A 252,831-nucleotide genomic window follows, 5' to 3' on the forward strand; every position below is an offset into this window, starting at 1 on the left:
GTTTTTTTTTTTTTTTTTTTTTTTGCCTCAAGGCCAGCTGAAGAATTGAAAAACCAAGCACACAAAGCTCCGCTGGCCCCAAATAGAAAATGAGAGTGAAAATAGGGACTGGATATTTCTCAGTCCATTACATCAACTCATTACATTTCTCAAACACTCAAGCTTCAAGTGTTGAATAGGAATTGTTTGCACCTTTCATGCCTTTACATTATGGTCCACTTTATTCGCCATTCAATGAAAAAGGCGAAGATTAATAAATATAAATGGTTCAAGTATGTTAAGCCACCTTGAAGGCAATTACCCTTAAGCCTCCATGCTGCCATGATAGATATTCTGTAGGCTTTGGCACCCCCTGCAGGATTTCAGAAGCACTGCCAAATTAAGTCAAGCCCATTTCTGATTGTTGATTAAGTCGGAGTAACAAAACTATCAATGCGCTTGCAGAAAAGGGCCTAAAATGTCAGTTTGAAACAAAAAAAAAACTGAGATCCTGTATGTTTCAGGCTGGTTTTACAATGACCAATTAAATTATAACAAATACAGAATATGAGCTAAAATCTATTATTTCAGTTGTAGTGTTACCTTAAAGTCACCCAAGTGACCTGATAATCAGACAGCTGGTGAGTTTGTGGTAGTGCATCAGTCAAATTCTCATGTGAGATAATCAGCCATTATGTAAAACAGCAAGTTGAACCCATTTTAACAAGTTAGATTATGATTTTAAAGGAGTCTCTAGGTGGCACTGTGGCCCTGAATGAAAGGGCTAAATAATGACATCATCCCCAACAGATACTTAACTCCTGCTTATGGAAATGTAATCATCCCCTCCTGATAACTTTACACTTTACCTTGGTGGCTATAGTATGATGGATCAATCTCTACAAACTGCATTTGATACATTAATTAGCTTGAAATAAATAAAATAGGTGCTGAGGCAGTGTAGAGATGAGACTGTTGATGAGAAGCTACATTATGTTGTCTCACTGACAAAGAGCTCATAGGAAGGCTTTTCAAGCTGCATCATAAAACTAAACCCTATGTGCTTTCTGAAGGTAGAGGATTTGGAAACATGACAAATAACATCACTTCCCTTTGGACGAAATGACATTTAAACCCAACTGCCAGAATTGGCTAAGGATTGGTTAATGCAGCATCTTGCTTTTCTTTTCACAAAAAGCTGAATTTCTATTCTTCAAGATGAATAAAGGATTAGGCCAAATACTCAACTCCCCCACTTCAAATGTCTAATAGCTTAAAGAAAGAAGGAAAAAAATTAAAAACACAGCACTTGACTTTCTCCAAAACAGATTTATTAAACAGACTTCTTGTTTGCAGCTGCAACCTGTAGGAAAAAAAAAAAAACAAAAAGCAGGCATTAAATTCTGGACAGGGTGGTTTCGAAAATGTGTTTGTGGTTGAGTGGTGTTATCATGCTGCCACTATTGGTGCAAAAACTCATTTAATACCAATCACATGAGCCCTTTCAAAGTATAAGATTTAATTAACTTCCCATTTTACATGTAAATTTCTACTTGTGTAATGTCCCACCAAATTGCATTTCAACAAGAAATGAGCATGAGCAATTTAGGGGAATTAAATGTTTTAAAACTCCAGTTTTTAGGAGATGACTGAACAGAATGGAAGGAATGTCCAGCCTTATTGATAATCAGTTGGTGCAAACATCTGACAGTACACAGCCAAAACCCAGGTAAAAACATCAATATTACACCACCAGAAACTCCAACATTTGAGGCACTCTATGTGAGGGAAGGGAGTCACAGCTACATGTTTGCTGCCAATTTTAGTAGAGGAAGGCGGGGTCCGACCCGGGTCTACTCATCAGCATACTGCTCATTAGCATGGGTAAACAAGGAGAAAACTGGTGCCATACGGCAAACTTGCCAAGCATGAAATTCCCTCCTCATGTTTATCCCTTTTACCCTTGGATTATCACAATGCTGCTGCCTCTCTCCTGATTTTTGACAAGACCTGACTGCGATATTTTTTTTTGGTAACTGCAAACAAACAATTCCCGTAGTGTACTACAAAAGACACAACTCACTCAGCTGGCAGATGAAAATTTGCCCAAGGACAAGCAGTTTAAAAAGCTTTACATGCTGAAATGATGATGGAGGCCTGTACTCACAACAGATAAGGTATCGCAACAAAGCGAAGCGGTTTTTCTGTGATCACAAAAGCTTAAGGCACCACTCTGTGCATCCAAACGTCACATAAAATGACAGTTTGATACAGTAACCAAAGGGGAAAATGTCTGACCAGTCTGAGAAGTGATGACAATAACTTGACAGTTGGGGAACACTGTATTCTGCTATTTAATTTTAGCAGTGAATTAGATCAGGATGAGCAGTATGCTCCATTCCATCCCCCCCCCAAGTGAATTGGATACTATTTCATTTGCCTAGGTAGCAGGGTTTATTTGTGAATTTCAGGGGAAAAGGGCCCCAACTAACAACTTTCTGTATAAAGTAGTTCATGCATTCCAGCGTTTCACATAAGGTTGAATAAGTAGGATGTCATCAATGCTACCTCAATGTGAGAGTATAGCATACTACACACACTTAACCCTCTGCAAATATAGTGATTATGTAGTTAAAAATACATGTCACTATTTGACCTTGAAAAAGTAAGTCAAAGTGACCTATTTTCAATACGCTTCTGCTCCATGCCAAGATGTATCCGCAGTATAAATTTGGAGCAGATATCTCAATGCATTCTTCAGATAATGAGACCACATCGTTGAATGGACAGAGACAACAAAACGATTACAATACCCTCTGGCCAGAGTTGGCCAAGGGGTAAAAACTGAGTGATGATGCATATGCAGTATGGGACATAATCATTTTTCAGCTATGGACAACACTTATGGACAAGTGTCCACATCATACCACAATCTTATTTGGAAATGCAGCATTTAAAAACTTCAGCTTCTAACACTGAGCCACTTCTAAGTGAGTCTATGGGCACACCTTTACAATGGTCAAGTCATATTGCTACACTTCAATCAACTATGCAACCAAGATGCCAACTGAAAGTCAGGTTACTGGAAAGGTCATGTAAATGCATTATTCAGACTTCTACTTACTCTGAACTTAACTCTTTAAGTGCCAGACAGTTAAGGGGCTAATAAGCCTTAAAAGTGCCACAGAATTTGGCCGTTCTTCAGTATTTCGCGTCGTTTTTATAATATTTGAAGAATCCTGCAGGAAACCGCTCGGTAACATCCGACCGATTGCTGATTAGATCCAAAACGCACCGGACGCAGCCGATTCATTATTGATCGTAATTTGCATAATTTATAATAATAACAATAATAATAATAATAATCTTTATTTATATAGCACTTTTCATACATTAAAAACTGTAGCACAAAGTGCTTTACATATCAGTTTAAAAATCAGTACCGCCCCCCACCCACACCCACCCGCACACACACACACACACATATACATGCAAACCCACAAGCTCACACATACTTAAGAAGACTGACTGAGCATGGGTAGACCAGAACAAAAATGTACAAGTAAAAGTAAAACATCAATTTAGGAGGCATTGTCTCAGGGAGCCATCCGCACCAGGAGGCAGCCGCCGACCCCGGCGACCAGGCACCAGCAACACAGCCCCGCATCCCAACTAGTGGGAGAGGGCCAACTGGGACCCCCACCCACCAGAAAGGAGCGGACCCCAGTGAGAGAAGGCGCCACAGCCCCCGGAGTCCACAGCCGCCCCCCGGCATGGAGGGCTCCCTCTGATGAAACACCGGAGAATAAGAAACATTAAAAAGATATAAAAATATTATTCGGTAGCGTGACCTCAAATTCCCGTCTGCTTGGTCTCAAAAGGGGGACACAGAAAGAACGTCATCGAAATGTGAGAAAGAAATGGGGGTGGATGGTTTGTTTGTACACAAATGTGGCGTGTTCTCCAAAGCCGATCTGATCGGCCCGTGGCACTTTACAGGTTGTTTTCGTAAAGCCGATTTAATCGGCCCATGGCACTGAAAGTGTTAATCTAATTTGACCAAGTGACATTAATTAACCAAAAAAAGTGAAAGAAAATTAGCAGAAAATAGATTCTTACCTGGCCAGCAATTCTGTCCAGATCTCTGGTTCCCTGGGCAGTTAGTCTGCGGCCACTGATATTATAAAGAATCACAAAAATCAAGACACAGTTTAGGAAAACAGTGGTAGTACTTAAAAGGCAAAATTTCAAATACTTCAAATGACAACTTCCTCATACAATCAACTTAAACTACCTGCACAAAGCCAGGACATTAGCTTGTAGTTCTTGGATTATCAATCCACCCTGATTCTCCATGCAATACTTGGCAATATCTTAAGTAAAGATTACTGCAGTTTAACTAGGTTAATGCTGTATAATTCAATTTAAAGTTCCAACTACAAACAGATTTCATTGAATGAAAACAGATACGTACCCATTGGGATCCTTCTCAATCATCTTGAGCAGTTCCAAGGCCTGCAGTACCTTACGGGCCACATTTTTGGATCCTACACTGTAGTGGGCAGGGCACACGCCATTCCTTTTGCGACCTCCATAGATCTTTGTCATGGAGCCAACACCAGCACCTCCACGGAGGTAGAGGTGGCGGACTGTGGATGCTGCAGGAAGAAAAATAGTGTTTTAGAAGTACTGTCAATAGCACTGTGTCAACTTCAACAATATTCCATCACATTTTCATCATGTGCATCATTAGATTGTGAGACCTTTTAGCCACACTATGACAATAGGAAAATTAATGACATCAGTCAAATACAGACATGAAGCAGAAAAACAGAGGACAGAGACTAAAGATTAAAATTTTCAAAGTAGTGAGCTTAATGTTGTATTCCAGTGTTTCCCATTGATAATACACAACCAGTCTATTTTGTTCAATCTCAAGATGAGCTAAAAATGTTGTTGAGAACAGTCTTATGTAATCAGGTTGCCAATGATGTAGATTAATTTGGGGAATGAAAGGAGTGTGCTGTAAACATTGCAGAGAATAGTGATGTGACACGTGTGTCTGTATGCAAAATGTACAACCAAACCTGACCCTGAACCACGAGCCCATGAACCACGAGTCAAAGCCTCAACAGAGAACCCGATCCAAGTACATACAAGCAAAACATTGACATTTACACAAAATACATCCATGAATTGAATCCCAAATTTAAAATAGAGCACACCAGCCAAACTCTAAGTAGATTACAGTGGTAACGGGGATGCTCTACCACTGAATAACTAAGAGGATATACATGGGGAAATAATCCAACAATTTGACATTCTGCTCAACAGATTACAACCATGATCTCACACCCAATTTTTCCAGTTAATTCTAATTCAATAAGTGGTAAGCAATGGTTGAAATAAGTGTTGATAGTACTGTTCACCCACACACAAAGCAGGACTCTTTGGGAAACACTGTATTCAACAATATTTGGACTTGTCATTGGACAGACATCTCAATACAATAATACTCTAAGAACCTACTTACCAGCTCTAATGTAGAACCAGTTCTCATCACTGGGGGCCAGCTCCTTGTGCCTACCAAGCTTAACAAGGTCTACCCAGTCAGGCACCTTCAGCTTTCCTGACCTGAGGACAAGAGAGATGATTCAGCCCCAGACCACCACATCAGCATCCACTTTAACGTTTTGCTCCGTTTACTACAGTTTATCATCAAATCTAGGAACCCAGAGCATAATACCCATTGAAAATGCCTTTAAACCTCATACTCACTTCTTCAGGAAAGCCGCCAGGGCACGGACAAACTCCTGCTGGTTTACGTCTTTCACTGTGACACCCGGCATCTACCACAACATAGACATTTCAGAATACTTACAAACCACATACAATAATATTAAACCGGTGATACCAATTCAAAAAACTGTTTTACTATAGGCTATGGGTTGTTGTTGGGTGTAAGTAACAACAGCGCACCTCATCTGAGTTATCGGTTACCGTTAATAAATACAATGACACACATTAGCTCAATGTGTGCAATAAAGCTGTTAGGTAAGGCGTTTAGAATGATACAAGTACTAAATCATTAATTTAATCATACTGTTCAATACACTGTGTTCCGCTAGACTCTACATGTGCAGAGCGCCTCCGTTACACGCTTACAACCCGGCATTAGCCAGTCTTTAGGTAATGACTGTAAGCCGCAGTTGCGCAGGAACGTTTTCCATTGTGGGTTCAGACGTCATCTGAGTTTATAAAAATACTTTACTTCATTTCAGTTCTACCAACATCCAATTTAGGTTTATAATAATGTGATAAATAATGAGCAGCTAGCTAAGAGCTAGCAGGCCTCAACGAGGCAGACTGGGGGCAGCCATTGCTAACAGACTTGGATAATGAGCGTACCATTCAAGAAAAAGCCTTAGAAATCATATAAAACCACTCAATTAATCTCCCACACAACTTAATTACATCGTTAATCAATATAATAGTCTCTCCGATACTGTTCAGCGGATAAAGAGAGACTATAGACAACAATTTTATATTATATACCCGGGAAAGAGCTATAGCGCCTTACCTTGCTTGGACAGCGAAGGGAAGAGGGTGGAACAGGGTTTCCAACCCTTGTTAACACGGGCAGATCTCGTTCCCTCACGCGATATCACAGAGTTGTTTTTTTCACCGGTGATTCTCACCAGAGTCATTCATTTCTGCTTCTCTCGAGAGAGAAGCGTTTAGGTAAATGAAAACACATAAGCATTAAGCGTCCAATGTTTTCAGTAATGGGCTGCGCATCTGCAGCGACAAAAACAAGTGACTTGGTATTTACCTCGGAAAATATTCCTCTTTGTCTCTCAAACTGCTTATCTACATTCAGTAAGAAGTTATAAAGACCTGCCAGCCCAACCACAGGCACACAATTTTGCTGGAAATGAATTTCAGTAATTTTGAATAATGACAATTCTCCTGTCTATAACCTGATCACTGCGTCTGTTTGAGGATGTAACGTCCACAGTTATTCAAAAAACTAGTGTGTTGATCCACTGTTCTAGAAGCAGTGGAGTTGATAAAATGGGGAGCTGAGCAAAACTTACTGGTGTTAAACACAGATTAGGAAGAAATATAATGGCCCTCATTTTGTTTTGTATTGACATTGGTATGGACCATAGACTTTTTATTGACTTATATAAAAAAGCTAAATTAATATGTGAATGTCTTACAATTGATGTGTGTGTGTGTGTGTGTGTGTGTGTATGTATACATATATATATATATATATATATATATATATATATATATATATATATATATATATATATATATATATATATTTATTTATTTATTTATATATATATATACACACACACATATATATATACATACATACATATATATACATACATATATACATATATATATGTGTATGTATATATATATATATATATATATATATATATATATATATATAGAGAGAGAGAGAGAGAGAGAGAGAGAGAGAGAGAGATACAGGTGTGTGTGTGTGTGTGTGTGTGTATGTGTGTAAAGTTTATAAGGAATCAGGTGCTTTTAGGAGGTGTTTTGTTTAAGTTTGGTGTGTAGTCTTTGGTTTCCCCTACCATTTTGTGGAACGTTGGAATATCTTAGAACTATTTTATTATTATTATTATTATTATTATTATTATTATTATTATTATTATTATTATTATTATTATCATTATTTTTATTTTTTTATTTTATTTTTGTTTTTAATTATTTTTTTAAATTATTTTTTTATTTTTTTTATTAAACTGGGGATGCAGAGACAACTAGCTTTGTAGACCTTGCTGCATTTATTGAACCTTACCACAAAGTCTTTCAGGCATTCTTTAGACTTTGTAAAATTGCTCTAACTCTACCTGTCAGCACAGCTGCCTGTTAATGCAGCTTTTCATCCTTGAAGCTAACAGAAAAATACCTCAGGACTACAATGGCAGAGGATATATCAAATTATCTTGGTGTTTTAAACATAGAATGCAAAAGGGCAAAGTCTTTGCATTTGGATGAGTTTGTGGATTTATCTGCTAAAAATCATAGAAATCACAAAATACAGTTGCTGTAGCCAGTATGTCATAATGTTCATTCAGTTTAATAAATAAAAATGTCTTAAGACAAGACCTTTTTAATGGCTACACACTCTAATATGTAATTCTGTGGTACACATGAGTTTTATTTAATGGTCGAGTGTCACCACAGCAACATAACTGGACCTTGTTGGGCCCTCCTGGAAAAAGTTCCTGGTTACGCCCCTGCACAGGACTGAACATGACAGTTTATTGCAACTCACTGCTGTCCTGTGTCCGGATCCGCTTAACTCCGGTCCATGTGATCTGAGTCTGCGCAGAATGGTCTGTCACCATGTTATGGTGAGGGGGGTGGTCCGGAGGGGGACGTTAACGGGCCAGGTCTGACCGGGGACCGGCGGACAGAAACCAGCCATAGTAAGAACCAGACCGACCTTGTTAGTGTGTGATCACAGCTGGACCCGGCTCTCCCGTCATGTCCAGGTGGTTCTGTTGATCTGGATCCAGCCCCCCCCTCCCCCACTGGCAGCTGGGAATGGAGTTGTCTGCGGGCCACCTGTAAGCCCAGTGTAATTTTAAAAACAACTACCAACTCAAAAAGTACTGGTTGTATCAATAAGCTGTTTTTTCCTGTCTGATCCTTGACCCAAAATACATAAGTACTCCAAAAGGCAAAGACTAGCTGTCTCCAGTTTTTCAGTTATAAAGCAGACACACATACACACTAGGGTGGTCTTTATTTTTCAACTTTCAAATGTTCATGCTCTCACCCCACCAATTTGTTAGGATACATTTTTAAAAAATTCTGGCAAAATTTTAGGAACATTAACCAATATTTAGAGGTTGCTCAGGAAGTTTAAAATATAACAGTTAACCGTATTCTGTATTTTTTGCATGTTATATGCTGCATTGTGTGCCAGGCTTCTGGCATGCTGTTTAATGATTTATGGCTGAAACTGGTTCATTTGATCATGTAGATCTAGGCATTACGTATTCTGACTGTTAGTTACCACATGTGGTGGTTTTACCCAGTCAGCACATCACTAGATAAAGCTTAAAATGTCCATATTACTTGGATTTGCTGACCTCATCTCCTAATTTTGGGTTTCCCCCAAAAGGTGCTGGTGTGCACAATTTGTGTGGAATCACTGTTTAGTGTTTTAGTAGTGGTATGTCTTTGACAGTAAAAACATATCAATCTGAGTGAAGCACAGACAATACTCCGATGCAAGAAAGGCCACGCTGCTCAGTGCTCCAGAGTGACAGTAGTTGTTAATCAACATTATCATCATGCATCTTTCAGTTCAATATTCAGTCATGAATGCAGGATATTATTTTTGTTCATTTGTTTCTTGCTATTTTGTAACATGCTTGTAATATACATGTGACAACAGTTATGATCACTCAACTGAAGACAAGACGATAATTCTGACTTGAGTTCTAGACTTTTTTGGCTTGTTTGTTCCTTCTTATGGATATATTGTGTAGTTGTGCACATGTAGTTAATGTGTGGGCATTAATAAAAGCAATGCTGTATTCCATTTTGCAATGTGGCGTGCGTTTGTAAGAACGGTGAAATTTATGCAATATTTAACGATTTTGGAAATATTCAAAGGCCTTGAGCTACCCCCAGATATTTTCAAAACAATCTGAAATTTTGCACAGTTTGTTTTTATTGGCATCCTAACAAATGTATGGGGTGAGAGTTGAACATTTCCAAAAAAAAAAATTTTGACCCCATATAAGGACCACCCTAATACACACACACACACACACACACACACACACACACACACACACACACACGCAAGCATGCATGCAGAGGCCACTTGGCTTTTATAATACAGATCCAACCTACCTGTATTAAAAATTGTTGCTGTAAAAGTTCAGTCTAATGTGTGTTAACGGCAATGATTTTGTGAACCAAAGGCCCAATAGCATGACTCTGTGAGCTTTTGCCTGAAGCAGGAGACTGTTTTTCAGTCTGCATACACTGATGCTTCAGTGATTTTTGGAAATATAGCTCAGACACATTTTCCAGGGCATAGGCTAACTGTCAGCCAATCAGATGAAGCCTATTTACATTGTAAACACAAAAAATATTTAGAGAATACAAAAGCTCCAGGCTTTGGCTACTGTTTTATTAGAGCTTTATATATTTCCCCACAGCACAGAGCATTATTGAATGTTGTGTCTAAGTAAGACGGGGGGAATGTGAAGTGTGAGACTAAATGTGTACTGAGTGCATGGATCGCTTCTGTGCAGGTATCTCAACAATATATAGAGGTCTTATAGGTGGCTCCTGCTCATTTAGTTTCATGGAACAATGCCTTCAGATATAAAAGCCTGCTGGTTTGTTTTCGGCTCATCTATATTGCCTCTAACTCATGGCCATTCTTTCAAAAATCATATTGCCTGTGGTGTGAGGAGCTGTCTATTATTTTATTTTGTCTGTTTCGAATCGAAAATGTAAGAATCAAAGTAAATCTCAGGTAGAGGTTTTTGCTATAAAAGTGAAGATTGGACCATATTTCTTATACTGTGTATGTGTGTGTGTGTGTCTGTGTGTGTGTGTGTGTCTGTGTGTGTGTGTGTGCGCGTGTGTATGTAATTTACATATTTCTCTGGCTGGCAGAGGTAGTGCTGCCCTTTGCACATCTGACATAGAAAGGGCAGCTATGCTCCAACATTGACACAACTGATATGTTTGCAGAGACAGGAGAGAGAGATAGACGGAGGGTGGATAAGCTGAGGTTTATGAATCAGGTTTACTCTGTCAGCGGGGGCAGACAGTTTAGAGTGAGAGGTGAGGGGAGAGGCATAGATCCTGAAGGGAAATAAAAAGCCAACTAAGTTATACAGAGCGTAGATTTACACAGATTTTTCTAAACTATCTGTCATCACAGGGCTTCACAACAGGTAACCCTACCTTTTTCTGTTACTTTACCAACATTTAGACACTCATCAACCTTTTATTTCTCTGACTAGACCATTCTGAAATGTTTGGCCCAATAGCTTGAATTTTGTTGCAAACAGATTAATTGATTAATTACAGTAATTGATTACACTGGGACTTACTAGCCTACAGTTTCAATTGGAAACGTACACGAGGTGGATTAAACGCCATTAATTAATTCAGTAAATCAATTTTTTCTGACGCCCTTCAAGTGACAAGGCAGAAGACATCTGTGTCAAGTGATTATGAAGCAGTATAAAGAGGTTATTTCAGCCAGTCAAGATTATTTTTATGAAAAACTGACGACTAACACCAAATGTTCAAAAAAGGTCAAACTAATTATGTGGAATGGACAGGTGGCATATTGCTGTGGCAAATCTGCTATTTCAATATTCACCCACTCTGCATTTCTGCGAGACCATTGTTTGAAAATGCACCAAAATTAACTGCCAATCATTTTTGAATGCTTTTGCTGGAAATTACTCATCTGCAAGTGTTTGCTTGTGTGATTAAGCATCAGTGCCCACATATTTACGCATAGATGTCTGGGCATATTTGTGTTTTGGGAGGTTTGTGTGAATGATTCATAGTGAGGCAGACAGACAAGTTAGGCAAAACAAAAACTAGAAATAGGCGACTGAAAAGAGAGTGTTAACAGTATGTTGCCACCTAGCTTGGTGCGTGTTGCTCTGTATTTGCATGGTGCTCACATCCTCAGTGGAGAAGTTCTGTCAAGTCTGGTGTGGCCTGACCTTTTCACTCTCCAGGCACGTTTACAGCTCTGCAATACCTATCAAAATATCTGCTCTCTCTCTGCCTGTCTTTCTGCCTCTAGCAGAATCTTGCAATATTTTCTCTGTCCCAAAACATGTGTACTCTCTCAATGATTTTATTATTTTTGGCAACAATTCTATGGTTAACCTAAAACTGTCTCTCCCCTCGTCATTGTATTCCCTTTATTCCTCATCCTTCTTGACCAGTCTGTGGTCAGTGGAAGTCCACGCTGTGTTGGCTTTGCTGTACATGTGAACATACAACGCAGGGGTGGTAACAGATGTCATTTTTATAACTTCTATTGATTTTTCTCTGTCTCACTGTAAATGCCTTTAAAAATACACTTTATTCCCTTTGTGTCTGTCTTTTCTCTTCTAGAAATGGAATTCATGTGGCTGTACTCCCTGTGCCAGTGCATCCTCTTTGTCTCTGTAATTGTAGTGAGTGTGAGGTTGTGTATGGCCGTCAGTGGTGGCGGTACCGTGGCTGGGGTCCAGGAGGGAACCCAGGGTGCCACACATCAGTCTGGCAGCATCTCATTCTGTCTTCGACTGTGCCTGGGCTGGGTAGGGGCTGCTGGGGGTGCAGTGGAAGTACCCGTGAACGTGTTACTGAACCTCCGATCACCTCAGTGCCTGTACACCTGTATAACCCTGGTGTGTTGCCCCCTCCTGGTCAGACAGTTTACTATGTTCTTGTTAATGCTACTCGTACTGGATTCCCACCTGCAGCATCATTTGGCAGACAGGTGAGTCAAACAAATAGAAAGGTTCAATGTGTAATCTCATACTTGTTGCTAAACATGTGAAAAGCCTTGCTCAGACTCCCAGTCACAAAAATGTCATATAAACACAGTGTATTTGGGCAGATTTTAATAGGGATGCACCGATGCCGATACCAGTATCAGGTATCGGTCCGATACTGAGCGTGTTTACTCCTACTCGTAGTCGTAAAAGTGCTCCGATACTAAAACACTGACACCACTTTTAACCACGGTTAATTTTGTTTGCTTTTGATTGTATATCATTATTAGACACTGTAAATACTTTTTTTTATTTCAAGTCTTTGGGGAGGCCCACGATAAACCCCTTTGGTTTTTGGCTTCCCCTGCATGTCTTTTATTGTTATTATTATTATTATGTTTTATTGTCTTGTATAGATGTGAATGAACAATAAATAAACAAATAAAGTTTACAGCAGCGTGATGTTCACAGTTAAGTGCAACAGGTACGTGGCAGAGGAATAATGTCAGCAGTGTGGAGATTTTTCAAAATAGACTGAAAGTTATGTTAAAGACACAGATGGATACGGACGGAGCATTCTGTCCATTCTCTGCCTACATTCTGTACATAATTCTGCCCATTTTCCGGATGCTCGTGGATGCGTACTAAGACGGAGAATTTGAAGCAGTACCACCAGGAACCGTGGAGGTAGTGGATCTTTTCAAAGAGTGACTGTGTGAGTTAGTGAAAAACTACTGACATATTTATGACAACTACCCTTATCGATATCAACATTAGCATCCACATTAGTATTACCTCGTCACCATGTTTGCTATTATTGACTTTCTTCTTTTCGTCTCAAAAAACATTACTCTTCTTCATGATATTTGGCAAGTATGGTTAATTAAGAGCGGCACCCCCTGGTTGATTGATTGAGAAATGCTCATTCCAACACATTAAATGTCAGTAGCAGCACTTTGTTACAGTCAGACTGATGACAACGACACACACATTTTCAAAAGTAACTAAGAACTGTAATGATATTATTACAAACTCATATCGGTACTCGGTATCAGCAAGTAATCAAATGTAAGTACTTGTACTTGTACTCAATCTGGAAAAAACGTATGAGGTATCGGTGCATCCCTAGATTTTAATGTCTGGACACTAGGGGAAAAAATAAATCCTAATATTCAAATCAAATCCAAAATGCAATTGGAGGTGGTTTGAGATAAGAAATGAGATTTGTGCAGTTACAGTGTATCTAAGTCCAGATACCTTGGCTGCTCAAAACATGTTCTGCATCACAATACAAAACACAATGACAGTGCTATATTAAGAAGGGTTGAAGCCGAGCAGAATTTATGCAGCTACTAGCAGGGTGCCATTGAGAACATGTAGAAAAATACTGGACAGATGGTGAAATGAATTGCCTGTATGCACTTTCAGGGGACACTTATACAGGCACAAAAAAAAGCTAGAAGAGTAGTTAGATTACTGATGCCTGTTTTATTAGAACAGCAAATTAACAGGTTGGTGATTTCCAGAAACATAAATATGATCTGATCACTTGCAAATAACTGGAGATGATGAAGGTTTTTGATTGGCAGTGTTACATAATGGTGGGAAACCCCCTCCCTCTGTGGAAATAAACAACACGGTCTGAGGTAGCAAAGAATAATTCTATTTTCAGGTCACTGGTGACAACATAAGTGTGAAAAATATACTCAATTTCTGCAGTTTATTCTATCTAAATCATACACACAGAATTTAGAGGATACATGTAAATGCTTTTATGAGTAGAAGATCAGTTCTCAGAAGTAATGTATAACAGCATCACACGCTGCTAAACACTGATTTATACTTTTATACACTTGTTTGATGAATGCATGTGTGTAGGAGGGGTGAATATGTGGGAGGTGAAGTCAAGCAACACTCAAGTATGTTTTAGCAGTAAAGATAGAAAATCAACATGAGGGCAGAAAAAAGCAGCAAGCATGTCAAGATGCACCAAAGTATGGTCTAGGCTGCCTGTAGACGCCTATAAGGTTATCGTCTGTAACATGCTTCATATATTGCTGGCTTAAAGACAAGGATGAGCAAACCTAAATTGATTCTGAAGTTAAAGGATTTTTTGACTGACAGTCATCTGCAACCCAAATGTTTCAGTGGAAAGGTTTCAGTCATGTGATCCTTTGTTGGTGTGGACCAGGGGTCGGCAACCTTTAACACTCAAAGAGCCATTTCGACCCGGTTTCCACGGAAAAGAAAACACTGGGAGTCGCAAACACTTTTTGACATCTGAAATGAAGATGTTAGCCTATATATACCGTAAATTCCGGACTATAAGCCACTACTTTTTTCCCACACTTTAAACACTGCGGCTTATACGCCGACACGGCTTATACAACGATTTTACCGGTACCACGGCTTGGTGCCGCCGCGGCGCACCTCGGGGCCGTTGCACTGCTGTACCATGGCTTGGTGCCAGGTGCCGTGGCACCGCGGTGGTGCCTCGGCACCGGTGGCACCCAGTTGTGGCACCGCGGTGCAATGGCACCTGGCACTGAGCCATAGTACTGCAGTACCACGGCACCTAGCGTTGGCCCCGAGGTGCCGCGGCACCTTGGTCGTGCCATGGCACCTGGCATCATTAAATGTTCTATTTTCTTCAGATATTTTTCTTTTCTTAGATTTCTCCATACTTGGCCTACCTGGGGTTGAAAGTCTCGATAAATGTACGGCGTTTTGGCGGGCTGTCGGAGAGTGTGACGCATGTTTTGAGTGATGAAAAATAATACTACACACACACACATATATATATATATATATATATATATACATATATATATACACATATACATATATATTATATATATATATATATATATATATATATATATATATATATATATATATAATTTTATTTTAATATTTCGAGATCACAATAATCTTACAATTTACAACTACAATTAAACAAACGAACAAACACAAATAAAATACTTTGTTCAGATATTGTGCAGTTTTGGTGTCGCAGGGCATTCCGCGCATGCCGGCTGACACATCAAGTGCTGTCAAACGTCTCTGAAGAAGGCGAATGCTGATCACCGAAACTGCACAAGGTCTGAAGAAAGAAGTTAAAAACTTTGACTTAATAAGAAGACATGATACACGTTTTTGAGACAAATAACATACACTTCAATCGGACACTTATAATTCATTTTCCCAAGCCACGCAGAGCCGCAACATAAGGATGAAAGAGCCGCATGCGGCTCCGGAGCCGCGGGTTGCCGACCCCTGGTGTGGACCAAACAGTTAACCCAGTGGTTCAGGTTGAGACGGGATTTAATTATTCACAGCATTTTTAAGAGCATTTATATGAGGTTGATTAAGGGGTTTCACTCACATCTAAAAGATAAAGGAGTTTTAGGGCAGATCTCTACTGAAGTCAAACTATAGTTTCAGAGGTAACTGAGTACAGTTACATATTTACTGTACTTTTTAAAATTACTTGTGATCATATACTTTAGTTCCAGTGGTTTCCAAACTTTTCGGCTTCTGACATCAGATGCAGTGTGTAACTGAGGTTACATTTTAGATGTCTTTGACGTGTTAACTTTCCTCCAAAATAATGATTTTTCCCTCTAAACTTCTCACATAATTCCATTTTAAAAAATATTGAAATCATCCACTATCTCGAGCCTAAAGGATGGAAACAGATTTGTGATCGCGTTTGTTTCTCTGTCTTCTCCTGTTAATCATAAGAAGAGCCCTCAGATGTGTTTAATGTCCATGTGCATGAAACATCTCCAGCAGTGATAACAGTAACATGCAGCTCATTAACTGATAATTCATTCATTCATTCATTCATTTATTCATTCATGCCAGAGCTTATCCAGGCTAATAATGCAATGAAATACCAGTTAGGAGGACCAAAACACTTTCATTTTTTACTTTTACTTTAATACTTTAACACTGCTACACTACTTTATAACTACTTTTATCAATGCTCATTTACCTTTACTTGCAAACTTTTTATATTTAATGGTATCTCTACATTTCATCATGAAAACTGTGACCACATAAATCAGAATTCGAAAACTGGACATCACTGCGTTACACTTTGACTGGAAATGCTTGAGAGAAGTAATGTGAGGCATTTTGAATTTTCAGAACAAGTGATAGATGAATGTCTGAGCAGTCCAAGGTTGCCGTGAGTCAAGTGCTGTTTGCTAGTCAAATACTTACATATGTCGTATTTGTGTTGCAGGTACTCCTCGGTGGTAACCCGCCAGCGGGCACTGTGTGTGGTTCTGCTTTGCTGGGTTGGTTCCGTTCTGTCGTCCTTTGCTGAATTCATTGGCTCGGATCTCCTCCACACCTGGAGAAGTAGTGAGACTGGCCTGGATCCGGGGACAGCTGGTCTTGCTGACTTGGGTGGTAACTGGACAACCTCTATACCTCGTCCTGCTCCTTCTTCTTTCCCCAAATATTATCAGGACCTCAAAGTTATTGGAAAGTACCTGCCTTATGGAGGCTTCCTGTCCAAGTTTTATGTGGAGGACATGCACAATTTCACTTATGCTGAGATCCACAGCAGCCACTGGGGAGTGTGTGCCCATGACACCATTCTCAGCCCCCAGTTCTTAGTCTATGTCTATGGTTCCACTGTGTTCATACTCCCGTTACTTTGTCTGTTGGTTATTTATCTTGACCTGTTATGCATGAAGCCCAGGGAAACTCCATTTACACATGCAGACCCCTCTAAACATGACTCACGCTGGCTCCGTTCCTTGGCTTTATCCATCTCCCTTTTAGTTCTGTTGTGTTTGCCTATTCACATCATCCATGCTCTTTTTCTTTTCACCCCTAGTACCAACGTTCCTGCCTGGGTTCATAGAGTTGCTGTGTTCCTCTTTCAACTATACAGTCTTGTACCCCCACTTCTCTTCACTCCACCTAAGAAAACAGCAGGGGTTGGTCAGGCATCTTTCCCTCACTCTGTTGCCCATCTCCCACCTGTTGTAGAACCATCTAGAGGCAAAGCTGTACATAAAGTCCTGTGTGAAGCAGTGCAGGTTGCTCAGTGGTCTTCAGCCAAACATTCCCTTAAAGCCAAAGTGTGTCCAGAAGTCTGATTCAACTAGAAGTGTCTAAATCATCTTTCTAGAACAGTATTTATGAATGTGCAAAAGAAATAGCTTTGAAATACAATAAATGCCGCATGGACTAAAGAAATACGGCATATTCATATTTGTTGTTGGCTTTTTAACTAATCAGCAACCTCTAGCCCAGACGCTGTGAAGAACTCACAAATGAAAAGGCCAGTTAATTATCAGGTCCCACACCAAATGTCAGTGAGAAAATTAAGTCTCCAGATGACGACTATCCTGATCACAGATGTCTGTTTTCTTTGACTACTCTTCCTATGGGTCTTATTCTAAGCCTGTTTTAAGTCTTTGCTAAGCCAACCACCAGAAACATAGATATTATGAGTGACAGCATTTAATTAAACATTCAGCAATAATTTACTGGTCCAAAGAGGACACAGCTTTGTGGGGGAAAACATAATTAACCTGGTTATGACACAATCTTCATGGCTGTTTTGATTAAACTTGTAAATACAATGTGATGCTCTCTTGTAATAAAAACGGCCTTGCTCACACTAATTGGATTGTTCATCTTGAACCGTGTTGGAGTAAGAAATCACTGGTGGAGAAAAAAGGAGAAATCTATTGCTTTCTAGAAGAAACGTGGGCATAACAGTCAGCACTTTTCCTCTTTTATCCTGTCCTCCAAAATGATACGTCTGTGCTTTCTTTAAAGGTTTAGAGTTTTTGAGCTCGAGTAGATCTTGCATCTATTTTTCATTCATTTTCTCAGAAAGTTATGTATGTTTTTTTCAGCTTTTTGCTCTTTTTTGTGCTAATTCACAGGCAGGGAGTATTTATGCCATCAATACATACTAATATAAAAAGAATAAAATCCCTGACTGGAACATATCGTTGATAGATAAATCTGGTAAAGGAATTGAAAAAGATTTTCCCAGCCCCTCTTGTGCAGCTGCCTGTTCAATTGTTCTGTTTGCCTGAGAGCTTGCTACTTCCTGATTATGCCAGGCTTCAACACACTCTGTCACCTCAATCAATGCCTCATGTAATGCTCCCACTCTCTACACACCTCTGTGTCATGCAGGATCACACTGTCAAGACCACTGAACATAAGCTGTGTTTACCATCCTTGGCTTGTCATGGTTGGGTTTAAAGATGGTTAAAACTGTGTCTAATCCACCATGTAGCTACTGCAAGCATTAAGAGTTTGTGTTTGGATGAAGTGTAATGTTTGCTCTGCCTTACAGAACTGAAATATATCTACCATAAATGATCATAAATAGGGAATTCTGTTATATGAACCCGTTGCAAAGCATTCATCTGTGAAACTAGCATCGGGGAGAAGCCGTGTGTTACTCATTGACTTCTTGTATCATTATTGGTCAGATGGTACATTCACTGCATGTCATAAACTCAGCAAGGAAACTGACTCATTTCAGCTTACGTCTATTGATTTGATAATCACACTCAGTGATCACAGCAGTGGTATGATTGTCATGAGGTCTAACAGGACAGCTATATAATTTTTTATGGTCAGATAATGGCTGGTATCTTAGTAGGGGTGAACAATGAATCGGAGTAATACCTAATTGCTACGACTCTGCTTGATATCGAAAAGACAGGAGCTGTTTTTGCAGAAGTAGAACATGACACAGTGTACCATTAATTACAAGTGAAGCTGGATGGTGTTAGAGATGCTCTGGCTTACAAATGATAGGCTCCATATGCAGGGAAAGATGCTTGTTTGATATCGACACTGCCAAAAATCACATCATAATTTTAATTTACAAAAATAACTATTGCCACTAAAAACAAAACTCAAATCACAGTCACACTATCTTTCAAACTAGTCACCATATGGCTGTTTTTGCAAATTGTTCAGCCCTATTTTACATCAGAGCAACACTCATGAGTACTTCATTTACACGCAAGTCCTTATCAATAGAAAACATTCAACAGAACAAGAGCCTTTTCTATTTTTTTCTGAGAAGACGCAGAAGTAATAGTGGGAATCGAAGAACAAAAGCAAAAAAACAATACCGACATTGCACAAGAAAGCATCATATGAAACCTCTATCTGAAGGATATCCTCATTAGTTTTGAGGACATACAGTATAAAGGGACAATGGTCTCTCATTTACTACCCCATGAAGATGGTGAGTCTGATGAAAGGAGCTTCCCGTGCTTTCTTTACATGATCATAAACTGAAGATATGTCTGGTGTTGTGGATGTGTGTGTCTGAATTGTTTGGTGGCCAGAGTGTCAACTCACGCTGGTAGCGCCTGGCAAGTCCATTACTTTGATTGCCGTTTGACAATCTGTCTTTATGACAGGCGACCGCGAAGCCTCACCACGGATGGAAGAGAAACATATCGATCTATCACCCAACGACCTCCGGGTTTCTAGCCCTGCGCACAGATGGACATGTTGAGTGCTTCTAGACAGAATCGGGTATTGATTGCGTGGAAGTTAATGGCAGAGTCATATTTTTTTCTGTGTGCATCTGACTCAAGCCTCCTGTCACCCTTTCTCCCCTGCTATCTGTTCTTATGATTCATTAGCAGCAACACAGAACCTTCTGTTTTGTTTATTCTACTTATTCTGAATCAGATGCCAGCTCTAACTGGCTCCACTGCCTTCATCTTTATCTCTCCATGCTATAACTCCAGTATTCCCGATTGATCTAATCATATGCTCTATCTCCTGTTTTCATTTCTCAGGATTTCAGAAACAGCACCTGCTAATTACACAGTAAACACATCCAAAAACCAGTCTGATCCCCAAGGTTATTTTTGAATTCTTTTTATTTTGTCGTGCTTTGTATCTTTCCCCTATAAAGAAATAGTTAGCTATATATCAACAATGACACATGGACTCTAAAATAAACAAGAGTGAAAGACAGGAGAAGAGACGACTAGGCACAGGAGACGAAGAGAGAGAAAGACTGGGAAAGAGAGGAAAGGTAAGAGGAAAAGAGTGAAAAAAGACAGCTATTTCTCTACAGTAGAACCAAAAACAAACCATGGGAAGTGTACATTTCTTTAACATTTACAATTATAATAATAACAACGGCAATAATAATAACAGTAACAACAATCATAATTGTTCAAATAATAATAATTAATTAAAAAATCAATAAGACCTCTGGTTTCTCATAAAGACAAATGAATATATTTTTTTTAATTCTTTTTCTTTTTTTCTTTAAAGATCACTGGACAGTAGTTTGTTCGGCTTTGCACCTCTATAGGCTAATATTCTGTGTTAGTATAGTTGCTTCATAATGCGTTTCAATAGTAAACTGTTTTCTCATTTCTTAAAAGTTTAATTTAATTTATGTTGTTCTTTTTTTATACAAATAAGGAATTCAGAGATATGTATACTTGTTCTGTCAATATGTTTACTGTACGTATGAATGTGTGCATGTGTGTGGTAGCATTCAGAAAAAAATACCATCAGTTTTATGTCTCATTCATTCCTTTTGCTATCACTCCCCTTGCCCTTCTATTAAGACTTTCAAACCTTTTTATCCTCTTAATGACATTCTAAAATAATTAAGCTTTTCTTTAATGCCTTAGCAGTCATATTCCTTTCTTCTTTGTCGGGAACGTAGCCCAACACTAATCCGTTCATTATTAGGAGCCAACAAAGGAGGAGTGAAAAGGGGGGTGGGGGGGCAGACGGTGAGAAAGAGAGATATAAAAGAGAGAAGGGAGCATAGTAACAGGTGAACTGAGCAGAAGGAGGGAGCCCAGAGTATATTACTGAAAAAAGGAACCATGCGTCCCCTTCGCCGTTGTAACCTGCAAAAATCACTAAAAGTTGATCTTCCCATAAATAACGGGTAAGTTACCCAGCAGGGGGGGGCAAAACAGGATGGTTGGCTGGTTCATAAAGTATGGATACTTTCTGGTGGGAGTCTGGGATCACACACTCCAGTGTTGTTAGAAAATTATATAGTGGTTGCACTATGAAGGCAAGATGCTTTGGCAATTGAGGAAAAAAAAAAAAAAAAATCAACAGAGCGGAGTACCTTGGTTCTCCCCTTCCCCTATATTTCTCCCACTACCATTTAAGATTGAGCTTTTTTAGAAATGGATGGCTTTCTCCAGGCACGGAATTATAGCAGTCATCTACCTTTAATTCCACCATCACTTCTGTGGTTGCACGGGCAGAGTGCTGGTTTTTTTGTGCTCCCTGCTTCTCTCTTGATTAAAATAATTATGGCGTTGATTCTTTTTTGCCACCTTTACCACATGCTCCCTCTCTCAGTTGCCCCTAGTTTCTCCAATGTACAGTATATGGCACAGGGTTAATGGCTGGTTGGCTCTATATAGGTTCTCTTTTTCTCGGTCTGCGTACAAACAACATGGGGTGGAATGGGGTGGGATGGATTGGCTGTGTGCAGTATCTGTATACAGTCATTTTCAAAAGGCTGCCTGTCGGCGCATTGTGTTTATAGATGTGTCCGTGTGTGTGGTGGTCTGTGTGTATATGTGTATACTTGTATATAAGGTGGGATACAGGGGAGGGGGGGGACGGACGGATAGAAGGATGAGGTCAGAAGAGAGGGGGGGACAGGGAAGGAGAGGGGCTACAGTAGGTACTCCTTCTTGCCCTGGCTGGCGTCGTTCCCATTGAGGAAGGCCTCCTGCACCTCTCCATGTTCATCCAACCCACTGGCCTCATGGGTAAGATAGGAACCTACATGAGAAGAGTTGAACAGACAGAAAGCAAGATACAGAGAGAGAGAGAGAGAGAGAGAGAAAGAGAGAAAGAGAGACCAAAAGGGAGATTGGGGATGGGAGTTAGGCGGCGAAGCGTCATGATCATCGCAGCGTCATGCAGCATTATCAAACCAGTCAGCGTAAATATTATTGATTATCATACCTGTGACTGATTAATTAATTAGTCAACTGATTGTTAGGTCAATACCAAGCAAGAATAGGCTCTCGGGTACGATATGAGCCTACCAGCGGAAATTAAAGGTATTGGATGAATATGTGAATAGAAAAGGCGGAAAAGGAGGGGGGTTGTAGAGAAGATAAAAGAGAATGAAAGACAGGGAGGGAGGAGAGATTGGCAGAAAAAGGTGGAAGGCAGGTTAGGTGCAAGAGAACAATGAGACGTTTGCGTCACTCAGAAAAGCCATCAAAGACATTTTAACACCCCTTCAGACCTGTATGATTAATGATTCGGCTGCAAACCCATGGTTATGAAGAGCAGCCACTACTCAAGTCATCTTCCAGCTTGAGTGTCCCTTCACTCCAGGGGTGAGTGACACCCTCATTCTCCTTACCGCAGAGGTTGAACGGCATGGTGACACCCGCAGCGGGTCGAAGACATAGCTCAAATGACCCTGTCTCAACACAGATTGGTTGTAATGGTCCTGTCTTTGCGCTGATTGGTGGTCAAGTCATTCTGAGAGTTGACTGACAACTTGCCTAGCCATAGAGTGAGTAATGGCCCGTTGCGAACCTGCAACTGTGTTCCCGGATCATTTCTTGGCAGCTGGGGTACACAGTCAAAAGACTGCCAACGTAAGGGCACTTAAAAAGATAGGGAACGCAGGAAGGCTTCTTTTAATGGATGAGCCTTGATACACTAACATACAGTCATAAAACATTGGTACCACACCTACATTTCCCACCCCACCCTATTTCATTTGCCATCCTGGCCAAGGTCGTACATCACGGACAGTACCCTCGGTGTAGAGGAGCATCCTGTCTTGTCTGTAGTGCACTGCCAATTTTACACCTTGTTTTAAAAGATTATTTTCAAAGAATCTGGGTGTGACTGGCCTCCAATGATTTTTTCACAGCATGTTAAATCAGAAAGTGGAGAAATGAGAAAACGTGCCTGTGAAAAATGTGATAAAGAGAGTGCCAAGATGCATCCCTGCTGCTTAAAGAAACTTCTGCGCCTGTGTATTCATGAGCGTGTATTACCTTTCTGTCGGACGGAGCACCAGATGGTGACAATGAGGACACAGATGACAGTGAAAACCAGCAGTGCCAGAACGCCGCCTATCACTGCATACGGTACTGCACTGTGAGTCTCTACAACTGCACCAGGATCTGAGGAAAAACAAGAGAGACAAATGGTAGATGTCAGTGGGGTGTGGGATCCATAAAGGAGACTACAGAGAGTGAGGAGCAAAAGACATGAAGACAAAGAGAGATGGATCAAACCTGAAGGCATGAGAGATGGAGTAAAAAAAGACAGAGATAAAGAAAGTGAAAAAGAAAGCTTATTAAAACCCCCTCATGGGAGAGACAACAGGGACCAAGACAGTAGAAAAGGGAAGTCAATATCTTCTACCCAACTTGCATTATCACCTTTCATCACCCTTCACCCCCCCGCCCCCCCTTATCCATCTCACTGCACTGAATACCAAACCGACTGAATGGGTGAGAAAAGGCGGAGAACTGAAGAAACTGTATAAAGAAAAATAAGTATGGCACCCTTTAAGAACCCACTCCAGCCAAGCACCTGCCAAAAGCACAATGCATTTTGAATAACAGAAGTGTGTTTACAGTTTTAGTGCAGCCCTGGAAAATGAAAACACTTCACCACCAGATGTGTGACAAGATGAAAGAAATAAAAAAAGAAAGACAAGTTAAATTCCTTGACATTTTTTATTATAAAAATCATAAGACTGCAAGTGGTAAAGAATTATTTGTGTCAACCTCACCTTTCTCCATCAGTTTTAACCACTGCTTTAAGGTAAAGAACAGAAACAGGAAAATAGGTGAATAAATACAACGGATTGTTGCAGAAATCGATCGGTCAATTAACAACTGCCACAACTGATCAGTTGGGTTTTTTTTTTTTTTGGCATTTAACAAATTAAGACTCCGCAAACGTTTGCCAGCTTTTCAGACAAAGTTAAGACTTAAGCACAAGCTCAGAAAAGTGAAGCTGGGTATTTTAAAGTATTTTCACATGAAAATAAAAACTAAATAAAGAAATCAGTTAAAAAGAAAAAAAGGGGGAGAAAAATATTGTGTTCATGTGGGGAGGCATTTTTCTTTGTGCAAATATAAAAATAAACACAGGATAACTACAGGAAAGGTTTATGGCTGACAGTGGCAGGTGATTGAAAAAGAAATAGAAAGCCATGGTTGGAAAATGTCTGAAATAAGGTAATATCTGTGTTAAAAGACAGCTCTTTGAGTTGGCAAAAAATGAGAAAGCATTTGACTCAGTGACAATAAAAAAAGAACTTTTTTCTTTTGAAGCTGAAAAGGTGTAGTATACGAAGTGTTAAGGCCAATAGTTGGCAAGGACGCAGCGTTACTGATGCAGCTGTTGGACCTTGGTGGAGCAGAATTAAACTATGAATCTTTAATACAGTGCTAACACGTGGAGATAAAAAGGAAGATAACACAACAGAGAGGTGAAGGAAAGAACACGACGGAAAAGAAGCAGGAATCGGCAATTGAAGAAAAATAATATTTCTTTATTGTGCATACATTTGTTCGTGTCAGCTAGAGCACACAGCAGTGTAATTTCTGTGGCTCGTGTATGTTCATAGGGCGCCTCGCTCACCTGTATGTACGCCGAACCACTGCAGGGTGAGTACAATAAAATACAGCTTTGAACAGCTGTGAAAATGGAATGAAGAACTCACATAGGATGTGATCAAACAGTCAAGTCATTTTTGTAGTGGATGAAAACACACTGGACTTAGAGCATTTATTTTAGTGGGATTTGTTTTACCCTCTATTTTAACATATAATCCTAACATTTTTACCTGTATTTTAACATGTAATCTTAACATTTTTTTTTTACCTGTATTTTAATATGTAATCCTAACATTTTTTACCTGTATTTTAACATGTAATCCGAAAATTTTTTACCTGTATTTTAACATATAATCCGAAAATTTTTTACCTGTATTTTAACATATAATCCGAAAATGTTTTACCTGTATTTTAACATATAATCCGCAAATTTTTTACCTGTATTTTAACATATAATCCTAACATTTTTTACCTGTGTTTAAACATACAATACTAACATTTTTTACCTGTATTCTAACAATATAATCCTAACATTTTTCACCTGTATTTTAAGATATAATCTTAACATTTTTTAACCTGTATTTTAACATATAATCTTAACATTTTTTTTACCTGTATTTTAACATATAATCCTAACATTTTTTATATGTATTCTAACAATATAATCCTAACATTTTTCACCTGTATTTTAACATATAATCTTAACATTATTTAACCTATATTTTAACATATAATCTCAACATTTTTTAACCCGTATTTTAACATATAATCTTAACATTTTTACCTGTATTTTAACATATAATCCTAACATTTTCACTTGTATTTTGTCATATAATCCTAACATTTTTACTTGTATTTTAATATATAATTCTAACATTTTTACTTGTATTTTAATATATAATCCTAAAATTTTTACCTGTATTTTAACATATAATCCTAACATTTTTACCTGTATTTTAATATGTAATCCTAACATCTTTCAATCTTACCTTACTGGTCGGTCCTTCAAAGTGTCCTGGCTAGGGCACACATCAGCAGTTCACTGCCTCACCACGGGGGTCCCCCAGGGCTCTGTGTTGGGCCCCCTCCTTTTTGCCATATACACCACCTCACTCGGTCAGATCATCCACTCACACGGCTTCTCATATCATTGCTATGCTGATGATACCCAGCTCTATCTGTCATTCCCACCTGATGACTCCACAGTCTCAGCGCGGATCTCAGATTGTCTCTCTGACATATCTGCATGGATGAAAGCCCATCACCTTCAGCTGAACCTGTCCAAAACTGAACTGCTGGTCTTCCCAGCTAAGCCAACCATACAGCAGGACATCTCCATCACTATTGACTCCATACCTCTGGCTCCTACCAGTGTAGTACATAACTTGGTAGTCATGATTGATAATCAGTTGACCTTCACGGATCACGTTGCCTCTGTCACCTGATCATGCCGTTTCACTCTGTTCAACCTAAGAAAGATCAGGCCATACCTAACCGAACAGGCCACCCAGCTCCTGGTGCAGACTATGGTTATCTCCCGTCTTGACTACTGCAATGCTCTTCTAACGGGCCTCCCAGCTTGTGTTGTCAAACCACTACAGATGGTCCAGAATGCAGCAGTGCGTCTGGTCTTCAATCAGCCTAAAAGGGCACATGTCACCCCCTTACTCATTGAGTTACACTGGCTACCCATAGCTGCCCGCATCAAATTCAAATCTTTAATCCTAGCCTACAAAATTCTCAGTGGGTCTGCTCCTGTCTACTTAGGTGCACTAATAAGAGCTTATGTCGCCCCACGACCACTCCGCTCGTCTGGGGAACGTAGTCTGGTGGTCCCCAGACCTTGTACAAGACAATCCAGGCTCTTTTCATGGGTCGTTCCACGTTGGTGGAACACTCTACCAAGTGCTACAAGAACAGAGTCATCCCTGCCTATCTTCAAGAAGCTCCTGAAGACCCAGCTCTTCTGAGAGCACCTCCTATCCTAGCACTTTCAAACATTCCATTTTAAATATTCTAATGAGGTTTTTCCCAGGATAACCACAGATTCTTCCAGGATTATCTCTGGACCTGCTGCGGTGGTCCGGCCTCTTCCCTGCCCTCATCATCACCACTCACTTATCCTCAACCGCCTCCATGTGTCTCCCCCTACTCCTCCCTTCTCCCCCTCTCCCCCAGTCTCTATCTCTATCGCTCTCTCTTTTTCCCCTTCTCTACTCTCTCTCTTTAACCCCAACTGGTCAAGGCAGACGGCCATCCTCCAGGAGTCTGGGTCTGCTCGAGGTTTCTGCTGTTAAAGGGAAGTTTTTCCTCGCCACTGTCACCAGTCACAAGTGTTTGCTCCTGGAGGATTCTGTTGGGTTTCTGTAAATTGACTTAGAGTCTGGTTTTGACCAACTCTATATATAAAATGTCAAGAGATAACTTTTTTTGTGATCTGGCGCTATATAAATAAAATTTGATTGATTGAGTGATTTAATTGGTTTTCCCCTGTAAGTCGCTTTGGAAAAAAGCGTCTGCCAAATGCGTTAACATAAACATAACATTTTTACCTGTATTTTAACATGTAATCCTACCATTTTTTACCTGTGTTTAAACATACAATCGTAACATTTTTTTTTACCTGTTTAAACATACGATCCTAACATTTTTTTTTACCTGTATTGTAACATATAATCCTAACATTTTTTACCTGTATTTTAACATATAATCCTAACATTTTTTTTACCTGTATTTTAATATGTAATCCTAACATTTTTTACCTGTATTTTAATATGCAATCCTAACATTTTTTACCTGTATTTTAACATACAATCCTAAAGTTTTTACCTGTATTTTAACATGTAATCCTAACATTTTTTACTGGTATTTTAACATATAATCCGAAAATTTTTTACTTGTATTTTAACACATAATCTTAACACTTTTTACCTGTATTTTAACATGTAATCCTAACATTTTTTACCTGTATTCTAACAATATAATCCTAACATTTTTCACCTGTATTTTAACATATAATCTTAACATTTTTTAACCTGTATTTTAACATATAATCTTAACATTTTTTACCTGTATTTTAACATATAATCCTAACATTTTCACTTGTATTTTGTCATATAATCCTAACATTGTTACTTGTATTTTAATATATAATTCTAACATTTTTACTTGTATTTTAATATATAATCCTAAAATTTTTACCTGTATTGTAACATATAATCCTAACATTTTTACTTGTATTTTAACATGCAATCCTAACATTTTTTACCTGTGTTTAAACATACAATTCTAACATTTTTTTTTTTACCTGTATTGTAACATGTAATCCTAATATTTTTACTTGTATTTTAACATGTAATCCTAACATTTTTTACCTGTATTTTAACATATAATGCAAACATTTTTTTTTTACCTGTATTTTAATATGTAATCCTACCATTTTTTACCTGTATTTTAACATATAATGCTAACATTTTTTTTTTACCTATATTTTAATATGTAATCCTACCATTTTTTACCTGTATTTTAACATATAACCCGAAAATTTTTTTACCTGTATTTTAACATATAATCTTAACATTTTTTACCTGTACTTTAACATATAATCTTAACATTTTTTTTTTTACCTGTATTTGAACATATAATCCAAACACTGTCATAACTGTCTTGTCATTTTAGTTTCAATGCATCTGAGGAGAGTTGTGGATTATTTTCTATTTTGCATTCCCCTATGCTTTCCCCGCCTCAAGACAATGAGTGGGCCAATAACACATGGAAAAGATGATCCATGGGTGTAACTGTCAGTGCATATCACACATGACGAATGCATCAAGATGAAAATGATGTATGTGACAGACATAACAATACAAAACAGATAAAAAAGTGACACTTGATCAGAAAATGGAGAAAATGTGCTCTAAAGTTGTAAATTCTGGTGCTGACACTGAAAACTGATTTCTATATTGTAGCCAAATGTATGTTCATATTTTTCAGGATATTATTTTCTTTTATTCATTTGAACTTAGAGTGGTTCAATAGAAAAGGCAGATGGAAATGTCCTTCACAATGCTTCCATCGACTTTTTCTTTTTCTTTTTTTTTTTTTTTACAATGAGCACTTTCCACTTTTCACATTTAAAGAAGCTGAATCAGTACTTCTACTTTTACCATTTTTTCTTTTACACAAACACCTGCACTTACATTTAAGTAAAGACTGTGTGCATTTGAGCCATCTCTGCTTAATCTCACCCTGTTTTTTACTCTACCACAGCCCAAAGCATCACAGAAAATGACTGATAGAATTAAGGTACCCTTCACATAATACATCGGCACCGACTAAACGTTCACTAAACCGCCGAGCCACGACTTCTTCTATGTCTATTTCTGACATCAGCACAAATGCCCAGCAGGCGGACAAACGCTAGCTGCCAGAGACGACCGCAGTGGAAGCAGAAGAGCAAAAAGGATCCTCCAGCTTCTTTCATTTCATCTCTTTTAAAGTAAAGGAGGCGAGAGGACATGAATGCGCGGAAGGAAAGCAGAAAGAAGGGATATCAGTGAGCACGTGTTTGTGTGAGCTGATGTAAGAGATAAATAGAATCTGTAGATAAAAAACTGGTAAGAACGAAAAGCATGTAGTTGTACACATGTACACAATAACATGCTCAGGGGGGCTGACTGGTGCCAAGTCTTTCTTTCTCCTGCTGTGTAAGATTCTTCTGGGAGAATGCGATTAGACAACCACCTGGATCCCTGATCTTTCTTTCTCCCTGTACAGCTATGTGTGTGTGTGTGTGTGTGTGTGTGTGTATGTGTATAGTGTGAATGCACTTGTGTAACATTGTCCTCATCCTCAAAGGACCAGCTATAGACTGCATGTGCTGCCACTTCTGAAAACTCTCAACACAGATTCATTAACAGTAAGACACCCCACCCAGACCACACACACACACACACACACACACACACCATATGTGCACGCTTGCATCCACATGCACACACACATGTACACAAACGCTGACTGGGCAGTGTGTGTGGGGAGCATCAACCAGCCAGCGATAAGAAAGAGACGGAGTGGAAGGTTGTACACAGTGCATACCCAAGTATCACCAGGCACGTATGCTTATGTAGATGTAGGGTGAAGGAAGGTTACAGCAGAAAAAAAAAAAAAAAGTGTGTGTGTGTGTGTGTGTGTGGAGGGGCCACCTGAGAGCCATCAGATGCGAGTAGAAGACACCAAAGGAGAGCATGGAAGGACAAGGAAAGAGATGGAGTGGCTGAATTAAAAAAAGGTGTGTATGTGTTACCTTCCGAGTCCGGGGCGAAGCTGGGTGTTAGGAGGGTTGGGATGGCAGGAGGTAGGGAGGTGATGGGTTTGGTGGTGGTAGTAGGAGTGGGAGGGGCCGTGGAAGTGACAGACACATTATCTACAGACAAACAGGGAATGGGATAACACACACACATGCTATTATCTACAACATGCAGTGACACTTCAACACAGATGCTAAAGGTTTTTAGAGCAAAATTAGCACTGAATATAAAACCTGACACATTTCATTTATTACAGAATATTAATTGAGTGTCTTGGCTGCTTTGCCTTCTACTCTGGAATCATTGAATGGCAGTCTCAACGCCAGCTCATCTCATGCAATGATTTCTAAGAAGGAGGCAAAGACAAGATCTGTAAGGACGCCTTATTTTAAACACGCTGATTAGCAATGAGACCAATGCCATCGGAGACAAATGTTACTAATTATTTTCCCAAATTGACTCTGTGTTTGAAATGGAATTGATCTCAACCTCTGACAAACTGATAAGGACACAGACAAATGTTTCCCTCCATAATTCTATACCAGTCGAGGGGGTTAAAAGACACATTCACAATAGGAAGGCAAGCTTTAAAGCAATGGCTGAAGAGAATTATACCTGGCAGACCGACAATCATCTATGAGGCAACTGAAATATATGGGAACACATTCTCTATCACTGACACATTTTCTATGGTACAATGGCAGGAGAGACAGAGACATTGTCTGTGACAGATGCATTCCCAATGGAACAGTGCCATGTAGGGACTGTCTCATTCAATACTGAACAATGACTTGGATCTTGACACATTCTCCAAATCAATGGCTAAGACACAATGGTAGGTAGGGGAGGTAAAAAAAAAAGACAAGTTCATATTGCTGTTAAAGACAAAAATAATGGCTGACAAGAACTAAAAGGGAGATAGAGGAGTGGGTGTCAGTGTGTGTGTGTGTGTGTCTGCGTGTGCGTATCAGCACTTTTAGAGTGAATAACATGCCACTTCATCAAACAAGCTTTCTAAAAACCGCAACGTGCGAGCTAGTCCATGTGTTCAGAGAGTCTCGGAACACACTCTCGCACACACTTAGACACACAAACAAACTGACGTCACGCAGCTTGTTCTGAAAAACACAGAAGCTAATGCACATGCGAGAGGCGTACATGTGCGCACACACAAGTACATGACTGTCCCCGCACAAAAAAACGACACACACTTACATAGGCATACAGACGCACACACACACACATACACATACACACACCTACTCACACACACACACTGCCCTTTCTGCTCAGGAGTAATTTATTGGTAAGTATTCCTCTGTCTCTTCTCTCTCGTTCTCCCACTGGCCCTGAGATCATCAATCTCTTTTTGCACTCCTCTTATGTCAGCACTATACCTCCCCCGTCTGTTTTTTTTTTTTTTTTCTTCAAGCCCAACCTTGGTCTTCATCTCGCTGTAAAGAAATGCACATGATGCATAGTGTATTCTATAAGTTTTTGTAAAGAAAGAGAAGCTAAGAAAGAAAAGTGTGCAGTTGACTAGATCAGATAGAGAAAAATACAGCCTGTATTTGTCTGTTGTTATTTACCTGTGTGAGTGTATATGTGTGCATATGTGTGTGTGGATGCAGGTGTCATTGGAGTTTCAGGGTTGAGGATTAATGGTCACGGCTACCACACTAATTAACTTGGTGCTGATTAATTACAGAATATTTGACTATCATGGATGACCTAAAAAATTTTCTCTGTATTTCCAACTTTTTCTTATCTTTGTACCAACATCTCTGGCTTCCCTTCTGTTTCTCCCACCAAATTCTTTTCCCTCGTCATTTGCACACCCTTCCTCTTTTCTTCATTCAGCTGCCTCTTTGGTTTCAGTCCTCAGTGACTCCGTTCCCTCACTGCCTCTCTTCAACTTAATTAAGGAGAATGCCATACAGCTGTCGTTCTCTTGGCCGATAGCGTCGTCTTTTTTCAACATCATATTGTTATTCATTAACACTATATGGCTGCCAATCAGGCAAGCCGCCCATGTTATTTCCAGGGATGGATATGGCGGCACTTGCGATAATGACGTTTCTGCTCGTATCTCATTCTCGCAGAAGTGCGCCTGAGGATACTGTGCCACCATTTTGGATGAGCCTATTATTCTTTCATGTTTTCTGTTTCTAATTATAAAGGTCTTGCCTAAAATGAAGGTGGTTTTAGTTGTCAGTCACTGCATTGAATGGTAGACACTGGTCAGATGTCCATTGGCAAGGCCATAAAGGCCAAGACTGATTGGCTGCAGACTAATTCAAACTTTACTCAAATGTCAATAGCAGTGTGTTGTCATGCATGGACGAAAGACGCTATAAAGACCTTTTTTTCAAACAAAATTGACTTTGCATTATCTCTGTCTGGCTTCCTCTGCCACTAGCCCCCAACCTTTTTCAACTTTCATTCTCATTCTGTTTTTTTTTTTTTTTTTTTTGAAGTCTCACTTCATTAAATGGAGATTTTGTGTTTTTCATTCCAATTATCCTGACAGCTCATTACAACAACCGAGGAGACACAGAGTAATCCCTGGTCACCTCGTATCCCTTTCCATCTCACCGTGTGCCCATCCTTTCATCTTTCCATCACTCTACTCTGCTTTTTGTAAATCTCTACAAAATTTTTCATCCTGTCCTTTGCTCACTCTCTGCTCTGACTGGCAGAAATGTCCACATGCACTCACTATTATTCATGCATGTATACAAATGTGGGCTACACATAAAACCACTAACAATTCCTATCGCCCCATCTTCACCTCACACTCTATCTTTTCCCCCCATCTCCCACACTCTCTCATGCAATTCAATTCTAATGGGTTTTATTGGCTTGGCGATTCATCTGAGTGCAGCAGCTCAGTTCAATTACATAAGGGAGCCCTCTGGGCTTTCACCAGACAATCAGCAACATTCTCCTCTCAGTCACATGCATACACATGCACATGCACCTTCGCACATACACGTACATAAAAAACCAATTTCTACTTAACAATGGTAGCTCCAAGATGAAACAACCAACAGAGGCCACAACATTTTCACATTCTGCAGATATTAGTGTGTGTAACTTCCATTAGTGTGTATGTCCTCAAATTTGTGGGCTTCCTGTGATTTATTCAGAACAATTTTCACATTTATATCATTAGTGACTTTCAGCAAGTTGCAGAAATTAAATTTCATTTTAATTCACGCAGAGATATGTAGGCACACAGAAAATCTCTCTCTCTCTTTTTATAATCATTATTACATTAAAGTACGAGCACAGACACTCAGACGTGTGCACAGACTTGCATGTACACAAAACTGTGACCAGTCCAATAAAGCTCAACATCTTTATCCCGGCCTGACCTCCCTGGAGAGAGCTTTACTCCCGCTCTCTGTTCTCCTTCACCAGATTTAAACCCATCTCTGTTCATAAAGTGACACAGCCTAAAGCACCTGTGACAAATTGGCAGCTACTTTTGCCTGAGTTTGTGCTCAGTGTACAGACCCTGATGGCAGATAACTCAGAGGGAAGGTTGACACGAAATGTGAGTGGGAGATGAGAGTGAGCACTGGTAGTTTTCCGCACCTGCAATAAAGTGGTTTCTTTTCTGCTGACTCGTCCTTTAACAACACTCTTCCCCCAGCTTAGCCTCCGTACCAGCATCCCCCACTCACCCCGCGTCCATCCCTAGTGTACCCCAGGATTCCCTCTGGGAAAGCTGGAAGGCAACTAAACTGACATTGCGTTTATCTGACAGGCTGTGGTCGTGAATGTTAACCTGCACATGACCTCCATTGTCCTTCCCCTTTCTTTTCATCCCACCATCACTTCTTTCACTCCTCTCTTTATTCCCTCTCTCCTTTTATCTAACCCTCCCCCACTTCCTCCAACTGTCTGTTCCTTGTTCTGAGAAAGCTTGGCCTTCTTAGAGTAAAGAGACAGACTACAGCTTGACTAAGAACGAAGGGCAAACTGGTGGCAAGGTGAAAAACAGTTGAAAGGGTGTGGGAGGCGAAGTGAGAGGAAGTGTCCGGAAGGTGCAAAAGAGGTGAAAACAGCAGGCAGAGTAAAAACCCAGAAAAACAAGAGAGAAAGCATCGAGAGAAAAGGATAGAAAGTGAGAAACAAATGAATGAAAGGCAACAAGGGTAAGAATAATAACAGAAGGATAGAAAAGATAGTAGTGGGTGACAGAGTTAGTGTGTCAGGCAGAAATTGAAAATAAGCTGAAAGAAAATGAAATACAGAGACATAAGATGAAGAGCTGCAGTGGATCTTCTCTATCAGCACAGTCTTCAAGAACAAGTGAGGTACTTTTTTTTTCATGAAATTAGATAAAAAATCTGACACCTACTCTGACATTGTGGGTGCTGGAATGAAAAGAATCACACTGTGGATGGATGTTGGCATTATGAGTCATCTCAACATATTTTAACAGTGTGAAATCATGCTTTTATTAAATTACTTCTATTGTGGATAATTTTTGCCAGCAGTGTTCCTAATTATAGGCTGACAACAACATAGCAAGTACAAGAGCATACCATAGTACCTTATACTGTATCTTAAATGCTAATGAATACATTGCTTCTGAAGACAGATTATTTGTGACTTACAGGAAAACCAAGAGTTCTGTCTTGTACAGATTAATATGATGACTGAATAAACAACTCTGAGAGTGCTTTCAGATAAGGTTTGAAACAATCTGCCCAGTGGGCGAGTGCATATTTTTTGAAGTGCAGCAAACCATCACTGATATGCGTCTACAGCATAAGGTTTTAAGATGCTGATTGCTCGGAAATCCATGGTACAGAGCAGAGCAGAACAGAACGGCTGAAGCTTATGATGCTTATATACATTTCTGGTCTTTATGGATTTCAGTAGAGGGGAGTTTCCTCAGTTTGAATGGAATATTTTTCACATAAACAGAGAATAAAAGGCCAAGATAGATTAAATTAATGACCAGCAAGGAGCAACAGCGTGAAATAAAGGAGATAAATGATGAAATGGAAATAGAAAAAAAAAAGAAATAACACAGGGGAAAACAAATGGGGAAGACAGCTAAAAAGTGGTGAGGGCGGTCGCTGATGAGAGATGAGGAGGAGGAGGGAGTATTTTTCTATACAGGTGGCATTGCACATCAAAGCTTGACATGTCTAACCTTCTAGGAGCGGGAGAAAGAGACATAGAGAAAAGGAGAGAGAGAAGTGGGTTGGGATGTCACCTTTCATCTTGCCAATGTTTCCACCCTTGCTGCGTGTGAAAAGCAGCCATTATGTGTGTCATTTGATGCCAGACATGCTTATACAAGAGTGTGTGACTGTTGATTATGTGTGTGCATGTGTGAGTGTTAGATAGATGAGGGGGCGCTAACCAAGATCAGCCCAAAAAATGTTACATAAGATATCACGTCTGTATATCCATCCCTCTGTTTCAGATCTCCAAATGAGGCACTGGAGTGCAATCATAGAAGCAGCCAGCAGGGGGTGGAGCAGATCTGAAGGGCAAACCTGCTGAGTGACAGCGTGTAATTAGGCTTAAACACAAGCACAGGATATGAAAGTGTAGAAGCGTCTAATGATGGGCTTTGGTTTTGCTGCTGTTCCATTAAAATCTCACCATTCAAATGCTGTCTTTATTTGACACAAACTGCAGGTTTGACTAATTGTCTCATTGTGGATTATACAATATTAACGCTCATCAAAACAATGTTTTCTGGTGTGTTCCAAACCCAGAGAGAAAGTTGGCCAATTTGTCACATTTCTAGATAGCGATACCACACCTTCATGTGATAGGCGCTGAAAGCTCCTGTCATTCTCAGCCAGAGTGTCAGTCTATCTGGGTCAGCCTTCATTAAGAATTTAGCCACTGAATCTAGGTGCAACATCTTGGAAACCTTGCAAAACCTGACAACAAAACCCATTACCCACATCTCGCTCTCTTCTGATACCTCTGATCATGCACTAAGCAAAGTGGATTTGCTTGAATCTTAAATTACAGCAGATGTGTCACAGCTGTTTGCTGCCAAATGTTACATGTGAAACTGTTCCAACATATTCAAACACGTGTTACTTTCTGCAAGTGGGTGTCAAATTGTGCGACCCCATGAGTTGGGTTCTATTGTGGAATTCATTTAGCTGTCCAAAAAAACATACTTTGGTTATTCTGAATTCCTTGAAGTGAGGATTAGGTCACAGGGGACATGATAAATTGGCTCTTTACAAGAGATAGCCTGAATAATAATGTTGGTGAACAGAATCTGAGCACGGTAGACCATGTCTTCTCGTGGAATCAATATCTCTGTTGAATCAATCGCAAACGAGGTTTAGCGAAGGTTTCCTGCTGTGTACCAAGACAGAAAAAACAAATAAAGCTGAAAGACAGATGAGAGAAACATCAAGATTTAATAGGTCTGTTGCCCGGTGCCAGAATAGCCAGGCACCAAAAACACTAGCAAGATAAAAGGATCAATAAAATGTAGATTTTACACCAAAAAAAAGCATCATCAAAACACAAGAACCACAATGTAACAAAGAAAATATCAAATGAATGGCCAATAATAGCAGCCTGGAAATGAAAATGCAAGTGAGAAATTAATCAACTCAAAACAACTTGTGGAAAATGCAAAGAAAACTTGCATTAAACACTTAAGTTTGAGGGTTACTTACCATACACCAACAGGGTGTAGTGATCAGCAGCACGACCAAAGTTGTTCTGGGCCTGGCACAAGTACGTCCCGTTGTGTGATTGGCTGAGGCGGGAAATCTGGAAAGTGGGGCCAGAAATTTCAGCTCTCTCAGGTAAAGTATCGTTGATCTTGGACCACTGAATGTTCCTGGGACTGAGAAAAAGGAGACACAAGGATGGGAAATTATTAAAACAAACATACCTTGTTTACTTAAGCTTCACATGATCACATGAATTAGTACGACATACATTTAACTGCTTAGCATCGACAAGTAGTTATTTTTATGAGTACTTAGTCTACTGGAATGAGCCTGTCACTAGTTGAGTATTTTCAGTCAGCGTTCTTCTCTCTATTTTCAAATCTTGGTGGTGTTTTTTTTTTTTTGTGCAGGTTTAGCAATTTAATACCGGAGCTCATGTCCCATATGCAAATGTTCCACCAAAACAAGGTCTCCCCCATGACACACTTTGCAAAGACACTATTGTGTCGTCCCAAGATGAACTGTGGCGGGTTAAGAGATATATAAATAAGTCCGATCGTTGCATTTTTTTTTCTTCTTTTTTTTATAGAATGCTAATGGTTTCACACAGACCTTTCTTTAGCGCAGACACAGCACTAAAACAATGTGTTGAGATAAAGACACTACTACTGAGACTACTTAGTTGCCTACTACGGCAACTATACCAACAATACTACTTAAAGTACCATTTCTGGAACAGAGTGCATTAAAGACATAGTAAGCAATTTCTACCACTAGTGGTCTCAGTAAAAATAGTAGCTAAAGATGTAGTTTGCTGATATCAGGTAGTGTGGGATTGTGGGAACTGTTGTTTTCCCCACTACTGAAGATGAAAATCTAATGTGACTGAAGCAGAATTCCTGTTAATAGATACTCAAAGTTTCATTCACATTGAATTTAGGGTGTATTTACACCTACTTCGTTTGGTCAGTTTTAAACAGACCAGAGCTCGTTTCCCCGGAAAGTCCTTTTTTTAGGTGTGAACACAAACATGCAAACTCTGATTCGAATCAAACAAGCGGACTGAGACCACCTCTTCTAGGGTCTTCCAAATGGACTCTGGATTGGTTCACCTCTGGTGTGAATATAACTGGCCTCAAGCTGAAACAAACTAAGGACCCATGCGCCTTTTTGTGCTTGATGAGCCACCGTAGCCACTGGATGTAGCCAAGCCACACAGGTAATCAGAACCAATAGCAGCATCCATGAGCCGTGGACAGACGTGGAGCAATGAGGAGACTGAATGTCTCATTGACATTTGGTCAGATGTCCATATTACGAAACTGGCTCCAAATGAGCTGTTCTTGACAGTTAACATTATTTTTGTGCATTTGTGTCTGTAAAAATAGAAAACATATTCCGAAAACAATAACTGCACGTAGGACCTCTACATTTGTTTTCATCAACACCTACTGTCTCTTATTCACCCCGCCCCTGACTTTTCTGTCCAATGCCAGCGCAGTTCGTCACATGTGTGCTTCTGTTTACACATATTGGTCCACTAGCAAAAAGTGGAATGAGAATGCGATCCGACCCAAAAGAAAAAAATTAAGTCCACATTTGATCCGAATCAAATAAACGGACCAAAGGACTTTCCAGGTGTGAATACACCCTTAGCAACATATATTCATGTTATATCATTTCATTTTAATGTGACAGCTTCAAATTATGTTAACTAGTATATTAATATATATGCTGATTTACTCTCAGTGAATTGATGATCCAATATAAGTTAGATGATAACATTCTGTTACTTTACACATTCATTTGGTGGCTATGTAGATATATTTCAATATGGCTTTGATGCATTGAAATCTAATGTTAAAAAATTTGCTCTCTACTGGATTACTGTGTTGCTAAATGACATAAATATACTAAAACATACACATTTGGGTTAAAATACAACCGTATTATGCTTATTATCTGGTGTTTTCTGTGTTTCTCTATAACAGGGGTGGCCAACCCTGGTCCTGTAGAGCCACTATCCTGCATGTTTCAGATGTATCCCTCTTCCAACACACCTGATTCAAATGATAAGCCTATCATGAAGCTCTGCAGAAGCCTGATAACGACCGTCAGGTGTGTTGGAAGAGAGAAACATCTAAAACATGCAGGATAGTGGCTCTCCAGGACCAGGGTTGGCCACCCCTGCTCTATAACTATACTACTACTATTACTATATAATAATAATGAATATATCTGTAAATCAACATATTTACATTCGTCGCCATGTTTATGTAATGATTTCTCATGTCATCTCGCGATAATAAATAAACAAATCATTGCATTTGTGACTTAATGGAAAAACCGACATTACGCACTTCTGTTTTTTGACATTTAGTAAATATCAGTAAAGTTTTGCATAGATGTCCAATGGAAAAGCCACTATTGACAGAAAGCTGAACTGAAATGAATCATTAAACTGAATATAAATACAGATTATTCTAAATTTGAACCTTACAGGAAACTTTTGGTATAACTGCCCAAGTCAGTTTTTATGGACATTTATATTTTGGATTGGTTCTACATTGTGAAAGTCATGAAATGGAAAGTGACAAGGGACTGCAGTATGGACAATGGGGTAGGTTAAAAAAAAAAAAAGAGGTGAAGAGGGAGGGTAAAGAAGCCCACAGGGGGATGATGACGTGAGAAAACTGCATTAAAGGAGCTCATAGAAAAAAAAACGATGGCAACAGAGGGCTGCATCCTGGCAGATAATGAGGAGATGGATGGTCAGTGGGGTTGCGATGGTGTGAACAGGGTTAGCAGGAGGTAAAGGACGACGGATGAGAAAGAAATGGAGTGTCATATGTGCGGAGCGGAAAAACAGAAGGGGAGAAAGAATGTGTTACAGCAGGTAGGGAAGTGACAAGAGAGGAAAAGAGAGGGTTTGGTGGAAGATGAAGGGAAAGAGGAGCAGACAAAAATGAAACGGTCATGAAAGACAGGCAGACAGGAGGTGCAGGGATTACAGAGACACCCTGGCGAACGAGGCTGTGTATGTATGTGTGTGTGTGTATATGTGTGTGTGCGTATATGTGTGTGTATCTGGCTGAGTGTCATGGCTCATACCACCCTGGCCAGATTACAATCCTGACTCATCTGAGTTCTAATCCCTCAGGAAGTCTAATTAAACCTCTTTCTTGCTTAGTCACACACACTCTCAAGCCCCCCCCTTCCACACACTCACACACACACACACACACACACACACCCACCCAACTAAATCTCCCCCCGTTCCATTTTTTCCTCCCAAAAAAACCCATCCATACTTGGACTCCCACACATAGCACTTACTTCAAGCGTAAAGTCAAAATCAAGCAATCCTGCAAAAAGACATTGTCTCTTTTGGTCTGTCGTCTTTTGTCCTGGTGACAACGAGCGCATCCCTGTACCAAAAAGAAGTGTCATGTAATTGGTCTTTAATGCTTAACAGGCAGTTAACGGGGCCAGTGAGCAAGCTTGAGGGTGACAAGGGGACTGTAATGTGTGTGTGAGTGTGTGCAGTCCACCGTGAGATGAGGGTCAGAGTCTTGAGTGTCCTGCTGTCCCATCTCTCACTGTCACAGAGACACACACACACACACACACACACACACACACACGCACACACACACGCACACACACACACACACACACACACACACACACACACACACACACACAGAGTCCCCGTCCAGCCATTACAAAGCTTTAGTGGGGCTATGGCCAAGACGCCTCTGAGTCCTCACTTTGGGATTTCACTAAAGTTATCACACACATACACACCAACACATCCACATGCACACACTGTGGTGGCCGTGTGAAGCTTTACCGGGGGGAGCTTTAGTGGACTTGATGCCCACAGACAGACGGACCATCTAGGGGAGGGTTTAAGAGCTTAGGACCCAATACCCTTCTGGAAAGTGCACAAATGGCTGTGAACACACTAGAAAGAGGCTTTGTTTCAAAGCTGGCTCTTAAAATTGTTGACTGCTGATTGGGTTTTAACAGTTCTATCCACACACTCGGAAGTTTTTAATGTCCACACACTTCCACTCGAGTCCCTCCTCACCTGTTTGCTTCAGATTACTTGTGTGTTTCCCCGCATCCTTCACTAAATCAAATATAGATCTGTTTTTATTTACCCTTCATAAATTATAATGTTTCCTTCTGCCTCCTCATTAGTCAGTAATAATAATAATAATAATAATAATAATAATAATAATAATAATAATAATAATAACAATAATAATAATAATAATAATAATAATAATAATAATAATAATAATTTGACGGCCTTGGTTTTTTATTCAAGTATGCTTTGAGGGATGATGAGTTTGGACCAGATTGATGCTGGTAAAATTTGTGAAGGTCTGCTGGTGGTGGTGGTGAATTATGATTTCCTAATAATTTCACAGAAGGTGTTTAAAGTCTCATTTCTTCTAATTTTTCATGAGGACAGTTAGTGAGAAAAGACAGCAGTAATTACAGGAAATAGAAAGAAATGTGAAGATGCAAGACTTTCTTAGTTAAAAGTTTTCAAGAAAGGAACCTGGAATTATTTAGAATATCATTTATATATAGAAAGAAGTTCTTTTCAATTTCAACTACACATTATGAAGAGAGAACGATCCATCTGTTTGCAGGCGGATGACAATGGATAATAATTACACAGAAAATGACAATATTTGTTCAAGCTGATAAAAATTGCTCCAATTAGAGATTGCGATTTAAACATTTTCACAGATTGCCTGTTTGACCTACACTGTATTCTAGGAAAAATGTTAGCTTTTTTTTTTCTTTTCTTTTCTTTTCTTTTTTTTTTTTTTACACTATTAAGAGCTTCTCAACCATCAAGATAATGACAAATTTTCATCTCCAACAAAAATGCGGTAGCTGGGACACTTTTTACAATGTCATCTGTGTTTTTTTTTTTTTTTTTTTTTTTTTAATCTACTCCAGTTATAACAAGTCTACAGTAAGCACCAGAGAGTGGTCAAGTATATACAATAGAGCTGAGGCCATGTCCATATTCAGTACAAACAATCACTAAAATATATATTAATGACATATGTGAAACATCAAAGATAATGCAGTTTATTTTGTTCGCCGATGATACAAGCTTTCTTTCTTCAGGAGATGATTTAAAAACATTAGTACAGAAAATAGAGAATGAGATGGTTAAACTCAAAAAAGGGTTTGATATAAACAAATTATCTGTGAACTGAAATAAAACTAAGTTCATGGTGTTCACAAATAGAAAAATTTATATATAGAAAAAAGTTTTTTAATTTCAACTATGCATTATGAAGAGAGAACGATCCATCTGTTTGTTTGCAGGCACATGAAAATTTGTAATAATTACATAGAAAATGAAAATATTTGTTCAACCTGATAAAAATTGCTCCAGTTAGAGACTGTGACAAACATTTTCACAGATTGCCTGTTTGACCTTCACTGTATTCTAGGAAAAATATTTGCTTTTTTTGCTTTTTGCTTTTTTTTTTTTTTTTTTTTTACACTATTAAGAGCTTCTCAACCATCAAGATAAAGACAAATTTTCATCTCCAACAAAAATGCCATAGCTAGGACACTTTTTACAATGTCATCTGTGTTGTTTTTTTTTTTTTTATCTACTCCAGTCGTAACAAGTCTACAGTAAGCACCAGAGAGTGGAAGTATATACAATAGAGCTGAGGCCATGTCCATATTCAGTACAAACAATTACTAAAATATATATTAATGACATATGTGATACATCAAAGATAATGCAGTTTATTTTGTTTGCCAATGATACAAGCTTTCTTTCTTCAGGAGATGATTTAAAAACATTAGTACAGAAAATAGAGAATGAGATGGTTAAACTCAAAAAAGGGTTTGACATAAACAAATTAACTGCGAATTGGAATAAAACTAAGTTCATGGTGTTCACAAATAGAAAAAAATTATATAGAAAAAAGTTCTTTTTAATTTCAACTATGCATTATGAAGAGAGAATCCATCTGTTTGTTTGGAGGCGCATGACAATGGATAATAATTACATAGAAAATGAAAATATTTGTTCAACCTGATAAAAATTGCTCCAGTTAGAGACTGTGACTTAAACATGTACACAGATTGCCTATTTGACCTTTTTTTTTACACTATTAAGAGCTTCTCAACCATCAAGATAATGTCAAATTTTCATCTCTGACAAAAATGCGGTAGTTATTACACTTTTCTGCATTGTGATAGCATTAAACACAAGGTTGTAAGGCGGCTAGACAAACTAATGGAAAATGCTGCTCAGTGACTGGAAGTAGTCTGGACTCACTGGGGACAGTCGTGGAGAGATGCACACTGAATAAATCCGAAGACATTGTGAACAATTTGGATCATCCTCTTTACCACAGTTTAAGTGACCAGAAGCAGTTTCAGTGGATGACTCAGCTAAGTGAATGTTACACTATAGTCAGACTGTACAGCTCCCTAGTTGATGCCAAAGAGGCTGAAGATAGACTATTACGTATATAATTCGCTTATTATTTCATTTCATTTTTCTTTTGTATTGTTGTTTTCATGAGCTGAAAGACAAACACATTTCCCCTTAGGATCAGTGACATTAATCTGAACATTAATCTGTACATAAATGTATGAAACACCAGCTTGGTTTTTGTTTATGTTCTTAAATGGGTCAAACATGTGCAGAGAGAGAGAAATAATTAATTGGATCAAGTGTTTACATGCCCTCATATCCTGATCAGGCCAGTCCTTTGTGACATGAAGCATGTGTATTCAGACTGAGCTGTTTTTCTGATTATTAGTAGACCATTATATAAACACAGTCACTGGAATATTTAACACCTATTGCAAGAAAATCTATAACTGGGTCCGATGAAGCGGTAACACATGGACACATTTTGTGTGCAACAGTCTCTGTCATGAAAGCAGAGTAACTTATATGCATGTATTATACATATTTGAGTAGGTATTTAAAAGCACTTTAACAAAATTTGGGGAGATAACATTTTTAGGTGAAAAATGTCAAATTACTGCTCGGTAACATGTGGACATGAAAAACACATTAGTTTTTTAAGCTTTACGCAAACATTCAAAACATGAGGTTCTCAACAGAAATTGACATAAAGTAGGACGAAACCTTTTAGATATTATGCTCAGCTATGCTGAAAATAAATTTTGGAGTGAAATATTGAAAAGTCTGTTTTTTTGACATGAGAATGTGGTAATGCATGGACAGGTTGCCATAGTAACATATGGACGACTCTTTACCATTGTATGCATCACCCAAAATGTTGACTTATTTTTAATACAACAAGCCAGATATAATCAGAATGATTTATTTAATGTATTTAATACTAACACACTGTTATTTACAACTAATGGTGGTTCATACTGATGTAAGTAAATCACGAATAAAGAGTCATTTCTCGGTAACAGTTCACAGATGTGACAGACTGAATACATTTTTACATTTTTTAGATAGAATTTTCAGTGTCAATTCGAGCTATATTTTTATATCTGAGGCGTGACTATGGTTTAAGAAGTACAACCGATCAAATCGGTTGCAATTTTTTTTCTACAAGTGGTATTTTAAAAAGGATAGGATAAGTCCCATAAAAATAGAGCCCTTTAGCTAAAAAATGAGCCCATTTGATAAATGATGTGAGCAAATTTACTTTTTCATGTTGATGTTAACTTTCGCTTAATCCGACCCAACTGCAGATCAAGGGGTAAGGACTTTTCAGTTCTGAAAAGAAGCCAACACAGAAGTATGCTGCTTCCTATAAAGTTGGAATAATTTTGTTTTCAGACACATTTCTCTTTTTATTCCTGTGTATACACATCAGTGATCACCTTTGACCAGGTGCAATGATTGCTTACTGAATCCCATTTACACTTTATCTATAAAGAATAAATCACATTATCACAATCGTTTCATGAGGGAAGGTAAACATATTTTATTTTATTTTATAGCTCTTTGGGCAAATGTATGGCTGAATCCCAATTCACCCCTTGGCCCTCCCCTTTACCCCTACCCCTCCGTTTTGCACATACACATGAAGGGGTAGTGTTGTCCTGATTCTTGATTAGACAGAGGGGAAGGGCTAAGGTGGAGGGCTGTATAGCACTCGAAACGGAGATTTTTCAGGACCACACTATGAACGGAGGGGTAGGAGAAATTTCCCATAATTCTGTTCGAATCATTGGCAAGCTGGAGGTAAACACAACCAAAAAGTGCAGCAGTGTGATGAAAGAAACCCACAAATGTACATATTTTCTTCGTGAAACACTTAATCATTTGACTGACCGTTTAATGCTGTTTCAATATATTATAGATCGCATTTTTGCAGTTTGTAGTTGATAGACACAAAAAGATGACAAAATCCCATGCAACAAAGAAAGTTACAGCTGCTGACGGCATGGGGAATTCTTTCAGAAACAAAGTTGCTGCATCTGTTCATAGTGGCATCGATGACTGGTGATGACATAACAGGTCTCAAAGGGTTGTCTCATTTCATAGGGGAATGTTTCAACCCCTAACCCTTGCAGCTCTGTTTCAAGGGGTAGTGCCAAGTATAAGGGCGAAGGGGAAGGGCTAAGGGGGAGGGCTGAGGGGTGACTTGGGATTGGGCCTATATTTTCAGTTGTAATACCAAGCGGCCACTAGATGCTGGTTCCAAAAAGGCCAGATTCCCATAGACTTATGCCGCATTTCCACTACGTGGAACCAGCTTGACTCGGCTCGACTCGGTATTCCTGGAGACCATTTCCATTACAGGATACTACTGACTTTACAGTACTTGGACATCATAGCAATGCAGCGCATTATTTCCGTGTCGTCTGCTCAGAGAGTTGCTGAAAACTTGCCCGTTGTGTGTTGTCTCGTCTGAATTTTTACGTCGGCCACCAAAGACTGAATCTCCTCGACCAACCACGGTGTAGTTTTGGGCTGTTATTATGTGGATTAATGTACCGCTATATTTACTGTCCACTTCCGCATCTGTTTTTGTAAACGGCGGGTCACAGAGACAACTGTCTGACCAGTCAGTGGTCTGCAGTGTTATACATCACAGTTTAGTATCACTTGGAACCTTGATGGAGGTGATACCAAAAAACTAGTACCGGGTACCAGATTCCAGGTCCTTTTTTGTAATGGAAACGCAAAAAGGCCGAGTCGAGTCGAGTTGAGCCCGTACCACGCGGTGGAAACGCAGCATTACATTGAACTTCTCTCTAAAAAGTCAATAATTATTTTCCCAGGAGTCATTCTGGCCTCTTTTGTCTCATTTGGACGTGTTCTGTCAGTAAGATCTTCAAGCAAATAGAAGACACTGATGTCTGTTGATGCTGTGTCAAACTTTGATTGACAACTTGCTTGTCTGCTGAGTTGGACTTTGAGCCTCTGTTTATTTAATAAAACACATTTTTCCACCTACACTGCTTGACTGTAGTTATGGGTAACAGGCTCCACTAATAAGACCATGCAACAACTCAGTGTTTAGTGAAGTTTCTTATAGTTTTCACGAGTCAGTAAGCTAACACTTAACCTCTGACCTCCTGAAGATGCCGTTGACCCCTTACACCCCAAATGGTTGGTTCCAGCTCCCACAAGTCGACAGCCAAATCACAAATTACAAGTTTCAAACCAGCAGTTCAGAAACCAATTTGTGATGTCACAGTTCCTCCATCCGCCAATAGCTCCCATGCTGCTTTCATTTCTTCATATTATTTTTGGAGTATTTTTATAAAGGCCCTCAGGGTATACTTATGAATTTAAAAGACAGTCAGTGACGATGTATAAAAACAACCATAAATAGGTTTGAACATAGTGTCCAGTAGGCTTGTAGCCATCTGTGGCAGCTACTTCCTGTTTGGCGAAGTACAGTACTTAAATGTCATATTCACTGTGGTTCAAAACAACTCCTCCATATTGTTTATTGTGAATGTTTAGTGCCCCGTAATATTCTATTGGAAAATTCTGACACTGTATTTGGCATCCCCCTGCATGTCATCATCAATCAAGTGCTTTCTGTGGATCCTTAAGCCGATTTGTCAGGACTCATTGCAGCTTTTCATGCACAAACGCTTTGTTGAGACAAACCTTTTATACTTGGTGAATATTTTGTCAGGAATTCATTATGGAACAAGAGAAACCACCCCAACACATATGCTATGACAACTCGGAGCAGCATCAGAGGCAGTGCTTTGTGCCAGCTGGTTCAGTTATTTAAATGTCCTGTTTTAAATGCTGAGGAGCGGAGTTAAGCACATCTGTGATACCTGTACTGAACCCGACGAATGAACTACTTGCGTAGTATAAGAGTGTATGCTACATTCATACAAATAAAAACAACACAAAAAACACCCACATTGATGGATGTATACTTACAGTGGGTTTCCAGTGACAGAGCAGGTCAGGCTAAGCGAGTCGCCCTCTCGCAAAATACAGTGGGAGGAACAATTCTCACCGTGGGTGCAACTGTTCAGAAAGAGAAAGCGAGGGAGGTGTTTGAGAGATATATCTATGTGAATCTATGAAACTGAACTAAAATGAGGCAGGCAGCAAAAAAAACAAGATGGATCAAAATGACCTGAATGGAGAGGACAGGAACAAAAACCAAGTAGGAGAGACAGTGAGAACAAAAAGGAGAAACAAGGATAAAAGTATGAAAGTGGTAAGAAGAAGGGTCTTTAACATCTGTTTCCAAGGCAACCAACTGACAATCCTACGGTTGAGACACCTGTTATCATAAGCAGCCCACCGCTCTAGCAGCTGCTGTACTGTACTTATTTCAGCAACAAGAGCGATGGGAAGCCAAATCCGCAATGACACACGGTCATTATTTGCCAGTTCTGTGGCTGGAGGTACCAACGACACACTTTGACGACACAGTGGAATTTTCATCGTTCGAATCTATCAGCAGACATTAGCATACATGTGGCAAATTAATAACTGTACCCAAAGAGAGAAGCAGAAGTACTTACTGAATATGAATCATCAGCAGCTGTAAATATTTATGCCTCTGGAATATTTGAGTACCCAAAATGACTGCTATAATGTGATAAGAACACTATTCAATATTCAATAAAACTGAGGAGAAAACAAGGAGAAAACGTAATTTCATGTTGGATGTCTTATTAAGTACCACTGTGGAAAGATATTTCTGTCAATTATAAAGACTATTAAAATGATTTAATATGCTTGGAGAGAAATAATTCCATTTATTTTAAGTGGGTATGCATATTATCTGAGAAAACGTAAACAGTAGTCTCTGTATCTATGAAGTTCTCGCTGTAATGTTTTTGTTTTTACAGCCACTATCCATTAGTAATATAATAGCAATTACAAGGAATTACAACAAACACTTTCTTCCAGTTTAGATGCAGAAAAGTGAAAAACACAGTATTATGAGGAAACTTTTGATAGGATTAGAAGCAAAAAAAAAAAAACATTCATACATACTGATGAATTTAAGCCTTTGCCAAAAAGGATATAGATTATATCTGTTTGAAGTTTTAAGCGCTAATCTTACTGAAACATCTACAGGTTTTTAAAGATTTATTGGAGAAAAAAACTGAAAATATATCCCAATTTAACTGGAACTTGTTGTCCTAAGAGTATAAAAAAGCTTAAGACCATTTTACATATAAATTTCCTCCAGTATTTTTTAGTTTCCCTATGCCTTCATGGCTTCATTAAAAAGACATATTCAGAAATTTCATAGTATGTTAAATTGTGCAAATAACCTATAAAACGCAAATTCAATCCCAGAACAGAGTTGGGACGCAGTCAGAAGTTACCCAGGTGTTCTCCACTGATGTTGGATTAATTCTTTAAACCGCAGGCCAGGACCCTAACCTGGCTGCAGGCCTCTTTCTGCCAGCTTCCCTGCATGACAAGATTTGTATGTATTAGGTTTTAATGAGACCGGATCACATGCAGGGCAGCTGTGAATACGACTCTACTAAAATCCTGGACTGCGTATAAATGAGCTGTTTTCTAAAATGAGATATCCATCATTTGAAATATGAGGCCGCTACCCTGACAAAGTTATTGCAGGGATTTAACCCATAAAGACCCAAACATCCACCGTCGACCAAAACCATCTACTGATCCAAACTGTTTAACACCTGTTGATCCACTAATCTTATCAATACATGTAAATAATTGGTGCAAAATGTAGTTTATCATCTTTTCATGGTCATCAGATATGACCCATTTGGACATTCAGAGGCTCTGTAGTGAACATGGAAACACCGTCATCTTCTATAACATTGATTCACCAGTAAAACCCATGGAGTTTGATAAATGACAGTGGATGGAGACACTTGATTTATGTTTAGTTAATGTATTTTGCTGAAAAAGTCACTTTTCATCAGTTTTCTCTGTTTCTTCAACTTTAATCTGAGAATCTACATGATCAGTGAATTAAAAAAAAAAAAGGAAAATACTGTGACAACCCCTGTGACAATACCTGATTTTCATTGAAAAAACAAAAAATACAGAGGATAATATACTTAGCACCATTCAAAAGGCAGGGGCCAGAATAATATGTATATTTGGAGATATATGAATGGGTTGGGGTTACTTTCGTATTAAAGAGGGAAGCATTGGTCATTAGAGAATGAATTGTGGACAAATTGTGATCAACTTAACATGTTTATTCAGTCACTGAATACTGTTACTCAGAAATTGAAAGTGTCATCATTCAATATTGGGTGTGTCCACCTCTGGCTTCCAAACAAGCAGTGCAGCGACGACGCATGGAACTGTCCTGAGGGATCCGATCTGATCTGATCTGATCTGGCACCGATTGGGCACTCGGACATCTGACTGTACTGTGATGCCAGCGCAGATGGCGAGGGACTTCACCACAGCTCAGACCTGCTCCTAACATGCCAATGGCACGTTCTCTCTGTTGTATCGTAAGTCGTGGCATTTTGAGTTGGCAAAAACATTTGGGCCTTTTCTTTGCTGCCTTTATATTGGCTATTGACCACACCTAAAGTTACCAGTCAAGTGTGACTCTGTACAAGAGATTCGACTCAATGCCCGATATTAAGGGATTAGTCCAAACGCAGACGTCGGGAATGAAAAAAATACAGCTGTTAACTGTGTTACTAATCTTGTGAGCAACACATTACAAAATAGGCACCTGAGCAAATCATTTTCTGGAAATTACACTATATGTTTGAACCGTGCGTTTTCAATGGAGCCAATTATATCATAATAAATAACAATCACTTAAGAAATCTTAAATAGAGATAAAAATTCAGTTGGGAAACAACACAAAAGTAGCTCTGGGTCTTTATGGGTTAATCTGAGGTTTTGTGAACATCTACATGATCAGTAAATTAAATATGGGAAAATACATGTTACACTGAAAAATGCAAAATAAGGAGGATAATATTACAATCAATGGTGATAAATCACTTAAAGGTGGGGTGCGAGATATTTTCCTGGAGCATTTTTTACTACATTGCTTAAAATCCCATTCACACCCCGATTACAACCAATTAATTAAATGCTCTAACACAAAAATAAAAAAAATTTTAGTCACCTGTGGAACGGACAGGACTGAAAAAACACCATCCAATCATTTTGAGCGCCCAATTAAAATGATTAAACGGTGATATGTCTATCAAACTCAACTGCCATTTGTCCCTCCTCCATCCGTGTGTACCCTCTTCGTGCATGGGATTGTGCGTTCTCAGAGGGTTTGGAGCATTTGTTCAGGAAACGAAGCCAGAGCCAGAGCTTGGCAATATCAGGTTATATTAGGATGGAAAGTTCACCGGCAAACTGTTTTGTCACTTAACCTAAATCACTAGGAAATGTAGCGTTAGCCAGATAGGTATGAACTGGGGCTGTTCTGCAAGAGCCGGGGGGTTGGTGGAGACTGAATGAAGTATGCATGGATCGGGGCCGGGGGAGCCAGAGCCGGTGTAGCCGGAGCCGGGGCTGCTGGAGCCCGGCGAATTGTTGCTGTGCAGCGCTCGTGAACCCTCGAGAACAAGCATTGCACGTGCCAGGACTCTAGAGGCATGGCTTCAGGGGGATGTCTGAAGAAAGGGGTTTGGACTTTTGAATTGAGTATTTTCAAAACGTAGCTTGCTCTAACCGTTTTTCTAAGATCTCATACCCCACCTAGGGATGTAATGGTATGAAAATATCATATCACATTTATTGTGAGCAAAATTATCATGGTTATCATTATTATTGCAGTATTGTTGAAATTGTGCTCAAAATGTTCAAAAAGTACTTAGACACACGCTGAAATAATTGAACCAAGTTGTATTTTGAAAAAACAAAAAAACAAAAAAACAAAACAAAAATATGGCACAATGCACTTTCTCTTGGCAGAAGCATTCAAATATTAACCCTTTAGGGGTCTGAGCCTGTTTTAAAATCCGTTTTCAGGCCTTTTGATTTTACCTTTATATATATATAAAGAAATGTTTACTATACCCATGTTTGGTATCTTTCTTTCAGCACAACTTCATCTATATCACCTTCCTATTATTTTTCACTTTAACCTACTATATCAACATAAAAGGACAAAAAACACCAAAAATATATAAAGTCCAATTTGAAAAATGTATATAATTTATTGCATAAATAACACAAAGATGCTTAACGAACCTTTTCAAAGACTTTAAAAAGTGAATACTGGGTTCCAAATATTAGGTATATACAATTAAATTGTAATAAATTAAAACTAGACTCAAATATTTGACATAAAAGCATATCTTTACATAGGCATTTTTTCTGGAAAAGTGCGGTAATCAAACACGGTTATCACGATAATTAGAATTTAAACGGTAATACTAACCGTCTGCAATTTTAGCGCGGTTTATCATTATACGGTAATCGTTACATCCCTAACCCACCTTTAAGAAAGGTTAAATACAGAGAGAAATTCATTTGGGAACTGACACAAAAGTAGCACTGGGTCTTTATGGGTTAAGTTAGCAACTTATGTGACAGTCATACAGATGAAATAACCTGTAATGAACAAAATGAGCCTTTGTTACACACATGCGTGTATGTTTAGACTTACAATACACATCCAGGCGGTAGTGGCGAATCTTCTTCTGCCCATTTAAGGCGGGGTGGGACGCCTCACAGCTCAGCGCGGCGCCGTTGTCTTTCCTTTCTACGGGGATCCGGATGGTGCTAGACACGCTGAATGTCTTCGCATTGTCCTGCTGGGACACCACACCTGGAGAGAAACAAGGAGGAGAAGGGAACCGATGAGACAATGGAGGGAAAAGGAACCAGGTGGGATGGTTGAGAAACAAGTTAGCAGCCAAAACAGGCCTGTTCTTCCCTTTTTTCCTGCTGAGACATCACACCTGTGGGGGAGGTAGAGGGGCAGACAAAGGAGATTTTCAGAGGAGAACAGAAATAACTCTGACAATAACTGAGCATAGAGCAGAAGAGGATAGCTGCTGATGAATGAGGCCTTTCAGAGCATCAGGTACCTGTAGATGGGGTGGATGAGCTGTTCAAGACAGAATGAGCGAGACGAAAGCAATTTGCATCTATATTTCATTGCAATTATGAGCAGAAGACTGTTTGTTTGCAGAGGAAAATCAAGAGTTTTTTTTTTTTTTTTTTTGAGGGTGTACAAGAGAAAGAGAGCGTGGGTGGTGGATGTGGGGGCGGATTAAAGCAAGAATATGCATAACTGTGTCGAGATGTTAACTGAGCTAGACACAGAGACAGGGGGAGTGTCAAAGGACCAGGGTGAGAGAAGAAAGGCGAAGGAGAGAGGGAGTCATAGACGCAGACAGAAAGAGAGGGAGGAGGGCAGTAAAAATGGGCATGATTGATGGGGGGAATGAGGAGAGCTGCGGCGAGACGGGCCTAGACATGAAAGCGGCAGATAAGAGTGCCAAGCCAGATGCAGAATGGTAGAAAGATGCAGGAAGAGAGGAGAGGCAAAAACAGAAGGAGGGAGGAGGAACAGCAGGGAAAAACTAACGGGACTTGACATGGTCACGTACTGGGAGTTTGTGCTTGTTGAGGCAGAATACAACAATATTACTCATATCGCGCTGAGTTTTCAATTATTGCCGGCAAGCAAATGAAAGCAGGTCCCAATCGAAGTGTGAGAGGGAGGGAGAGAGAAAGGGAGAGAGAGAAAGAGAGAGAGAGAAAGAGAGAGAGAGAGAGAGAGAGAGAGAACAGTGGTGGGTGCAGATGAGTAGGGAATAAGGAAGCAGTAGGAAGATAGTGTCTTAATTAAAGAGTGCTTTCCCATATCTGTCGGGATCGGCGTCTAACCTTTGGTGTCACAGTTCATTTAACTCAGGGCCAAAAAAAAAGGGGGGGGGGGTGAGGAGGAGGAGAGGAGAAACAAGGAGAGGAGAGGAGGAGGAGGAGAGGAAAGGAGAGGAGGAAGAGAGGAGGAAGAGAGGAGAGGAGGAGGGGAAGGGAGGAGGAGGAGAGAAGAGATAAGAGATAAGAGAGAGGAGACAAGGAGAGGAGAGGAGGGAGGAGAGGAGAGGAGGGAGAGGAGAGGAGAGGAGAGAGAGGAGGGAGAGGAGAAGAAGAGAGAGAAGAGAAGAGAAGGAGAAGAGAAGAGAAGAGAAGAGAAGAAGAGGAAGAGAAGGAGGAGGGGAGGAGAGAGAGGGAGAGGAAGGAGGAAAGAAGAAGAAGAAAGAGAAGGAGAAACACGGAGAGGAGAGGAGAAACAGGGAGATGAGAGGAGGAAGAGAGGAGAGGAGGAGGAGAGAAGAGAAGAGGAGAAACAAGGAGAGGAGAGAAGGAGAAGGAGAGAGAAGAGAAGAGAAGAAAAAGAGAGAGGAGAGAGGAAGGAGAGGAGGGAGGAGGAGGAGGAGAGGAGAAACAAGGAGAGGAGAGGAGGAGAAGAGAAGAGAAACAAGGAGAGGAGAGGAGAAACAGGGAGATGAGAGGAGGAAGAGAGGAGAAACAAGGAGAGAAGAGAAGAGAAGAGATGAGATGAGAGAAGAGAGGAGGAGAAACAAAGAGAGGAGAGAAGGAAGGAAGGGAGGAGAGGAGGAGGAGAGGAGAAACAAGGAGAGGAGAGGAGAAGAAGAGAAGAGAAGAGAAGAGAAGAGAAGAGAAGAGAAGAGAAGAGAAGAGAAGAGAAGAGAAGAGAAGAGAAGAGAAGAGAAGAGAAGAGAAGAGAAGATGAGAAACAAGGAGAGGAGGAGGCGAGGCTAAAGTCCATCTCCATCTTTCTGATTGTTGGAGCCCTGAACAGCTGATAACCCAGCTTAGGAGACTCACATCTTTTGTCACAAGTGAAATTAGAAAAGAAACAAGAAGAAGAAGCAGATCAGATGAAAGCAAAAGCAGGAGTAGAGGGAAAGGACAGAGGAGAGACGACGGTGGAGTGACGGTGACAGGCATGTTCTGACAGAGAAAAAGGAACAGACTTGATGAAAGAGACGTTGAGTTGAGTGTCAGACAAAAATAGAAAGTACAAGAGACGACGAGTGGCATGAAGTTTCAAAGGGCAAAATATTGCTCAACGCGTGTCCCAAAAAACTGTTGACACCAGATTATCTCACGTTATTTCATCCGCTCTGAGTTATTTGACGGCAGAGACTGAATTAATGAATAACAATAACATAATACATTTGACAGCGATTTGTACTTTGGAAAAATGTTGTCTGTTTTTATTAAAAACTGGAGTTAAACAGAATAAAAATTCATAGCTGTGAGCCTGAGTGAAAGATACTTTGCATGCTTAGAGTGTTTTTTTTTGTGCTCAGTCAACTGAACAAGGCTTTTTTTTTGAAGAATTCATATCAAAATGAAGCATTATACACAAATGCTGATTTAACAGTGGAGCGCAAAATGATTTCTCAAGGGTTAAGTACACTGAAGGCAGGGGAAAGATAAGTCTCAGATGTATTATTGAGTGAAGAGCCCCTTTAACTGAGAGAAGCCAAGGGAAATCGCAAGTTAGAAAGAGGAATAGATCAAGGTAACAGGCCGACAGATGGCTCATAGATTTATCAGAAGAAAAGTAAGGAGAGTGAGACTTTGGTGAAACAGAAAGTGTTTCTTTGTGTGTGTCATAAAGGTAGAAGAAAAAAGACAACTTAAAACGTGGGGTGGTGCAACCCCACTTTTATGTAATGGTGGTGATGAAGAATATTTGAACTGGAATTTCAAGCAATTCAAGAGATATATACTTATGCAGAGGGGTGAGGAAAATCTGACTAGTGGATGTATGAGAAAGACCGAAACCCCTGAAATCTGTTCTTGTTAGTTTACACACAAATAAAAAACTCCAGGGGAGCCGAGAAGGTTTGGTTTCTCCTAATAACGAATGGACCCCCTTGAAAATGCAATTTGCACAATTTATGGGGTCTCTAAAATATTGACAGCATTATTCTGTATCTTCAGTAGGATTGTTTCGGTGTAAAATTAGCATATTATTGCTGTTTAAAGCTGTAATAATTGATCAGTTTATGATTAGTTGTCAACCACTGACTTGATCAACAACTATTTTGATCATTAGCTGCTTTTCCATTGGACATTTGTGCAAAACTTTATCGATATTTACTCGATGTTGAAAAAACAGAAGTAGGTTTTTCCATTAAATCACAAATGTGATGATTTGTTTATTTACTATCCCGAGATGACATGAGAAGTCATTCCATAAACATGGCATCAAACATAAATATCATGCTGATTTACACATATATTCATTACTACTATATATTACCTCTCCATCCCGTACTAAATTAAAAAATGATTCAGTTTCCTGGTGTATCCACACATACTGCACCATGTTTCTTTTAAAACTCTTCTTGTTGTAACATCCGTCAATATCTTTTTTTTTTTTTTTTTATTCATATGACTCTAGTTGTGGAAAAAGGTTTTTCCATTTCAGTTTTGCATGATATACCAATTGCGTATGCCTGAAAAACCACCTCTTGCTCATTGAAAAATAAGAGTTACGGGAAAATTGTCGTTTTTTCATTAAGTAAATTTTTATGCGCAAGTTATATTTGTGCAATTTGAGGGTCAATGGAAAAGTGACTATTTATAATCACTTAGAGAGACTTTTTTAAAAAAGAAAACAATCTAAATTGTTTAATTAAAGCCACTTAAAAATGATAATTTGCGACAAACTGAACATGTTTGGGTTACAGACCAAAAAAAGTGTCCAGATATCTTTTTTTTTTTTTTCAGGCATTACTAAACATTTATTCATCATTTCCTGACATTTTATAAACTAAAGGATTAAAACCAGGAAAAAAACAATATCTTCATAAACATTAAAAAATAGTTGCAGCCCAATTAAGGTTTGATTCATCCATGGTGGATAATGAAAAGAATAGTGACTAAAGGTTAAAAAAGTGCTCACATCTGTCATTTATGACCATATTCCATAATAAGGCCAAATATCAAACAAATAAAAACAGATGAATGATTGAAGACCACAAATGAAAAGACATTTTCCCTGGTCACAGACAAACATAATGCTCCTTGTTGTCTTTGTAAAATAGTTTTTTGTTTTTTTTTTCTAAAAAATGGAACAAATTATCTCTCAGTAATGACAGTACTATTATTATTGCTGAAACAAATGGTGCCTCACTCCCCTCGTCTCTGCAGTGCTTTAAAAAAGGCACAGCAGGAAAGCAGTGGCTAATTCTCATCTTTTGTTATTCTTATTATTGATATTTTTGTTAATTGGGATGAGGATAAACAGAAGCAAAATCAAATGGATCATAAACGGTTTGTTGTTAATGACCGTGCAAAGGAAGAAAAATGTAACTCTAATGAAATCCATGGTTTATTTTGCTCTGAATGAATATGTTCTTTCTTATAGGATAGACAAGTTTTATCCTCTTGAGAGAGTAGTGCATTTTTGTCCTCTGTAGGGGATGGAGTTTCACAAAAATACAGATATAAAAGGTGGAAAAACCCTGCTGTACAATGAAAAGGACACCCAGTTAAATTATAAATAAAAATGTATCTGAAATAACAGCGCCTTTGCTTGTCACCCGAGACAATTATGTAATGCATAAAAAGTCTCAGGATCATATTATATTTTACAAAGACTGTTCAACTAACGGATGTAAGATTGCTGTGCATGCATGAATGTTGCACAAAACATCAGAGATGAAACAGTTAATGGATTAAATGATTCAAAAATTACTTCATTACAATTTTCCTGAATTGAAGCTTTATTTCCTCAATTACACTGGTTCTAAACATTGGTTCCACTGTTGTGTTTCACATGGGCGCTTATTGTGACGCATATGATGACACATATATATTCATATACACATTTATGTTATTGTTGTTTTTTCTACATATATTTTTCTATATACTTTTATATTGTTGTGATTTCTTTATAGGTGTTTTTTATATACCCTTTTACTTTCATACTTTTTACGGTCGTTGTTTTAGCTGGTTCTGGAATAAATAATTTTTTTTGGTCATTTTCAGACATTTTTTTCCACATTTTTCCACCTACTCAAATAATCAATAAATCACATCGAATTGAAGAAAATAATTGATTGCAAGAATAAAAACACTTGATTGAACTATACATGAAGTGAGCCCCAGAGCCAAAAGTTTCATTCTTTCTTTATCCATCATTCTTAACCTTCCCATTGCACCAAATACATCTGACATTCCCTCTGTCATCCCATCAATCATCCATTGATTCATTCTTCCTCTGTTCCACAGTCTATCTGGAATATCATTCGCTCATTTGACTTCACCTGCCCCATATTACCTCATTAACTTCCTCATTTATCTTTCATAATCACCAACTCATTAATCTGTCCATCTGTCATCTACATCCTGGTACCTGGGATCTCCCGTCCGTTACGGATCCATCGCAGGGTGGCAGCTGGTTTGCTACGTGGAGACACGCAGGTGAGCTCCACCTCTCCGCCCTCCACGGCCTCCTGCTTCACCTCCACAGTGGGAGTTTCTGGGGGCACCAGAACCGACAGTGTCGCCACCTGGTGGTGAGTGGCATCTGTGTAGAGCTGGCAGAAGTAGCCACCCTCGTCAGACACGCTGACGTTGGTCAACGTGATGCGCACCAGCCGTGGCGTGAAGAGCACCATCTGGAAACGGTCGTCCTTCAGAGCTGGAGGTAGGAGAGGAGAACAGGAACGGTGGGAATGGGATGAAGGGTGGGTGGAAGAGACACAGCATGGATTTGAGAGGTTGGAGAAGAGGTGGAGAAGAGAAAGGAGAGCAAAGAGAAAACATGGAGTTATCTTACAGTCTGTCATTTATGTCCAGTCCAAACAACTTCTTATTTTTCCTCAGAAGTATTTATTTATTACCCCACCCCCTAAAGGGAAGGCGAGGGGTATTGTTTTTGGTTCGGTTTATCTGTTTGTTTGTTTGGTACCTCCACCAAGGAGGTTATGTTTTTGCTGGCGTTGGTTTGTCTGTCTGTCAGTGTGCAAGATAAGTCAAAAAGTTATGGACGGATTTGGATGAAAATTTCAGGAAATGTTGATATTGACACAAGGAACAAATGATTAAATTTTGGTGGTGATCGGGGGGGGGGCACTGATCTGCCTTGGTGGAGGTCTGCGCTGTCCGAGTCCTTTTCTAGTTTGTTTGTTAACACAATAGCAGCAAAACTATTGGTTATATTCAAATTGGGTTTATAGATTCCCAGTGACACAGAATAGATGTGGTTACATTTTGGGAAAAGTAGGTCAAAGTTCAAATTTTTTATGAATTTTAAAAATATTTTTTCATCTCCCATTTACTTCTAATGGACAACATTTCACATGTCTATAAAAACATACATTTTGTTTCAATTTACTTCAAACTTGGCACATATGTAGAGGCAATTGATACAGGGGTGTGCGATATGATGACATTAGATCGAGAAGGATTAGACTGTATTGATGATCCGACAAAGCAGAGAGATCGTGGAATCGGGGGGGGTGTTTATACAGGGGTGCACACATATCCCACAATGAGTACACGCAGTGAAAGTGAAAACTAATATGGCAGGCCAAGTCTATCAACAAGTCTATCATAACTTAAGACCTGGCCCTCACAGAGTCGGGCGTACTTGACTCTGGACGTCTGCGCACATCAAACTATTTTTGAATGTGAAATTGGTATGATCATCTATGAAACCTCAAACGTCCGTGGACAGTGTGCGTAGAGTCCACTCACAGTACGCCACAGTATGCCTGACATGAGTCCTCCACATCCTCCACATACAGGTCCGTTGTGTGCTACTCTTAGACTAACATATGTCAACACTATGAACCTGTTTAATCAGCTGAAGGACAGCATCCCAAACAGTATGAGTCAAACTGAACTAGAAGAGCAGCCACACCACAGCCAGAGGAAACAAGCAGAGTTAAACTAAAGCAAACAACTTTAACACAAGTAATTAGTAAAGGCACTCTATGAGAAGAGGAGCAAGTACGTTCCACATTGATCCTTTTATTGGAGTGCTGCCTGGATTCTTCTTCTTCTCATTTTGGATTTCTTCCTCCATCCCAGACCACCTAATACACTGATTACCAGTTGAAAAACCAGAGCTACCAGTCACCTGTTCTGTAAGCCTGGAGGATTATTTGAAACGGGCATTTCTTCATTGATATTTTGTTCTGTATTTATTTATTTATTTTTAACTTTTCATGTTTATTGAAAGCTACCTCAAAAACCAAGTGCAGTTTAGTTTTAATGTTCAAGAGTGCACTTAAACAGAATGTCGTTTACATTTTAGTATGTTTATGTTCTTGGCACATGTTGGCAAAATTGCACAAACTAAATTAAAATGTTCTGGAAGGTTCTTTGGGCTAAATTACTTTTTCTTTTAGGACTGTGTTTAAAATAGGGCAAATGTTTGGTTGCACTGTTCAGAAACTTGCAAATTAGTCTCAAAGATCAATGTAAAGAATCGGGATAAAATCGAGATTGTGATTTCATTTTATAAAAATCATGATATATTTTTGCCATATCACCCACCCCTAAAATGATATACTGACATCAGCACATGCATAGACATGATGACCTCAGCTGGATTGATACCAAAATAAGGTACAATATGTGTGAGGGGCGGGGTTTGTTGGGCCTGGCACCACATGTTTCAGTATTCTTTGTTTCTTTGTTTCTTTGTTTCTTTCTTTCTTTCTTTCTTTCTTTCTTTCTTTCTTTCTTTCATTTGTTGCATAATGCATTACAAAATTTTAAGTTTGAGCACCTTCATTTTGCACTACACCCTGATGAAGTCTCTGTGTAGCTGACAGATGCTGTTGAAGGTGTTTACGTAATAGTGTCCCAGACTTGTTTGTGGTTGTTGCATTTGTTCACAACTTCCTATTTGAACAGTGATGATCAACTTTTTGCATACATTTACATTTTGTATTTTATGATGCAGTGTAGCACCTACTACTAAACACGTTAAGCAAACATACGTTAAGTGGAAGACTGAATTTACACGCAAAACTCTATAATCATGGTAAAGAAAAAAAAGAAGAAAAAGGTATAAACATAAGAAAAATGGCAAAAACAGTAGGTCAGTGCAAAGAACTAAGGTTTTAGTCTGAATCATTACTCAAAATACACCACAGAAGTTCTTTTAATAGTTATTTGTACTCGAATATGAAGCCCCTCAAACATCAGGGAAGTGTTTGTATTTCACTCAGAAACTGAAGCATTATTTAGTCAATGACAATACAGCCCTACCCATGCACACCAAATCTGACCAAATGAGAGCCATTTGTTTCACTTCGTTATTTGGTCTGAAGTTGCGTTGTCACTTTGCCCTTTCCAATCAACAGAGTGCAGTTAAAGTCATTATATAAGAGATTTTCTGGTTAGTGTTTATAAATTTGGTCCCATTTCTCGGCTCAGTGACTAAGGGAGAGCCGTGACACGCATTATTCAGATTGTCTCACATGCAGCTATGTTCTAACATTACCACAAAAAAAAAAAAAAACAACAAAAAAACAAAAAAACATGCTGGAAGGTTGTGAGCATGTGCAGCTAAAGTGCTCACAGTAGCTTTGTGTATGCCTGTGTGCAGCTCAGCCCTCACAGACACACAAACCTGCAAAGCACAGAGGAAACAGTCATAAAACCAGAGTCGCTAAGTTTTTACAGAGTTCCGTCTGCACAATCTACTGGATGCAGTTATTGGCTGGGGGCTACACATTCACTGCCCAAAGGTCTACACCCACAAGTGAAGAAACACAGCAAAAGAAGCCGACAAAAAGACAATGCAGGCAGAGAGCATTCTTACTGTATACATATCATTTTTTAAATAATCTATTATGCTATTATAACTAAATCTGCGTACATATTTTAAAAAACCTACTTCTTTAACTTGGCATATCCGTATCAATACATCATTACTTCTCTGTCTGTGTCTCCAGAAAATAACATTCCCTTTTCTTTTCTCTAATTGATTTGGTTGTTTTCCAACAAATAAACCATGACCACTGCATAAGACCTTTGTAAATTGTAAAGAAACGTTCAATGTGGGCAGTGATTGAGTGATCTACAAAGGTCTTGGCTTGTGAAATCCTGCACACCCTACAGTATGGGAGAAAACATAATATCGATAGCATGGTGATGGAAATGCACTGATCTTGCCACTTGAAGGGAAACAACAAAGTGTTGCTTCTGTAACTAGTGCTTTACTCAGTGATAAGGGCCTGGGGTTAGATTGGAACTGCACATCCAGATTTGCAGGTCAAGGTGAATCAGTAACACAATATGTTCCTGCTAATTAAGGTTCATGCTTTGAACCTTTTACTCTTACAGTTCTTTGTTTTTTTTTTTTTTTCATGTAAGCCTCCTGAAAATACATGTGCGATGCTCTTTTCACCAATAATTGCCAATACAGCACAAGACTGACCACTATAATACATGACCACTATAATACAGTATAATGGTGTGATATTTTCTCCATAATCAGTTATTCTTTAACCATAAAATCATTCATATAGAATTAACAAATAGTTCTTCCTTCCAAACACAATAAAGTGACGCTGACATTTTCGCCACTTTGTGATGTCATTGCTATGGATGCTTCTGTAGACGGCAAAAAATGGCAAAACACGGAAGGAATAGCGACTGTGACAGCACCCCAGATGATTTTCTGCTCTGGAATTGATAGTGCTGCTAAATCTAAAGCTCAGTTTGATATAAAAAGTTCAGAGAGAGTTTGCAAAGTCGGTCTCGACGGAGCAGCTTCAGGCTGTACATTGATACAACATGAACAGATGTCTTGCTTCTCTCATTTCCAGCTTTGAGAGAGCGTTGTTCATTTTCTCAAGCGCTGATTGGACTATCCTAAACTAGATATATATTCATTCATTCTCTTTGTAACAGCTTGCTTTAGTCCTTTGTAAACCCATTTCTAATTAGTGTGTGGGAATATTATTGTTAGTCTTATTAGGTTTTAATCATTATTGCTTTATTTGCTGTGAAGTATTTGGTAAGACTTTTCAAAATGCTGCACAAGTGAAGCTTATTACCAAAAAAAAAAAAAAAAAATCATTTTAGAACAGCTATTAAATTGAGTGGTGCTGCCCTTTGAGTCCAAAACAGACAAAAATAAATACAGCAGTTTAAACACTGTAATTCTGATAATATGAAATGCAAAATAAATGACGATTGAAAAGGAGGTGCAAAAACATAACGCAACACAACTTAACATGTTATTCTACTGGCTATCTGGGACCTCAGACCAATGATTGTTAACAATGTAAAGAGAAAAAAAAAAAAAGAAGTCACTGTGAGTACAAAAAGAGGTGAATGTGCCACAATTTTCCTTTTGTTAAGATGGAAAGAGAATAATCAATCCTTTGGAAAATGTTGATAATAACAAGTAATGCCAAAAAAAGCGTCTGTGGGCAACAGTGGTTCAATGTCCATGGATTATCATAAATACCATCGAGACCCACTTTATATCGACTTGACTGTGAAACCTCTCTCACGCTCTCCATCTCTATTTTATTCTGTCCCTTTCTTTGCGCCTTTGTGTTGGCACAGGCCCATCGGAGGGAAAGGCAGACACTTCCCTGATGTAACACCCGGCCATCTCGCAGCATAATTCATCAACACAGACACTACAGTATAGATATTGGCTTTGTGTTTGTGTGTATATATATATGTGTGTGTGTGTGTGTGTGTGTGAGAGAGAGTGCAGAGTAGGGAGAAAAGATAGAAGACTTACACTAGGAATAGACTAATATAGCTACATAATGTGGCAGGCGAGAAAAAATAATATAGAAAGAGACAGAAATCCACAAGAGGCCGAAAGAGCGGCCCAAAGCAATGGAGTTAGTCTGCTCTTCCTGGAAGTACAGACTAATCTCACCAGCGTAACCCAAAAAATTTCCCTCCATCGGATGGCAGGGGAGAACATTGTTAGAGAGTTATTCCCCGCAGATAGGTAAATCTTTTTTTCTCTCTCTGCACTAAATGGCAACTAAATGTCAGACTTCTGTTCAAGCCCAAGTTCACCTTTATTGTCCTAGCTCATTTGCATGCTGAGGGGAGTCAGCAATAGGTGGAGAAAGAGAGATACAGACCACTGAGGAGAAAGGGGTCCATTTGAATAGGTCCACAGCTCTATTATAGCTATCTGTCCCCACAATCTCATAAAACACACCCTTGGCTGGTTGCTCGCTTGCAAACAGGAAAGCTAATTCACTGCACTTACAGCAGCAGCAGCAGCAGCAGCTCTATTTGGGCAGTTAAGGCAGAATGACTCGGCACCGAAAAGCCTCAGTTTGTTAGTCTGATATCTGGGTGGCAGATGGGCAATAGGCAGAAATGGAAGAGCCCTACAGCGAGTCATGGAGCAAATGTGGAGTTAGAAAAAAACAGAGTTAGATGCAATTTACGCTCTCAGAAAATGTCTCCGATGAGGCTTTTCAGAGCTTCCGGAAGCCAGATTAGTCACAGGTTCCTATCTATACTTATATATTCTGTAACCTTTGGATAATTTCCTGGTGCTCTTTCTTTCTCTATTATCAGACGACTCCTTTTCTTAATTCTTTCTGTTGTTCTGTCTTTCCACCGCTACCCAGATAGCAAAGAGATACTGGGACGGATCTGGAACAGAATCGCACCCCGACTCAGCCCGAAACCATTTGGCAGATCCGTCTCGGTGTCCAAACGCACATCGGACCAAAACAGGTACTGCTCTGCGAAACGAATCGTCTACAGAAACGGTCCAGCTCTGGCCCAGCTCCGTTCAATCACATCTAGAATATACACAAGAATCATGTTGGCCCAGATTTGTATTACGACTCTGGTCCAGATTCATCTTACGATTCTGGTCCAGATCAGCATTACAACTTTGAAAATCAGTCTTGGTTGTGTGATGGGAGACTGTTCTGGGCCGAATCTGTAAGCCAGCACAACTCCAGAACTGCTAGAGAGAGCTGAAAGATGGATCAGATGCAGATTTGGTCCAAAGTCAGAAAACGGGATGTAAGCTAAAGGGTGGGGAAGCAAAATTTACAATATTTTGAGGCAGGGATTGAAAGACAGTGTATGACCAGTTAGTTTATTGAAAGTCATGAGAATTTATTTGCCACAAGAAAATTGACATAATAGAAAATGTTTTTATTCTATGTGTCCTCCTTTCTCAATAACTGCCTTCACACGCTTCCTGAAACTTGCGCAAGTGTTCCTCAAATATTCGGGTGACAACTTCTCCCATTCTTCTTTAATAGTATCTTCCAGACTTTCTCGTAATAGTTTTGCTCATAGTCATTCTCTTCTTTACATTATAAACAGTCTTTATGGACACTCCAACTATTTTTGAAATCTCCTTTGGTGTGACGAGTGCATTCAGCAAATCACACACTCTTTGACGTTTGCTTTCCTGATTACTCATATGGGCAAAAGTTTCTGAAAAGGTATGGATAACAGTGTTAGGTATGATTATGACATCAGTATATGTTTGGTTTCAAAACAATTGACGTAGTGCCTGCTGAGAAAAAAAACAACTAAATTTTCATTGTAAATTTTGCTTCCCCACCCTGTATAAACGGATGTAAAGGCTTTAATGCGGATCCGGCCCAAAGGTAATAGCTATCTGGGTATTGTCACGCTCTCACTTTTTTGTTTTTTCTTCTCATTCATTCTTGCTTCCATTCCCCTTCATTCTCCTGCCTCTGATTAGGCTTCGCTGTGCTGCCTGAAAGGTACAGGCCCCCATCTCACGGGAGAGCAGAGTGTTTAAATACTTAATAGAACTTACCGGCAGCGTTGATCTGATCGAATTGTGGGGAGAGTTAAAAGTAAGGTTTCCCAACACAGCGACCTTCACTACCCAATTAAGGCAGCTGCGTGATCAAGGTGACTAACAAGTGTAGAAAAAAGTGTGTCAAATGGAAGTAAATGCTGCCCTTGTGAACGGTATGAGCTGATCTTTTGTCGTCAGTGCGTTTTCCGCAGCTCTGGCGTGATGTACGGAAAATATTTGGACGAAGACTGCTGTTAAATGGAGTGTGGGAGGCTGTTGAATCAATATAATAAATGTAAATTTGAAATGTATGCATAATCTCGCATGCAAAACTGCCATATGCTTACAAGCTTACATGAAATATTCCTTAAATTAATGACTGTGGCGTATTACAGCAACCTTTACCTAAGTGTGTGGGATTGATATAAAAACTGTCAGGTTTGATCAGATTTTTTTTTTTTTTTTTTTTTGTTATCTCTCCAGTGAGTGAATTAAAGTCAACAAAGCTTAAATGGTTGTTCCAAACATATGTAATGATGATTTATATAATCTAAGACGTAGTATCCTTTAATCTACTTCGTGGTTCAGCAACATTAAACTGGAGCAGCTTGAGTGAAGTTAGCTTAGCAAACAGACTCTCTGAGAGCCTGACTCAAGCTGAGATAATTAACACCTGTCATACAATTGCTTTTTCAAATTATAACTAATCAGAAACTATTTTGGAGACATGTGACACAAAAGGAACTCAATGGGCTGGCAGTTCAGTCAGCAGAGAGGATCTAATCTTAGGTTGTAGATATAAAGAACTGCTCGAGTGTTTACAAAGTGCCACGGTTCTTGAGTGCAGATATAAAAGATGAGCAAATGCTTTTTCATGGGGATTTGGCCTTTCTGATTGGCTGCTCTGGCTTTGTGTTTGATATTTGGTCAAAAATGCTTTCAAGACCAACACTGTGGGAGTACAGTGTCGCACCAGATGGGCAAGATGTGCATAAGTCAGTGGTTCCCAACCTTTTTTGGCTTGTGACCCCATTTTAACTTCACAAATTTTTGGCGACCCAAGACATTCAAAACAGAGACTTTTTTTTGCTAAAATTAATTTGTTTTTGATCATGTAATAGTTTGCCATATTATGTTGCAAATATATGTTAATTTTAGACGACATTTATGCTATATAATGTATATTATTATGGACGGAGGCAGAAAAGACAGGTGTAGATTAATGCACAAAGTGAGAATTTTATTTTCCTTGGTCAGGATATGTACAGTCAGTCCAGCTTGGATTTACAAGGCTGACAATTAATACTGAACAAACAATAACTCAAATCATGAATTATGAAAGAGCTGCAGCATCTGAAACCGACCACAATGAACATTTGAAAGATAAACAGTACCATAGTGCTTCAGTTTCAGCTTCACAGTTCATCATGTCCTTTATGTATTATCATTGTCTCTCTTAACTCACCATATATATTTTTATTAGTACGTTTTTTTAATTTATTTTTATCAATAGAAATTTCAGGCAACCCCATTTGAATTCCAGACGAACCCACATGGGGTCCCGAGCCCAAGGTTAAAAAACACTGGCATAAAGGTCCATATTTGTATAATGTAGGGAATACAGCGGTCAGCGTGTCTGTCAACATTAGCGTCATCACTGACATTGTGGGTTTTCAGTTGTCGAGACTGTAAGGCCAGTTAAGGTGAATGTGTAATATGTGATTTTGAAGTATACAGATGAAACAGAACTGAAGTAAGTGGTATCATCCCAGACGATCATTCAGTATAAAGTGAATTTTGGTGCAGTCTATCAGGTGCTGAAGTGTTGCCTTTTATTGTTCTGTCTGTTGTCCATTCATTTTATTCATTTGTCATCATCTGGATCTGGCTGTGACTGGCAATTAAGTTATATGTTATTCATGGTCACAGCACCATTTTCTCTATATTCAATGGACTAAGTCAATGACTGTAAACTAACATCAGTAACTGTTATCTGTTGTACTGTGTTTTTGATGTGTTTGGGTGTCTCTAAAGCCTGAGTGTCTGTTTTAAACTTTGTCTTACAGCTGTGACGAAAGAGAAATGTCTGTTTTTACTTGGAACAGACAATAAATCTATCTATCTATCTATCTATCTATCTATAGTCACGGAAAAAAAATTATCAGACCATCATAGGTCATCAAAAACAATGGTTATGCAATCAAGTACTAACTCCTGTGTGTGCCATGTGACTAAAACAGACACAAAAGAAAACATGAAATGCCTAAAAGCACTGTTTTTGTCAGTACAATGCCATAGCTATTGATGTAAGAACTTAAGCGATTTTGGTTATTATCAAGAAAACATGGAAAATGGCTAGATATCAGCTCTGAAATTAAACTCTTGAGAGCTATTTTTGTTGTTATCATTATATTTGTCCAAACAAATGTACCTTTTAGTTGTACCTGACATTAAAATGAACAAGCAATTGAACAAAACAAGGGGTGGTTTAAAAATTTTTTCTGCGACTGGATCTATCTCCTCTGTCGGTCTGCTTGTCTATTCAAACATCTGTCAGAATTATTACACATATACTACGGTATCGATTTTTCAAGAAACTTGGTGACCCCGAAGGATAATGTTTAACTTTCACCACTGTAATGGCTAGGATGAAAACATAGGATATAATTTGTTAACCTCTATTTTAACCACCCAAACACATGCATTTAATGGTTGTTTGTGCTCTGTAATGAACTGGGGGCGTGTCCAGACCATTCAGTCATTGGTGGCTGGGATAGGTTCCAGCACCCCCCAGGACCCTCTTGAGGATTAAGCGATTTTTTTTAATGAATGAATGAATACTTTGTTGCTTCTAGTGTTCAGAGGTTTTGTGTTTTATGCTGTAAATGATTTTATAACCCAGCTGAATATTTTGTGAGTGATTGACAAGGTTGCACAATCTTGAATCATAAGTATAACAAACAAAATGCAATTAATAATACACCTTTAGCCTGTGGCTCAAGCTTGTTTGTTGAAGTTTATCATGCATAGTACATTAGGTAGGGGATGGATAACTATAGCTAAGCTACAAAATATAATGCAATAGCTCCAATTATGTCAAGTGGAAAAACAGCATTTAATATCCTTGATCATTGTTTTTTTGCTCAGAGGTTTCCTAGCAGCATACCAACCAAGAAAATCTGGCTAAGGTGGCAACTTTGCCCTTATTAATTAAGGAAAAAACATGTAACGTTTGCCTACCCCGAGGCCCTCACTGAAATCTGCCTTCATTATAATATTGGTTACAATGATAATTTACCATAAAGCTTAGTCTAAAAAACATGCGATTGCCAAGGCCAAGCTCTAATGAGGAGCTGTAATAAGTTCTGATCTCATCACTGGGGTTAACAGTGGATTATGCGGAGAGCTTCGAACTATGCTTTCAAAACTGCTAAAGCAGTTGCACGGTTAGGGCAAAGAGTAAAACCATCTCCTAAATTACAGCTGCAGTTATCTGACTTTTTAATGTGGAATCGCTTCAAATGCAAAGTGAGGACATTTGCAGTAAGAAAAATGTAAAGTGAGAGTTGGTGAGTCACTAGATGGCTAGTTTTAAATGTCACTGAGGGCAAAAGCATAAACACAGAAAAGTGTTTCTCCACACATAGATGCACATCCACACACACCTCGTGTTCCGTTGAAGAACAGAGTCTGCCGGCGGGGATTCTGGATGACCACTATCGATCCATCGTAGTTCTGCAGGCGGCAGGAGATCTGGGCTGTGCCTCCCTCCAAGACTGTCACATTCTCTGCCTGCACTGCCTGACAACGGGCTGAGGAAGACAAACACGGACATAAAGAAAGAGTCAGGAGGAGGTTGGGAGATGAAGAGGAAGAAAAATTGGAAAATAAGGAGGAAGGGAAAAAGTGGGGGAACAGGCATTGACAAAAAGAGATGTTCAATTTCACCACACTTGAGACAGAACCTTTCAAAATAAGGCATTTACAGCATCCTTCATTTACTCACTATTTATCATACAGACACCAGGGAGAAAAAGAAAGGAGAAAGAGAAAGGAGAAGACAGTGATAAAGAGATGGAAAGGCATAAAAAAAAGACACTGAAGGACTCAACAAGTAAAAGAGGGCCCTTATGAACAATGTGTTCCTATGATTATAATAGGGATGATTATAATTACAGCCATTCATCTTTTTGCGTGCACAAATGCACAAATACAAACAGCCCTATCGCCTCTGGCTAGTCTGACAGAATGAATCAACACACACTTTTGAATGCATAATGTCTTATTAAAACTCTAAGTGACTGTCGGGCTTCAACACACACATATGCGTGTATAAACACTCATGTGAAAGGACACACATGAATAAAACACTGCCGCACACCCAGACTCACACTGAACAAAACACAAAAGGTACCCCTGTGTGGAGTTTGTGTGTGATGAATTCATTCAGTTGAAACTTTGTTTTTATCATTTGCTGTTGCTCTACTAAAACATTGGCTTTAGTGCGTTCCAGTGAGCTATAGTGGAGGTCATAAATACACTTCATACATCCTCTGTGCCATTTCTCATCCTGATGTTAGCTAAGCCGATTGATTACTCCATTATGCAAATGTAATGCTATTGCTAGTGTTGGGGAGTACAGCGATACATGTATTTAGAACACAGAACATGATTAAAATAGATGGTAACCATAACAGTTACATACTTTAGATCAATAGATTACTTAAGGAGATTACATTTTCATTTTACACTATTTGCTCTGAAATATGAAAGGCATCAATAATTTGACAGGAACTGAGTTAAGCCGAAGCAGAACAACGAATCTGCATCACAGTAGACTGTTCACCCACTTCGTGTTGTGAGAAAACAGAGAGGGTAAAACCAGCCTGTTATGGTAGAATTTTTATTTTAAGAGGATTAACTGAAAGGCAAAATGTACTAAAAATGAAAACAAAATATTCTACCATGAAACTGTTATTCACATAATTTTATTTTCAGCTTCGCTCAGCTTGCAGGTTTTTAACTCTAACTCGATGCTGCAGGAAATAAAAGGTCAAGGAAAAATTGGTTTGTCATCCTTTCTACCATCTCACATCACACTGCACTCTATATTTCTTATATTTTACATCATCTACAGTTTATATTTTTACAGGATACATTCAGAGTGACTCCTGGTTCAGTCAGTATAGGCTATAAAGGTCACATTCAGTCACGTTGTTGCATGTAGTAGTAAAGTAAGACAAACTTGAAGTAAGGCAAAGTATTTAAAATGTGTTATTCACTTTTCAAATCACATTTACGGGCATATATTCTATAATTTGTCGTGAAATATGTTTCAAAGTAAACCCCTCAAGAGTGCATATTGCAGATGTCTCAAAGTGTCGGGGTTGTGTGGTTCTTATGCACAGACACTTGTACGACCATTTATGTGTGTATCTGCGCTCCAAAAAGTAAACACATTCGTTTGACACATTGCACAGAGGAGTATGTACGCATATGACGTGGCACGCGCACTCTGTGAAACTTTCTTAAATAATCTTTCAAACAAACTTATCTTGCCCCGGAACCCAATATTTTTAGACAACAGGGCTGAGAAACAGCAGGGAGTATCTTTGATGTTGTTGACAGCCCAAGAGTAAGTAATGAGGAGGTTGATTATGTTCTGATTGGAGCATCCTCCATGTTTGTGGGTCAGGCTGTTGACACTGCACAGGCTGAGTCACACCTCCCACTGAGTACAATGGACACCAAGCTCTGCTGCTTGAATTCCAATGATTTGCAAAGCAATTAGTCATATGGCTCAAGTCAGGAGTGGAATGTGATTGCCTTGAAGAGTCTACCAGCTTGCCGGGCTCCCCAAACTAGTATTTACCAATTTGCATCCCAATTTGCATCCCATCTCTTCCTGGCAAAGTGGTGGCTGTGGAGGACTTAGAAAAAGAACAACATCAATATTGATGCATAATGATGAAGTAGGCGATAAGAAGTGCCGATAAAGACAGATGAACTATATTCAGTGTATTTCACTTCTGGGTCTACGCAGTGTCTCTGAACTCTGTAAAACACCTTCAGAAAGCAGGAAATGTTGTAAGACAAACAGATGGCTGCTGACATGGAGCTGCTGACTTGACTGCTTTGAGCCAAATAATGTCTGTATCTGCAGCTGAGCATGGCCTGTGTTCCAGTGCATGTGTGTGTATGAGTGTGTGTGTGCATGCACAGGTGGTCCTGTGTGTCAGATATCTATACGCTGAGGTTGACGTTTTACAATTAAGCTACTTTGACATCTTCTGATCCTTCCAAGTTCATCCAAATTTAATTCTCCTCTCGATTTTAATCTCTTTTAATGAAATCCTCAAACCCTACATATTCATCACATCAGGGGAAACAGAGAGACACACTGGATATTGAACTCAAGACAGAGAGAAACCAAGAGGGGATAGAGACAAAGGGGGCTCTAATACTCTCTGGAACATAGAAAAAAATCTTGACAATTACCACTAATTGTAGTCATTATTGCTCCCATTCTCTGCATCAATATTGTGATTCATATCGGGGACCATCAGGGCCTGCCACCACCATCCCAATTATTTTTCTAATGGCTGTTATTACTCATCACCGTGGCAACTGGGCTCGGCCGCCATTGTTTTAAACCGTGTTAATTGTAATAGTGCTGCTGAGCATCATGACAAAGTCGGTGCAGTTTCTCTCTGTTATTAGTGACCCGTCAGGGAGAGAGGGCTTATAGTGGGAGAGTGACTTCAGACAAAGACAGCGGTCAAAAGTTTCTGGGAAGAAGCCAGGGAAACTAATTAGCTGTCCATTTGTTCGCCTACTTCTCCTGACAGCTGTCACCCCTTCAAAAGAAATTAGCTGCAGCGGTGCAGTGCAGGCAGTAAAACAAAATAAAGAAAAACAAAAAAATTGTTAACTGCTGTTTTGAGAGCAATGGCTGGCATCCGATGTTGCCCGCTGAGAGATGCCACCCAGAAACACCTGCTGGCTGCTGCTGGATGATCAGTCTGGGCAAAGAGAACAGAGGGATGGAGGCATGGCGGGGGGGTGAGGGATCTAACCAGGAAATGATAGCAGGGAGTTAGGAAGCGATACTTGGGGTATAATAATGCAGCTGGCAGGGGTTGGAAGAAATATACAAGACATGACGCATATTCTTCCACTCTTGCTCATAACCCAGCTGGGTAAAGCACTTTAGTTTGACTGTTGGTTTTATAGCCTGTCATTCATATCAAGGCCAAGAGCCTGTGCCTATGAACCCCAGCATAGTGCAGCAAATAGAGGAAATGGAAGGAGCAGGAGGGAATGAACCTCTGTGACAGAGGTATTAATCTGGCCCCCATTAAAATCTGTGCCCATAATAAAATACTCCATAAGCGCTGAATCATATTAAGAGAGAATGCTGAAAGCAATCAATACGGTGGTAGTGCACCGACGGCTATGATCAACAGATAAATAAAACAAGAAGGCAAACAAAAACAATCACTTCTCTCGCCAACCAAACGGGGGCAGTATTTCATAGCAGTCAATTGGTAGTTCCCATCAGTTGAAAAGGCTTTACCCCCACTGTGACAGAGCCGGGGGGAAAAAAGGAGCCTTTATTTACTACGGCAATACAGATCCGAGGAGGGCCATCATTTCAGAATACATAAACAAATAAATAAATAATAGCTGTGCAAATTCATAAGACAAGCCTGTTCTGGGGCCGGCCCTAATGGTCTCGCAATGGGGTTGAGTTATAAGCCGAGGGAAGCTGTGGGACAGAGGGACAGAGGGAGGAGATGAAGGGAGGCGTGAAGAGTTAAAAGAGGGGGGATTTGGGAGGCAGCCAGGTGGACTACTGACTCACCCTCGGTCACGGTAAATTCTAGAAACTGCCTCACTGGTGCAGGGTTAGCATCCTGAATTACCGCCTTGCTGCATCTCCTTGCCCCCCCCCCCCCTCCTCCTCCTCTTCTTCTCCCCACCACCACCCTCAGTTTCACTCTCCCTATTTCCCCCTTTATGTCTTAAGAAGAGGGAGAAGAATAAAAAGACAAGAACATAAGAGATGAACTGTCTCCATTTGCCCCCAAACAAGCCCCTGTGTATCCTTGAAGCAGTGCAGTCACTGTCTCCCTATTCATTATCTCTCATTATCTTTCAATTGGAAGCAGGCCAAGAGCTTGTGTTTTCTTTGCATGCAGGCCACGGATTTACAAGAAAATCAATGCAGGAGACTATAATGCGCAACCCTTAATGTTAGTACTACTTTAATTAAAACAATAACACCAGCATATAGTATTCTCTCTTATTGGGTTGTCTGGCAACTTCTTCATCTCTTCCCTACTCAATGTATAATATTTTCTCTATTATCACCAGAGTCTGAAGGGTAAGCCAGTTTCCAGTATGCATGCAAATGAAGTTTTGCAATGTTTATGTGTGTATCTGTGTATATACACTTGCTCCAGGTTAATCACAGAGTTTTGTGGTGCACTGACTCCATGAAAAAGCTGACTTTGAGGTCCCCCCCCCTCCTCTACAGACCCACCACTCTCCTCCATTTCCTCCCTTCCCAGTCTAAAATTATCACCCCATCTCTCTTAGGGAGCCCAAACTCTGCCAATCAAATCCAGTGCGGAAAAAAAAAAAAAAAAAAAAAAATGCTCCTCTATAAATAATACATAATCCTTTACAAATCTCGCTGTCGTCTCTCTCATTATACCTTCGTTCTGTCGCTTTCTTTCTCCTGTCCTCTATTTTTCTCGTTCTGCTTTTGCTCAGCCCTTTTTTGTCTCATATTTTAAGTGTATCCTACTGCCTGTTTCCACTTAGTCCACAACTTTCCCCCATGTCTAATCTTATTCTTACCATCTCTGTTTTTATTTAAACCCACACTCTCTCCATCTCCGTCTTCCCCACCTCCTGCCTGATCTAATCCTCCGTTCCTTCTCCCTTCATCACTCCCTTCTACTTCTCTTCTCCCTTATCTTTTATTGCATCGTTCACCATGTATCTTCCTCATCAGCGCTGTCCTAAAGATCTCCTCTCCACCTTCCAGAGAATTTCTGCAAACTCTTTTTTTTTTTTTCCACCCCCTTCCCCGTGTAACATGCTGTCTCTTCATTGCTTCCACCCTTTCTTCATGTACTGGCCCCCACCCGTCTACCTCGCTATAGTTTCCTTCTAAGCTACAATGTGGTTTCATTCCCCTTCGCAATCTCTCTCTCTCTCTCTCTTTCTTATATTCGTTCACTTTTTTTGTGACTCAGTGGGAATTTTTCCTGCCTCTCTGCTGGTTCTATCTCCACACTCTCCTTTTGCTAAACGTGATTTGTTCTGCAGCTCAAGTCTGCAGCATAATCATGCTGTTTTTATAGTGTGCCCAGGAGAATGGAAGAAGGGGAGCAGGGGTAAAAAAGACAAGGGGAAAAAAGTGAAAGGAGTGAATGGGACAAGAGGACAAAACAATGAGTAGAGCGAGAGACTGAATCTGTGAGTTTTTCCTCCGTCTTTCTTCTTCTTCTCTACTTTTGCTTCTTTTAATTGCCTGTCGTAAAAGCTCAATCCTCTCTCTTCCTCTCATCCCTCTCTTTCCTTCTCTGTCTATCTTTCTTAATCGCTCCCTCTATCCTCTATTTGGCAGAATCTTCAGCTCTTTTTTTTTCTTGTCTGACTCTCTCTCTCCCTCTCCCCCTCTCTCTCTCTCTCTCTCTCTCTGTCATCACCCGCTGTACCACAAGTGCTGCACTGCTAATCAGCAAAATCAGCATAAAATGGTTTCTTTTCACCTCTCATTAGAAACATTTATGTTCAGTTATTTATTTATTTCATGTTACGTTTTTAACAGTCTGACTTTGCTCTCCAGTCACGCTGCCTCCTTCCTCTGCATCCAAATCTGTTGTCTTCTCTCCGTCCCTCATCTCATCACCTCGGTGTTTCTTTTTCACACACCTCCTCCTCTTCCGCATCTTTCCTTTTGACCTTCGTATCTTTATGTCTCCTCAGCCCTTCAACGTGCTTCAATCACACCGTCCCTCTCTTGCCCCTTCCCCTCTTCGGCTGCATCTCCCTGAATGCTTTCCTCTGCTCTTGTCCACCCATCCCATTACTCTTCCTGCTCTCTTATTCAACCCATCTTACCCTCGCAAACTACCATCTCCTTGTCTCTTTTTCTGTTCTCTCCCCCCTTTCTCTCTTATTTTATGACAGCTAAAGCTGGTTAGCACTATCTACAGTGCAACGTTTTATGGTCTGGCTCTGTCACAGCCCCAACAAACCCTGCAACAATGGTCACGCCACACACACCCCAACAGCGGCTTAAAGGAAATTTACAGGGCTATTACGCGACAAGCTACCACACTGGAGATTCACCACAGCCAAAAGCAATGGTCTTAACAACCCTCCACAATCCAGCACATGGCTGCCCTCCCTTTGGTGTGCTTCTCTGGTGTACTTTACACATGTAATGCTGCCAATTGTGTATGTGGCAGAAAGAACATGTACGTGAATGTGAATTTGTGTGTGTGCACATTCAAGGCCCTTCATAAAACTGCCCCGCTGGCATGAATTACATAAGCATACAGACTGCCAAGATATAAACTCATTCTTTCTCTACCCTTCAGCCCTCTATTGTCACCCCTACCCAGTATCCCCCTAAACATCCCGCAAAACATAATGTCCTTCTGTTGATGTAACATGCTAAAAAAAAAAAATGAAAATGAAAAACAAAATCACTGGCACAGAAAGGAAGGTACTGGGTGCAGCAGCACAACACTTGTTTACCAATGAGCAGCAGGGAAAGAACATTTTCCTGTATTAAATGCATAATAACAATGACAGGATGTATTAATAGAATCTCGCAGCTCTGTCACTGATCTCACTCTACCTCATGAAACCTTGGCTTACTGCTTCGTCTTGTTGCCTCTGCCTTGAGTTCAATAAATATCATGACTTTTGGTTTCAAATCTCAACCTCATGCAACTCCGTCTGAGCCGTTGTGTGTTATTTCTTTGTACCCTTCCCTTCTGTCTCTGCCATTCTTGCACACAGAGACAGAAACGCCATTGTTCTCCATCTCTGTCTTGCTATTTCTGTTTCTATTGGCCACGTCCTTCCTTCGTTGTGTTAGTCTGTCTCTGTGATGGTATATATCAGCCTCTTGTGCTGCACTTGTCCCCCTTTACGGTCTCTTTCTTTTCCACAACCTCTCCTTTTGACATACTATATCTCTCCCACTCTGGGATCCAACTTTCTTTTATTAGATTCTTCAGAGCAAATCAGAGAAAGGCTTTAGCTACTCCTCTATCTCCCTTTTCCGCTCTGTTTTCATTCATGACTATTTCCCTTTAAGTCTTTTGGTTCATCTGTCCCCCCCATCTTTCTCCGTCTGGTCTCTCATTTCACAGTTCTTTCACCCCTGGGCATATGCTCCTGTCTTCATATTCTCTCTTTTCCTAATCTTAATTACCAATTCTAACTTAATTACCAGCATTTTGAACAATTCATCTGACGCTCTCATTTCATGATTCAATGACAAGCTTTTCCTCCCCTGGTCAAATGCATGCTAGGCACAGGGCTACATCTCATTCTGTATCAATTTACACCAATTAGCAACTTATTGTGTTCTCTTTTTATATAAGAGAAGCATCATAACACAGCACTAAGAGATATATCACAGGGGACTTGAAAAAGAAAAGGAGAGGGCAATTGGATTTGAGCTTGATTACTATGTGAGACAAAGTACATGTATACATGTGAACAGTATTAACTTGTTTCCTTGACTTGAATGTAATGACACCTGAGTTTCCCTCTAAAATCAATACTGCACGTCTCATTTAACCCGCATGTATGTGAATGCTCATGAAAGTGTTGCACATGAGAACGTTCATGTGCACATAACTTACGAGTAATGCAGAGCAGGACCAGGACCAGGCTGCGCAGGACCAGAGAAAACGGTTCAGGGAGGAGGTGGCAGAGGACACTGCTCCGGACAGGCCTCATTATGTATTGAAGATCTGTGTGTGTGTGTGTGTATAAGTGTGAAGATGTGTGGATGTGTGTGGATGTGCACGTTTGATCAATGGCTCCTCTGTGACCCTGCCTGCACTGCAACTGAAAATCTAGTCCATACACACACACATACACACACTTAGTTGTTTTCAACTGCAGTGCCGCAGACACGTGCACAAACGGCCCAGCTTCACTTCAATTAGACAGAAGTTGTTGTTTGAGGACAACACTTAGACAAAGGACTCTTATTTGCTACTCTGCAACACAACGCATGTGAGGAACTGTTTTAGCTGCAAAGTCAGATAGGGCTGAATAGAAGCCAGTACTTGCATGCAATACACAAACCTTTGGTGAGAACTCAGAGCACTAACAGAGCAAGTGATTTAAACACTATGTCACAATGCAATGCGCTTTGAGCAGCAAAAAATTCTACTGTTGAGTTTAGCACCTTGCACATGTATTGTCTTCAATCCATGCAGTGCACAAACGCTGGCGCTACAAAGAAGTACGGGAACTCACTCAAAGCAAAGCAAAACATGCAAAGGAAACACTGCTGGGCAAGCTATTTTCAACCACAGTGCTCTGAGCCTTCTGAGACACTAATCAATAAATCAGAAAAACCAATACCAAAAGTGACCAAAGCTGACCTGCATTACTTTGTTCTTTACCAGCAAGGACAATCAGTAAATCGCAGCTATGCAATTAACCAAATGAGGGACAATTTAATTAGCTCATCACTAACTGTATGTGCACAGCAGTGCCAAAACTCTGGGCTGAGTGTATTTTGAGCTCACTGCTCCCTAACAATCAGCCACACAATTAACCACAACAACAAATACACTGCTTGTCTCCCGTAGGTCAAACCACACTGTTCAGAGGTACAGAAAACATCAATAATACCATCTTTCTGTCAGATACAGACAGAGAAACTGTCTTCCAGAGGTTTTACTTTTAACTTTACTGAAGTTGACAGAGCAGTAACTTAAGTAGTACTACTTACACTGACCGGTATTCAAGGACGAGGAAATCTAGGCTGTTTTATTACCACACAGGTAGTATTTCAATGAGTCAAAAGCACTTCTCACCTGACACATCGGCAGTAGTCAATGTTCCTTTGAGCTATAACCGAGCCAGCCAGGCCTCTAGAGAACTGAAGACACTATCTTACTCCAATTCATCTAGAGATAGCTAAGGTTAAACAAAATCCATTGAGCTTGAGTGCTGCTCTATAAAGACAGAGAGTGCAAGTGGCTGCCCCGAGTAGAGTAACCAACTCACAAGGGTCGTGCAAACTGCAGTCAGACACTTTAGATTCAGATATAACACTTTTTGGTCTGCTATTTTACCCCAGGGTCTAGCATATCAGTCTCACAGGGAATCTATAATTATTTGCTTGAACGCTGAAACACTTCTGATATGCTATCATGTATACACTGTAGTGCACATGGACAGTGACTTTACATAGTAATTTGAGACTCCTCAGAATAATCGCAGGCTATCAGACAGTATAATTGTGCAGCATCGACCTGACTAACACGTCCTTTCCAACATGCTCCACTGGGTGCAGTTGACACCTGAATGTACTCCAGACATACACACTGACTCACACGCACACAGTCGCACGCACTGATCTGAAAACTTGCTGTGTTTAACGTCCAAACCAAGTTCCACTGATTGTCAGGGCGGTGTGTGTCACTGGTCCCCAGAAGTGTGCAGTCCTGTTGTGTTTGTATGTGCAGGTAAGCGTGTTTAATATGCGTGTGTTGGTAACGCAGAGACAAAGCGTGACGAACAGCACCGCACACCTCACTGAGCACTACCAGATGGAATAAAGTGCGGATGTCATCCTTAGATTGCTACACACTACCCGCGCTCTCTCACTCTGTGCCTCTACAAACACAATGAAGTCTAACTGCGATGGCCCTGACACTTCTGGCAAAGCCGAAAGAGGATCATCACCAGTCTTCCCTACACACTGACTTCACCGGTCAACTGGCTGACGCTGAGAAAATGACTGTGTGTTGGGGTACGCTGGTAGCACAGGTCTTGCAGGTCTGGAGCCTGGCAGCCGACATACAAAAACAAAAGTCTATTCACTTGATCTCCTCAAATTGTGTTGAGTTTATCCGTTCTGGCCTCTTTCTCTCCCCACTTTTCCTTCAGTTGTTTAGACAATCCATAGCTGTGAGTTATTTCCTTGTTGCTCCTCTCCTGTCAAGCTCTGGAAATTGCTTTAATCCCAAAGTGGTGTCGATCACATCCATCTATCTGTTTTTGGTCTTTCACTTGTTTATATAACCCTGGACTCCCTCCCCTTGTTTAGAATGTGTGTGTGTGCCACTGTGGGATCACTGTCTGAATATTTTGCATGCTATTTTGTGAAGGTTAGGGATGCGTGCGCGCTGATGAACATAGTGACAATGGTCGTCTTTCAGGTCTACAAACAGTGGCAGTGTGTGTGTGTCTGAATGTGCTTGACTGTCCAGCGTTGACTGAAGCAGAGTGTACATTTGGTTGTCTGTTTGGCCCTTTCACTATCTATTACCCATTAATTTATCCATGCAGAGACACACAGAGGAATCATAGTGCCTCTTTATGTTAAATGGACGTTTTTATGGCTGTAGGGATGTGCACCACTGTCTGCTGACAAGAACTGTATGTATGTTTGTGTATAGAATTTGTAATTCAAAGTGGACGTGGATAAAGAAGAAATAACATATAATAACTATGGCTGTTATGAATTATAATGATGCAAACATAATAAAAGATATCTGCTATTGTGTTTGTTAATAAAAGCAGAAATGACTGCCAACAGCCAGTCCACTGTATCAGTATATTCTGCATAAACACATGTGCTGTGCATTTCCTTTGTTCAAGCTCATTGCCACATGTACTATCATTACTGCTATTGGCAATAAAACTGGCAATGCAAACTGCACTACAACTCTGAGCCTGTGACTTTCATTGTCCTGTAAATGTGTTAGGCAACACAGTTTTGCTTTTATAATAGCACCTCTAGTTGTTCTTAATCAACTGATCATAAAGTATCAGCTCTAATCTGCCACTATTATAAACGGTTGGTGCATTAAATTCTAAACATGTTGTTCCCTATTATCAAGTCAAATAAAGTCAAATTTATTTATCAAGTGCTTTTAACAAAATAGGGTCGTCACAAAGTGTTTTATAGAGTAACAAAGGACATAATTACAGGCAAAAAGAAGAAACATCGCAAATCATTGCACAACTGGCAAGTGCGGGAGTCTGTGTGTGTCTTCAAAGTCCCTGTGTGGGCACCCCCCTGTTGGGTGTGTTTGTTTTTGTCGCAGTGTGTGCGGAAGGAAGGGATGTAATGGCAAATTGTGTCCCCTATCCCCCCCTTCCCCCCCACTTCTCTCTCTCTCTCTCATCCAGATCAAATTTTTAATGGGCTTCATTGGTGCCACCGTGGAATAAGTGTTGCCAAAGCACTTAAGGGGCTTAAGTCAGCAGCGTGCTGAAAATATTAAGCACTCAAACAGCCTTACAAGGATCCCTGCCTGTTTAAGTATGCTGGGGAGGTCGTGCCAGCATTTAATACCAATGGTATTAAAGTGCTCCGACAAGGGAGAGGAACAGAAATATAGATATATATACAGTATGTACCACAAGTGGGAACAGATGGAGAGATGGAGGCTGGCAGGAAGAATGGAAGGAGGTGATGGAGGCCTGAGTTGGGATGAGACTCAAGTCAACACAACGGAGAAGTAAGGAAAAAGGGGAAAGAGCTGGTGGTAGCAGCAGTGAAGTGAAAATAAGAGCAGGAAAATAACCGAGAATCCAGGAGATGGTAAAGGAGAAGTGAGAAGAAGAGTGAGAGGAAAGATGTAAGGGAATTGGGCCAAGGTGTGGGAGGTAAGGGTTGATGGGATAGCTGTGAACCAGCAGCAGAGGGCTAATGCAGAGATTCTATCAGGGGGCTTATCCAAGATTAAATTTCTCTTTGTCCTTAAGGCGCTTCTTGGGTAAGCGGAAGTGTCGAATTTATTTCTTATGTCTCCCTCGAGGTTGTGCGAGTGAGTGGGCTGGGAGCATGTGTATGTGTGTGTATTAGTGTGTGTGTGTGTGTGTGTGTGTGTGTGTGGCAGGGAAGGGTGCATGTATATGTGTCTGTGTAGGTGGGATTCTTGAGGGTTTATTAGCTGGCAAAGTGTTATGGAGGCCATGTGTTCCTGAAAGGTAAAGATAAATCAAATGAACTTCTCCTCAAGGGTGTTTCAGCATAAGTGAACATCAAAGTATTAGGATGCTTACATTAATGTGGGACTGTGAACTCATACATATAGATAGTCATGAATACAGATCACATATATTTTGAATGCATTATTAAAAGCACTTTTACGCCATTTAATTTCTTAAATTCACTTTATGGAGCTGCCATGTAATCCTGTCTAAAAACTTTAATCAGTCACAGGGAAGTATTATCTAAACTGTCCTCACTGAGTAATCTCAACATCTGGCTAATGTAAATAAAATTAGTTCTACTGTGAAAACATTGTTTGATTCCATATATTAGTTCTGTACTTTCTGACAACATCAGAAAAGCCAAAAAAAAAAAAAACAACAACAATGCTTTTGACCCTGAATAGAGTCACTTCAACAACCTTGTCCAATAGAAATTCATATGCACTGAGTTGCAAATTCATTTATGCTTTGCTGTTTTTCTAATACAATCTATGCCAGGATTTAGTTTCAAGCAAATGCAATTTCTCACTGAAGGATCTCTGACTTACTTCTTTTGACTTTCCTCAGTGGGTAAGAGGAAGGTGGGGTGGGTGGGTGGTGGAAGCACAAAATCCAGGCCACTAGAGACTGGATTTCTTATCCTTACTCCTGCAGGTATTCAAGTTTAGGCCATACAAAGCTTTGGTTAGGGACTTCTTCTGTATCAAATAAAGCCTCGGTATCCTTCACAAATCTGAAAAAGTGCTTATCAGAGCCTTACCTTAAAAAGCCGGTAGACAATAAAAGTGCTTGGTTAAGGTTAGGAAAAGATCCCAGTTTGGTTCAAATATTAATAAATACACTGAATCATTTCTTATCCAATTTTTGTTGAGTTTTTCTGTATTAACTCGTAAAGACTCAATTCTACTTTTGTGTCAGTTCTGAAATATTTTTTTTTTCTCTCTATTTAACTTTTCTTAAGCAATTTATCACCATTTATTGTTATTTTATCTTCTATATTTCACATTTTCCACTGTAAATCATGTATTTTCCTATATTTAATTCCCCATATTTAATTGAGATGTTCATAAAAGCTCAGACTAAATTCAAAGGTTATTATATCAAAACAGAGAAAACTAAAAAAAGTGAGTTTTTCAGAAAAAATATCTTTAATTGAACATAAACCAAGTGTGTCCATCCACTGTCATTGATCCAACTCATCAATGTTGCAGAAGATGATGGTGTTTCCATGGTAACTACAGAGCCTCTGAATGTCCAAATGGGTCATATCTGATGACCATGAAAAGATGACAAACTGCATTTTACACCAATTATTTACATGTATTGATAGGATTAGTGGTTCAACAGGTATTAAACAGTTTAGATCAGTAGATGTTTTGGTCGCCGGTGGGTCTTTATGGGTTAAACCAGGCCCTGGCAATTTTCCCTAAACTTAAATGCATTTGGTGCCTATAACCTAACCATAAAAGTTTAATACTGCTGTTGTCAAAAGCAGTAGCTCTGTAAATCATGCTGGCAGATCTTTTGGCAGACTGAAATACGTCGCCTGTGAATAATTCAGAATGACAATCAACAATTTTGACACTTAAAAAATATGTTAATTAACAGCATTTAATTGTTCTGTTGGAACAAAAAGGATTGAGAAAACAGGCATATTTCAATTAGCATGTACTTGCATGTGAACGTAATCTCAGGGTTGGCATTAGGGTTGGTGTTCTGTGCCTCTTTCTAAGCTCCGTGCCCTCTCTCCGTTTTCAACTTTCTGATTTCTTGTTTGTCTGCCTGACTTGCTGTTAATAGCTAGCCCAAAGCCATGCACTAGCTAATCCAACAGGGTTTGCACTGAACTCTCTAATTAGAAAAGTCACAGCTCCTCGATCTATGGACACTATCAGTGACTGCAGTTTCTGGAGGCACGGCTCAAGCTACTTCCTGCTCACATCACGCTTCTGGGCAAAAGGATCAATATGACCCAATCATTTGGGTACATTTCAACTGACACTGCCTGTCTTTGCTCACACAATTTAGGATTACTTAGTTTACATTTTCTTTATTTTTCACAGTCCCTTGACACCAGATCCTGGCATATAAATAAAAGTCAATATGGCTCACATCATGGCAAGCTAACAAGAATATAAATAGATATTAAGTATTGAATCACCGGCTGTCTGAAAGTCTGTGGTTTCGATGTGAATGTAAGAGCAATGAGCTTTTATTAACACTGTACCCATACCTTCTCTTGCTTTTCTTTGTGCATCTCCAGTAAACCAGGACATTAAAGTTTTTGGCATTGATCAGACTTGGCACTTCTTACTAATTTTATTGGGATGACATAAAGACACTGCAGCCATTCTATTATTAATCTCATCCCATTATGCATTAACCATGCATCAACCACGCATTAAAAGGGACGATTTTAGCTTATTCTTTTAAAGGCTGGCAAAGAACTGAGTGTGCATTTTAGAATAAGACAATTCCAGCAACAGAGTGAAGGCTATTGATGATGGGTAGTTAAAAAGGAAATTTTTAGTAGAAATGCTTTCCTTTTGTTTAATTCATTATGCTGCATTCACTTAATTCTATAGAACAGTTACTTAAACACATGATTCAGAAAGTGCCTCAGCTGCGAAGAAGAGCTTTTCAGAAATATTTCTGACCCATGGTTGTATTTAAATAAAATGCAAATATAAATAATTCCCTCAAAAAAACGCTGAGAACTCTTCTTACCCAATGCTGATATTATTCAACATGTTATACAGGTAATTGCATTATTATGCAAAATGCCCATATTCAAGGTATGTGCAAACTTTCAATGTGATTGCATTTATTTTGCATTTACTTGTAAATAAATAACTGACAGCTATTGTTTGAGCAACTTATGTTGAGATAGTGAAAGACTGCGCTGCTAGTTCTCCATTATAAATGAAAAAGCTGATGTAGGACACTTAAACAACACAAAACATGTTCTCTATTATTATCTACGATCTGCAACTGCTTTTCATCGCTCCTCTACTGTACAACAAGGAAAACCTTGAACTGAAAAAACACCACAGCAGTGACAATAATCCAGACTCCAGTTACTTTTGCTAAAAAACAAACAAAACAAAAAACCAAACAAATCCAAATAACAATATAAGGGCAGAAACTGCAATAAAAATGACTCAGTAAACATGACTTTGTGAACAGAGAACACACCAGGATTCACAGAAGCACTACGTTGAGTTGAGGACATAAAATGTCTCACAGTGCCCCTCTAGCAGTGATACATCTTACATGACTGTTTCCTACTGGGATATGTAATGGATAGTGTTTCAGGTTTGAACAAAAAACTCCACAGGCGCTGGGAAAAAAGTTAACATAGCAAACGTACATGTTCAGGCACATCAAAGGGGCTTCCACAGAGGCGACAGTCCATAGTATTGTGAATAACATCTGTAACACAAGCAACCTGGAAATGCAGTAAGTTTCAAGGCTGGCTCCTAGTTTCTCATTTACCAACATAAAGGGAGCTGTAGGATGCTAGTGAACTGAGAACTGAAGCCTTTTAGAGAACATAAACCAACAAGGTTTGAAGCGTTTCAACACAGACGCGACACTTAAACGTCCTCCTGGTTGTTGCTGTTTTCACTCTCACATTAATAGAAGGATACACAGTTTAAGTTTTGTGTTTGCCAGACATATTTTATGCATAACCGTACAGGGCCCCCGACAGGGATGTAACCGAACACTAAGCTCAGTCATTCCTTATTCACTAAGATAAATGCAAACAGTGTCACCTGCCAAGTTGAGAGCGTTCTGTTGGAGCTTCCTAACGAGTGTTTCCGTGTGCGCTGTGAGCCACATGCTACACAGCTACCTGCTGGGAGTAACACTCATTATCTATGTGGCATCATACCTCCCAGTGACAGGCTACGACTCTCTCCTCGCTGTTTTCTCTGCTGCAGTGCATATGCCAGTCTCTCGTCTTTGTAATCCCTGTGCGTGTGCCAACATGTGCATGCTATGTGCATCGAATTCTCCTTTGTTCCTTGATGTGCATGTGTGACTGAGACCATATCAGTGCGTGGTATGTACAGTATATATATATGTATGTGTATGAGGATCACTGCCTTGGTCTGTACTGTTCAGTTATACACCTGTTACATGGAACTGATGTCCATATCCACCTGTCAAGGCTGCAGATTATGATGGTTCCTTTTCTGCAAGAACGTAATAATGTGTGTAAGAGAAAAAGTACACACAATATTTACTTAAGTACACATACAAAAGTAGAAGTACAGAGTCAATTTCTTTACTTAACTATAAAAGAAACAGTGCAGGCTTTGAAATGTATTCAGATATTAACAGTAAAGTATCCCTTTGAGGGGCATTTTCTGCTGGCTGTTTATGTGCAAAGCCTCATGTCCATGTCATGAAAACAATACGCTGCAAAATCATGAACATTAAAAATGTACAAACCGGTTTCCGATATCAGTGTCAGTGTTCTAGTCCCACCTCTGTCTGTTTCATCTTTGTACATCTTTCTAGTCCTTTTCATCTTGTTAATGTTTGCCATATATAATGCACACGGATGGGTACACCACGGCAGTGTCTTTTCCGTGTGTGTTATTGTCCCATCCATTTAAGCTGAAATCGATTTTGAAGTTGGAAAGGAATAGACTATTATAAAATCTAAACCCCCCAGATGTGCTAAAGTAATGACAGTTTTTTGGAAAAGTAAGGATGAGAGAGAAGAGACATAAGAGGTCATACAAGATAAATGTTTATGAAAAGTGCAGATACCTGAAAAATAAGTACAGCTACTAATTACTTGTATTTCAGTACATCCCATCTCTGCATATAGATGTGTAGGTGTGAGTGATTAGGATAGAACAGTTATATGCCACCCTGCCGTAGGGTACCCTACTAACCGCCTTGCCCCCATTCTGCCAATTCATGAAACGGCTAACAAAGGGATAATTTCTGCCTCGCATGATATAATCTTTCCTTTCACCCACTGTCTCAATGGAACCCTTTATGGCTTTTTATCACATTTCCCTCTCTCCATCTCTTTCTCCCTCTCCGTTGCTTTCCCAGCCCCTCCCTGTTCAGCGCTCTTTCTCCTTGCTTGCCCTCTCTGCTGCTCTGTTGCTTTTTTTTGCCCCCAATTCTTTTCTTGCACTACTCCTCTCTCGGTCTGACCTTACAGAGGGTCTTTGCACTGAAGTCACTCTTGTTACACTTTCTCCTCTCTCACTCTTTTACTCTATTTCTCTCTCCCTCTCTCTGGAGGAAAATCACACACTCATCAGTTTGCCAGCTCTGTTCCTGACGAGCGGGATCGCAAGGAGAATATTAACGAAGCTCCTGAGCCAATTAACACCTAAAGCACATAACAACCTTTTATGCCAGCAGACACACACATATGCATGTGCCTCCCCCACACATACACACACTGAAATGCTGTACATGGACAGACTCAGTAGCGCACACAAACACTGTTGATGAAAAATGTGCAAATTGGAGGCCGCATGTGTAAATGTTGCCTAAACGTGCATACCTTTAGGACCAATGAGGCTCAAATGAACAAAACATGCATAAGTCTCACACACACAAATACATTGTGTGTGTGTGTGTGTGTGTGTGTGTGGTGTGTGTGGGGGGGGGGGGGGGGGGGGGGGGGGGCATTTATGGGAGTAAGGGGAAGTAATGTAGAGAGAAAGGAGAAGCAAACAAAGTGATGAGCAGCAGCGAGGCACAGAGGAAGAAAGAGGGAGTGCAGAGAGGGAGGGAAAGAAAGATTGCAAGTGTGAGGAGAAAGACAGATTTATGGAGTGTGAAGAAAGGCATAAAGAAAAGGGGGAAAATCAGTAATAGAAGGTTAACGTGGCTTGGCTGCTCCTGACAGGGTTCATGCTAATTTGAAGGGTTTAATGGTGGGTGGGTGTACACACAGATCCACACGCACACATATCGGACACTGTCATACACATACACAGTTATCTTTGCCGGGATGACGCAATGCATAAAACATAGTGGTAGAAAGGGCATTAGAAGTGAACCTTTGCGCACGTGCACCCACACTTTCTGGACACATGTGGGGCAGTATTCAAGTATGCATAAAACATGGCGGGAGACAGCCGGAGCATAGGGCGAGAGGGAGATAGGGAGAACAAGTGCGAATGGACAAAAAGCGTATGGTAATGACCCGGATAACGAAAGGCAGCCACAAGGGGTGGAGAGTCAGGGAACGAGTGAGAGAGGGGGCAAGTGTGAATGTGATAAAGTAATGGTGAGGAGGGAAAGGGAGAGAAAGCGAGAGAGAAAGGGAGGGAAATTTGCTCACGGCCTGGTGCGTTCGGATTGAACAGCATGCAAATGAAAAATGGAGATGAAATAATTAGACAGGCTGACTAGAAGCGCTCATCTAAATATGTAAATGCACTTAATTTTACTTTGATTTGCTCCACTGCTTCCATATCGCTCTCCCACTTCTATCTCTCCCACTTTCTTCCCTTCCATTCTTTTCCTCGTTCTTTCACATGTTTTTTCACCCCCATTGTCTCCTTCTCTCTGTCTTTCTGTCATGTGCTTCCCCTCACTTTCTGGTCCTCTGTCTTCTTTACATTTCCTTCTCTGTATATTAAATCTATGCAGTAATATGTTTATGTCAGTGTAGGGAGACCAACTGTGAAAGTATTGTAAGCAACACACTATTTCAACCACCCAAGGGCAAAAGACAGTTTGTTTAACTGAAGCCAACAGAGAATGTCCAAAGTGACAGTTTCTGTAAACTTACCAGTCAGCTGTAGGCTACTTATTGCAAGTTCTTGACGCATTAAACACAATAGCTAACCCAATTTAAGTTTAAAGATAGAATTACATCAGTAATTGGACCCGTGAATAGATCTAAATGAATAATGGCCCAGATGACTGAAGGTTTGCAGCTAAAATCTCTGTTCTTGGATCAACTTTCACTCGCTTTTATAAGACTAACGAGGAAATAACTTGCTTCACCTTATCAAATCCAAAATCCAAGCTTTAGAAGACTTTCTGACTTTATACGAAAGAAGAAAAGTTGGACAAAATACTGACAGTTTGCAAGAATCTGCAGGACAGCCATAAAGTACAGTGGTAGCACAACAAATCTTATCACTTTCCTGCTAGCACAAGCAAGAAAAAAACAAAGAAAAGAACTTTTTCCAGCTCAAACTTAGCCTCAACTGGGTAGTGTCCAAGGTAATTATGGCATCTATTGCCAGTTTACTGCTAAGGACCATACACTGTAGTAGAGAGTGACTTGGTAAATACCTAAAACACAGGTGCAAGATAACAAGTACACAGTATTTCTCTGACAAATGGCCAGAGTTGCACATCAAAGTAGACAACCAAGTTAAACAAGAACTGGCAAATGTAGAAGTGTAAACAACAACAACTGTGTGCATCAGATTCCTATGTGACCGTTACATTTGGGATTCTCAGCTCTGTGTAAAATATACAGCATCTATTTGAAGGTAAAAAATAATACCTTAGAATTAGCTTATTTTAGTTTTTAATTAAAAATGAATGTAAGAACTGTAGCAGATTGCAGCACACAAACATGAAACAAAGTAATTCTGCATTAAAATGCATTGAAACAAAATGTGTATTAAATTGTCTTAGCCAAATTAAATATGACTACACCTATCTGTATAGTTTATCCTTTTTGTACTTGTCAGTTTAACAGAAACAGCCTCCAACTTGAACCATTTTTGAACAATATGAACAACTTCAACAGTAGTCTACATAATAACAAGAGCAGAATTTATTACCAGCACCAACGTATTATTATTTATCAGACAGGTAGTTCCATTTACTCCCGTAAAAGTCTTAATGGTTAACCATACAATAAGTTGATGCTACTTCAATACCTGTGCAATTATCTAGCAGATAGAAAAAAAACAAAAAAAACAGTTTGAGCATGAATTTATATGCAAGCTCCTGCAAAATACAAGAAGTTCACTGCTCCACAACACTGGTTAATAAAATAAATGTCAGCACAATTATTCAGCGCTTTATGGACTTCATGTTGTGTGCATCAGGGAAAAAGACTTTAGTTAATTTATTCATGTCTGTCTGACTTTGTGATAAGTGCTTCCACACAAAATTATAGACAGCATGGACATGCCCTATGATGCTGTTGTAAAAAATAGAAACAGAATGCAATAATTTCATCATCTGGGCGGCTGTGGCTCAGGAGGTAGAGCGGGTCGTCCAATAAACTAAGTATTGGCAGTTCGAATCCCGCTCTGTCCTAGTCATGTGCTGTTGTGTCCTTCTCCCTCCTTGCCTCCAGTGATATTACTCACACTGGTGTATGAATGTTGGCGTGGATTGGCAGCCACGCTTCCATCAGTCTGCCCCAGGGCAGCTGTGGATACATATGTACTTTACCATTACCAGAGTGTGAATGAACAATGCACGGTGTCAAACATGTGGCCCGGGGGCCAAATCCGGCGCACCAAAGAGTCCAGTCCGGCCCTTGGGATGAATTTGTGAAATGCAAAAATTACACTGAAGATATTAACAAACCTTTTAGTTCAGGTTCCACATTCAGACAAATTCAATCTCAAGTGGACAGGACTAGTAAAATACTATCATAATAATATATAAATAATGACAACTCCAAATTTTTCTTTTTGTACATGTAAATATTTTCATGCATTTACACAAAAACAAAGTATAATTTTGCAAAAAATGTGAATAACCTGAACAAATATGAACCTGAAATGTCTTAAGAGAAATAAGTCCAATTTTAACAATAGTCTGCTTGTTACTAAATGTTTTGTGTGCTTGTAGATTCACTGTGATCTGTAAGTTACAATGAACATGTGTGAATGATAAACATAATATTGTTAAAATTACACTATTTTTTTTCAGTTTGTTCATGTTATTCACATCTTTTGAAAGGACAGTTTGTAGACATAAACTTTTTCATACTGTAAATTTACTTTTTTCGCTCTGAAACAGAGAGAAAAATTTGGAGTTGACATTATTTATATATTATTATGTTATTATTTCACTGGTCCGGCCCACTGCTGATTAAATTTGGCTTAATGTGGCCCGTGAACTAAAATGAGTTTGACACCCCTGGAATAATGGATCCATTGTACGTGATTTGAGTATGCGTTAATAGGAAAGCGCTACATAAATCCAATCCATTATTATTATCTCATAAACCCATATTTCAGTGGCATGACTAAATCACCCACTGGTGTAAATGGTTGTTTGTCTGTGCATATGTACACTACTTTCACCAGTTAGCAGCTGATTTAGGCTCCAGTACCACATTCCAGACCCTCACGATGATTAAAGCAGCATGTGACGTTTGTTACCAATTTTTCATCAAATCTGCAGACCCCGACAATCTTCCGTGATTATGCACTTGAGTCACTCCCCCCACGGTGAACAACTTCGAACTGTACTCCATCACAAGCAGTCCATTTGTTTACATACCAAACCAAAACTAAACCGAACCCTCACTTGCCACAGCAGCCAGAAGCAATGAGGATGTTTCCGTGTTTGTTGCAGCTGCGGCCATACTGCGGCTTCGTGGAATTCCGAAAAGGCTTGAGTGATGGTTTGGTTTCGGTTTGGTATGTACACAAACAGACTGCTTATGATGGAGTCAACTTTGAAGTTGTTCACTGTGAGGGAAGTGATTCAGGTACGTAAACACGGTAAGACTAACGGATTTGTGATACTTAGGCTATCACTTGAGTTTTACAGATTTGTTGAAAAATTGGTGACAAACATCATATGCTGCTTTAACCAGTTCCAAAAATGGATGGATGGATGGATGGTCCCCTCCAAAATCTTTGGAATGGGAACAACAAAATGCTGTAAAACTAAGTGGTACTAAAAACAAACAGCTGGAAGAACACTTGGGAAGATGAACTGGGTCAACTGGCAACAGGTCAGTAACAGGATGCTTCTAAAAAGAGCATTTAGAGAGTCATAAACACAAAAACAACTGATGGTGATGGTGCAGACACAGTAACCTACCATGTGATTATTCCAGACATGTCTGTTTTGGACTCTTTAGGATCACGTAGTGATTCATAAAAAGGAAGATTCACACTCCAACACGTTCAACTCCCTGTGCTTCACATCCGTTTGTTGTGGGTCCAATTATTGTTCACAGTCTTTTACAATTAAATACCTTGTGCTTAAAATCCAAGCATAACTGGTGCAGTATAAACAAAACTCGCTTTGAAATTTAAATCTCTTGTTCCCTTATATTGCCTGAGATTCTTCTTTATAAAGATGCATGTTCACTGAAAAGGTTATTCAATTAGATATGTTTTTTTTTTGTTTGTTTTTTTATTGTCACTTGCATTTTGCACTCGCAGGTTGATGTTGGAAAAGACATCTCTATTTTAATGAGACAATCTGAAAGCGTAAATATAAAATGAAAAAGTGCGTACGCGCAAGTGTGTGTGGATTATAGATTATAAGAGTTGCCACAGAAAAAAAAAGCAGCTGTCTTTCTTAATGACAATCTGTCAGAGCTCGTCTCTAGCCGCTCCTCCTCTTTCATCACTCTCTTTTCTCTCCCTTTAGCTCTGTCCTCCTCTCTTTAGTCCGACTTGTAGCAAACATCCCTCACTGGGACACTCGCTTACTGTTTCTACAAGGTGACTCTGACAGCAGTCCTTCTGATTTTGCGCTTCCTTTTGGCTCTTTCGCTTTCTCCGAGACTCTCTGTTTGCAGTATCTGTTTGTTTTAGCTGCTCTGTTTTTACTGGACTGAATTTACAAAGGAATAACTTACAGATCAGAGCATGTCATCTTTTGATTTATAGCCTATACAGCATATATATATATATATATATATATATATATATATATATATATATATATTTTTTTTTTTTTTTTTTTTTTTTTTTTTTTTTTTTTTTGCAATCAAATTTTCATTTTCATTTAACAAATTAAATCGAACAGAGGTATTTCAGGTTATACCACTTTTTTTTTTTTTTTTTTGCTAAAACTAAAATAGTTTGCTATACTATGTAGCAAATAGATGTTAATTTTAGACAACATTTAGTCTATATAATGTATATTATTATGGACGGAGGCAGAAAAGCCAGGTGTAGATTACTGCACAAAGTGAGAATTTTATTTTCCTTGGTCAGGATATGTACAGTCAGTCCAGCTTGGATTTACAAGGCTGACAATTAATACTGAACAAACAATAACTCAAACTATGAATTATGAAAGAGCTGCAGTATCTGAAACCGACCACAATGAACATTTGAAACATAAACAGTACCACAGTCAACTCACCATATATTTTTTAGTAATAATATAGTCAATTTTATTTTATTTTATTATTTTTTTTATCAATTACCAGAAATTTCAGGCAACCCCATTTGAATTCCAGGTGACCCCACGTAGGGTCCCGACCCCAAGGTTGAAAAACACTAGGTTATACAGTATTACTGGAATGGATTCTCAATGCAAGAATACCAACAGTGAGTCCAAGACAAAAGAATGTGTCATGAGATACCAAAGAACACAGTGATAGTATAAAGATAAAAAAGGAAAAGTAAGAAAAAGTAAGGTTAATTACACACACACACAAAAAAAGCACACATAACCTACAAGAATATTCACAACATACACACAACATACAGATACACAAACATATATAGACAAGACAGAAGGGACTTGACATCTGGAGGTACTAAGGTAAGAGAACAGCATACAAATGTACTTCATTGTTCATAATTAACAGCCATGCTGTTGTTATTTGGCTGCTTATATTGGGCATGTTTTGTGTGTATAAGCTGTTGTTTGGTGCCATTAATTTCATATTAGAACCATTCTTTTAGTGAGAGTTGCCGTTACAAAGTTAGTATTGTAATAAGTTAACAGTGGACATCCACCCACATTTCCACATCATTTTCACTTTGTCATGATCACATAAGACAAATGATGATCCACACAACAAATGACTATTTCATTAACAGTGAAACACGATGATTCTTAATTATGGCTTGAGACACAAAGTTTGATAGATGAACTGGAGTAATGACTACTGATAGCAAAAGCAAAAGTGATTTATAAGATCAGAAGTCTGTCACTTTGTCATCACTTCTCATTGTGACGCTGGCAACTTGCGTCCAGAAACAGCAACTTTTTATAGGTTTTGATATGATACTTGATATCTTCCACTCACTCACTTCTTTGTTGTCCCTGTTGTTTTTGTGGCTTTGTTATTTTTCTTTATTTATCTGGGGTTTTTTTTCCTCTTGAGGGAAAAGAAGGGTGACAGTTTCTTGTGTTCAAAGTTTCCTTTGCTCACATCACATAGCTGAAGTTATCAAACGCAGCATGTTTTTTCCCACTTTCCCTCACTCACACAGCACTCGATACAATGTCCACATACATCTGGTTCTGTTCAAAACAGTGTTGGCTTGTTCAAAGAACCTGTTTACTGGCTTCACACTAGTGACCCTGAAATAGCTTTTACCCGCTGAGTCTTGTTCTCTACCTACATCTACTTCTTTCTTCAGCTTTTAGAACCTTCAGACCCTATGGTGTTTTATTCTATTCTGGTGATGAATCATTATTCTATTTACTGACAGAATTACATTTAATACTACGATGGCATATTAGGCCCACATAAGGAAATAAAAATATTTGTCACTGCAAGAATGAAGTCGTAATATTTCGAGAATAAAGTCATAATATAATGAGAATAAAGTTGTAGTTTTAAAAAGCTCATTATTTAAAGAAAATAATGTTGTACCTTTAGGAGATTAAAGTTGTAATATTTAGAGAATAAAGTCATAATATAATGAGAACAAAGTAGTGTTAAAAAACTCATTATTAAACAAAAATAATATTATACTTTTATGAGATTAAAGTCGTAATATTTCGATAATAAAGCCATCATATTACAAGAATACAAACAGGTGGGTAAAATATAATTTATGAGAATAAAGTCATACCCACTTGTCGCATAATGAAGAACTTGGAACATTTTGTGAGGTTGTACTTTCATTTGGGGTTCATCTGGTACAACAGAAGTGAAAGTTGCTGCTTGTAACTGGAAACTCTGTTGAATTTATTTTAAAAATATTACGTCTTTAATCTCATAAAAGTACAACATTATTTTTGTTAAATAATGACTTTTTTTGAAAACTTCGACTGGTCCTAGTGCACCGTCATGTAATACCAATCCATTAATCACTTCAAGACTGTGTATCTAAAGAGCTTTGATCAGTAAGAAAAGTTAAGAAACCTGTATCAAATCAGTAAGTGTGTTTCCATAATGTGTATACTGTATGTGCAAAATGTTTATTATCACAGCATCATTGAGAAAAAAAGAAAAAGGTTGCACCCATTTAAGGCCGCATTTGCCTTTCTCAAAAAAAGAGTCCATGTACATAATTTCTGCTACATCAGCTCACATGGCTGATCAGATGATTGACAACTAGTGTCTCAGTGAATATTCCTATGAAGTGCAAAAACATAGCTGGTAGTTGAATCTGAAACAACATCCGAATGTTCTGCTTCATAACCCTTGTTTATTACAGTCATGTGGTGTTTAATGTCGCAGCTCAACACAGCACAGCCTGGTTTATTTACTCCAAAACCATTTATTTCAATGCACATGCAGTAATTTGCATTTTCTTTTTTGCAATTTTTCTAAGGTTGGTTCAAAACTTGCCAGACACGGGTAGTGTGTTTTTTTGCTTTTGCTTGAAATACACTGAATAACTCATTCCAACTGAAAGGACAACACATTCCAGAAATGACTAAAACCACAACTAGTCAGTTCATCAAATAATGGTTGCTGCTCCAAAATTTTTATTTGTTCCTGGTCTGAGTATATTTTGGACATTTATGAATACTTTATGAATCACATAAAAAAAGAAAAAAAAATATTCCATACCCACTTTAACTTGCTTTACTAACAAATTGGCCCCAAAAATACACAAAATTCACCAAATCAGAATTGAGGAAATATACTGTATATTACATAAGAACCACAAACATATTCAATGAACTGTTTTGGAACTTGAAAAAGTAAACATATGAACATATAACGGTAGACTTGAATGGTTTAAGTTGTATCGCATCACACCATATCATATCATATCGCATCATATCGCATTGCATCGCATCATATCACATCACATCGTATCGCATCCTATCATATTGCATCGTATCGCATTGTATCGTATCGCACTACATTTTATCACATCATATCGTTTTGTATCATATCACATTGTATCGCATAGCATTGCATCATATCATATCGCATCGTATCATATCGCATCATATCACATCGCATTGTGTCGCATTGTATCGCATTGCATCATATCATATCGCATAATATTTATCATATCGCATCATATCATATCGGATCATATCACATCGCGTTGTGTTGTGTTGTATCGTATTGCATCATATCATATCGCACTATATCGTATTGTATCATATCGCATCATATCACACTGTATCATATCATATTGTATTGTATCATATCAGTATATCAAGGTCAAACAAAAACTGTGTGAAAGCTTTAATTCTGTAATTTTGAGTGGAGTTAGAACAGCGCCAACTAACTTTACAGCACAAAAACACCACTAGGGAAAATCATTCAATTACAAATACAATATCTTCAGGAAAGCAGAGTTGGCTAAATGCAGGCACACACTCACATAGAAGTGCTTTTTTTCATAGTTTTATGTTCTACTCTTGAATAACTATTCTGAGTTTTGCTTGAAAAGGAATATACAGTAAATGTGAATGCTGTCAAATTCCAACGCTACATTGGCTCTTCTAATGTCACTGAGTCACAGTGTTAAATGGATCACTGATGAGGTCAAAGTGAGCTAAAGCTGCTAAGTATCCATTATTTTTATGCCACAAGGAAGAAAAAAAAATTATCAATTCATCTTAGAGGATTTTTTTTCTCCCTTGTTTATTGTGCAGAGAGCTTCTGGGCACTGTTTGCCTTTAACAAGCAAATACTTGTTCAAACCGCTTTAACAGGCCAAGAGCACACTGCGCCCCTTGGAAAATGCTGTAAATTCAACACACAAACAAGCACACACAGACACACGCACATTCCTCTATTTACTCCTGGACAACTCAAAGTGGATGGAGAGTCTGCCAAGTCACAGCAGTGGGATGCTCCAGTTGAGCTGAGGTAGCTCATAGCAATTAACAAGCCTAAATTTTATATACCTCTCGCGTTCTTTCAAATTTCTGAATTTTCTATTTGATTTGACTTAACAGCATGGTTGATTGACTGGCTGGAGGCAACTCGAGGGGGATTTAACTAAACGTAAGAGAAAGAATACTAGCATGGGTAGCGTTTCAATCGGTGCCGCTATCAGGCAGTGTTTTATCTGTGAGGCCCCAGTACACCTGTTGATAATTCTAATGAAGAGAATAACACCCCCAGCAGGGGCCTAAATTAAGCTGCAGCAGTCACAAACAGGACTAATAAGGCTCTATGTGGAGGCAGCACACCGGAATCCAGTTGTGCATAGTGTGCGATATAGAAGGTTTTATTACCGGCATTCATAACTGAAGCACGTTTGCATAAGTATTCTGCATGCATTCAGCTGTGAGTAACACACACACACACACACACACAGACACAAAGTGTTTTATGATTGCAATCGCCTGACTGGTCTTTCTTTAATTTCCTTTTAGTCTTAAACGACAGCTCTAGCCCATGCTCTGCCTGCAGGGGACACACATACAAAGTCATTGTCTCTTTCCTGTCTTGTATCTGATACACTTGCGATTGTTAAGTTCAATCATTGAGTTATATGAGAAGTAACCGCAGAGCGCACCATGAAAGCGCACTCATGGCTGCATTCACAAACACACACTAACCCCCACAGCGCGCTTACACACAATCATCCATTCCATTGCAGCTGGTCGTTTCTCCACACCCAGCTCCTCATACTAACATCCATCGCCTAGCAACCGCCTATCAGAAAACACGTTCACCTCTGGACCCAAGACGCCTGCCCCTGGAAAGGCAGCCAATCAGGTGAACTGGATCCCCCGGGATGGACAAGTGTGATCAAGTGGACAGAGGAGGAGGGATGGTCAATAAGGCTTCAGTGTCACCAACACAAACTCCAACCTTTTTTTTTTTCCTCTGTCAAGCTTTTCCCTTTGTTTTTACATTCTTTTGACACAGTTATTGATGTCAAAGCACTCCAAACACATTCTCATCAGCCCCTCTTCTCACTCTCTTCAGCTCTGTGTAGGAGGAGGCTCAGCAGATGACTTTGAAACTCAAGCCTTTTTGTAAATATACAACATCTGATGTACAAATTGACTGGATTCTGTCATCATTAGGATCCTACTTAGAAGACAATAATTCACAGTTGCATCATATATGCCCTTAATTTACACTACCACCCATTTTTTTTTTCTATAAATGAAAAGATTAAAGCAAAATATCTTCAATTTTACAATCTTATCATCTTGTCAAACCAGCCTAGTAATTTAACAAAGATGCATCAAATAACAAGACGTAAGCTGTGACGATCTTTTAGACTGTGACATGGTTCGTAATGCAATATGTTTTGAGAGGGATTACGTCCCACCAGAGAATTTCATTTCTTTTCAGCGCTGTCAGGTGATTGACAGTAAGCAGAGCACAATGTAATGCACTGATACGAAAGCACTCAACCTAGAGACTCTCTGGCACAATGAGATAATGATAAAACAAAAACTCTAACAAGACCAAATCTAGGATTCATTTTTACCATGATGGATTTTCTGTCTTAAGCAATTTTGAAGTCTATGGAAGTTGTTTTTCAAGCAGAAGAAAAAAAAATGGTAGCGAAATGGCTTCTTCTGATGGGAGAAAAATGAACTATTTGGTTTACAGCTCTGTAAAAATGCCACTGGGAAAAATACAATGAAGAAAAGCAACAACTTTAACAAATAACAATCAGAGTCAGATAATTCCGCTGCCCGTTTATATGCCTGTATGACCAGTAATCTCGCTTGATCCATTGAAAACCTAATCAAAACAACAACAGAAGCAGAGGATCAGCCTCAGTGTGCTCAGTCTCACCTCACACTGTAATGAACTGCACTGCTGGATTGCCATTGGGCTGAGTCTGTGATCCCCGTGCTGCTCAGGATTGCTCAGGATCTATACAGATGTTGGGGTATAATTATCAGATATGCCTGACATTATTAAGGGTTAGCTGAAATTGAATCCTAAAACCCCTTCACTTTCACAGATAAATTTGGGATGACCACCGGTCCTGACCGAGCCTTTGATCCAATTGTCCGGCTGGGAATATCTGCTGTAAATCAGCCAGATAATCCTCTGGCATACCACCAGCTTTACTCAGTCTCAGCCCAGCACCTTTTCAGACTCTCTCTCTCTCTTCCAACTGCGCCAGTTTTCCTTTTCACCTCCTGTATTGTGCAATATAAAGGGTTTTCTTTTTTTTTTTTTTTTTTGGAAGGGGTTTATATCTAGGGCTTCAAATAACAAATGACACTGCTTCTTTCATAGTTTCACACAAAGGCATGAGATAGATAGATAGATAGATAGATAGATAGATAGATAGATAGATAGATAGATAGATAGATAGATAGATAGATAGATAGATAGATAGATAGATAGATAGATAGATAGATAGATAGATAGATAGATAGATAGATAGATAGATAGATAGATAGATAGATAGATAGATAGATAGATAGATATTTAATAGGGACCATGCACATTTATGAGCATTGCTGTATAAAAAATACACCCGTGTAAATATGCCAGAACGAGTAAAAATAACTACTTTTCATCTGCAGTCTGTAGGCAAGTGACAGAAACAAAACATAAAACAGCCAACATTAATAAATCACTCGTTCACTATAAATTGAAAAGTTTAAAAATACACATGATGACATGCACATCATCAAAACAAACAGACAAACAAACAAATAAACAGAAAAACAAATCGACATAGGATGATCACAGGGGCAGTAGCCTGTACATTCACCTCTATACTTACATACAACTGAACAGAGAAAGTGCATGGGTGATGAAATGCATGTCAATTAAAAATGAGCGCATCTCTGGTTTTCTAGGAGCCACTGTTTTAAGTGCATTTTCAAAGTGTTGTATGTTGGACGCTGTCTTATTGGGAGGGGCAGGCTATTTGAAAGTTTACCTCCTATACTACTGATAGTACGTTTTGGCCAAAAGCGGTGCGTGTGAATCAGGGGCACCGCTACCAATTGTGGGCCCCATGAAAGCTAAACATTGTGGGCCAACAAAACTAAAAATTCACATGGTTTCAAATCAGATTCCTGACTTCTATGCCTCTCCTATACAGCGGATGCTACAGGACATTTTCACAACTTCTAGCCTGTATGCACTGGACCCCCTCCACTGCTCTATGGGCCCCCCAAAAATGCTGGGCCCCATGAATTTGTCATGTTTGCCCCCCTTTATCAGTGCCCGAGGTCTGAATGGTATCACACAGTTTCCATTTAAAAAGGCCCGTGTACTACCTCTGCTTTCAAGTCTTTGAAAGAAGCCATGCAGCGGGGGAGGGGCAAGGTTATATAGCACTTCATATAAAAACAAGATAGATAGATAGACAGACAGACAGACAGACAGACAGACAGACAGATAGACAGATAGATAGATAGATAGATAGATAGATAGATAGATAGATAGATAGATAGATAGATAGATAGATAGATAGATAGATAGATAGATAGATAGATAGATAGATAGATAAAACAAAACAGGGCAAATCATTTTTTTTCAAGGTGTATTTTAGTGACGTCCACTGAATTAGGTTGCTTAAACCCAGTTGGCAGAATAAGTGGTCACCACTGAATCTGAATGCATATAATGATTTCTATTGTTAGCTTTCTGCTCTGACAAGCAAGTTTGGACAGATGGACGGACATGCTGATTGCTATACCCCCCTGCATTATATGCATTATATGCTGGAAGGATACAAACCCATGGGAGTAGGGATGCATACTCTAGTCTTTGGAGGCATAATCCTATTTTTATTTATATCCAACATCCACCCCAACCACCTCCTGTTTATTGACGATAGGCAAAAAAGTCCCAGATCCTTTGTTGAGATCCAACATATCTGTGGTTTGCAGAAATGTACAATGGCACCATTATATTCTGGTGTCTGGTTTGGTTTGGTTTTGCAGTTCCAGCAACAAAGCTCTCTGAATTTACTAAAGCTCTGATTAACACCACTTAATGGATTTGCATCCCTAGAATGGCAGCAAAGGATTATGGGTGTCATAATATTTAAAGCTATTCATACTACAGCAAACCTATGCTATAAATCATAATTTCTCCAAAGCAAAGAAGACATGATTGAAACTGATGGTCCAAATCCTTGTCAAATTAGCCAGTGAATTCCAGTATTTATATGTTCAAATCATCTGTGATTTAATTATTTGATAACTTTTCAAATAGGAACTTATAACAGATAAAAAAAAAAAAAAAAAAAAGATGCTGATTTCCAGTTCATGCTCCATTCCCACTGCTGCTCCTCATCCAATGAAAAAAAAAATGTAAAAATGTATGAACATAAGTGTGAGGATCTGCAGCTACAAACATCTGTCAGATGGTATGTTATTATGATACCATGTCATCATTTTGAGCAGAAAAAAAAAGCGAGCGGAAACCTCCTGTTTTTTTGTCGTTCACTGCCTCCCTCTGCCCTCCTCTGTCCCTGTGCCTCAGCTGCCATCCTTCCATCATTTCTATCTCTCCCTGGTGTACAGTGCTTTTTCGCCTCATCGCGTCCCCAGCCCCTCTTCCTCCCTGACCCCCCCCTCCCCCACACATTGTTGTTCTCATCCAGTCCCCTGCACATGGCCAGCTCCCCCCCCACCCCCCCACCTCCATCACGCTACCTCTCCTTGACTCTCCATCCTTTTGCTACACTTCCCTCTGTCCTTCTCCACGTCACCATGCATCATGGCATTTCTTATCTGTTTGTCACATCCTGTGTCTTGCTGGATATTCATAATCTGTTACACTATCTCACTCTCCTTCTTTCTGTGTTCCTTTGTCTCCCGTGTTTCATCTCCTCTACATGGTGCAATTATCTGGCTTTTATCAATGTCTCTGTCTTTCTTCTTGTGTGTGTGTTCAGTGTGTATTTGCTCCCGTGGCGTCCACATCTGACAGGTTTCTATGCACTGCTTCCTGATTTGTCTCAATATCTTCCATTATTATTATACAAAGAGGAAAAAATTACCTTATATTGGAAGAAATAAGAAAAAAAAGAATGTGTGAATAGAGCACACATTTTTTCTGACTAAACTATTTCTTATCGGTTCTTAAATGTTGATATGTAGCATCACTTGTGAATTCTTTTCAAATATTAACTTTAATATCTATTTGTAGAACATATTTTACTTTTAGATTTGACACATGAGGACCTCGGATTTACTGTAAACTGGTGTAAACAGTTTCCTCTGGCATCAACAAACAGCAACTTTTTGGTGCGTGGGAGCATGAAATTCAAAAGAAAATCGTTTTCTTTCAAACTGATGCGCTGTGTTTCTTTCAGTCAAATTCTGTATGTGTGTGTGTGTGTGTGTGTGTGTGTGTGTGTGTTAGAGCTGCACAATATATCGTTTGAGCATCGTCATCGCAATGTTCGTGTGCGCAATAGTCACATCGCAGGTCCCACTCAACATGTTCTCATCTAAGTTCAACCTGGGCACCTGACACACACTGCGTACAGCAATCCACCAATCACAATCGTTCTTAATCAGTTTGCCAGAGCAGACCACGCCCCTGCACATGGAGTGAGTCGTTGGTAACAACATTGAAAAATGAGCAATGAACAAGAGAAAATCGCCGAAAACGAAGACTTGGTGCCAGAAAGAAAAGCAACGTCAGTTATCTGGAATTATTTCGGCTACAAGAAGGATGATACTGAAACATGTGTTTGAGAGGAGAGGAACGAGAGGAAACACAACTAATTTGTTTGATCATTTACGTCGGTGCCACACAGATATTCTCCCCCTTGAACTGCCACTTTATCGTGGTGGGGAGTTTGAGTGCCCGAATGATCCCAGGAGCTATGTTGTCAGGGGCTTTATGCCCCTGGTAGGGTCTCCCAAGGCAAACAGGTCCTGGGTGACGGGCCAGCCTAAGAGCAGTTCAGAAGCCCCTATGAAAGAAAAACAACAAAAGAACGTGACGTCGCCCAGTATGGCGCAGCCGGGGCCCCACCCTGGAGCCACGCCTGGGGTTGGGGCTCGAATGTGAGCGCCTGGTGGTCGGGCCTATGCCCACGGGGTCCGGCCGGGCCCAGCCCGAAGGAGCGACGTGGGCCCACCCTCCAGTGGACTCACCACCCACCGAGGGAATCGTAGGGGCCGGGTGCATTGTGGATTGGGTGGCAGTTGACGGCAGGGAGCCCGACAACCCGATCCCCGGACGCAGAGTCTAGCTCTTGGGACACACAGATATTATATCCTCCAGAGTACCGTACTTTCCAGACTATAAGCCGCACTCACCCCATCTCCAACGTCTGACCATCGCTTCATTGATGCCAAGCTTACGTGCAGCAGCTCTATTTCCTTCTTCGTCAGCCGGATCAATCGTTAGCCCAGAAAACATAAATTAGCCACATCATGTTAGAGCCATGAATTCACAGTGTGTGGAAAAAAGTAAATTACGGTCATTTTTCATATCGCAACATAAATCGCAGGGTTAAAAAAATTGCAACGTCAGTTTTTTCCAATATTGGGCAGCCCTAATGTGTGTGTTTTTTTAACAAGTGAAATTGATGAACCTATAGTGGTCTGTCTGTGTGTGTCTTCTTACAATCTGATTGGTATGGTCCTTATGTCCGTCGGTGACTGCGGTGAACACTGGAGCAGAGTTCAGTGAAAGGACAGAAGAAGGGAGGAGCAAAATACACACACACATACACAAACACACACAGAGGAACAGAGAAATAGCCATTTAAAGTGATGGCTCTTGTATATTATTGGTGCACAGGGATGAACACGCAAATTACACCCACACACACACACATCTAAACACCTGAAATCTGATGGTATGCCACAATACTACAGCAGTGGGGCACTCAAGTGGATGTGCTGAGAAGACTCAACGCAAATTAAAATAGCTAATATCTCTATGTGCAGCCATAAATATGCAGATACAAACACGCACACTCACACAAAAAGCAAGTTTACTGCATTCAAGAGAGTACTTTGATAATGTCATAGCCCTTAGGCCGAAATGTCCCTAAAGAATCGGACCCCTGCCGCGTTGAGTCAGCTTTTTAGAATATATGTATGACAGAGAGTGTGTGCTGCTTTAAGGCCAATGGTGATGAAAGCTGCCTGCGGCAAGAAGACAAGCTCCACCACGACACCAAACACACCCCAGAGGACCTGCAAGACAGCGAAAGAGGGGTAAGACAGACACACAATGCTGAGAAGGTAGAAAAAAACAAAAAAAAAAAAACTAAAAAAAACAGAAACAAGAGACGAGGAAGTCATACGAATGGTACCAAAGCTGCGCTGAGAATGAGAGAATGAGCGGAGAGGTAATTTGTGATGACAGAATAAAAAGGGAAAACAAAGAGGTAGCAGGAGACGGAGAAAGAGAAGGGTGAAAGCAGATATGCGACGTGATAGAAAAAAAAACACATAGAAACTACAAAAGATGAAAGGCGTCGGAGGGGAGATGGAGGGAATCTTCATCAGAGGAGAGGAAAAGGTAGAAAGAGTATTTATCTAAGCCCTGAGGGGAGGAGAAGGGAAAAAAACAGAGTGAGAGTCAGAAAGAAAGCAAAAAGACAAGCGAGGGATGATCGCTCGCTACAAGAAAAGCTGGAGAGGAGCTGCCTTTTGAAAGCTATTTGGTCCTGAGCCCCCATTAATTCAGCCCACATTTAGCTCTCTCTGTGAAGTGCTTTGGTAACAATGGATTCATCAAGCAGCCAGCCCAATTTGAATTTCACTCTAGGAAAGGAGAATGGGATGGTGTAAGGGGGTTGGGGGGGAGTGGGGTGGCAGTCAGTGGGGTGGTAGAGATACAGTCAGGAAGAAGAAGAAGAAGAAGAAGAAGAAGAAGAAGAAGAAGAAGACGAAGAAGACAAAGAAGAAGATGAAGAAGACGAAGAAGAAGAAGACAAAGAAGAAGACGAAGATGAAGAAGACAACGAAGAAAAAGAAGATGAAGAAAAAGAAGGCAAAGAAGAAGACGAAGAAGAAGACAAAGAGAAGACAATGAAGATGAAGACGAAGAAGAAAAAGAAGATGAAGAAAAAGAAGGCGAAGAAGAAGACGAAGAAGAAGACAAAGAGAAGACAATGAAGATGAAGAAGACAACGAAGAAAAAGAAGATGAAGAAAAAGAAGGCGAAGAAGAAGACGAAGAAGAAGACAAAGAGAAGACAATGAAGATGAAGAAGACGAAGAAGAAAAAGAAGACGATGAAGAAGAAAAAGACGAAGACGAAGAAGAAAAAGACAAAGAAGACGAAGAAGAAAAAGAAGACGAAGAAGAAGAAAAGATGAATAAGAAGAAAAAGACGAAGACGAAGAAGAAAAAGACAAAGGCAAAGAAGACGAAGAAGACGAAGAAGAAGAAGACGAAGAAGAAGAAGACGAAGAAGATGAAGAAGAAGAAGACGAAGAAGACGAAAAAGACGAAGATGAAGAAGAAGACGAAGAAGAAGACGAAGAAGAAGAAAAAGACGAAGACAAAGAAGATGAAGAAGACGAAGAAGAAAAAGAAAAAAAGAAGACGAAGAAGAAGATGAAGAAGAAGAAGAAAAAAAAAAGATGAAGACAAAGAAGAAGAAGAAAAAGAAGAACAGGATGACTGTATGGCTGTATGGTGCTCCTTTATTCTATTGAGGGCCATTCATTGTGAATGAGATGCTGGAGGGTGGGGTGTCAACTTCATTGTCACAAAGATAAGGTATTGTTTATTCACTACGACAGGCACAAAGGGAGGTAGCGAGGATAAGGGCGTCTTTGTGCACGAGGGGTTCACTTTGCAAGAGTGTAATGCTAACGTAACTCAAGTTCATGCAATTAAGTGTAAAAGGGCAGAACACAAAAAGTACACGGAAACTACAGAGATGAACAGCAAAAATGATTCTATTTAATTTATGCTTTTGAAAATGATGTTTAAATGTCATCCTGTTTGTCTGTATCTACATGTGGGGTATAGCCCTTCGTGCTGCATTTCCAGGAGGCCACACATTTTTGACATACCCCCCCCACCCCAACACACACACATACATAACTGACTCTCCACTCCGCCTCCATCCTCCCCTTTTCTGCATCCTTTCCATTATTTCCCCAGCTCCTACGTTCCTCCATGTTCGTTTCCCTCTGCTGGGATTATTTACCATTTACAGTACGCCGCTGCATCATCTGTCACTTCTGTTGGATGCTCGTCGCTCCTTCCCCTCCCTCCCATCTCGCTTGTCAAACACTGTGGTCATTGTGAGCTGTAGAATAACAGCAAACAAAAGCACTCTTTTTTTTTTCATCTTCCCGCTCTTCCATTGTCTATATTTTTTGCTCCCATACATTGGGCTGTTCCATACGTTGGCTGAGAGAAAGGTGTGTGACTTCTGTTTCACACTGTTTGGTTTTTGTTTTCTCTGTTCTTTGTCTTATTTCAACCTTTCCTGACATTTTTCCCTTAACAAATAGTTCTTACGTCTAAACCTATTCAAACAATACCCATGGCATTGCCTTGGCAGCTGTCTGTCAGACTAGCCTACACATCAAAAAATGACAAGGAATGAAAATGTATATCATAGTATTTTACTTGACAAATAACTTCCAAGTAGGTACATTTCTATTTCTGTTTATTTCACACCATTATTATAGTATAAAGCTTATAAACACTAAACACACTGTACATCCCAAGTGCCATATATTGCTTTGGAACACAGGTAAATAAACAGTTGGTGTTCTTCGACTCAAGTACCATAGTAAAAGAAGGAGACACACGATCATTAAACAAACTAAAGCTCAAATGACAGAAAAGAACATAAGAATACTGACAGAAATATAATATTTCTGTTGGTTACAGCCTTGGTCACTAATCTACACTATCTAAATGGAAAGATTATGACAATTATGCATTCATATACATATAGTTTTCTCAAATAATTAGGATAATTATGTAATCATTTTAATCAGACAAAGCATATCTACTCAGCCTTGAATATATCTGGGAAAAAAACAGGAGCCAAATGAATACAGTGATGTCCATTTTGTCCCCTTTACTGCTGACTCATAAATGCAGTAATCAAATAAATTCACTAAAAATGGAGCCAAAGAAAATCCTAAACACATAAAACTCATGGACAGACACATACTTTAAAAGGCGTCAGGAAAGTGTTTTTTTTTTTTTTTTTATCCTTTTGGTAACTTCAAAGAGGGTATTGAACTATTATCTTAGAGGCACTATGACTTATAAGGGCTCCCCGGGAGGCTCGTCATTAAAGTCTGTGGACTTGAAGAACAAAGAACACCAGAGGTTTTAGAACATGGTACAGGGGACATAATTATCATTAGAACCTTTAATTAAAAGTCCCCTCTTTTTGTAAAAATAACAATAATAATAATAATAATAATCAGAATTACCTTTATTGTCATTTGACAGCACAGTAGTACATAAAATGAAATTATGATCGATGATTAGGGACATTGAGCCGCTGCAACTCCAGTTGCGCCGCCACAGAACCCTTTTCTTTGAAATTTGCAGTTAGGAACAGAGAGGATAATGCAAGCACATATATAAGACATCATACAGTTTTCACACATTATGCGTGGACACATGCTGGAACTTTTTCAATGGATTTGATAGAATTTGAGGGACAGGGTGAAAAAACAGAGTTACAATAATAATAATAATAATAATAATAATAATAATAATAATAATAATAATTCAGCCTACCTGCTATACTTACACTATACCAATGGTACTTTTTAAATTTATTTTAATCCTAAATAAGAAATTATAGCAGTGGCTGTGGTTATATGTGTTATATGTGGTAATGATATACACTCACTTTTGTAATAATAATAATAATAATAATAATAATAATAATAATAATAATAATAATAATAATAATAATAATTCAACCTATACTATACTATACCAACTTTTTTTTATTTTTAAATCGTAATCCTAGTTTATAAATTACAGCAGTGGCTGTATATATATATATATATATATATATATATATATATATATATATATACAGTACAGGCCAAAAGTTTGGACACACCTTCTCATTCTTTGCATTTTCTTTATTTTCATGACTATTTACATTGTAGATTCTCACTGAAGGCATCAAAACTATGAATGAACACATGTGGAATTATGTACTTAACAAAAAAGTGTGAAATAACTGAAAACATATCTTATATTCTAGTTTCTTCAAAGTAGCCACCCTTAGCTCTGATGACTGTTTTGCACACTCTTGCCATTCTCTTGATGAGCTTCAAGAGGTAGTCACCTGAAATGGTTTCCTAACAGTCTTGAAGAAGTTCCCAGAGATGCTTAGCACTTGTTGGCCCTTTTGCCTTCACTCTGCGGTCCAGCTCACCCCAAACCATCTCGATTGGGTTCAGGTCCGGTGACTGTGGAGGCCAGGTCATCTGGCGCAGCACTCCATCACTCTCCTTCTTGGTCAAATATCCCTCACACAGCCTGGAGGTGTGTTTGGGGTCATTGTCCTGTTGAAACATAAATGATGGTCCAACTAAACGCAAACCGGATGGAATGGCATGTCACTTCAGGATGCTGTGGTAGCCATGCTGATTCAGGTTGCCTTCAATCTTGAATAAATCCCCAACAGCGTCACCAGCAAAGCACCCCCACACCATCACACCTCCCCCTCCATGCTTCACGGTGGGAACCAGGCATGTAGCATCCATCCGTTCACCTTTTCTGCATCGCACAAAGACATGGCGGTTGGATCCAAAGATGTCAAATTTGGACTCACCAGACCAAAGCACAGATTTCCACTGGTCTAATGTCCATTCCTTGGGTTTCTTGGCCCAAATAAATCTCTTCTGTTTGTTGCCTCTCCTGAGCAGTGGTTTCCTAGCAGCTATTTGACCATGAAGGCCTGATTCACGCAGTCTCCTCTTAACAGTTGTTGTAGAGATGTGTCTGCTGCTAGAGCTCTGTGTGGTATTCATCTGGTCTCTAATCTGAGCTGCTGTTAATTTGTGATTTCTGAGGCTGGTGACTCGGATGAACTTATCTTCAGCATCAGAGGTGACTCTTGGTCTTCCTTTCCTGGGGCGGTCCTCATGTGAGCCAGTTTTGTTGGAGCGCTTGATGGTTTTTGCGACTGCACTTGGGGACACATTCAAAGTTTTTGAAATTTTCTAGACTGACTGATCTTCATTTCTTAAAGTAATGATGGCCACTCGTTTGTCTTTACTTAGCTGATTGGTTCTCACCATAATATGCATTCTAACAGTTGTCCAATAGGGCTGTCAGCTGTGCATCAACCTGACTTCTGCACAACACAACTGATGGTCCCAACCCCATCAATAAGGCAAGAAATTCCACTAAGTAACCCTGACAAGGCACAGCTATGAAGTGAAAACCATTTCAGGTGACTACCTCTTGATGCTCATCAAGAGAATGCCAAGGGTGTGCAAGGCAGTCATCAGAGCAAAGGGTGGCTACTTTGAAGAAACTAGAATATAAGAGATGTTTTCAGTTATTTCACACTTTTTTGTTAAGTACATAATTCCACATGTGTTCATTCATAGTTTTGATGCCTTCAGTGAGAATCTACAATGTAAATAGTCATGAAAATAAAGAAAATGCGAAGAATGAGAAGGTGTGTCCAAACTTTTGGCCTGTACTATATATATATATATATATATATATATATATATATATATATATATATATATATATATATATATATATATATATATAGGGTGGGGAAGCAAAATTTACAATGAAAATTTAGTTGTTTTTTCTCAGCAGGCACTACGTCAATTGTTTTGAAACCAAACATATATTGATGTCATAATCATACCTAACACTATTATCCATACCTTTTCAGAAACTTTTGCCCATATGAGTAATCAGGAAAGCAAACGTCAAAGAGTGTGTGATTTGCTGAATGCACTCGTCACACCAAAGGACATTTCAAAAATAGTTGGAGTGTCCATAAAGACTGTTTATAATGGAAAGAAGAGAATGACTATGAGCAAAACTATTACGAGAAAGTCTGGAAGATACTATTAAAGAAGAATGGGAGAAGTTGTCACCCGAATATTTGAGGAACACTTGCGCAAGTTTCAGGAAGCGTGTGAAGGCAGTTAATGAGAAAGAAGGAGGACACATAGAATAAAAACATTTTCTATTATGTCAATTTTCTTGTGGCAAATAAATTCTCATGACTTTCAATAAACTAATTGGTCATACACTGTCTTTCAATCCCTGCCTCAAAATATTGTAAATTTTGCTTCCCCACCCTGTATATATACACACACACACATATGATATGCAGTCACTTTTTGTAAGTCAACCTACTTACTACATACTACACTATATCAGCTGTTTATTTTTTATTTTAATCCTAAATAAGGAATCGTAGCAGTGGCTGAGGGTATATACGGTATGCATTCACATACACACACACACACACACACACACACACACACACACACACACACACACACACACACACACACACACCATCCCCACAAACAACATCAATAGAGCTTCTGTCCATTAATAGAAGCCGATTTGACAGTCAGGCCACCCTGTTTATTTTCATCATTGGGCCTTGTTACGTCAGCCTATCATCAGTCTTTGTTGACCGTCACAAACACACACATACACACAGACACAGACACTACATGTCTCTTTGACACAAACAGAATTCAGAAACCCCCCAGAGACGGACAGTGCATGAAAAGGCTCTCTTCCAAATGGCTCATGTATTCAGCGCGGTCCCCCAGTGGATCTGCCCTATATTGACAGAGTAGAATGGTGAAGGCCCTTGTCAGACTATGAGACAGAACAGAGTGACACAGTTCTCACACTACCTGAATGAAGGCAAATAATATCAGACCACCTCCCTTTAACTGAGCAATTTGACTCAATTGTTGCAAAGATATCATCCTACATATTCAGAACTCTAAAAAGGCCAATAAGCCAGCTGTTTTTACAGGAATAAAGTGGTCTCTGCAGTTTGCATGGAGTCTGAAAATAAAATCAATCTAGATAACATAGTGCAAGTGAAAAGAGCAACAGTAGTGAATTCCTAACAAAAGCTTTTATCCAACTTGTCAGCCTTGAGTGCCATATACAATGTGTATAAAAGAAAATAAACCAATTTTTTTCAGGTAAATAGTAGTTTGTTTTGCTGTCTGTACTTATTGATAAATCAGCTATTCATCTGAGGTCTTTTTATAACAAAAGTTTACATTTGCTGTTAAGATAAAATGTTGTGAAACCAAAAAATGCATTTAAGCAGCACCTTTATGGAGCAACCACCACAAAGTGCCTCTAAAGTCAATACAGCAAAGCAACACAGACATAATTTAAAAGTAAAACACAGCCATCAATAAAGGCCTCTTTGTACAGATAGATACTCAGACGCACTCTAAAACTGTCTGGACGGTCTAAAGGCTTTTCTAAATCGTAGGAGCCATTACAACAAACACAAGATCTTTCCTCGATCCTCAAATTTGTAGTAACACGAGGACGTACAATTCCCAACGTATACAAAAGGGCTTGATTGCAGAAAGACTTTTAAGTGTTAAACTGAATCTTGAAAAGCATCCCACTAGTATTCAGTGACACAAAGCCAAGAACAGGAGTGATATGCGCCCTGCGGCTGATTTGACATAAAAAGACTTGCTGTAACACTCTGAACTACTGTAGCTGTAATTTCTGCACTGCCGACAGCTCAGGGAGACCAAAGCATATATAATCAATTCTAGTAGTTGTTGGAAATATTCCCACAATAGAAAAAATGTGGGTGGGCAAGTAAGTTCATGTATTGTTAAGTCCAAAGGTATACTAATAAGTAAACAAATAACCGTCAAAGTTTCTAGCGTGTTTTATTTCAAGTTCTGTGAATAAAAACTTGGTACAAAGGAGTATTAGGATCACAGTGATGAATCATATTCAAGAATTTCAAGTGTATTCCTATCTTATATTCATATTACATATTTTTATTATGATTTATTTATCATTATTATTATTATTATTATTATTATTATTACATCTACTTTGCTCTGTTGTTTTCTGTTTTGAATGTGTGTTGTTTTTACATGTTTATTTCATTTTCACTATCGATCCTGAGGATTGTAATGTCATTCAACATGCCAATGTTGAATGACAATAAAACATCTTGACTCTTGAATTCAAGAATTTTTCAAGAATAAAGCCTTTTTTTTTTTAATCTATTCTTGTATTTTATTCTTTCATTTGGGTTTTATTTATTCTTCTGTACAGCACTGTTTTCTTTTTTGTACAGTTCTTTGTCTTTTAATCTATTCTGTATTTTATTCTTTTATTTTGTTTTTAATTATTCTTCTGTACAGCACTTTGGTCTACTGCGGTTGTTTTGAAGTGCTTTACAAATAAAGTTGGATTGGATTGGATAAGAATGTTACAAGAGAAAGTCGTGATTTTATGAGAAAGACGGGGAAACATCAGAGGAACGCTCAGTCATTTGTGTTAAATGAGGACTGTGAGACATCTCCTTAAATTATACTTTATTTAAAGTATGTAAACACATTCACATTTTTTCTAACAATTATGACTTGATTCTCATAGTATTATAATTTTATTCTTAAAACATATTTTATCTTCAGTGTGGGCCTAGTCCTCCAGTTTGAGTTGAAACTCCAGTGTTAACTTCCACTGATCAGCCATAACATTCTGACCACTGACAGAAGTGGTAATAATATTGATTATTTCATTACAGTGGGACCTGTCACTGAGTTGGATATACTAGGCAGCAAGTCAACATTTAATCCTCGAAGATGATGTGTTTGTAGCAGCAAAATGAGGAACAACATAAGGAACTGGGTCATACTGTAACAGTAATGACTGGGTCAGAACATCTCCACAACTGCAGGTCTTATTGGGTGTTCCTGGTCTAAAGTGGTTAGTACAGACCAAAAATGGACTAAGGAAGGACATCCCAATCTCAGGACCATTGATCACTGGTGGGAGGTGTTGGACAAATAAATCTGATCCATGGAGCTCCACCTCTCTACTTCCTGGACTTCAGGGATCTGCTGCTAACATTTTGGTCCAGATACCACAGTACACCTTCAGAGCAGAGGCGATTTCTCACAGACTGCAAAGGAAGCCCGGCTTCCCCTAAAATTATGAAAATTAAATGGTTAAATATGAACGGTTGTGATGATATTTCATTGACTACAAATGTGTTAGAACACGTTCATCTCAAAGACGAGTTTGTTCAGAATCAGCTTTATCACAAATCAACAATATTGTTCACTTCTCACACATTCCCGTTGCGCTGTTTTCTCATACAATCTATGGTCAATGCATTTGCCCGTAGATGCTCAGCGTCCATGCACTTCAATGGGACTGAGTGGAACAGTTTTTTTCACTGCCTCAAAACTGGATGGTAATTGGATAAATGCCATGATGTTGTCCCGCCCCTGGATGCTCAGCGTCTCTGGGGGTGAATGGAGCTGTGAGCAGACCTCGGCTGGGCTGGACGCTGGGCTTCCACGTGCTGATTGGAGGATCAGTCGAAAGGCTGAATCCTGTTTGATTGACAGCTATTTTGAGATATACGCCTTCACTTGACAGAGGTCAGTTTAATACCATCACGCATTCTGCTGTGAAATCGAGAGAGAAACCACTACGAAATTACTTGTTAATTTCTTGAACTGTAAATAAAACACACTCATTGTACTTCCTTGTTTCAATTTAATATAATTTCAACGTTTTCTTGTTTACTTGGTACGATAAGGTCACTGACCATTTTCTTAAAACGGAATGGAGGGCTGAATTTATGTTTAAATAACTTGACTTTTTTTTTTTTATGTGAGCCGACAGTGAGCTTCCCCTCTCTGAAAGATGAGCAACCGCCACTGCTTCAGAGGTCTGGTGGAGTTTAGGCCTTGGCTCAGAGCAGTTTTAGTGGAAAAAGGGAACCTACACAATATTAGACCAGTGGTAATAATGTTCTGCTCCCATAGATGATTGACTGGTTGCAATTCAGTTGCTGTTCTTTAGATACTTCTGGTTGGTACTAACCACTTTACACTGGGAAAGAACAACAAGATCTGGAAATGTTCTGACCCAGTGATTTGACCATCGCAGTTTCTCCCTTTTCAAAGTTGCCTATTTTGCTGCTTCTAACACATAAGAGGAATAAACGTTCAGTTGCTGCCTAATATATCCCAAACACTGAAAGGTGCCATTGTGATGAAATAATTAATATCATTACCACTTTGCCTGTCAGTAGGCAGAATATTATAGCTGATCAATGTATATAAGGACCAATCCCAATTCACCCCTTAGCCCTCCCCCTTACCTCTTGCACTTGGCACTATCCCTTGAAACAGAGCTGCAAGGGTTAGGGGTTGAACCACTCCCCTATGAAATGAGACAACCCTTCAAGACCTATTATGTCATCAGCAGTCATCGATGCCGCTATAAACAGATACGACAACTTTGTTTCCGAAAGTATTCCCCATGCCGTCAGTAGCTGTAACCATCTCTGTTGCATGGACTTTGGTTGTCTTTTTGCGGCTATCAACTATAAACCACAGAAATGCGATCTATAACCCATTAAAACTGCATTAAACGGTCGATCAAATGATTAAGTGGTTTATCAAGACAATACGTACATTTGTGTGTTTCTTTCATCACACTGCTGCACTTTTTGGCTGTGTTTACCTCCATCTTGCCAATAATTTGAACAGAATTATGGGAAATTTCTCCTACCCCTCCATTCGTAGTGTGGGCCTGAAAAATCTCTATACAGTCCCCCCACCTGAGCCCTTCCCCTCCGTCTAATTGAGAATCAGGACAACACTACCCCAAAACGGAGGGGTAGGGGGAGGGGTAAGGGGGAGGGCCAAGGGGTGAATTGGGATTCAGCCTTAGTGTTATAGAAATGTATGGCACCATTTTATTTCACAGAAAAAGAAAACACAATCTACAGAAACATAAGGGTAACCTGTGGACATCTACGTCAAGGGTTTAAAACCGTGCTTACATTTTATTTCCATACTGCCTGTACTTGCATTCACATAAGGATGTATATGAACACATGCATATCAGGTGAAAACGTCAAACTATTTCTACGTTGACATCTGAGAGACATAACATTTGGCAGATGAGCCAGCAAAAGCAGACATGACTTTAAATAACAGTTTCAAACTGCTCAGCTTGGCAAATGTGAAGCAAATGAAAGTAGCAGTGCTTGAAGTTTTTGGCATCACTGAGCAAAAATTCCATAATTATCTTTCAGCATATTTTAATTCAAGAGGTCTGAGAGGAAACATGAATTCTGCCTTCTTCTGTGGACTGTGTTTTTGGCTGTTGAAAATCAAGTATGTGAAGCAGATATTTGGTAAATCACTGGTGTTTTCAGACAGACAGAAAGGTTAAATACTGCACTGATAGCTGTAATTACAGACCGCTGATCACATTCAGTTGAGACAGTGGTGTGAAATAGTGTCATTTATATTTAGTTGTTTTTTTTTTTTAATTTGGACCAAGAGGAGAAAGCAGCAGAAGGAAGGTGTGGATTCTGGTGGTTTTTAATTGAATAGATGTCCTGGCCTGATGGAAAACTCACTTCATGTTGATAAGAAAAAAAAAAGAAGAAAAAAACCTGCTATAATTGATTAAAAGAAAAACAAAAGTCCTGTATTTTTTCTCATTTATGGAAATTCTATGTATATTTGCCACTAAGAATTCAATCATTATTAATAGCCTGACAAATCAATATGAGCCCAGTAGGCCTTCTGTTAATATGAATTGTTATTGGAGTAAAAATTGCCGGGGAGAAGACCATTTTTCCCTTTATGCGTTCAGCCTCTTTGGTCATTTGCTGCTGATGGCCGGAGCGAACCGGAGGGGAGCGGCCAGGCTGTGAGATGGGTGGCTGAAAGGACAGTGGGAGGGGAACAAAGGTGGTGCTGTGCTGCTGGGACTTTTATGGTACCCTGTGTCGGTGGAGCGTGGAGCTGCAAACAGAGGAATAAGGACCGAGTGGAAAGTGTCAGCAGGGCCTCCGGAAGGTTCTGCTCCAAATGTGAGCGCCTGTAGATTTGGAGGATTTTACAAAATGAGATAAAGACCATGTCTCTGTGTGTGTTGTATATGGTGTGTGATTTTGGACATGTAATGTTGTGTGACATGATTTCCTCTCAAGTTCCATTTTTTGAGAAAAGTTTTGGTTTTAGTTTAGATCTGGATCAGTTTAGTTAGCCCCTTTAGCCCTGTTAGCCCGCGGGCAGGCCGATAGGGCTAAAAAATTATATTAGGGCTAAAAAATTATATTAATATTCATCTACTATAAAAATATAATAAATCAGGACAATGGATGTTTTTTTCAACTTTTTCTCAAAGTTTAGACCCTAATGTTAATAAAAGTACATCAAAAGTGTATTTTAGTGCAAACTTTAATGTTCAAACATGATTTTTAATCTTTGTGGGGTGAAATATACGATATTAAAAATCTCCAACACGAACAATTAATTTATACATATCATCGTCAATCCAGCCGAAAAAAAAACAGGCAAGGATAAAAAATTCTAATTTCTCTTTTAGTTTGTTACAGTTTACTCAGGCATAGTAATAGATACAATATTTTAGACAATGGGAATAGATTCTGTGAGGTCTCTAAATGTCCACAGACACCAAGAACATCCATATGAACCTTATTATTGTGAAGTAATTCTTCATTTACTTTGGGTCTTTTTAGGCATTTTTCCCCTGAAAATATGGTGAGGGTTAGAGTCCTTTATTGTCATTGTAACATGCAACATGTACAACGAAATTTAAAAAAGTGTCAAACAATCAGTGCATAGTTAAAAACAACACAGACACAAACACCACAATTATAAATAAATACAGAAACAAACGCACACAGCCATTCATTTTATCATTGCACAATCCTGTCACTGTATATATGTGTTGTGTTAGAGATTGTTTTTAATGGCATTGAGGGTGGTTATTGCTGTTGGATAGAAACTGTTTTTGAGTATGTTTGTTCTTGATCTGATTGTCCTGTATCGTCTGTTGCACGTAAAGCCATGATAACAGTCAAAAATCCAAAGAAAATTAAATTAAATATAATAAAAACTATAACAACAATTTGCTGCGGTTCCCAGTGAAACAGAAAATGTGGCTGAAAATGAGGCAGCAATGATCCCAGATGAACAAAAAATGTCAAAGCACAAAATAGCTTTGTGCATAAATGACCTTTTTTGCATCCAAATGAATAAATCCAGGCCATGGCTCGCTGTGCATTTAGAAATGAAATCCTACTTCAGCGCTCTTAACGGTTTGTCTTGACAGAACATGTTAGTGTATGTCACACCTCACCTGCTTTGGCACCTTAGAGGCGGAGAAATTATTATGCAGAATGAGGGAACAGTTAACCAGGTCCAGCTTTGAAAAAACCTGTATATTTTCACTCATGGATGAGTTAACAGAAATAAAATGTTAAATTTCACCTTTATGGAAATGAATGATAGAAGTCATAATAGCTCCGCATAAGGCGGTGGCTGTTATTACTGTTATATTATTCTAAACTATCCAATCACCCGGTGCAACAGTCCTTGACATTACTGACATTTAAATGAATTTGACATGTGTTGCTCTACAATAATAATTTTGCCGTCACAACTGCATCATTTCTGCATTGTATTCACCACATTTAAAAAAAGGCTGAATAGAAGAGAAGAAGAAGAGAAAAAAACATCTTTTCTCTTTCAAGGTTGAAGTTTATATGAGTGAAGGGACAGCTCCAAAGATGGTAAAATGTCATTTTGATATACTGTAGGCCTTAAAACCCAACAACAACAATATATCTTTACGTGACTGTCCTTATGTTGAAATCTGTTTGCTCAACAATACTGTTCCTTCAGCACTTCTCAGTTTTGGACCCAGGTTTTAACCCAATGTTTTTCCAACTTTAAGGTCATGTGAGCCCATGTGAGGTTCCCTGGAATTCAAATGGGGTCGCCAGAAATTTCTAGTAATTGATTTAAAAAAAAAAACAACTTACTGATGAAGAAATATATGGTGAGTTGACAGAGACAATCATAATACATAATTACATATCCACTGACTGTATAAATACTTCAATTTGCACTTTCTGTACATACTACAATGTAAAACCCACTGTAAATAATATATACATATATTTTTAATAGACCGGACTCACTCACTGTATAAAAACTCCAATTTGCAATCTGTACATATTACATTGTAAATCCCAACCCATTGTTGTCTTTGTCTCCAATGGACTGGTTGTCTATATTGTGTCTAGGTCCACATGTTGTCTGAGTTCATGTCGAAACTGTATGTCGGGAGCAATGTAAAAACTGAAGCCAAATTCCTTGTATGTGTTCACATACTTCATAATTCTGATTCTGACAAAAAAAAAAAAAAACACTGTGAAGCTGAAACTGAAGCACTGTGATACTGTTTATCTTTCAAATGTTCATTGTGGTCAGTTTCAGATGCTGCAGCTGTTTCATAATTCATAGTTTGAGTTCTTGTTTGTTCAGTATTAATTGTCAGCCTTGTAAATCCAAGCTGGACTGACTGTACATATCCTGACCAAGGAAAATAAAATTCTCATTTTGTGCAGTAATCTACACCTGGCTTTTCTGCCTCCGTCCATAATAATAATATACATTATATAGATTAAATGTCGTCTAAAATTAACGTTTATTTGCAAAATAGTATCGCAAACTATTACATGATCATAAACAAAAAAAACAAATAGCAAAAAAAAAAAAAAAATCTGTTTTGAATGTCTGGGGTCGCCAGAAATTTGTGACGTTAAAATGAGGTGATGAGCCAAAAAAGGTTGGGAACCACTGCTTCAACTCTTGTTTAGTATTAAGGTTCGTGGAATACATTTTCTTTGTTTAGTAAAAGAAGAATATTGTAATGTTTTATGTGTTCATACTGAGGCTCATTGGCCTCGGCTTGTTTTCTGTGAAGAATGAGTAAACACTGTGCACCCATGTAGACATCTGCACTACACGTGGGCCTAGGGGAATAAAACTGTAGGAATTGTAGGTGAAAACTAGTAAACATGGTAATGGCAGAATTTTTTGAGCACAGAAAACCTGTGGCCTCCCACATATTCTTGCACATTTTACCCTGAGCAAACATCACATGGGTACCTGCACTGTAATATTTCAATAATAAATATTCATCTATTCTAGCTGCAAATTGGGAATGTTTTCACTGTCCTAAGATACTGGTTGAAGCCAGTAGCAACAAAAGAAAGACACTGTGATGTGTGGGAACCCAGGAAGGCCTGGAATTCACAGACAAAAGTCAAAAAATTATTTGGAGTGCTCTCACTATAAAACTTTTACAGTCAAGTGTTATTCTAAAAAGTTGTATGTCAAAATTTCTAATGTGTTTGAAAGACCAGAGCAGCCCCCAGCGACCAAAACCATCTACTGATCTAAAATGTTTCATGCCTGTTGATCCAATAATCTTATCAATACATGGAAATAATTGGTGTAATTGGTGTCTTTTCATGGTCATCACATATGACCCATTTGGTCATTCAGAGGCTCTGTGGTTACCATGGAAACAGCGTCATATTCTACAACACTGATTCACCAGTAAAACCCATGGAGTTGGATCAATGACAGTGGATGGAGACAATTGTTTTTATGTTCAGTTATTGACATATTTACTTAAAAAGTCACTTTTTTTTTTGTTTTTTTCTTTCTCTGATATAATAACTCTCAACTGTAATCTGAGCTTTTATTATTATTATTATTATTATTATTATTATTATTATTATTATTATTATTATCACTCCTTACATTACACCGGTCACTATTTGAGCTTCATCTGAATTATTGCAATATCATTTGGAGCACTACATTTCCCAGGAAATTGCTAATTTTTGCACAAGAATATCATGTGTGTCATATCTTGGTCCAGATTTGATGCCCCCTCTGATCCACTCTTCTGTCGCTATGGCTTTCTGAAAATGACTGAATACTCAATATCTTTCATAATGCTTGCACTATGTATTCTATTGTCAATACGCTCAACGACAGACATTGTGACCTTATCCCAGTTTCTCTCTCTTCACATGCCTATCAGACTAGGAAAAAGCATCATATGAAGGGGAAAAAACGGAAACTCAAATGTACTAGTCTCAGTATAGTTTGAAAAGGTCCACACGTACAAATGTCTCCAACTGTACATGTTTTTAAAAAGATATTTAGGAGGCAACTGCTACTGGAATATGTTCAAATATGGATTAATGCTGTAATCCTTTTCTTTGCCTATATGTAACTTTGATTATATGACTGCTGGTGACTAAACCACTTGGACCTTGTTAGGAGTAGGGTTAGGTTATTATTATTATTATTATTATTATTATTATTATTATTATTATTATTATTATTATTATTATTATTATTATTATTTTGTGTGTGTGAGTGAGACTGTGGATCAATGTGCTTATCTTGTAAACCCCTACTGTGTGAGGGTGTGGGTGCTTCAAAAGGGTTTATCTTACTGTAAAATGTGTTGTATTGCTTGTTACATGTGTCACTTATTCTTTGTGTTTGGGTCCCTCTGAAAAAGCTCTTCAGCTTCCCAGGGTGTCCCATTATGCATGATGTAAATGCAAAATTTAATGTCTTTACACTTGGTTCTTTTTAGTAGATATGTGAATAAATAAATTAATGAATGAATGAATTTGAAGATTTCTCACACTACGAAGACAAGATGACAACAGCAAACATCGAAAAACTGAAGGTGTCGTTGCTTTCTTTTTCCAGCCTTTTGTTTTAGTTAATGGCAGATGAAGTAACAGAGAACACAACTAGGGAAAACAGATTTATGATAATCCACTTTTAAAGCTGCACAAGACAAAATCACAAAGGAAAAAAAAACAGTATTTGAAAACCCATGCCTTCCTTCTGCAGCTATGTCCTCTCAGTCATAAATTATACCTGACAGCATTTTATACCTTTATGCAGCGCTTAATTTGTGAAGTGGGAGGTGCCGGAACGCAGAGAGGGGATGGATCTCAAAACAGGGGTGGACGTAACGGGGACAGTCTAAAACGCTTAATGGAAAAAAAGCTTAATGTAGCTTAATTTCCGCAAACTGCGATCAATCATCACTAAATGTATTTAATAAATTGTCTGTCTCTCTCGAATATAAATTGTCAAGATGGAAGGGAAAGTGTTTTAGTAACAGAAAAAAAGGCTTACCGCGGACAGCATCCATAATATCGGGGTTTTTGTTTTGATTTTTGCAGTGGTGAAAGTGGACATTTTTACAGATGTCCATGCATAATTTGGTAATGGCTGATCACTGTTTTCAGACATCAACCCTTTCATGCATAGCGGTCACTACAGTGGGCAGTTATTCTACAGCTGTTCTCTTATATATTCATGGATTTTGTTGTTTTAGTTCCATATCAGCTAACACAGTGGATGCTTATGCATCATCCTATACATTGCAATTCATACCATTCCTGTAATTCCATTCCTTTGCTGTTATTGGTAAAACTAATCTGCAGTGACATGTCTGAGGGTAAATTAATTGCTTGTTATTGTTATTACACTGTAATTAACAGTTGTTTTTTTAACAAAAGTTTTTTTTTTTTTTTGCGTGTTATCTCCATGAAGTGAGTAGTGACCAGTATTAGAATATGTTAAAATGTGAGAAAATATCAGATTAGCAGCATTAATTTTTTTTTTATTTCATAGTTTTCAAACAATATATCAATAAATAACTGTTTCTTTGCTTCAAAAATTAAACACATGGTGTCCAGCTGAATGGACATTTTTGGAACTCCATGAAAAATAGGTTCATAAAAAAAACTTCAATTACATTGCTTTTTTCATACCTAAAGAGGAATAAAAAAACTCAGGAAAAAAATCTCGATTAAGCCTCTCATAATTCATGCATGAAAGGGTTAAGCTACAATAAGTTTTTTGTTTTTTTCTATAATGTGCACCTAATGCATTAGTATCCATGAAAGTGGGTTTTTGTTTTGATTTTAGGAGAGGTGAAAGTGGACATGACTACATGTCCACACAAAATTTGGTGATAATTGATCGCAGTTTTCAGACATTAAGCTACGTTAACCCATAAAGACCCAAACATCCACCAGCGACTTAAACCATCTACTGATCTAAACTGTTTAATACCTGTTGATCCACTAATCCTATCAATACATGAAAATAATTGGTGTAAAATGCAGTTTGTCATCTTTTCATGGTCATCAGATATGACCCATTTGGACGTTCAGAGGCTAGATAGCTACCATAGAAACACCATCATCTTCTACAACATTGATTCACCAGTAAAATCCATGGAGTTGGATCAATGACAGTGAATGGAGACACTGGGTTTTTGTTCAGTTAATGATAGATTTTACTGAAAAAGTCACTTTTTCTTCAGTTTTGTCTATTTTTGATACAATAACCCTCAACTTTACTCTGAGATTTTAGGAACATCTACATGATTAGTAAATTACATGTAGGAAAATACCTGATTTTCACAAAAAAAAAAAAAAACACAAAATGCATAAGATAATATTATGATAAATGGTGATAAATCACTTAAGGATGGTTAAATAAAAAGAAAAATTAATTTAGGCATTGCCACAAATGTCACACTGGATCCTTATGGGTTAAGCTTTTTTACATTAAGCGTTTTAGACTGTGCCCGTTACATCCATGTTTCCCTTAAAATTTACCTTAAAATGCATCTGAACACAAGATTTTTGTGTAACTTTGATGGGGAATAAAGATTAACAAGACAGATAACAATAAACAATTCTTTTTTTTTTTCATTTAGGTGCCAACACTGGAGGTGCCGGATCCCAATCCAGCTGGATCCAGCTCAAATTAAGCCCTGCCTTTATGGAAAAGGGAAGCAATTTTTCAAAGCTTCTGTAATGAGACATGGAGTAGGTTACAGCTAATGGAATCTGATCAGCGATTGATAATTACAGCTGTCAATCACCCTCCTACTTGTCTGAAAACACCTGTGATTAACCAGATACTTAGGTCACGGGTTGATTTTCTCCATCCTGAAAATACACAGGAGTAGATTTGGAAATTGTGTGTCCTCTTAAACCACTCGAAATTATAATAATTTTTTTTGCATAATGTCACAAAAAAAAAAAAAAAAAAAAAAACTCTGCAGCTTTAAGATCCGTGACCAATTGGAGGACCAGCAGATAACCAATTCAACTGAGGAAGCAATTCTAATGAAACAATGAGTCTCATGAAATCCCAGCTGCGTTGGTGTCGTGTCTGTCTAGATGTATTCAAATCATTTATGTATGATGTTTGTGTTTCCACCCGTGTGTGCATGATACAGCGTTTGGAGGTGCCTGAGTACATCTCTTGCTGTGTGCAATCTGGAGCCAGTCTGTAGTTGTTTTATTTTTTACGTTTTTTTTTTTTCTCGTCCCTCCATTGGTTCCTCTCAAATGGCAATTTGTAAAACATGGCCCTCCGTTAGCCCTCTCCGTCGACTCGCATCCCTTCCCTGCACGACTGCTCCCCTCCCTCATCTGTCCTCTCCCCTCTCCTCTTCGCATCACTTGTTTTACTTCCTCTCCTCACTTCTCCTTCTTTCCCTTCTCTTTCCGCTCATTTCCATACCTCCTGTGCGCTCTGCATCCTCCGTTATCTCCCTCTCTCTGCCTGTTTATCGCCCTCTGTCATTCCATCTTTTTCTCTCATTTGCCCTTCCTAGCCTGTGCGATTTTTCTTCTTCATTATCTCTTTTCTCATTGGTACTGCACTCTCATTACCTACTTTATCCTGTCCTTCTGTACTTCTTTTATGATTTGATGATTTATGTCTATATTGGCTCCTTGCACATAATGTAATTAAGAGTTTGTTTCTCAGTTTGTGGGATCGGGATGCACATACAAATGATGACCCTGGTGCTAAAAGTACTGAAGTCACATTTTTGGACTATTCAATTCAAGCATATAAACATGTTGCATTTGTTTAGCTAAGTCCACTAGGGTTGCACCGATACCACTTTTTTCCAGAGTACAAGTATTTACATTTTATTAGTTGTTAGTTAGTACTTAATAATACCATTACAGTTCTTAGTTACTTTTGAAAATGTGCTTTATTGTCATTGTCATTAGTCTGACTGTAACAAAGTGCTGCTACTGACATTTAATGTGTTGGAATGAGCGTTTCTCAATCAATCCACCAGAGGGCGCCGGTCTAAATTAACCATACTAGCCAAATATGACAAAGAGGAGTAAAGTTTTTTGAGAAGAAGAAGAAAGTCAGTAAAAACAAACACAGTGATGACAGAGGTAATAGTAATGTGGATACTAATATTGATATTGATGAGGGTAGTTGTCATAAATATGTCAGTAGTTTTTCACTAATTCACACAGTCGCTGTTTGAAAATATCCATAATCTCTACAGTTCTTGGTGGTACTGCTTCTCCGTCTGGTTTCGCACAGAGCTTTATAAGATAACGTGAGTATTTTTATAGGGTTCTGGGTATAGATTCGCTAGCTCCCAGAAAACAGACAGAATTACGTGTGGAATCCACACAGAGGACGGACAATACGCTCCGTCCGTATCCGTCTGTGTCTTTAACGTAACTTGTAGTCACCGTCGTTTATTTAAAAAATCTCCACACTGCTGACATTACTCCTCCGCCATGTACCTGCTGCACTATGAGGTGAACGTCACGCTGTCGTCAAGTGGTATCGGTCTGTTTATATCGGAGCACGTTTACAAGTATGAGTATTACTACACACACTCAGTATCGGACCAATACTCAATACTGGCATCGGTATCGGTGCATCCCTAAAGTCCACCCAATAAATATTTTTAACAGACTGTTTTTTATGACTCTTGAAATGCAACCACTACATCTCCAAACTAAATACTTTATGAACTGCAGCTACATTCCCAAGAGGAAGTGGTTGGAAATAATAAAAATTTTGCACTGCATATGCTGTCACTCAAAGTTACTCAGAATGACCTGGTAGACTAGATGGTCCAGTTGCTGTCAGCTTAAGACTTAGACTCCATTTGAAGACAACATGCAGAGAAAAAATTTAATAGGAGGCATAAAAAGTGAGCAACTTGTCGGTGCTACTGTTGTTCATACATATGTTTTCTCTGAACAGTTACCACTTTGCGTAATGGAGCGTCAACAGAATGGCTGTAGCAGAGATGGAACCTTGAAAACTGAAGGAGAAATGGTGAGGGTCACTGAGTGAAGAAAGAAAGACGAGCGAGGATAATGACTGATGCATAAATGGACCACAGGAAAACATATCCTGAAGGACAACGCAAAAGAGAGTGATGAATAGATGACAAAGACTCTTCTCTCAGCCTTGTCTGCTTCATATTATTCCCCTTCACTCCACTTGTCTCATGTCATTTTCTACCGGTAACCTCACCTGTTTACTCTCTCCTCTTATTCAGCTCAGCTCTATGAGATGTGTTTAAGGATTCTACAGTATTTTGCATTGTGGTCCAGGCAGATTTCCTTTGCCCATTCCCTTTGTGTTTAATTCTGAGGTAAACAGTCTCTCTGTGTTTTATCTTCATTAAGTCTCTGTCCACCTCTTTCTCATATCTCTTTTTCACACCTTGTCTGATCCATCCATCCAACCGCATGTGCACACATAAACACCAATGACCGCACACTTCTGTGTGTAGCTCAGAATTTCCATGACAACATCAACATGAACCAGCCCACCTCCAGCGGTTCTGCTAATTTGCATTTCATTTGCATGTTTCCAGAGCTACCAGCGGCATTTGACTTTGACAATGGTGAGGAAACTGGCATGGCCCTGTCCATTTTTCACTCTTGCATACATTCTCAGTGTGAGTTTCCCTCTAACTTTGCCCTCTCACCCACTGTCTTGTCATTTAACCCCTCAGCTGAATCGCCTCTGTTCACTCTTTCCTCTTTCTGTCCATTTCTACAATACCCTTAGCAGCAAACCATGTCTTTTACTACATCCGTCATCCTATTCGAGGCACTGTTTTGGAAACAGACAACTTTCAATTTCTAAGAATGAGAAGAGAAAAAAACATCTTTTACCACCTCCTTCTCTGTTTCTCTCATTTGTAAACATTTCCCTTCTACCATTTTCCATCCCATTTGAAAGAAGCTGTGACTGTAAGTCTTTCATTCCTTCACTGAATAAGAGTCACACTTGCAGCTTATTTGCGATTGGACAAAGAGCTTTCCATCCATTTCCTTTGCAGACAAACACAGCTGTTGCTGAACACGTGTGCACACACATCGCTATTGACACTGCATCATATTAACCCGAACATGCACACATTTATTCACACTCTCCAACAAGAAACATACTGTACTGCCTCAAAAAATGTGTGCACAAACAAACACATGAATTCACACCATGCCTACTGAGAATCCAGAGACTCATCCATGACAAACATCAGATCCCGCTATCAGTGAACAGACACAGAGACATGCAGAAGCAAACTAATTCTATTTACACTCCTGCTCACACCCACATTCACAAAGACGTCCCCAAGTAGCTGTGAAATTAAAGTTCTTCCATGGAACTGTTCTGAATCTAAATCTTTGGAGTGGTTAACCACACACTAAAGCGCAACTGTTTTTCTCCCCCTCCGCTCCTCTTTTATATTTACACCATGAGAATTTCCAATTAAACACATTCTCAATAGTACAGATTAGCATCACTAATTTGCTCTCTCTACTCCACAACAAATTACATGCCAGCATCAACTATATTGTAAAGTTACCTCCTGTTCCCTCATGTTCTGCAAGAGAACTGGCAAAAAATTTTAAAATGATGCTCTGAGAATATGACAGAACATGGTTGTCATGGTATAATTCTGTCTGTTCGTATCTCCTGCTGTGGAGATTTTAAAAGCCATGCTCAGGATGCCTGCTGTAATTGGCTCTACTGTTGAAGAGCACAATTGTTCACAGGCTTCATTAGTGGCAAACCTACATGTGGCATGTCAGGGAGGAAAAAATTAGACACCATCACCAGTCACTGCGTTGTGTATGAGTGTCTATATTTTATGAGTGTTTTTTTTCTGTCTCTCTGAAAACCAAATGCGCATCTGTGCATATAGAAAAGACAGAGCATTACCTATTAGCATGAGTCAGCCCGCAAGGATGCTAGAGGAGTCTGTGCATGCATATATATGTGTGTGTGGAGAGAATTGGAGGAAGCATTCATTAATGTCTGAGTCTGAGTGTGTGGGTACTTAGTTGCCTACATTTGTGTGTTTGTTAGAGAAAGGGTCATTGTGTGTGTCAGAGAGGGGGGAAAAAAACTGCTCTCTGGCTCTCATCTGACATTTTAAAAGCCAGCCAGCGGAGGACAGAGAAAGTTTTATGAAAACGGACAAACTGTCCAGCAGAGATGACAGACAGAGAGACAGACAGACTGACTGACAGAGAGAAGGGGGCGCGAGTATTCAATGACAGACAGAGGGAGACGCAGCAGGGGGAAAAGTATTCAGAGATGGAGAGAGAAGAGAGTATTCAGAGAGTCAGGGGGAGAGGAAGGGCCTGTGCAGTTTCATTGATTTGAACCAGTAGGAGGGGTGAGAGTGAGTACAGAGGGAGGATCGAGGAGACAGAGCGGCTACTGTAAGAAATGGCTTTATAATACAGTTAAAGACCGGCATAGAAGACACAGAGTCTGACAGACAGACGGATAAAAATGAACAGCATTAAAATCAGAGCGGAGAGGAAAACGGTAAACAGATGGAGAGCTTTTCAATTTGCATTACCATATATTGGACTTTTCAAATTTGGAGGGCCACTTTTCCAAACAGCTGGAACTGTTATTAAAATCTCCAAGTGACAATTAAATTAGCACACATCCCACTCACTAAGTCTAATTAATGTGTTGTAATTGTCAACAGCACTTTTATTCAATACTTAACTTTTATCCATCTAAAGCAAAGGTCAGTGAATGCATCAGACTAAGCGACAAGGAATGAGATGAGACAAAAGCACCGTTATGATTTTCAAGACTTGCTTATTTAATCGAATTTAGACGTATTGAAAATCCAATTTGCACTTTTGTTTTGGCATTGAGACGAGGATTTGAAATGCCAATGAGACGTCTTGAAATGATGTGAATTGAAGTGAAACAAAACCACAAACACACAGAGGGAAACTGTGAAAAACAGAATGCAAGTAAGTGATAATGTGGATTTAAAAATAAAGCCATTATGTTTACTTGACTAAATTACCCCCTTCCTCCAAAAAGACCAAAACCTACAAGCGAGTACTGACACCCGAAGCTTCATACGGTATCTTATGCCTCAGTGCCGCAGACCTCAGCCGCTGTCTTAGAAATGTTAAAAATACACCAGTAAACCACTACATTACACTGGGTGGCATGTTCCTTCATTATGCTGAAGACCATGGGTATTGTCACCGAGTCGATCCCATGTAAAATATCCTGCTGCTGCTTCTTACCATTAATCCGTATCTGAGAAGACTCCCCACAGGGTTCCCAGCTCTTCTGGGAAATTACCAGTCATTTTAAAAAAGCATTGTAACTATACAGATTTGCATCTTTATAGGGCTAAAGTAGGATGAGAAATAATGGTTGTTTGGGATTATTTGAAGATACTATGAGGTTCCTCTCTAAACAGTGTGATACCTGCAGTAGATGGTGATCCTTTTGGAAAAGCTAACAAGAGCAAATAACACATTTATGCATTGTAGCCACTGCAGAAAAAAAAGGTGAAATCTAGAAAAAAAAAAGTTTTAAGAGGTCATATTTTGCTAAACCCACTTTTATTAGTCTTTGGTACATTTATTTGTGTATTTGGACCCTAATAGTTCATAAAGTTTGAATCTGAAGCCTCCAGGTGCTGCAAAGTTATCTGTATATTCATTCTGGCAAAAATCGAGTGGATTTCTACAATTCCTTCTTAATTTGTTACATCTATAACTAGTTACGCATATATAAGGTCAAGATTTCCGACAAACATTTCTCATAATTGTTTATCAGCAGCAGCGGTTGTAGTCCATCGAGCCGATTACCTAAAATGTTCAGCTGTTGGTTGTATTAGTGAACACAAGTGGCTGAACAGGACAGAGCAGCACGGTCAACAACCTGGAGGAGGGTTGAGTGTGAAGTGGCTCATTTGCATTTAAAGGGCCAGTGCTCAAAAACGACCTTTCTGGTGTCACTACTCAGAAATAGGGTTGTAGATGGACCTAAGGAGTTGAATTAATGAAGAATTCAGACCCAAGCATAGCATTTACAGTTTATGTAGACCACAGGGAAATGTTTTAAAAAAGCAAAATATCATTCCTTTAAATGTTTGCTATTTTAATATTTAATGTAACATTTTCACTGCTTTACTTTGTCACATGACAGCCATTTCTATTGAAACCCCAGAGTGCTTTTCAAAGCTAATTCCCTTGACGATAAGAGTAATTTTTCCTCAAAGGACACAACGGTTGCTAATACTTTTTCTTAAACGCATTAGCTCGAGTCAAAACAAACAAAGTAACAATTCAAGCCAGTGATGACCCAGCAACTCCTGTGTCCTGCATGACAAAATTACTATTGTTGCCAGGGGAATCTGGTGGTTTTGAGGAAAACAATGTGATGCCTTTATTTTGTTGCTTGTAAGGGCTGTCTGATAGCAAGGTAAAGTGTTTTATTTTTTTCTTGATGCACTTTTTCCTAATTGTTACGCACTCACCAGTCCATTACTTTTATTCTGTTGCGCTTCTGTTGTGCACTTACAAAATTAGGCTGTTCCGACTATTCTGGTCTGTTATTAATATGCTGACAGAGGATAAGTGCCTCATACAACCTCATTTCAGATAATCGGACACTTTAACACTTTAAGGTTGCGAGACACTGACATGTTGACAAGTGAAAAACATACAAAGAGACTCACTGTTAAATTTAGTCTTTTCCCTGCATTTGGAAGTAATAAATCATAAAACACATTTGAACTATTTGGACAAATATACTGGGGAAACATCACACCCATAGCTTGTAGGACTTCCCATTCTCACTGATTTGAAATATGATAAAAATGCCCATGACAGTTATTGTCAACACTTATCATGGTAAATGTCAAATAAATCATTCTTTGTGAGTTAAAGTTGAAGAAATCAGATCGTTCCTCATGGTTTAAAGTGATTATTACACCGCCCCCCAAAGGGGAGGCAAGAGGTACTGTTTTGGATTGTTTCTTTGTTTGTTTCTTTGGTTGTTGACACTCTAGCAGCAAAACTATTGATTCAATTCATACCAAACTGAGTTTATAGATTCCTGGTGACCCAGAATAGATCTGATTACATTTCGGGAACAGTAGGTCAAAGTTAAATTTTTTTTAGGAATTTTTAAAATCTTTTTTTTCCTCATTTACTAATAATGGGCCAAATTTTTAAATGTCTCTCACAGCAAAACTATTGGTTCAATTCATACCAAATTTGGTTTATAGATCGCCAGTGACCCAGAATTGATGTCATCACATTTTGGGAAAAGTAGGTCAAAGTTTCAGTTTTTTATGTCATGTCGGCTCCCAGACTGTGTCTGGATTTGTCTGTCTTTTATGTTGTCTGTCATTTCCTGTTTTATTTTGTTAAGTTTCCCTCATGTGTCATGTCCGGTGTCTTTACTTCCCCTCCTTGATTGTTTCACCTGTGCTTGATTACCTGACTCCGCCCTGATGTGTTCCACCTGTGTCCAATTGTCTTCCCGCCCTCTTGTGTATTTAAACCCTGTGTCTTCCCCTGTCTCGTTGCCAGTTTGTTTGCTACACTCGTGTGCTTACTCACCAGTGTTTTTGGATCCTGTCAGTCTGTCTGCCCGTTGTGACCCGTTTTGTCTACCGACCACCGATTCTGCCTGTTCCTGACATGCCTGCTCGTCTGTTGTGACCTGGTTCGTTCATCCAACTTCCGTTTCTGCCTTTTTTCCTGGATACCTCAGCCTCCAATGATTACCTGTGTATCGACCCTTCGCCTGGATTACTGACCGTGAGTTTTTGCCTGTCCCTCATGTACCATTGCTTGTCATTTTGCCTCCCCGTGTATGACCTGGACTGTTTTTTGACATCCCTTTGCTTTTTCCTAGTCGGGGTTCCGTTGGGTTTTTTCCGGCTCGGTCACGCTGGCCGCCTGCTGTCCCCATTCACGGCCCAGACGTCAAGCCCCGAACTCGGCATCATCACAGATTCACTAACTATTCTGTGTTGTGCCTTTTCTCTTGTGATAGTGTTCAATAAACACACTAGACTTCACGTCTGCCTATTGGTCTTGCATTTGGGTTCAGCCTCTGTACTAGACTCATTACATTTTATGATTTTTTTTTTTTTTTTTTTTTTTTTCTCATTTACTTATAATGGGTGAAATTTCACATGTCTGTAGCAGCAAAACCATACATTTAATTCTCACCAAATTCAGTTTATATATTGCCAGTGACCCAGAATAGATGTGGTTAAATTTTGGGAAAACTAGGTCAAAGTTAAAATTTTATATGAATTTTTAAATTCTTTTTTTTTTTTTCTCCTATTTACTTATAATAAGCTAAATTTTGAATGTCTATAAAAACATATTTGTTTCAATTTACTTCAAACTTGGCACATATAGAGACGATTGATATGCTGATGTCACCACATGCATAGACGGGTGGGGTTTGCTCTGCCTGGCCTGTGCCTTGACAAGGATTATTTCAGAAAACTAGAGGTTCAACTTCTGAAACAATTCAAATCATAAAACATTTTGCAAATCTGAAGCAATTTGTAAGCATTTTAGACAATAGTGTAAACAAAATTAGCTCTAAAGATGAAATAAGAATGTTTATAGTGATATTTATTGCAACATGAAATTATGACATTTATTGCTTTGTATTCCTACATCCTGTAAGCAAAGAAACATCTGTATTCATGGTGTCCCAATATTACTGTCCATGTAGTTATGTTTGCATGAGTATATTTCTAATGTGTAGATGTACTGAGATTTGTGCTTGGCAGTGTGAGAAGCAGACAGGATATACATAGCATATACATACAGAAATATAATCTTAGTAGCAGAGAGTTATAAATATAGTACTGATTCTCTATTTGTTCATTCACGCAGACTGCTTTACTCTCTCTGGCATCTGAGTTAATTTCTGACTAAATTAAAGAGTTTATACAAACAGATAAACTGTAAAACCGACTGAAGCATCGCAATGCAGAAATTGAAGCAGGTAATTACACAAATAGAAGCAGAGCAGTGAAGAAAGGAAGAGGTCAGATTGCTAAGTGGAGAGAAGAACAGAGAAAGACATCGACAGACAGAGAGATGAACAGATGAGCTCCAAGTAAACAAGCCCAGGCTGCACTCTGGGGTGACCTGCCGTGACCCCATGACAATGTGACTAATGGCCCTGAAACATACAAGGACCAGCAGAGCAACGACTGATGGAGGCACACAAAAACTCACAGAGACAATATACGGCACGCAAACACCAGGACACTCCCAAAAGAAAACACAGCCAAAGTTATGAGAGGGACTTTGAAATGGAAGAGATAGAGAAGATAAAGGAGCTGCAAAGCTGGGATTTGTCTAGTGTGGCCACAGAGCAGCGAAAACATGAGCAAAATCATCTTTTATCTTTCTTTTTTTAGAATAGCTTAAAGGGATTTATGCTTCATTTGAAAGAAAAAAAAGCTAAATAAATTCTTTATACGTGATACATTCTCACTCCCAACTCATCACACACTGACACTTGATTAGGGCATCACACACACAAAAGGGTCAGAATCATGAACCACCCCCAATCACCACCAAAATGTAATCATTTGTTCCTTGTGCCAGTATCAACATTTTCTGTGAATTTCAAGAAAATCTGTCCAGAATTTTTTGAGTTGCTAACAGACAAACCCCGATGAAAGCATAACCTCGTTGGCAGAGGTAATCATTTTTTCATATCAGATATGTATCACGATATAAATCAAATCACTATTTTTGTCCAGATTAAATTTTCCATTACTCATAAGTTAGCTGTGAAGACATCAAGTTGTTTTTGATTTAAAAATGATTTATTTTCTGTCAGAGGTTGAACATGACAGATGTGCTGAAGAACATTATACAACTTTTTCAGATGAATAAAACAGATACGTATATTTAAAACTAAACTAAAAGTCTGACCAGCAGGCAAAATCTTTCAAGTTTTAAAAGAGAACACAAACAAAACAGACCATCTTCACCAAACAATGCTTGGAGTATATACGCAGGGGTGCATTCTGTAACTGCCATAACTGGCGTAAACTGAAAATGAAACTTAACATGCTTTGACCATCCGACTCCCAGCTCCTATCCTGCACCCTACTTTTCGGTAACCTGGTCGCTGAGTTCTCGGTCAAACTTTCTCCTGAGGGAACAGTCATCACGTCCCGCTGCAGCCCAAACATTAGCGTGTGTGCTGTGTGCATTAAACTAACTAGCCATGGCTCTAGTGGGATTGGTTCGACGCGGCGCTGCTTAATTACGATTGGCTGTTCTTATGTCTGTCAAAACATGAATGAATGAATTCTATAGAAATTGTATCGAGCATGTCTCATATTTCTATCGTGGAAAAGTTATTTCACAATATATATCGTTATCATTTTATCTCCCAGACCTACCCAGATAGAATCATTTTTCAGCATGCATGGGAAACTTTTTTGTTTTTTTCATGCTGGTTAGTCTGGCAGATGTCCAGACAGTGTTGATGCCTTGGTGAGACTTGGGCATAAAGACAACTAGGCCAGGCAAAAGGCAAGGGAGAAGATGTAAAATAAGAAAGAGAGAAAACACAAATAAACACAGCATGAAATGGGACAATGAACTCCTCTGTGCTCCTTGACATTTACATTATGCTACAACCACCCCGACCACCTCTTATTTACAGGGTGGGGAAGCAAAATTTACAATGAACATTTAGTTGTTTTTTCTCAGCAGGCACTACGTCAATTTGTTTTGAAACCAAACATATATTGATGCCATAATCATACCTAACACTATTATCCATACCTTTTCAGAAACTTTTGCCCATATGAGTAATCAGGAAAGCAAACGTCAAAGAGTGTGTGATTTGCTGAATGCACTCGTCACACCAAAGGAGATTTCAAAAATAGTTGGAGTGTCCATAAAGACTGTTTATAATGTAAAGAAGAGAATGACTATGAGCAAAACTATTACGAGAAAGTCTGGAAGATACTATTGAAGAAGAATGGGAGAAGTTGTCACCCGAATATTTGAGGAACACTTGCGCAAGTTTCAGGAAGCGTGGGAAGGCAGTTATTGAGAAAGAAGGAGGACACATAGAATAAAAACATTTTCTATTATGTCAATTTTCTTGTGGCAAATAAATTCTCATGACTTTCAATAAACTAATTGGTCATACACTGTCTTTCAATCCCTGCCTCAAAATATTGTAAATTTTGCTTCCCCACCCTGTAGTTTTTTTCCTGCTTAAATGTCATGACCAAGCAACAGTATATGACAGATTAGCAGTGAGAATGGGCTCTGATACCAGCCTTAAACCCGTCTTTACCTGGCTGATTGCTACATTTCTTTACTGCATGTTTTCAGCGCTTTGCATCACTAATCACAAAAACACCATCTGCGCCTCTAGTGGAAACTAAGATGTGAATCTCAGTATCCGCACAGATGGTCATAGTGTTGTTATATTCTGCAGAGAAGAAAATCCAGTATTTTCTCAAACTGTTGCAACTTTCACTTAAAATGGCATTGTTTACTTTTATTGTCATCACCACATGATGAGAAGTTACAAAGTGATACATTAATAAAGACAGAGCTCAGATGAACTACTGTTTTTTTGTTACCACTGAAGTTATTTCTGCAGGATGTTCTATTTTGGCTGTTGTTTTTCTGCAAATGGAAAGTTGTGTTATTTTGACAATTTTGGATGAATTTGGTGGGAAAGTTAATATTGTGTATTCATTGGAGAGAAGCCTTTGGGATGTGTTTTGCTTGGCTTGAGCCAGCTCCCAAAAGATGAGAAATACACCCATTTGTATAGAACCACAGTTTCTTATTTTTTTTTTTTTTTTTGCAGCCTTTCTGTGAGTTTACTTAATTGCTACCTGTGGAGTTAGACAAGTGGATTTGATAATGCTGAATAACAGGAACTGATATAGTAACTACTCCAATTACAGTACTGTGTTTTATTTTCTTGCTGAGGAATATTTGAACAATTGTATAATAACATAACAGCAAAATATATAAACATAACATGCTAAAATCCTAGTATATATATGAAAAGAGAATGCAGCTTTAACATTCTTAACCACTTTAGAGTCAACGAAAGAGAAAAAGTGATAAAAGGCGGAATCACTTATTGTTTTCACCTCTGAATACAGCTCAAAATAAAAAGATGGAGTCAGTTTGATTATGAAGTTAATGTAGGTATAAAATTAGCTGTTATTATCTTTACTGTTGGCCATTTGTAGGATAATTCCAAACAGACCTTTAGTGCAGCTATTAACAACACAAACTCTACAGAAAATGGAGGTGATTTGGGGTTTGACTGTGGATGTTTTCTGCCGGAAACAGAGCTAATTTAACAGAGCTATGATGTAAAGGATCAGCTGATGCAACACGTGGAGATTATAAGAGTGTTATTTAGACTGTTAAAAATAACTATATGTTGTAGTTGGAAGTAGAAAAGTTGATGAAACCATATTGCAGATGTGTGTAAACAATGCGCTTTATACTTTATTCAGTGATTCTTCCATACCTAAATTAGAGGGGTTAATCTTTGGAATGGCCTGGAAGATCGATTAAAACAGTCTAAAACAATTAAAACTTTTAATAAGATCTACAAATTAACTATTATTCAAAAATATAGAGCTCTGGATTGACTAAAGAAAATATTTGTTTAAAAGACTAGAATCAATTGAGATAAGGACATGATTTACCTGAATTAAATTAAATATGTATTCTCTTCTGTTGTATATTTAGCAATGATTACACTGAAATGTTTGTTTGTTTGTTTGTTTTCATATGAAAAAATTGTGTTAATTGTAAAAAGGGGTTAGGCAAAATAAGTCTTAACTTCTTTTCAGTTGCATTGTATATGGAACAATGGATATGTTGTTTTTTGTTTGTTGTTTAAAGTAATTAACGACCGAATAAACTACTACTACTACTACTGCCACTACTACTACTACTACCACTACTACTGCCACTACTACTAGTACTACCACTACTACTACTACTACTACTACTACTACCACTACTACTACTACTACCACTACTACTACTACTACTACCACTACTACTACCACCACTACCACTACCACTACTACTACTACCACTACTACTACTACTACTACTACTACTACTACCACTACTACTACTACCACTACTACTACTACTACTACTACTACTACTACTACCACTACTACTACCACTACTACTACTACTACCACCACTACCACTACTACTACCACTACTACTACTACTACTACCACTACTACTACCACTACCACTACTACTACTACTACCACTACCACTACCACTACTACTACTACTACTACTACTACTACTACTACTACTACTATAGTGAGTGATTCAGTCTGTGGATACATAGCACTGATGTGTCGGTGGTTTTGGTTGTCATGAGTGCGTTCTGGTATGTGATTTCCCTCTGCTGTTGAGAGTCTGGAATATTAATACTAAATATACTAACACCTTTAACCCATAAAGGCCCAAACATCCACTGTCAACCAAAAGCATATTGATCTAAACTGTTCATCCATTAATCCTATCAATACATGTAAATAACTGGTATAAAATACAGTTTTTATCTTTTCATGGTCATCAGATTTGACCCATTTGGACGTTCAGAGGCTCCGTAATGAACATGGAAACACCGTCATCTTCTACAACATTAATTCACCAGTAAAACCCATGGAGTTGGATCAATGACAGATGAGGATGAGGATGGAGATACTGGGTTTATGTTCAGTTAGAGATGTATTTTACAGAAAAAGTCACTTTTTCTTCAGTTTTGTCTGTTTCTGATATAATAACCCTGAATTTGAATTTGAGTTTTAATGAACATTTACATGATCAGCAGATTAAATATAGGAAAAAAACTGATTTTTTTCTGAATCCCCCCCCCAAAAAATAATACAGAAGATAATATTACAATAAACGATAATAAGTCACTTAACATTCTACACAGAGAAATATTTTACTGAAAAAGTCAATTTTTTTTCATTTTTTTCTTTTTCTGTTTTGATATAAAAACCTTTGACTTTACTCTGAACTTTTATGAACATCTATATGATCAGTCAATTAACCATAGGAAAATACGCAATTTCTATTGAAAAAAATTCAAAATTCAGAGGATAATGTCATAATAAATGGAGATTAATCACTTAAGAAAGGTAAAATAGAGAGAAAAATTCATTTGGTCACTGCTACAAAAGTCACACCGGGTCCTTATGGGTTAAAACTTAGAAACATGAAAGACATTTGTATTTCTGAATGATTTTAATAATTAGAATTATTCACCAAAAGTATAGTATTTGAGAACAGTGCTATAGGGGAAATTCTTCACACTGCCACTGACTCACGTAGCTGCTTAAGTAACCTACCTTAGCTGCTTAATAACGAGATGTACTTTAGAGTTAGCTTTCGTGCATATTTATATATCTAACGTTCCAGTGATAGAAATGGCACCTTTTGAACTGAATGGATCACACAGAAATACAAAGGAATAGAGAGGTAAACTTTTTTCTTATGAGAAAAGTAAAGTGCGGGCAAAAGGCAGTGAGTCAGGATTAAATTTATGGTGGGATGAGGGAAGGTTTGTGATTAATGGAATGACTGATTGCCTGTGTTCCCAAAAAACCCTCTGAGGTGGCCTATTTTTCATCATCTTCACCATTTCTCTCATTGAATTTCATTTTTTTCCCCCCAATCTTCCCCCCTTATCTTTTAATCTCTGCATCATTCTGCTACTGGGCTTTCTTGTGTCTCTTTCTTGTTTGTCTGACTTTGTCACTGTGTGTCTTTTCTCTTCTTACTGTATCTCTTTAAGCCTCAAATCCTTTCCATTTTTTTTTTTTTTTTAACACAGCTTTTTTTTTTTTTGCTCTCTGCATTTCTGCTCTTCCTTGTTGCATAGCTCCCCTCGCACTCCCCCAGTTACTCAAATTATACAATATTGTCAGTGTCAGTTAGGAATGTCTCGCTCACCGCCCACACTTGCAAACACATTATTAGCTAAGCGAACGCTGACTAAAGTGAACTCACACACATAAAGGTGATGCCTCGGAAAACACACGGCTTCAATCACCATCAGGGTTGATATGTCACACTCCGCTGACACACTTACCACACTCCGATTTTCAGACAGTATGTGTCCAAACATGCTTTTTCAACAAACTGCCAGTAAAGCTCCTCCCACTCCCAAACTTAGTCTCCCGGCATTTTACTCTTTTTCTTTTTCTTTCTCTCCCTCAAGGCCTCCCTCCTTTCTCTTTCCCTTTGTCATCCTCCTTTACTCCTGGGAGGCAATTACTGTTTTCCCCTGGACTCAAACTAATTAGCTTAAAAACTCCCACAAATAAATAAAGCATTCTGTGTATGTGTGTATGTGTACTCCAGCTTGTGCACCTTTGTGTTTGTGCTTGCGTGTAAACGGGTGGAAAATGAACCGGAATATATAAATACTAATATGGCACAGATTTGGGGCGAGGCTAAACCCCGTTAGACTTTGCCACCCAAAAAAAAAAATCACATTGAAGTAGCAGGCATAGATATGTGTACACGCACACACACAACCCCCTGGCAGCACAGTATCGATCAAAAGCATGAACAGCAGATCACACACACATCTCTTGACAGCATAATTTTGATCAAATATGAAATGTGTACACACAGACACACAAGCAGAAAGTCTATATGCAGTCTATATCTGACAGCTCATTTTGCTTCGGTTACTGGAGTAGTGAAACACAAAGCCAGTCATGGCAGGCAGTTGTGTTGCCCAGACATTTCTACTTGTCATTTTTAATGATTCTCTGATATAAACACTTCCTTTCAATCTCGCCTCAAGAAAAAATAATAAACAGATAAAAACCTGTAGTTGCAAACAGAGACAGATAAGCCCAGGTGCAAGTTGGTCTATCCAATAAGAAGGCTAACTTATCACCTAGAGGGCTTTTGTACTCGCCGGTAAATCGAATGTTTCTACATAGGTAATCACCCTTTTTATCTGAGCGGAGGTATGAAAAATTCACTGTAAAAACTTAGTAATAATAAAAAGAGTGAATTTAGGACCTGACATATACCAATGAGGAAAAACAAAATTTCCCAGGTTATATTTTGCTTGCAGTTTGAGCTCTTTGCAGCATTCAGCCCACGCTTAAAACACACACACATGCGCACACACACAGTAATGCATGCGAGAATAAACACACCTACTTCTTGGATACCTAAAAGACGTGCTTACGCTCAGGAGAGGCACACAAATAATTCTTGATTCATTGATTCCTCTAGGGGAACACAGGGTTGCTCTTAGTAATAGCACTGTCTCTCTGTAGCCAAAATGAACCTCAACACACACACTTACACACAAAAACACGCGACACCCTGGTGGCGGGGGGAGCATGTCCCATTTTTTAATAACAAAAAAGCTCTGGGGAGCCGTGTGTGTTGATAGCTAAATGACACTTACAGGTTGATGTGCTGTGGATGTGGCAGGAAAAAATAACAGGCTGCCAGGCACAAGGGGAGGGAGGCCAGGCCTACATAGGAAACTCATGCAGCAATGAGGAGCTGATTAAAGTGCCTGGCAGAAAAACTGGCAGAGCAACTAGACACAGTAGATCAGGGCTGGCCAGGGAGTCTTAGTTCGAGCAGTAACAATACTAATCCCTGCAGGCACAAATATTGTCCATTAACAGCCTGTGCCTCCATCATAGATAGTGTAAAACAACAATGTAACTTCAACAGTTCTGCTGTGATTTGAATCCTTAACCCATTTTAACCCAGACAATAAAACAGGTTTCAGTAAATACCTGGATGCTCTTTTCACTCAACACTTGACTGGAAAAATTCCAGTACAATTTGTACACCTAAGGCACTTCCTTCTCTAACTGCAAATTATATGCTCAGTATAGACATTTACAACATATGTTGTTGTAAATGTTTTTTTTCTAAATCATATTGAAAATTAATTGATTTACACCGGGATTTTTTTTTCCCCAATTGAAATTCTTTGTCACAAACACATTTACAGCTAAAATACAGTTGCAGCTGTCAAATGCAGTAAATGTATTGATTTATTTGCCACATAAACCTAGTGTCAATCATTGTACCAAGTTAATTTAGTTAATACGCCAGTCAATTCGCAATAAATCATTTCAAAGAAAGATGAGTTATGAGCCTTTTAATGTTTATTAATTTTATCTGATAAATCTTTTTGTTTATTAATTGTTTCCTGTGGTCCACGGGCAAATCAAGTCAAGTATCCATGTTTTCTAAGCATGTGGAAATGAAAGCCGTCGTGTAAAACATACCACAACTTTGTTTCAATGATGTCAGAAGGGCTTACTGAAATAAAGAAGTATACTAAGAATAAGAATTACCCTGGTTTCTGACTCACTCCATCTTCCACAGCTCTGTTGGAGCTGTTAACAAAGGTGGACCACCTCAGTGCCATGAATGACAGCTCTCTTTGACATTAGAGGATATTAATATACTTTTATGAAATAAAACCATTGCCCTCCAGGTGGAAAAAGCAGAGGCACCATTTCACATAGGAAAGGCAATAAATTTAATGACTAAGGTTATTGTTAAGATGTCCTCTAGTAACTACATTGACCACAGAAGACAAGATGCCATGAGGGTTTATCACATGGCAGTGATTGATCAGAACTAGCATAAAAATGAGGGCTTCACATAATTATTAAAAGCAGCACATCAGAAGAACATAAAATCACATTCTTTAGCCAGAAGAAATTACTCAATGTCGAAATAAATAGCTCAGTCTGTCATAGTCATCTGGATATGTGTGTTGAATAACTCACTGCCTGTGCTAAAGAACATAAGCAATGATTGTGCCAAAACTTAGATTGCAGTTTTTGGATTTTAGCTTATTCATTAGTTGTTAGAAATAGTCAGTGCTGACAAACATCTTACTAACCACCTTTGTAAACCAGTATTCTAGGATAAATCTTGAATGCACTTCCTTTTTTGATAGCAGCAGCAGCATAAACCTGTGTGAATTGTGCAGCTTGTATAAACAAATACATATGCTGACCTACACTACCCTGATACCGCACTGCTTTGATATCAAATTTAAGCCTATTCTGTGAAAACCTTTGAGGACTACAGGCCCTGTGGATAGTTGATCATGTTAGCTATTCAGTATATACAGTATGTGTATCTATTTATTTCAGCCTATATATTTATACTGTGCAGTGGAGAACTCGATAAAAGGTTTCTACAGTACAGCATATACAGTACATTGCAGTGTTTGGTCACTGCAACACAGAACATAATGTTTATTGATGCAGAGACCTAATGTTTTGCCTATAGCACAGAAGCAGATGTGTACATTCAGTGGTGTGCACATGTGTATGTTGTGTGTATGCGCTGTATAAGAAAGTAAAGAGAAGTGATTTTGCTCAGGGTGACAATGTGTATTACTCACATCTGATTACAAGAGAGGGCAAAGTGGGAGATGGAGGAGGTGAAGCGCAGTGGGAAAAAGGGAATAAAATAAAAGTATATACTGTAGAGAAAAAAAACACAGGTGGTGTGTATGTGCGTGTTTATGTCTTCCATTCTCCTCCCTACAGGTAATACATCATTAGAGATAGAAAAAACAGATTCGTATTCACTGCTGTGTCATCCCACTGATACACATGCACCTACACTGCTCTTTTTATCATTACCTGGGTCTGAATAAAACACATGAGAAGGGACGTGCACAGTGAGTGACAGACCTGTCACTCCAAGTAAGCATTATCAAGAACCTTCTGGCATAAGACATATATCACCATTAGACATTTCTAATCAGTCACCATCAACATTAAATTTAATGACATTACTATCTCACCCTGAAAAAGGCTTTCAGTAGGTGACGTGCATGCACATACATACGTGCATTAACTCTCTCACACACACAGAAGCCCCTTAGGGGTTTTTTCATTCTCTTCCTCTCCACCCCCTCTCCCACCATATACATCTCCATGGAGACTGCCGCCTGGCAACAACTGGAGGAGAGCCAGTTGTCGCGGTGACACTAACGCCCAGCGTCCCCTACAGTCAGGAGCAGTGATGTCACTGTGCAGCCTGAATGGGCAGACTATTGTGGGCTGGCCACATGATGACCGTCGTGAGAGTTAAACACTCGTCTTCTCCTTTATCGTCACCATCTATCAGCCATCGCTCCTCTTCTGTGACAGATTCTCTGTGTTGTTCATCTTCATTAGAGGTGTTTCTGCTCTGTCTTTGTCTCTCGTCTATCGTTCGTTTTCTGTCTCTCACCTCTCATTCTGTCTCTCCTTTAATTTGTCTTCTGTCTTTCCTTTTTCCTCCATTCATTGCAGCTCAAGAATTTTTAATGACCTGTTCAGATTATTTTAACATAAATATGCAAAAGACATTGTGCATCCTGGCTGTATGCATCTCAATTAGATTAAAAAACAAGACTAAATGTCTCCCATTTTAAAATGTGCCTTTGTCACATATGCACATAGATGAGGTTAACCTCTATGCTTTGTATTGAGTTTCATCATACACCAAACATTCATGAGTATTTCAATTAGTAGCAAAAGAAAGTTTCCATAGGAAAGGTTAAGGAGGTATTTAACGCTCATAATGACTCAAATCCCAGCAAAACAAATGCTTTAAATATTATATTAAACAACAAAACAAATAAACAAGAAACAACTATGTATTCTCTTTGGATTCTAAAAGTAAAATGTAAGTGTAGAGATACAATCCCACAGCACTGTACTTAAGTAAATATGGCCTCCCCATCACAGATTTGAAACACACACCACCAATCATGTTTAGAAGAAGTGTTTGTTTGCCTTCTCCTACTGGCAGCTCAATAGATCTGTGTGTCCCACAAATGTGAGTTAGTTGAATATTTATGTAGCCTTCAGCCGGAAAATTTCACTGATGCTCAGTGATATCCCACTCCACATGTTGCAAAGTAGTGGATCAACATGTAACAACTTCCTTCCACTGCAAATGTAAATGAAGAGGAACTTGCTGCTCCAGAGGTTTTACAATTTGAGAGAGGAATATGCCTGAGGCACAAGTGACATGTAATCAGCTTCAAACAGGACCCTTGACACCATGCATTCTGCACCAATTATGTTAACCATTAACATCTCCTATGTACACCTGTAGAGGACAAGGTCACATCAGCTGCCCCGTCTGGGATGGAGAGAGCCTAATTTTCTGCATTTTCCTCATTTTCTGAATAGATAGGAGGAGAGAATGGAGTCATAACTGATCATTTTCTGCCACTTTGGATGCATCAGCAGTAGAATATAGTGTCATAAAATGCACTCGTACTTGTTTTGCTTCCTCCTATTCTGTATTCACCCTTTCTCTTGTCACCACAGGCTCCACCACCCATCTTTATCCTGTCGGACAGCTGTCCTACACTCCACTGCAATGTTCCCATCCAAGTCTCTGCTTTATCATGTCATCCACTCTTCCTCCTCTCATCCCTCTCTCTCTCCATTCTTCCTCTGCACATCCCTTGCTCCATTGAAAATTGAAACACCCAGCTATCCGCATCTTATTGGCATGCACATCCACAGGACAGGAGTAGAAGGATAGTTGGGAAAGTAAAACAACAGATAATGGTCTCTTCCTATGTCCTGCTGTATACACACAGTCTTCCTAAAACATTAATTGTACAACTGTTAACCCTACCATTAACCCTCCGCTGTTACACACCTCACCCTTGACTCAACCCCAGCCTGATACTGCCGCGCCTGAAACAGAGTCATAACCTCACCATGTGTTCTCATGACAAGCCAAAATCTCACAAGTATAGAAATACACCCAACACACAGAGCACCATACAAACACGGGGTAAGAAAGTTCTTTTCGTTATGGTTGACCAGTGACCCCGGGAGAAAATGAGAACAGAGAAGGCAAGCAGACAAAGAAGTAAAGCCAGGGAAGAGAAACAGGCGTGTGATGAGGGAGGCAACAAGGCAAGACAGAGTGGTCCTGCTTCAGTTAGCGCGCTAACGTGATCTGAAAAGCACTGTGTTCAAAACAGACTTAATTAAAAGGGCTGTGCTATGCCTATAGCTAGGCTAATGCTAAAAGTAATAAAGAAACAAATACAGAGGCTAATGCTAGTGGAAGTGTTGCAGACAGCGCTATCTAGTTACTGGGGTGGAAGAGATCAGCGTTAAATGGCTTTTGAATTAAGTAATTTGATCCCAAGTAATTGATGTCCTTGTCTTGGTTCAACATTGTAGAGCAGGATAAAACACACATACCATTACACATCCAGACCTTACAGTAGGCATGAAAAAGTTGAAACACAGACTACAACTGCATGCAATTTTTACATATATTTTAGGCCCAGCGTATAAGATTTAATGAAACTGAATCTAATTACAGAAATGGGATGTAATAGTTGTAGTGTTTTCATGAATGTATAATCAAAAATTATGTTTCTTTAGAATGTGCCTTTTTATCACCCTCATCCTTATCTTTTTTTGGTTTTAAAGGTATCATCCAGTGGTAAAAGTCACAACCATCATTTACCATTTTTGAGTGTTGACCTGAATTAATATTTTCTAAACAAAAAAAAAAAAAAAAAAAATCTAAACAAAATTAACATTTGGGGACTTTCATGTTTTTGTGACTACCAAAGTGAGAGAGGGCGGGGTATCGGTTGGTTATCTACAACTTCACCACAAAATGTCAGTAAATATTACCATCTGATAGTGCTGCAACAATGAATCAATTAAATTGATCCAAATCAATTCTTAAAAGAGTTGGCAACGAATTCGCAGTCGATTCATTGGGTCTTGAGCATATTAGTACTGAGGCATGTTGTGTACACTGTGTAGTGTAACAGAGGAAAACACAGAGCAGCATAGCTAAGGCTTTGGATGTCAGGCCAGATTATTAAAGAGAGGTTTACATTATGTTCGTGATGGTCACAGCAGCCCTGTTTGGCCCAAATGTAGTGTGCCGTTTATTTAAGAAAACTTGAATATGGAGAGAAAAAGGGCCAAAATCCCACAACGCACTACGTTTTGGGCAAACAGAGCTCCTGTGGCCACCGTGAACACGATGTAAACCTAGCTTAAGATAGCCTATGTGACTACTTTAGCCCACTAGCTAGTTAGACACTATCGTCATAATTATAACATTTTCATCCATCTCTGTTTATCAGGTCACCGGACTAATGTCACCTATCATTGACTGGAACATACAACACTAGTTTGATAGCCTATAAATGGAGCTGATTGAAGACTATATCTTGCTAGTCTCTAGCAATAACAAGTCTAGGTACTTAGACTAGCCCTCGCTAACTAAATCCGACACCATTGCAGGAATGTAATGATTACTGACTTGTCTGCAGCCTATAGGCCTATTGTTTTGGGTTAAATACCAATCTTTGAGAATTGAGTCTTTTATGTTTATCCGATGAATCAATTAGTTATTAAAATAATCTACAGATTAATTATCATTAGTTGCAGTCCTACACTCTGAAGTGAATGTGGCTGCTTTTAGAGTTGAAATTATAAATATATCTCTATTTTATTAACTGTAATAAACAAGTTTTAGAGGGGATGCTAGATGGTTCAACAGTCATTCTTGTCCTGCTTACAGCCCTGTGTCCTTGACTGTTGGTAATACTCCATGTGACTGAATGCGTTTGAAAGCTCAGCGTAGTTCACTGCACACCTTGGCACGTGGTATGCATGATATAGATTCTGGTATTATTTGTGTATATTTGTGGTCACTGAAGCTGATATGTGACATACCTGTGAGATGTGTGGGGATTAAATGCTAACTTTGACTTCTTGGCTTTCTTTGACACCTTTCTCATCCAGTTTTCTCACTTGGCCTTCATCCTTCCATTCAATCTGCCCCTCTTTCTCTCTGCCATGGGTCTTGTTTTTCTTCCACTCCATTTGTTTCCTGTCCCCTTCAGTCGGCACTCGTGTTTGTCTCCCCCTTTTTTCTGCCTCTCTTCTTTTCTTGTGTGGTGTGAATGTAAATAGCCTGACACAAATTAACAGAGGGGAGACCCCATCACTCCTTCCCTAACAAACAAAACACACACGCACACACGCACACACATGCACCAACACACACATTCACAAAGCAGCTCCAGCTCTTAATGGGATAGTTGGACGATTGATTGCTTGCCATCACCAGCATTGGTTATATGTAGATAAGGGCGAATGCAATCAGGTGCAAATACACAAATAAACACGAAAGCTCATAAGCACATATCGCACAAACACAAATCTGACACATTCGTTATATGACAATAATCACACCGCCTTCAATCTGTCCTGTTTTTCTACTACCTTTCTCTGATTGCAACCACACGTTGCAGTTCATGTTGTTTGTATGTGAAAACCTCATGGGTCCACTGTGTTTTCTGCTCGTTCCCACTCTTTCAGTTGGCAAAACATTTGTGTATCACAGCAAAACATCTGTTAAGCAACAGCCCACTTACTTTGCTGAGCTTCAGCTGATTAAACCTGTGCTCTGTCATATTCTGCTCTATGTGCTCACCTGTTCAGTGCTCGGATGCAGCCAGCTTTACAGTTTATATGTTTCTATTTCTGCTGTCAATAGAAGCAAAATGCCCTTATTTCATCAAAGCTAAATATATGTAATTCATCACAGCTACACGGTGTCATCCCTCATATAACTATAACTATATTATGATAAAAAGGCATTAGAAAGAACATAAAAGCAATGTTGCTGCTCACTGCAGAAGACATTTAATCTAAGTGATCACAGAATCACAGATAAAAAATGAAGTCTGAACTATTGACACACAATTCAGGAATATAACAGAGTAGGTCTATGTCGATAATGTCTAAAGGCATCACTTTTGCCAAAATATGCTATTAGATTTATTCACAGTGGACAGCATTTTTGACAAATACTCTTTTCGCAGTGTGACGCATTGGAACTTAGGGTGGAAATATTTCCAACAACAGATTTAGCTGTATTTGCTGTAGCCATAGTTTAGCTCTGCGGGCATGCAGGTCAGCATCTGGCTGAGAACTTGATGGTTTGTTGTGCTGTGAAGTCCCACAGAGAGCAAGGCCAAGGGACTATGAGACCAAGGCCAGCCCATCCATCTACTGTGGTCAAACACAGAGACAGAGATAGCCGACTGAGTGCGCACACACACACACAAACACACACGTACACAACTGGGCGTGAAGATGACGCATACACATGCAACAACATACCCAGCTATGGCCTTCTGGGCTAATTAAAGTGCCGTTTACATCTCACTGGAGATACACAAGTATGCTTAGCAGTCCCGGTGTCTATGTGTGTGGGTGAGAGACACAGTTAAAAAGAGAGAAGGTGGGAGATTGGGGAGAGTGGGGAGTGAGTGTCTGTGTGTGTGTGTTCATGTGTGAGCTGGGTGAATACACATGGGAGAGCCACTCTTTGGTCTATGTGTAGGCAAGGCTTGAAGAGCTCATTACTGCATTTGTGTGAATCCAACTCTCTCTAAAAGGATGTTTGACTCCTGCCTGGGTGGGATTTCTGTGTGTGTGTGTGTGTGTGTGTGTGTGTGTGTGTGTGTGTGTGTGTGTGTGTGTGTGCGCGTATGTGTGTGTGTGTGTGTGAGCGCACGCGCGCGCACCTTTAAGTGTTTGTATATTTGTGTGTGGATTTTCAATTATTTATGAAATGATGAATTCTTCTGCAACTTTGGCCTCACTTGAGTCTCTAACTCTCAGGTGTGCATGTGCATTCTATAATTAATGAATTGATCTTTTTTTTTATTTTTCATATATTCTTATCTCTACGTAGCTCTCAAAAGAATGGCCCAAGTCTGTGCCTGTTTTAATGTTTATCAGTGTGGGGTTGAACATAAAACACGAACACACACACACACACACACACACATATGCCGTCTGCTTGGAACAATTACCTAATTCAGGCTCTTTTCTTATATCTGCCTCACTGACTTTCATTCTCCTCATGTGTCCTTTTCTTCGTCTCTTCTCTCTCCTGCTCCTCCCTCCTTTGCTTCACTCTCTGACGGTCGTGACAGGAAGACTGACAGATGCACAATGACAGACAATCCCTCCTTTACACATCTCAAAAGCCACACACAGACAGGCACACAACCGGCAGAGTCAGACACATTTGAAATAACATGTACTGTATGAAAGAACACAGATAGCGATACAGGCTCAAGAAAGAGAAATTATGAGAGCGAAAACAGGCACAACTGCGCCAACTCTCACACCATCATACGGGCATACATAAAAATACCATGTGGTGAGTCTGAGGGTGCAGGATGGAATCTAGTGGACTGGCCATGTGTGGGTTGATTGGAAATTAATAATATGACAGCTTTATAAAATGACCACATGACATGCTAAGATGAACCAAATGCCAACCGTCTGTGTTCTTTCACAGGCTCGTCCTCCTCTATGTGTGCACTTGGTGATACATACAGTCTGTCTCATTTCAGATAGTTCTAACAGTACACAACATGTTTATACTTATACATATACAGCATGTCAATTTTAACATAGTCGAGTTGTCTTAATGTGAACATAGCCATTGTGCAAGAAATAACACAACACTCTTCGCCGTTCTTCATCTTTCAAACACTAAACCACAGCTGTGTGGAGCTTCATCACCAACAGCAATTGTTACCTACCAAAATATCTTCCGGGTTTGTTTATTCACTTGACTGCAGTTCAGTTTTATTAAAAATGAATATGCTTTTAATTTTATGCACTTGCATGTCTGTCCTGTTTTTTGCAAGGTGGAAATTATGCTGCCATCTGTGCCACTGATGTGAGATGGCATTGCTTAAGTTAAGCTTAGCTATGCATGTCATTATTTTCACAAGTACGAAACATTCCTGCCTTCTGATACGTAGCAAAGATGATGGAAATAGACGGTGTCATGTGCTCAATGTTCAACTTTTTGACTGCTATGAGGTGACGGCCAAGTACATATAGTACACGGCCAGCTGTGAGCTAACTCAGTCAGCTCAAGCTTCAATGATACAGGCTCCTGTAATATCATTCATTTTACAAGTAACAGCTACCAAAGGTAACCTTCAATTTGGCGGTCTACTAACAGTGAAAAAAAAAAAAAAAATGCCCAGCTGTCCCTCAGTCATGTCAATGTTATTCCTCTCCTACATCAGTGCCCATACTTGAAGCACTACCTGTGAGATCTACTGCTCTAATGACATATGAGTGCTTCTATGAAACTGGTCCCTAAAAACAGGACAGAGGGGCTAAATATTCAAACCAGATGTAGACTAATGTTATGAAGCAAGTTTGGAAGCACTTTGGGTCTATTTTAAACATAAATATTTACTGAGATAAAATAGAAACTAGTTTTCAGATAGAACACATTTTTATATTATTTTTAGAAAAAAAAAATCTGCATGTAACAGTAAAAAGGACACAAAAATTACGTGCTACTATTTTTTTCAAATATCTTTTTATCCTCTCACAGGTACATTATGGGAATCAAACTAATTATGCAAGGCAGAGTGTTTAACAAAAACGACCGCTGCTGCAAAATCACTCATGATTTATTTGTGTTTAAATGGGCAGGTTCTGCATGTAACACCAATGGACACGATGGGTTACACATGACACCTGTAATGAGACTGAGATTCATGAAAAACTTGCATATCTGGATTAGAAAAAGCACTTTAACACAGTGTCTTTATTTATAGCTGTATATAAGACCATTTCAAGTCATGTTTTCCAGATCAAATGCACTGAAACCTAGGTAGCTTTTCATGTCCCAATTTTGGCTCTATTTTTGGCCCCAATATTTTACTAAAATTCATTCATTCTGGGATGGCTCAGAGCAAGAGTATAATTTTTTTAAAATTTATCTGAGGTCATCATGAGGTACATCTTGGGGGGAAATATGTCTAAATTTCTCTTTTATTATTGGGTTTAAAAAAGCTGGCAAAGTGTCAGGTACCAAAATACACCCTGTTTCATAGAAGCACCAGTATATCAAATGTCCGTTGGTTGACTGAGCTTTCAGTATGAATGCACTTATGTTCACAAAATAGCAAGTTAAAGTAAAAACACCTTCAACTACATGTAATAAAGTTGAACAAGGCTTTTCCCTTTTGTATGGTGCATGTTTGTGCTTTGGAGAGCATGCAAAGGAAAAAGTAAGTGCTGAAGTAGCTCTAATGAAAGCTATGCACTAAAAGCTCAGGGCTGTTTGTAAGGTTTGTATCTGCAAAAAATACCACAAATCTTACTGGAGGAATTGTGTGCTAAATTGATCACACGAGTTGGACATAATGGTGTGTGTGCCCTTGGCAAGGCACAAATATTTCTGGAGATTTCCACAACACCTGACAAAAACTGCAGCAAAAACATTACTTCATTGTGAATGTACTCATGTATCCTCTTTATGTACCCACACTCTCATCATCACACCATAGCCAGAAAAAAAAAAAAAAATCAGTGCGGAAACAAAGGGTAATGACTCCCTCCTGGAGTAGCCCGGTACAGTTTTTGGTTTACTATATTATCACTCACCTAATGAGTAAGTGGAGAGAAGTTCAAAAAGTATAGCTCTAGGACAGTGAATGAAATAAAGCGACTCTGACAAACCATGACGTAAAGAGATCTGGGAGAAGTACAATGAGATGAAAATATTTCAGAAACACAGAATCTGGCAGCTTGAAGATGATAAATAATGGCGCTGATGATGCTTAAACTGAATTCAGTGGGCCAAAACTGAGACATATGGTAAAAAAAAATGCATTGAACAAGTTTATTAGTACTGTGTTGATTAAAGGATTAGCTAGTCTGTGTTCACAAAGTGTTGGATTTTAAGAGTAGAATTAATATACCTGGCGCAACAACCATAATGCATGCAGTAAGCTTCCAAAGTCATTATTGGCCCATGTCGTATTATGTAAGATTCTCATTTACTGTTGTACTTGAGTCTGCCAGTAGTTATTGAGTAGCAAAGTAATTGATGAGGGAGCGCCAGGAGGATCCTTGAGGACACTGACAGCTGAAGTTGCACCCCATGTTGAACAGTATGCAAATTGCAGATATATACATTTGAGAACCATTTGTACCATTACTGGATGTCTTAGAAGAGTTTTAAGGCACTGAAATAAAAAAACAGAATAACATTAAGGGGTGAAAAAAGCTAAAGAGGCTTTTGTTAAAATGCTCCAAAACTACCCATGTGGAATAATTACAAACACAAACAAATTTTTATGCCATTAACTCTAAGAGATCTAATCACACTGAGAGATTAGATGGGTTTGGGTTTACAAAAGTACACCGAGTTCTCTTTGAATTTGTTTGTAGGAAGTGGACAAAATAAAAATATGTAAAATAAATATAAAATAAAGTAAAATATAAAGTAAAATAAATAAAGTAAAAATAAAAATATGCTCCAAGATCATCGGAGTCAGACTTAGAGACTTATCTTCCTCTGGGAGCTTCAGGTTGTGAGAAAAGCAGAGTCCATCATTAGGGATCCTCACCATGTATTGTGTAAGAAGTTGGTCTTGATGCCTTCAGGCCGGCGTTACCACGCTTCTCAGAGGAGGACCAACAGATATTCAAAATCTTTTATTCCTCTAGCTATCACACTTTTAAACTCTGACAGAAGCCATTTTAGTCTTCTTTTTATGTTAGCAGAACCAATAGGGTCTTTTAGTCTTTTACTCTGCATTGGTATTTATTGATTATTTATTGCTGATTATTTAAATGCATTTATTCGTAGTTGCCTTCACTGATCCTGTATTTGTGCACTGATTTATTTATGTTTGTCACATTGCACTTTGGATGAGGCTGATGTCTGTGGTAAGCTGCAAATGAATTGTCCATATAGGATAAAGTTTTCTGAATCTGAATCTGAATCTGACAATGACTTGTACATATTCTTTTTTTTTAACCTAAGTTGAAGATAAGGGCAAATTGGCTTAGCACATAATGAGCACTGTGTGAGGTGCTCACACACTCATGCTGGCTGTGCTGAGACTCTACATCGACTTGTCTCCTTGAGCTACTCGATGCTGCCTCCCCTCCGAGAAGCACAATAACGGTGTTGTCACTTATCCTCACAAAAAAACACACTAGCAGTACATGTGCACACGGACCCACTAAACTCATCAAAAAAGCATATAACTCACTGCCTAAGCCTCTCTTTCTGTTGAATCCAACTATATCCTTATTTTCTCATCTAGATAGAGTAACGCTACAGTAGCCTCCAATTCCATTTTCTGCACTGACTTTCGCCCGGCAGCTCCCTCCCTCCCGCACTCACTCGCTCACTCACCGGCTGTCCCTGTCTCTCACTTATTTCCACTTTCTCCCCCTTTCCCTCTCTACATCTCTTCTGTAATCCCCACCCACCCCACTCCACCCATCGTCTTGGCCCCCCTCTTATTTTCCTTTTCACTCTCAATCTCAGTCTGTTAACAGCTCCCTTGTTGCATTTACTCCCTATCTCCCTGTGCTTTCTCTCTCCGCCCGTATGGTCCAGCGGGGATGCCGACAGTAACCACAGTACAGTAGGTTGCAATTAATCTTTCAAATAATTCTCTCTCACCAGCAGTGGACACACATACAGAGAGGGACAGAAGGGAGTCTTTATAGAGGGTGCACAGAAGGAAGCAAAGAGGCAAGATAGACAGCAAAACAAAAGAGATCTGACTTCTATCCCTGCAGTACATTATAATATAATGAAAAAAATAAACTTGTTGGCCATGTATAAATGAAAACCCATTTATTCCCCGTCCTTCATCGAACGCTCAAATCTCCACGCAGAGCGAGGTGAGGAAGGAGGTGGAGGTGGTGCAGTTGCCGGGTGCCAGATTTGCGAACACGTCACAATCTCAGAAGGGATAATTAATCAGAGATTGATGCATTAAACATGAATTCTACATTTTTAATATACACCGCACCTCCATTTTGACACCCTTTGTTTAATTCAGTGAAAGCCAATACGTTTTGTTGAGCTATTGGTAAAATGAGACATTCAAAATGCTTAAGTTTGAGTCGCTGGAATTGAGACAAGAGAGGCACTGACTGACAGAAATTCAATGGTAAAATGAAAAATAATAATCTCTCCTTACAGTAGCTCTCTTGTGTTCTTAAATACTATGTTATTTGACCAGCTTTTGAGCAAATCTTTGAAGTCTAATCTACAAGGCACAGTTGGCTGTGTGACCTTTTTTAATGCGTATTAGATAAGTAGTCAAGATGTATAGGTTGAGCTACTGAAGGTTATTCTACTTGTATTGTCGCTCTGCATTCCCTTGAAAATCAGATAATATCTAAGCGCACTGTAATTACATGGTAAGTAGAGCATTTAAGGGACATGGAGCCTATACGTAGTATTACCTTACAACGTGAAGTTACGGGTGGTTCTGATCATATCACGCTAATGTCTTTAGCTGGAAGTGCAACTGTTAAAACTACCGGTTTCTGATTGAAGAGGAAGGGTTTTTTTTTTCCCTTGCATGTTACTACAACAGCAACTGAAAAGACTCACTTCTATAACAAATTAAATAATTCCCATCAATGTCACTCGGCAGCCACAAAGACCCTGTCAGATTGGAGGTTTGTGGCATGCTGAGCTGTGCTAAATTGTGCATGACCATCTCCCCAACTCTGCAGTGTCTTTTAATTACACTCTTTAATTAATGTTTATCCATTTAGACATATTGCCTTAATGTCTCGACTTTTTGTTTCACAAGGAAAATGTGCCCTTGTAACATTCAGTCATTTTCCATGCTTGCCAGTAAAGGAAGAGCAATTAGCAGTAATTTTTGATTAATTTAATTTAATTGGAGAGGTAAACACGCAGTCAAGAGTGTATCTTGTAAAAGCAACATGAGATGAAGGAAATGAAGGGCAGGGACAAAAGGATGGAAGGATAAGGAGAGAAAAAAGCAGAAAGAAGAAAAGAAGCGTAAGGAAACAGTGAACAAAAAGGAGAATGAAGGGAAACAGTAAGGGGTGGGGGTGGGTGTTAACCAGAAAACAAAGATTAGCAAAGAAAATGGTGCAAACAAAGAAATCAGCTGTAAAGAATGGAGCAGAATATGGGGACAGTAGAAGCGAGGACAGAGAGAAGAAGCAGGTGTAGCCGAAGAAAGATGAGGGATTACAGAGAGATAGTGTCAGACAGAGATGCTGCAAGAGGTCACACTTCACTCTTATTGTCTGCAAAAGACAATGATGGCTCAAAGTGAGTCTGTACGTGTGATGGTGTAATGTGTAAACATCTGCGTGATTGTGTGTGCACTGACAGCTCTGTTCTCACTACAAGCAACAGTAGGAGTGAGGTTGTGCAGGGGGGGGGGACCATGAAGCCAACAGGCAAGGAAGGAAACAATATGGTGCATATCAGAGAATGACACATTGAGAAAGAGGCATTTACATTTTAGGCATCTGATCAAGGCTCTTGTTCAGAGCAACTTCCAGTGAGTGCACCTAGAATGCCAAAAATTCAAAACATCCAAGGATAATCCTAATGGAAGGAGGCCAACAGAGCGAGGCAAGCACAATGTTAGCTATGGTTGCCATAAATTTGAAGAGAATAGGCAAAATTCGCTGGATTTTTTTTTTTTTTTGTGGCGCAATAAAGTGAAAGACCGCCTGCACCTTTGCAAGAGGTTTTCAGCCATTCGTGGATTATTCACTCCAGTTAATATTCAATACAGTTGAAACACAACTAGAACGTAGCATATACTTAGCGCTCATGGGTTGATCAGCAGAATGGCCCCACAGCTACATTCAAATCTGACTTTAACCCTATAACTCCGAACGTATCATATTTGATACATGAGTTTTGAAGCCCTCTGCATGATTAGGGTGATATTTTTTGTCTTGAAAAACCTGATGTATATAATTAGATACATGTAATAGATAGATTATCCACCAGGGGGGAGGAATTTGTTCACCAGAGGCCTTTCCAGTGACACAACAAGATTGTCAGAAGGCAGAACTTTGCCAGTTTTGAAAAGGGATTACCAATTTGTTAGACATGTTTGTGTTATATTATGTTTTTGTTTGTTCAAAAATAATAATGTTTCAGCATTAAGACCCAATGTATCAAATACGATACAAAATTTTAAATCTTACATGGACATTGATATTTGAAAAAAACATCTTTTTTGGTTGTTCAGAATGACCAATATAGGCTCCGGTTTCAAAGAACTGGAATTTTCTGTCATTGATTTAATGGCTCAGGCTTTACAGCGTTAAAGCCTTGGACACATTGTTTAGCTCAGCTGTGCATGATAGTTATATCAGTGCAGGTGGGTGTCCACACCACCAGAGTTGCTGCTATGGAGCTGCTGCTGCTGCTGCTGGCCCTGCATTCTACATTGAGTTTCCTTTTGACAGTGTCAATCAGCATAGCTTTACTTCAGTCATTCATTCATTTTCGGCAACCATGTAATCCAAAATCACAAAGGGGATGGAAATAATCACAGCTAACAGGGGGAGAAGGAGGAGTACACCCAGCACAGTTTGCCACTTCATTGCAGGGCTGATGTACATAGAAAATATAAGTGCAATGTAAAGTGACTGATTAACTTTGATCCTGCAGGTCTTTAGACAGTGGCAGGAAACCAGAATAGCTCAAGAAACCACTTAGACACAGAAAAACTGAGCAGAAAATGCTCCAAAACCTCCTTGCTGTGAGGAGACAGTGCTAACCACTGCCTGCCATTGCTTCAGGTTTCTATTCATGATAAAGTTAATATATAAGGAGCATTTGTTCAATCATCACATAATTTTGGTTCACCCTCAGAGCAACAGATAGTGAGTAAGTGGACCAGAAAATGACCTGTACTGCGATATCTTTGACATGGTATAATTATAGTCTACACTGGGTTTCTGCTATGGCTGCATACACATTATATAGCACTTGAAACCTCCACTTTCTACTTTATGGTGCTTCTAACATATTTATAATATTGTTTTTTTTTTAATATGTGCGACAAACTCTGGCGAAAGGTGTTATGTCAAATGTTGGAGGTATGATGTCAACATGACTATTAACAGGTCTCCTCGGATTCCTTCTGTCTGTGGTTGGAGTAAAATAATTGAACTGATCCCCCTAGAATATCTTACCAATATCATACATAACAGTGTAGATCCGTTCTACAGAGTACGGCGCCCATTTTTGGACTATATTGTACTGGACCTCTCTTCTACCCTGTTAAAAGGACTTCTGTGCACTTAAGTGATATTCATAAATGTGACTCCCGTACATTGTAAGTCTGACCTTCAACCTTCGATATTAAGCTATGTTTTTGTGTTTTTTGTTTTTATTTCTTGTGTAAGAGCTGTCGTGTATGATTTGTTTTGTGTCTAGTCTTTTGAGGACACTGTTTTGTTGAATGAAAAACAAAAAATTGCAATAAATACAATGGAAAAAAACAGGTCTTCTCTACTGTTGCTGACAATTGTTCACCTCGTGTGGAAAAATGAATTTAATGCTGAATCTATAAATGACAACCTGCTGCAGAAAGGTTTGATCAGAGCATCAGACTTATTTATTTATTCATTCATTTATTTATTTATTTATTTATTTATTTATTTCCAACATGCAAAGAAACAAACAAAACAAAGCAAATTAAGACAAAAACAAAATAACATTTAAATGAACAGAATCTATCTTCAAGTACATGCAAGTCTGAATTCTGCATGGTCGTAAAGCAGTAGGAAGAAGTATTAACTTATTTAATCCTACCCTTCAAGTACTTGTTTCTCACATAGCCTGTGTGACAGCTCTGACCTGTTAACACTGGCGGCAAAATAAGAAAATCAAGATGTTCCACGACTGACACATCAAGGTGAGTTAAGTACTGCGTCTCACGTATTAGAGACACATTTTAACATGCTCACAGTAATTGTTCATTTTTGATTCACAAACTATTACCCTTTCACCCTACCTGTGTGAATGTTCATCCAGATGTACAATGGACAACCACACAAGATATGGAAAAATGAGATTCTTGTATTCTTAGAGTGATGATAAATAATAGAAAAGGTGGAGAAGGTCATTTTTTTTTTCCAGAGTCAAAGCCACAGACAAGACAGACACTGTCAGCAACAGTATGTGAATTGATTAATTAAAGATCTTTATCTTTCATTCTACTGACAGAAAGAGAAAGAGGGAGACTGTGTTCCAGAAAAAGAGACAACTGGATAAAAGAGGAGGAAGAGGAGGAGGAGGAAGAGGAGGGGTGAGAAATGAGGAAAGCAAGGAAGCAAAGCAAAAAAAAAAAGAAGGAAAAGATAGAAAGATGGCTATTCTTTGGGGGGAGGGGGAGTAGATAGACAGAATGATAGAAGGAAAATAAGAAAAAAGACAGCAATAAGCAAGCAAGGAGGCCAGATGTGAGTGGTGAAAAGAGGAAATGAGGCAAGATGTAAGGATGAGCGAAACTGTAAAAAGATGTCATGAACATTTGGAGAGAGGCAAGGGAAAAGAGGAGGCAGCAGTATGAGGTCTTATGGTGGGGTATTTTTACCTCTTTCCTATGATAGAGTGATGAGAGGTGGGAAGCAGAGAAAAAACGGAAACTGTAATTAATGGAGTAGACATGGAAGGAGGCGGTGGGCTGAAGGCTTGCGTCGCTAAAAAAGGAATAGTGATTGTACAAATTTTAACCCTTTCTCTCTAAATTTCACGGTTGTCAAAGGTATACGAATTTGAGAATAATACCAACTTATTCCAATTACGCAAGTCCTGGCTGTACGGTTGCGTGCATTTACATCATCGCAAAACAAGTGGCTCCAAATTATGCTCATTTGCATGGCCCTTTATGTGTACACTGTAATTCTGTTTGCATTAAAATAAGCCGGTGTTCCTATGCAGTCAGGTAAATAGCTTCATGGGCACAAACACACCATATCATTACTACAATTATTCCCTTCATTACTCTGTGATATTATTTTGCTTTGTAGAGCAAGTGTACATTCCTCTGCTTATTTGTATAAACAGCTCTTAATGACCAGCTCCTCATTCTGCCTTACAATCCTCTAAGCTTGTTTTCACAGCTCAAATTTTTGTCGGTTCTATGCGAGAGAAGGTAAGTGTGTGCTAAGAGCAAGGTGTAATGTAGCTTAACACCTCCTAATGTCATTATCTGAGCGGGGTGTTTACGCAGCAATCTCGGTTAGATGACAAAATAAAAAGGTGAGCCGTGTTAGTTTTCACGCTGCCTCCGCCCATTACAGATTATTTTTTTTTCTCCCCCTGCACAGTGAGCTTTTCCAATAGTCACTAAATACACCACAAACACCGCAAATGCTCTTTTATCTACTCTCAGCACTTCTTCAGTTTACACTTACCTGTACTTTACTTGCAAGACTACAGCAAAAGACACTTCTGTGCATCAAGTTCATGAATGTCTACGCCGCTACTGGCTGACTGTTGTGGCTCAGAAACGCTGACTCAGCAGCTGAAAAGAAGCACAATTCTACCAACAATCAATGTCCAAAGTGATGTTTGACCCCGCTAGCTTGAAAGAGCTCACTCATCAGCTTTGAGATTTACTTAGGAACTCTGCAAACTGTAGCATCTTTCCCCGAGTAACGTCTTTTTTTTTTTTTTGTCTGTAAAATGCAGCTACATTGTGAGCCTCTAAGATGAAGTATATAAATACACAGACAGCCAGTCGCTCTCCGTCACCCTTGAGCTCTTTATGTGCTTGTTAATGAAGGACTCGATGAGATGTATCCACGAGGTGCTACAAGGTACTTAGGATTCAGGTCAACATCACTTGACCCGAGTGGGCAGGCTGACTGGGTACAGCCCCGGTAATCAGACTGGAGCTTGAATGAGGAAAGTCATTAAGGCAGAGGAAGATGTTTTGATACGCGATAGGACTCTGAACCTATCCTCCACCCTTTCCAAATCTTGTCACTTTTGGCCTCACTTGACTAATTTTCATCACCTAATCCCTCTGCTCTGTTCTTGTCTTTACCTCTCCTGCTCTTTCCACTCAGCTGCTCCTCTTATGTTTATGCCTCAAAGAGATCACTTGTTTACATGCCTCTTCATCTTTATTTTCAGCTTTTCATCTTTCCCTTTTCATTTTGCCACTCATCAATCTCTTTCTCCCACTCTCACATTATACTTCTCTCTCATCTTTTCATTTTCTCCTCCTCTGTCTCAATCAACTGCTAGCCTTGAGCCAATTTTTCCCATCTGCAATTGCAATGCTGGCTTCTGCCCTCCCCTCCCTCTTCCTTCCTTCACTGATCTTCATCTAGTAGATGCTGATGATGATGATAATGATGGTAATGAGGATGATGATGATGATGAGTCTTAAATAATTCATGTAGAGAGGCCAATATAGATATCAATGTTGGAAGAACTTGGCTGCTATAGTGATCACTAGCTAATATTTCCTCATCTTTGTCTTTATGTTTGTTATGTGTAATTACTGACTTTGAGGGAAGTAATAGCCAAAAAAATTAATGCCACATTTGGCAAACTATCTTTTTTCTTAATTAGATCCATTTCCAGTGCACATATTGAAATTTTACACTTGAAAATGATGATGGAAAGAGGAAAATTAACAAAAATACTAGTGATTTTTCCGGTTATAGTAGAAAATGTCTGTCAAATAAATTCTGGCGTAACAAATATTTAACTGACATGACTTATCAGCTGTTTTCTGTGTCTTCCTATATATTCTGATAAAGTGTGAAAACATGTCTGGTACAACAAGGAGGTTTGGACTGATGAGGAGTGAATTATTCACCGCCATTTGAGACCGAAAACATCATTAGTAAACTCTACTTCTCCTCTATTTAAAACCATGTGTGACGTAGCCTGCAGTGCTGCTTCCTGGTGAAACACCACATTCTAGTTTATTTGTCCTGAACCAGGCTATGGAAATGCACATTAATCACATTTTCCTTTCAGCGACTTGTCAAATGTTTGCCTCAAGATTGCTTGACATTTTATGGAAACACAGTTTGTGACAGTGGCTAATATCATGGTTCTCAGCTGGAATTAAGGAAACAGCTCAAAAAAGAAAAATCACAGCTAGTTTTTCACAGTTAGTTTGATGCTCAGGAATCCACATTTATTCATTTATTCATTCAATCATTTATTTTGTTTCGAGCAGAAGAAGAAACTAAACTTTTATGTGTACAAAGAACTAATATCAGAGCAAATACATTAATAAATAGAGGTGATCAAGACAATATAGCAACTGCCATGTACGTTAGTAATTAAATAAATTCAATAAGTATTTCTCAAAAAGGAGTGGGAAGAAGAAAACATTCAATTGTTGGTTGATAGTGGCTGATCAGTTCCTTTTTAACGTTCCAAAACCCACTATCTGTCAAGTTGTATTCATTACTTTGATGTTCATTTTGACAGTTATTCAGTTTGTAATAAAGTCGAAGCTGGATGACTGTAAACATTCAAACAGTACAGATATCAGCCATTTAATCAGCTATTATCTTTCTCTTTTAGTGGCTGTTGTTTGTATGTTTTAGTCAAATCTGGTGATTTAATTTCCACATAAAGTAACAAGAACAATCACAGCAAATTTCTTGCTCCAACAAACTAAATACAGTTTTGTTTTGCACACGTTCTGGTGAACCCCACCTCAGTAATTGTTTGGCATTTCATTTTGTGTAATTTAGATGTTTTTTTTTTTTTCATTGTACGCTCAGCACATCAATAATTAAAACAAAAGATTAAATAAAGTGGTCTGCAGCTTTGAAAAAAAAAAAAAAATCATCATCCACTGAAAATCCATTATCAGTTGAACACAAAATTGATTTAAATTATACCAGACTACCTGTGAGGAAAAAGTGGATTGAACACAGAAACATAGCGCCCTTCCTAACCCTCCACTCCCACCCTTTCTTCTCCTTCGTCCTCGTCTTCCTCTGTGTCTCTCAATCCTTTCCTGCTTCTTTGCTTCAGGCCAGGTGCCAGGTCTCATTTAAGACTCTGGCTGACTCTGCTTTCTCGTTGTGTTCACCTACTGTTTCTCTGCCGTTCTCCCTGGTTCTCTCATGTTTTGACCTTTCACCTGTCACAGCGAGCGAAAAGACTGTACGCACAACATCAACTGCATCGCCATGATCTTTACACACAGAGATACCTGAGACGCCTGTGTAACAATATACACAGCGGTGAACCCTGCACGTTCAGATAACACGCCATCGCGGCCTCCCCGACCCAGCAGCCTCACCTGCACACACTAAACCGTACCTGAACGCACCACTCATCAAAGATCACAAACACTACCGCATAAAACACACAAAATCTCCCCACACACCACTGAGACCCCTTCCAGCTCTCGACACCTCAGGCTTAGACATTGCACTAGTTCATTTTGAAAACTAGTCACAAATTCCACGCTGCTGTCTTCTCTCCTCGCACTTGTTCACTGTGGGTCGCTGGCTCAAATTAGAAACCCGCCTGCAGCAAGGTCAGGGTGGGTGCAATGTGGTTACACAGCCGCAACATAAACATACCATATTGGCGTTCCGTATCAGTATTTGTCTATGTCTGGGTGGCTTATGTATAGCCTTGTCTACTTCACTGTAAAGATTTTAAAGGTCACAGAAGGATTAGTACAGGATTAGTATCTATTCGTCTCCACATTTTTAACAGTAAGATCGTCTCTCTGGGGATTTGGAAAGTTACAAACCACGCATCTATAAAGTAGAGAAGTGTGCAAATATGTCCTCTCATAAAGGCATCTTCAGATTGGGTGATATCGACAAACCTAAAGCTGCTTTGCATGTTACACTGTAGAAAAACTGATCTGATAAAATCTTCAGTCCAATCTGAGTCCTAGACCTAATAATATCATCTCTGCCGGATGATTCAAGAGTGCATGGCGAACGGCAGCATCATGATGCAAATTAAAACATGTGATCAAATAAATCTGCCTCTAGTGCTTGTGCAATGCGTAAAAAGAAATAAAACAGATGCAATCAAGGAAATGATGAGGACAACAAAGTGTTCATCTCACTTTGATGTCTTTGTGTTTGCAGCCAGGATGAAAAATACCATCATGTTGTACTGATACTGAAATCAGGGGCCGTATTGCAACAAAGATGCGAGAATAAAAGTGTGACTGTGAAAAAAGCAAACCAAAAAAAAAAAAAAAAATCAACTAAACTTATGAAGTCCTGCACAATATGACGAAAATCTACAATGTGTGATAACAGTATGACCAGCGATTAAACAAACTAACCTCATAGTCACCATCAAATTGCCACCAATTAATCCTTTACAGCAGGGGTGTCAAACTCATTTTAGTTCAGGGGCCACGTTCAGCCCAATTTGATCTCCAGTGGGCCGAACCAGCAAAATAAGAACAGTGAAAAAAGTAAAATTATATTATTATCAGGTTTTCATCTACAAAGTTTCCTTAAAAATCTGAATAACATAAACAACTTGAATTGTCTTAAGAAAAACAAGTGCAATTTTAACAATATTATGCCTCAATTCATCAGTTTATCATTTAAACATGTGCATTACAATCACACAAAACATTTAGTAACAGGCAGAATATTGGTAAAATTGCATTTACTTTTCTTAAGATATTTCAGTTTGTTCATATTTGTTGAGGTTATTCACATTTTTTGTAAAAGTATAGTTTGGTAATGTAAACATTTTCATGTAATTTAAATTTTTATACCAAAAAAAAAAAAAAAAACAGCAGAGAAAATTTGGGGTTGCCATTATTTATATGTTATTATGACAGTATTTTACTGGTCTGACCAACTTGAAATCTAACTGTATAACTGTAACTGTAATCGGACTGTATGTGTCTGTATGTGCAACCTGAATTAAAGTGATTTTGACACGATTGATTGTCAATATCTTAAGCGTAATTTTTGCATTTCACAAATTCATCCCGCGGGCCGGATTGGACTCTTTGGCGGGCCGGATTTGGCCCCTAGGCCGCATGTTTGACACCTGTGCTTTACGGGGTACTCATTGAAATACTCTGAAATTAAAAATTTCAACCTAAGTGTGTTAGTGGACATCGTCATCTCCCTCCTCTTGCCATAAAACATCCGAGCACCACTTGCTAAAAAGCAAACGTACGCAATAAAGCGACCGTTATAAGGTCAGAAACTGACAAAAATCACTCATATTCACTATTTACAACTTCATCATTTCTATTAAACCTCTCTGAATAATGTTACAAAAACCAACATGCTTCTTGACCCCACTGAGGCACAGGATTGGCCCCATATTTAATGTTTGCAGAAATGACCAAAAGTAGTCATTTGCCCAATAAAGGGTTAATGTGATGGTGGCTGAAGGCAAACTGGTGCTTCATCTGCCAACGCACAGCCCATGTATCCTGGACTCCATCTGATGGGTCAAATGTTTGAGCAAATGGAGAGTGTAAAAACAATGGTTTTTCGATTCAGGCAATCTTCAGTGATGTGTTTATTGTAAATGTTCAATAGAGAGAGTGCATAAAAATATTTTGCTTCTTTCCACTTTCCTCTTACAGATTTGTGTCTGAAGAGCCTCTTATTTTTTGTCAGAATGAAAGCCTTTAAAAAACTGTAACTTTAAAGTCCTACTCATTTATATCATTAGTTTTTTCACATGAATTCCTATTTTTCGCTATCGTTTTGTGACAATGTCGCTCAACTTAATTAATTTTTAAGTATTAAGTACTGTGATGGCGTGGTGGATTGTTGATAGTATGATGAGATGTACAGCTTCATAAATTGTTTTTGATTTCTTAATTACTACCTCTCATGCATTCGTGCGTTTTGACTGTGCATAAGATTTCGTCATTCCAGAAAACAGATTACTGTCTTTGAGCCTGGTGACTTTTGAAAAGAAACATAAATGGGTAATTTTTCAAAGAATTCATTTCAGTGGCACTGTGAGTGGAGGAGCGAGATTCTAGTGTATGATAATTACATCTGGAAAAAGGCCTGAGGCAGGAGTGTTAGAGTTTTGAGACTTAGTTATAATGTGATGTAGTGCTGGTTAGGCAGATGGGGGGTTTGGGTATGAGGTTGTCTTAACCCGAAGGCTGGGTGGCAGCTCTTTAATGCCGTCCTCTGGCTGTCATCGCCGTGCACCGACTCACGCGGAACTCAAATTATAACACCATGAAGCCATGTGAATGCATGGATTTGTGCAGTGTGAGACAGAGAGGGACCAGGAGAAGGAGTTATGAGTGTGTCGTACTGCAGCTTTCACCGAGTGTCTATCTGTGGACAAGAGAAAGGAAGGAGGAGGGGGGTGGGGGGGTGCGGCTCAACTGCATCTCTAAATGTGGCATGAGCTCAGATCAAAGCTCTGTGATGGGGAAGAACAAGAAAAAATGGTGGGGGTGAAGTGCCACAGTTCTCCTCTCTTCTCTCTATTTTTTTTTTTTTTTAATTTAATATCATTAAATAATACTCCATTTTAGAACATGGTAACACTAAGCCAGCATCATTTCCTCTTTATTTTGGGCATCCAACCACATGGAGCTGGATTTTTTTTTTTTTTTTTTTTTTTTATTAAACGCCCAAAAAACTGACAAGTAATCCCAGATATGAAAAATATGAACATTTATTCAGTTTTGAAACTGCTTTATGCCCTAACTCTGAATTTTCCTTAAAACTTGTGATTAGAGGTTTGAGACTCACATTAATACTTTTCCAATTTTAAGCTTCTTGTCATTGAAGTTGGTTTATTTAATCAGCTTTCTTGATTGCGTTTGTTTTTACTCATGGCTGAAGGGTACTGATTCCAGCCTTTTTATAAGATTATTGTGCAGAATCTAGTCAAGAGATCTTTGGAGGTATCATTATGATTCATGAAGTGAATTACAATTTCCCCACCTGTAAAAAATACGTAGATGAATTACTACCCAGTTATAACAAGTTTTCTTTAGTTTCTGGAGGCTTAGGTTGTGTGTGATGGCTTTTTGTTGCCGTCTCTGACTAGAAACTACATTTTTGACTCATTGTGAATTGACGCTAGTTCTATATTTTGACGATGTATAAATGAAGCACACCTCAGTCCACATTTCCATGTACATACATCTGTGCCAGCTGCAGTTGTTCCATTAACTGCTTACCCTGTGGCAGCCTAATTTGTCCCACTGGAATTTTATAATGAATCAAAAATGTTTTCACACCCTGACATAACTCTAAGCGTGAATCGGGCTCTCATGGGATTTCAGAAGCCAGACCCACAGCTCATGGACTTGCAGTAATTCTTTGTCATTATTTCTTCACAAGCGGCAAAGCAGTGTAGTAAACAAACTGAAGTAAACTCAGTAGCCTATGACTTTTACTAGCTGCATTAGTGCTACAAACCCATAAGGACCTTTGACACAGGCTAGGCCAACACTCTGACAAATACTGTAATTATGCTGGTAAATGGACCGTTTAAAACAAATGCTAGATGAGTGGAAAAGGAGTAACAGCACTGTTATTTAGTTTTTACTGACATGATCTGTACAAATCCTCTGAAAAGTAGCTCAGTATGAATGATAAATCAAAATTGTTTATGCTCTAAGACAGTGGTTCCCAACCTGTTTTTGCCTCATGACCTCATTTTAACATCACACATGTCTGGCAACCCCAGACATTCAAAACAGAGACTTTTTTTGCTAAAATTAATTTGTTTTGGATCATGTAATAGTTTGCTATGCTATGTTGCAAATAAATATTAATTTTAGATGACATTTAGTCTATATAATGTTTATTATTATGGATGGAGGCAGAAGAGCCAGGTGTAGATTACTGCACAAAGTGAGAATTTTTTTTCCCTTGGTCAGGATGTGTACAGTCAGTCCAGCTTGGATTTACAAGGCTGACAATTAATACTGAACAAACAAGAACTCAAACTATGAATTATGAAAGAGCTGCAGCATCTGAAACTGACCACAATGAACATTTGAAAGATAAACAGTACCACAGTGCTTCAGTTTCAGCTTCAGAGTTTATCATGTCTTTTATGGATTGGGATTGTCTCTGTCAACTCTCCATTTATTTTTTATTAATATGTTTTTTTTTTTGCTTTGTTTTGTTTTATCAATTAGTAGAAATTTCAGGCGACCCCATATGAATTCCAGGTGACCCCACATAGGGGTCCCGACCCCAAGGCTGAAAAACTCTGGTCTAAGATCATCCAATCGCCCAGCCAAAGGTATGACATGTATGCAGACTGCACAAGGGTAAATCCTATCGAATGTGAAGCTACGACACAAGTCAAATGTCATCTGCACACGTCCAGATTGCGTTGTTAAACTAAAAAAGCACTCGGAGAGCACAGACCTCCACCAAGGCAGATCAGCCCCCCCCGCGATCATCACCAAAATTGTATCTTTTGTGACAGCTTGAGGTTGGTATGATCTGACAGACAGATGAGGTGAAGCTCAGATCCTATAGATTGACCATCCTCCTGTAACATCATCATCAATTTCTGACTGTCTTTGGTCATACTGTGCAATGAAGGACTACTGTTGTATAAAAATGATCAAACATGACACTAGACTTTGTAATCTTCTAAGTGCACAGTGTCTCCCTGCCTTAAAAGACAAAACCGAGCTGGGAAAAACTCAGCTGTTAATTCCACAGCTTGTACAATCATATTTAAATGACCTGAAAACGCTAAAGGGAATGTATATTGTTATCACGCACACATTTGTATGTGCGTGACACGTAGCCTCAAACTTCACAGTTTTGTCTGTTTCCTCTTTTTTTCTCCGCCTGCCTCCGTCAGCCCCCTCTCCTTCCTTTCCCACCTTTCTGCTCCATCCCAACTCCCAGTTGGTTATGTAATTCATCACGCTCTTAGTTTCTCTCTTTTCCACTCTTTTCTCTCTCTGTGTCTCCATCCGACTCTCGCTACACGGGTGGAACAAATGGAGATCAGTCGGACTAATGCTGAGTTAGGCCCCTTGTCGCTCTGACAAAGCTACAGCATTACCCCTCTCATTTAACCACTGCTCTGATCCACAGGCTTACACACACACACACACACACACACACACACATGCACACACGTATATACACTTGAAAGGGTGCACTTTATCTCCATTTCTCTCTTGAACACTTCTACACACAATACGCATTAACTTTGCTAACAGGAGACAGTTGCTCAACACTGACCAAGTGGTGTTCAGAGTTCCGTTGTATATGAACACACATGCACAGACACAGAGCACACGCACATACATTCTCAGAGTTCTTAAGATACTCCTGTCATCCATTACTGACATTTCAGCTTTAAAATAATGTTGCCTGAAGTGCTTTCAATGCTCAGGTCAGCTATGGTATTCTTTATAGACAATATTCACAGTGCTTTACTGGAGTATTATTTTTTCTGACTCATTTTTTAATTTTTATTCTCTGCATTTTATTACAAATGCTTACTTTTTTAAATTATCTGAATCTTTGCAAGTTTTCTCAGCATCAAAACATATTTAATTGGATGGTATGTTAACCTATTAAGACCCAGCGCTACTTTTATGTCAGTTCCCAAATCAATTTTTTCTCTATACTTAACTTTTCTTAGATGATTTGTCACCATTTATTATGAAATAATCCTCTGTATTTTGTATTTTTCCAGTAAAAATATTGTATTTTCCTTTATTTAATTTACCGATCATGTAGATGTTCATAAAAGCTCAGATTAAAATTGAGGGTTATTATATCAGAAAGAGAGAGAACTAAAGAAAAAGAGTCATTTTCATCAAAATATGTCATGAACTGAACATAAAACAAATGTGTTCATCCACTGTCTTTGCTCAAACTCCAGGGATTTTATCGGTGAATTAATGTTGTAGAAGATGACGGTGTTTCCATGTTCACTACGGAGCCTCTGAACGTCCAAATGGATCATATCTGATGACCATGAAAAGATGAATAACTGTATTTTACACTACTTATTTACATGTATCAATAGGATAAATGGATCAGCAGGTATTAAATATTTTACATCAGTAGATGGTTTTGGTCACTGGTGGATGTTTGGGTCTTTATGTTTGATGTATGAGTGTGTGTGAATGGCTGAATGTGAGGCTTTGTAAAGCGCTTTGGGCACCATGAAGGTGTGGAAAAACACTATATAAGTGCAGTCCATTTACCATTTACCTTTTATGGATTAACATAAAGAAAAGACGATCCATTGGTAAATCCATTGTGCAGGACAAACATAACAACACCATAACAACATGTATGGAATAAAAAAAGGGAACAAAAAGAAAAGGGTCTTCTGTTCTGCCGAGAAAAGACATTTTAATACACTTATATCCATCCAGAGTACCGTATATTTTTGGCCAAGGTCTTTTATTGACAGTGGGAGAGTCGGACCCCCGTATAAAGTCTTCTCCAGCACGTCTGAAAGATTCTCAGTAGGGTTCAGGTCTGGACTCTGTGGTGGCTAATCCATGTGAGAAAATGATGTCTCAAGCTCCCTCAACCACTCTTTCACAATTTGAACTCCATGAATCCTAGCATTGTCCACTTTTTGTGCACTCTAGCAAATTAATAGTTGTTTAAGAAATGAGAAGCTGCTCACTGCATCAGTTTGGGTTAAATAACTTGTTGCAGCTGAAACACACTAATCAGTGCAGTAATTATCCAATGCAAGGATCTGAACTATCTGCTTTGTTAAATCCATTTGGGGACATTTTCTCAGGCCAGGCTGTGTGTATTATTTAGTTCCATTACTGTACATTGAACACAAGTTAATTTTTAAATAGAATGGTTTAATAGTCTTTGCAGTGTGTTACTGTGGTGTGAGGTCCAGTTGCAAATCTCCTTTAAACTGCTGCTTTTACATTCACACTTTCAGTACATTTCAGATCTTTTTTTTTTTTCTCTTCAACTTGAGTATAGAAGTTGAATCAGCACTTCTACTTGGTCTAGTTTTACATAACCATCTGTAATCCTACTGGAGTTTTATTAGATGTTATGTTTCTGATCATTTAGTCCCATCATATTTCCCAGTAGTGAACTTTCATAAAACTACAAAAATGAAGCCCATGTCAACTGGAATTATCCTGTAACAACATCGATTGTGTCTGTACACACATAACAGGATTTAACGTCATTATCATCTCTAGCATTGCATGTTTTACTGCGAAGTTATTTATTTATTTCAGGGATGCACCAATACGGATACCAGTATTGGGTATCGGGTCCGATACTCAGCGTGTGTACTTGTACTCATACTCATAAAAGTACTCCGATACAACCGCTCCGATGCCACTTACAGCAGGGTGACATTCACAGTTAAGTGCAGCAGGTACGTGGCAGAGGAGTAATGTCAGCAGTGTGGAGATTTTTCAAAATAAATGACGGTGACAAAAGTAACAGTGACTGCAGGTAACGTTAAAGACACAGACGGATACGGACAGAGCGTTCGGTCTGTCCTCTGCATACATTCCATCCATTTTCCAGGCGCTCATGGATGCGTACGCAGACAGAGAGTACCACCAGGAACTGCGGAGGTAGAGGGTCTGTTCAAAGAGCGACTGTGTGAGTTAGAGAAAAACTACTGACATATTTATGACAGCTACCCTCATCAATATCAACATTAGCATCCACATTAGTGTTACCTCCTCTGTCGTCTCCATGTTTATCATTACTGACTTTCTTCTTCTCAAAAAAGTTCACTCTTCTTCGTGACATTTGTCCAGTATGGTTAATTCAGAGCGACGTCCCCTGGTGGATTGATTGAGAAACGCTCATTCCATCACATTAAATGTCAGTAGCAGCGCTTTGTTCCAGTCAGACTGATGACAACGACAATAAAGCACATTTTCAAAAGTAACTAAGAACTGTAATGGTATGATAAAGTACTCATATCGGTACTTGGTATCAGCAAGTACACAAATGTAAGTACTTGTACTCGGTCTGGAAAAAAGTGGTATCAGTGCATCCCTAATTTATTTATTTTACCTTTACGGACCTGTACCTTTATGGAGATGTACCATGTTCCGAGGACCTCTGACATGGTACAAGTGTAACTGAGAATGCCCATACCCACTCAACTCAACCCCCCCCCCCCCCCAACACACATATTACACCACCATAAAGCATCAGTAGGAGTCTTGTACTTCAATCAGCCAATTAACCTGGAGCAGAGCAGAACAAAACAGTTGGCATTTGCCAATAGGGCAGCAACCTTCCAGTGATAATTACACCTTGAAACTATAAGACACACACATACACACACACACACACGTACATGCCTACACACCCATGCCTGCTAGTACAACATCCATCACATGTCACGTTGAAGACAATGGCAGCTATACTTCCAACATAATCAATTATTTATCCCGGTTCACACATGAGCAGTCTTGAAATGCCATGTCCACAGATAAACACAAGCAAAAACTCACAAAAATACACAAGTGCACACTAAATGAGTGTTATCCCAAATGACAACAGCGCTGCAGACAATATGAATGGTGTGATTCTGTGCATTGCCTAAGGGCATCAGAATACTTTATGAAAAAATGGGCCTACACACATTCTCCAGTAAAGACAAAGTAAAACACACACACACACACACACACACACACGAAAGCATGAATAAGTACAACATCATGTGCACAATTGAGACATTTTTCCTAGAGAGACAGAGAGCCTCGTTTTTGAAATGTCAAGATAAAATGCCGTGACAGTGGAGGAAGAAAACATGAGAGAATGTTTAAAAGAGAGAGAAAGGGAGGGAGGTCTGTGAAAAGCCCATGTATATTTGATTGGGAGAGGAAATGCAGGGAGTTGAAAAAGGAAAACGAGAAAAAGAGAGAAAAGATGATGGAGAGTTACAGTAAATTGGCAAGGCCGCTTCTGAAAGCACGCTCTAGGGGAGAAGGAGGGAGGGGAAATAGAGTGAAAGGCAAAATCAGAGGCCGGGCCTAGGAAGTCGGAGAGAGAAGTGCAGCAGCCAAAATGGATTGTTAGCTGGTAAACGACTGTCACTTTCTTTAGGGAGATAAACAGATTTGACACCTCCGCATTCTTTCTCTCTCCTCTTGTCCCCTCTTTTCTCTGACTCGACACGGCCTGACAACCCTTCAAAAAAAAAAAAAAGAAAAAAAAATCACTTTCTGACTCTTTTCTCCTCTCTGTTCCCTGCTGTTCTGTACCATATTACACCCCTCTCCACTGTGTTTTTCTTTTCTTTTCTTCTCTCAGATATGAGCGTCAAACTCGCCCTTCCGGCAAAAAAAAAAGCAGCATATAAGAAGAAGGAGAAGAAAAGAAGAAGTACATGAATAAAGACCCCATTTTCCATTTTCCACACGCTCCTTTTCTTTTCCTCACTTGCCAGGGCCTTGTGACAAGATTAGATGAGGAAGGAAGAAGAAGAGGAGGGGGAGAATAAAAATCAAATGAAGGAGAGATTTTCCTCCGACATCTGGGGAAGAGGTAGAGAGGGGATAGAGAATAGTGGGGAGCGGGCAAGATGGAGAGTGTAAACGACACAAAGAGGAGGATCAGAGAGAAGGTACGCGTGGAGAGTCGGAAAAAGGCGAGATCAGTGAAAAGATGAAGAACAGAGGACTTAAAGGAAGACATGCGTCGATGCTGCGGCTTCTGATCAACTGTCACTTGGGATATGTGGGCCGAGCACATGTGCCCACACACAAATCGTCCTTACTAAAAAAAAAAAAAAAAAAAAAAAAAAAAAAAGGAAATGTTACAAAGCTCAGGCACACTCACACATAATGTAAGGTGTTAATCATTCCCTTCATGGCGAGCATCTGAAGCGGTGGTACTGTGAATTGGCACTGACTAAAGACGCACCAAAATAGATATAAGGAGTAAACAAAAACACGCTTTAACAGAAAAGAGATAGGGACGATATGAAGCGGGGAAAAAAAAAAGAAAGGAATGAGATGCGAGGCGAAAAGATGGAACGCAAGTAATCATTCAAATAAATGAGAATGCGAGAAAAGATGGAGTAAAGGAGGTCTGAATGTATTAGACCAGTGAGGTTTCTGTCTTCTCTCTCTGTGATGAAGGAAGTTGTTTCTGCTGTGATAGTGAGGCCTCTGGAGGAAAGATGCGAAAATCTAAACAATGTGAAAATTAGGCCATGCAAACACTCCCAGACACACACATGGATACAAACGCATACACGTGTGTTCTTCTGCACACGTTACCCACTCAAAGGGGATATAGCGCCAAGCACACAACAAGCCCCCACTTGTCGGCAAGCAACAACTGCGCACATCCACGCTCTGAATGTTTATGTAGGGAGTGGGTAGGAATAAATAAAAGGCGAGCATCTAACAAATAAAATGAATTTTTAATCAATGGAGCCATTTGAATTAGCTCTGTCATTAAGTAAACAGGAGGAAGGCGAAGTTTGAAATATTCATGTCGGGCCCTGAATTCATTAAGCTGTTAGGAGGTGCAATCCCCCAGGGGTCCAATTCAGATCTGGGGCAACACCAAGGACACAATGATATATACAACAATACACATATTGTCGTAATGGAGAACTGGGGTTAAGACCATGCAAAGGGGAAAAGGGAGTGAAGCCCCAAAGTGTTTTAATAGACTCTGAGGGCTTATTATAGATTTTAAATGGAGGATGGGTGGTGGAGGTAGGGGGGTTGGGGGGTTGGGGGGTGGTTAGCAGGAAGATGAAGGGAAAGTGAGGAGGAAGAAACTGTAAGAATGAGGAAAGGAAAGGAAAGAAAAGAAATGCAGATGAGAAATGGAGCCAGTAACAATCAAAGTAGCAGGTATAGGGGGGGAGGGGGGGTGGGAGTGAAAATGCAAAGAAAGACAGCAAGTGAGGGTGGTAATTCATAGTGAGATCAAAGAAGGTATGGATAACAGATAGAAAACAGAGGTGGGGATGCTGTGTCGCGGTTTAATCTGTGGAGAATAGCAAAGGATTTACGTGTATATTCCATGTTATGAAGGCAGACCATGCACCAGGAGGGAAAGGTAGATAACAGAGAAGATGGATAGATTTTAATGCGAAGCGGAGGGGGGTAGAGAGTAAAGAGAAAGACATCGAAGCATCAGAGGAATGGAAAGTGAGGGGAAGGAGAGGTTCCGAGACACGCGAGAGTGATGGAAACAGATTGAAACGAGAGCAGAGATGATTTAGAAGGCGGATGGTGAGGCAAAAACTATGAGAGAAAACCAAAGTGGAGCTGAAAACACAGGAGAAAATAAATATATTAATCTCCTGTATAGTTCTTACAGCGTGTGACAGACAGCTCTGAGCAAAACAGTGAGTGAGGAAGAGACGGAAACAGGGCTGGAAAGGAAAAGAGGGAATGATTTGAAAGCAAGGAGGGAGCATGGGCGATTGCGTAATGACTTTAATGAAAGCGCAGAATCCCCACAGGACACTTTAGATATGACTCTTGGGGATGATGTGAAAAAAAAAAAAAAAAAAAAAAGATCAGGGAGGGGAAAATAGGGAAGGATGGAAGATGTAGAGGAAGAAAAGGAAGCTGTGGGGAAGAAAGTCCTGTATAGAATGACGGATAAGAACAGGCTGTGAACACAAAAGCAGATATTGGCTTGCATTTTTAGAATAACAAATTGAACAAAGCTGAAAATCCGAGGTGCGTTCATTTGTGTTTGTGTATGTGTGTGTGTGTGTGTGTGTGTTGGGGAGGGATTGGCAAATACAACAAAACATATTATAGAATTTTAATATGATGAAAGCTCCAGGGGGCTGGCACTGTGTCTTACAAATAAATCTTCCATTGCCTCAAGCATTTATGGGAGTGTATAGGGTATTCCTTTCTCCGCTACTTTTATTTGTGAGAGGGGGGAAAAAAAAAAAAAAGTGTTTTGTGTCCTGTGTATATTTGCGCTGGTTCATTTTGGCGATGAAGTGATGCACAAATACATGTCATTTTATTTGTAATATTCTGACACCACTCCAATGGCTGCATAATTCCCTCAGGTAATATTCTTAATGGTTGATTGATTATTCTTGTGATGTCACCTTGCTTTAAGTCCATTTTAATTCACTGTAGTCCTCACCTCCTGTTAAAAGGTCATTTGCCCAGTAGGGGCTGATCCAAATGTCTCAAGGCTTCTACTATGATGTTATAGTAATCAACAACCGAATCAGTACATGAATGCATTTGAATGTATTACCTCAAAAATAGCCCATGAAATAAGCAGTAGTCATCCAACATTCATTAATTAGTCATTCTCAGACAAGGATATTTACACTTTGTAATAGGTTTGTGCGTCACAGCTCTCATCTGTTACCAAAAGAAGACGGAGAAGAAGAAGAAGAAGAAGATAAGGTGGAGAAAAGGAAGAAGAAAAAGAAGAAGAAAAAGAAAATGAAGAAGAAGAAGACAAGGTGAAGGAGAAAAGGAAGAAGAAAAAGAAGAAGAGGAAGAAAAAGAAAATGAAGAAGAAGACAAGGTGAAAGAGAATAGGAACAAGAAGAAGACAAGGTGAAAGAGAATAGGAACAAGAAGAAGACAAGGTGAAGGAGAAATGGAAGAAGAAAAAGAAAAAGACAAAGTGAAGGAGAAAAGGAAAAAGAAGAAGAGGAAGAAATAGAAAACAATGAAGAAAAAGAAGAAGAAGAAGAAGACAAGGTGAAGGGCAAAAGGAAGAAGAGGATGAAAAATAAAAAAAAGCAGGTGTAGAAGTAGAAGAAGAAAAAGAAGACAAGGTGAAGGAGAAAAGAAGAGGAAGGAAAAAGAAAAAGAAGAGGAAGAAGTAGTAGAGGAAGAAGAAAAAGAAGAAGAAATCAATGAAGAAGAAGACAAGGTGAAAGAGAAAAGGAAGAAGAAGAAAAAGAAGTAGAAGAAGAAAAAAAGAAGAAAGCAATGAAGACAAGGTGAAGGAGAAAAGGAAGAAGTAAGAGCGTATCCATAAAGTAGATGGAGAAATGAGAGGTTCATGTCAAAGATCTGAGACCAGATAAATATTGACATGTGAATGTGTATCTTCTGTTTCTGTTTCCTGTCCCCATGAGTGTAGGTTTGTCATATTTATGTAAAAGAAAACACATAATTCAAAATAGACATGTATGTGACACTAATTTATATCAGTGATACAATCATTTTAATTAATTTCAAACCCATATAAGCAGATCATATGTATTTCAGCAAGATGTCTGCTCAAGCTCAAAACATTCTCTATATTTCAAACATCATATATATGTATTTTGGAGTTTTACAGCAGATTAAAATACTAATCAAATATGTTGTCCTTATGAAAATGTGTGAATAAAAGAATTTGCATCATATTCCGGGCCACCTGGTAGAGTGGCCAGACCTTATCATAGCAACCTGGGTTGAATATCCAGCCCAGGTTCTTTACTGCATATTATTCCCCCCGTCTCCCCATCCTCCCTGTCCTCAATAAAAACAAAAAGACCCCCCGAACACCATTAAAAAGACCTGTAATGATGGAGCAACTTTTACAGGGGGGTGTACGTGATCTCTATGAAATCTAATTTTGCATTTGTTTTCCATGAACCATCAAAGTCCTGAAAACAGTATTCAACAAAGAACAAAGTCTTAACATTTAGACTGTTGCTTCTCAGTTTCAGTGTTTTCAGTGTTTAGTGTGTATTCTCCAATCACATGTAACAGTCAAGTTGCAGCAACACCGCTCTGCCATCAACTTAGTCTCGCCCTACAGTGGTCACTAAAAAAGTCCCTCATTAGAGCCGCTGTGTCTTTTATCCAGTCTGGACCTTTAAGTTAAGTGGGTATTAACTCTTGCCCGTGCTCAAACACAGTGGGTGTTGTTAATGCACCTTAATGCTGGATGTCACCTGGAGCTACTGTAGAAAAACGGTGGTACAACATGGTTCCCTGCTCTGGTTTTAGATAAACACAGCTCATTCTGAGGTAACAAAAATGCAACAATTCACACTTGGTATGATATGATATGATATGATATGATATGATATGATATGATATGATATGATATGATATGATATGATATGATATGATATGATATGATATGATATGATATGCTTTTATTTGTACAGGGACAGTGCATAAATAATACACTGACCTAGACAGAGTCAGAGGAAAGATGCTTGGTGCCAGGTTGTAGCATGAGTGCTAATTTGCACCTGTAGTCCCTGGACAGGTTCATGGTTAGATAATTAATAAATCATGACAGAGTTTAGTGTATGTGCATTACTAGACCAATTAATAAGTTACCATAGAGCAAAGTTATGCAAGTGTTACATCAATCAAACAGTTACTCTAAAATCATTCTCACATCCTATCTGACATTCTCCATGCACACTCCTTCACTCTTTTACTCTGCCCTCCCATCCCCACCCCCACACACATACACACCATCAGGGGTTCAACACATGACATGTATTCTTATCATTCAAAGCCACATTCATCCCTAATGTGTACAATCTTGATTTGATAGTAACCATGTCTTTGTCAGTATCTGTAAATCTCACAAACTGTACCTTTATGAGATGCAATCCATTTAGACACATTTACAAAACATCCAAAACAATGTCCTGGTTACCTTGGATGGTTTACAGAAGAAGATTCTAAATAAAAGTTTTCATGGCTGTCAGCATCGAAAAACCTCAAAGAATATTATTTTCGATTCCGATACTGAGATTAATGCAGAAATCCAAGACACGACTATCTGCAAACACAACTAAATATATTGAAGCAAATGAGAAAATAAGTCTATTCCTTAAACCCATAAAGACCCAAAAATCCACCGACGACCAAAACCATCTACTGATGTAAAATGTTTAATACCTGTTGATCCATAATCCTATCAATCCATGTAAATAATTGATGTAAAATGCAGTGTCATTTTTTCATGGTCATCAGATATGACCCATTTGGACGTTCAGAGGCTCCATAGTGAACATGAAAACACCGTCATCTTCTACAACACTGATTCACCAGTAAAACCCATGGAGTTGGATCAATAACAGTGGATATAGATACTTGTTTTTACATTAAATTGTCGATATATTTTGCTGAAAAAGTCACTTTTTCTTCAGTTTTCTCTGTTTTGATATAAAAAAACTTTTGAACTTACTATTGAGTTTTCATGAACATCTAAATTAAATATAGGAAAATACATGATTTACAATGAAAAATCCAAAATATTGAGCATAATATTGCAATAAATAGTGATAAGAAAGGTTAAATCGAGAGAAAAATTCATTTGGAAACTGCCACAAAAGTAGCACTGGGTCTTTATGGGTTAACTATGTTGGTGCCAAACTAACCTCAATTGGCTTATATGTCCTCCCTCTCTAGGTTTAAAGTTCAATAAGGATGGGTTCTTACAAGGATAGGGTCACAGGAGCTCCCACACATTCACACTGGCGTCTAAACCCCTCTGCAACACAATAACATGGTTTGAAATCCTTTAAGTGTCTGTCTCCGTTTCTGTCTCCCCCCCATTTCTTCTCCCTCTCCTCTGCCGCCGCCTGAGGGAACAAGGCAGACAGAGTAAGGCTGGAGGTTAGACGGGGGTTAATTTAGTCTTTTAAACAGGACAACCGATTGGATTACCGTCCCGGCAGACCAGGCAGCCACTCTTCGAATTAAAAAGGACACACCTCAAAAACATGGACAGCCAAATTAAACTACCACCCTCTTGCACACCAATCGCTATGCAGATCATGCCGGCAAGCGTATGCAGGGGCGTGAAGGGAGGCCAAACTGGGACCGCTTTGTTTTATCAACCCCCACCACCCCCCAAAATAAAAAAAAAAACTCCCTAAGCAAATACAAGTGATTTGTTTTTAAAGTGGATGGGATTGAGCCTCCCAAAAAGAACAAGGGAGAGCACGAAAGAGAAAGGTTGAAAGGAGCACCCCACACTTCGGAAAAAAACACGTCACAACAAGATGAAAGCGGGGTGGAAGGAACGGAGGGAGTGATTGATTTTCATGCCCCTTTTTAAGCCGATCCCTCTGGAGGCCTGGATAACGTGAGACGAGAAAAGGGAGGGAGACAGAGAAAAAAAAAAGAGGAAATTGAGAAACAGACAATCAGTGAGAGAAAGAAAAACTCCGATAGCAAAGAACCAGACACTTTGACCTACTCTGGTTACAGACCCCCTTTTTTTTTTTTTTTTTTTTTTTTCCACTTTTTTCATCCTTCGATCCTTCTTTATTTAGTTTTTTTCTTTCTTTTTCTTTTGAATTACATAGACCTGTCCTTATTTGATCCCGGATGGAACCGGAGCGCTCAATGAGAGAGAAAGAAAGGACATGGAGATAGATGACAAAGTGAAAGGGAAAGTAGGAAAGGGAGTGATGGATTTAAAAGCAGAGTGGATGAGTGGATGAAGTGAAGGGGGTGGAGAAGAAAAGGAAAGTGCAGTGAAAAGTTAGTGGGTAGGAAAATATAGAAGTCTCCTGGATCAGAAGGTCCGAACAACACCACTGAGATTGGAAATGAGGGGTGTGTAGGTGTTTTCCTGCCTATCTCTCTGTCAGCATGTGGGGTGGAGTTTAGTGACTGTGAGTGTTCTAGAGAAGAGAGGAGAAAAGTGGGAGGCCAGGCAGGGATAAAGGGCTTTGCAGCCATGAATGTCATACTAATAAAACCCAGTTGGATATTAAAGTCCAGCCTGGAAGGTGAGGAAGGACAGGAGTGAAAGGAGAATGAAATAGGGTAAAATAAGAGAGACAGGAAGTGGACGAAAAGGAAAGAAAAAAGATGGAGGGAGGAGTGAGAGAAAAAAAAAAGTCATCTTTCAGGATGACACATTCACACAGCCTCTAAAACATCCTCAGGAAAAGAAAAAGCAGGCTGGTACAAAAAGCATGAGAGAGGTGAGAAAGAGGGATATATGGGGATAAGTTGTGGCATGAGGTGTGAGGAATGAAGAAAAGCGACTGAAGTAAAAAGCACATGCGGGCGACTGACGGGGAAGGAGAGAGGAATAAAGGTATGAGGAGAGAGAGTGAAAGGGGTGACGGAAGCAAAAGAGAAATGGGAGCGAGGCAAAATGAATGTTTGTTGATATCCCATTTTCCACAGAGGAGATGAAAGAGAGAAAGAGGGGGATTAGAAAAGAGTGGGCAGAAGAGAGGAATGAGCCGGTGATATGGGGAAAAAAAGAAAAGAGTGAGGGGAGAGAGAGAAAAAAAATGGCAGAGTGAGGAGAACAGCTGAAGGAGGGCTATGGCAGAGGTACAGTGGGTACAGTGGGTACACTAAGTATTCAGACCCCCTTACAGTTTTCACTCTGTTACATTGCAGCCATTTGATAAAATTATTTAAATTCATTTTTTTCTTCAATGTACACCCAGAACCCCACTTGGACAGAAAAAAAAAAAAATTAAAAAAGAAAACTGAAATATCACACGATCACAAGCAAGGTTATTATCATTAACGAAAACTAATGAAATGACAAAAACTAGAATTGTAAAAACATTTTCGTTAACTGAAATAAATAAAAACTATAATTAAATGAGAAAAAAAAAAAAACGATAACTAACTGAAACTGTATTGTGTGTTTACAAAACTAACTAAAACATAAAAATTCTGGATAAAATTCCCTTCGTTTTCGTCTTTGTCAATGTCGGATTGATATAAAATCGATATATTTCCCTCAAGTAATTTTAGCTGCTGGCACCATGGGACATTTAACGGTTCGTCACGTCTTGTCACTTGTCGTTTAGTCGTCTTCTCGTCCCCACTCTACCTGGAAACATGGAGACTAAAGTTGGGAGAAAGCAGCAGAGTCCTGCCTGGGATTATTTGAATTCGACGGTGAAGAAGATAAAAGATATACAGAAACTAAAACTAAACTAAAACTAAGCATTTAGAAAATAACGAAAACTAATAAAAATTAGCAAACTTGCCCTAACTACTAATTAAAACTAACTTAATTAGAGAAAAAAAAAGTCAAAACTAAATGAAACTAAACTATAATGAAAAATCCAAAACTATTATAACCTTGGTCACAAGTTTTCAGACCCTTTGCTCAGTATTGTGTAGAAACACCCTTTGGAGCTAATACAGACATGAGTCTTCTTGGAAATGATGCAACAAGTTTTTTACAGCTGGTTTTGGTGATCCTCTACCATTCCTCCTGGTAGATCTTCTCCAGTTCTGTCAGGTTGGATGGTGAACGTTGGTGGACAGCCATTTTCAGGTCTCTCCAGAGATGCTCAGTGGGCTCCATGCACAGCCCCACTACTTCCTGAGCTTCAGGTGGGTCCTTTATTTCCTGTCTTTCATTATTGGACACACTGATTAATCCAGGCATGCCTAATTATTCAGTAGTCACAACAAGAAGTAGCAGACACACCTGGATTAATCAGTGTGTCCAATAATGAAAGACAGGAAATAAAGGACCCACCTGAAGCTCAGGAAGTAGTGGGGCTGTGCATGGAGCCCATTGGGTTTAAGTCAGGGTTCTGGCTAGGCCATTCAACAAAAGTCACAGAGCTGTTCTGAAACCAGGGTCATTGTCTTGTTGGAAGGTGAACCGTTAACCCAGTCTGAGATCCAGAGCACTATGAAAAAGGTTTTGGTCCAGGTTATCTCTGTATTTGGCCACATTCATCTTTCTTTCAATGTCAACCAGTGGTCCTGTCCTTGCAGCTGAAAACACCCCCACTGCATGATGCTGCTCCTACCATGCTTCACTGTTGGGATGGTACTGGGCAGGTGATGAACAGAGCCTGGTTTTCTCCACACATAGTGCTTAGAATTAAGGCCCAAAAGTTCAATCTTGGTCTCATCAGACCAGAATGTGATTTCTCATAGACAGGGAGTCCTTCCTGTGTTTTTTGGCCAACTCTATGAGGGCTTGCATGTGTCTTGCACTGAGGAGAGGCTGTGTTGGGCCCCGATTGGTGGGGGGGGGGCTGCAGTGAAGGTAGACTTTCTACAACTTTCTCCCATCTTCCCACTGTAATCTCTGGTGTTCAGCCACAGTGATTGTTGGGTTCTTCTTTACCTTTTTCACCAAGGCTCCTCTCCCCTGATTACTCAGTTTGGGCGGAAAGCCAGTTCTTGGAAGAGTTCTGGTCGTCCCAAATGTCTTCCATTCAAGGATTCTGGGGGCCACGGTGCTGAGGAACCTTAAGTGCAGCAGAAGTTCTTTCGTACCCTTGTCCAAATCTGTGCTTTGCCACAGTTCTGTCTCTGAGCTCTTGGGGCAGCTCCTTTGACCTCACAATCCTCATTTGCTCTGACATGCACTGTGAGCTGTAAGGTCTTCTATAGACAGGTGTGAGCCTTTTCTAATCAACTCCAGTCAATTTAATTAAACACAGCTGGACTTCAGTGAAGGCGTAGAACCATCTGAAGGATGATCAGAAGAAATGGACAGCACCGGAGTTAAATATACCAATGTCACAGCAAAGGGTCTGAATACTTATGGTCATGTGATATTTCAGTTTTTCTTTTTTAATAAATCTGCAAAAATGTCTGCAATTCTGTTTTTTCTGTCAAAGTCGAATGCTGTGTGTACATTAATAAGGAAAAATGGTTAAATGGTTTTAGCAAATGGCTGCAATATAACAGAGTCAAAAATTTAAGGGGTCTGAATACTTTCCATACCCACTGTAGAAGAGAGACTGATTTTATTAATCAACGCTGCGGAGAATGTTTGTGACACAAGAAAAGTTATCATTACTGCCATCTAAAAATAACATTGGCAATAACATTGGCATTGGGGCGGCTGTGGACTGAGAAATGTGAAGAAGGAGGAAAGGAAGAGGTAATTACAGCAAGCCTATTAACATGTATGCCGCCCTCATTAAATATTCACACAGGAAACTGGGACTGAGGAATAATGCTTCTGGGTGAGCGCCAGACAGACAGCCTGCCAGCCAGCCTTGAGAACTATTTTGACATGCAGACAGCAGCAAAGACAGGAAGAGGCTACTTATTTTTCTACCCATTCATCCATCCATCCATCCATCCATCCATTCATAGAGTCAGGGTACACAGGTAGAAAAACAGAGAGAATACACTGAGTCACGCATTGAGGAGCGAATCTCCTACCGCTGATGAAAAATGAAGAAATGTATGAAAAACATGTGGAAACAAAATGTTTTATGTTCATTCATGTGTACTTCATTTCATTTCAGCTGAGAATGGGATCTCTTCTGTGTTTTGTAGTCATTTACACTCACGACAGTTTCTCATCCCGCTTTTGTGTTTCCCTGGAAGTACAATAACGGCTTCTCCAGCTTTTATTCCACTGACAGGAATGCTTTAATCTGTCTAAAACTGTAGATGAACAGACATTGTCCCTAAACATCTAAAAGAAAATATCTGTGTTTTTTTGTAAATGCACCCAACCAGCCTTCTGGCTAATGCTGAAGCCCCCATGGTAACTACACAGCGGAGGAAAAACATTAAGGAAGTTTATTTGCAAAACATAACCGCAAGGTTATAACTAAAAATGTATCGCTGATTAATTAGTCTCTAGCTAGCTCATATTTTTTTGTTTTAATTGATGAGACCCAAGAGACAGTGAAGTAATTCTTACAGATTTCTATTCCACTCAGTCATAAATGACATGTTTTTATGGTCCTTTCTGTTTAATTTTTACCCATAAAGACCCAGTGCTACTTTTGTGTCAGTTCCCAAATGAATTTTTCTCTCTAGTTAACCTTTCTCAAGTGATTTATCCCCATTTATTTTAATATTACCCTCTGTATTTTTTTTTTTTTTATTTTGCACTGAGAATTCCTATATTCAGTTTCCTAAATTTAATTTATATGTTCATGAAAACTCAGTAAATTCAAAGGTTATTGTATCAATTTTTTTAAATCAAAAACATCAGTAAGTGAATATAAAACAAGCATCTCCTTCCACTGTCACTGATCCAAGTCCATGGGTTTTACTGATGAATCAGTGTTGTAGAAAATGATGGTGTTTCCACGGTAACTATGGGGCCTCTGAATGTCCAAATGGGTCATATCTAATGACCATGAAAAGATGACAAACTGTATTTTACATCAATTATCTGCATGTACTGATAGAACTAGTGAGTCAACAGGTGTTAAACATTTTAGATCAATAGATGGTTTGGTTGCCAGTGGATGTTTGGGTCTTTATGGGTTAATGTTCATGTCACGGTTTACGTGGACACCTCCCTGGTGAGGTGTTTTAGGGCATGTCCAACTGGGAGGACACACCAGACCAGGCCCAGTACATGCTGGGGGGTTTATATGTCTCAGATGGCCTGGGACCCCCAGTGTGTCTCCCCAGAGGTTGGGGCTGTGTAGAGAGAGGTCTAGGTATCCCATCTTAGGCTGACCCCCCTGTGACCCAGACCCAAATAATCTGTGGATTATTGATATATGCATGAATGAATGTCTGTATTCATGTGTTTTTTGTGAATGACAACTACATATGGTCATGCCAGAATCTACAGACAACCTTCTATGACATTTATGTCCATGTTGTGTGTCTAGCCAAGTATTGTGTGATTTCACTTGATGCCAGGAAGTAAAAAGTGTAAAGGAAAACTGCTGCTGATGACAGAGATGTCTGTCCTGCTGATAGAACTACAGTTACATCAGATGATGAACAACAGGTGGACAGGCTTTGACCTGTCTAGACTGTCACAGAAAAAAAGATTTCATCCTGGTTTTATTTAAAACCAGGATCAAATGCTGTCATAGCGGATGGCCGTGGCTCAGGAGGTAAAGCGGGTCATCCAACAACTGAAGGGTTGGTGGTTCAAATCCCGCTCTGTCCTAGTCATGTGCGGTTGTGTCCTTGGTCAGAGGGGCTGAAGGCGCAGATTGGTAACCACGCTTCCATCAGTCTCAATAATGGATCCATTGTACGAGCTCTGAGTATGTGTTAATAGAAAAGTGCTATATAAATTAATCCATTATTAATGGTTTTGCAAGGAACAGATATGGAAAATTGTAGCGTATCTGGTCATTGAAGGATCTGCCATTGTTTGCCTTTCACAATAGGCAGGTGGTAGCTGAGCTGGATGATGGGTACACAAAATCCAGGACTTTCAGACTGGAGAGACTGGAGTTCACATTCTGGCTTATGTAGGGTTTTAGGTGAAGACAGCAAACATGTTTGGAAAAGGGTTACAAAAAGATCCGGGCCTGGTTTAGATATTGATAAACACATTAAAACTCATTTTTATCATATATTTCTGGACTTTTCTGTATTAAACCATGCCCTGACTTAAGTCAGTGCTGCCAATGCTTAAATTTATCCAAAAAATAAACGAAATAGAACATAACCTCTGAGAGGCCGGGCTGAGAAGCACCAGAACACCTCAGTCTGTGGTCCTCCTACACTACCAAACTAGTGGACCTAAGGGGAGCATTGCTAGATATCTCTAAGTGCCAGAAACTCAAACTCAAAGCACCATGTTTTTTTTTTTTTTAAGATACCAATCAAGAAGACACTAAAAAGGAAGCCAGCCAATTTCTCTTGTAACACAGCTAAATTAGAAAGTAAAACTGAACATTAGCAATTCAAACACAGGACACTAGGGAATTGTGAGGGGACTTTAAGTAAAATTGCATTTAGAAATGCAGATACAATTTGAAGATCTTTATTGGGCTAATAGTCGTTATCTCCTCCTGAATAAAGAAACTGCATTCAGAAAATAAGCCCTCTAAACTGTATTGGGGACATTTAATTTAGACAATTTAAAACATTTTCAGGCTTTCAAGCACCAACAGATAGTGTGATCCAAGCAGCCAACAAGCCATAAAGCCTATTAGCCAAGCAGACAGACACGTAGCCAGACGGAGAGACAGTCTAATGAACAGCGGGGTACATGGCTCAGAGCCTAGTAACAGTGCCTCATGTACTACCAATCCTTACCAACCAACAGAGTTTCAGTATTGAAGAAAGATAAATGTCAGCGTGACACACATGCACTTGTGTAGTTGACATGCAGAGAGTTAAAAACACACACAAAAAAAAAACACCTACTCCTGCACAGTCACACATTTCACTGCACAGACACAGGGACAGACAGATGAAAGTCGAACTAAATAACATTGTGGCCATACACATGCATTAAAGAAACCTCAGTTAAGACATTAATACAAGTAGACATTCTGACACAAAATGTCACTCACACTTAAGGCCACCTGAACTAACAGAGACACACTCACTCGCTCCCGGTGAGTTTAAGCACTTGGTAACTTGGTGACGTTGATTCTTTCTGACATTTTGACACAAATGCAGAGTGGTATAAATAAGCATATGTCCACAACACATCTCACACCCAACACAACACCTCTGGCCCAGATACAAGCATTCTGTCTGACACAGAAACACACATTACATTCCATCTCCGTGCTTCTGCAAGTTGCACACTTGCACAAATCCACTGATAAACAGAAAAGCAAACATGTAGTGATGCAAATGACTCAAAAGGATTATGAGGTGCTTTCACACATCCAGCCTTTTACTGCATGTGTGAAAGCTTGTGACATTATGGCAGGGCTCACGAGTCAATAATGTTTGCAAATGACACATTGTGAAGGTTTTTTTTGGCAGACAAGGTTAACAGATAGGTGGTCAGTTAGAAATTACAGCTAAAGTGTGAATACTGGACTTACATCTAACAGATGGTCAGGAATATGACTCCAAATAAATAACCCATATTGCTTGATGTTTGCTGGATGTGTTTGCTGATAAATTAGCCCTACCAGGTGATGATATGGGTGTGTATTTTTAGCTATGCTCCACTGCTCCCAAGCAGCCAAAACACCAGTTAACACTGGTTTCATTACACGAGACGAATTCTATGGCTTATGTCAAAGGAAAACCTGGTTATTTGATCAAAACCTAACGGGAGCAATTGACAGTATCTTTTTAATATGTTCTTCAATGCTGTTTCAGTAAATCAGATGCAGCTTAACTCAGCTGTGGTTTGACTATTCAAATTAACGTGGTGGAATATTGTGTTAGAATGGTATTACATTGCTGCTCTGGCACGCACGGTGAAGTGTACATGATGTATCTTTTTGGCAACAAGGACACACACTGGGAGTTGCTCATTCCAAACCATAAGGGAAGATGTAGTAGTAGATGACATCTCAAAGATCCACAGAGGAAAATCTATCTGTTGTGACTTCAGTTAATTAACGTCCACTCACTGGCCACTTTATTAGATACACGCATTTAGCTTCTAGTTGTGGTAAACATCTAGAGGGCCAATCACATAGGAACAACCCAATACATTAGACATGTAGACACTATCAAAATGATGTACTGAAACTGAAATGGAGCATCAGAATTGGGAAGAAAGAAATTTTATATGACTTTGAACCTAGCAGACTTGTTGGTACCAGACGGACTGGTCTCTTTCAGAAATTACTGATACAAGGATCTTCAAACACAACCATCTCTAGGGTTCACAGAGAACTGTCAGAAATAAGAGAAAATATAACAAGTGAGCAGGAGTGAAAAATAACTTGTTGATACCAGAGGCCAGAGGAGAATGGTGAGACTGGTTCGAGCTGATGGAAAGGTGGCAGTAACTCAAATAACAACTGGTTACAACCCAGATATGGAGCTGATTCACTCGCTGGCCATTTCATTAGGTACATCTTGCTAATAGCGGAACATTATGTGACCTGTTAGCTGCAAGTTAAATATTATCAGTTACGTTAGTTAGAATTTCTGAAGTTGGACATTTACTGAACATTTTAATGTAATGTAAGTACAAAAATCAGTAATATATAGTATAAATCTAATTAGATGTGCTTACACAGTAATGGTATATATTACATTTTTAGTGCCATCCTTTGTGACGCAACAAATTGTCTCTTTGAAAATGTTACCATCCTGGTCGAACTGAAAGAGATGCAGGCTACAGGAGAAAATGACAGTGAGAAAGATACATGTTGTCAATAAGAGAGACCGGTCGACATACTAAATTACCCAGAGTCACACTTTGGCACACACTCACAGCCGGCTTCCCGAAACTAACAAGTACAAACATGACCTAGCCTTGTCCCCGAGAAAAATCACACTGGAGAGCTGGCATGCGGCAAAACAGCTCTGTGCCAAACACGGACACCCACACACACTGTACCTGCAGCACAGTGACACAAATATGCAAATAGGGGGTGAATGGATGAAGAATACTGGATGTGGATAAGCAGATCCTGACAACAGCTAAAAGTTCAGATCTCAGAAGAGGGGTCTTGATTTCCTTGCCAGCATCGACAATCACCCACAGCAATTCACACCTACTCCAACAGGCCCAAACATAGAAAAATCATTAACCAGAACATGTCAAACAGGTTTCTGTTGTTAAATCTGTTGCTCAAGTCTTTGAATTTCCCCACAAGCACAATCCCTAACCTCCGTATGCTTCACTCATCCCTTTACTGTAAGGGCATGTCCACTTCCAGCTGTGTTATTCACTCGCGTCTTTGTAACTCCTTCGCTTTGATCTCTTTGTGGAAGTGACAACAAAAAGCTGTTTCAACTTCGGTTCCGATGAATAACAGCACTGACAATGCCTGGAAATGCAGGTTGCTGTATTCATCCAAATGAACAGCCGTGTAGACTGTTATGTCAAGCTGAAGCAACTGCAACAAATTACCCACGGATGGTTTTATGGATGCAGAGAGAGATAACAGGCGGTTACAGAGATCTATGGGAAAATCCAGAGCCTGAGTTGAAATTGACGCCAACGGGTTTGTGCATTCTTTGTGTAAAGAATGGACATTATTAATAATTATTTTTAAAAAGCATAACTGACAATACCTCTGGAATATGAGTTTATGTAGTTGCATAAAATATAATACATCAGAGGTGTCAAAAGTATTCACATTCATTACTCTGGTAGAACTATAGATATTAGGGTTTAAAAAGACTTCTTCAAGCTTTTTACTCAAGTAAAAGTACTGGTTTCAAAACTGCTTAAACTATAAAAGTAAATGTAAAGGGAAAAAATGCCATTAGGATAAACACTTTGGCGGTGCCACAGGGGCCTATAGCACACTACCCCACCTCCCCAAAAAACATTTTACTAAAAGCCGTAATGACTAAAATGTTACATTAAAATGTTAATGGTGAAAATGTTGGGATGTACTTGGCTACCTGTTTCAGCCACATATGCCCATTGAAAATGAATGCATTTTAGTCCAATGCAAATGTATTAAAGAACCATATATGTGCACTACTGAAAATTAACATGTGTTTATGGAGCGGAATATATAATGACTAGTTGAATATAAGTATTGGAATGGTGCAAAAAGTCAGGTGCAATGGATCACGTACAAACCAACAGGGTGTCAGAAGGGTACATGTTTATATTTCTCATTCAACCACAATCAAATTCTCTCTATTCAGATGCCGCTATTCATCTGGATAGGTTTTTTTTTTTATTTTATTTGAACAATCACAGCCAGAATGAAAATAAGCTGAAATGAAACAGGAGTAATAAGGCTATTTTTAAAATGTGAAGAGTACAAAGTACAGATAATTGCGTGAAAATGTATAGAGTAGAAATAAAAAGTCGGCTGAAAAATAATTACTCCTGTAAAGTATAGAGAACCAAAATTTCTACTTAAGTAAGGTAACAAAGTATTTGTACTTCGTTACTTGACACCTCTGCATATAAACCTGCATTCTCTCAGCTTATCATTAAAGAAAGAAATTTGCTTTTATTAAAATTATTTCTCCATCAAAATGTAAAAAAAATAACTGTGGAGGGCTGAGACTTTTCATTCCTAACAATTATGTCAGCGTCAACGTTCGTTCTGTACCTGTAAGGACCTGCCTTCTGTAAGTACTACCTCTAGTGTCTATGTACAATTCAAGCTGTGATAATGTACTTAAAGTGCTGCCATTTATCAAGAACACGATGCTCAGTGTTTAAAGTTAGAACATAAAAAGCAGATATGGGAAGAAAAAAAAACACATTTTATGGAAGAAGAGAACTTCACCAGATGTCTAAGAACATCTTTCATCAACATAAAAAGACAAAATCTTCTTATCACACATTCTGAAATACAGTCAGTGACACACAGTTCTGTCAACAACCATCCACATTTGTACTTACCTTAACCTTAACCATCACAAGTAACACCTACATATGCCACACGACCTTGAAAAGACTAGTAAAAGACAGTGTTTGAAGACATCACTCAGCTTTTAGTTACAGGCAAGGAGATTGTTAAGACTGTGAATCTTACAGGACCACTAATTAAAGATTGCAATTAGATTCTGGCCACTTTATCACGTACACTCAGTGCTAGCAAAGATTACCTAATAGAGTGGCTTGTATATGTTGCTGTGGTAATACATCTGCTTCAAGGTGCACCTCTTTGTGCATTCAGAGATGCTCTTTTGGGTACCTTGGTTACAACAAGTGGTTCTTTGAGTTCTTGTTATCTTTTATCAGTGATGATGGCACTTGTGTTTTTTGAGAGAGTTTATACTTTATCTCTACAGGATTTACTGAATAAACTCCAGCGTTTACTGCTGATTCAACTGAGATTTTCACTCTTAAGTCCAAAGATGAGTGAGGGGTTTAAACGACTAATAGTGCAGCCTGTAGGGGGTGCTATATTTAATGTAATGACTTAAGAGCAGAGGGAATACAAAGTAAACTCAAACATCTGTGAATCATCTGCACAAACATCACAACTCTACTGGCAGAAGAAATGCCAAACTTCTGTTGCTGTTTTGCATGTTGAATCAAACATTTGAGATGATATTTGCTTCCTGTTTTGTGGCAGAGAGAGAGCACTTATTAGTTGTTGACAGTGTTCACATATGAGCCAACACTTAAAACCTGTTCTTTTAAACAGGCTTTGATTTCGTCTGAACATCAAAACAGAAACAAATGACCAAATTAAGATAGTTTTTGAGTTTTACGACCGCCTTACACCTAAATATGCAAGTGATGGGCACACACCTCAGCTCCATTAAAAACTAGTGCTGCCATGATTAGTTGACTTAGTCGATGTAATTGACCAAGGAAATTAGTCGACGGCAATTTTTTAGTTGACGAGTCGTCTTACTATTGACAGCCTATTTATTTCTGGCTGCGGCACTTAGGGAAACATGCTGACATTGACGCCTGCAGTATCTCAAAGAGAGAGAGAGAGACCCCCGTCTTATAAGCATCTTAAGTTTCATTCCCCTGCTCTTATGGTCCACCCCCCCCCCGATCCCTGCGTACCAGTTCATCCCCATTTTTTTTTTTTTTTAATTAGTCATTTAGATTAGTCAACTAAATGAAAAATTAGCTGAAAGATTACCGTACTTTCCAGACTATAAGCCGCTACTTTTTTCTCGTTTTGAACCCTGCGGCTTATACAGCGATGCAGCTCGAGTATAGATTTATACGGGCTAACAGCCTCCAGGGGGCGCTTTAGCAGGAAGCGCAAAAGTGAGACAGACAGGTGGAAGAGGTGATACGGAGAGGAGAAGTTTTAATCTTAACTTTTAACAGTCATTTTGCGTGTCATGCACAAACCCTCATCATGGAAAACACACGAAGAAATGCATATTTTGCAGCTTTTAAGTTAAAAGCAATCGATGTGTTTGTCTAAGAAGGAAATAGAGCTGCAGCACAGAAGTGCCATTGAGCAACAACAGAGGAGAGACGTAGAAGATGTGTGACGAAGCCTTTGAGGCTGTTCAACTCCGACAGTGAAGAAGACGACTGCAGTGGTTTCAATGAGCAGGAGGAAGATGAAGATAGAAATCAGTGACTTTTCTGGGTTTTTAAACCAGCCGTGTTCCTGCTGTTTTACTGCCGTGTTACAGACACTGTTCGGAAAAAAGCAGTGAAGGTATGGAAATAAATATTTAAAAAATCTTTCTGTTTACCATCTTTCTGTGTAAATATCTCATGTCACAACATGGACACCTGTGGCTTATAGTCAGGTGCGACTCATATTCCGGTGCGCCTTATAGCCCGGAAAGCCCGGACCATTAGAAAATTAGTCGTTAGTGGCAGCACTATTAAAAACTCTCATGATTTTATTCGGTGAATAGAACTTTCTTTGCGATCTAAAAACTGCTTCTCCTAACCCTAAGATTCTATGGTCTTAGCACTTAAAAATCTATACAGTGTAGACCAGCAAACATTTCTCACAAAGATATAGGCCTACACATAAACGCATCTATGAATACAAACACACACTCCGGCAAGATTAGACCAATTAGCCTAAAGAGAGGTCAGGTCCCACCTCTCACTGCCTTTCGAGTGCTACAATGGTACTACAATTCCCCGTGCTCTCCTTCCACAGGCCAAACAAAGACAGTACATCCACAGTCCCAGACGCTGATTGCGTAAATCTCCTTACGTAAGAACTCCACAAGGATAAGTGTTGACTTGTGTGTAGTCTGAAACAGTGACCCTGTGTGTGAACATACATGAGAATGAAATGCACTGTGCTATGATCGGCATTTTTTGAGTGTGAAGGCATCTTTTGTCTATTCTGTATGTGTTTTTGCTTTGTATTTATGCATGCCTGGATTTATTGCAAATCCCCATCCACAGACAACTGTTTGTTAAATATCAAAGCAATAAATGAGCAGAGGTTGAAAAGCTTGAGGAATGGCAAAGGTCACTTGGCAAAGGTTGGGAAGTGTTGGGAGACAAACAACAAATGTAGACCGAGACAAATTTTCCTGCTTTGTTCATGAAATCTCAAATAAAAAAGAAAGGCAGTATGTTCTTTCAACTGACAGAACAACAGTTGCGCTTGTTCCTCCAGCTCGTACAGACGCACGCAATGGCTGACTGATGGTTTGGAAGGACAATGTAATTGGGTTTTGGAAGCTTCTCTCCTGGGTACAGGCTCTGTGCTTCTCTCTGTGATATTTTGTGACACAGAAATAGTTTCCTGTTGCAAAGCAGCTGACATTTCAGATCAAAAAACCTACATAGTTTCCAATTTAATCAGCTCTGTAGAAAATAAAAGATGAGTATGCAATGGCAGCTTCTTAGAGAATTTCATTGTAGCAGAAATTAATGACTTCTTCCGCAGTGAAATAATTGTACATGTACTACTAAATTAAATGTATCGCTCTTGTGCTTGTACCAGCAAAAATACTGATAAAGAGTACAGTCATGCTGCTGTGGCACTAAATCTTTATTTGAATAAAAATAACTGTAAAGACGGAACCTTTTGAACACAATAAACTAACTCACTGTTGTAATGTTTACACACAGTTGTCAAGAGACAATGAAGCAAACTTATGAAATATCTCCAAAAAGAAGAATAAAGAAAAGGCGATTTAGATGCATTTCCAACAGCTTGTTTGGAGTAAATAAACAAGGCTGAGTAATGTCATCACACAGTGGCAACAAAGGCAGAAGTACAGACAGTGAACTAGAACCATGTTATTATAACAGCTGAGGAATAATTAGATCTCCCCCTACCAGTCTGCAGGTACCTGATGCTCATATTAGCTTTATGGGAATATTTAAGAACATGATGATGCCAAGGTCAGTCCTGTCACCTCACAAAGACGGTCCTGGGTCCTCCTCTCCAGGTGACTTCCTTCCACCAAGAACATGAGAGTGAATGGTTGTTTGTCTGCATATATCAGCCATACAATGAACTGGTGACACACCCAGAGTGTATCTTGCCTTTTCTTATAGGCCTGTAACGGTACACATACCAAACCGTTTCGGTACGTACCTGTTCAGTTTGGTACACAGCTGTACCGAAACAGCACAATATGTTGAGAAAAAGCAAAAGCAACGAAAGACACCATTCGATGCGGAACTTTAAATCCACGCAAGTTCCACACGGACATATTTAAGGAGCGCATTTTGACACAAAATCCAAAAAAGCAGCTGCCATAAGATTAAAAAAAAAAAACCCAGCAAATATGATGTCAACCTGGAAGGAAGAGATTGAAGACCCTCCCCCATCATTACGGCCCCCTGTTTGGGATCACTTCGGGTTCCCAGTGAAAGACAACAATGGGGAAAGAGACGTTGATAAAATGAACGTTGTTTGCCGCCTATGTCCGGTAGTTCTCAAACACTTACACTTTCTCTCTCTCTGTTTCTCTGTCTGTCTTTCTCTCTCTCTCTCTCTCTATCTCACACACAAACACACACACACACACACACAAATACACAAAGTGGCCTAAACAGTTTGTTATCTGTCCTAAAATGAATAATTTTGTTAATTTTGTTTGTCAATGTTCCTCTTCAGTTTGTTAAGAGAACAGGAGTTTGCCCTCTTATTAATGTTGCACTTCATGTGGAATTTTTCTGTTATTTTCATGCAGAATGTGAACTGACAGAACTGTGATTACATTTTTGTTGTTTGTTCAAAACTACCTTTCAGGGAAAAGTGCAAAACTAATGTTTAAAATACATTTAGTAATATTTTATTTATTTTATTTTCTATTTGATTTATAGCAGTAGCATTATATTATTCCTGTTTTTCTATATTCTATTGTCTCCAAAAATTGGGGGAAAAATGTTCAAAAATTCATAATAAATGCATTAAAGACATTTTGAGGGGTTTTCCTTCTTACTGTACCAAACGGAAAAAAAAACAAACCATGGCTTTCAAAACTGAAAATGTACCGAACTGAAAATTTTGTGTACCGTTACAGGCCTATTTTCTTATAGGTAGCTGGGATAGGTTCCATCCCCACAAACTTCTCAAGGACTGAGCAGAAAAAAGCTATTTAATCATAGTAGTGCATTAACACCTTTTAGAAGAAGAAAAATAAATACTTCAAACTAATAATTCAAACTCTTTTTTTGGCAAAGCTTAGATAATAAGCTTTATAATGTGGTGTAATGTGAGATTTTAGACTTAATTCTTATGTTACCAACAACACCAAGCAGGTGCACTTGAGCAGCTGAGGGAATTTAACCTTGATGATGATTTTAAAAAGTACTGCATTTCTGTTTTACTCCTATAACTTTTTTTTATTGTGAGTATTGAATGCCTCATAAAGGAGGTATGATGAGGTCAGATAAGAGTACAAATCCCACGAGGAGCATTATGTTTTTCTAAAGCAGCTTAACTGGTAAAATAATTGTGCACATTCTTCAACCACTTGTTGATTTACAGAGTGAGAGCGCATGCATGGTGTTAATAGTGCAGGCTAAGATTTATTTTCAGTTAAAATATTAGAAAAACGAAAGCTATTCTTCTATTGTAACGCTCTTCGGAGCTTCGATAATGGAGCTGCATGAATTTCCGAGCTTTGAGAAGATTCATGGATTTTTGCATCCGGTTTCCCAGTGTTCATTAGCTGAAGGTTTAACAGCAGCTCACACTGGTGTCATAGCAAAATGCTGCAACTATCACATCTCGTCATACAAAACGTGTGCTTGTCGCCTTTTTACATTATTTCGATAAAGCCGCGGGGCGTTGCAATGGCCTGAGGTGTGGGCGTAAAAGCGAGAGCCCATGCAAGAGGGAAAAAAAAAAATTAAAAAAAACAACACAGTGAGAGAAAGAGAGTGTGTATGTGTGAGAAGCCCCCAGATATAGAGAGAAGTGGTTGTGTTTGCACAAGATAAGGCCAAGGAGCTAAATCACATAGTGAGCGAGGAGGTATGCTATTAAGCAGGACAAATATGCCTATTCAAACGGCAACTTTCACAGCCCAAATGAAAATGCGTTAGGGCAAAAGATGGAGGGGAGGAGGTTCGAGGCGGCTGGAGACAGGGAGGGAGAGAGAAACAAGGGAGAGGAGACAGAGAAGGGTAAAGGGGGCAGCGGAATGAAGGAGCTAGAGATGGATTACGCCCAACAGAGGGAGAGCAAAGGGAGATAAAACAGGAAAGGCGCTATTTCATTTGTCTAATTATATTTATCTATCTCTCGCTCACAAACAAACAAAAGAGACAAATGGCGCTGACTGAATAAACCCAGGCTGAATGGGTACTAACAGCTACTTTTACACACTGGCACAAACACACATATTAACCAAAGGCATGCAGTAACAACAACAAAACAAATTCAAGGGGGAGTAAATACTGAATGTGGGGATGGAAGGGGGGAGAGAGAAAAACGCGGAAACTGAGAAAAGTGGCGAAGGAATGAGAAAAGCCGAGAGTGTAGAGAAGATAGCAGGGCTAAGGGCACAAGCCAGATTGACACTGAAAAATTAATGCGCAATTGCAAAGAGGGATGCGTGTGAGACTGAGATGGAAAGAGAATGTGTGACTGACACAAGGACGGAGGATGAGAATATTGGCCCTCGCTGTTGACAGATTTAAGGTTATGGTCTATGCACTTCTTCTCCCATTCAACCACACACACACACACATATGCACTCACACAAAAAAAAAAAAAAAAAAAAAACCACACACCTTCCTTTTCTCCCATTCACTCACTGCTCATTTCCTCTTACTCCATCCCACTCCGATTGTCGCCTCTCTTTTTCTCTCTTTCCTTGCCCATTTCTCACGTCCTCTTCCATGTTTTCTCTACCTCGTCTATTTCTTTCTCCATGCATGTGCTAGTGACGGGGCTATTTGTTTTCCCTATGTCTCACATAAACGTGCACACGCACACACACACACACACTCAAACAACTGTTCATCTTCGTAGATCTGATTGTGTCAATTTGTCTCAGTGTCATGCCACTCTCCAATTTGCCATCTGCCTGACAGGATCTTATTGATTGGCCCACACACTTGTCATTCTTCCAGTCTCACACTCCTGTCTAATCTCCACATCTCCATATGAGAATAGTTTTCAGATTCCCCCTCCCTCTTCCACCTCCATATATTCCTGCCTCCATTTTTTCCATTATCACGCCTCCACTAACACTTATATCTTTTCGACTCTCCACCCCTCTCAACACCATTCCCACATTCCACTTAACTTTTTCTCTCATTTCACTCTCTGGGCTTTATAGCACACACAAATCAGAGCAATGGGCTTTTTATGCCGTGATCAGTAACCTGAATGGAATCGCAGGCGTAATAGTGATTACCTGTCATAGCCCTGTTTAGCTTATAAGCAGCGCAGGAGCATCCATCGCTGACTTGAAACAGCAGAGTTACAGATTTAGCAGCTTATATAATGTAAAAGACATTCTGATAAGTCAGAAACTACGTCACTCTCTCTTACTACCTCTTTTGAATGCCCCAAGAAAACTTTGGGGTCACTGAGAACTTTAATTTTGTAAGATGAAAATACCAAAAAAAGAAGTGTCAAACTGAAGAAAAGCACAGAGGTTATTGAGTTTTCTTCTTTATCTCAACCCATTTGTCTGACTACTGTTGACTCACTTGCACTTTCATTCACTGCACTGTGGTTTTCAGCTTGGTTTTTTTTATTTATTTATTTTTGTTGTTGGTATGTGTGTGTGTGTGTGTGTGTGTGTGTGTGTGTGTGTGTGTGTGTGTGTGTGTGTGTGTGTGTGTGTGTGTGTGTGTATTTGTGCATTAGTGAGTGTGATTTAAAGTCCCCTAGGACCGCACTGAATTTGGAACTCAATCAAATATCCTGCTGACAGACAATCTTGTCAATCTGCAGCTGCAATCCATCAATGTAAATGCAGCATGTTCATTTTATTCAGAGGGAAAAAGCTTCCTCCTTTTCAATCGTTCATTTCAGGCAATGACTTTGATAAGTGGCGGCAAGTTTCTAGATAAGCTTAAAACAACATGCACAGTAGGAAACCAATACAATGTGCGTTTACCCAGACCGGTTTAAAGAAATGCGTCCATGTTAAAACTGCTGTCATTTATACTTTCGGTTTAATTGAAATAGTAAAGCAAGAGTAGTTGTTAAATAAAAGAATGATAAAAATGAGTGATGCAACATTTCGAGACTGACCAGACAGAAGGTCCTCAGGTTCAGATCTCCCATCATCTAGTGTCTGGCAAGAGCCTTATTGATGTGTTTCTCCAGCAAGACATCTGACATACTCAGTTTAATCCACTTCACTTTAATCCAATAATGCACACACATTGAGAGAAAATTGTTTTGTTTTTTTTCTCAGGTTTGATGAGGTAGAAATATGATACAGTACCTTAGTCAAGCACCAGTATTTTCCTTTTGATGGTATTGTTTAATTTGTGAAATGACTTTAATAGTGTGAATATGCACAGTGATTTCTTCATGGTTGAGTTTTGTTCTCATGTATTTTCTTCAATCCAGTTCAGTAGTGCTTTTGTCATTTGGCTTTTTAGGTCCATTACTTTTGAAGTGTGTTGTTTTATAAGCCCCTTGCCTTTTATTATTTTCTTTTTCTATTAATGTTGCCGCCACATCTCTTTTTGCCGCTTTGGTCCCTGTGTTCTATCATCTTTATTTGCTGAAATAAAGCCTACCTTACTGGGGCTGCTTCCACAGTTTTACAAGCAAAAAAAAAAAAGAAATAAATAAAAAATATCCTGGCATGATGCAAGCAGGCACCCTTTGACTCTGACTGCAGCTGCCATAAAGCACAATGTACCCACACAGAAGAGACATGCAGTAGAAGACATGTCATCATGATCAATCAGAGACGGGTAAGACGTGCATGAGAAACTGATGTAGGCCCGCATGAGACTGTCAAGGCAGTGGAGTCAGATGAGTGCAAGCTCTGTCGGCAGTCGGAGCTTCAGGGCTGTCTAGGGACTCTCCAGACTCAGGCCGTCCAACCAACCAACAAACCAACCAACACTTGCTCACTTACCGCCTCCAAAACAACCAATCAATGCCTCCTCTGCCTGTAGAACAATAGTCCATCATTGTCTCTGACAAACCCCCTATCCAATCCTCTGGCATCGCAACCAGCAGATCTTTGCATAGATGAGCAAGAATACCTACAGTATTTATTCACACTTGAAATGAAAGAGTAATTACTATTGGTTCCCTATGCAAAAGCTGCACTTTCTGCACTTTCTTTTTTGTTGTTGCCTCAGGATATACATCACATTATGATAGGTTATAACAAATATGATAACAAAGTCGGTTGTCTTTTCAGACCACCCCTGCTTTGATTCATATTTCAACAATTCAGTAATAATGCCAATTGATTTGCACATTCTGAATAAATGATAAAGGAATGCATATCCATGTTCAGCATGTATACATCCATATCCAAGCCTTTATATAAACTGCAAATCCACATCACAGAGAATTCACAATTGGACAGCTACAATATCTTAAAATTAGATTTACCAAGAATATATACATTTCACCAGCTGGAGCTCCTTTTGTTCATAGTGTACCTCCCAAGCCAGACAGAAACTTCATTGTATTATCTACAATGTGATATCCTCTGATTCTGTGTCTTCTCTTACTGCTCGAAAGTCAAAGGTGCAATAAATAAGGCTTTTGCTGATCAATATTATAAAATCAACATATCCTTCTGCAAGGTTTTAATTGGGTTGCTGATCAATACAAACGACTCAACATTTACTTTTCAAGGTACTAAGATGAGAGGCTTTTTTATTTTTCCAATGCATTTCTGTCTCATTTTTGATTTCAGCTCCCCTGAAATTTTTCAGACACTCTTTTCTACCTTGGTGTGCGTGGCATAATGGGAAGAGGAAAAGACACAGCTGTGCACCTCTGTGTCGATCTGTCAGCGGCACGAGGGGAACTGCGTTTGATTTGGAGTGCAGCGAGTGGAGATAATCACACGTCCTTCTGAGAAATAGAGTGTTTTCTGAAAAAAAAATACCAACCAAAAAAATAAAAGCTTCACATGTGGATAGGGCGTTGAGGTCAGAAAAGAAAGAGGGGTGGGTTTCAGCGGGGGAAAAAATGGTGGTGTGAAAAAATGGGGTGGAAATAAAGCATTAACTTGATCATATAATCAATCACACTTGTTCCCTATCATTAATCAGCTCCTCTCCACTCCTCAAGTACCTCATTTTCGTCTTCTAAATTCATTTCGCCAGCTATGTTGTGCATGAGCTGCTCTGCTTTCTGGTTCTCACAGATCAAGCCTTTTTATTATATTTCATGAGCCGCTGTATTTCGTCACTCTCATAAAAGTGAAAGCAACAACTAAGAATAGCCAGAAATATAATGAATTGTTTTCTTCTTGTTGCTGCCAGGTTGGATCAGCTGCAATTTCAAATCAAAGACATCCAGCAGAATATGAGTATATATACTTGGCAATGGTCAAAGTAGGATAACGCAAGTATGTCTCACTGCAATGACTGTACCTGCGATAGATGAGTATGAACTGAACGTCATCGGTGGTTTTTGCCAATAGTAACTATTTATGTTTATTTATGTTTATGAATATCCAGCAGCACCGTCATCCTATGCACAACGAAACACATTCTTACCTTTCAGAGCATGTAAGCAGAGCTAGACATGAAGATTATAGACCAGAGGTGGCAAACTCAATTTAGTTCAGGACCCACATTCATCCCAGTATGATGTGAAGTGGCCCGGATCAGTAAAATAATAACATAACAATATGTAAATTATGTCATATCTAAACTTTTCTGTATGTTTTAGAGTGAGAAAGTACAATTACATTATGAAAACGTTTATATCTACAAACTATCCTTTAAAAAAAAAAAGAACAATCATGAAAAAAGTGAAATTTATTAAGAAAAATAAGTGCAGTTTTTACAATATTATGCCTCGGCTTCTCATTTACACATGTACATTACAACTTACAGATCACAGTGAACCTACAAATACACAAAACTTTTAGTAACAATATTGTTAAAATTGCACTTTGTTGATATTTGTTCAGGTTATTCAAATTGTTTTGTGAAAGGATGAGAAAAGTTTGTGAATGTAAACATTTCCATGTAGTTCTACTTCTTTTTACACTAAAACAAAAAGAAAAGTTTTGAGTTTTTATAGGTTATGTGTATTTATAGGTTATTATGATGGTACTTTATTATTCAGTCCACTTGACATTGAATTGGGCTGAATGTGGCCCCTGAACTAAAATGATTAATACTTTAAATGGATTTCTTTGCCTTTCACAAACTCATCTCAGGGGCTGGACCGGACCCTTTGGGGGGCCAGTTTTGGCCCGCGGGCACCAGTGCTATAGACATCTGTGCTGTAGATAATAGGACATAAAAAAATCTGAAGTTATGCCATAAACCTCATCTATAAGTAAAATATCAGATTTCTCTAAACTTCCTGCGCAAGTTATCAATATTAAAACGTAAAAATCCATAAAACCTCTTCACTTTTGAGATGTTTGATGGTTCCTGTTGTCAAATCTGCTGCTTCTCGTTCCTCACAAGACAAACAGGACTTGGATTGGATGAAATAGCCTTTGAGCTGTTTGCAGCAGATTTCATCTCACTGTTGGTGCAGGGAATGTTGCCCAAGGCAGGGCAAGTGATCAATATTATCAAGGTGTATCTTCCAATGGAATCAATCACAACTGACGGCTTTCCAATAGGAAAGCAGAAATGAAATGTGCCTGTCTCCCGTGAGGAAGTGATGAGAGTCATAGCGGTGCACTAATGTGGCCGTGTCAGTGGCTTTTCAGGTCACTGGTCCAGACTTAAACCTTTACTGCTAGACTATCAAAATTACTACTTTTTTGCTCCAATTTTGCTCTAATTTGTATTTCTACACACAACTCTGCAATAATGATGTTTTCATGAAGCTACACAGTAATACAGTATTATCAAACAATGCCCTCCAGCAAAATAATATTTTATATTTCACACAATAAAAAAGGAATTATCGTTTAGGATGTTATTGCTACATTCAGGCCCTGAAGAGGAATACTTACGGGATTACTGACTGTAATCGGGCTCCTTTTTTCTTCTTTACTGAACAAACGTCATTGGTGCAGGCTTGTGATGAAACAACAGGCTTTCTAATTTGGCATTTAATGTGCCAGCAGGTGGCAAATGAGCCTCAAAGCCTGGAGTGGCAGCTCCACCAGCATGGCCACCCACTCTGAAAGAATGACCACCTTTGATATAGGCAGCCAGAGGCATTGCCATTGACCTATACTGTGTGTGTGGTGTCCAAGATTGGCTGGCTCTTGATGCGATCTGTGTTTGATGACAGCAGCAGCACCAAATGGGTGCGGCTCTAAATTATGCCTTAACGACCACTTTTATCATTACCCAACCATCCTTATCCCTCTCTTCTTTTCACTCCCCACAGGGCCTTACCCTGATGAGAAAAGAGCCTGACCAACCTGAAAACTCAACCATGTCTGAATTATCTTCTTCTATGAGCGAAGGTGTGTGTATTTAAAGGCACGCAGGTGTGTATTTGTGTCGACCTCGGTTTCTGTTCAACACCGAGCTCGGCTCTCAGGGCACTGCTGGAGACACAGGTTGTCTCTGAGGACACTGATTGGCTCAGCGGGGAACGACGAGCTTGAGGTAGATGAGGTGGAAATGAACTAAAGCTGAACTGAAAGTAGCACACATACATCACTCTCGCACATACACAACTTTAATGTTGTTCGCACACACACAAATACTGACACATAAACACTTGTACAGATAAAAGCTTCTCGAAAGTGCTGTGATACAACATTTAATTTGTACTCAAAATGAAAATGAAAGAATGCATTGTACACGAGCTGGACGACACCATATGATGGCTCATCACGCTCGTATTTGTATTCCCATGGGTACTGGTGCTAGTGTGTACATTTATGCGTGATGTTACTTTGTTTTATTAATTTCGCTCTATCCCACTGTGTACATACACACAGAGCAGGTCATGCTCCTTTGTGGATTTCTGTGTTTCTGTGGTTTCATATACAGTATGCCATATGAGACTCTGAACACCATTTCATCTTTCTATGTCCTGCTGTGTGTGGACCCATTTTTATGTATCCGCGTTTGGCTACTGATCATGAAATACTTTGTTGTCTATCTAAGCGTGAGCATGAATTATGTGAAATAAAACGTCTTCCTATGTTTCTGTGCTCTGTGCTGCGTCTTTTCTCCCTTGTGTTGCATATGCCTTTCTGAACCTCTCACAGGTCTACCATGGGTAGGATGGTTTATTTTTAGCACCCTGTGGCTTTGCAAATACTGGGACATTATGTATATCGCTCATATCACTGAGACAAAATTCCTGCCAGAAAAAAGAAAAGAATCTGGGTTTCTTGGCAGCACTGTGCTACTGTGCCTTCACAAAACACAACTGTACATTGTGTAATGAAACCCATATATTGCTTTGACAGCCTGGTTATGCTACATTAGATTATTTTTTTCTCCTTTTATACTGCAGCTAATGTTGCGCCTGTGTATGTTTCAAATACTGACTTTATCCATCCTATAATTTTAGCCTTTTTTTTGTGAACTGTGACAGTCTGGAGGGGATCTTTGTTATGTCTGCCTGTGGTTACTCCAATGGCAAAATAGTTTTTTCCCCATCAGCAATACAGGAAATCCTTGAGGCTATCTGTCTGTTGGGAGAAACATATTGAATAAACTATATCGCTACAAAAACAGACCTGGTTGTGTGAGGTTTCCATTTTAGTTTAGGGTCATTTATATATTTTTGCATTGCTTGAAGGGGTCATATTTTGCTAAACCCACTTTTATTAGTCTTTGGTACATTTATTTGTGTATTTGTGGGCCCTAATAGTTCAAAAAGCTTGAATTTGAACCCTTTATATTCATTTGGCAAAAATCAAGTGGATTTCTACAACCTGTTATAATTCCTTCTTAATTTGTTCACTGCAAAAATCAAAGTCTTACCAAGTGTATTTTTCTCATTTCTAGTCAAAATATCTCATCACACTTAAAATAAGACATAATCACCTAAAGAGTAGCTTTTCAGTGAGATATAAGAGCTTATTTTAGACAATAGATCTTGAAAATCTTATTTCAAGAAATCTTACCAAGATAATTTTCACTTGTTTCCATTGACAGATTTTTTTTTTTGTTTAATTCAAGTTTTTTTTTTTTGTTGTTTTTTTTGCTTTATTCAAGCACAAAAATCTGCAAATGGAACAAGTGAAAATTATCTTGGTAAGATTTCTTGATACATCACTGATGATGTGTCTAAGTTGCACTAGAGTGTATATTAGAACTAACGATATAGGATTTTCAAGATCTATTGTCTAAAAATAAGTTCTTATATCTCACTGAAAAGTTACTCTTTAGGTGATTATGTCTTATTACCTCCACCAAGGAGGTTATGTTTTTGTCGGCGTTGGTCTGTCTGTCTGTCTGTCTGTCCGTGTGCTAGATAACTCAAAAAGTTATGGACGGATTTGGATAAAAATTTCAGGAAATGTTGATACTGGCACAATGAACAAATGATTAAATTTTGGTGGTGATCGAGGGTGGGGGGGCCACTGATCTGCCTTGGCGGAGATCTGCGCTCTCTTTTTTAGAAAATCACTCGTAGAGCGCAGATCTCCGCCATGGCAGATCAGTGGCCCCCCCACCCTCGATCACCACCAAAATTTAATCATTTGTTCCTTGTGCCAGTCCGAGTGCTTCTAGTTTTAAATGTGATGAGACATTTTGACTAGAAATGAGAAAAATACACTTGGAGAAATGTTCGTCTTGACCTTATATGTACAAATGTCATGACGCAACTAGTTATAGACGTAACACTGCAAAAATCAAAATCTTACCGAGTACGCCATAATTGTTTGTAAGCAACAATGGTTGTAGTAAAAACTGAAAATATGTCCAAACTTCGAGCTGGTTACCTAAAATGTTCAGTTGTTGGTTGAACATGACAGAGCAGCACAGCCAACAACCAGGAGGGGGTGGGGTGATAAGTGGCGCATGTGCATTTAAAGGGCCAGTACTCAAAATGACCTTTCTGGTGTCGTTACTCAGAAATAGGGTTGAAGGTGGACCTGTGGAGTTGAATTAATGAAGAATTCAGACCCAAGCATAGCATTTACAGTTTATGTAGACCACAGGGAAATGTTTTTGTTTTGTTTTGTTTTTTTTTCAAAAAGCAAAATATCATTCCTTTAATACAGTTTCAGTTCAGTGGAAGCCAACATCAAAAAACAATTGGATGAGAAGTAATTTAAGTGCATCCAGTAAAACCCGTCCTTCCTGTTTGGAAGGAAGTACCTACTTGAATGACTGCATGAGCATTCTTCAATGTTATCACGCTTCCCTGGCCAACTTTGTTTCAAGCACGACAGTAACTGCTTAATATAATTCCTGCTGACCCCTGCATAGCGCAGCGAGCTGATTCAGGGCTCTCGCCATGCAGTTTGCTACTGCTGTGTAATGTCTGTCATTACAGTCACCCTGCCATCCAGTGACATCAATTATGTCAATAAGATGCCTCGTCTGCCAACACTTCACATACATTATGGAGTGTCGATGCATCAGCTTTCACCCTATTGTGACTGCACTAACACTGAGGGGAAATAAGGCCACAAAATGAACCCTGTGTACATCATTAAAGGATCAGTGTTGCTTGAGTTGGTTCTTTGTGATAACAAGCATCACTTCCTTTCAGAAGAGTAGACATGTTCATAATAAGATCATTAAATGTAGACGGCCATTTCCACCCTATTGAAAAGCTATTATTACAGCTATCAAATGCCAATGAAGGTCACAGATATACAGTGACAAAAGGCTAGACTTTTGCGGTGATATAGTGTCACATTTATCAACATTATTGCTTATCTACTCTCCCTTATGTATGTTCCTACAAAGTGGCTAACAAATTTTTACTTTAGAGTGAGATAAGTGGTGTCAACTTCCATGTTCGCTTCTTAATCGAGATAGCAAATTATCCATGCATCCATTCATTTTCTGGGTCACAGGGGTGCCAGAGTCTATCCCAGCTACCAACAGGCGAAGGAGGGGTACACCTTCGCCGTTCTCGCCAATTCACCACACATCACACACGCCGACATATAGAAACGAACAACCATTCACTCTCACATTCACGGCAAATCATAAATTAATTAAAACCGCCATGTTTATTTCACACTTAACTTGTTTCTCTAACACTCCAGTACTAAGTAAGCATCTCATTTATAGTGTTTGTTTTTTGAGTACTAAAACCCTTTTCAACCTTTTTAGAAACAGTCCTTCACGGTGCAAAAAAAAAGACTGACTAAAATGAAAAATAAAAATAGGCCTGTGTCTTGTCCTTAACCACTCTTTCTTTCCTGTTTTGTCTCCAGTTAGACATTTCTAATCCGCTATAGAAAATTTGTTTACACTTGTGGCCATGGCACTTGATGAGAATTGGCCCGTGACAGCAGCAGAGATTAGAGATATGCCTGAGAAAACACTTTAGAGACAGGGAATCAATCTATCTGATATAAAATTATTGGACATGAAGTAATTACTTGTCTCATTTCTAAATAATAAAAAGGTATAGGCCTGTTATTAGCAATTACACATAAACAAATCAGATTTTACTAAAGCAACAGATGTTAGAAATTATCCAGATTTCATCTCCAATCGCGTCCAATGCACCTTGTAATAACGGTGCAATATGTAATAATATAATAATTTTTCACTTCATTATGTAAAAACGCCAGGTTTTGTAAGAAAATTCTTGAATGCATTTTGTAAAGAACTTTGCTGCATTTTGTAAGACTGATACATACTGTGTCTTCCAAATTTCAGTGCACTAGTAAGTTTCTTGTCAGTAATACTTAATTAGTGTAGCTTTTGTCTCTATACTGGCAAACACATTCTCCATTATAATGAATACAGTTATATTTGATTTAGGTTTGGCCCATAAAACATCCTACTAGTTTTTTTTAAAATGAATTCAAATTAAGCTGAAATGCTTCCTGTTGTTCTACTGGTATGATGCTTTTTCCAATTAAGGCATTAATTTTGAAAGTGTATTACATAATGCACCAAATTATTACATTTCTACACCCACATTTTGTGATAACTTTTTATTTATTGATTTATCTTGTCTCTTAGCTGTCTTAACTCTCTCTTTTTAATTAATGTACTATAATATATTGGTTTTTTTTGGGGGGGTGCCTATTGTCACCAGGCTGGGGATTACAGCGGGATACTAGCCATGTTGGCTAAAGCTGCCCCTTTTTACTGTTATTGATACAGTTAATTAACCCTTAGGGGTCCACGGTCACGGCCCCATCACATGACAATTTCAACACACTGTAGTGTCGGAAGTCGGTCATGTAGACCACTGGGGACAATTGCATTCAAACATGCAGACTTGAAACACTCTCCCACTTTTCATTTGATGTCGATAGAGCAAATACAACCAGAGATATGATGATTTGAACTCAGAGCAAACAAACGTGAGTAAAAGTATGAAAATGAGGTGGGGGGGTGTTAGATTTCTGACCATATCTTTGTCATTTTTTGTCCTTTTTCAAAAGGGATAAAGTGGCTGAATCTGTGGATTCTAATTCACATACTTCCTTAGCATTACAGGTAAGGGTGAGAATGACCCCCACCTGAACTGGATGTGGAATCCAGGAGGACCGGGGGGTGAGAACCTGGAGAAAACACCTATTTAAAGATATGCTTTTATGTCAAATATTTGAATATAGTTTTAATTTATTATAATTTTGATTTTATATATCTAATAGTTGGAACCAATATTCACTCATAAAGTCTTTGAAAAGGTTCATTAGGCATCTTTGTGTTATTTATGCAATAAATTTTATACATTTTTCAAATCGGATTTTATATTTTTTCTGTTTTTTTGTCATTTTGCATTGATATAGTAGGTTAAAGTGAAAAAATAATAAGCAGATGAGATAGATGAAGTTGTGCTGAAAAAAAAAAGATACCAAACATGGGTATAGTAGACATTTCTTTATACAGTATATAAAGGCAAAATCAAAAGTACTCAAAAACAGCCAAAATAGGTTCACATCCCTAAGGGTTAATTGGGATTGTCCACGATACAATAAACTGATATACTAAACTAAACTAACTGTTTCAATATGTAATAAGTTATTACAAAATGCGGCAAAGTTTATTACGAAATGAGTTCAAGAATTTTATTACAAAATCCAACATTATTACATAATGAGATAAAAAAAAAAAATTATTAAATTATTGCACCATTATTACATAATGCAGTGCTACCCATCTCTTTTTAAATCAGGGGACTCGCATCTGGGTCTTTTCTACTGATGCACCGATGCGAATCATTGAATCTTTACCATCTCTAGTATGAACTGTGAAAGACTATAAAAATCTGTAGGTAGTGGAAAGATTATGAGCAAGAGGGCTGGTCACCTAAGCGGAGAAGACAAATGACCCCCTGCTTCTGTCACCATCAATTCTTATGACCACCAGGTCTTCACAAGCCTATCCTTCCAATACTTAAAGCACTGGTCTGAGCAGTGCAGCGAGATGGAGGGCAGTACAGTGAGCAGAGGCGGAGTCTGGATGAAAGTGAGGGTGAGGAGTCAGCTGAGGTGAGCAGGTACGTGGTAAAGGGAGAATAAAAAGGTCAGAGCGGTTGAAATAAATAAGTACGGGGTGGCGTTAAAGACGACGCAGGCAGAGCAAACCAGGAACGACACAAGAGGATGAAAAAGAGGTGTAGTGCCACTGTACGGAGTAAGCGCTGAAAAATGATGGTTGTAGTGGTGGTGGTGGGGGGGCGGGTTGATGTTCATCCTGGGGGCTTAGTAAGGCAGAGAAGAGAGAGACGCCATCAGGCACTGAAGGAGAGAGCAATTAGATTTATCTGCTCATTAACAGAAGGGATAATTGACTACAAGAGTCTGCAGCGATACACTAGGAGACGGGGGGAGAGGGAGAAAATGAGCTGAGGAGAGAAATGAGCACAGGTGGAAGGAGAAAAGACAGGAGGCAGGCATGGAGGGATTGGGAAGAAAAGGGAACAAGGCAGGGGAAATAAACAAGAGAAAAGTGAAAAATGAAAAGTATGGGGAGAAAGGAGAAAGAGGGATGGAGGGAGGGAAGGGGAGAGAAAATCAGTCCGCAGAGAACACGGAGAAGAAAGGGATTAGTGAGGGAGGAGGGAGAGTGGGAGGGGTAGGCAGAAGGAGTAAATGAGGATAAATGTACAGTGTGGCATTTGTGAGTGTGTACCTGTATGTGTGTAATATTCACAGTTCTTACGTCTCTACAATTGGGCACCAAGTTTTCCTGCAACCGTTTGTTTCTTATAGAGTGCATCCAAATGATAGATGAAGCTGATTTTATAGGATCAGTAAAATATATGCATCTTATATCAAAAATCACCTCAAAATCCATATGCACACACACACACACACACGCACACACACACACACACACACACACACACACACAGGCGTAGGATAATAACTGTGAGCCTGAGCCAGTTAAAGCCTCTTCAGTGTCCACCTGCTGATACCCACCCATCAACAGCGGCCGTTGCAATCAAATCTTAATACACTGCTTGGAAATTGAGCGGTGACTTGCAGATTGGCATGTATGTCATTAGTGCTTTGTGTTTGCCGCTCGCTCACACAGGCATGTATTTGTGAAGTGTGAACTGCAGCGACAATGATGGATAACACCCTCATTATGCTGCCCTGAGACGCCACAAACCTTTTCCTCATGCGATGAAATGTGTCAAACTACGGACAAATCTCTCAGCTTTTACTTTTAGATGTAATAGCTAACAGGACAGAGACTAATTAAAGAAGTCATTATCATTTTGTCCATTTTGCTCATAAAATGTATCAGGATAAACCACAAAACACTGGCATTACAAAATGGGAAAGCTGAAGATGTACATTAAGTTTAATTTACTATAATGCACATTTGTAAAGAACATACACATCGTTGCAACACTTGTGTCTCAGTTGTCACCACTCTGAACATAAATAACTCGAAGCAGCACGGTAAGTACTAGGAGATGTTGTTAAAATGCAAACTACATTTATGAAGACAACAGATAAACATGGTAGAAGAGTTCAGTTTGCAGCAAATTAGAAAGAACACATTAGAAAACAGGGCTGCATCTGCAAGAAATATTAGACCTATTTCTCCCTGCAGTCGAGCAAAGGAAAGTTCCACTATCAGAAAGTTGATAGTATCTGCAAAATACAGTTTCTAATTAGAGCTGGGAATCGAGAACTGGTTCCACTTGAGAACTGGTTCCAAATTGGATGCGGAATCGTACGCTTCAGAGCTTATTAATTCCTTTTATCGATGCCGGCATGTTTTTCTGACCAGAGCCGGGCAGCCCTGTAAACTAACTATGCAAATGTTGCTCTCTCCTCTGCTAGTTTTTCCAATCTCATGTCAGAGTGTTTACATTTTAGTATCTCAGAGAGGAGGATGAAGGAGAACTATCTTATTGCTCGCAAAAAAAAAACAAAAAACAAAACCCTATTACAGAGAGTGATCAGGAGTCAAGTAATGTGCGCCCTCTTCTCTGAGGTTTGATGTCAGTAATAAATAGTATAAACAGTATTGTTAAGTGAAGAGCTAAGGCACAGAGGTTACATTCCCCTCCCTGTCTGTCTTGGTAACTACTGTTGCAATGCATCTTGGTCGCTCTGTGTGTTTCTTTTGTAAAGGCCAACAGGCAACAGCATTTACAAACTACAGCTCAGAGAAGATAAACATGTCAGAATACCTTCTCCGAGCTCAAATAAACCAAATCAGGTCAATTTTAACACACAAACAAGAAATGTGATCATCTGGTGTGATGAAAATATATGTTTCATAAGGTTTCAGACCAGTATCCTCATTAAACATTGGCATATTAAACTAGAAAAGCACTCGGAGAGCGCAGACCTCTGCCAGGGCAGATCACCCAGCCCCCCCCCCCCCCCCCCCAATCACCACCAAAATTTAATTATTTGTTCCTTGTGCCAGTATCAGCACAAGTTATCTTGTGCTGATCCTTAGTTATCTTGCTAACAGACAAACAGACAAATCCTGATGAAAACATAACCTCCTTGGTGGAGGTAATAATATATCCTATCCTGGTCACATATCAGACAAACAATCAACCCCCCCGATCATGACCAAAATGTAATCATTTGTTCCTTGTGCCAGTATCAACATATCAACATTTCCTGAAAATTTCATCAAAATCCATCCATAACTTTTTGACTTATCTTGCTAACAGACAAACAGACAAACCGCGATGAAAACATAACCTCCACCGTTCCTTGGCGAAGATAATAATGTGTTGGAATGAGTTTGGTTAAAAATGTGTCTCGTTAAAATGGATGATAATCTATACTATGCGTTTTGGTTGCAAACAGTCAAATCAGTCTAACGAAAGCCACTGAGACTAAATTCAGTGGGCGACAATATCGAGAAAGAGAATTTATCCCAAGGGACTTTCTGGTTCAATAAAGTTTAAATAAATAAATAAAAATAAAAATATGAAGGTTAACGTTCAACTGGAACCTATAGCTGCTACCATAGCCTCTAAACTTATGTTTATATTGTACACTGTTACAACTAAAGCAAAACATACTGTTGAAAGGACAAGGCTATTTACAGGAGAGAACAGCCGATGTTTTCTACAGACTCAAAGATGATAAATTAGTTGGACAGACACTGTAAACCTGTTAACCTTTAACTATTTCCCCCACACAGACCACTGAAGAATTATTAGGACAATAGAATTCAACACCAGGATCAATACTGGAACTGGTATTGATAAAATCTTTTCAATTCCCACTCCTAATTGTTTGTGCGAGAGCAGAAGATGATCGTATGGAAGATGGTAGGACTCATGTTATGTTTTTAACTTTAACCAATAAAAACCCAAACAACCACTGGCAAACAAAATCATCTACTGATCAAAAAAGTTAAATAGTTGTTGATCCACTAATTCTATCAATCCAAGTAAATACTTGGTGTAAAATGCAGTTTGTCATCTTTTCATGGTCATCAGATATGACCCATTTGGACATTTAGAGGCTCCGTAGTTACCGTGGAAACACCGTCATCTTCTACAACATTGATTCACCAGTAAAACCCATGAAGTTTGATAAATGACAGTGGATGGAGACACTGGGTTTATGTTCAATTATTGATAGATTTGCTGAAAAAGTCACATTTTTCTTCAGTTTTCTACATTTCTGATAGAATAACCCTGAACTTTAATCTCTACTGTCAATAAATGAAACTTAGGAAGATAACAGACTTTAACTGGAAAAATACAAAATACAATAAATAATATAATAATAAAAGGTGATAAATTAATTATGTAGGGTTAAATAGAGGGAAACATTCATTTGAGAAACAAAAGTAGCACTGGGTCTTTATGGGTTAAGAAGTCTCTAGAGCAGCTGTTAAAATGTTAGTTTTTTACTTCCATCTAAAACAATATTAACTTTAATTCTATATTTATATAAATACCAAATTTCTTATTTTTCTCTTTATACTTCATTTTTCACTCTTTTGTGGTTTGTCTCTTGTCTTTTTCTCTGCACTTGCTTGTTGTATGCTGCTGCTGTTAACTGTGAATTTTCCCCAAGGTGGGATGAATAAAGTCATATCTTATCTTATATTGTGGGTAAATGTGTCTTCATTATGAAGTTCATCTTATTTTTTTCTGCTCAGTGAATGAGAATCAAAAGTAATTAAATTCATAGTTAAACAAGTGGTGCCACACCTTGCATGTATTGCAGCTTATTTAGGCATTGATCCAGCTGATGTCATCATGTCTATGCATGTGAAATTTCAGCCATTAGAAGTAAATGGGAAAAAAAAAAAAGATTTAAAAAAATTCATAAAAAATTTGAACATTGACCTACTTTTCCCAAAATGTAATCACATCTATTCTGGGTCACTGGCAATCTATAAACCAAATTTGATGTGAATTCAACCCATAGTTTTGCTGCTTAAGTGTTAACAATCAAACAAAGAGAAACAAACTGAATAAAAATAAAAAACAAGTGGGTATCGATCCAGCTGATGTCATCATGTCTATGCGTGTGCTGATGTCAGCATATCAGTTGCCTCTATATATGTGCCAAGTTTGAAGTAAATTGAAACAAAATTTATGTTTTTATAGACATTTAAATTTTTGCCCATTATAAGTAAATGGGAAAAAAAAAGATTTTACCCCTTGCCTACCCTTCAATAAATCTAACTGAAACACCACCCCATTCTGCCTTTGTGTCAGTATATGTTCCTAAAGTGCAACTCCCCACCACCAGTTTCCAGCTTCCACAGAGACTCAAATTCCCTTAAAGCTCTGTGAGATTTAGGATTAAAGAGACAAAAGTGGCAAACATTCTGACTCCGAGGAGCAGCAGCCTGACTCTGAGCCAGACGCACAACTTTTTTCCAGGATGGCTAGACACGAGTAAACTTGTGACATATCATTAATGCGACATCACGCTTGCGATCCTACAGAGACGAAATCAATCCACACAAAGTGAGCGGTAAGGATGGGCTGAACAAAAAAAAAAAACCAAGGGAAAACATAGGGAGAACAGACAAAGCTACCGAGCGTCACCTCCACCATCAGCCGTTTTTATTTTATTTTTTTCTGATGATGACTCAATGAATCTCTAAGTAAAGCAGCCGTTGCCCTCAGTTGCATCATGGTTATGGCAAAGATGAGAAAGAAATAAAACACAGGGGGGGGAAGGTGAGAGGAACAGGCACAGAAACCTCTTGACTCTTCAACTTGCACAGTTACATTTTTGTGTTTTACCCCCAGTGTTGTTCTTCTCACCTTACATCTTTACTTAACTTTCATCCCTCAGGCGATAACATTGTGTTGAATTGCTCTTCCCGAATTCACATGTTCATTCATTATAAATTGCAAAACGCAGCAGTGTTGCATCATTGCACAGGAGACTGGAGATAATGTGTTCTGATGGCAGTGTTACATGGATTGGATGTATTTCTGTAATGCAATTATGCATACTGTTGATGAAGTGTTATTTATAGAGTTTTCATTATAACAGCATTTCACCATTTAATCCAATATATTTCTTATATTTATGCTTGGACTGCACTTGTGCACATAAAAGCAGTACAGATCCTCTCAATGTATCAATATGGATTTAATCAAACAAAGTGTCATTAAATGCCAGAATATTTAATTTCATGTTGCAGGAAATAAGACATATGATAGCAAGAAAATTAAAATCACTATTCAAGATAAAGAAGTAATCATGTTTTTTAGGTATTGTGATTGATGATTAACTTTTTTGAGGGAGAATAGATTGTAATTCTCTGCAATAAGGTCTCTAAGGTTGAATCCCAATTCACCCCTTGGGCCTGCCCCTCCATTGTGAAGGGGTAGGGGTGTCCCGATTCTGGATTAGTCAGAAGGGAAGGGCTAAGCAGGAGGACTGTTTGGCCCTCCAAACAGAGATTTTTCAGGACCACACTACAAACGGAGGGGTATGAGAAATATCCCATAATTCTGTTCGAATATTGGCAAGATGGAGGTAAACAGCAAAAAAGTGCAACAGCGTAATGCAAGAAACACACAACCACACAACTTCGTAAACAACTAAATCATTTGATCGACTGTTCAATGCCGTTTCAGTGTGTTATGCCACGTTTCCACAACATGGAACCGGCTCAACTCAACTCGACTCGGGTACCAGGTACTATTCCTGAAGACCATTTCCATTACAGGATACTATCGACTTTACAGTACCTGGACGTCATAGCGATGTGGTGCGTTACTTCTGTGTCATCTGCACAGAGAGTTGCTGATAAACTCGCTCATTGCATGTTGTCTCGTCAAGTTCATGCTGAATTTTTACGTCGACCACCAAAGACTGAATCTCCTCAACCGACCATGGCGTAGTTTTGTGGGCTGTCATCATGTGGATTTACCTACCGCTGTATTTAGTGTCAACTTCCACATCTGTTTTTTGTAAAACGGCGGGTCACAAAGACAACTCTCTGATCAAGTCAGTGGTCTGCAGTGTTTACACGTCATGTTTTAGTATCTGTTTCCCAGTCTTGGAAACTCGGCAAAGGTGATACCAAAAAACTAGTACCAAGTACCAGATTCCAGGTCCTTTTTCTTGATGGAACTGCAAAAAGACAGAGTTGAGTCGAGTCGAGTCGAGCCGGTAGGAAAACGCAGCATTATAGATCGCATTTCTGTGGTTTGCGGTTGATAGCCACAAAAAGATGACCAAACCCCATGCAACGGAGACGGTTACAGCTACTGACGGCATGGGGAATTCTTTCAGAAACAAAGTTGTCGCATCTGTTTATAGCGGCATCGATGACTGCTGATGACGTAATAGGTCTTGAAGGGTTGTCCCATTTCATAGGGGAATGTTTCAACCCCTAACCCTTGCAGTTTCGTTTCAAGGGGTAGTGCCAATTGCAAGGGCCAAGGGGTAGGGGTAAGGGTAAGGGGGAGGGGTAAGAGGGAGGACTAAGGGGTGAATTGGGATTGGGCCATAATCTCTTGTGATTTTGGAAAAAAATAGTTTAATTGTATAATTGAAAGTGACAGTACAAACCAATCCTGCAGAAACAGTCTGTTTGGTTGGTTTAGTGGTGGGAAGTTGTGGCTTGTGGGTGGCTGTGGCTCAGCTGGTGGAAGACGTCATCCACAAACCAGAAGGTTGGTGGTTTGAGCCCTGACCTCTGTCCAGACATCAATGTGTCCCTGAAACTAGTTGTTTCTAGTGATTGTGTCAGTGGCATATGTGCTGTGAATGTGACAGTGCAGTAAAGTGCTTTGAGTACCATAGAGGCAGAAAGGTTCTCTATAAGTGCAGGGCCATTTAGAAACTATTACATTAAGTGCACCACTTCTATTTTTGAAAATACAGTGAGTCTTTCTACAGCAGCATTCTCCACATATGTACATTCGACTTTAAAGATTTATCTTCTGGCTATAGATATGACTTTGTTAAAAAATTCTCAGTTCCACTATAATCCAGAAAAGAATCTTCATCATCCTCTATGAAAAAAAAAATTATAGTGAGTTTTCCATCAGATATTGAGGATTTAATAATGGACTGAATATGTGTTGTCTGCCGTTTTCTTAACACAAACATTTAAAATCGTGTGATTTTGTGTTTTGTGTTTCTATTCTATGTTCTTACGCCTTTTCGAGGTTGGTGTGTTGACACCAAACCCTTCCATATTTGTTTTTGTTCTGTATTTATTCATGAGATACAAATAACAATACAGACTGACTGTGTTTGTTTATTTTTATAGATTTCATTAATATTTTTGTCATCTGATTAATGCAATGTCAATCATTTTATTACATCTACGCAGCTCAGAAAACTGCTCTATTCTACTGAACAACAGGCCATCAATCATACTTGTGGAGCTGTATGAAGTTTTCAACTTTTACAGTTTGACTGAAGTTCAACTCACTGTTTCATATTAATAAGATAATTCATGCAAATGAAATCTGCAAGGCTTAACAAATCCTGAAGTCTACAGCGTGCTTCTTTCTCTTTGATTCTGCCTGTGATGCCACTTTTCTGTATTCCTCTACTTCTTCCAGCAGTGCTGCAGTTTAAGGGTTTTTATGAGAAGTGTGATTGTGAAAGTGGAAGCGAGGTTTAACTTCCAACAGTTGGCCTACTCTCAACCTATAAGACTGTGAAACTGCCTGACAACGCAACTCTCCATCCAAACATAAGCGCACGCTGCGGATGTGCATGCACGAACACATATGCGCACAAACTAGTACACCTCCATGCTTGACAGGAAGAGGAAATGGCTTTTCTCCATTTGGAGAGCCACAAACAAGAGGTGCTGCCGGCCCATTTCAGATAGCAGCCCTCTTAAAGAGCCCCATCTGTCTATGAATATGGAGATGAGGATTTAGGAGAGAGGGAAGGGAGGAAAGAGGGCAAAAATTGAAGGGAGGCAGAGATCAGAGAGTGAAAAAGGAGCAAAAGAGAGATTCTGTGTCTCTGAGGTGCTTTTCCCGCCTGCCCTGTGGCCCTTGGCTGGATTTACGCACTGGATTTAGAAGTGTGCTTGCCTGTGTTTGTATGTGTGTGTGTGTGGTGCAAATGAGAGGCTTTATGTAGTAGATGTGTTGCCAGAAGCGACAGGTCAGAGTAATCACACACAGACATGCCTATGGTCATGGGACACTTGTACACAAACGTATACATACCTTCATCAGGTCCACTCTCCTCATTTATTTTCTCTTTCATGCCAACCACCCTATCTTCTCCACTCTGTTAAACACATCTGCAATCATATACACACTAACATACAGAGCGCATAAACCAACACATCAACTGAGTGCGCGGTGCCATACTCCTCCACCTGGCTCCCGCTCATCCTTCTGTTCATCATTCGCTTCATTCTCTGCCGAGCTCGCATCCGTTGCACCTTAGATAAGCCTACATAGTTCTCCTTCCTGACTGTGTTCATTTATATGCAGCTCTCCGGCAAAACAAACAGCAGTGTAAAGCAGATAGCATCTCAGTATCACCATCCAGCAGACACTACCAACCACATGAATTATGGATCGGTCTAAGTGTGAGGAGGAGGTCACACCGGAACGACCAAGGGCAATCACTCTGGGCCCTGATGGTTGATGCTGGCGACTGTAGCCGCTCATTTTCATCATTATCATTGTTAGCACTGTGGTAATGAGAACACTGTGTCCACATGTGAATCGAAACAACCTTCGAACACACTGGAGACGGAGTGACCTTTGATCTCATGGAGATGAAATGAGATTATGTGCAGATGCTTTGAGATACATCTCTGTCATCTTCACATGGTGTCAACCTAAGTGTCAGTGCCATAAATGTGACTACACAAAGGCTCTTTGTGGGTTTCAGCAAAAGGTTTAAAGAGCACTAATTTATAAAAGATAGCAAAATAAACAAGGTCTGCACAAAAACATGAACTGTATGCTGGTGTTTGTGCAGGGTCGAGAGTCGGTCATTTGTTGATGTTAGTGGACTTCATTTCTAAGCTTACACTGTTGTCAATGTAGAGGAGCAGAAGAGAAGCACTGAAGAACTCAAGAACAAATGTGGTGGAACCTCTGAAATAAACTCAGGTAAAGATTTTTGCAGAAACTGCGGTAATCAGTGAAGAGGTTGTTATGATGTTGCTCTAAAAAAAACATTTACTTTATGTTTTCTGACCACGCATTGAACCTTTAACGATTTCCTCGCAATATCATGTCTAGCATTATTAGTGAAACTGCTGGCTGTTGTTCGTGGACTTCATTTCGAAGCTTGTACTGTTGTGAATGTAGAGGAACAGAAGAGAAGCACTGAGGAACTCAAGAACAAATGTGGTGGAACCTCTGAAATAAACTCAGGTAAAGATTTTTGCAGAAAATGCGGTTATCAGTGAACAGGTTGTGATGATGTTGCTCTAAAAAATATTTGATTATGTTTTCTTACCGCGGATTGAACCTTTAACGATTTCCTCGCAATATCATGTCTAGCATTATTAGTGAAACTCCTGGCTGTTCCTGCAGATGTGTATCGAATTCTCTTGTGCAGGTTGGATGCAGAGTTTTTTTGTAAGAGGTTATCTTCACAGTGTTGAGAAAATAAAGCATATACTGTGGAAAGAAGCTCTCACTCTTTTTGGAACTGGTCCCTCAACCATAAAGACACAGTGCTACTTGTGTGGCAGTTCCTAAATGTATTTTTCTTGTTATTTTAACCTTTCTTAATTGATTTATCCCTATTTGTTCTAATATTATCCTCTGCATTTTGCTGTTTTTCAGTGAAAATCAGGTATTTTACTATATTCAACTCACTGATCATGTAGATCAGCTTTTTCTGATCATCTACATCACAGGTGTCAAACTCCGGTCCTCGAGGGCCGGTATCCTGCATATTTTAGATATTTCCCTCTTCCATCACACCTGGAAGTCATTCCATCATTATCAGGCTTCTGCAGAGCATGATGATGAGCTGATCATTAATTAACCCAGGTGTGATGGAAGAGGGAAATATCTAAAATATGCAGGATACTGGCCCTCGAGGACCAGAGTTTGACACCTGTGATGTAGATGATCAGAAAAAGCTCAAATTAAAGTTGAGGGTTATTATACGAAAAACTGAGAAAACTGAAAAAAGTGACTTTTTCAGCCAAATCTATCATTAACTGAACATAAACCCAGTGTCTCCATCCACTGTCATTGATCCAACTCCATGGATTTTCCTGGTAAATCAGTGTTGTAGAAGATAACAGTGTTTCCACGTTCACTACGGAGCCTCTGAACGTCCAAATGAATCATATCTGATGACCATGAAAAAACAACTGCATTTTACACCAATTATTTACATGAATTGATAGGATTAGTGGCTCAACAGATATTAAACAGTTTAGATCAGTAGATGGTTTTGGTTTGGTTTAACTTTCTTCAGTTAAACAGAGAAAAAACTGAGGTAGTCGTTTTTGGACCCAAGTCTTAAAATCAGCATGCAGCTCCAGTCACTTCAGTTAAAAACCTCAGACCAGGCCAGGAATTTGGGTGTTGTCATGGATTCAGACCTGAATTTTAAAAACCACATACAAACAATTACAAAGTCAGCTTACTATCACCTCAAGAACATTTCTAGGATTAAAGGACTGATGTCGCAGCAGGACCTTGAAAAACTTGTCCATGCATTTATCGTTAGTCGAGTTGACTACTATAACAGTATCTTCTCTGGTCTGCCTAAAAAGTCTGTTCGACGACTGCAACTGATCCAGAATGCTACTGCTCGAGTCCTCACTAAGACCAAGAGAGTGGACCACATCAGTCCAGTTCTGAGGTCTCTACACTGGCTCCCTGTCTCTCAGAGAATAGACTTCAAAATTCTCTTACTAGCATATAAAGCACTGAATGGTTTAGGCCCAAAATACATCAGAGACCTTCTAGTCCAGTATGAACCATCCAGACCACTCAGGTCATCTGGTGCAGGTCTGCTCTGTGTTCCCAAAGTCAGAACTAAACATGGAGAATCAGCGTTCAGTTTCTATGCTCCATATATCTGGAACAAACTACCAGAAAATATCAGGTCTGCTGAGAATCTGAGTTCTTTTAAGTCAAGGTTAAAGACTCACCTGTTCACTGCTGCCTTTGACTAAAAGGCTTTTGACTTTTTAAACTTTATATTCTCTTTGAAACTCTGCACTGCAACTCTTACTTTAATATGTGTGTGTTTTTATTTTTATTTCATTCTATTTTATTTTTTTTTTATTTTATGTGTTTTATTACTCGCTGTTTTTAATCACCTTTTACATGTTTCTTTTATAATGTTTTAAATGTGTTTCTTTTTGTTTCTTTTATTTCAATGTCCTGTGTGAAGCACCTTGAATTGCCTTGTTGCTGAAATGTGCTATACAAATAAACTTGCCTTGCTTTGCCTTGCCTTGTCTGTGGCTGTTTGGGTCTTTATGGGTTAAATGTGGTCAGAATGTCCTTCTACTTCAGCCATAGATGAAGGACATCAGTTAATGTCCTGATGCAGTTCATTGTAACTGTTGTATACTCTGTACCTGAAATTAATGTGTACTGAGGACACATATCTAAACGTATAGTTCAGTGTAAACAATAAAAATGAATTACTTTCCAGGCTTTTCACAGATGGAGTAATGTTTTTTCTATTTATTCAACAACGTCATTTTTCTTACAACCTGCATACGGAGAAAATGTGAAAAACGAACTTCCTTGATTTTTATTCCTTCCTCAGTTTTGTGCAGATGAGAAAAATTCCTGGATGCAGTGTTTCAGACTAGTGCACTTTCTGTAATGAACAAAGGTGTGCTGATTTCCCAAACACAAATTTATGTGGAATAGCTGAACACTTATTTTATCCTTACAATAATTAGCAGTACTGACTGCGTAGTGGCTGTGATTTCCTCCAAAAGACCAAATACAAATGATACAGGTAATGTTCGAACTTTAAAAGTGTGATGAGCCAAAATGTGATGTGTGCCCCGTGACATACCTGCCTTTCCGGGAAGGCATGCTGGGATAGGCAGCCACCCCTGGTGACCTTACACAGGATAAGCGTTTATAGAAATTGGAGGGATAATTAACAAAATTGACAGCCATGATAATGTCATCACATTTATCATCATTTCCATTACTGTAATCATAATTCTAATCATCATAATCATAATCAGCATCACACCAGTATCTTCATCCCCATCATCCCTCTCTCATCAGATGGTGACTTATCACCTTCAACATCACAACGCTCACAGTCACTCGGACTTGCAGCTTCCTCCTCCTCCTCCTCTTCCTCCTCTGGGGTTTCACAGACCCTGTCAGGTCTCATTTCTTAACAGCAGCACATATAATGAGAGCCATAACCATTATTGTCCAAAGGTCTCCTGTTCCAATCCTTTACTTTACCAAATGACTTTCCCTTGCCCCTGCTCTCTTGCCATCTCTATTTCCTTTTTCCCTGCTCTAATTACACACTGTTTGTTTGGCCTACTGGCTGCCCCTAATGCAGAGGAGAGGCGTCATTAAAATGATTTACAGATGTAATCCCCCTCCCCACTCTCTTGCCCTCTTTTTCTCTCTCTCTTTCTCTCTCACATTCGAGCTCAATTCCCACCCCTTAGCACCCCCAAATATAACTCACCCTAATATCACCAGCAGGATTAAAATCTGTTTCGATTAATCCCTTTTTCTTGCTGCCTCTCCGTTGCTTCATGCTCTGTCTCTTTCTCTCTTTCTCTTTCTCTTTCTCTTTCTCGCTGCCCTTTCCACCTCAGCAACTTTCTCATGATTCCCCCCATAACTCCCATCTTTTCAAGTTAAAACTGTACGATTATGCGGCGCATCTCACTTTGTGTTTCCTTTATTCCTCCCTTCCTTTGTCCTCTCCACTCGCTCAGCCGCTACTCCTACGTCTCACATAAACATTATTTTTCTCCATAATTATGTTATGGTTAGAAACTTTAATCATTTCGAGGGTAACTGCTTCAAATGTTATCTCCTTCCACTTTCGCTGCTTCAAACATGAAGAAAAGGAAATGGGACAGATAGTTTCCTTCCCCTTCTTAATCGTACCATCGTGGCCTCATTGTGGCTTTCACTTTTGCTGCTTTTCTTCCTGACTTGACCTCCTGAAACAAGCAGTAGAAAGCACAGCAGCCCACACTTTTAAGTATTTCAAGTATTAAACATACACAACAAGAAGACACAAACAGGAGGATTAAAATCAGATTCAATTAATCCCTTATTCCCACTGCCTCCTACTCAGAAATGCTCTTTTTCTCGCACACTTTCCACATCGCTAACTTGCTCATTTTATTCCTCAACCTCTATCTTTTCAGGTTAAAATGGGTTTTTCTGTGTGTGTATGTGTGTGGGCAGGTAAATATTTATATATATATATTTTTTTTTTTCCAGCTATCCGACTCTGTGTTATCGCTCTTACCTGATTTTCCCACACCCCCACTCTCTGCTTTTAATTAACAGTCTTTATTTCGCAGCTCTCTCTGTTAATCTCTCCATCAGCGGCCTGTAGCACTAGATGCTGAGCTTTAACTCCCACCGCGGGCTCTTTGTGCTCTTTCAAAACAAGAACAGCAACAAAAACAAGCCGATGCCTGCACACATACAGGTATACCCACACAATCCCACCCACACATACACACAAACACACACACACACCTTTAGACACACATTAATACTCAAATGAGAAAGTAAATGCACAGGCAAAAATACCTCGCATCTGATTTATAGTTGAGAATCTTACAGTCTTTCTCCCTTTGTACTGTGTGTTTCAGGTGTTGCATATGCATAATGCCCCAGTATTTACTTTTGGCTGATAAATGATGCTCTTCAGCTTCAAATAAAGTGGGTCATCTTCGTACAGCCAAGGCAAAATCCTGCAGACTTACATTCATACAGATGTGTGATAACCGTGCAGTCAAATGTTTGTGTGGCTGAATATCAATAAGCATGCAGGTGAGTGTATAAATGTGTACTTGTGTGTTCTGAAAGCTCTACCATAACTTTGATTTGCACTTTTGATGCTTCAGGTTCATCAAAATGAAAGGCATGAAAAGTAAAAAAAAAAAAAAACAAAAAAAACAAAAAAAAAGAAAATGAAAATGAAATACACCATGCGTATCTTCTGCTGGAGTTTTCTGAATCAAAACAATAACAAAACACTATCCAAATACTAATAGATGACACTGAAGCAGAACTGGATCATGGGAGCTTCTGTTTCACCAAAGCACCAAAGCTTTATTCACAAAACATTTAATGAAGTATATTCATGTTATTTCAATTCAGTCCTATGAAATAGCCGCAGGTTACATTAAACGTTAACACAAGGAAAGGGGATTCAACGCTACAGACAGAAGACCAAATCAAATGGGCCGACTACGGATTCCTCTGAATTTCTGATCATTTGATTTAGTGAAAGCACTAAACTGCTTTCAGAGAATTTAATGTGGAAATGTTACAGCAAAATACACCAGAGACCTAGGCAAACGTTCAAGGCAAGCACAGTCTTTTGTCAATGTACAAATTAAGCATCCTTATTAAAATCCTATGTATTTCTAAAAAAAAAACAAACAAAAAAACAAACAATAACTGCAATGATCACTTTCTAGAATCACAAACTTATAAATGCTGGCATCCTTTAAATCCACCAAACGTAACCAAATATCTCAACATTAATTTTCTGCTTATTGACAAATCAAATAATCAATGCAACAACAACCTCAACACATGCTTAGTGCCATGCATTTCAAAGACCTTCATCCTTAAACTGAGATGAGGCTGAAATAGCAATGTGGCAAAATGAAAGATAAGATCAAAGAACGGATCTGGGCTTTGGGCAACATTTTATTTGGAGCCTTAATCTTTCCAGCACATCATGCTGTCGGTCTCCACAAAAATTCAGCATCCTCTCTGGCACTGCATAGCATTAATAAATCCCATTTATGACTTTATTATTGTGCAATTAGTCAGGTGTACTGCACATCCACCAATCACAGCGTAATGTTCCAATAACATACATTAATATCCATCATGCCCCGTGCTGCACATGTGCTGTGCAAAGGCTGTTATGCCTCAGAAGATATTAGTGTGTATGGATGTGAGGTATCAAAGAGGCGACTACTGTAGAGCTGTCATCGGATGTTGCCAGTGCCAGATAAGGAAACAAACAAGTCTGGTTTATGTCCAAATAAGGTCAAAGGGGGATTTGCTGACAGCCATTATTGGATAATTGTCTGAACAGGCATTACAGTGTTGCCCTTCCACCAATTTTCACAGTGACTTCAGATAAATTTGACAGAACATTGCGTACATAAGGGTTAATAATTCTGCCACAATCTGCCAGTTTGTGTATGCAGATTTCCACACTTGTGCATTCACCGCTTTTTTAGTTAAGAATAATTTTACCCCTGGAGCGCTTAACTGCACATGACTATACCTGTAAACACCTGCAGGCTATATTCATCAATGCTGACATCACTTTGCATCGTTCCCGCTCAAAAGAATATGTGCAAGTGGGCAGCAGCACTTAGGGAATCAGGCTCAGTGAACTCCTTTCACTGTAAACAAGCACTAAGGTGCATTTGACAAATGCTCTCATTAAGCCTGAGGTCAGACTTTACTTCATGACAGGTATTTACACCCTGTATCGCAAGTTTTCTTGTTAGAGCTTCATGAGCCAAATCACTAGAAGACATGTTTTATTTCCCAACTATAACTCAAATACCTTTGATTCACAGACTATTACCATTTTCCATAAAATCAATTTTTCATCATGAAACTGTTTATTTTTTATGGCTTTAGATATTTTTGCTTTTAGTCATCATTGGTTTATGTGGGGAGGTCAGTTCTTCTTCTGTAGCTCTCTAATGCATTGAGGTGCGGAGTTTCTTTTGTTACAGTTTCTGCACAGTTTTCCAATCAAAAGCCACTAAGCTCCTCTGAGCCAGAATGTAATAAAAGTGTCTGCTGGTTATAGTCTCCTACGAATCATTAATGGTGGCTGAGGGAGGCCAGCAATATGTCAACAGATTCATAGTTGGCCCAGTTTCAGCAAAAAGTACTTTAACTTTAACTTTGCAGTAAAAGTGATGCACTTTTCCTCTATTTTAAACATAAATGTATGATCAGTCTTATGAACACCTACCTATTATTGGTACATGCAGGGTGCGATTTGTTCGGAGGGATAGGGGGTATCAAACCCCCTTTGGTTTTTACATCCCTACTTCTGCTCAATGAATTTCATCCTCCGGGGGGGCAACTGACCAATTGAAATAAAAGGCAGGTTGTGACAGTTTTCTTACATTACTGGCACAAAGTTCACCTGAACCGAACTGTCTGCAGTCTCAGAATTCATGAACATCCCCATGCACTGGAGCACCATAAAGGGGGGGGTTAAAATGTAACCAATTCGTGGGGCCCAGCATTTGTGTGTTCAGTGGATACAGGTTAGAAGTTGTGAAAATTTTGTGTAAGATCCGCTGTGTAATAGAGGAATAGAATGTGGGAGTTGGACGTTGAAAGTATGTAAAGTTTTCCTTTTGTTTCACGCCAGCATTAGTTATGTTAGTTATGGACCGCACTCCCATGTATATAACTGCCCCCCCGGCTCCAATAAAAAAAAAAAAAACACACACACACACACCTGTTTTTTTGACAAGCTGGACCCTGGGTACATGTGTAAATGAAGCAAAAGAAGGCAATTATACGAACACTATAAAAAATTTACAAATCTACATCTTTGGGTCATTTAATTTCTCCGGTTGATGGTTTCATGGGCTGAGAATGTTTCTGTTAATAAACATAAATAAGCTCACAGTGGTTTGCATGTTCTCCCCATGTTTGCATAGGTTCTCTCCAGGTACTCCAGCTTCTTCCCACCATCCAAAGCCATGCACTGATAAATTAATTGGTTAATCTAAAAAAAAAAATTGCCCATAGGTGTGAATGTGAAGGTGATTGGTTGTTCGTCTCTATATGCCAGCCCTGCGAGGAACTGGTGACACGTCCAGGGTGAACCCCGCCTTCAAGCATAGGTAGCTGGGATAGGCTAAAGCATAACCCACAACCCTCTCGAGGATAAAGCAGTCCAGAAGATGGATGGATAGATGGAAGTTCACAGTGTGTTATGAGAGAACAGGTTCCCACATGTGTAGAGGAAGTTTAGGAATGTGTGCTATGAATAAAAAATTAACTATTTAACCAAAATCATTTGTTCTCTTTTTTTTGTAATTTAGTAACTGACCTCTTCTTCGTTATGGACTGTATATATTGGCTGATTAGCCAGGTCATGTGGAATTGGGGTGGGACAATGTGGGCTCGACTCCTTCCTATTCCTTTTCAGACATAGTGTTGTTGAAGAGTCACAGTGAAATTGCTGTACATTTGTGTGATATTTGTTTTCTTTTTTGGTTGATTTATTTCCATATATTCGAGTGTCCTTTTTGATCTAGAATTTCTTTTGCCTGCTTATGTTTGAAATGAAGTTTATCTATATGCGTAACATGGCTATGAAATGGAAAGAGTTTATTTTTGATATGTATAGTATTTTTGCATTTTGTAGAGACTTGTTTAAGAATTTATTTTAAGATTTGTTACGTTACTTTGAGGAACTGACATGGGACTTTGTGATCAGTAGAAAAAGATGGGGTAAGGGGGCGGGAGTATATAAGTTGTACTTCATCCATGTACTTCAACTTTTTTTTTTTTTTTTTTACATTTTTTCCTTATTTTGGGGTTTTTTTGGATATTCAAAATAAAAATAATAATTTATTTTTTAAAAAGTATTATGTGTTTTATTAGTGGACAGTGCAAATTTCTTCTCTTACTTCTTAAAACACATTTTTATAGACTTGCTTTTATGTGATGTCTGTCCCCTTTTTAACCTTAATTTTAAATTTTAATTTTAAATTTGATCCTGTTTGATTATTAACTTGTTCATACATCTCTCTAATTGTGTTGCTTCTGTTTTAGTGTTTTTACTTGCTTCATGTATCCTGCTGTTGTGCCCTCTGTCAAAGCACTTTGTAAACTTTGTTTTTAAAGGTGCTATACAAATAAAGTTATTATTATTATTATTATTATTATTATTATTATTATTATTATTATTATTATTATTATTATTATTATTATTTAACAGTACACAAGTCAGAGGATATAAGAAAAGAGGAGTTGGCACTTCTAACCTGGGCTGAACTAACACCATGCAGATGAGGTCCTCTTTCAGCTTTACCCCATCCATCTTTGTCACCATCCCTTGAGATGTCTTTATTACAGCGGATCACACTACACTGCTGCACTATGTTTACACTGGGGAAACACACCACATAATTGAACGAATGTCACACTCAGATCCAGACAATTGTTAAATGTAAATATGCTGTTGCCAAAGTGGCTCTGCTGCCGTCACATTAGTCTATGAATAGCTCAGTATTTTCTGCAGACTCCGAGCAGTGGTTTAGCTGATTTCCTAGAACCCTCCTCAACCCTAATAGCGTAAAAAACAATGTTCTATCACAAGAGTGCCGGTATGATGTGGAGGGGCAGGCAGTGGTGCAGAGCAAATCAACCGTCTACCTTTGAATGAAGACATTAGATGTGCAATGCTATCACATACACACTCTCTCTTGCTCTTAAATGTACTGTTTTGAACGACGGTCCGGTCAGACGGTACAATTTTTATTGCATTACAATGGCTACAGTTCCTATAAAATGAAGGTGCTGTGGAAAAGGGGGAGAAAATGAGAAAGAGAGATAAACAAAGAGCCAGGGCAGAGAGATATAACTCAGGATAATAGTGGAACAAATGACAAACATAACCAAGGGTGAGTGGAAGGGATTTAAGGGTGAGGAGGTACGATTTTTTAAGCCACTTTTTTTTTTTTTTTTCATTTTCTGGGACCTTCATATTTCACCAATTGTTTCCAGTTTGGCATAAAAAGAGCTTTGTCGGACTTTGATTCACGCTTGAAGTTGCAAATCAGCCTTTTTATTTTCTGGATAGTGTGTGCCTGCTTTTTTAGTCTGTTAAATAATCCTCATTAAAGAGCAGCAGCAACTTATAACACTGACTGAACTACCCCAAGCTTGTCCCAGTGCCCTGTCCCCTTCTCTCCTTGTTTAATTTCCCTTTAAGCCCAGTTATTGATTCCACCCCCTCCATTATGCAACTCCCTTTATTAATAACACAAAGCAATAACAAGAGTGTCACAACCTCGAGTTTCGCACGAGCAATTAATAAGATTAATACAAAGTTGGCGGATGTGTGTTTGTGATGCTCTTTACAGTACGGGTCTCTCGCTGATGAGATGACTGACCTCACCCCCCACCCCCCCTGTGTTTTCTGTCTTTCTCGACACGCTTTTCTTTGCTAAAGTTCTAAAAGAATGTGTTGAATAAGAACCAGGAAGACAGACATAGAGGTTAAGGCCAGGTAGAAAAGAATGAGATTTATGCTGCGTTCCAGGATGGTTTTTGAGCCCGTAAGTCACGACTTCAAACCACGACTCATGACTTCATAGCGTTCCAAGCAAGTCATGCCAAACTACCTGAGCGCAAGGAATTGTGGTAGTTAGATGTAAACAAACCAGCATGGCGGACTGTATGTTAAGCTCATTTACAATCACCTCTATCACCAAAAGTGTTTGTTCCTTGCTTATTTGAGGGAAACAGAGGAGTAAAAACGCTGCTATACTTTTTATGTTACGTTATTTGTATATTTGGATATGTATTTGGAATTAATTTATTCTTGCACTCAATGGACTGAAAACTAGCAAACGCTAGAGCAGCTGCTGATTATGCAGAACATTTACGGATAAATAACATCAGAGCAATACCTTGTTTTAATATAAAAATTTGCATAAACACCGCATCCATGGGGACTGCCATTGTTGTTTCGAGGGCTACGTGACATCAGAGCTTGTAATTGGGAGTACACCGATCTAGTACGAGTTTCCGGGTGGAAAGTCATGGGTTTGACTGCCATTCCAGTGCATTTTCACCGGTAGAAGGTTGGAAAAACAGGAGTTGCGGGTGGCCTGGTACACAGCATTAGTACATAGAGCAAAAAAGAAAAAAGCACACGAGCAAGATCAAGAAGAAGGAACAAAGGGAGAAAAGAGACGGATGGGAGTATAACGGAGGAAGAAATGCCAAGAGGGAAGACTTGGTGGTAAATTCAGAAGCGGACAAGGTGGAAAGGGAGAAGGAAGAGGAGGAGGAGAGAAATACAGATGTGCTAAGGGGAACAAAAATTAATAAAAGATGGAGGGAGACAGATAGGATGGAAAGGTAGCAGAGGCAAGTGAGAGAGCAGCTGGAGCTATTAGATTCTCAGTAGGCAGTCAGTCACTCTTTTCCTCTGTAGTTATCAAGTCGAGCTTCATGTCATGCCTTTAATGCAACTACTAAACAGTCACAGTATGACAAGAGTGGGATGCAAGTGAGGGCTCATTCATCTCCATGCATCTGTTTGCCTTGTACATTGCCCACGTACCTTCAATGATATACATGCAGACGTCATCTGTCACTTTATTTACATTAGCACAGCAAGAATTTTGTGTATGTGTGTGGATACAATGATATGCGTAGATGTATGAGAATAGAAATCCTACACTTAAGCACTGACAGCCATATGTTGTGTGTTTTGAGGATCATGCAGATACGCAGGTAAATCACCATGCTGGATTTAAACCCTTACAGCGCTGTGTGCTTTTGGCATCAACAGAAAACACTTTATCTCTCAGGCAGTACCAGCCATCCAGTTGTAGCCCACGAACTGTCATGTTATGGAAATACCAAATTCACATCACCAATAGGCATGGATTACCTCATTCAATCTACACCCAGGATCGTATTTAATAGGTTTATATTTTACTGTCCGTTTCCTGTTGTTTAAAGACATTATCACACCCCTATATTTCAGCAACTGAGGAAATGAGGTATAAATAAAGTTAATACAGCAGATAAAAATGCTGATAAAAGACCTGAGTTAGGAACAAAAAGGCCTTTGCCAACAGAAACACCTAGTGATTTAAAACATAATGACATTTTTCTCTTCATTTTTGTGTAATTATATGCACACACTATATCTAATGAAGAAGAGGAGCACTAAAAAACTGAAACCTTATATATAAAACTGATATTTCTGCTTGCTGTTTAGCCTCTGACAGGAAAAATTGCACATGGCAGATTTGATGTGACAGGTACCAAGAGACATGTGGAATTTGGAAACTGGGAGCAACAAGATGACATCATCAAAAGTCTGATCTCAAAAATGATGTGGAAATAGTGATGGAAATGTGGCATTTCTGTGACTTTCATTCAGCAGCTTCTACAGTGGATGGAATCAATTATCAAATGCATGTAAAATAATTATATTTGACTACAATGAGGCTATTAATTGTGACCGGGATCCCAATCACAATTAACCCATAAAAACCCAGACAGCGACTGGCGATCAAAATTATCTGCTGATATAACTGTTAAATACCTGTTGATCCATTACTCCTATCAATCCATGTAAATAATTGGTGTAAAATGCAGTTTGTCATTGTTTCATGGATGTTCAGAGGCTCCGTAGTGAACGTGGGAACACAGTCATCTTCTACAACATTGATTCACCAGTAAAACCCATGGAGTTCGATCAATGACAGTGGATGGAGACATTTGTTTTTATGTTCAGTTAATGATATCTTTCCTGAAAAAGTCACTTTTTCTTCAGTTTTCTGTGTTTCTGATAATAATAACCCTCAACTTTAATCTGAGTTTTTATGAACATCTACATTACAGGTGTCAAACGTGTGGCCCGGGGGCCAAATCCGGCCCGCCAAAGAGTCCAGTCTGGCCCTTGGGATGAATTTGTGAAATGCAAAAATTACACTAATATATTAACAATCCTTTTAGTTCAGGTTCCACATTCAGAACAATTCAATCTCAAGTGGGTCAAACCAGTAAAAAACTACTATAATAACATATAAATAATGAAAACTTCAAATGTTTCTCTTTGTAAATGTAAATATTTTCATGTATTTACACAAAAACAAAGTATAATTTTGCAAAAAATGTGAATAACCTCAAATGTCTTAAAGGAAGTAAGTACAATTTTAACAATATTCTGTCTGTTATTATAATGTTTTGTGTGTGTGTACCGTTTTTTATCGGGCCATGGTTGCATGGAATGGATTGCCAGGGTTTTTGTTGTCAGAAAATAATAGAAAATGTTTTCAAAAGAAATTAAAACTTTTTTTGTTTACACAACAGGCATGAAATGGAATGAGTACTGCTAATATTGAAAGATGTTTCATGATTTGTATCAGAAAGCTATTGTTTGGTGCAGGAGTACAAATGTATAGCATTTATTTTGTTTGTCCCATTTGTATCAGACAGCTATTATTTGGTGAAGGAGTACGAATGTATAGTACTTATTTTGTTTGTTTATTTATTTTAATTGCATTGGGCTGTTGTATATGCCCTGTTTGTGTGTGTGTGTGTGTGGGCGTGAATGGTGTAAGATTAAAGTAAAAATTTAAAATTGTAATGTAATGTAGAGGAGACCCCAGGAAGAATAGCAACTGAATCATCCGTTGCTAATGGGGATCTTAATAAATGAAATGAAATGAAATGTGTATTTGTAGATCGACTGTGATCTGTAAGTTATGATGTACATGTGTAAATGATAAACTGAGGCAGAATATTGTTAAAATTATACTTGTTTTTTCAGTTTGTTCATGTTATTCACATCTTTTGAAAGGATAGTTTGTAGATGTAAACCTTTTTTATAATGTTAATTAACTTTTTTCACTCTAAAACATATAGAAAAGTTTGGAATTTACATTATTTATATATTATTATGTTATTATTTCACTGGTTCGGCCCACTTCAGATCAAATTTAGCTGAATCTGGCCTGTGAACTAAAATGAGTTTGACACCCCTGATCTACATGATCACTAAATTAAATAGAGAGAATTAAATACATGATTTTCAGTGTAAAAATGCTAAATAAAAAAATAATATTACAATAAATTGTGTTAAATCACTTAAGAAAGGTTAAATATAGAGGAAAATTCATTTGGGAACTGACACAAAAGTAGCGCTGGGTCTTTACAGAATAAAACAGATTTGTTAGTTAGAGTATACCGTACTCACACATGTACATAGAGTGTTAGGAAAAGTGATGCACCATAGGAAAATGATGTACTAGTTTCTTTGATTGTGCAGCTGGTTCCTGTAGTAGAGGCAGGTGACCAAAAATGTATGTTGCTGTGTGACAGTGCTACTGAGTCAAGTGTGTGTGTGTGTGTGTGTGTGTGTGTGTGTGTGTATACAGTGCATTACAGAGGTCTGAAATGAAGATGTGCTGTTATCATCTCCCTCAGCCTCCCCTCCCTCTTCCAATCCCACCTTTTCCATGCTCTCTGTGGCAGGTCCATGTAAGTCAGTTACAGCCACATAATTTCCAGGAGGGTCGGATCGCAGCATTTTGCTACCCTATACCCCCTCCCTACCCTCTCTCCTTCCCTCTCTCCCTCTTTTCCTCTCTCTCTGACCATCCACCAACCCTGGCCATTCCCTGCACTTCACAACTGGATGAGCAAAGCAGCTACCTACCTGGCTCTGTGATTGACTGCAGTGCTGCTGAGCGAGCCTCACTGTATCTACGCTGTGTTTATTGCTTCTTTCACCTTCGCCGTAATTGAGTCCCTTCCCCATGCGAAATATGCACCGTCAGACGGGCGGATGTGTGTGTGTGTTAAAGGAATCTGTCAGGTGTATGTGTGTGTATGGGAGCAGGGAGTTGACTGACAGGCTACATAACTCAATTCAGCAATTCTGAGGGAGCCTGATGGCTGTTTTTTCAGTGTGCTTGTGTGTGTCGTTGTGCGTCTGCTAAAATGTGTGTGGGTCTGCGCGTGCAATCTTTGTGCAACAATCTGGCAGACAGTATCAAGAGTATATACATGTAGTATAGACCTGCAAAGCGTGGGGGAAAATTTGCAATATGCGATAGTGTTCGGTATTGCAGTGACGATATGACTTGCTATGAATAAACAAACTAACCTTGCAGTTGCCATCAAATTGACTCCAATTTATCTGAGGGTGGCAGACCGCTTCATCTGATGCTAAATGTTTGCATGCTGGGTAAAATTCATCATGGTTCAAACAGTATTTTTACATGACTATCAGTATTATTACAGACTTCAAGTTTTCATCACTCTTTATTGTCTTTCAGTTTAATTATAATTTTGTTTTTATTAAGTTTTACTTTTGTTTGGCATTCATTTTAGGGTCACATGACTTATATGATTTAGAAAATTTTCAAAGAAGCTGCAAATTGAGAGGTGAAGTGAATCCAAAGCTGGTTTTACTTGATATTACATAAATGTTTGGTCTTTTCTTCATTTCAGCGTTTATTTAGGTTTTGTGCTTTTGAAAACTGCCGCTATTTCAGTTCAATACAAGACAAAACATCACCCAGAGGGGCTGAAACATTGGTATGATCAATAAAATGCGAGGCTGAGCAAGAGCAGTGTGTGGGATCTTTTGTTTAATATTTAAGATAACCTTCTAACGTACCTGCATCAAAAGAAGCTGGAAATGCGAATATCCCCCTTCATAAAAAATTCAGTGAGCAAAATCTTTTTTTTTTTCCCTCACTGCTAATTTTAGTCATTAGTTTTGTTAGTCTTAGTTTTTGTGTACTATAATAAAACTTCTATACAGCTTGTACAACTTCTACAGAGCAGCTCTGCAGATCCAAGCTCTGCAGAACTGAATAAAGGTAGCAAAGTGAATTAAAAATTAATTCCTATTAGCATGTTCTTGCTTATTTATACTTCAGTCCTTTCAGAGTGTGTTTCGCATGACAAAGATGCCGGGACAATGATGCATGTGTATGTACCCGAGTATGTGAGCAGAATACTACTCAGCTTGCAATAAACAAACACATACACAAAAGACACACACACACACACACACGCACAACTGTAAATAGCCAATATGCCAAGAGCAGTGATGTCAGGCCAAGTAGAAGAGCCAGATCATGATTTAAGTGATATAAGTAAGATAAAGTGGCACAGAGGTAGAGGTAGTGAGATGAAAAAGAGCAAAGGAAGAAAGAGTGATAATGTGCATGCGGCTGCCTGAATATAAGAAATTGGTAGGAAGTGTGTGATGGAATTAAATATGAAGGAGCTAATGTCTACTTCACTGCACAAGACAGGAATGTGAAACTATGCACAGGCATCAGGAGAAATAAAAGGACCAAGGTGAGCGGCAGAACATAAGATATAGGGTTAGTTAAAGAACAGCCATGGGAGCAAGAGAATGTGGGTGGGAGATGAATGGAAATAGTTGGGGGTACCGCATGGTCTCTGAAGTGCACATATGGTGAAAACAAGCCTCCACCTCCAGAATATTGCAGTGCGGCATATAAGTAAAATGCACAGTTCAGCAAGCCCAGAGCAAGAGAGATGAGGAGAGAAAGTAAATGTGGAGGTACAGTAAGAAGGGAGGAAAAAAGGAAATTGACTATAAAAAGAAAACAGAAAGTTAAAAGAACAAGAAGGAAGTGAAGAAGTGTAACTTTTTTCTGAGAAACAGGAACATCGGCAGGGGAAGAGGCTCGGAGAAAACAAAAATAATATTGGAAATGTATCAATGCGGGGTGTTTAAATGGAAAGGAGAGAGAGAGAGGAAAATAAAGAGTCAGTCGGAGTGAAAAACCATTTTGTCTATGCAAATGAGAAGAGGAAAGCAGAGGCACAGGCGTTCAAGTTGGCCACCTGGGCCCTGTCAATCCTCTCTCTCTCTTTTTTTTTCTCCCCCCTCCCGCTCTCTTCCTCTCCCCTGTCTACCTCTCCACACCTGGCCCTGGCATCCCTAAAGCCTGCAGCTACAGTATAGGATGCAGATAAGCAGAGGAGGTGAGAACAGGCACAAGCAGCAGGGAGGCAGGAAACACTGTTAGCCAAAAGATCCATCAGCAAGATCTCCTTGCAACTGAACCCCCCCCCCCCTCCCCTTCCAGTTCACCAAAATCTGTGTTTCCAACTTTCACTGAGCCTCCCTGTTATTGCTAATACTTAATAACAGTTGGAGCAGATGGATGCGGACACATGCACCTGGAGTACTGTAGCAGAAGTTGTGTATGGGCATTGGCTTTGGCATTTAAGAATGAACAAGGTTAGGCGTAGAAGGACAGGTACACAGGGAGGGGAAGGAGGGATAAAAAGGCTTTTGAGTGATTATGGTGAGTACAAGCAAAAAGGCTCTTCCAAACTGCTGGGGCACATGAACGGACTTCACACCAGAGTAGAATTTGGAGTAAAGGATGAGAAAATAGAAGAGGCTGAGGTGAAATAAAAGGCACATGGGAGGGGAGAGAAAAGGCAGAACGACAACAGAAGGAGCAGTGCAGTGAAACAGGTTTTGCTGCTGAACAAAAGGCAGAAAAAACATTGATGAAACAAATGCACACAGTCACCAGGTGTGTCTTTTTATTCACCTACTGCAAGATCCAGAGGAAGCTCGACAATGAGAGGAAACATGGCATTTAAAAACACAGAGTTGCTGAACGAGCTAAAGTAAAACAGGGTTGAACACTCCTAAAGGTCTCTGCCATCTCCTGTCTGCGGTATTATTTGTATCCTCACATGTGTAAATTTGTGCATGTGTGTACACGCCACCGCACCAACCTGCCTGCCTGCATGCTTTGCTTTGCTTTGTGGTGAAATTGTGCACCTTCTGAAATATGGCCAGTGATTTACACATCAGTCATCATTTGGGATCAACCTGCTTTTTAATTACCAATGCTTTATGTTTGTTTTTAATTTTCCCCATAAGCTCATAAATCGCTTTCCCCACAGCACAACTCAAATCCATCACTGTGGAAAATAAGCATCAGTTATAATTGCGTATGCAACCAGGGCTGTCACAAAACTGAATTTGACCTGCCTTTCATGAAATTACATCTTTGAGAGAATTGCCTTTGAAAATGAAGGAAGATGGGAACATATGAATATGTCGAAACAAATATGAATTTTATTAAATTATTCTCTGTCTATACATCTTTTTTTTTTTTTATCAAAAAGCAACCGATAAGGATTTTGAAACTGTCATCTTAAACACATTGTGTAACTTAACTGAGTAAAAATCACTATAGTAACAGGTTTATGTGAGTATTTAATTAACAAAAATCACAACTACATATTGATTGAAACATATAGACGGGTTTCACAAAGTGTGTAAATTACTAATCTGCATTAATTTGCAACTGCATAAATGGCTTTCATTCATAGTAATTATACAATAATTTAATCATTTAGTTTAATTAAATACAATCATGGCTTAGCAAGTTTTTTCACAACGTGAACTAGTTTTCCAATGATGTGATCAATCTTTCTTTACTAAAGGGGTTGTCTGAGTTGATTAAATTTTCATCTTCATATCTTAAGCAATAATTCTCCTTCAATTTTACAAATTGAAAAATCATTGTGAAATTAGAAGTTAGAGTTATGCATTATGTGTCATTTGTGATCAGGCATAAGGAAAAATAACCTTACTGACCAAAACTATGGACAGAGTTACTCTGATTAGGAGAAAGACAGATGGCAGCCATCTTAGCCCTTGGGAAAGGAGAAAATAATCAAGAATGAAAGCACATTCCCTACAGCTTTCTTTTATTAGTTTCTCTTGCAATAAAGTATGTTACTGTAAATGCAGTGCAGAGCAGGCGAGCCTCTCTGTGTGTACTGTGGCGCTCTCAAGATTGTAGGATCTATATTGCAGACACAAAAACCACTTGCTGTCCATAGCTACTGAGTCCACAAAAGCTAAAAATGACTTTGGTAGAAACCACAGAACCCCACTGGCCTCAGCAAGCTGCTTCACAGCTCAATTCACTAGTATAGCCCAGCTAGTGGCAGTTATGATCCACGGTTTCTCCGCAACTGCGCCCAATGCCCAAGGCCTGTGTCAAACTTACTCAGTATCACAGACTGTATGGCTGTTCCACCCCTGCGACAGCCAGAGAAGAGAGACATGGCCCTTCTGCAGTCCATGATAACATTATTCACCCAACAGATGGACACAGCGATAGAGACACGTCTGTGGACATGAGTCAAAGCACAGCTTCAATCTGCTGGTGTACTTTATAGAACGGTGTGCCTCTTAGCAGCCATAAGGTGAATCAGCAGTCATGTACTTAAATGCCCCTTCAGCCGCTCAGGAGAAAATGAATCCTGGGAGAGAATCAGCCAGAGCTTTCCTCAAGGTCGTTGGTGCCTAGCCACTTTTTAAGTGGCCTTGCCAACTGTAACAATCTCTGCAGAAACAATCGCAGCACCAATCCAATTTGGCCCGGCTTCTTCTCTTTTCTCTTTACTTCAGTGCGGACGGCTGCATAGCCTCACTTTTGTTTTGCTCTGCTGAAAGCAGAGAGCATGAATTGATGACCTTATGAATCTCAAAAGAGTCCGGCAAATCATTGCGGTAAATCTCGCCCCAGCACATTAAGCATGACCGCAGGCATTTTCCCTCCATTTTATCCCCTTTCTTTTTTTCTTTCTCCACCCTTTTTTTCACTCCCTCCTACAAGCACTCCAGAGTCTTTGAGAATGGCCAACTTCTTCAGGATTGTTTTCCTGTACTGCTAATTAATCATCTCTAATTAATGGTTGTTTACAGTGTGTTAATGAAGTGGATCAAAGCTGAATACTCCTGATGTTGATGCTCTAGTCTTAGGCCCAAGACAGAGAGAGTGACAAGAATAGACAGATAGAGACAAGCAGCATTGAGAGTATATGGGCATGTCATCCAAATATAGCGAACACTAAACTCGATTTTCTTCTCTCTTTTTTTTTTTTGGTAGTTGTGTCAACAATCACTTGGCATCTGTCCAAAACAAAGCTGGGCCATCTCAGTTTGATATATTGGCAGCTGTTGTTATCGCTTGTCTTTTGTTGAGTGATACCATTTCTGCAAAAGGGATACAGTAAACCAGAATTTGTGGTATCTGGTAGTAAAGATACATGATAATCTGTAGCATACTAAATAAAAAAGTAATATGATGGAAGTCAAACTTAAATAAGAAATGTTGTTATTGCAGTTTCTGACTTTATCTATGCCAGACATGGTCATAGCTCAAATGAATTTGCCACTCATGGGAGAGACATTTTGAGTCTTCCACGGTAGAAAACTCATCTGAGACCTCTTCAGCATTGTTGCCTCCGCCTTCTGAAAGTCTCCATCTGATTTCCCTGTAGATAATGTGCTGCTTTGACTGGCAATTTTCAGCATCCGACAATCTCATCAAAGCAAACCTATTAATGCCGATGATATGAAGAAGGATTCTAAATGGCAGACAGATGAATAGCCCTGTGTGCATGTGGGTGTTTAATTCTTCAGGCTGAAGTACCTTGTATCTTCTCTGAAAGTGGGAGGATGACCACGAACTGCTGGGAAACAGTTTCAGTGCTTGTTTGCTGATGCATGTGTGTGTGTGTGTGTGTGTGTGTGTGTGTGTGTGTGTGTGTGTGTGTACCTGTGGGTGAAAGCAGTGTGTGCACGTACAGTGACCTCATCGATCATGACACCTTGTCTTTGTGGTGTGGTCACCTACACAGTGCTTGCCTTCTCTCCGTCTTTATCTCACAGCATCGCAATCCATCTCTCTGTCTTCTCTCCTCCTCTCATGTTCTTTTCACACCAGCACCCTGTACTTTTCAGCTTCAGTCCCACCTTCTTAATCTCAGACTTCCTATACTGGCTTTTTCGGCCTCCTAAATCCGTCATTCAGCGCGGCGGGGGGTTGCTCCCTCGCCCTGACTCTCTTGTCTTTTTTTTTTTCCAACACCCTCCCATTTTAAAGCTGAAATCCTGCAATCATTCACTCGTTTGTTGGACTCTTCTCTGCCTGACTTTCTTCTCAGCTCTGCTCCTCCCTGCTTCACTGGTCTGTGACGCATGCCCCAGGCACTTTGCCTCCCCCCCGCTCCTTCTTTCGCTTTTATACACTGTGCAGCCAGGCATCTCTCCCTCACTGCCTCCCCCCTCCCCCCCCTCTCTCTGACCCCATCAGTCCCTCAGTGCCCTGGCTAAGCCTGGTCACTCTTCATCAGCCAGCCTCCACTGGACACACAGACCTCCCAAGGGTAAGGGGAAACGGTGTCTTGTTGGCGGCCACCAGAATTGACAGTTTCACCTGGGTTTAAGTCCTTTTCCGATCCGTCTTACCCCTGGATGAGCACCTCATTACCGGCCATGCCTCTACCCTCACCTACCTCTTGTCTCTACATCAAGCTTTCCAGATGGAATGTGTATTACTCTCCACATTGGCAGAGTACACAGTCTTCAATTTTAGGCACTTGCCCTTTTCAGCTCAATCAGTCACTCTCATCCAATCACAGCAAGTGAGGAGCTCCATTGCAGCACCAGAGTGTGGATAATCACCTTGGTTACCAGCGTTACCCGAGGCCTCTGTCTGGCCATGTTAGCGCCGGGCCCTACGGGAGCTGCTAAAACAGGTGTCATAGCAGTGAGGGAGGGTGTTAAACAAGCCCAGGGCTAAGCAGGAGGTATAAACGTTTACTCTTGGTCATGGAAACTGTCTCAATAATAGCAAAGAATGTTCACCTCATGGCTTTTGCGTTTTAATGCGTTTTCGCACTTGGGAACCCCTCTTTGTCCACCCACCTCTCTATCCGCAATGCAATTCAGCTTTGACTGGCTTTTACCCTTACCCCCCATACCCTAGTAGAAAGAATGTGTAGCAACCGCCCATGTGCAGTTGTGCCAAGAGGCAGTACAGAGAAAATTGCTGTTTACTGATTTCACACTCCCATGGCAAAGGCAAATATACAGGAAGATGGGTCAGTGGCTAGAGAAAAGCTGCTGGCTCAGGGGACATCAGGTCACAGGATGAAAGCTGCACCCACCCGAGGAGGGCGTTTCATTTCGATACTGAGCCAATGAGATCGAATGGAGTTAAAGAGCACTGGGTTGATTGGCAGGCATCAGATGCCAGCAAATGGAAAAGACGTCCTTGGCATCCCTACTCAGCATTAAAAAACTTTACCAGGAAAGTTGGGGAAACGCCAGTTGTTCTCAAAGAGCGACACATAAGGACGACATAGATCACCATTATGATAATCACAAGCGGCACCGTCTGGGGAATAGTAATGGGAAGGAGATGAGGTGGCAGCCATAAAGAGTGTTTCTACATTAGCGCTGTCCTGATTAGATTGACAGAAAGTTTCACTAATGGACAATTAAACAAATGGTCAAATGAGATATAAGACTTCAATTACCAATTGATGTCTTTGTGTGCCCCTCTCAATCATTCTACCACAAGCATTGTTTATACATGAACTTCTCCATGAGGTCAAAGCACATTCCAAAATGTGTCTATTGTGCTGTAAACAGGATGTGAAAATGGTGAGTGTGATGGTCATATGATGTGTCCGCACAGCAGGAACAGTTTGTCTCATTTCCCTTTTATTTCTTTTTAAATGGATGTAAAAAAAAAATAATAATAAATTCCTCTCTGGACCTGCACTGTAAGGGCTTATTGAAATGCAATCATTGTGCAAAACAATAGCGATTCAAAACAAGGAGTTATGGATCACATTGAAGACTGCGGGGGCAGATTAGTAGATAATTACTGTAAAATACATCACCTGCACGAAACAGTGAATCTGGGAACTTCTGCTTGAGTAATGGACCCATAAATGCCCATGGGAGAATAAAACCAGCCCACACTAAGCTCCGTAACTCTTTTAGTCGAGACTTGCCCAAGAAGCCACATAGTCCAATTTGTTTATGGAGCTTATACTGAGGCAGTTGTGTAGCTGAGATAGTGGGCCACCCTGTCAGGACCCTTTAAGACCACATCAGTTGATCAAACAGGGCTGTTCACAATCACAGTAGGATGTGTATTTTAAGAAATGGCTCATTTCAGACTGTGTTTTGCTGTGGGAACGCCAGCGCTGTCTGCCAAGTTCAGGTTGTCCCATTATTTACAGCTACAAAAGACAGCGAATCATAGAAAACAACAACAAAATCTAATCTTAAATTTAGAGTTCATATTTTTACCGTGAACAAGCTGATGGCAAAGCACGACTGAAACTTCTCATTTATAATGAAATTGTCGACAAGTTTATTTTATTTTGGGGCTGAATTATCCTCCCAGGTCTGGATCAAAGACTCAACCTTGGCTTGTGGTGAAGATTTTTGCAGTGCATTAGAGAACAAAGGAAGATGCTGAAATAGCATGCCCAGCACAATGTGCAAGAAAGTGAAAAGGCAATCTAAACTCTGGCATGATGCAAACTGTGTCTGACAAGCATCAAAAACTGGAATTGAGCTCAGACAAACTCTTGCATAAGCAGTCCTACTCCAACCTTCAAAAGAAACTAATGTACAAAATCAGCTGCCTTTACACGAGGTGTGCATGGATGAGAACATGTGTTTCTGCACATATGCGAGTCCTCGTGCCATCCATATTTTTTATTTTTTGTGTGTACAGCATTTCCCTTGATGTTTGTGTTTACACGCCAGACATCCCCTTCTGTGACTCACAGTGACATTGATTTATGCATGGCCTCTGTGCATGTGTGTGTGTGATGCTTGCACACACATAAAAGCTATAATTGGTATTCAAATCTCCTCCCACAAGTACGTCCAAACTGCTGCCGTTTTTCAACCGGCAGAGCCCCAGCCAAGGTCCAAACAGCATGATGGGGAACAAGCTCAAACGGATGGCTCTCATTGCACACATTCAAATAAACAAATGGAGGTGATTTAATGCCCACAGCGATAAGGCAGGTGGTAATGGAGGCATAGGAGAGGAGGGATGGAGAGAAGCGATGGAGGGATGTGAGCTAGCGATTAGGGGTGCACAAGCAGCAGAGGTGGAGTTAACAGCATTTGTTACTGTATGTGGGGTGGAAGTTTGGCCCATAGCTGCTGTGGATCAGCCACCCCCACAGAGTCATGCACTGACTACACAGACACAGTGTGCAGACTGTGTATCAGTGATTGTATGCATGTGTGTGTCCCTCAGGCCTACCCCTCAGACACACTGTGAAGTCTTTCTGCCTTTCTTCTTCCTCCCCTCCTTTCCTGCTCACCCGTTTTTTCTTTTCTTGCTTTCTGCATCTTCCCATCCCTCTGTCTGTCGTTCCATCTACAAAGACAGCACAAGTCTCCAAGCTTTGCCATCTTCACAACACCCTCTCAGTCTATCCATTCACTCATTCGTCTATCCAGCCAATCAATCTGTCCAACACAATCCTTGCATAATAACAACTGCCAACCCCCATTCCCTCCCATCTTTCGTCTCTTTTGTGTTTTCCTCTAGATTAGTTTAGGCTGTTTTCACTGTAGAGAAAAAAAAATGACCATGAAATGCTGTTTTCACAAACTGTTTCCTATTGCACAGTATGTGTGCATATGTGGAGTGTATTGTGAAACAGTCTGTCTTTACACTTCCTCAGCTCCCTCTTTCCTCTGCCTACCCCCTGCCTTCGACAGCCCCCCTCCCAACCCCCCAGCCCCTTGTCTCTCCCGGCCCCTGTCAGTGGCTAGATTAATGACAGTGATCAGTGAGCAGCCCCCAGCAGAGGCTGCCTGCAGCTCAGGCAAAACCCAGCACTGTAAGCAGCACACACGCACATACAGAGAAATAAAGCACATTGACATACAGCGCACCAGCACATTGGTAAGTGGTTGTCCAGACACACATGCACACATACATAAACCTCTTCCTCCAGTTAGACTAAGATGCTAACACCTACACATTCATGCATATAAATCAACCTTGCACTGTTGCTGGATCAGACATACAAACAGGCACAGACACACATACTAACAGAGACAAGGGAACGAATCAATACACAGGCCATGGTGAGGTTGCCTGTATCAGTACAGCTTGGAGAATGGAGCAATGTAGCGCACCCTGTATACAAGATCACAGCACAGCACACTCTGACTGTGACAATACCCGACCTAACACTTAACCCATTCGGTGCCTCAGGACAACTTAAGACAAAGCCTCTAAGACAAACCAGTGAACTAACATCTGCGTCCGCTCTAGCACTTCTTACTTGCCATTCCTTCTCAGTCAAAATCACTGAGGCTCTGGGTGAAATTTAATAAGGTTCATTATGACTTTGTATTGCAAACCACATCCAAGCAGATGGCACAGAATACCATGAGGCAGAAGTTGCTCAGAGACATGATTGAGCCTAATCCAAATCCTCATTTTTGCAGCAGATGCACTTGTTATAGGGTAGTGACCATGAAATACATTGCGCCTATAAGGGAATGATGCGGTATAGTGTGCCAGGATGTGTTCCAAGCGGGAAGAATAAAAGCCAATGAACGCACAAAGCCACTGCAGGTGCCGTAATAAAACGCTTTGTAATAGATTGTTAGATGTTATTGCATCTGATAAGGTGAGGTCTCAAAGGTCCCTTCAGTCGCTCATACTAGTGCAGAATATTAAAGCAGACACAAACACGGCTGCTGAGACTAGTATGTGACCCTCGCCTGGTCCACTGCGGGCATTTGTTATGAGCTCTCATGTGGCTGTCAGAATATTCAATCGGCACCTACTTCATTCCTGTCTGTACGCACAGGCGCACTGAAGGCATGTTACGGGCTCCCGTCCCGTCACACACACACAGACTACATACACACACCAGCTGTAAACATCCCTTGCACGGTTATGTCCGGATATAATAATAAACATGACGTGATATTTGATGACGCGAGGGTCACCAGAGCATGAGGATGACTTCACACCAGGTTTCTGAATGGGCAAAAAAGTGACAGCCAGTCTGCGCCTTTCACTTTTGTTTTATTCTAAGGGGGTTTTTGGGTCTTTCCATTTGAGGAGAACACAGTGACTCATTCCCAAGTGGCATTATAGATGTAGTCCAGGTTTTGCGCATCACACATAGATGAACAGTGACCACTAATAGTGATCCGCAGGATAATTGTAAACTACAATGATTGCACGTGTTCTCTTTCCCGCGGTGCGCTCCTCCTTCCTCCTTTTATTCCATGCCTGACAAGTCAGAACACTTGGTGCCTTTTTACGCGTCATTCACCTTCTACTTAGAGGACTTGGACAAACTTGCACAGAAAAAGCCTCAACACGTCCAGGCAGCACAACACTCTTTTCATTCACATCACACTCACTCACTGACAGTCGTTCCAGCCTTACCAGTGCGCACAAGGCAGGCGACGGTGAAGATGGTGAGAGGGACGCAGTAGTTCCACACGGTCGCACGGAAAGCCATCGCGGTGGCAGTGGCAGATATTCCCCTCTGATCTCTTCCTCAGTATTCCTCTTCCTCGGAGAAATCAGAGTGACATGAACCCGCAGGTTCACTCGCCGACAGCGCCTTCAGCGTCTGTGTATGTGTATGTATGTGTGCGTGTGAGTGAGTGTGCGTACGAGCGCGTGCGTCTGTGCGCAAACGACTGTGTGTTTTATCAAGCGCCGTGTGCGTAATAGCAGCTCTTTACATAGTAATGCTCCACTTCACACACCCACTTTCTATGCCTCGGAATGCCTGAATATGACTGCTTGACCGGATTTTCTTGGTTATTTTACATTGTAAATATATTTAAAATCCTGTCAATAGGGTGGGTCATGTGTGTTTCTGACCAATTGCAGAGAGCGGAGGCAGGTGGAGGGGAGTGGGGATGACAAGAGGGGTTGGGCTTCCAAAGAAACAGGCTCTACCGGAGCACAGAGGAGGAGGGAGAAAGTGATACATCTTCCAATTAATTGAAATTATTTAGCTACAAATGTGATTGATAACCGACATTAATTTTTCGATGCAAATAACCAGTTTATTTAAAATTCACCTCTACCGAATAGAATGAGTGGGATAATGATTAAGGTGGTAAAAAAAAAAAAATCTAACAGATGTTTATTGTTTGAAGAGGTGTATCTGTGTTCATAGTCTGCATGTCAATGATCAGGTGAGGAAAAAACTGTTTTGATTTACATGTGACATGGATGACAGATGAATGTTTTACACTTGTGTGAGAGATGTTTTTTTCCACATGAAACATCATTTATCTTTTTCGGTTTCAAAACCAGGGGAACTGTGAAAGCTTCAGGTCTGGAGAGATTTGAGAACATTCTGTTGCAGAAGTTGCATTGACTCCAAAAGAACCACAAGACTCATCAAGAAGATCAAGCAAAACCTGAGTGTATTTGGTTAAATCACCGTTCAGAATGGCGGTAATGGCCCGGAACAAAAACTTGTACCCTGGACCAGTCAGTGTTTCTGCTCATCTGTAGTCAGGCCCTATTAGGTCCAGCTAAAGGGGCTCTTTAACTTTACCCTCATGCTGTGGCCACAGTTTGCCCATAATTGTGTTTTCCAGTCAGAGAGCACTGCTCCATTATGAAAATTGTTTCTCTTTCCACATCTTTTTTTTTTTTTTTTGCTTCCTAATCTAGTGTTATACTGTGGGGGCTTGTGGTCCTCAAGAGGTCCTTTCAAACTGTATCTTTGGCGCCTCCATCAGGTAAAATCAGGGATAGCATGTTATGGGTCATAAATGTGACTTGGCCTTTCACATCTGTCAGAGACATTTGGATCAAATGGTCAAAGAAGCCGCAATAGATTTCAGGCACCTATTAGCATTAATATTAACACTACAACCCTTGACTTGCATAAAGTTGATTTGATGTCGTGCTTCATTTCTGACCTTGGCTGCCTGCACAAATCTGTGCACAGTCTTGAAGTATCCGTTTCCTGCTCTGGCACAGTTTTTTTGACCTTGTTCTGGCACAGTTGATATCTGCTTGCTCACTTCCCAATTCCTATCCCATTTTTTTCCCTGTCAGCCTCACTGCGAATGTTTGTTCCCCTGGTTGGCAGGGAGTCGGTGGCAGCAGCTCCCCCGCGCCAGATGGGGCATTGTCAGGAAGTAATGAGTGGAAAACACCTGCTTCTCCGGCGAACTCCACTCCTTCATTTTCAGCCATTTGACACAACATATGCAGGATGTGCACACAAAACCAAGTGACCATGACGAGAACAGCAGTGGGTGATCGCATACAGTTACAAACGCTTAGCACTTCAATCCGTTACTCATTAGATGTCGTGTTTAGGTATGGGTCACCTTTACCTGACTGCGTTTTAGGACAGCTGAAGCAATAAGTGACCTGACTTATGCTGACCCTAAATGAGCAGTTGCTTGACTTTATTGTCACGACTCTGTATCCTCACTGGACCCGTCACACCAGACGGTGCATTTTGGCTGCTCTGTATTCTTTGCGCAGCGCCTGTATTGCCCTAAGCTGTTGTCCGTTGGTTTATCCATGAGGCACCATCAAGGTCAAAATGTCATTGTAAACTAGACTTCTCTCCCTTCCTACCAGAGCCTTGTACCTCAGGGACAGCTCCACTGTGTGAAATGCCTGATACATAATCTTGTCTTTTCTGGCCAAGAAAAGACAAGCCCAAAGACCAAAGCCCACGAGGAAGCTCGTAGCTTTTCACTCATGACTGACTCAAAAGACCAAAACAAAATGGTGCTCACTGGCATTTCACATGCAGGAGGGCATTTTAAATTTACATTGTATTTTTTTTCCTATGGAGCGTGACAGGTTGTTTTCTCTTTTTAGTATCTCTCCTTTTAGTTACAGTCTCTTTATTTGTCGTCTCTATAGTCCAGGGCTTGACCTAAGACATAAAGAAAGCAGAAGTTTGTAGAGTTGGAAAAAGAAATAGAGAGTCTGTAAAATCCTGCAGCAGAGGCAATCTGGACAGGGGGCTTGAATAATCAGTTTAATAACATTATCCTGGCTGTGCTCTGTGACGCATGCACCCGTTAATGGAGTGTCATTGTTAAACTGCCGCTTCGCCCATTATTAACGACAGCCTACGGTCAACCACACACCGATAATAAAACCGCATAAAACCCAACGTAACTTCAACAGACAAGCGTAATGAAATTCTCAGCATTATGAGCACAGTTATGGTAATAAGCGATGGTGCTGTGGCTTTGGTGTTAAGGGTTACAAGGCAGCAGAGGAGAAAATTAAAAAGATGAAGTTGTAGTCTATGATGGTTATTTTAGGGACAATTAGAGTAGGCTAAATCTAGTCCAGATTAGAGCAGCAACAAAATCTGCTTTGGTTTCGGTCTTTGGTAATACATATGTACTTGGAATACACAGTATGACTTAACCATATGTATGTATGTATGTCAGTGCTTGATGTAGATATGTACGTAAGTTGCAACTGCATAGAAACACAAAAGCATGTTGATGTTTCATCCAGGTTTTGACAGAATAAAGCAAACTAAAGAAGTAGTCATCTTTAACCCTTTCATGCATGAATTATGAGAACCTTCATCAAAATTTTTTCCTGAGTGTTTTTATTCTTCTTCAGGCATGAAAAAAACAATATGACTGAAAATTTTCTTCTGAAAAATAAATTTTAAAAAATTAAATTAAATTAAATTAATTTTAAAAATTTAAAAAATACATAAAAAAAATAATAATGAAAAAAAATTCTTATGGACCTATTTTTCATGAAGTTGCAAAAATTTCCACTCAGCTGGACGTCACACGTTTAATTTTTGACGCACAGAAACATGTATTTAGTGATAAATTGTGTGAAAACTAGGGGGAGGGCTTTGTGATTCTAGGGGTTTGTGCTCAGAAGAGATCTACAAAATGTTACCAATTCATGTCAGAAAAGATATGTAGTGTCTTAAAACTTTAATAAAGATATGTGTGGAAAAAAAACCAAAATAACAAAATCCATGAATATAGAAGAGAAAACCTGTAGAATAGCTGTCCACTGTAGTGACCAGTATGCATGAAAGGGTTAAAAACCTGATGACATTTACATTCCCACTAATGAAAAGTGTAACTGAAACTACACTATATGGACAAAAGTACTGGGACACGTTGAATTCAGGTGTTTTGGTTTTTTTTTTTCTAACAGGGGTCCGGGACACAAAACCATAATGACAAATGTCATAAAATTGTTTTATATTGGGATAAATATCCTTGCATTGCATTAGTTAGTTTGGTCTGAATTGTTATCTTTGCTTCCAAAATGCTTCAGGGATGGTTTTTACTTAATTTCTTTCAACATTATTATTGTATTGTTTTTGGTTTGTTTGTTAACACTTTAGCAGCAAAACTATTGGTTCAATTCATACCAAATTGGGTTTATAGATTGCCAGTGACCCAGAATAGATGTCCTTATTTTTTGGGAAAGGGAGGTCAAAGTTAAATTTTTTTATGATTTTTTTTTTTTTTTTAAATCTTCCCATTTACTTATAATGGAGAAAATATGTGTGAGGGGCGGGGTTTGTTGAGCCTGGTAGGGTTGTAACAATGACTTGGTGTTATGATTAGTGATTTTAAACGTCACCGTTAATTAATCATCAAGGCTGCTAAAACCATCTCATAAAGTACAGTAGATTAAGAGTGGAACCAAAGACACGCCAATATGCACTTCCAACACAGAATGAAAGCAACGTTAGACAAGCACTGTATTCAACATTCTATGAGTAAAAATGACAGAGAAGGAACAAGCTGACCGTCTGTCTCAGGGCGGACGTATATCAAAATTATCTTGACCGAAAATATAGCTTCGATGTGGGCTCACTTTTGTTTTTATAGAGTTTACGTTCACAGCTTTAGGCTACCATAGCACAGCTTATTCACTACAATCTGTTTGCATAGCTTTCGTAGAGTAAGGCCATTCTCCTCCCGCAGTTCAGACTGTCATACAAGCTTCAGGAGGGTTAACTTGTGAAGTGATGCAGTAAACATGCTCTGTTCGATCACAAGGCAAACTGCATTTAAAATAGTCTGATGCACTAGTCGAGTGGGCCCGGTTCTGCCCCCTCAGATGAAAGTTAGCAAAGTTTCAGGAGGTAGGGGAAAGGTAAATGAGCTTCACAACAACGTAGAGGAATTAGTAACGCGTGTTAACTTTCACTTTCACTTTGCAAAGGAGCATATGGTCGTATGGTCTGTGCGTACATGTGAGGTACGCATGGCACGAACCACACCCCCATGTATAAACCCCTCGCAAAATAATCGTAGTAAACATGAAACTGCAATTATTTCTCTAACGATAATTGTAGCACCAAAATCTCTAATCATTACATCTCTAGTCCCTGGCACCACTTTTTTTTTTTCTTTTAATCCATGACTATGATTTTAAATGTTCTACCTCTAAATTTGTAAAATTGCTCTGACAGTAAACAATAATTTTCTACCACAGCTAACCATCTACTTCCCTCACATCTCACTGAGGAAGAAAAATCTCCCATTAAATTTTAAGGAAAAATTGATGTTCATAAACTAAATGGACAAAAGTATTGAGACACAGCATGGCTACAGCTGTAAGATATCCTGTCCATGCTGATTTGAGAAACATGCATTTAGCAGAATTATATGAATACTGATAAATGCAATAATGGTAATAAAGTAATACAAAGTATTTCAAATATATTCCTGACTGTTGGCTGTACTGGATCCACCAGTGATTCTGGACCACTTTCTATGCCTGACCTCTCTGCTCTCTAAATTTAGTAATGAAAGTAGGCATGGTGCCAGAGGTAACTTTTCAAGAATGTATGCACACATCCCTCAAAAAGTCTAAAAGGTCAAGCATTTTGGTATTTGGGGGCTCCTTGACAACGAATGCTGGAGGAACCTCTTACTGTCAATCCAAAACTGGTCTGAGAAAATGATATATTACTTTTTACACTCATTGCTTGACATATTGTAGATTCTATTATATTGTGGATAAATTCTTAATATTTAATGTAGTTTAGATTTTCAATTATTGTGCATTTGCAACTGTGGGGGGGTCATGTAATCTAGGCTATATCTTAATGAAACTAAAAAACAAACAAACAAAAAAAAAACTGCATGTCTACATAACTCCTCATTTTAAGTGAGGAAAAAAACTATGATTGTGATTTGTGGGATAGATAAAGTGTCTAGAAGAGTGTGTTTTAACCATTAATATCAAATCTTCATGTAGTGGTGAACTGCATCAGTTTCTGTTTTTTCATTTAAGAAACACATTTGTATGTATGTTGTGTTTTGGAGATGCTGAGTCACTGATTAATGCCTATATGTCTGCTTGGTTGGATTACTGCAAATGCTTTATACAGTAGTCTCAGCATAGGATCCACCATGATCATGGATGCTGTCTGCCCATATGGGATGTCTGTTTGCATCCCTGTCTGTGATTATGTGCTGATTATGTGTGTGATTATATTGTATGTGCTGTCTCTGCATGATTGTACTGATGCTTCACTGTTCTCTTTTATCTATTTTCTCTTTATTGATTTATCTTGTGTCTTAGCTGTCTTAACTCTCTGTTTTTATTTAATGTGCTGTAATATATTGTGTTTTTTAGGGTGCCTATCATCATCAGGCTGGGGACTACAGCAGGATACTACCCATGATGGCTAAAGCTGCCCTTTTTACTGTTATTGTAAAAAAATTCCAAGTTGACTCAACTTAAAAAAAAATTGTAACCTCGCTGCCTTAAAATATTGATTAAAGCTAGCAAATTATTTCAGGTAATTTTAACTCACAACTAAGTTTCTCCAACTTAAAAGAGCAAGTTAACGTGACTTATTGCTTTGTTTTGGGAACTTTCTTTATTAGGTCAAATAAACAAATATTTTTATTGAATCAACAATGGAACTCAAGTAATCTCAACTCACTGTTGATTTAGTCCAACTAACTATTTAAAGTAAATTCAACTCACAACTAAATTGAAATTACTTGAAATAATTTGTTAACCAGATTTAAAAATGAGCTGAGATTACTTTACTTACATTGTTGATACAACAAATATATTTGGTTATTTGACCTAAAAAATTAAATTCCCACAACAAAGCAATAAGTCATGTGAACTTGGTCTTTTACGTTGGAGAAACTTAGTTTTTAGTTGAAACTACCTGAAATAATTTGCTAGCTTTAATCAATATTTTAAGGCAGCGAGGTTACAAATTTTTTTAAGTTGAGTAAACTTTTTTAAGGAATTTTTTACAGCATGTTTCAGCTTCTTAAATGCAGCGGTCAGAGTTTGAATCTGACACAAATCAAAACAACGAGAAATAGCATCTTAAATCAGCTATTTTGTTTGAAAACAATAGGCTACCAAACAGAACTTTGGATTAAAGTCAAACTCATTAATTTCTGAAACAATTTATTTCAACTGTATACAGTTAATTGATTGAGATTGTCCACGACATAATAAACTAATAAACTAAACTAAACTTCATGACTACATTTAGTTCAGAATACAGCCGTGTCCTCTGGCAAACATAGGGAGCAGATCATTCCGGTTCTAGCAGCACTTCACATCAAATATAGGATTGACTTTGATATTTTATTAGCACTAAATAGGAAAGCACCAGAACGTATTCAGATCTTGAAGGAAACCTTTACTGTGTATTCTCAGATCTAACTTAAAGGTTGAGGATGACTGATTTACCAGTTGATGTCCCAAAGCTGAAGAACTTATTGGCTGTAGAAATCCAATTTCCAGAATAATAATAATAATAATTATGGATTGGATTTCTATAGCGCTTTTCAAGGCACCCAAACTGCTTTACATTATTGATCCATTATTCATTGACTCTCAGATTGAACACACTGGTGGTGGTGAACTACATCTGTATCCACAGCTGCCCTGTGGATACAGCCCCTCTGACCATCGCCAATCATTCATACACCAGTGTGAGTGACACTGGAGGTAAGGTGGGTGACGTGTCTTGCTCATGGACACAACGGCTCATGACTAGGACAGAGCGGGATTTGAACCACCAGCCTCAAAAATGAGTTAGACTTAGACAAACTTTATGATCCACAAGGGAAATTACATGTTCACAATAGCTCAGTTGCACACAAAACACTCTTGAAACAAGTGGTGCCAGACACAACAAACCCCGCCCCTCACACATATTGTAGCTTATTTTGGCATCAATCCAGCTGATGTCATCATGTCTATGCGTGTGCTGATGTCAGCATATCAATTGCCTCTATATATGTGCCAAGTTTGAAATAAATTGAGACAAAATTGGTGTTTTTATAGACATTTGAAATTTCACCCATAAAAAGTAAAAGAAAAAATAAATAAATAAATAAATTCTTCAAAATTGGAACTTTGACCTACAGTTCCCAAAATGTAATTAGATCTATTCACTGGCAATCTATAAACCCAATTTCATATGAATTCAGCCAATAGTTTTGCTGCTGGAGTGTTAACAAACAAAGAAACAAAGTGAACCAAAAACAATACCCCTTGCCTCCTCTTTATTTATTTATTTATTTATTTTTTTTTTTGGGGGGGGGGGGGGGGCACTAGCAAAAAAAAAAAAAGAAAAGTAAGTGTGAAGAGATAAAAGCAATAAATAATATAAATAGAATACACTAAGACAGCAGAAAAGAAAAATGCAAGATTTGCAAGTGTACAAACAGGAAAACTGAAGTAAATATACACTATATTCATTAGTTTAGATTTTTAAGAGTTGTTTTAAAACCTACTTTTATACAATGGTGTTTCATATTTTGTGCATAATTGTATTTCATATAGGAATTATATAATGATTTGAGTATGTTTTATGTATTGTCACTGGTAACCACACTTGTGCCTATGGACAATAACTGTTTCATTATGCTCATGGATTTCATGCTGTATTTGTGTATATCTGTGTATATTGTCCTCACTTCTCATATAGGTTAAAATTGATCTGCTGTCACAGATTTGTGCTTATGTCTGGAACTGCTTCTCGTTTTCTATATGTGGTGAATCGTTTCATTATGTGAGGTAGTTTGTCACCTTAATATCCTTTAATGGTTAATTACTTAGATAAGATTTCACAGACATGTACATAGATTTTATGAGATACGTTTTATAGACACATGTAAACTTTATAAAATGTCGTAATTCTGAATGATGTTACATTGTTAACATTTATATATTTGCTTTTGTTACTGCATTTATATATTTGCTTTTTTGCTTTTTTTTTTTTTTTTTTACCCCTGTAACACAACATTTAGTGAATGATTGATTTCTGGATTGAAATCATTCCGTCTGAAATGAAACTTTCATTTTATAATTTAATGTTTGTTCATGCCTGTAACTCAAATTTACAGCACATTTCAACATGAAAATTCATCTCAGACCTCCTGGAGATGGAGTGGAATTTTTAGAAATATGCCAATGGGAGATTTTGGCCATTTTTGTCAGTTTCTCACAAATGAAGACAGCTCTTGGTCTAAAAACACACACACACACACGCATACACGCACACACACATATAAAGCCACGCTGCAGGACAATATCTGATCTATTTCCTGCTGATTCACAAGACAATCTGAGAGCATATTTTCACTTCATTTCTAAATCTGCTGTATTTGATGGGTCCCCACCTCTGTTTTCAATATAGTAAGTTAAAATTTGGTTGTTACAGTCACTGTTGAATCCATTTTATGTTTCTAAAAGTACACAAAGCATGTATCCAAATCCTGGAAGTATGTTTTAGGAACAAAGAAACTGATTCATAACATGTCTATGTGTCTTTTAACTGATTTATAACATGTCTGTGTCTTGTAATGTGTTACTAATATCCTGATCTGAGCAATGAGTGTGTGCAATGTCTGCCTTGTTTGACTTTAATTTGAATTGGATTTGAGTTTAGTTTTTAATTTGTTAATGTTTAATTCTAATCGAGTACATGATTTATTCATTGTTATTTTAGCAGTCAAATTAGCTTTCCTGTTGTGAACAAGCATTGAATTTCTAAAATACACGGGTATGAAAAAGTATGTGAACCCTTTGACATCTCCTAGTCTCCTACATCAGTGATTCTCAAACTTTTTACAGTGGAGTACCCCCTGAAATGTATAGTTTTTTAGCCAAGTACCCCCAACTCTCGCTTCAGCATTTTTGATTGAAAAAATGAGGTAAAATTTGTTTCTGTGGCAAAGGCGTATGTTTTTATTTTTCAAGTCTTTGTAAACGAACAACATATATTTAACTTTAATATATTAAAAATAACAAATCTTTACAGGTAAAGTTTGTGTGCAAAATATA

General features: G+C 39.2%; 3 protein-coding genes across 8 annotated transcripts; 1 reads left to right on the forward strand and 2 right to left on the reverse strand.

The window, feature by feature from the left end:
• Positions 1-1,288: 1,288 nt before the first annotated feature.
• On the reverse strand, positions 1,289-6,597 carry rps19 (ribosomal protein S19). 6 transcript variants are annotated; one of them, XM_030158837.1, is made up of 6 exons: positions 6,560-6,592; positions 5,758-5,828; positions 5,513-5,613; positions 4,454-4,637; positions 4,099-4,153; positions 1,289-1,342 (listed from the first exon to the last, which is right to left on the reverse strand). In XM_030158837.1, exons 2-6 carry the CDS (start codon positions 5,826-5,828, stop codon positions 1,313-1,315), a joined length of 441 nt encoding a protein of 146 aa, XP_030014697.1. In that variant the 5' UTR covers positions 6,560-6,592; the 3' UTR covers positions 1,289-1,312. The 6 variants fall into 6 exon arrangements, with proteins under 6 accessions (XP_030014697.1, XP_030014694.1, XP_030014692.1 ...); XM_030158834.1 differs by lacking the exon at positions 1,289-1,342 and adding an exon at positions 2,669-3,095 and having other exon boundaries at positions 4,052-4,153; positions 6,560-6,597; XM_030158832.1 differs by lacking the exon at positions 1,289-1,342 and adding an exon at positions 2,669-3,092 and having other exon boundaries at positions 4,040-4,153; positions 6,560-6,597.
• A 5,555-nt stretch (positions 6,598-12,152) lies between these two features.
• Positions 12,153-17,632, forward strand: LOC115434951 (adenosine receptor A1). The gene is made up of 3 exons (XM_030157089.1): positions 12,153-12,520; positions 16,765-17,515; positions 17,582-17,632. Exons 1-3 carry the CDS (start codon positions 12,153-12,155, stop codon positions 17,630-17,632), a joined length of 1,170 nt encoding a protein of 389 aa, XP_030012949.1.
• Positions 17,633-20,392: 2,760 nt separating this feature from the next.
• On the reverse strand, positions 20,393-243,299 carry cadm4 (cell adhesion molecule 4). Its single transcript, XM_030157659.1, is given in 10 exon segments — positions 20,393-22,307; positions 23,552-23,680; positions 30,435-30,554; positions 37,119-37,291; positions 47,530-47,587; positions 47,590-47,619; positions 52,202-52,363; positions 57,950-58,237; positions 69,007-69,153; positions 242,938-243,299. Coding segments are annotated over 10 exon segments (1,293 nt in total). The 5' UTR covers positions 243,014-243,299; the 3' UTR covers positions 20,393-22,197.
• Positions 243,300-252,831: the final 9,532 nt, after the last annotated feature.

The sequence above is a fragment of the Sphaeramia orbicularis genome, chromosome 16, assembly GCF_902148855.1.
Source record: "Sphaeramia orbicularis chromosome 16, fSphaOr1.1, whole genome shotgun sequence".
NCBI classification, from domain to species: Eukaryota; Metazoa; Chordata; class Actinopteri; order Kurtiformes; family Apogonidae; genus Sphaeramia; species Sphaeramia orbicularis.

What these genes read in the sequence shown, in the direction of transcription:
- rps19 (XM_030158832.1), bottom strand. Translation starts at nt 5,828, where the DNA reads ATGCCGGGTGTCACAGTGAAAGACGTAAACCAGCAGGAGTTTGTCCGT. An exon ending in CTGGCGGCTTTCCTGAAGAA is followed by an intron (nt 5,614 to 5,757) that starts GTGAGTATGAGG and finishes TCTTGTCCTCAG; the next exon opens with GTCAGGAAAGCTGAAGGTGC. An exon ending in TGGTTAATTAATGTCACTTG is followed by an intron (nt 3,093 to 4,039) that starts GTCAAATTAGAT and finishes AGTAAGTAGAAG; the next exon opens with TCTGAATAATGCATTTACAT.
- LOC115434951 (XM_030157089.1), top strand. Translation starts at nt 12,153, where the DNA reads ATGGAATTCATGTGGCTGTACTCCCTGTGCCAGTGCATCCTCTTTGTC. An exon ending in CAGCATCATTTGGCAGACAG is followed by an intron (nt 12,521 to 16,764) that starts GTGAGTCAAACA and finishes TTTGTGTTGCAG; the next exon opens with GTACTCCTCGGTGGTAACCC. An exon ending in CTGTTGCCCATCTCCCACCT is followed by an intron (nt 17,516 to 17,581) that starts GTTGTAGAACCA and finishes CAGGTTGCTCAG; the next exon opens with TGGTCTTCAGCCAAACATTC.